This window comes from Paroedura picta, chromosome 1 (genome assembly GCF_049243985.1).
Source record: "Paroedura picta isolate Pp20150507F chromosome 1, Ppicta_v3.0, whole genome shotgun sequence".
Lineage (NCBI taxonomy): Eukaryota > Metazoa > Chordata > Lepidosauria > Squamata > Gekkonidae > Paroedura > Paroedura picta.
In genome coordinates this window covers 163,385,183-163,673,540 of record NC_135369.1, presented here as the reverse complement: position 1 = coordinate 163,673,540, position 288,358 = coordinate 163,385,183, and the positions used below count along the sequence as shown (strand labels likewise).

The 288,358-nt window shown below is 44.8% G+C and overlaps 3 protein-coding genes across 15 annotated transcripts; 1 reads left to right on the top strand and 2 right to left on the bottom strand.

Moving 5' to 3' along the window:
- Positions 1-13,324: 13,324 nt before the first annotated feature.
- Positions 13,325-73,017, bottom strand: LPIN1 (lipin 1). 2 transcript variants are annotated; one of them, XM_077310924.1, is made up of 21 exons: positions 72,827-73,017; positions 56,151-56,351; positions 54,313-54,408; positions 53,345-53,673; positions 52,658-52,765; positions 50,374-50,481; positions 45,560-45,689; positions 44,142-44,457; positions 40,638-40,731; positions 37,409-37,599; positions 35,222-35,315; positions 34,012-34,081; positions 32,238-32,330; positions 30,639-30,694; positions 27,206-27,350; positions 25,673-25,821; positions 24,254-24,340; positions 23,721-23,873; positions 21,274-21,388; positions 19,588-19,691; positions 13,325-17,981 (listed from the first exon to the last, which is right to left on the bottom strand). In XM_077310924.1, exons 2-21 carry the CDS (start codon positions 56,340-56,342, stop codon positions 17,822-17,824), a joined length of 2,790 nt encoding a protein of 929 aa, XP_077167039.1. In that variant the 5' UTR covers positions 56,343-56,351; positions 72,827-73,017; the 3' UTR covers positions 13,325-17,821. The 2 variants fall into 2 exon arrangements, with proteins under 2 accessions (XP_077167039.1, XP_077167047.1); XM_077310932.1 differs by lacking the exon at positions 50,374-50,481 and having other exon boundaries at positions 72,827-73,016.
- A 70,522-nt stretch (positions 73,018-143,539) lies between these two features.
- On the bottom strand, positions 143,540-266,113 carry GREB1 (growth regulating estrogen receptor binding 1). 10 transcript variants are annotated; one of them, XM_077310879.1, is made up of 33 exons: positions 265,958-266,113; positions 236,498-236,658; positions 226,815-226,940; positions 220,747-220,923; positions 205,315-205,497; positions 198,350-198,496; positions 196,080-196,193; positions 190,067-190,189; positions 189,103-189,249; positions 188,531-188,716; positions 185,878-186,228; positions 183,146-183,274; positions 181,723-181,848; positions 179,434-179,631; positions 179,168-179,348; positions 177,618-177,813; positions 176,736-176,872; positions 174,623-174,962; positions 173,046-173,161; positions 171,816-172,015; positions 170,382-170,471; positions 167,380-167,963; positions 164,726-164,828; positions 163,414-163,569; positions 161,428-161,570; positions 160,401-160,562; positions 157,823-158,027; positions 156,437-156,611; positions 156,134-156,352; positions 152,457-152,592; positions 149,290-149,490; positions 148,045-148,183; positions 143,540-146,040 (listed from the first exon to the last, which is right to left on the bottom strand). In XM_077310879.1, the coding sequence occupies exons 2-33, from the start codon at positions 236,652-236,654 to the stop codon at positions 145,877-145,879; spliced, it is 5,811 nt and encodes a 1,936-aa protein (XP_077166994.1). In that variant the 5' UTR covers positions 236,655-236,658; positions 265,958-266,113; the 3' UTR covers positions 143,540-145,876. The 10 variants fall into 10 exon arrangements, with proteins under 10 accessions (XP_077166994.1, XP_077167002.1, XP_077166985.1 ...); XM_077310887.1 differs by having other exon boundaries at positions 236,498-236,654; positions 265,958-266,064; XM_077310870.1 differs by lacking the exon at positions 265,958-266,113 and adding an exon at positions 265,752-265,915 and having other exon boundaries at positions 143,540-146,013.
- A 7,105-nt stretch (positions 266,114-273,218) lies between these two features.
- On the top strand, positions 273,219-287,866 carry E2F6 (E2F transcription factor 6). Of its 3 annotated transcripts, none has more exons than XM_077310813.1 (7): positions 273,219-273,396; positions 280,266-280,359; positions 281,065-281,275; positions 282,684-282,842; positions 282,981-283,095; positions 284,065-284,212; positions 287,302-287,866. In XM_077310813.1, the coding sequence occupies exons 1-6, from the start codon at positions 273,298-273,300 to the stop codon at positions 284,191-284,193; spliced, it is 807 nt and encodes a 268-aa protein (XP_077166928.1). In that variant the 5' UTR covers positions 273,219-273,297; the 3' UTR covers positions 284,194-284,212; positions 287,302-287,866. The 3 variants fall into 3 exon arrangements, with proteins under 3 accessions (XP_077166928.1, XP_077166938.1, XP_077166917.1); XM_077310823.1 differs by having other exon boundaries at positions 281,065-281,281; positions 284,065-284,124; XM_077310802.1 differs by having other exon boundaries at positions 281,065-281,281.
- Positions 287,867-288,358: the final 492 nt, after the last annotated feature.

The window sequence follows — 288,358 nt, the reverse complement described above, 5'->3', positions numbered from 1 at the left end:
ATCACCGGGGACCAGTCAATGCTTGACGATTTTACTGAGGCCCGAGGGGGGGAGTAGTCATTTGCCTGACGTCCTGCCGCCCGCTGGGGAGTGCTGCCAGCAGCAGCCGCACAGTGCCAAAACGAGGGGGAGCCCAGCCATGGCGGCCGCTGGAGAGCACCAAAGGTGAGCTGGCGGCAGAGTGGCAGGGCAGCCCCCGAGGCAGCAGCCGGGGAAGAGGACGAGGAGGAGCCGTGGCCCGGTACCGACTGATCCACGTACTGATCCCAGTCTCCAGACCAGGGTTTGGGGACCGCTGGTATAAGCTCAGAGGGGAGAATGTTAGGTTCAAGTACCCATGCTGCCCAAAGGCTTACTGGGTGGCCTGGCTCAATGATTCTCCCTCAGGCTACCCTATTTCACAAGGCTGTTGTGAGGATATAGTACAGAGAGAAAGAATGATGCACGTCACCCAGAGCTCCTTGGAGGAAAGACGGGATAAGAAAAAAGTAACAGGTATTAATGTAACAGAAGCAACTCCTTTGTGATAATAACTCCTTCATAACAAACTCTACTTGCCAAAATTCCCTCTCTGGGACACCTCTTATAATACTTTGTCCTCCACCATATTCAGTCACCCTCCACCACGTACCAGGAGAAAACGTATATACAAGGTACGAAGAAACCAAAAGCGGCTTATCGGTTGGGTTTAAGGCCCTGACGAGGTTGACGTTGCCTGCCAAGTGGCCCAAGGCCCAACCGGCGGGGCAGGGTTACAGATCTAATAGCCAACTGCAGAAATAAAACCCAAGTCAAAGACCGGGGCAACTCCCTGAATGCTGAAGCTTTCTCTCCATTTAAATATTTTTGCAAACATACGCAAAGCCCGGCAGCAATCCATGCAGCGGTGGCTGCCAGAGGAAGCGTTCTCTTTCCATTTTGGAATCAGACACAGTCCAACGAACTCCACAACAAGTCACGGAACTTGTCTCCATCTAAATAAAGCCCTCGTCATAATTAGCCCTGCTGAAAGAGCCCTGGGTATCATATGGTGATGCATATGCCTTTTGGTGGGGACGTATCCGGAGGGAAGAAGAGCACCAGCCAGAACCACAGGATATTTCAGTCCTTCGGGGGAAGGGGGGAGGGAGGGAGGGAGGGGGAAAGGGGGAAATGAGCAACAACACGGTGGAAAGGAGCTGGACCCTCTCCAGATTCCCGAGGCCACTCAGTCATGAATATCCTGCCTTGGCCGCAGAAGGCCTGTGGAGGAAGCAGCCGAATAACAATTGGGAAAGGTTTATAACCGCAGGAATGGAGTGGACGAAGCCAAGGAGCCGCCGAGTGATGCAACTCACAGGGAAAAAAAAATAATCTCCCGCTCCTACACAGGAGCATTCATCATTTGCTGTGACCTTCGAGGAATGTGCTGACAGACACAAAGTGTTCTGCATGACATTCTGCCAGTGAACTGGAATGACTGCTGTTTTCGGGACTGTTTCCTAGCAGCAGGGCACCATCTTCTGGAAGCCACCAAAGAAAGAAAGAAAGAAAGAAAGAAAGAAAGAAAGAAAGAAAGAAAGAAAGAAAGAAAGAAAGAAAGAAAGAAAGAAAGAAAGGAAGAAAGGAAGGAAGAAAGGAAGGAAGGAAGGAAGAAAGGAAGGAAGGAAGAAAGGAAGGAAGAAAGAATGCAGAACCTCCTCTCCTCTCCAACACGGACACACATTCTGCACTGGAAGATAAAATGATAGTCGAGGGGAGGGGAGTCCCATTGGCCGTAAACATAAGCTGGCAATAAAACCAATGAGATTTGTCAGGTTGGATGCCAAACAGTATGGGGACCTGATTCTCATAGTAAAAACCACACTGGGAGCGGACAGAGTACTGGCCCCATTCTGCACTTGTTGGATAATGCGCTTTCAATGCACTTTAGAAACAGATTTTCCTGTTCCGCATATGATAATCCAGCTGCCAAAGCACAGTGAAAGTCTGCACAGTCTAACGTGTGCAGAATGGGCCCTGGACTGGGATCTCAGAGAACCAGGGCCCATTCCACACACAGTGATTGTCGCACTTTCAATGCACTTTAACAGTAGATTGTCCTGTTCTGCACAGGAAAATCCAGCTGCAAAAGCATATTGAAAGTGCAGTATCCTATGTGTGCGGAATGAGCCTCAATTTTGAATCTCCACTCTGCTCTGGAAACTTCTCCCTGACACTAGACCCATCACACACTCTTAGCCTAAACTAACTTGAAAGGGTTGTTGTGGGAATAAAATGGAGCAGGGGAGAATGAGATTGTAAAAAACCCACTTCCAATTCACTTTCAAGGCACTTTGCAACTGGATGCAAAATCCACTGGCAAACAGCTGCTGAAGTGGGCTCAAACGGCATTACTTAGCATGTGTGGAAGTGCCATGAGTTACAGCAGCAGAAGCAATATCAAATTTGTGACCAAGCCTGCCTCTAGGAGACCAGCCTTGGAAACCCCATTCTTTCTTTTGCTTCTGCTCTTGCTGGCAGGTGCGTTGAGTCCCATTGGAGGGGAAAGTGGGGTAAAAAAAGGGAAATAAAAATTGTAATTATGGCAAAATAGTCCCAATTTTCACCACTTATGGTATACACAGTCTGATCCCGGGTTTCACAACAAGACAAATGTGAGGTGTGACAACAACCATTGTGTCCTGCAGAATTCGCTGAAGGAGATTTTCTCGAAATTACTTTATACCGGACATGGTAAATTGAAGAGAAGCCCAGAAGTTTACTACCCATTAATTTGTCAGTTCTTGGAAAGAAGTACAATGGCTTTAAAGACAGGTTAGAATAGCACAGATGTATTTCTGCTTAAAATTCCCTCCTTCGTTCCTGTGGGAAAACGCAGGCCGTCCTCCTGTTTAGTCACAGATTTACGGCTGATAATAATATTTAGCATTCGCCAGCATTATTTACTGCCCTCCTCTTGCAGACTGGAGACAGCAGTGGCTCAGGCGAGACTCTCAAAGCAGGAATTTCCAAGTCACCGTATTGACTACCACTGTACACTGACCCTGATGATAATAAAGAAAAGGTTAGCACTAATGGTATATGAAAACAGTCTGGATAAATTAACTCTAATGGCATTATTTAGAATAAAGGTTGCTGTTACACATGGCTGGTATAAACAGAAATAAATCACAGTTAAGAGAATTGAGGAAGTCTTGGGAAGCATTACTCTTCATACAAAGGGGGTTTTTTTCCGGAGAAAGTTGCATGCATTCGCTGGCTATTGTGGTTTGCTCTGGACAATTTTGCTGTAGCCGTTTTGTCCTACTGCAAGGGGAACGTGATATCTTTAATTTTATGTTTCTATTTAGCACACTTTTACTCCAGTCTTTCTCCAAAGAACTCAGGGTGCTCATACATCTCTCTGCCTCCATTTTGCGAAGGTAGGTTATGTTGAGAGAGAGAGAGTAACTGGTCCAATGACACCTTGTTGTTTTCCGCACAAGGATGGGCTATTGTGCATTTCCTGTCCCCCAGTTCTCTACAGAGGCCAGTCTTCCCCCTGTCCAGTTGGGAATTCTGAAAACCTGATAGACCCTGTCATCTTTAAACCGCTCCTGCGGAGCGGATTAAATAATCGGTTAAGGGCACCTAAGGAGGGCCCTGTCCGTGATGAGGAAGGGTGCCAATAGGCCCCTTCCTCATGACTGACAATCAGAGGGCTCAATCGGCAGGCGCTTTGCGCCTGCCGATTGGCCCCTCCAAGTGTCAGTCTAGCGGCCAGGGACCAATTGGGAGCCGCGCACAGCGCGGCTCCCGATTGGTCCCTGGCCGCTGGACTGACCACTAGGGAGGCGCGAGTGCCGCCCCCCCACTCGCCTGCATCCGCTCGCCCGACGCCATTGTCTTGCTGCTTGCCCGCCCGCACACGTCCCTTGCTGCCTCGCCGTTCGCAGACGAAGAGCTGCCGCCGCCCTCACACGCGGCCAGCCTGCCTCGCACGCCCCATGCGCCTCCCTACTGCAGCCGCGCCTCCGCCTCCGGCCACAGCCGCAACAGCGCCCGACCCAGCGCCGCCTTCCCCCGCGGCACTTGCCCTGCCGACAGCCACGCCAGCGCCGCGCCCGCCTTCGCCCACACACAGCATCTCCACGGCGCCCCACAAAGCCTCCAGTTGCTGCCGCCCAGCCCCGCACCTCCAACGCTGGCCCCACAACCAATGACGCCCGCCGCGACGGCACGCCCTCCGCCTCTGCTGCCAGCGGCTGCCCCTGCCACAGGCCGCTGCCGCAACGCCGGAGCCGCCGCCGCAACGACATCCACCCCTTCGACTCTCTGCAGCTGATGGCTGCGCTCCACGACCACGGACACATCAGGTAGCTCCTGCCCCGCAAAACATCCCAAGAAGCCGCCAGACAGTGCGGGACGGCCTCGCCCCGGCCCATCCAAAACCTACCGCCCACGCCCGCCGCACCCCAGCCCGCACAGCCACCCCCCACCCCCATTGCTGCCCTAGCGCCCGCTGTATCTAAACTGCAGCGGGCTTAATTACTAGTAGCACTATAAGTCAATAACAAGGGGGTTTTGTTTTTAAGCCCTCCGGTGGCAGGGGAAAATGGCCACTGCAAGGTTCTTTAAGGTAGCGATCCCCAACCTGTGGGCCACGGACCACATGTGGTCCTTCAACTAATTGGAGGTGGGCCCCGAAGGACGCCTTCTCCCCCCCCCCCGGCCCTTTACTTCATCCCCCCCCCCAGCCCTTTACAACACACTTCATTGTTGTGGCGTGTCTGTATCTTATTTTGAAGGGATGTTTAAACATTACCATAGCGATCAGAGAGCGTTAGGGCAGTGGTTGAGAGTAGAGGAGTAAACTACCCCCCCCCCACTGGGCCTCAGTAAAAGGCAGTGAGTGGTCCTCGGCGTTGAGTGGTCCCCGGTGATAAAAAGGTTGGGGACCACTGCTTTAAGGCATGAAAATGGCTCCAATATGGGTGAAGTTGAGGAAATCCAGACTTTTGCATTCACGTGCATGCCACCCTGGTTTTGCTGCAGCCTTCTCCAAAGCACGACAACAAAGCAGGTTTGGAAAGATTGCAAGAAAGACAGGGAACACTCTTCCTCTCCCCAAAACTGATACCTTGTAGGTAGGTGGGGCTGAGAGAGTTCTGAGCAGGTTTCACGTGGAGGAGAAGTGGGGAATCAAACTCAGCTCTCCGTATTGGAGATCGACGCTTTTAACCACGACATCAATCTGGCTCTTACTAGGCTTGCCCACCTCCAGGTGCTGGCTGGAGATCGCCTGCTGTTACAGCTGATCCCCAGGTGAAAGAGATCAGATCCCCCGTCAAAAAGGACCACTTTGGAAGGTGAACCCAATGACACTGAAACCTACTGAAGGCCCTCCCCACACCCTGCCCTCCTGAAACATCTCCAGGTGTTTCCCAGACTGGAGCCAGCCACCCTATCTAATACTGACCACAAATTTGCCTCAGTCCCCTGCCTGCTCACAGTTCTCCTTTCCATAAATGGATCCAGCCAGTGGTACTGTAAAACTGCAATTCCAGCAGTCCCCAGCAATTCAGGTGGGACCACAAGACCATCTTTCCCTGCCTTTGTTGAAGGCGAGGATGGAACAGAGACAGGCGTCTGCTTTCAGCACGAGTTACACACTGCCACCCAGTGGCGAAATGTAAAAACTGCAGGTGGCAAATAAAAAAACATTAGGAGCAAAATACACAGAGCTGCCTTATCGTGAGGCAGCCAAGGGGTCAACCTGAGAGCACCCTCCCAGTTTTTAAGGTCAGGGTCTTTCCTTGTTTTTTTTTAAAAGGATGCCAGAGATTTATCCTGGTTCTTCTTGCGTGTAAAGCACATGGTCTATTACTGAGTAGCCCCACCCCTAATATAGGGAAATAAATTCCTCCTATATGGAAAACAAAAATGAAAGACGGAAGGATGAGTATTCATTTTGAATGTTCCCTATTTGACACCGACGCCCCTGGAGCATTCCTTGGGCTAAACACAGGCCATATTGCAGCATGAGGACTGCTTGACTGATAGCATCCACCAAGAGGAACCACGCGGTATGAGAAAATATCATTTCCTTCCACGTTGGCCTGACTCATGTGTTTCTCGTCTGTTTATCCGCCCCTCCAGTCATTGCCCACAATAATTGACAACATAATTCTCCCCTCCTGTCCTCACAACAATCCCCCATGAGGTAGTTTGGCCTGAGAGAGCATGAGAGGCCCAACCCGTTTTCTGTTCTTCCAATCCCGGCAGGAGATCCCAGGATTCTTCCTTCAGGCCACTCAGAGAATTATCTAATTTTCTTCGTTCCCCATTCCTTCTTGGCACCTTTGAACCTCACAGCCCTTCATCACACTCCAGATTTTTTAGTTTCTGCCCCATCTGATTCCATGCCAGTCTTATCCCAATTGTCTCTGCTGCTTATTTGTTCCTTATTAGTTCCTCTTAGCCTTCCCTGACCTCCTGTTCTCAGGGGCTCCATTTTCCCACCCAAACTTCCACCCCTATCTCCTCTCTGAATCTTTGGATCCCTCAGAAAATAATGGGTTTAAACTACAAGTACAACGATATAGGTTAGATATCAGGGGAAAAATTTCACAGTCAGAGTAGTTCAGCAGTGGAATAGGCTGCCTAAGGAGGTGGTGAGCTCCCCCGCACTGGCAGTCTTCAAGCAAAGGTTGGATACACACTTTTCTTGGATGCTTTAGGATGCTTAGGGCTGATCCTGCGTTGAGCAGGGGGTTGGACTAGATGGCCTGTATGGCCCCTTCCAACTCTATGATTCTATGATTCTAATCCTGCACCTTGCTGTGCTCCCAGGTGATTTTTCCTGGGTCCGGCCATCTTGGAGGAACATATTATTTCAGTCTATGAATCATATAATTGGACACTAATAGGGATGCCAGTCCCCAGGTGGGACCTGGGGACCCCCCAGTTTTACAGCTCCAGACTGAAAGAGACCAGTTCCCCTGGAGAAAATGGCTGCTTTGGAGGGTGAAATCCATAACATTGTCCTCCCCTAAGGTCCCTGCTTGTCACAAATCCTGTCCATTCCTGGATCTACTCCCCAAATCTCCGGTTATTTCCCAACTCAGAGCTGGCAACCCTCCACTAGGATCATGCATAATCAAGTGTTTTTATTGAGTTGTCGCAAGTAAAGGCCTACTGCCTGTATTTATTTCATTAATCTCGTTAGGGTGCCATAAAAGAAGACTGAAATTTCATTGGGAAACCTTTCCTATCCACCCAATAGCCCTGATCTTGCCCCTTCAGACTTCTTTTCCCCCCAAAAAACTCAAAGAACATTTAGAAGGAACACAATTTGAGCGATGGAAACATCCCCTTCAGAAGCATATGGACCCAGATGGAGGTTATGTCGAGAAACAACAGTTTTACATTTTAATATTTTTGTTTAAGACAGGTTTCTGAGATTATTGTAGCAATACCTTTTGACTTACCCTCGTATTTGCTGCATAGGATTGATTGATGTAAAAGCTACTGCTTTATTTTTCATTTACTGCTTTATATCTTGGTTAGGACAATAAAGCTACGTTATGTTCAAGACCCCTTTCCTCTCTCAGTTCTTCTCTGAAGGCATACTGAGCCTCGGCCTAGGTGTGCATACAAAGACTTAAAAATCCTTCTAGAACCAGAGTTTGGACTAAAAAGATGCCAGGAGATTTCCACATGCACACCATGGCATAGCTATCCCTTCAAGTAGCAGTCTGCAACCTTATTTCCCTACAGGCCAACTTTGCCTTCTGTTAGCTATTGCTCTTCATGGGAAACCCAATGGCTGTGAGATAGAATAAATAGCCTACTTCTCCCTATAGTAAGAGGCACAGAATGGACCCCTGAGTATGGCTCCTCACCTTTTAATTTTCAAAAAAACCCTCCAGGTATGTGCAGCTCACTGCATAGCTGTAGTGTGAACAGGAAAGCTGAATGCTGCATGCTCATCTTTCACAGGCAATGTGGTAGCTCAGGGAAGCTGCTACTCACACCTGGTGTTGCTGCTGACAACCAGATGGCTTTGACTCCAGGCTCCTGTGATTGATGGGTCCTCTTTTTCTCCAGCATCCCATCTCTCATTTTGGATGCAGATGTTGGATTGGGACAAACACCCTTCTCTTACCTCGTTGTTTGACCTTGGGAGCTGATAAACGAGTCCATAAATATCAAGAAACCTAAAGGCATGGACTCCAACCTGAGCATGAATGCGCAGAGTAAGAACAGCTCTAAATGATGTGGCTCTGTACTCTTTTCATTCCTGGGGCCAGGCCACAGCTCCATGTTATTGAGATTTGATTCCTTGTAAATGTATGATTTAGCAAATATCATGGTAAATATCTGATTTGGCAGTTATCTAATTCCTGGCCCACGCAAAACAAAGCAAGTAAACTTATTGTGATGTTCAAGGGAGAATCCAGTTTTATTCCTGAGGAAAACCACGCATCAACCATCAGAAGAGATCAGAGCCCTGCTGGAGCTAGCACAGTTCTGCAGGGCCTGAAAAATGGAGCTCTTCCGCCAGGCATTTGGTTGAGGTTGACTGAGCCAACACGGTCTTGCTGGGCCCCGAGAACCCCTCCTCTCAGACAGACATGCCCATAAAGCACATCATAGGGCAATCCTGAACTGACCAACCTATGGGATCATAGTTAACATGTTGGGGCTTTCCGCACCGGGATCCTTGTAGCAAATTGTTTGCTGAACGAAAAATCGCCATTTAAAATAGTGGAATTCGTCATTATGCATACCTGCCTTTGTAGTGGAATCCAGTTGCGTTTTGTATCGTTTCCCACAGGCTTCCGGTCTCGGCAAAAATCGCTAGAAAGGAAACGCTATTGCCAAGCTCGTCCCGCCTCTGGCTGTCAAGCAGCCAATGGGCGGCCATTAGCATGCTCCCAAACAGCCCCTTTCCCTTTAAGAAAGTTTAAAAAAAAAACACACACACCCGTTGCAACGAATCTGTGTTGATTCGTTGCAACGGAGAGACCCATCCAGCTTGCAGATGTGTTTGAGCTGCCGTTTCATCGTTGCCACGCTCCCTCCGAGTGAAAAAAGAAATCCCCCCCCCCTCACGGGCGCGATTTTCGGCCGAAAACAGTGTGAAAAATAAAGGGAAAATACATCAGCAAATGGACTTCTCTGTTTTTTGTGCTTAGTGACTAAACAGCTCTGGGGAGGGACTGAAGCCGGGGAAGCCTCTAAACGGAGGCTCGCCGGTGCGTTGATCCCCGCTCGCTCGAAGAAAAAAAAATGGCGATCGCTTCGCCGGAAGATCAGAGGAGAGAGCCAGGGGGAGGGACTTTGTAGAAACCACAACTATGGTAACGCACAGAACTTTCCCGCTAGTGTTGCAGATTGGTTGCAGGAGTGTAGCGCTTTTCGGAGGGTGAATCCACTTTGGGGGATTTCCCTGAAAGCGCTACAACGAAGCGCTTTTTGCGGATCGGTTTCAGGTGTGTGGCAGATTGTCAACGACGTTGTGCATAATGGCAAATCAGTAGCGTTTTCAATTGGCAACCATTGTGCGATTTTGAAGGAGTGCGGAAAGCCCCGTTAATGTTACCTTTAGTTACTGCTTTAACTACTGCTGTTGCTATTGAGGTTATTATTGAACGATATTGTACTTATTCTTATGTTCTTTCATGTTCTTTCATGTTCCTGAGTCACAAGGAGAGGGCAGAAGACAGACAGACAGACAGACAGACAGACAGACAGACAGACAGACAGACAGACAGACAGACAGACAGACAGACAGACAGACAGACAGACAGAAAGAAAGAAAGAAAGAAAGAAAGAAAGAAAGAAAGAAAGAAAGAAAGAAAGAAAGAAAGAAAGAAAGAAAGAAAGAAAGAAAGAAAGAAAGAAAGAAAGAAGAGTCTTGGTTCAGGGGATTGGACTAGATGACTCTGGAGGTCCCTTCCAACTCTCTGATTCTATGAGTCTATGATCTGGTTTTTCTTAGAAGAGTTGGTTCTTATATGCCACTTTTCTCTACCTGAAGGAGTCTCAAGAGTGGTTTACATTCACCTTCCCTTCCTCTCCACACAATAGACACCCTGTGAGGGAGGTGAGGCTGAGAGAGCCCTGATATTATTGCTCGGTCAAAATAGCCTTATCAGTGCTGTGGCAAGCCCAAGGTCACCCAGCATGTGGGGCTGCATGTGGAGGAGCGTGGATTCAAACCCGGCTCACCAGATTAGAAATCCGCACTCCTAACCACAACACCAAGCTGGACACTTGCATTTCAAATAACGGCTGGGGTAGTTCAAAGCCCAGCCAAGTGCAGAATTGCCACGATTTTGCTCTGACAAGCAAGCCTACAGGTAAAAACAACCCAGTTGTTAGACCAGAACTCGATATATCCCCAAATAAATCTACATATCCCAGTAATGCTTAGCATTTAGAAAAAATATTTATTAAGCTATAACTCAAGATCTTTTTTTTAAAAAACCCTGATGACAGGCTTCATAAAAAATGGCTTGTTATTTTAAATACCTGAAACTTGATTACGGAACCGACACGTTTAGGAACTTGACCTCCTTGCTGCTTACACCATTCCTTCTGAGCAGTCTTGGAAAACGGATGTTTATACAATTTGCAAATGAAACTTGGACAAAAGTCCCTGCCTGTTTCCATTCCGGCCTGCCAAAGACAACAGTCTCCTTCCCTTGCGAAGGCTCGGGCAGGGCCAGCCTCAGCCAAGCCGCGGGGCTCTTTTGGACTGCAGAACGGAACGACGCAGCAGGCCCCTGCTCAGAGAACAGATGAATGAGTAACCGGAAGGGGCCCCTCTGCCTTGCAGACCTCCTTACCAGCAAGACAAGACGGATCTCCCGAATCCATACATGGACCTTGGTCAGCACCTGACTTTGTAAGACCTCTTAGAGCAGGGAGAGAGCGCCATGGGAGAGTCAGAAGACCCCTGGACCGGACACCGGAGAGAGCTCCCCTAAGAAGTGCCCATGGGGGTTTTGTTGTTGTATGCTAGCAATGCTCATTCGACTAATCCTTCATGCCGAAAGCCACATCGGTCTCTGTGCAGATGGTGCTCAGTAGAAGCGTCTCGTTCGTTTCTGGAGTCCTCTGCTGAATGGGAAAGCTGACCTGGATAAAAATAGCAGCCTCATTTTATGGAACTTTATTGTCGGGTGCCCTTCAGAAGCCATCGGGGAGATCCTCACGATAACGTTATTTTATGTAGGTTTGGGGACCGGGGGCGGGGGGCGGGGAGACCAGCGGGCCCATGAAATGTGGAGCGAAATGCCAGTGCAGGAAGTTGCGGTCTGGTTAGGAAAAACAGAGGCCTAATCAGAAAAAAATTGCAGGGACGTTGTACAGCTGCCAGTTCCAGCACAGGAAATTATGATGTCATGCCATAGAATCCATCCTCTGGAGTGGGCATTTCTTTCAAAGGAACTAATCTCTGTTTTCCGTAGATCAGCTGGATTTCCATCCACACCACAAGGCTATCAACTCTAACAGAAAGAGTTACTCAACAGTTAGCACTTGAAAGGGGTGTAAGGGGGGGCCTTCCTGTGCCCCAGCAGAGCTCTGTGCTCTGCAAATGTAAACAGGTTGGTGGTTTCCAGTGCACAAAAAATACACCTGGCCACGACCAGGTAGAATGAGCTCCTGGGAGAGCTAAGGGCCCCGGCGAAGCTCCCGCAGTTCTACAAGGTCTGTAAAATGGAGCTCTTCCACCAGGCATTCAGTTGAGGCCGGGTGGTGGAACATCAACTGGGTCTCTCCTGCAAACACCCCACCCTAAGGTATGAAGTGGCATGGATAGTCCACTGTGCTACAGGAGAGGGGAGGGGAGGATGGAGGTGGGTGGGTTTGTTTTTTGCTTATTTTAAATATGTATTTTTATACTAAGTCACCTCGAGCCAGCTGGCCAGGAATGGCAGTAAAGAAGTACAAGAGAGAGTGAGTGGGTGAAAATAAACTCAAATTTTGCTAAGATGGTGGCAGTTGCAGTGAGATAAAAATCCTACATCCCAGTTTAACCCAGGGGTGGAAGGAAATGTGAACAAGATAGTCTTTGAAGCACCACATGACTCTTAGACTAATACAGTGACTTCTCTGGAACTACTGATATAAACAGCTTTTCTGGAAAGAACATGTCAGCCTGGTCACTGCTACACAGACTCATTCAGGGACACAACAGGAAGCCAGCTAGACACAGAAAAATAGGACGTGAGTTTCAAATTCTGTGCTCCAGAAGAGGGAGCACAATTGGTTTTGTGTGCATGTATGACAGTGGGTCATACATGAACACATATCACACAACATATCTTTTAAGTACATTAAATCACTGGCTACCAATTGAACAGCGGATTAGGTTTAAAGTGCTGGTGCTCACCCTTAAGGTCGGGTTCCTGCATATCTCAAGGACCATCTGCATGTCTATAGTCCTTGAACAGCAAATCACTGTATCCATTCTAACAACATGGTCCCAAAGAAATCTGCCTGGCCTCAACCAGAGCCAGGGCTTTCACAGGGCAGCCTCAACCTGGTGGAATGTGGCCCCCCAATGAGTCCAAGGACCAATCAGAACTCAAGTAGTTCTGTAAGCCTGCAAAAGAGAGCTCTTCTGCCAGGCTTTTGGATAAGACCAGCGACGAGGACCCCAAGATCGACCAAGTCGCCAGAAAACTGCAACACCGACACCCAAAATGTCTGTCATAAGAGTATTCCTGAATGCAACGGGATTGGCCCCCTAGTATATTAGTTATATTTCCTTGTTTTTAAATGGTTGTAAATGTTTAATGTATTTTCCTGTTTCCCCATTCTATCTACACTGCCCTGAGACGTCAAGTGAGAGGTTGTATCTTAGACAAATGAATAAATAAATAAATAATGCTTAGAAATGTGAACCTAACTTGAAGAAGAAGAAGAAGAAGAGTTGGTTCTTATATGCCGCTTTTCCCTACCCGAAGGAGGCTCAAAGCGGCTTACAGTCGCCTTCCCTTTCCTCTCCCCACAACAGACACCCTGTGGGGTGGGTGAGGCTGAGAGAGCCCTGATATCACTGCCCGGTCAGAACAGTTTTATCAGTGCCGTGACGAGCCCAAGGTCGCCCAGCTGGATGCATGTGGGGGAGTGCAGAATCGAACCCAGCATGCCAGATTAGAAGTCTGCACTCCTAACCACTACACCAAACTGGCTCTCAGTTCAGACCCAGGTAAGCAGTTGTATACCATCCATTTGATGGCTTTGGGATAAACCCTTTTCACTGGATTCATTTAGATTCTAGGGTCATTTTGCCTTGATTTTTGCTTGCATACGCGTCTTTTTGAAGTCACAACCCACCGGGAGGTTTCTCAGAACATATTTTTTTTAATTCCATTGCATTTATTACAATATATATTCTTTGCATCATCAACATGAGATGTTATCCTTTCCCACTCACCCCCGACAATTCATTGCACTAGTGCATATATATTATATATACAGAAGAAACAGGGTCCAGGAACAAATTGATCAACAGTCCTAAAACAATAAAGAGGAATTCTCCCAAATCCTCAGATTTCACCAGCACTCTTTGATTTTCAACATGTATCCTTCACAGAGCGCTTGTGGAGCTTAAACGGCCCTCCGATGTATGAAAATAAACAAGGACCCACATCCTGCATATCTGTTTAAAAGGGTGGGAGAATGTATAAACAAAGCATATATTGGTTGTGTCTGCATACATATAGAAAAAGTAATTTTTCTGTAACAGAAAACCACCAATACATTGAAGGCAAAGTCATTTGTTTAGGGTGCGTTTTGTTTTCTTTCATAGAAAGAATAAGAATTTATTTCACCGTTTCATTGTTGTTTAGTTCTTTGGGAAGTCAGCAGTGCAGTTTAAAATGTGTGCAATAAAAGCTGCCAAAGCAAAGTAAAACAGGGGACCTGCAGCTACATTTCTTGAGAAACAGAACTTCAACATTCCTGAACAATCCTTCCCAGTGAACATCACAGTAGTTGACTGAAATCTCTCTGCAAGCAGTCTGTTCAAAGACCAATATGGTAGCATGTTTCACACAGGATATGTGTGAAAGACAGACTCTCTAGGTCTTCAGAGCTGCTTCAATTAGCCAGACGTAATTACTATAGCTACACTTAACTATATTCTATGAGGTACTGCAAGGGATTTCATATGGTCCTGCAGAAATGCACAGATTTATCAGGGAACACCTTGAACTCCTACGTCAGGCTTTCTTAACCAGGATTTTGTGAAACCAGGGTTTCTTAACCAGGGTTTCTTAATCACGGTTTCTTGACAACCCTGGGTTTACAGGATGGGTGGGAGTTGATTAATTCTTTATATCTTTTAAAAATTGCTAAATGTTTATCGGCTGGTCAAATATAGCCATGTTGTCCCAATCCCCTCGCTCCCAGAATGGCCAGTACTGTACCTGGAGGGGGTGGGAAGGCCCCTGGGTGGGCGTGTCCACAGCCATGCTTCCCAACCATATTCTGCATGTTCATGCCACTTCTGGGGTTTTTTGAAGCCTGAAGAATGTCCCAGGGGTTTCTCAGTGGTAAATGAGATGACAAAGGCTGCCCTAAATGCTTGTAGAGATATTTCTGCATTACTCCCGAAATGCTTAATTCTTCCACCCTTCAAATTTGATAAACCAGAGGGGGTTTCAGTGTAGTTCAAAGGCAATGCAAGAGTCAAATCTCTTGCAAATATTTATGGGTATACACACAACACGACATACAAATAAGAGCAAGAGCTAAGAGCCTCTAAAATTCAGAATGTCCTTCTGAAACAGCTAGGAATTTTTAGGCAGCATTTTCTGCAGTTCAACAAGTTGTCAATGGGGCAACAACAACATCAAAGGGTATGTGAATAAGTTGTGACTGACTGCAGTACCAGAAAGTATCTTTCTACAACATATTGCACTTTTGATACTGCCTGTAACCCGCCAGGAGCCAGCCTTGGCCGGGAACAGCGGGAAATAAGTCCAAACCTAATAAATGAATTACAATTGGCATCTATTATTCGTGAGTTTGGCTTTTCCACGCTAAGGCTTCTTGTCAAGCCGAGAGCCGTGACTTAAGATCTGAACATGTCTCCCCCCAATTCTTTCTCTCTCTCTCTCTCTTTTTGATAACCAATGTAAAAATATTAACACCACATACATTGCAATCCCAAGCAGAATTCACCTTTGTAAACCCACCCTTTCACAGTCGGAGTCAACTGGCTGTTGGGCGTATTCTGGGCTGTGAGGCCGTGGCCTGCTAGTTTTAGTCCCTGACCGTCAGTAAATGTGACTGACATCTTGGGAGGTACAATCATCTTACCCCTGAAGATGTCAGCCACAATTACGGGTGAAACGTCCAGGACTAAAACTACCACACCATGGCCTCACAGACAAGAATACACCCAACCATCAGTTGACTTCACCCTATTTAGAAAGGTGTAACTTTGTACAGCTTACATGGTTACAGCAGCGACGTCTGTTCTTCAGGCAGGAAAGGCTTGATTTATCCTTCTGTACCCAACAGTTCTCAAAAAAACACTTGCGTAAGCATCAAGGTGTTTTCCAAGACAAATGAAAAAATAAATGACACCCACTCCTAAAATGATGTTGGTGCCTCGGTAACGAATGCATGTTGAGTACAGTTTGTCTTTCACTGTCCCCCAGACAATGCCTAGACACAAAATCTAAGAAGGCTGCAGATTGCACTAGTAGACAGATGAAAAAGAGGATTTCCAGTATTGCTCACTAAAACATTCAGTTGCATCTTGAAGCAGCCAAATATGAGAGGCAAACAAAACCATAATAATACAAACCTAAAAAAAACGACAGCACAAGAAATCCGAACCTCATCCAAAACCAGCAGAAGAATTATTATAGCTACAGAGAGTGAAAAGAAAAGTTCGCCAACAAAATCAAGGCTTCCTCTTGAAGAGTTGGGGACTTTGTGGTGCTGCTGCTGCTGCTGCTGCTGTTTCTTGCCCTTAGACACGGATCAGCACGCTTGTCAGATGAGTGTAGCGCTCTGAACCACAAGGCCACCGTTCTTTGCAAAAACACGGAAGCAGCATCCAGGAAAAGCCCTTGCCTTGTATATTTGACATAACCTAGATTTAAGAGCATCTGTGCCATTCTCAGCTGACTCAAAGCATGTGCTTAAATCAAGTATATTTTTTAAAATATCATGACATGGGTTTAAAAGGACTGCGACACAAAAACGCCAGCGGGCCCAATGATGGCAGTGCAGCATCGTTCACTGAGTGAGGTACAACTGAATCGGAAATAAAAGTAGCAGACTTACAGGGCGATCTGGAGCAGAGATACATCCACTTTAAACCCACCGACGTCAATGGGCTGAGAACAGGGAAACGTCTGCATAGCACTGCCCTGTCAGACGCGATCCTTCCAAATTATGGCCATGATTCAGGTGAGCATATGGCACACATGTAACAAATGCACAAATACATTCATCGTTATTGTATTCAGGAATAACACCAATGGGGTTTTTTGTTTTAATATCCCTGGTTCAGGTGGGGGCGCCATATTGGTCTGAAGCAGCAGAGCAAAGCTGGAGTCCAGTAGCACCTTTAGGGCCACCGAAGTTTTATTCAAGGCATGAACTTCCATGTGCAAGCACACTATATCTGAAGGAGTCTGACTCAGAAAACCTTTAGCGGCATACACAATCACAACCCAAGGAAACAAAATGGTTAGATTAGGCTACATTCCCAAGGGCATCGAGTAGCCCGGCAAGTTTAATGGGATCCTTTTCTGAAAGCATCAATTGGATGATGAGGGATTCAGAATTGGCTTCGGAATTTAAATCCATCAAATAGGACTTACTGCCCCGACATGACACTTGGCATGAAAAACTGAAGACCGGAAGGGATTTACTCTTGAGAAGCCCTTGAATAAAACCTTGTTGGTCTTAAAGAAGAAGAAGAGTTGGTTCTTATATGCCGCTTTTCCCTACCCGAAGGAAGCTCAAAGCGGCTTACAGTCGACTTCCCTTTCCTCTCCCCACAACAGACACCCCGTGGGGTGGGTGAGGCTGAGAGAGTCCTGATATCACTGCTTGGTCAGAACAGTTTTATCAGTGCCGTGGCGAGCCCAAGGTCACCCCAGCTGGTTGCATGTGGGGGAGCGCAGAATCGAACCCGGCATGCCAGATTAGAAGTCCGCACTCCTAACCACTACACCAAACTGGCTCTCTCTGGACTCAGACTTTGTTCTTGAAAATGTCCCGGGAGTCTAAAAAGCAGTTTGGCAATTGGAGGGATGCTAATTAATGTTTCTCAAGACCTCTCCGATACAAACTAGTGCAGAGTTACTGCCATACCATGTGAAAGTCAGGCATTTGAAGACTGCTTTTCAAGAGATTCGATCGCTTGGGTTGATCAAGTATTTATGTCGGGATTGGGGGCAGCACAGGGGTTGTCTTATAAAAATGCCATTTGCCTCAGCACCTAATGCGATTGTGCCTTTCTCCACCCTGGATAACAAGAGCATAAGGCCCCGACATGACACTTGGCGTGAAAAACTGAAGACCGCAAGGGGTTTACTTTTGAGAAGCCCAATATCGTGGCCCTCAGAGATGTCCTTCCACGATAAGACTGTTTGGTGTGTCTTCAGCATGAGGCTGGAGCAGAGCTGGGAGGGCAACTTTCAGAAATGTTACTTCCAAGGACAAAAATAGATTTCTGAACTGACATTTAAAAAAATGTTCACTACATCCCAAACTCCAGGTGAACTGTTAAGTGGCCAAAAATCCAGCAGTATCATTTTTACGCCTAAAACAGCTGATCTTTTAAACCGCTGATAGGAAAAGCCAGAAGTGATTATGGGACATCAGAATGAGCATCCTGATTCTCAAAAGGTGGCAACGGTTCCCTCCAGTAGGTGAACTGGCTGTAGGTATCTGAACATGGGAAGTCCGAAGAATGGCTTCTTTTCAGCAAAGGAAAGACGTGATCGACCACTTCACAGAGCCTCACATATCTGGGGGAGGAAAGGACAGGCTTATCAATTGGTGCACTGAATACACGGATAATAAAAATGGCATTAAAATTCTCACTTTGCCCAAATTGAACAACATCATTGCCGGGACATACAACAAAGACCAAAGAGGCAACAATCCTGTTTCTAAATCTGATAGGTGTAAATGTTATGTTAAGGCATTGTTGACAATTAAATCCTAAACAATGTCTTAATCCACTGAAATCAATTGGATTAAAAGAGTGGAACTCTGCTTATGGTCTCACAGTTAGCAGGGTAGAATAGGATGAGTTCAGATCTTAAAGGCAAGTTTCAAAAAAATACCCTCAACAGGCTTTGTAGATGTGAAGGGAAATGTGTAGGTGTAGCTCCCAGAAAACATGGGGGCCCTGTTGGAGCTCACTGTGACATGGCTGAGAAGGCCGTGCCCCTGCATTGTCACCCATCTAATCTCAGAAGGTGGGAGCATCTGAAGCAGGACCTTGGAACACGACCTTCACAGTTGAATAGGTTCATAAGGGAGTGCACCGTTCTTCAGATACGCTGGTCCCAGGCCATATGAGGGCTCTAAAGGCAACCACCAGCACCCTGAATTGGCTCCAGAAACAAATGGGCATCCAGTGTAGATTTGACAAGGCTGGTCCCTACAACCACACCTTGGTGTCTAAACTTTTACAGTCCTAGCTCCAGTTTACGGAAATAAACGTGTATCTATTCTTAGAAGGTCCACTTGAAACGCAACTGAATGTGAAGACATACATTGCTGAGGGTTTACTTTCACTTATACGAGGAAGATCTTAGCTAGCTGGCCCCCAGAGATTATCCAGAGGTTTTTTAAAAGATACACGGTGAGAGGAAAATTGTCGAAACAACTGCCAAGTAGGTGGGCCCCTGGATTAATCTGGCATAAAGCAAAATTCTAATTTTTAACGGTAGGATGAACAGTTAAGGAAAGTCTAGGGAAATATGTAAAAGAAGAAAAGTTGGTTCTTATATGCCACTTTTCTCTAACCGAAGAAGGCTCAAAGCAGCTTATGTTCACCTCTCCCCACAACAGACACCCTGTGAGGTGGGTGAGGCTGAGAGAGCCCTGATATTCCTGCTCGGTCAGAACAGCTTTATCAGTGCAGAGGTGAGCCCAAGGTCACCCAGCTGGCTGCATGTGGGGGAGTGCAGAATTGAACCTGGCGTGCCAGATTAGAAGTCCACACTCCTAACCACTACACCAAGCTGGGTCTGTGTTGGGGAGGCTGAGAGGGTACCAAGAACAGAGTTATACATTTGGAGGAATTAGCTGTTTCTTTCTCAGAAGTTTTAAACTCTATGGTTTTGCCATATACATAAGTGGAACAAAATCACATGTTAACTGTATCTTCCTATATGTCTGCAAAAGATGGTAAAAAAAAAGAAAAATTGGGAATGAGGTATTTTAATCAGCTAATAAAAATCAAAGACTGAATCAAAGTAAATCTCGGTGAGATATCGGCAACACGGATCACAATATCACAATCAGATAGTGATGTTGTCTAGCTAATCCATGTTGCAAACAAGGGTTTACAAAGGGTGAAATACATGGCCTGTGATATATTAGGAAGAAGTGGATACTCACGACGAAATATTAGTCTTGGCATGCTCTTGAATTAGCTCTCCTTTAGGATTCACAGTGAATATTCTGTTGAGCGAGACCCCCACTTGCTTGTAGGAGTAAACGTCCTAAATACACATCAAGATAAAGCAATATTGATTTAATTTCCTAAGCCATTTACTATAACCCATGTGTTATAGACTATTTGCACTGGAACGGCTTCATAAATTTTCAGGCATCCAATGGGGAATAAACGCTACCATATTGAAGAGGGACTCATCTTTAATGAGTACGTTAATGAAAAGATTCATTCCATGCAACCCTGTCTTGCGCTAAGGGTCATCTTATTAACACAGATTCCTGTGGAATAGATAAGTTATTTAAACTTGGGCAGTCTGATCCTTCAAATGATTTCCCTGAAAAGAGCCTATTATTGTTTCTTTAAAACAGGGGCTCCCAGCGTGGTGCCCAGGGGTGCATGGTGCTGGCTAACTTCTCTTCTGGCATCCACCAAGTGTTTTTAAAAAGTGAATGAAGCTAGGTAGGCCTTTTGCCCAGCAAGGCTTCTGATTGGCTGTGCAGATTTTTAAAAAACAGTGCTTCAGCAGCAGTTGCCACCACAAGGATCCACACGATGTTACTAAAGTTCAGCGGTGGCAATTGCTTTGTGACTGGCTCCTCCTCTTGTGGCAGCCATTTTGTCACTGTGTCTACCATGCTGTGTCAGAATTCCAAATGTGCCTGCAGGCTCAACAAAGCTGGGGATCCTTGCTTTAAAATAACCTACCTTCTGTGTGGTACAAGCTGATAGGAACACCTTAGAGCACGGGTGGCCAAACTCTGGTTCTCCAGATCTGCATGGACTATAATTCCCAAGCTTCATGGGAATTATAGTCTGTGGAAAGCTGGTGAGACACAGTTTGGCCACCCCTGCTTTAGAGAAATGAGCTTGCACAAATAACTGAGGCATCCTATATGAAGTATAAGCTCTTTAATACATGTTTCTTATCTCATTCCATGAGCTTTTCATCTTTTCATTTCTCTCACAAGGTGAATCTACACTTGATGGCAGATGCCAGCCTGTGTAAGCCTGTGAGGTGGGTGAGGCTGAGAGAGCCCTGACATCACTGCTCGGTCAGAACAGCTTTATCAGTGCTGTGGGGAGCCCAAGGTCACCCAGCTGCCTGCATGTGGGGGAGTGGGGAATCAAACCCAGCTCACCAGATTAGAAGTCTGTGCTACACCAAACTGGCTCCTTTATAGATGAAAATCCTCTGGAGTGGGCACATTTTGCTGAGTTTTGTCTGTCAGCTTGTAAAATTGCCAGATGCTGGTGGTTTAAGTTTTTATACATACACACCTCAGAATTTTAATAATTTTATCTATCCTTTCAATTAACACGTGCTTCTCTTTGAATTTATGTGTGGGAGCTAATTATATTTTTTTTCTCTTACTGTGGTGGTTGGGAATTTTGCTAAGATTTTTGCTTGTCTGTGACCGTATTAATAAAGACTTATATCCACTTAATTTGATCTTTTGGGAAATGCACAGAAAAGAATCCACATTGGCTACCCTTCAATTCCCCTCAAGGGCATGTTCACACAGAGGTGGCTTTTGTTGCTGGAGAAGACTTTTGGGTTGGCAACCAAGGCCCACGAAACCAGAAAGACATTTGCACCTTTATTAAGTAATCCCACAAGTGGTACTTACGGCTGGCCTGTTGCCAAAAGCAGCATAAAAAGGTTCTGAGTTGGGATGGAACAAGTTTTTGATGTCCGTTAGACACTGAACTTTAAACTTCTCCGGCTTCTTCTCAATCACCTCTCTGTAATAAACCAGTTCATAAAAGAGGCAATGTTTTAGAGCTGAATTTTCCTGGGTTCCTGGGTTCAATGAACAAGTACAGTTCCCTGCCTCCCCCAAATGCCAAGAACTTCATTTAAAAGGAATGGCTCTCCTAGGACGTTTCCTTCATAGGCAAGATGCTGAATTTCAGCCAAAATGTTAAAATATACGACACTTGTCATATTTTCTATGGCTTTGCTCAGACCTGACCCAGATATATTTCGGGTACTGGAGGTAGGAAGTCTAAATGGCCACATCCCCCTGTTTTCCATTGTAAAACTACAGCAGCAATTGAAATAATGGACCACTGAATGCTCTTTAGAGATGCCCCCAAGCTGCTGCCCATGGTCATCCTGTCTTTCTGTAGGGCAGTAATAAGCAAGGGTCTGAACCACATGGAGTAGCTGATTGCTTTGTCTGGAAAAGGGAAGGAGTTAACAGGGAATGCCTGCTCATAAGCACCACCAGTCTGCTAAGTAGAACTTGAGGCAAATGATCTCAAGCAGATCTCAGTGAGCTGGAAGGAATGGGGTATGAGAATGCGTCCCCTCTAGTACCTCATGCTGTACCAATGCTGTACCAATAGTACCAATGCTGTAAAGCAGAGGTAGTCAACCTGTGGTCCTGCAGATGTTCATGGACTACAAGAATTGTAGTCCATGAACATCTGCAGGACCACAGGTTGACTACCCCTGCTGTAAAGGACTTCAGAGGGAACCCACCCCACCCCACCTCACCCGCAAGGGCAGCCCCATGTATAGCTCATTTAGGAATGCACACAAGAGTTTGCTAAGGCATTCCCAGGTTGGAGGGGGATATGCCCTATTTTACTAGGGTATCCCAGTAGGGTCACTACAAAGTGTTAGCGAGAATTCTCCCTTGGCAACCTGAGAAGGGAAGAGGATTCCAGGGTTCATCCTGGCCATTGTCTTCCTTCCTGTTCTTCCAAACCAGCATCAGTAGTGCTGGCTTGGAAGCCATCCCCATCTGTAAGCTAAGAGGGTCAAGTTTTTATTTACAGCCATTCAGTCCAACATTCAAATGTACATTTAAAATATCAGATAAGTACAGCAAAAAAAAATTATATACAAGGAATGTTTAAATTCACAGATATAAACCAGTCATGATTAAAAGTCATAGTTTAAAAACTAAAATATCGAGTCATTGTAGTGTTCAAATAAGTTGGGGGGAATACTTTCTGTTATATATATGTCATATATCTGTCATACACTACACAGTTTTACTAGCAGCAGCCTAAAATTGAGCAGTGCTGAGGGTTAATGGTCTGTTTTCATCATTCAGAAGTTTCTTAACCTTTTCCTTTGATGGAAGTCTTGGGCGTCCACCTAGAATTGGCTGAATTAAATTCCCTCAGATCACATTATAAATAGAACAGCATAATAGAACGTGTTTGCTTGTTTGAACCTGGCTGCTGGCATGGGGACAGAGTCTCTGTGAAAGAGGGACTATGAGTGTCTACATACCCCTGTGCAGACGTCCAATCCTCTACCCCCCATTATGAGAAAGTCTTTGAGGATTTCTAGCCTACCTCTGCCTATGTTGCCATGACAACCAACACTGTCTGCTGGATAGCCGCAATGTCTTCCCTCTGGGTTAAGGACGTCCCCTCAGGTGTTGGTGCCTCGGCCAACCATCCATTTGGTACCAGAGTCCTTCTGCATGGCTGCCCATCTGACGAAACTCAGCTCACATGGCCTTCCCACTGTGCCAACTGGGCTGAGACCCCAAACTCCAGTGAACGATGGGCCCCTCCCCACATGGAGAAGACCAGAGCAGCCTCCCAGTCTACGGGGGAACCAGTAGCCTGGGATACTAGCCGATTCCAGACAAAGTGTTGAATGTCTTCAGCAAGATAAGAGATTTATCCTGTAGTAACAGTATATAAGCGCTATAATGGAAAATCTGAAAACGTTTTGAACTAGTCATCAAAGAGAGAGGGGGAGAGAAGAAGAAGAACAAGAAGAAGAAGAAGAAGAAGAGTTGGTTCCTATATGCCACTTTTCCCTACTCGAAGGAGGCTCAAAGTGGCTTACAGTCGCCTTCCCTTTCCTCTCCCCACAACAGACACCCTGTGGGGTGGGTGAGGCTGAGAGAGCCCTGATATCACTGCCTGGTCAGAACAGCTTTATCAATGTCGTGGCAAGCCCAAGGTCACCCAGCTGGCTGCATGTGGGGGAGTGCAGAATTGAACCCCACATGCCAGATTAGAAGTCCGCACTCCTAACCACTACACCAAACCATCCCCTTTGGTTTACTATTGCCTTTCTGAGACTATTTTGCATTGGACCTACCTGTGAAAAGCGGAGAACAAGCTGCTGGGGCTGAGTAATACGGGGCCTTGAGGTAGCACCGTCCCCCGCTCGTTGACCCAGTGCAAATACCCTCGGGTCATATCGGCCATCCCTATAGCACGGGCTGAGCAGTACAGGAACTTGTACCCATTTCTGTTTTGGACAGAGAACAGAAGAATTTGTCATCCTCATCACCAAGGCGCCGAAAACTTTTTCATAAGAAAACCTAAGATTTAGCTTATTTATTTATAATTGAATTTTCAGGCCGCTCCTCCCCCAAAAGGCACAGGGCGGGATACAACCAGTAAAAAACATGCAATTAAAAATAAATATAAAACATCTTTAAATTACATCAAAATCTAAAAATAGATACAAGATTGCAACAATACAAACATGCAGTATTGTTTGCCCTGCATAGCAGACTGCCTCACAAAGAGGGGGCAGTGCAGGAAAATGCCAACGTATTAAATTAAAGTGGGCCGGAGCAAGCAGAGTGGTTTCAACGTCCACAACAAACTGGCGAATGTACTCACTGGCTGACTTTATGGTACAGTTTGGCAATGCCTTGATGCGTCCAGTCTTTGCCAAGTGTGGGCAGAATGTGGCCTAAAGTATCTGACCTGAAAAAGAGAGCCAGGCCAAAAACAAACGGGATTGTAAGAACTAAACCAGCAATTCAAAATACATCAAATAACAATTCATGAGCTTTTCCTCTAACGTCAAAGTCCCACTCACTGTCTTCTGTTCTCTTTCTAAAAGTTATCTTTACTTTACATAGAGATCCTATGGGGATTCTACAGGAAAGCTGTACTCAATGTGACACGTAGCTATACAAGAACATATTAACGCAATTAAAAAGCATAACGCTTTAAGATGAACTAGCATATTAAACAATAAAACCACACCAACCGAATCAGAGGATACCGAAGAGAACAAAAAGGACTTTCTGTGCTATGGAGTTCCAGGGAACAGGGGTCTGCACAAGAGTGTGCAACCTGTATTATGATCCCCATCCATGACTTCTGCAATTCAAGATATACAAGAACGGATGGAGGGACTTAGTGCTATCCATTCCTGAGACAGAAGCCTTTGTATGGCTCAACTATAAACTGATGAGAGCAGGTGCTTCCCCATAATCGGCCCCCCTCCTTTTTGTAATCTGTACCCCCCTAGGCCAACATCGCCTGGGATCACCTATTGCGACTTAATGACTACAGGTAGATGAGTCAAGGCTCCACTGGGGAGATTAGAGGATTGATTGTTGCTACCATCAACTGTATTGATTGTGCTGTTTTTTGACGTTTTAATATAGTTTTATGTAAACCACCATGAGCCAGCTGGGTCAAGAGTGGTGGTACAGACAAGAAAGGAAGGAAGGAAGGAAGGAAGGAAGGAAGGAAGGAAGGAAGGAAGGAAGGAAGGAAGAAAGAAAGAAAGAAAGAAAGAAAGAAAGAAAGAAAGAAAGAAAGAAAGAAAGAAAGAAAGAAAGAAAGAAAGAAAGAAAGAAAGAAAGGAAGAAGGAAGGAAGGAAGGAAGGAAGGAAGGAAGGAAGGAAGGAAGGAAGGAAGGAAGGAAGGAAGGAAGGAAGGAAGGAAGGAAGAAGAAAGAAAGAAAGAAAGAAAGAAAGAAAGAAAGAAAGCCACTAAGTGAAAAATGATCTGGACTAGGAGGGCTGTTTGTCTGATACAGCAGGATCTTCTGTATCTATAGGAAATCTACACTCAAGGAAACATATATGAAGCACTTTGGCAAGCCACCAGCACTATGCCAGCTTTAGCAGAAGAGTCGATAAACTTCACTGTGCACTGTGTAAGCTGAGACTGCATTACCAATATCTGCAAGATGCAATAAGTCCTGACCTGCAGAAAGTGTCTCCCTTTTGACATTTTTCACACCTCACCTCTGTTGGCTTCCTCAGCAAACAGGGCTCCCCGAAGACACCTGTGTCTTACCTAGTGATTGTGCCGTCAATGTCAGAAATAATGACCTTGTCGTCCCAGTTCCATAAGTAGATGGTGCCTTCACAGCGACATGTTCCCTGGTATTGCGTCGTGACGCTAAAAATCACATCATTGGGACCATTCTTAAGGTTGAGACTTTTCTGTCAAACACAGAACAAAGCCAGAATTCAAAGCGATGAGTCGGGCCAACCAGACCGCTCAGAATAATGTTGAGGCTGAATCCTTAAAGGGCACACGGTCAATTGCTTCACTCACACATGTTTCATGCTCTCTCTGACCTCTGAACAAAGAAAGCAGAGTTTGACCTGAAGGTCACCTTACTGCCCTTCTTAGTTGATATATAACCCAATGAAAGTATGAAGGAACTCTGTAATCGATGGTCTGGAATGTACAGGTCAGCAGAAAAAATAAAGCAACCCACCTCAACAACAACAGAAATGTATTATTGGCTTGAACCCTTGACAATGTATTGACAGACTCCTTAAAATGAATACACTTCCCTGCATTTCTTTAACCTTTGTTCTCCAATCTCACACAATTGCTTCTCAGCACAAAGCGACCGCCACGAGGACTCCTTGCCCAAGGAACGGCTACACTCCCTGAGTGACTTCGCATCAATAAATAAATACCACATTTATCGATTTATTGCTTTAAAAACAGCCTATTTCTTTTAAAAATAGACAATTGATCTTTTCAGCCATAAATGCCACCCACATTTTAAAATTTCCACTGACGATCGCCATCATGCTAACCCCCTTTCCCCTGAACAAAGACGTAATTATATTAGAAACTACCAGCTTAAGGAAGTGACATTAAAGAACCGGATTTCTACAAGCAAGAAAGTCTAGCTGATGCATGAATAAGACAGCTCTAAATATCTAAGAGCAGGTGCGTTGTAGTAGTTACAGTTTTGGACTCAGATATGGGCAGTCCAGTTTCAAATCCCCATGTGGGCCTATCCCAGGAATACTTTCTTAGGTGACTTCACCGGGTTGTTGTTGTGAATATAAAACATAGAGTCCCCATTGGAGTGAAAAGTGGGGGAAAGCTATCCAAACAAATAAACTAGTTCATTGGAAAATGAGATTGTGTAGTTCTTAGTGTAAAAGTGGAGAAAGTAGATTCTGGCATAAGAAGAAGGGTTGAGTTTTATATGCCACTTTTCTTTATCAGGAATCTCAAAGTGGCTTCCAATCACCTTCCCTTTCCTCTCCCCACAACAGACACCCTGTGGGGTAGAGAGCCCTGATATTACTGCTCAGTCAGGACAGCTCTATCAGTGCTATGACAGCCCAAGGTAACCCAGCTGGCTGCATGTGGGGGATCAAACCCAGCTCGTCAGATTAGCAGCTGCCACTCTTAACCACTACACCAAGCCGGCTTTGACCTGTGACCCTGTAAGGCTACTTGCTGTTAAGGCAAAAAATTCCAGGCTACCTGTACAATGTGTGGCTCCTTATAAACATGACAGTGTCAATCTGTAATTTGGTTCAGGCCTAGGGTGAAATTGTGAAAATAACTCACCAGCTGTTCTGAAGTGAGCCGGAGGGTCTTTTTGTAACCTACTGCAGGCAACAGTGAGAGGTGACCGGAGCTTGAGGATAAAGATCCAATGGCTTGTTTTGCAGCCCTGGGTTCTTCATCGCTTGAGGATGACTCGTCCTTGATTCTGAAATGGCACAGGCACCCCCATACAGAAAGACATTAACATTAGGAAATGCAGTCACCTCTGGAAATCCATTAGGCCAGAAAAATAGGTAAAGGTAAAGGTATCCCCTGTGCAAGCACCGAGTCATGTCTGACCCTTGGGGTGACGCCCTCTAGCGTTTTCATGGCAAACTCAATACGGGGTGGTTTGCCAGTGCCTCCCCCAATCATTACTGTTTACCCCCCAGCAAGCTGGGTACTCATTTTACCGACCTTGGAAGGATGGAAGGCTGAGTCAACCTTGAGCCGGCTGCTGGGATCGAACTCCCAGCCTCATGGGCAGAGCTTTCAGGCGGCTGCCTTACCACTCTGCGCCACAAGAGGCTCTTCCTCGGCCAGAAAAATAGAACACACCAATTCCATAAGGAAATCCCGCTTTGTTCTTATTGTTTGAAATGTGCCTCTCGATTATTCATGAGCTCATTTTTATAGATCTTTGGCTTCAGAGTCCCCTCCTTACAATCTTAGTGTACACACAGACCCAGTGCTCTACTGTAACACAACAACGCTTGTGAGTATGCTGAAGTAACTATGGGTGATCTTCAATCTTGGATGAATTACGTTTTTTCAAAAATATGTCGAACATGATAAGGTTTTAATTAGGAACTACTAATAGGGTACATCTCTCTAAGGCATCAGGGATTTCACCTGGACCTGTTCTTAAACTAGCACAATCCTAAACAGAATTACAGCGTTCTCTTAAGTCTATTTCAATGGTTCTCAACCTGGGGGTCAGGACCCCTTTGGGGGTCGAATGACTGTTTCACAGGGGTTGCAGCAGGGCAAGCAGCTTGGCCGGGGTAGGGCGCCATCCACACAACAGCCTTGCGGGGTAGATCAATATAGAGCATTCGTCTGCCTGGAGTAGTGGAAAAGAGCGAGATTGGCATGGTGGGACAAGAGGCAGAGCTGAACTGACAAACCCCCGAAAAAAATAATTTATCTACGATCCTGAACAATGGATCTTCATGCCATTGGTCAGTTTTGGTTTAATTTCTGAGAAAGAACACTTGCATAATTTTATGGTTGGGGATCACCGCAACATGTGGAACTGTATTAACTGCATTAGGAAGGTTGAGAACCGCTGCTCTAAGGCAGGGGTCATCAAACCCCCGGGCCATGGCCTGGTATGGCACCGAGCCGCCGCCGGCCGCACCACCCTCTCCTACCCCCTGCAGCGAGAATCTCACCAGGCATTGAACGAATCGGCCGCCAAAATGGCCGATTCGCTCGCGGCCCAGCAAGCTTTTCGCTGCGGGGAGGGAGAAAGAGGGCCAGGGGCCTAGGTTTTTGTGGCCCGGGGGTAGACAACCCCCACCTTAGAGCAGTGGCGGCCATCTCCCCCCCCACCCCCGCAGGCAGTCCCCAGCCTTACAAAGGTTGGGGGCCGCTGCTCTAAGGCATCGGGTATTTCACCTGGACCGGTTCTTAAACTAACACAATCCTAAACAGAATTACAGCATTCTCTAAAGTCTACTTGGTTAATTGACCAGTCCAGTTACAATGCTGCTAACTCAGCTGCTGTACACAATACTCCTTTAAATCTGAATTTGACAAAGGTTTGAATCCGGTCAAAGGAGAAGCTTGTCTTTTGACACAAACATTTGTTAGTGCCAAAGAGAGCTCTTAACAGCTCAGTGTTATGACCTGATGACTTGACAAAATAGTTTTGCAAATGCAACATTTCAGCACCAGTATAGTTGCTGGGGTCATGCTGTCAGCATAATTTCTGGGGGCGTGGATATACAACACACCAGCTAACCTAGAGAATTCCCCATAACTTTATTTTAAACTATGGTTTTCAGGGGGGTTGTTGTTTTTAATCCTTCCTAAATGTGGTCCGTGATAGCGTGAATAAAACCTTCTACCCTAGAAGAGAAGCTGTTTTTTTTATACCCCGCTTTTCACTACATCTTTCCCTTCTTCTCCCCACAACAGGGTAGGTGGGACTGAGAGAGCCCTAAGAGAACTGCTATGCAAGAGCAGCTCTAAGAGAGCTGTGACTAGCAAAAGGTCATACAACTGGCTGCATGTGAAGGACTGGGGAATCAAGCCCTATTTTCCAGATTAGTCCTCTGCTTTTTAACCACCACACCACATTGGCCTAGACTTTGGAGCCACTGCATTATACATGCCCTCCAGACATCTTTCTACAATGCAAATAGTTATATTGCTGGTTTCCACTGTCTGTCATGCTTATCCCCCGTCAACATTAGAGAGCTTGGTTATTTACCCACGTAGCAACACTACAGCAACAAATGCTGGCAGGGGGCTCCTGGGAATTGTAGTCCATGGACATCTGGAAGGCCGCAGTTTGACTACCCCTGACATAGAGCATACAGGTTATATTGATCTCCTTGATTGCTACACAGCCCACATCCATTACCACAAGAAGGATGTCAATAACCTCCACCACTGCAATTTCAGAGCCCCTCCCCCCAAAAAAAACCCAGCCATGTCATGGACTGAGATTCTAGCTCAGCCCTGCCTCTGATGTTTCCTATTCAGATACGTAACCATCCAGCAACTGAAAAGATGCAGTCAAAACAGGTCCAAAACCATGTGATTATTCTGAAAGTGTAGACCAGCTATACTGTTCCTTTGACCATCGCTCACTTGTCTGCACTCTCTCAGACACTCAGGCACACAGAACTGCAGCCTTAGTTTTTCTTTCATCTTCATCATATTTTCCTTCTTTTATTGCGTGCTGTTCTCAGAGGCCTGTCGACAGGCAAAAGGGCACACCGGTTTCTCGTGGATCGATAAATAGCTATGAAAATAAGGAGACATTCTTCTCTTTGCAGGATTTCTTTGGAAATTTTTTAACAGAGGCTGGGTAGCCATCTGACAGAGAGGCTGATTCTGTGAAGGCTCAAGGGGGTGGCAGGTCACAGTGGATGAGCGATAGGGATGTGAGGATCCTGCATAGTGCAGGGGGTTGGACTAGATGACCCATGAGGTCCCTTCCAACTCTATGATTCTATGATTCCAAAGAGGACAGGACAAAATCTGAGTCCAATGGCATCTTTGAGACCAACAAAGTTTTATTCAAGGTGTAAGTTTTCATTGTCCTCAGAAATGGGAATCACCAGAGCACAGATATAATATAAGGAGAGAGTAAATTAGCTGTAAATTAGTAAAAATGACCATGAAGATATCTAACAAATATGCCGCATGATGAAGATGCTTAGCACAATCAAATCTTGTGTATCTTGGTTAAGGATCCCCGATGCCCTGGGCAAATAAATACCTGTCCACAATGTCCACAGCTTCTTTCCCACTCAGACCGGCAACTGGCTTTGTTTCCTAGTGATGAAGAAATGGAACAGACTTTGATAATGGCTACGACGGAATTCTCCTGGTACAAGGATCAAAGGAGAAACTACCCCTATTTCCTTGCAAGCAAAATGAATGCAGATGAGTAGAACACTGGCATGAGCCAGTGGCAAAGATCAGTCTCCTTGTTGAGCAACTGGTACAGTCTACTGTCCAGCTGACATTGCAACACGCGCTAGAACTGAGCAAAGTTTCCCATGGCACCTTTAAGGCCAACAGTGTTTTTCAAGATACGGAGCTGTTACGGTTAACAACCACAGAAACAACTGCCTTTTCCGTCCTGGCCCCGACCTGGTGGAATGAGCTCCCGGAGGAGCTGCGGGAGCTCTCAGCGTTCTGCAGGGCCTGCAAAACGGAGCTCTTCTACCAGGTCGTGGGGTGAGGCCAGGCCGCAGGGAAGATCTGGCTTCCCTTACGGCGGCAGTAACATACTCCATCTGCACTCTCTATCCTCCCTTCCCCTTGAGTGGGTTACCAAGGGGTAGAGCAGATATGAACATCTTGTTTGATTGTCTGGGGATTTATGCATGATATGTTTTATATGTTTTATTGTATGTTTTTATTGGGGGGTTTTATGTCTGTAACTTGCCTCGGGCCTCTGGGGAGAGGTGAGGAATAAATCTAAATAATAATAATAATAATAATAATAATAATAATAATAATAATAATAATAATAATAATAATAATAAATGGTGACTGTTCCACAAAATTTGAGTCCAATGGCACCTTTAAGAGCACCAACTATTTTACTTTCTCTTTATTTCTGGACTCCCATGCTCCCTGTTCCACTGTATGAATAAGTGTGCCTGCACATGAAAGCTCATGCCTTGAACAAATCTTTGTTGCTCTTAAAGGTGCCATTGGACTCAAACGTTGTTGTGCTGCTTCAGACCAACATGGCTATCCACTTGAATCTACATTCAGTTCAGCAGCAGTATGTCTTGGGATCCTAACAAGGAGATGTCCAGATCCAGGAGCCATCACTTGTTACCTTTCCAGAGTGCTAGAATGGCCACGGTTGGAAGTCACAGAATGTTAGGCTAGGTGGACCTTGTGCTCAGATGTTGGCCATCAAACCATCTGGACAAAACCTAGGTGGGGCTATGTGCCTGTCTCAATTTGGCAAGACTGCAGAGTAAATTCAGAAATGTGGCATTGGATGCAGAATTCCGTATTTGGGCATTCTCAGCTTTCATTTTACGATAAAACAATTTTTCTGGCCACCAAGGACATGCCCAAAACAAAACAAAGGTTTCTTGAATTTGTGGGCAGGATTATAAAAGCTTGCATCGCTCCTTGACCCTCCCAGGATGAGCAAAAGCAGCAAATTTGTGCATTAGTGAGCTAATTATGCAAAAGAGGCAGATCTGCATAATTCATACAGGCAGCAGAATTCAACTTTTATTTCCGTCTAATCTGGACTGTCTCATGACAAGGATTAATTTGTTTTTAAATTAGGGATGGTTGCTGAGTTTGGAAGAAAAACACAGAGCGTCTAGCTTTCCAAACTTACCTCTTTGATAGAGCTATTCCTCCCTCTCCATGAAAACCACCAGCGTCCACCTTTTTTGGGCATCTTATCCCTCATTATAGAATCCACAGTGGCCTGTGATAAATGGATGGTAACATAAATAATGGGACTGAACCAAAAAGCACTCCCACACGTGCAAATGGAGCAAAACAAAAGGGGAGGAGAAAAACACACAGAAACAATTGAAAGGCCGGCAAAGAGAGTCAAAGGAAACGTACTGTCTGCTGACCGCATATCTTATCAAAGCAAAACCTAATGGTATCCAGAACTGCACTGAAGAAACTCAAGCAAGAATACTTAGAGGATAGGAAAAGAAAAAGAAAAGAAAAAATGGGAACAAACCAAAAGGGAAAAAAAGGGGAGGGAAGAAAGCATAACAAGGCGTTAGTATAATGTTTAGGAAAGATGGGGAGGCAAGTTGCTACTCCACAGCTACTTAGTAAAAAATCATAAGTGGTTTGTCAGTAGGGTCTGACAGTGGGCGTGGCGGCAGGCTCTCCTTGCTAAGTAACAATGACATTTTTTTCCAGGATGGTTTAGTGTCTCTTGGGCCAGTGGTCCCCAACCTTTTTCCGGCTGGGGACCGGCGGGGTAACTGCCCCGCCCGCGCAGCGCACATGCGCATGCGCGGAAGTGCCACTCATGTGCTATTTCGGCCGCGCATCGCGCATGTGCGGCCCTGATTCCCTCTCCCCCCCCCCTCCCGCAGTAAGAAGCTTCCCGGGCCGCAAGCTTGCGTCCCGGGGAAGTTTTTTACTGCTGGGGGGCAGGGAGAGGGAACTGCGGCCCGGCATCCTGGCCTTCGTGGCCCAGCACCGGGCCGCGGACCGCAGGTCTGTCTTGGGCCACTCAGCCAAGGAAGGAGGTTGAACCAAAAGCTAGTAGGACAGCCAAATGCTCATCAAACATTCTTGAGTACGGAGTGGATGTATTCCTACAACAAATCTGACAGTGAATACGCCTAAGCATAGATGACCCAATCCAAACACACACAGTTCATAGCGGTAATGAACACCCTGGATACACATTCATCAGGGCTGCTGGCCATCTAGGTGATTTATTGATTTATCAGATTTGCATCCCACTCCATCTCCCCTGAATGGGAATCGGAGTAGCTGACGGCATATAAAATACACGCAATAAAAAACAATACAGATTCAATCAATAATGTTTAAGTCATAAAACAATTCAAAATCTATCCCCATTAAAATCTATCCACTATCAAGCTGGGTGGGATGTGTGCATGGAGAAGACATGGCTGAGGTATACCAGCCGCCTGGTGGATAACCATCAAGGCCACCTGACAAAGAGCAGCCTTGTATTTTTTAATGGGACACAGCTTGGGACAGAATATACAAGCTCCTGCATCAATATACCAGCTAGATTTGGCCTCCTCCCGTGTGCTCAGTGGATCCCCCAAACCTAATAGTCATTTTCAAGTGATTGGGCCACGGAAACATTACGTGAGGAAAAAGCTGATTCAAAGTTCACTTCCCGGAAAAGATCAGGGTAAAAGATGCTCTCAAACAAACCAATCAAGAACCAGGGAGAAACAAGAACAACAACAAAAGATGTAAAAAATAAAGGCCCAAAAACGTGTGGAAATCAGGAAATAAACCAAAGTATTATGAGTCCAGGCTGATGGGGGAAACCCACTCACAATATACCACAACTTATCATGCACGCAGCAGCTTCCTTTGACAAGATTTTTTTTTAAAAGACAAGGTTCTAAAAGGGCTTCCGTGGTCAATCTCACCTTCGGCAAAGGCTTCTGGAACGCCTGCAGTGCCAACAGTAGGGGAGCCGCCGTCGTCCAGTTGTAATATCTAGGATGTCAGAATAGAGCACGAGCCATTATTAAAATCCACAAAACCCACCTCATGTCTGATGACATAGCTTTAGATGTCAATCTAACCACCACCAGGTTTCGTTCAAAGGCATTTAGTCCGGCCAGGTGGCTAAAAGCAATGGCGTTTGGTCAAAACTGAAGGCTGGGTCTTAGCGGGAATGCCAAGATCAAGCCAGGCAGACGGGGGATTTATTGTTTATTTAGATGTATATACCGCTGCTCTCAGCAAGCTGGCTTGTGGCGGTTCAAAATATAAAGCATCATATAAAGCATCAATTTAAAAACATCCCAATACAATTAATACTCTAAAATATACAATTAAGATAGTGATAATACAATATAAAATTCTTCCCCCAATGACCCATAGCCATGGTGTCCAGCATGGTTGCAAACATAATGCTCTTGACAGAAAACCAGGGATAGATTGCCATCCTACGGGCCCAGTCTAATACCAGGCCCAGAAACCAGGGGTAGGGGGGACCTGATCTAATATCTTGGGGCTTCAGCCTGGCCTCAACCAAATGCCTGGTGAAAGAGCTCCATTTTGCAGGCCCTGTGGAACCCTGAAAACTCTTCAGAGAGCTCATTACACCAGGTAGGGGCCAGGAATGAAAAAGCCCTGGCCCTGGTCGAGGCCAGGCGTGCCTCCTGGGGCACCGGGACCATCAGTAGAGTCATACCCTCAAAGGGCCCAAGCCACGTATAGCTTTAAAAGTAAAAAACAAACAAAACAACAAAACAAACAAAAACAAACAAAACAAAAACAGTCAAAAACAATATCTTGAACTTGATCCGAAAGCAAACTGGCAACTAATGCAGCTACCTCAGAACAGGCTGGACATGAGCCCTCCAAGGTGACTTAGTGAGGACTCGTGCAGCTGCATTCTGTACCAGTTGGATGTTCCAGGTCAAAAACAAAGGTAGGCCCATGTAGAGCGAGTTGCAGAAGTCTAACCTGGAAATGACCGTTGCATGGATCACAGTAGCCAGGTGTTCCGAGGACAGGGAGGGCCCTAGTAGCTACAGCTGCAATAATCCCTGAGACAGCATCCCTGAGGCCACCCAGTGGCCGTTTTCAGATAACAACCTACATGTTTTTCTATGGAGAAGCACTTACTTGGTTCCGATCTTCACCACAAGGTTGGGGTCATCAATGATAGCTGGATTGTCCACAAACTGCTGATAGGACACTTCCTGGGCTAAAAACATTTCTGTTTGGAGGACACACAAAATGAAGACAACTGTGAACTTACTGAGTGGCCAAGGGAACGCTGAGGCAGATGGCAGAGACACAACCCTTCCTTCACTTCAGGAACAGCATGTGATGGAGAACTAGAACCCATGCAAAAGTCATGCATACTTTATGGCAGGCTAACATAGCTCATAGGAACCATCATATCCCATCACACTCCTATTCAAGCAAAATGACTCTATGAAGACAAGCTCTGCAGCTCTTTAGTTTTCTGCCTGCCTTGTTTGGAAAGTTCCAGACAGCAAAAATGAGGGGCTGAGGGCGCCCGCAGAGAGCTATCGCAGGGAAGCTATATGCATTTGGGAGCAGGGACCACCAAGTTGTAACCGTTTGCCTTGAGGATTCTGTCCAGAGAGGATATGGAAATTTCCGACATACTATCTCTAGAAACTGATTCTTTAGCTCAAGCCTTTAATTCTGGAGTTTCACCACTTAGGTGAGCCTAATCACCAGTTTCAAATTTCGGGCAATTGGAGAACATTCTTATTTTCTCAAGGTGGAGATGATTATTGCATTAAGACAGGGGTAGTCAAACTGTGGCCCTCCAGATGTCCGTGGACTACAATTCCCATGAGCCCCTGCCAGCATTTGCTGGCAGGGGCTCATGGGAATTGTAGTCCACAGACATCTGGAAGGCCGCCGTTTGACTACCCTTGCATTAAGACATCAGGAGACCTTGTAGCTTCTAATTCCCTCTAGTGTTGCTAACGTAAATTTGGAAAATTCCTGGAGATTTGGGGGTCAGTCTGTGGAGGGCATGGTTTGGGAAGGGACCTTAACAAGATATGATACCATAGAAATCAGCTGTAATCCCACCTGGGGACTGGCAGCCCTCCCTCCCTCAGTTAACTGAGTAAGTGCGGACAGACTGAACACAGAGATTTCCACAATCATGTATTTCAACAAAACACAGTCTAGCAGGAGTTGCTCAAAATTGAATACTCTCAGAAAGAAATGAACATGGTGTTAGTTTAAAATATGGGGAACCATGTTTACTCCATAGAATACAAAGGTGCAACTTCCTGTCCCGGACTGGGTTCAGAGGAAACTAGTTACGTGTGTTTTGCACGAAAGTCAGATGCGCATAGCACTGACTGGTGGTTGCTCGTAACATCACAAACCCACTGACTGCAACCCAGCCACTAATTTTGCAATTTGGTGATTCTTTCTAAAGGCATGCCTCCTCTACTTGCTTTCTGCAGGCACAGAAAACATGCACTTTATGAAGCAATCTACCGACTGCCTCTTGTCTAAAAAGCAAAAAGTTATTCTTAAGGGCAGTACAAATTTTAAATGGAAGCAACATACAAATCTTCCGATTCTGATACAGAGTTTTAAATTCATCGTTTACTCCAAGGGTGGACAACCTATGGCTACAGAGCCAAAGATGGTTCTTTTAAATCTAGGAATTGACATTGAGAAAGTAAGATAGATCAGAGGAGCAGACAGAATGCTGGGAGGTGAAGGTGGCACTGTATAACCCAATCTTGCTAGATTGTGAACGCCCCTTGCTGGGGTCACCATAAACTGGCTGCAGCCTGAAGGCTCTTTACGCACAGACAGATAGAATGTTAGAATGGCAGGAAAAGATTTTTATGGGATTAAAGGGCTTTTTAGAGATTTGTTACAGAAAGGGAGATAAAAGAGATGAACAGCTGCTAGTAATGCCATTGCAAAACATGCCCAGAGTTTTGCCAATGCACTCAAAGGACTGTGCCAGGTCCTCCTGCGTATATTTATTACTTCCTGTCCGGCTGGCAACTGTGCTGCTCCCTGATAAAGGCCTCGCAACGAACTGGTCACTCATCAATAACGTTCAGGTATCTATTATCAGTTTTACAGATGAGCTTTCTTGGACCGGCTCCTTGTTTATTTCTGAAATACAATGCCATTAAGCTTTTAAATTATCAAAAAGTTGCTGACTCCGGACGGAACCTTAATTGGTGAAGACACATTGCAAGAAGCTTCCTTTCACGCCTTACCCCAAAACAACCACAAGAGGTCAGTATGAAGTCTTCTCCACGAGGACGCTAGCCAACGTCACCGGCCTACCTTTCGAAATTTCTTTGTTGTCGCTAAGACCCCCGCAGAGAGAGATGGCGATGGACGGCAAGTCTCTGATCCCGTCGGAGGTGCTCTCCACTCCGCTATCCACCCCTGAGCTTCCGACGGATTGAGGGGACTGGCTTGCCGAGCGAGGTCCAATTTCACTCGTGTTCTTGGAGTGGGCGATGTTATCCCCGCTGAGGAGAAGACAATTCTGAGATGCTTCCACTACTTCCCCTGATTCACACCACTCACAGCTTTCGTCAGTTTACAAACTTCAATTACCAGGGCACTCCCTGTCCCTTGCAATTAACAAGCTGATCCCTGCTAATTCTCCTAGACCAGGGGTAGTCAAACTGCGGCCCTCCAGATGTCCATGGACTACAATTACCAGGAGCCCCCTGCCAGCGAATGCTGGCAGGGGGCTCCTGGGAATTGTAGTCCATGGACATCTGGAGGGCCGCAGTTTGACTACCCCTGTCCTAGACCTCACAGCAGCTTTCGATGCCGCAGGAGTCATAATAGCAATAAGCTCATTCTTATAACCCACTCTTCTCATCAGACTCCAGGCAGGTAACATTAGATAAAATAACAATATGGTACTATATTTATATAACTTAAAATTAAATGAATGTTTTAAATCATTGTTAAAACTGTCCACCTTGTAGTTTTAGACAACTGAGGGTTAGTTGAGTTTTAATTGGTGGAGGTTAGATGGGTTCTCAAGAAGTGAGGGCAGCATCTTCATGTTTTCTCCAGGCCTCAACCATCTGTCTTACAGGCCCTCAGGAACTGTTTAAAGTCCCAGAGGGCCCTGATCTAACTAGGAGGGCACTGCTCTTCCACGAAACAATTCCAGAAAACGATGCTGGTGAATGTTGCTCAGTCCCATGGCATTTATAGCGATCCATATTTCCCTCCCCTGTGTTCATTTAACATCTATTTGAAACCACTGGATGAGGTCAGTTGAGGATTGGGAATGAGGTGCCACCAAGATGAAGATGATGCCCAGTTCCATAACAGCTAAGCCAATTGGGTCTGTGGAAGTCCTGAATACACACCTGGAGAAAGGAATGGGATGGATGAGGGCCAGTAAACTGGAAGTCACTCCAAACAAGTCTGGGGTGTTCTTAGTCAGCGGAAGAGCCCTTTGGTGAATCAGAGTCAGCCTGTCTTGGAGGGCGCTATACTCCCCTTGAAGGAGGAAGTTCATAGAGTGACATATGGCGTGGCATACCTTTTATCAGCGCCAGCTGATCTGCCCACTGTGGCCGTTCCTCAAAACTGTGATCTACCCACAGTGATCAATTCTCTGATTGCATACAAGTTAGATTAAATTTCTAGATTCACCTTGAGGTCTTCAGCATTCCCTTTTATGAGAACTTGGCCACAAAGAGCCTCTGAACTTATCTTTGTGGTTGGTCTTTCTGGCTCATCAAGTCTGATTAGAATCCTAATAGGGACATCCTATGCAGACTTAACACCCTTCTAAGCCAAATGACTTCAACTGAACTGATTTCAGAACAGGGTAACTCTGCTTAGGATTTCCCTCCAAGAATCCCGGGTTGGATTCAATGGGTATACAAGTGAAAGTAGTTTGCATGGGTGACTCTGCCTCTTCTAAGGGTTGGGAGGGGGGATCCTTATGAACAAATGCCATGCAGCACAAGGAGGGGGCAAAGGTGAGGAGGGCCAACCAAGCAACACTGTTTCCTGCCTTTGCTCTTGATTGAGCATGCCAAGCTCAGCTCCAGGAAGTCAGAGGACCCTCCAGGTCGCCATGGGGTGGCTGTACATGGCAGGAATGGGGACCATCTACTTTGAAGAGGTACCTTGGCATCCTATTCTACATTATGGTTGGGAAAAGCTACTGTCTGGAAAGCTGAGCTTGAGCTTCGCTGCTACTCAATGAGACTAGAAAATCACGAATCAGATCCTGTGTAAGGAGGATTCCTTACATGCTAAGCTCAGAACAATTATAGGTATTAAATGCAACAGAAAGTACCGTTTAGAGCAGGGGTAGTCAAACTGTGGCCCTCCAGATGTCCATGGACTACAATTCCCATGAGCCCCTGCCAGCGTTTGCCAGGGAATTGTAGCCCATGGACATCTGGAGGGCCGCAGTTTGACTACCCCTGTTTTAGAGTGTTTAAAACACCCTTTAACAAGGCTACATTTTAACATTTCTCCCAGGAGACATAATCTTCTTTAAATTTGCACAGTAGAAACAAAGGAAGAATAGGATGCTGGGTTAACAGATAATTAAGTAGCCACATATGAAAGAAGAAGATGAGTTGGTTCTTACATGCCGCTTTTCTCTGCCAGATGTCTCAAAGTAGCTTACTTTCGCCTTCCCACAACAGACACCCTGTGAGGTGGGTGAGGCTGAGAGAGCCCTGATATCACTGCTCGGTCGGAACAGCTTTATCAGTGCTGTGGGGAGCCCAAGGTCACCCAGTTGGCTGCATGTGGGGGAGCGCGGAATCGAACCCGGCTTGCCAGATTAGAAGTCCACACTCCTAATTGCTATGCCAACCTGTCTCAAAGGGTCTGCAGCTCTATAGGAGAACATCTGCTTTGTAAACAGAAGGGCCCAGATTCAAACCGTGGTTTCCACCATTAAGTAGATGAAATGAAGCTCTGGAGAGCAGCTAACCAATCAGAGTAGACAAAACTGATAATGACAGACAAATGGTCTGACTCAGAAGAAGGCAGCATCATGCATTCGTAAGGTGTACTTCTACAGGTCTACTTCTAAAGGTGCACTTCTACTCACGAAAGAGATATTTCCATAAAGGAATGGATATCTTTGGTTGCAACCCTATGGTTTACTGCAACCTGTGACCTCTTCTGCAAACAATCATTGAATGGGTCATTACTATTAGTGATCCAGCAAGTGCCAACCCAGGGGGCAAACAAGGGTAGCACTGCCTGCAACTCCACAGAGCTACTATCATAGCCTTTGCACCTTCCCATTTTACTCTAGGGGAGTAAAGGAGCAACTCTGTTAAACCGGGTGGAGTCACATCCACAACCTTCCACTCCATCCCACCCAAAAAACCAAAAGCATTCAGTGCTGGCAGGTCCCCTGTTTTCAAGGGGAAACAGCATAATAAAAAACAACCTTCAAAATAAAATGGTTCACCTTTAGGAAGCTGCCATCTGACATACATGTTTATTGACGTCTGTAGGACCAAGAACACAAATTATAACAGCTAATTTATACGATGCGTACTTTTTAGGAAAATACAGTGCAGCAACCTCTGGATCCATGCCTGTGAGGTCATCTAAATATACTCCGTCCGCCCCGAGATGTCGACTCCGCTTATCTGTGAAACACAGAACGAGTATTAATAGAAAATGCCTTATCCACACACAGTCATTCCTTTCACAGGAAGCCAGTACTTCCCTGCTTGCTTGCCTCTAGTTTTGCTGAAGAGCACACAGTCAGGCCGGTAGCAAGGGCCTCCTTCTCAGTATCACCCACCAACCCAGACCTCCAGCAAGGATCAGCACGCTGGAGTAATGTGGTGGCTACAGCATGCCACAACATGCTAAAGCACGAGGGCAACACTGGAAGGGAAGCTAGGCCAGGAAAGCATAAATCGTTTGGTTTTTTTAAAAATGTAAGGAAATAGAAGTGAACCCATGGTATAATGGTTAAGAGCGGCAGCTTCTAATCTGGTGAGCCGGGTTTGATTCCCTGCTCTCCCACATGCAGCCAGCTTGGTGACCTTGGGCTCACCATAGCCCTGATAGGGCTGTTCTGACCGAGCAGTAATATCAGGGTTCTCTCAGCCTCACCCACCTCACAGGGTGTCTGTTGTGCGGAGAGGAAAAGGAAGGCGATTGGAAACCGCTTTGAGACTCCTTCAAGCAGTGAAAAATGGGGTATAAAAAACAGCTCCTCCTCCTCCTCAGCAACTATGAATGGTGGTGGTGGGGGGTTAGTAGTGGTGTTTAAAAGGGCCAACAAGTCACAGCTCACCCTTCCAAGGCAAGGGACATTCAGAGGCAGCTGGCCATTGCCTGGTATTCCTTGAAAGTCTCTCATCCAAATACTAAACAGGGCCATCCCTGCTTAACTCCAAGATCTGAGGAGATCTGGCTATGAATCGTACCGTTATATTTCTTGAGGCTGGGGTCTTACAGGGAATGGTTCTCAACACTGAGGTCTAGGGCCAATGCCCAGTAGGAGGTTCCTGAGCATCTCCAGGTAAAAAAAAATAAAACAGGGAGTAGGAAGCTGTGAAAGACTTGTACTCTGGAGAGATAATACTGACTTTGATATTATAATTCTGTATCAGGCAGCCTAGCCTGTATCAGGCAGCTCAGGAAAAAAATGTGGAGACTGAGGGTGGAGCCTACAGTGGGTGGGATTTGGGGAGGGGAGGGACTTCAATCAGGTACAATACCTTATGGATTCACTTTCTAAGCAGCTGTTTTCTCCAGAGGAACTGATCTCTGTTGTGTGGAAATGAGCTGTAATTCCAGGGGCATCCCTAGGCTTGGCTTGTAAGCTTTTCTAAGGAACTAAGCCTTTGGCCTTTAAAAACAGAAGGCTGATCTAGGCGAGTTCTTGTTGATATGGAACACATCTTCTAGCACACCTCCTCAAACGGATATGAATACGGATGTGACGTCTGTAGTGCCGCCCACAGAGCGCGCCAGAAGATGTAGAGGCCACAGTAGCTAAGAAGGCCAAGGTAGCGCCACGCCACCAATGCCAGGAGCCCAACAACAGCAGAGGCCGCAACAACAGCAGAGGCCTTGGCAAAAGCTGCCCAGCCCCCAAGGCCTTGGCAGCGGTCGCACCAACCCCGGGGGCCTAGCCAGCCCCTATGTGACCAGCAGGATCCGAGGCAGCAGCGGAGACCCAAGGAGAAGGTCAGCAGGAAGAGTAAAGGAGAAGAGGGGAAGGGAGTGTATGTGTGTGTTTGCTTGGGAGGGAGGTTGGGAAACCAACAGGTAAGGGCCGAAACAGGAGGGGAGGAAGGGAAGGGAGTCCCTGTGTGTCTTTGGGAGTGAGGGAGGGGGTAGGAACCAAGGAGAAGGTTGGGAAACCAACTGGTAAGGGGAGAAACAGGGGGGAAGGGAGTGAGTGAGTGAGTGAGTGAGGAACCAAGGAGGATGTTGGGAAACCATCAGGTAAGGGGGGAGGGGGGAAGGGAGTCTCTCTCTTTCTCTGCGCATGTGTGTTTGTAAGGGAGAGAGAGGGCCCTGACCAAGTAGCCCCAGAGCAGGTATGTATTCCACATACCCTCTGAGAGTAAGATTGTCAGTAGAATTTTTTCTTATCCAGTGACACATGCTTCACTTAAAAGTGTGAAATATGCCCCTAAAAGGAAATCCAAAAGAGTAACGTGTGAACTTCATGCCAACAGCCCACCTGCGGAGCCGGAGATTGTGTGTGTGGCTCAATTGGGTCCCACCCATTTGTCCCCTACTGAAGAGCCTTTTTGCTTAAAACATGCTGATTAGTTTTTTATTCATTAGAGACATCGCTAAAGGTGTGTTGCCTTCTGTATCAGAGGGCCACATAATCATCATAATGTTTCTGTTTGGGGGAAAAAGGAACTAAAAACTAATAAACTCCCATCAATTTCACAAGAGTTACAATTTTTTCACCCATTTTGCATACAGCAGAGAAGAATATAAAAGAGAAAACTGTTATATTCACATTTTAGAAGTTTTATGGTCTAAGCTGTTCCATATAATTTTATATTATGAGCAAATGTTTATGTTTTTAACTGTATTATGTTTTGTAACTGACTGAATGATTGCTAATTCTGACGTTGCTGGTCTATGACTGTAATAAAGATCTGTCTTTGAAGTGTGTGAACTTTCATTTTTCAACATTAGTTATTCTATAAATGGTGGCATCATATGACCACATAAACCAAAGCAAAAGGACTGGTTCCCATGATGTGAAAATCGGCAAGTTCCTGGAATGGGTCTGCAGACATGATTCTGTGAAGTATCTTCACTTCCCTTTTGAGATTCAAATGGCCTTTTTACTTCAGAACTTTCCCACAGCTACTGGGAGGGGCAGTGTATGTGTGTGTGATTGTGTGCACAGTACACAAATCTATTAGCATAACTTTCAACTTAAGCTGCTGGGTCATACGATTCTATCACAGGGTAATTTCTGTATTCCTGATTAATTTTACCTCACAATAAATTAGAAGCCAATTGAGACACAACAACTAAAGGGTTTTGAAGGTAGTGAAGAGTTTTTGATAAGAGAAATTTCTCACAGGGAAATGTGTGTTGCCTATTTTGAAGGCCATCAAAGATCATCTGGCACACAGTCTGAGGACACTGTGGCGAGTCCTCATGGACAAAACATTCAGAAAAATGTCAAGGGGAACTACAAATATTTTGCTTTTGAAATTTCTGAGGTCGTCCCGTATTTCCCTTAGTCACAACTATCTAGTTTGCCACTTTGGTAACATTGGCCAAAGATCAGGCTGTGCAGTTTACCCCTAGCAACTGCTTTCACTTAGATTGCCTCCCTTAATTCTGCAATCTTGGATTGGGCCTCAAGGAAAAGCCTCTCAAAAACAAGACCCCAGGCCCACAATTGTTTACACAGGAGAAAAAACTGATTTCATCAGGATCTCTGGACACGCTCCAATTAGTTAATCTTCGTTACATCAAGCTTCATAGTGCCAGGGTGCCAAAAGACAAAAAGCCAACTTGCAAGAGCTGCAGAGAACAAACAAAACAACCTCTGTACCTTTTTTCCTGGAGGGAGAATCCGTTTTGCTCAATGGCTGGGAGGAGCAAGTTGCAGCCTGCTTTGTTTCCTCATTGACAGGGAGTGGAGGTGCAGCTGCCCCTAAAGCATCTATATCTGGCTCATTTATCTCAGCTACTGTCCTCCGCAACTCCGTCTCTTCCAGAGCCACAGCAGAGGGCTCCCCAAGGACCGGCAAGGGAGGCAAGCTACTAAAGTCCTCCGAAATGTTGCTCTGAATCACTCGAAAGTGAGTGCTTTCAGAAAGATTCATATTCATGGGGCAGGGTTCTTTTGGTCTGAGCAGAACAGTAGACTACAGAAGAAAAAAGAAAAGATGCCAGTTTTAAAAAAAAAGATTCCCTGAAGGAAAAGAAAAAAGAAACAATGAATCGCGAGAAGCGTTTTTGCTGTCTCCACACTGCACTGCACTGTCTTCATGATATGCTACTCAAGTCCATTAGGACTATCCCACTGAGACCCTGCCAAGCTCCATGGCCAGACCACTTGGAATAGTTATTTTTGCCTCAGTACAGCAGGCTCCATTTTGAACTGCGAATGTGCAAAGTGTTAGGCCTTCTCCCATACTACTGACCTGATCTGAAACTTCTTGGGGAGACTTATTTACTTCAGTGAGGACATATACAGGACTTAAAATCATTAAGGATCGAACTAGGAACTCTACAACTCTCTGTCACCTAGCCACCCTTACAACTGGGTCTAAAAATTAAACGTATTTTATCCTAATCCTGCCTTTCTCCCCCCAGCAACATTTTTACCATTGAAAACCCCCTTCTTCAGGCTTCGAAAAACCCCAGAAGTGGTGTGATTGTGCAGAATATGGTTGGGAAGTCTAGCTGTGTCCATGCCCACCTGGGGGCCCCTCCCCTTCCCATCATTGGCCATTTGAGGAGGGGTGGGTCAACATGACTATATATGATCATAAAAAGGTAAAGGAAAAAGGTATCCCTGTGCAAGCACCGAGTCATGTCTGACCCTTGGGGTGACGCCCTCCAGCGTTTTCTTGGCAGACTCAATACGGGGTGGTTTGCCATTCCCTTCCCTTCCCCAGTCATTACCGTTTTACCCCCCAGCAAGCTAGGTACTCATTTTACTGACCTTGGAAGGATGGAAGGCTGAGTCACAACCTTGAGCCGGCTGCTGGGATTGAACTCCCAGCCTCACGGGCAGAGCTTTCAGACTGCATGTCTGCTGCCTTACCACTCTGCACCACAAGAAGCTCATATCACCTGGTAAATGTTTAACTAATTTTAAAAATATTTTAAAAATTAACTGACTCCCACCCATTTGGGAAACCCTTCCAGGAGTGTCAAGAAATTACATGGTTTCACAAAACCCTGGTTGAGAAAGCCTGTCTTAATCAGTTGGAGACAGTGGGACATCTTCTTTTCCTCTACCTTTGTGGCTTGAGGTAGTTCTCCCCAGTCCCAGTGCATCTGAGGGTTATTCTTCTGAATACCTCTTTCCAACGGTTTACTGACTAATTCAGAATCGCTTTTAGGAGTAGGAGGCCGTGAACCTTGCCGGCTGAAAAAGCAGAAGGAATACAGGAGAGAGAGTGAAAAAAGCATATATTTAAATAGAAATAACGTATAATTTCATTCTGATTTATTATCTGTCAAGTGTATCATTCAAAATAATGTGCACTGAATGGACCAAGTACCCTTTGCAACTCTGGAGTTTATCTTATTATGGTATTTATAGTCCAGCCTGTCTTCAGGAACTCAAATGCTTCAGCAGATGTCAAGTAACATGGGTCTCCACTGCCCACATCCTGATAATCCCACTCATACATACGCAACTCCCAAATTTGTGTATTTTTTCTTAATATCCTTTCTTGTGTAAGGTCCACATTATACTCATAGATATGCATGCTGGATTTTCATTAGAAACAAGAGGAGCAAAATAAGCTAGAAAAACATGGGACAGTATACATCAGCAAATTATCTGTTCCACATAATATATTTCTGGTAAGGGCTTGGAGGAGGAGCGTATCTCGTATCTTAAGTGCCACTCAGCGCTTAACACCCACTCAGGGCAGCTGTTCTGCCCTGAGTGCCTCCTCCTCCAACCAGCTTGCCTGTCTGTTAGTGGCCAGCCAATCACCTTCCATCCTCCACCCCCTCCTCCTTCCACTTCCCTCTGAGGCTTGGAGGCTGCATTTCCCTGTTGCATGAGAGCTGTCCCTGCGGTGAGTTCTGTAACAGCTGCCTGCAGCCTTTCCAGGTCCTGGGGGGAGTGGGAGGACAACCACAGAATTCTTCCAGTCCACCCCCCTAATCTAGCGCCCCTTGTATTCCTGAATGCAACAGGCTTGGCACTCTAGTCAAAATATAATGTACATGTTTGTACAAACATCAGAACATGCCGCCACTCCTAACCTTTTTAGCTAAGTCAAGTCAACAAGGGCATGTTGGCGTTATCTTTTTGAAGACACCTGTGTGAACTAGTAACACCTGGTGCATGAATGAACAGATATGCAAACTTCTGATCTTTAGAAGGGAAACTATGACCATGAAGATGGACACAAAACTGCTCAGACCCATGTAGTTGAATTCATACAATGCGAATCTGCCTCATCAAAAGATCTGAGCAGTTCTGTGTCTACTGTCCCCCCTTTCATGCAGAAAACAGGAATGACTGAAAAAAACGCAGTGCCGGGATGACCCCTAAGCAAAAAGGATGCGTAAATCACTAATATAATCAGCATTATGGACAAAGTAGATTGTCTTTAAAAAAGAATGAGATAAATAATTCACTTTAAGCAACTAAGCATTAAATAACAATATTGATCAGGCGCTGGGTGGAAGCAGGTGAGGCACCTGGGCTCTATTCCTTCATGAACACAAAAAAGAGGCACCAGCACTGACACATCCAACAACATCATTAATTGTTTGGCTGTGTACAAATGCACTGCAGGTCACCACACAGGGAACTCTACACATCCCACCTCCAGTCCCGACATAAATAGATCCAGATACAGAAAAGCAAGCTGTGATCATTTTTCTACAGATGGATTGTTAATTCTCGTGTTGAGTTAAATATTTTGAGATGAATTCATGGTCATCCTCTCTCAAATTACTTAAGGCAATAAAAAGAACACTGCAACTACTAAAGAAAACAAAGCAACAGCTGTCCAACAAAGCATTTAAAAATTATCACCAGGGTTGGAGAAAAAGTCTCAGGTGCTGTTTACCCCAGTTTTTGAAAGTGCCTCACTGTTGTCTAGGAATCTGCACAATCCAAATAATACTGAATAAACTAAATGAGTTCATTCTAATGCACTCAGCATAAGAGAACATGAAGTACCCACATCTGTTCCCAAGAACCTAAACAATTTCTCTTTCTCCATACACAAGGTTTCCATAGGTTACAATAGAGAACCAATCAATGGTATCTGGAGGTATGGGGGGGGGTGCTGGTTTTTAAGTAAGAGGCACCAATTTGCTGCATAGCTGCTAGTGTCTGTCCTTCTCCCAAAACAAAACAAAAACCCACCAAGTTTGAAAAAGATTGGAACTGGGGTCCAGTTCTATGGGCCCCCAAAGAAAGTCCACCCATCCTCTTATTGTTTTCAATCAAGGGGAAAAAAAGAATTTAAAGAGAATGTGGTCTCTTTACAATTTAAATACTTTTGGCGAGCCACAATGGCACGGTGAACTCTGAAGGTATTTAAAGGGCTTGCAGTCCCTTTAAATACCTTCTCCAAGCTGAGAGTTCACTCTGAAGGCTTTTTAAAGGGATGCACTTCAGCTGTGGCTCTCTGGTGCTCTCAAAAACCCCCAAATATTTTTCAGATTTTTCAGGCTTGGCTGTGTTGGATAGCGAAAAACGTTGCAAAAAAAGAAAAAGAAAAAAAACCCAGCTGAATTAATATCCCAAAATCACCAATGAGCTTTCCTGGAGAGGACTTACATTCCAGTTTTCCCCAATATCTTCAGGTTTTCCTACAGAGTTTCAGTCAATTCCTAGAGAAGTGTTATGTCACTTGCAATTAATTCCTGGAAGTGGTGTCATTGGCTGACAGTCATTTTTTTATTTTATTTTTCTCCTGCTCCAGCTCTAAGTAATGGTAGATAATGTATGCTGAGAGGAACAGATTCCCAGAAAATATCTACTAACCTGACCTGGGGAACCTGAACTGGATAATTATCATTTTACCCTTTCCACTATCCTCCCTTCCTTCCCCTTGGGGTCTCCCTTATCACCTGCTTGGCTACTAGAACCATACAGCAGCTACCTTTCCACTTAGCCAGTGGTTCTCAACCTCGGGGCTGAGGTCAAACGACCCTTTCACAGGGGTCGCGGCAGGGCAAGCAGCTTGGGGGGGGGGCACTGCCACTGTTGCCGCTCTGCCTGAAGGCGTCCGCCCATTTATATACAATTTATATACAATCATGAACAATGATCTTCATGCCTTTGGTCAGTTTCGGTTTAATTTCTGTGAAAGAACACTTGCATAATTTTATGGATGGGGGGTCACCACAACATGAGGAACTGTATTAAAGGGTTACAGCATTAGCAAGGTTGGGAACCACTGCCTTAGCCCGTTATGCATATGTTGGATAATGCACTTTCAATGCACTTTAGAAGTACATTATTCTGTTCAACATAGGAAAAATCCAGCTGCAAAAGCACACAGAAAGTGCATTATCCACCGTGTATGGAAGGAGCCCTTGTCTTTGCCTCCTGTCAGCCATTCCCCATACAAGGCTCTTGCGACAGGGCTCTAGCAGAAAGGAAAGGCCCCAAATTGAACTCCCTTATACATGATCTCAAAGAGAAATCTCAAAGAGATTTCCCTCATTACAAAAGTGCATTAGGAATTCGTTTTATAGAACTGCCACCACACAGAAGCCGTCTCTTTGGTGACTCTTCCAGTGGCATCTGGTTGGCCACAACAGGAAAAATGACTCCGGACTAGATGGACCAGAAATCTGATACAGTGGGGCACTTCCTATCTGAGGAGCAATCGGCCTTAAACGGACTGCCTGTTGCTATAGCAAGCACCTACTTGAGCTGAGCTGAAAAATGACTGCAAAGCTGGTGATGGATATTCAGGGGAAATGGATTTGGCCTGAAGCTTTCAAGCGGAGCTAACTAGCATAAGTGGTATCTCCTCCCCACCACCAACCTGGCTGGGACATACTTCTGGCTCATCTAGAAAGTGCCAAAGGAGATTTTTCATTTGTATTATGAAGCAGGATAAATGACATAGCTTCCTCCAACAGCCAGGCAACAATGGGAGTTCCATCAAGATCTCTCTCTCTCTCTCTCTCTCTCTCTGTGTATGTGAAAAAGTTGTGGCTACATTGTGTACTGCAGAGAAGCTTTGGGGACTTTGCCTTCCTCCCACCTCCTGTGCAACTGACTTCAGCCATGAACTATTGCTAAACCAACTTTCCCCGAAAAGCCCGGTTAAGTGATTTGTGCGTCATAACAGATGCATTTAGACTCAAAGGATTTCCCTCAAAGTTTGTGGAAAGAAATATATTTCTGCACGCTATCTTTTTTGAAAATGAGCCTGGAACCATATCCCTAGACTATTAAAAAATATTGAGCATAATGATGTTATAGGAGTCTTAAAATCCTAGCTAGGATTCTGGTGCCTGCACAGAGTCAGAGCCCCAAAGTATAGGCAACTCAACATGAACATCATTTTAGTCAACGCAGGCCAAGTGAGTGCTATGTACAAGATCCTTGCTAACATATTTTCCTGCTATTGGCTGAGCTACTCTGTTGTCATGATCTGGTAGATGGAGACCTAATCCTGGAGAAGATGGAATGTAACAAGTCAGCAGATTGTATGTAAGGAGGGGGGGAGTTGATACTCAAGTGGGAGATGGGAAAGGTGTGGAAATGGAAATCTCTCAGCAAAGCATCAGAAGGAGGGGAGGGGGAGAGGAAGACAAGGTAGCAAGACATTAAAGACATCCGTGGCCACATATTGCTAAAAAGGCCCAAATTGCACACAGTAACCAAAATCAGGCAGCCAAACCATTTCCTATGTGAACAGTTTCGATAAAATTTAAATTGCTACCGCCTATCCCCTTAACCCCCCCCCCCCAACCTAAGTGATATCCCACAGTTTCCTGTTTAGTGATCAGGTTAGTACTAAGTGCTAGTCTGGTAAGTTTCATAAAGTTTGCATGCTGTTAAAAGGGTTAATCTCCACTTTTTAAAAAAATTGGGAAGAGAGTGGCTGTTCTACCTGTCTGGAGCAGGATACTGAGAAGATGGCGGAGGACAAGAACTAGACAAGCCTCCCTCTGCCGGAACAGTAAGATGAGAGGACTTCCCTGAGCAAGCTATAGGATTACTGGACAAGGCCATGTACAGTAAAAGAGAGAAAAATGAGGCATCATTATTCATTATATGCTCCAGTTGACGGCTGCTTGTTGGAGTGCTCAGATGCTTTTGGAGAAGAGGGAATACCTTTTTCACAACAGAGCTGAGTTTCCGGATGACAAAAGCCTCAAGCTGTTAAAGGCAGACAGGCAGAAAAGTTCAAAAAGCCACCAAACCACCACACAGAAAAATATACCTAACAAGGCTGTGCAGATTTGAGAGATGTTGTTCTAATGTGTGGGAAATGGTAACCGGCACCAGGAAGCACATGGGTGCAACAATTCAGGATGATGATGAAGGGGGGGGGGGAAATTACAAAGCGAGCAGGCAGCTAAACAGATGTTATCTGAAGCAGATGTGCATGTATGTATACTCCAGTACCTTTTAAGCAATGCTTTAACAATGAAAGTGTGACGACGCAAACATGACATTCATGAGGACTATGCACTTAGTTAAAATTGCATAGTTTTCATGGAAGAGTTTTCATTTCCTTGGTTCATGAAACATCCTGCTTTTCTACAAAGTAGCCTTCCGCTCAGATCTTTCTGCCAGAATTACAACGACAATAAGCAAGGAAAATTATTCTAAATAAAGAGCTTCCCTGGACTGACATCAGCACACATGGGATAATGCACTTTCAATGTGCTTTGGCAGCTGGATTTGCCTGTGCAGAACAGGAAAATCTACTTCTAAAGTGCATTGAAAGTGCATTATCGATTGTGTGCAGAATAGGCCCAGAATAGGTCACAGCTATGACCTCCACGTGTGAAGTGGGCGTCATTTGGGACCATGGCGAGGTTCCACAATCGAGAAAGCTTATCTTCCTTTCCATCACTCATAAACGTTCCAGACGCATTTATACGGCCTCCTCCGCTGCAGCTGGTCCACACAGGTGAAACTGGTCTGTACTCATTGGCGGCACAACACAGAATTGATACAGCCAATTTATAGGAGTGACTTTTCATCCAGAAGCAGCTGTAACCATGGACCAGTGGATGTAGCTAAAACGCAGGTTCATTCCAAGATTCAGCCTAACACAGATGCCTTGCCTGATCATTTCAAAGAAACTGATTTGAGAAAAATCCTTCGGTTTCCTCAACTTCCAAGCATTCTTGAGAAAGGGAGGTTCTGGTGGGTACCTGGCTCTTCCCCCCGCCGCCCACAAAAGTGCTGCTGAAGCCTCCCAAGGGCTCAGTTTGCATTTTTCAGGGCGGAGGGGGGGGGGGAATGCCAGCAGGGACCCAGCTCCTCCCGACACTGCCTGCAAAGGGCATGCTGGTGCTTCCAGATGGTTGGGAGGGTGTTTTGCGGAGCGGAGGGGGGGCGGAGCACTGGTGGAGACCCGGCTCCTCCTGCCTCGCACACAAAAGGCATGCCGGAGCCTCCAGAGGGCTCAGTTGGTGTTTTGCAGACACCGACAGGGACTGTCTGTTGCTCACTCACCGCCGGACAGGCGCCTGAGTGGCCAGGGACTTTGCCGAAGTGGCAGAACCATGAAAAGATGGTTAGGTGTGGGAACTGTAATTAGATTGGACAGCCACTGGACGGCCGACCAATCAGGGGCATACAGGCTTCTACGGGCAACCTGATTGGCCAGTAAACAGTCACGCCAAACTCCTTCCACGACCCCTTAACGTTTGTATTTATCTACTCATGTTTACAGATATGCTTCCACTGTGTACAGCACGCATTATCTCTTTGCTGTATGTATTTGCCTGTTCCCACCATGTTTAGAGTTATGTCATAACATTTTTTGCATCATTTACCATATCATCTCTAATATTTCTGCCCTAGTTCAGACTATTTACTTATTTATTGGATGGATGAATGATTCGCCACATTCAGAAACGGCCTCGCAGAGAGTTACAAAAGTCCTAGTGTTATAATGTTGCTTACTAGATGTCTCATCCTATTGACGGCATTGATTTATACTGTGTTAGCCACCTTAAGACTCAGTGCAAAAGGCAAGCTATAAATAAAGTAATAATAATGTCAAACGGTTAGACTCCACCACCTTAGCTCTTGAGTATAAGCCCTGAAACACACTCTGCTACAAGTATGGCAGTATTACCCACACTTCAACTGCTGCTTGAACCTGTCAGCACAAGACATTTGGCCCTAAGACATTCCGGTAAGATATTCTATACCTCTGGGTGGGAGACCATTCTCCATCTGAATGGTGGTGAGGAAGTACACTGATCGAAGAAGAATTTATATCAGGCAATTCGTCTCTGTTCAGGTCAGGGATGGATGTTCTGTGCACAAAACAAACCAAGAAAAATTAAAATCATTCTTTTAGACAGCCACCAGTCCCTGTCTCAATTTATAGCTATGTTAGAAAAACAACCCCCAGCTGACTGCTCTCCTCAGGCAGTTACATGAAGTGTTAAACAGAATGTCAGATCAGCGTCCAGTTTTAAATGCTTCAGTTGGAAATTAGACTTTCTCTTTTAAAAATGGACTCCACAGTCCAGAGGCTTCCTAAGGTCTTCCAGATCCTAGCCCAACATTTTAAATCACTCTACCAGGGGTGGCCAAACTGTGGCTCTCCAGATGTCCATGGGCTATAATTCCCACTGGCAGGGGCTCATGGGGATTGTAGTCTATGGTCATCTGGAGAGCTATACTATAGTATCTATCTCATACATTTTTATCCTGTCTTTTTTCTACATGGTTCTCTATCCCCCTTTCTTACCTCTACAACAACCCTATAAGGTAGATTAGTCTAAAAGAGTGACTGCCTAAAGTGACCCAGAAAGTGATGGCAGAATGGGGATGTAAGCCCAGATATCCTAGTAACACTCCAACCACATTATAGAGTATAGTCACAATACCTTGCATTATCTAGTAGCTCATTTTCTTCATCTGAACTCAGTTCTATAGGAAACATGTTTTCTTCTTCTGTAGTATCTGCATTGTTATCTCTTTTGGCAATGTCTATTCTATGGGTGGATTTCCTCCTCCTCTTCCTTCTTTTCTTCACAGAGCTGCTCGCAGACGTGCCTTCCAGCGTGGATGGAGAAGCAGTGATTGATACTTGGGAGGGATTGGACAGATCTACGTTTCGTATTCGGTCGATGGAATTCCTCTTCAGTTGCGATTCCATGAGAGTTGCTCCATCAGAGAGAATAGGAGACGTAGCCAGATGGTACGGAATTGCATCCTAGATAAAGAAAAAGGTGACCCAGAGCCTTACTTTTGGGTCAACTGAAATTTGACAATGGTGCAGAACCATTCTGTTCATCAACCCACAAAAACCTAGCCTATTCACCTGAAAGGAACACTAGGTTTTTCTCCACACGCACTGTTAAAAGAAATAGAGGAGGAGTTCTTAAATGATGGTTATGTACAAGTCCTTAAAAGCCTGTGATGTATTATCCTTCTTTAGCAAGATTGTCTTACATTCAGCGTTGTCTTCCTTTCAGGTAAATACAGTAACAAGAGCTCAAGCCCACATGCCCAACTAAGGATTTTAAACAAGAAATTCTGTTGCAAAACTATGCATTTCCGGATTTGTAGGACTTCAGACTGCATGATCAAAGTTCTGTTTATGTGGAAGCTACGTCTCACCAATGACAGGGGATTCATTTCCAAGTCTGTGAGCAAAGTGAAATCCTATATAGACGCAATCCAGTTGTAAGCCCATTGGGGTAACTTTCCATATGACTGCACTGCCAGTCATCCACATGTGCAAGACGAAGGCTCTCTCTCTGTCTCTGAGACACACCAATCCTCCTCACACGGCACAATTATTATCACGGTTCAGAGAACAAAAATGTCTCATAAATATTAATGCCCTTACCTGGTCACTAGATGTTTCCTCAACAAAAAAGGCTTCTCCATTGTCCCCTAATTTCATGTGCAAATCTACACATTCTCCATTAATTTCTATGTCAACCTGGAGGAGCAAAAGACGTTTTAGGAAATATATTCATAAATTCATTTAACTGCATAATACTGGGAGGTACATTCATCTGCTGTAGCCATTAGACATCCCTGCCCACTAAAATGTAGCTAAAGATTTTAATAAGCAAGAACATTAACACTGAACGTCCTTTCATACATGTGCAAATTCACGTGACAACAGTAATAGGTAGCATATATTAAAAAAAAAACATTTTGAGCAGTCTTAGCCCTTTGCATATATTTCCTTAGTCCACATACCAGACTCATAAGTCAGGTCCATATTATCATTCCCTACCACCAGCATCCTGCAGACAGCGGGCGAGAGAATGGAGGTTTGCCCAAGGTCGTTCAGTAGATGGGAGCACGAGACATGATTTGATTTCTCGGCTCCTCATTGCATGGCGGGAGGATACAGCCGCAGTTATAGAATCACAGAATCATAGAGTTGGAAGGGGCCATTCAGGCCATCTAGTCCAACCCCCTGCTCAATGCAGGATCAGCCCTAAGTATCCTAAAGCATCCAAGAAAAGCGTGTATCCAACCTTTGCTTGAAGACTGCCAGTGAGGGGGAGCTCACCACCTCCTTAGGCAGCCTATTCCACTGCTGAACTACTCTGACTGTGAAATTTTTCCCCCTGATATCTAACCTATATCGTTGTACTTTGTAGTATAAACCCTTTACTGCACGTCCTCTCCTCTGCAGCCAACGGAAACAGCATCCTGCCCTCCTCTAAGTGACAAAGCTGGTAGCATATAATTAACAAACAGCTCATGGAGGCCAGACAGTCAAAGGGAAGCACTTTAAATCCCATTAGAATCAATAGGAGATTAAAAATATGTTTAATCCTGTTATGTTCGCATTGAATCTAAGACTTTGGAAGTGCTTGAAATGGCCGTTAAGAAGTGATAAACTCCCTCCCCCCCAAACAACAACAACTAAACGTTATTTTCTTCATAGCTGCATGCTAGGTCCATTTTTAAAAGATGGATAACTGTCATACAACCAAGCAGCCAAATAATGACTTGAATCCCCTGAGAGATGCTCACCAATAGAAGGATTTTTGCCCAGGAAGAGTAATTTTCTCCCACTACAGTCTAAAAAGATTGCGTTGGGATTTTATACCCCAATTTCACTTCCCAAAGGAGTCTCAAAGCAGCTTACAATCACCTTCCCTTCCTCTCCCCACGACAGACACCCTGCAAGGGAGGTGAGGCTGAGAGAACTCTGACAGGACTGCTCTGTGAGACTATCAGGACTATGACTAGTCCAATATCAACCAGCTGGTGGCATATGAAAGAGCGGGGAATCAAACCCTGGATTAGAAGCCACCAGTCTTAACCACCAAGCTGGCTCCACTATATGCAGTTCTTGGGGCTCCTTTATCCCTCCAAGAGCAGCACGGGGTGACGGTGGGGAACTGAGGGTTATAGCAAAAAGCAGGGGGGAGGTAAGAAAGGTAAAAATCCTTCTTGTCCCTGGCCCAAACTGGTTTCACTGTTTGGTGAAAGTTCTCAGAACATTTTGTCAAAGGTGCATAACATTTTTTTTCACAGCACTACAATTCCCAATGATCTCTGTTTGGGATCCATGACACTTAAATAGGTTTATATACATGCTCAGCAAGTGTATACAATGGAAATGTCCCTGCTTCCCTTCAATACCTTGAACATACAGGCAAAGAGCACAATAACTCTGATCAGCTACAAAACACATCAGGAGACTTTGTTCCTTACCACTTTTTCCTTTGAACGCAAAACTCCCATCTTCCCAAAGCGCACGTGAAATGGGGAACAGTGAAGATTTCCATCCGGCTGGCGGACCACAATGATGTCAATGCATCCAGACAAGGTGGCAGGATTTAACCCTTTATAAAGTTCTTTCACAGTCACAAAGACTTGGCCCGCTAGCTGCCCGACGTAATTCATGGTTTGTGCCTGCAGAGCAAGGGGGAAAGACAGAGGGGAGAAAACTTCAGAAGCCAAAAGAAGCTTCCCTGCCTTACTCACAGACATCGAGGCTCCCTTCAGAACCAACAGCAGTCTCTCAACAGTCTCAGGAGCTCTGTTTGCTCATGCAAGAATTCTACAATCTAGGAGAGGGGTCAGTGACTGCAGGTACTTGGGTCTCATCCAGCCTTTTGAGGGCTACTGCCTGGTTTCCCTCTGCAGAGGGTGAAAGTAGAGGGTGAAAGTAAGGGCATCTGTAGAAACATCCCTTGTTCTTCAACTAGGCAACTCTGTGGAGAAGAAAGAACTCCTAGATGTAGTCTGTATGGAGCTTTTTACCCACTCCCAATTTGAATAAATCCTTCCCATGTACACTGAATTCAATTTCCATTTTGATATTGGGCACTTTAAATTTTCCCTCTGCAAGAAGCATGATTGATCTGGAGTGACCCTACCTTTCCCCCGTGATATCCAGAAGTGGATATAACCCTCAATATTTAAAAAATTGCCATCAGTAAGTGTGCAGATTTCTGCTTTTTGCAAATTAACTTCCTTCTCCACGCCTCTAGCAAAGCAGTCTTCCCTGATTGGCCACGGCGTGAGTTCAAGGACTTTCTGGATCCTGGTTGCAAGGCTTGTCTTAAAGTGACTGCGCTCCAGAAGCCCTAACTTCTTTCAGCAGAGAGTTGCCTCTTGCATTTATTCCCCCCTCCTCTGCTGTCTCCAATTATCCCTCCCTCCTGTTCAAGAAAAGAAAGAGACTTCTGCTGCGCTTGGCTCCCCTCCCAGCTCTGACCTTCCCCAATCAAGTGCAGAACACTTTCTGTTTCAATTGGGAAGAGGGATAAAGGAAGACCCGAGTTCAAATCTATCTGAATTCAGCAGGATCCACAACGGAAAAAAAAAAAAAAAAAGATGCAGGTTGGGAAACTGCTGGAGATTGGGGGATAGAATCTGGGGAGGACAAGGACCTCAGTAGGATACAATGCCCTAGAGTCTGCTCTCCAAGGCATCTGTTTTATCCAGGGGATCTGAATTATACAGTGTAGAAATGAGCTGTAATTCTGGGGGATCACCAGATCCCACCTAGAGGACAGTACTAATAGAGGAAATAGGAGCACAAACACCAGGAAATTCAAAAGTAACATTAGGATAGGTCAGAGCTGTACAAGATCACTTCTGTCCATTTTTGACTTTTCACTTTCATTTCTTTGGGGCTAGCACTGGGAAACGGGACTGCAAAAAACAAGGCCACAGTGTAAAAGTATAATGTTGCAAGCATTTTAAAGGTCCTGACTTATGTAACCAGATGCTGGACAGGAAGACAGGCTCCCTAATGAGTGTGCTGCACTCATGAAATGGGGAGGGGGACAGGCAAGTTAAATCAGCACAGCATTATACCACAATTTTCACTATTCAAAAGAGTCTCAAAATGGATTCCAGTTGCCTTCCTTTCCTCTCCCCACAACTGACACCCTGTGAGGTAGGTAAGGCTGAGAGAGCTCTGAGAGAAATGTGATTGGCAGGGAAGGGAACCCAGCTGGTTGCATGTTCAGGAGCGGGGAATCAAACTCAGTTCTCCAGATTAGAGGCCACCACTCTTAACCACTATCCCCCCACTGGAACAATGCCATGACAGACAGTCCATTTCTGCAGTTAGTAAAAACTTTGTTGCAGCACTCATAAAGCACCAGGGAATTTCATTACTTTCACAGTAAAATGTTGCAATTCATGTGCTCCCCTGTTTGGCACACATTTTGTGAATCCCCAGAGCACACCATTTCCCCCCTCCCCTGGGAGGGAATTCATAGTAACCTAAAGTGGAAGCTCAAAAATCATACTGGCTTCCTTCACTGTTTCCCACCTCAAAATGATGACGTTTGAGATCCAACCAATGCTGTATCTTTGCTCACCCCTCTCCCTTCCCTGCTGTTTTGTAACAAATTTTGAACATGACTGCATTACAACACAGTTCCAAAGTAGCACAGGCACAACACACACACCACCTCCCCATCTCTCCCTCCAGCAAAATTGCACATTCAACAGAACATTTTTTGTCAATTTCATGCAGGAAAAGACCGGTGGTCAATTTCATTCAAGGAGAATAGGAATGTTGTTCATTTCCTAACATAATAACTGAAGTTTTTTTTTAATGCACTATATTGAGGGGGAAGAGGGGAGGCAATTGACAACACAGAATGCTTGTGTGCTGCCCTGCTGGGCTGCACCTACTCCGCTGGGTCGATGTGCTATGGTGGAGTCCAGTCCAAGAGGTTGAGAGCCAAGAGGAACAGAGTTCACAGCAAGCAGGAATAAGAAGCAAAATCAAGATGAGCCGGGGTCGAAGAGCCACTGCATGGTCAGAAGCCAAGTCAAAGGTTGAAGAACCAAAACATGGTCAGAAGACAAACCAAGGGTCTGGAACTGGGAGTCTCAGGAACAGAGCTTCAACATAGCGAGCTGGAACAGGAGTTGTCCAGCAAGACAGGGAGGGTAATACATGCATTGTCCCCAGAAAGAACCGTGTTTCTCAAGGTCCTTCTGAAATAGCCAGACCCAGGTAGAGCAGCCCTCGGCCAAAGGGTCTGCACCTGGAGATAATCCTCATCAGATGAATGAGCTGCAGCTGGGCCCCATCTACCTTGACAGTGAGCTACCAATCTTGCTGATCTTCTGACAGCTGTCAAGGTAGATTGCCTCTTCCTATACTGCCAATTGGGGCTTGCTGGGGCATCTGGTGCTGCTCCTTCAGTGAGTCTTCTGGGCTGGTCGCTGCTCATCTTCTGGTGACTCAAGCTCCTTCTGGTCTGTGGTAGTTGGGCCTCCTGGTGCCTCCAGGAGATCTGCTGCCTCTGGAACACCCCCTAGTGCCAAATCTGAGGGGGTGGCCATGACAGCTTGACTAAAGTGGCACACTTCTACAAGTGGAGAAGCAGGCACCATTTTCCTCAAGCTGTCTTTGAATTTGCATTGCTCCTGAGAAGGGGGGGGAGAGATGAGGCACACAGCATATGGAAAAGGGGAGCACTTGGACACTTTTCCCATGGGAGGAGGGAGAGGGGAAGGGGGAGAGAGGATGGTATTATTGTGAATGCTCTCTACGTTTTTTTTTTGGGGGGGGGGTGGAAGCGAGGCAGGAGCCAGAAACACTGACTCTCCCGACAGAAGTGCAAAATTCAAGCCGTGAACAGACTCCAGGGTGTAAACTGTACTGAGCTTTTATTCTACTCCCAGGTTGATTCAGTCCCTGCCGTCTACACAGAATGCGATTTCCATTTTGATTTGGGGCAATTTAAATTTTCTTTCTGCAACAAGCAGGATTAGTCCAGAGTGACCCTACCTTGATTGTGCGATAGTGTGCTTTTAACCCTCAATATTTTAAGATTCGGATTGAGAAAGCAGGCTGTTTTCAATCTGGATTCTCCTCCATGGTAGAGAGCCCCTTATTGTCCAAAGCTGCTCATGTGACAAGCTTGCCTTAAAGGAGAAGCCCCTAATTTCTCTCAACCTCTGTCGGTCTTGGATTTTTTTTCTCCCTCCTCTGCCTTCTTCGATCCTCCCCCCCCCTTCAAGAAAAGAAAGAAAGAGGCTGTGCTTGGCTCCCCCCCCCTTCTGAACTACCCTACCCATGTGTAGAACACTTTTCTGTTTCAATGGGGGGAGAGGAAGACCCGAGTTCAAATCAATCTGAATTCAACAGGATTGACAATGGAATAAACAAAGTAAGTGCAGACTCTACCCTAGACAGCGCTGTGGAAAACCAAAAATCAGCCACAAAATCAGGGTTGGCATCTAGAAGTCAATAACATGACAGCAAATAACAAATGCAGAAACGATCTCAGCTGCCATCATGAACCAGGGAGGTCTTTTTCATTTTAATATGCACCTATACGTTGCTCTTTTTAAATGTCTTTAATGCCAATTGTCCTTAAGCCTCCTCCTGTGCTTCTGCTGAATACAGACAGAAACTGCTTATTTTATGTTAGTATTTTTAAATGTCTTTGTTTGGTTTCGGTTGTCTTTCAGCTTCCTCCTGTGCTTTTGCTGAACCCAGAGATAGGTAGGAATCACATTAGAAGGCTGCCAGACCATAAACCCCCAAACAAATCTGCCCACATGTTGTGAACAAAAACTCTGTAAATGTAAAAATGGTTCCCAACCACCATCTTCTTTAACAAATAAACAAAGCCGGCCTCATCTTTCCTTGAGCTTACAACAAAAATATATCCGTGTTTCAAAAGTTAAGCAGGCAGACGAAGTTCTCAACCGAAGTTTGGGAGCAGATCTTGCAGACTGATGTTTCTTACATGCAGTAGTCAAGAAAATATTGTGCTTTATCTGTGTGTAAAATGAGATCAGAAGATAACCCAGCGGATAGTCAAAACCTTGGCAGATTTCATTCTTTGGAAGGCCTGTGCTGGGATTCCAACTTAACTTGACTTCCAATGCAGCCCTTTCTAGGTCTTCAACAATTTTTCACTCTCGAAGATAAAAAATGCAAATTAACTCCACTGTAATCTATCTTGATTCATTTCTAGATAGAAAACTAGCAAGTTGTTTCCCGGCAGGACAGTAACTGTTGGAGAATGCCACAGTATACGTACAGTGCAATCCTAAACAGAGTTACACCCATTAAGTCGAGTTGGATTGCACAGCTAGCTGTATAAATGTCATGCACAAAATTGCTTAAACAGCATGTGTGGCTTGGGGAGGAACGTCCATTTTTATATTAGAACACGGTCATTTAAGTGAAGTATTAACATTCCCAGGAACATTCCTCAATTCCCAAGGAGACTGTGGGAGGCAAGACTCATTTTGTTCTGGCAGCTCCGAAAAAGCTTCCTGGTTATCTAGAAAGCAGAACAGCCATTCCCAGCCAGAGTTGCATGCAACCCCAGGGTTACTACAGAGCCCCAGAGGGGTTACTCCGGCTGGGAGAGATTTAACTATTTTAAAATATATTTTTCAATTTTAAAAAGTTACTGGGTTGGTTTTCCCCTTATTTGGACAGGGTGACTTGCCATCTCCCCAAGTGGTCAATGATAGGTGGTGGCCTTGTTGAATTTACATACAGTGGGAAAGCAGTGGGAGGGAAGAGTTGAATCTGCTGCACTCCCACCCACCTCGATTGACTCCTCCCATTTCTCCCTCTCAGAATTTCTGCCAGCAGAAAATGGTTGGAGGAAGCCTGGGGCAAGCAAAGGGATTCAGATTTTTAAGCAGAAGACTGTTTTCATTCACAGAGTCTACCCTACAAAGCAGCCACTTGCTCCAGTGAAAAGGATCTCTGTAATGAGCTGTAATTCCAAGGGGGTCTCCCGGTCCCACCTGGAGCCTGACATTCATAGATGAGAGCTACTAAACCTGGATCCAATGCAAGGACTGTGCACAGCCTGCACAAAGGTTCCTTTATGCCCAAGTTTCCCCTTGCCCTAGGAAAATGTATTCTCAGGTCTTTCAGGGGTTACTCCCTGATCAAAAGGTTGAAAAAGGCTACACCAGAAAAGATTATTTTGGGCTGCTTCTATTCTGATCATCCACCACAGAGTCACTGTATGACATTTACTATTTGGCACAAGATTGTATACAGAAACTCTCTTTTTTTATTCATCTAATACACGTTTCTGATCTTACTCTAGATATCAGTCATCCCCAGATGAACATGGGGTAATGGTAGCTGTCCATGCAAACTGCTATTAAAGTTACACCCTTCTAAACTCATGGATTTTAATGGACTTAGGGCCACATTAGATGATACATGTGGCATAAGTCATGTTGGGGTTTTCCCCAGTCAAACCTGTAGTCATGTATGTCATTACAAAAGTAATGTTCCTAAGCGTGCCAGGACCCGATTTGGCTCAGGAACACAATGCAGGGGGAGGAGGGGTTTCAGCCTTCCCTCTTGTGCTATTTCCCCAAGTGGAAACGGCCATGGTAAGAACTATTTATCCTGCAGCATGTGGAGCCCTAAAGAGGGGGGCAAACAGCCCCTACCACGGCCCTGTCAATCATATAGTCTAGTTTGGCTCTTAGAAAGTTTTAACGCCACTAAGAAAGACGCTGTACTGCTCCTCCACAGCTATTAGTGCTCGCCTCTCCCCGTCCACAGAGCACTTGATGTCTACTTGTTGTCATGTGCTGTGAGGTACACAAAGAAACCTGGCTTCATTAGCAGGCAAGAGGGGCGGGATAACAGGAAGAGGCAGAAGAGTGTCCAGATCACGGGAGGTGATGGTCCCGCTTTACTCTGCTCCGGTTTGGCCTCACTTGGAGTACTGTGTTCAGTTTTGGGCACCCCAGTTGAAGAGGGATGTTGACAAATTGGAGCGTGTCCAGGGGAGGGCAACAAAGTTGGTGAGGGATTTAGAGACCAAGATGTATGAGGAAAGGTTGGGGGAGCTTGGTCTGTTTAGCCTGGAGAGGAGACAACTGAGAGGGGATCTGATAACGTATTTAAAAGGGTTCCATGTAGAGGATGGAGCAGAGTTGTTCTCTCTTGCCCCAGAGGGACGGACCAGAACCAATGGGATGAAACTAATTCAAAAGAAATTCCATCTAAACATCCGGAAGAAGTTCCTGACAGAGCAGTTTCTTGGTGGAACAGGCTTCCTTGGGAGGTGGTGGGTTCTCCATCTTTGGAAAATTTTAAACAGAGGCTGGATAGCCATCTGACAGAGAGGCTGATTTTGTGAAGGTTCAATGGGGTGGCAGGTTAGAGTGGATGAGCGATAGGGTTGTGAGTGTCCTGCATTGTGCAGGGGGGTGGGGTGGACTGGATGACCCAGGAGGCCAACTCTGTGCTTCTATGATTCTATGTCTACTTTTTTCTCTACTTGAACCGAAAGCATAAATTAAAAACTGTGTTGTAGGGTAATGACCAGAAAGCACAGGAAGACTAGACAAAGCTTCCAACGATCCAAGACAGAAAAAGAGATGCTGAAAACGCCTGAAGTAGTTTTCAGGAGTTTCTCAACAGTAAAAAAGTTGAGAAAGGCTAAGTACACCCATCCACGACACTGAGAGTTCACTGGCGTCACCAAATATCACGCTGTCCCCGGTATTCTCTGTGCTTTGTGGGTATGTGAGCTGCAGCCCCACTGACTACGACAACCAATAATTAGTTTCAGATACAGCAAACTATGAACAATGGAAATGAAACATACTAATACTTAACTCCCTTAAAGTGCCACTTGTTTATTATTCTTTCTTCTCACAAAACCAACTGGAACAGGAAGCCAAGTACAACACACAAGGCAGAAGTTGTCCCATTTCTGACCCTCCACAGAAGAGGTGAGACAACAACTGCTTGAAGCAGCTGACCTCCGTCTCTTCTCATCTGACCACCGTGACCAAGAAAGGCAAAAACCTAGAAGCGGGACTCTGAGCATGCAACAGCCTCAACTGTAAGATCTTTCCACACCTTTCCATGGTCGAAGCTGGCTCTGCCAGTGGAAATATAAACCCTTTTCGATTGTTATGGCCATGTCCACTGGAAGCCCACCAACTGTGTATACAGGCGCAATGATCCTACCCATGATATGCAATCACCATTTTGTCTAAAAGCAACACTTGTTCAGCCTCAGCATACGTTAGACAGCTATAATGTAAAGGGGCTGAACTTAACAGAAACACACAGTCAATCATGATTCCGTAAACTTCACAACTCAACTGCGTCCTCATTTCTTGTTCGTACTTCTGAAAACACTGCTGTAGATTCAGGAGTGTCCTGTGTTGCTGTGAGCAAAGTCTGAGTTCAGCGGCACCGTTAAGGCCAACAAAGTTTAATTCAATAAATAGATAAATATAATGTGTTGGCCTTAACAGTGCCACTGGACTCAAACAACTGCGAGAATCAGATTGTCATTTAAGATGTATCTGAAAGCATCAAACATTAAAACAATTTTTTTTAATTAAAATTTCAAATTTTTAATGTCAAACTATTTTATGTCAGATTTAACATCTCGATGAGATGATACTGCTGGTTTTTAAAGTTTTGAAGTGGTCTAAAAAATAATGGAGCTATTGCAACACAATGCAATGCTGGAGCATTGCCGTATCATATGTGGCGCGCAAGAAGAGAGCACCCTCATGCCTAACCTCATGGATTTTCACAGCTCCTGTCTCTGTGTCCTTTCAATTTTGCCGGTCGACGATTACTTCCGTAAAGGGATTTCCGTTGCATATCTTAAAGGTTTTCCCTATAAATGCTGCATAAGATGTTTTCATATCAAAATGTAGAATCTGTAACTTAGCTCTTAAAGCTAACATCTAAGTTCTTTCTAAAACAGGTTGGCCAAAATTTTATTATACTATCCAGAATTGGCCAAGCGGTGGCTCTCCAGATGTCCACAGACCACAATTACCATGAGCCCCTGCCTGGGTGCTGGTAGGGGCTCATGGTAATTGTAGTCTGTGGACATCTGAAGCGCCACTGTTTGGCCAACCTTTTATACTATACCATAAAAGGTAAAGGTAAAGGTATCCCCTGTGCAAGCACCGAGTCATGTCTGACCCTTGGGGTGACGCCCTCTAGCGTTTTCTTGGCAGACTCAATACGGGGTGGTTTGCCAGTGCCTTCCCCAGTCATTACCGTTTACCCCCCAGCAAGCTGGGTACTCATTTTACCGGCCTCGGAAGGATGGAAGGCTGAGTCAACCTTGAGCCGGCTGCTGGGATCGAACTCCCAGCCTCATGGGCAAAGCTTTCAGATGGCTGCCTTACCACTCTGCGCCACAAGAGGCTCTTATACTATACCATAAATAACGTAAATACATATTCTGGCTTGTCAGTCCCAGTTGCTGTGTGATAAGACACATGCTGCATGCAGGAAGTCTAAAGTTCAGTCCCCAGGTTCTATCATTAAAGTCATCTAAGGCAGAAGAGCTGGGAAACAGCCTTGGGATGCTGCAGCCAGCCGAAGCAGACTGTAGCCAGCTTGACAGATCAATGGTCTGACTCAGCATAAGGCAGCTTCGTCTGTTTACATGAAAAATGGGAAATTTCCACCAAGTACAGAGGGCCGGCAAAAAGTCTTTGAAAACAGATCCTTGAACCCACTGGGCTTCTGTCCCCCACCTTCATAAGATCTGGAACAGGCAAATACCGATATGAGGAACAGATATTAATATGGTTGTGATGTAGCCAGAAACAAATTCAAGCTGAGACCTGGTTTTGTGTGTCAAGCACATGAGTCACACTCATGTGCCTCTAAAATCGGGTTGCGCGGCTTGCGCATCATGAGCCATTTATTGTGGCCCCAGGCAGACAGCAAAACAGCGAATCATATCTATTTAGATCCTGTTTTTCTCCCCAAAGGGGACCCAAGGTGGATTGCAACGTCATTCTCCTTCTCCTCCACTGTATCCTCCTAACAACAATCCTGTGAGGGAGGTTAGACTGAAGAGAGTGAGTGGGCCAAGGTGACAAAGGTGCTTCCATGGCAGGATGGGGATTCAAATGTGCATTGCTCAGATCCCGGACCCAAGCTGTAGCCATGCTATCGCTCTCAAGGCCCTGGTGGACCACCAAACATGACGGGCAGGTTGACTTCCACTGGGTAGCTCACAGATTAGCTCTGATTGGCAAACCTGGCTATTTCACCGCTGCTCTGGCATCAAGGCTAGAAAAGCCACAATAGACTGATGTATGCCACCTGGCAGCACAGAGCACAGACCTCCACTGCGGTAGAGTGGTTAGAGCAGGGGCCCCGCCACCCTTTCACTCTGCCTTCCGAGTCTTTTTAGAAAGGGAGTGGGCCCAGCAGGGCTTCTGACGGGCGGTGCAGAGCCAGCTTGGTGCAGTGGTTAAGAGCAGTGGCCTCTAATCTGAAGAACCCGGTTTGATTCCCCACTCCGCCTCCATACGCAGGCAGAGCTCTCTCAGCCTCACCTACTTCACCGGGTTGCTGTTGAGGGGAGAGGAAAGGTAGTCGGTTGTAAGCCACTTTGAAACTCCTTCAAGTGGCAAAAAGCAGGGTACAAAATATCAGCTCTTCTTCTTCAGATAGAAATAACTCTGGGTTTGATGGCATCTGCCAGTACAGTGTTGGTTTTATTCTTTCTTCTTTGACTGCTCTTTCCCTGTTGTTGTTGTGGTTTTTAATGATCGCTTTCGTCTCTTCCACTTGGGCTTCTGTTGTGGCCACCACTCCGTGTCAGGATTCCAAAGTGCCCACATGCTCAAAAAAGTGGGGACCCCTAAGTTTCAGTGTCAGAGTAGGATCTGAGGGATCCAGATCCCTGGTCTGCCATGTAGCTCAGTGGGTAGCTTTGGGTTAGTCATGGCTTCTTCGCCTAACCTACTTCATAGGGTGGTTGTTGTTGGCAGAGTTTAAATCTGTAAAGAAGCAGAGGATCAGGCTGCTCAAAAGAGTAAAATAATTTTATTGTGAAGAGAAACAACTTTGTGTAGAAAGAGAAAGACCTAACTAACTGTTCTAACTGTTGTCTATGGTCTGTCTTCCGTTGAACTGCTGTTCTGGAGGCAAGCAGAGAGGAAGTGTGCTCAAATGAGCAGGAAGTCGTCCATCCCCTTCCCCCCTCCCCCGCCGCCAGACAATCAGGACATTGCAGGAGATAATCTGAAAAACATCAGGCAGTTCTTGATTTATGCTAAATGTGCCTCCTCCAATGCTCCCAGTAGGACATTATTTTTATTCTGGCTCAATCGTGCATGCCGCAGAGCTTGTATATTCCAACAGTTGTTGCAAAGATTAAAAAAGGAGGAGTGTGGAGAACAAGGGAAACCACTCTGAGCTCCTTGGAGTAAACGCAGTAAACGAATAAGTGAACACAGTCCAACCCTAAGGGCCAAAAAAGAGGTTGTGGTCAAGGCCCCCTCTCTGCTCGCTGTGCCTTCTTCCCATAGAATCAATTTTACTTGCATTATTAAACAGAATCTCTTCTCCGTCTGCCCGCACCTCCATCGCCAAAAGAAACCTTTAGCTGATTCAGCATTCTTGATAGATTTATGTGTCAGTGTGGTGCTAACGGGAAGGAAATGCTTTATTTGAAAGTTCCCTGGATGGATATTTTCAAAACGATGATTAAATACTGTACGTCAGGACAGAATCTGCCATCACAGCGGGATCATTCAACTTCCAAGCCAGTGGATCAGGGTGTTTATTTGTGGAGGGGTTGTATTAGTATTATTTATTTATTTATCATATGGCAAGGAAATCCTAGGGCTGTCCGGCATCCAGGCAAGGGACATTTGGAGGTCGTTAGCCATTGTCTGTCTCTGCATCATGACCCCTAGTCTTCCTTGGAGGTCTCCCATCCAACTACTATTCAGGACCGACCCTGCTTAGCTTCCTAGAGCTGACAAGTTTGGCCTTGCCTGGGCTAGCCAGGGCCCATTCTGCACACAAAGGATAATGCACCTTCAATGTGCTTTGGCAGCTGGATTTTTCTGTTTTCACCACCAGGGGGCGCTAACGCACATGCGCGGTGCCCGGGCCACCAGCTCTTCCCCACCCCCGGAGGCGGTCCCCGACCATCAAAAGGTTGGGGACCACTGCTTTAAACTACAAATTCACCCCCTGGCATAAAGTTCCCCATCTCAGCACTTCCCGTTTTGTGGCTTGAAAGAGTGTGAGAAGGGGCCATCGGGCTCAGCAGAGGACACACAGTGAACACCTAGGCAGGTATCCTGACAACTCAATTCTCTCCTCCACTTCTTTTAAAGACACACGTTGAAGTCGAGCACACAATTGACATAAGCAGAGCAATTCAGTTACGCAGCTCAAATGCCGGGAAAGCTTCCGGATGACTTCTGCATCGCCCCATCTCTAAAGCCAACGCATTTCTCAACCAAGAATGTCCTTCTTCAAATACTTACATCTGTTTACTGAATATGATAGCACAAATGCAAAAACAAAACAAAACATTAATGGACATACTTCGCGTTGCTATCATGTCCAAAACTCTGCTAACACTCTAAAAGAGGGCCGGTGGGTCACGGGATCATAAGCAGCTGCCATCGCTGAAATACTGGAGAGCTTTAAAAACCACAAATAATTGTAGAATGAGAGGCATGAGCAGCACAAATCACGAAATACAGTTTCCATTTCAAACCTGTGCTTTCCACTAAATCTTGGGAATCAGCAGCATCCGGCAAATTCCATCCCGGTGGTCCTCTAATGTGACACAAAGTGTGCAGCAAAAATTCACACCCAACGATTTGGAAACAGTCTGGTAAAATTGCAAAAAGCACAACCGCCAGTTCTGTGGCCTGGCCTGACCTGACAAATACTGGTGTCAACATTGTCAATCATTGCAGAATCGTGTCCAGTGACAGAAGGGCAAAATCATCCTCACCTCTCACCTGGAAATTGTTATTTTTAGACTAGAGTCCATTTCCAGCGGTGACACAGTTCTGTCTCTATGACATTTAAGACTGACAGACTAGGGGTGGGGAAACCCAGGTTCAGATTCCCCCTCTGCCATGAAACATGCTGGGTGAGCTTGGTCTACCCTATCTCACAAGGTTGTTGTACGGATAAAATGAAGAACTTTATAAGCCACTTTAGATCTCCATTTGGGAGAACAGGTGAGTTTTGTACGTCACTTTTTACCACCCAAAGGAGTCTCAAAGCCTACCTTTCCGTTCCTCACAACAGACTCCCTGTGAGGTAGATGAGGTTGAGAGAGCTCTGAGAGAAATGGCCCAAGATCACCCAGCCGGCTGCATGTGGAGGAGTGGGGAATCAAACCCAGTTCTCCAGATTACAGGCCACTGCTTGTCATGACGACGTGAAGCTGGCTCTCAAACCGGCAGAATAGTATTTGTCAGGTTAGGCCACAGAACAAGATTTTCAGGGTATAAGCTCTCGAAAGTTCAAGCTTCCTTAAGCCATTCCTGCTCATCTCTGACAAAGGGAACCTGGACTCTCAAAAGCTTATACCCTGAACATTTTGTTCATCTCTAAGGCATTACTGGGCTCGATTCTGTGAAGTTTATAGTATCTGAAATACAGGCCTTTTAGCTGAACAAAAGACTGCAATCCCATGCGCCGATATTTGAGAGGAAGCACCACTGAACATATTAGGACATTTCCCAATAAATATCTCGAGGATCACGTTAAGCAACAGAGACCCCGTACTGCAAATAAAGTTAGTTGCCCTTCTTAGCTGCCACAACCTTGTCCCATAGATTTGAATGGAGTTAAATTTGAGTCTTCTGCTATGACAACAACAACAAAATGATGGACACATTATCACAGCAAAAGCTTTTAAGGGCTCTGACTCACAAAGGCTCCATTATTATTTTATTATTATTATTATATTTATTTAGATTTTTATACTGCCCTTCCATACGGCTCTTGGCAGTTTACATCTCAGAATAAATGTATCAGTCTTTCAGTGCCACAAGCTTAAGAGTTTAGATGGCTGATGAGCCATTATTTCAATGTGCAGACTGCAAATTCGTTATAAAAGAGAATCCACAAATAAAATCTCCTTCATTTTATCTACCTATTAAAATTATTGCAAACTTAAATGGACTCCGGGGAGTGGTAGAGGACAGGAAGGCCTGGAGGATCATTGTCCATGGGGTTGCGATGGGTCGGACACGACTTCGCACATAACAACAACAACATTAAAATTATATAGAAAGATATATAATTGCAATTGAATTATCTCAGGACAAATTTAATCAAATTGTCCTAATGAGGCAATTAATGTGATTTTCTAAAATTTATTTGTATATTTTATTTTATATTCCGCCCTCCCCTGCGGATCAGGGTAGTTTACGTTGCAATTTGTGGTGCGGTACAAGGAACATCAAGAGCCGCTTGTGGTGCAGGGTTGTAAGGCAGCCGACATGCTGTCTGAAGCTCTGACCATAAGGCTGGGAGTTTGATCCCAGCAGCCGGCTCAAGGTTGACTCAGCCTTCCATCTTTCCGAGGTCGGTAAAATGAGTACCCAGCTTGCTGGGGGGTAAAACGGTAATGACTAGGGAAGGGAATGGGAAAACCACCCTGTATTGAGTCTGCCATGAAAAAGCTAGACGGCATCACCCCAAAAGTCAAACATGACTCGGTGCTTGCACAGGGGATACCTTTACCTTTTTACAAGGAACATCATCATTTTGAACATATAACTGAGAACACATAGTACCTCTGAACATACAATAACTGAGAAGACATAATACCTTTGAGAGTATTCATAACACTAAAACATTCACCCTTCAACATCAACATTGAACTGTAACATTCTGACTTCACTGTTCACTATCTGATGTTATTTCAGTGCTGTGGCTTGACACACCTGTCCATGAGATGTAGTTGGTGGTGGGAGGAGTCTCTGGGCTCTAACTGGTGGGATTGCTTCATTGGCCTCGACCAAAAGCTTGATGGAAGAACTCCGTTTCGCAGGTCCTGCGGAACTGTTTTAGTTCTGGCAGGGCCCTGATTTCCTCTGGGAGCTCATTCCACCAGGTGGGGACCAGCATCAAGTAGGCTCTGGCCCTGGTTGAGGCCAGACGAGGCTCCCTGAGGCCAGGGATCACCACTTGTTGGTACCTCTAGAGCAGGGGTAGTCAAACTGCGGCCCTCCAGATGTCCATGGACTACAATTCCCAGGAGCCCCTGCCAGCATTCGCTGGCAGGGGGCTCCTGGGAATTGTAGTCCATGGACATCTGGAGGGCCGCAGTTTGACTACCTCTGCTCTAGAGCGTAGTGCTCTTTGGGGAGCATAGATGAAGAGGCGGCTCCTCTAGTACTCAGGGCCCAGATTGCATATGGCCTTGAAGGTGATTACCAGAACCTTAAGCCTGACCTGACATTCGACTGGTAACCACTGCAGCTGTCGGGAGTGCGGGCCAGATGTGGGTGTTGCCCTCCAAGGTATTTCCTGGCTGCCACATTCTGGACCAGTTGTAGTTTCTGGGTCAGGGATAAGAAACCATAGGTAGAATGGGAAATATGTTGTTGTTGTTGTTTAATTCTCCTCTCCCTGAGAAAGCACCAGCTTCTTAGCAAGGCAGTCCATTTCTTAGATTCAATTCTCTTCAGGTTCAAGGTCCATCTTCCCAAAAGAGGTCAAAGCTAAGCACTTTTAAGGTCTGCTGGTTCCAGTGGTACAATTAGACACATGCTCAACTCTCCAACTGAACTCCTTGGCACAATATTTGCTCAATCATGCCCCCAGATCCAAGTTAACATGATGCTAAAATGCTGACCCTATACAGAATTGCTTAAAATTGCTCTTCTGTGGCACTGGAGATGTTTTTAAGTGAGCCATACTGAAAAACCCAACAAAGCTAAACAATGTCAAAAGCTTTAAAAGATCTGAAAACGTTGCTATGGATTCTGAACACACAAAGGATCGCTGACCAAATCTCAAAGGGTCTCTGTGGCCCATGTATTTTTTAAATACCTATTATATTATACCCACAATCAAACATAAGCCGTGAGCCCAGATTCTTCAGAGGACATTCAGAGAAACCGGCAACCGGCAGCAGCATTAACAATTCCAGCCCAGCCTGACAGATCAAAACAACAACTGCTGTAACATTTCAAACTCCAAAATGGTCATGTCATTTTCTACTAGCCGGGCCAAAAGAGTGGTTCCGATCCTCTTCTCCCCGCACCAAAACCAGCACACTAAATGCAGGAAAACAAGGGACAGGGTCTGGATTTACAAGTAACCATTTTCTGCTCACAACTGAAGCTCCACTCAGGCCTCAAATCCATGCCAGGCCCTGTGCCTTTCATTATCCCCAAAATATTTAAATGGATGTCTGGGGGAAGGCAAGAGTAGGGCATTCCCTATTATCAGTCTCTTCCCTAGCCCTACACTTTGTATTATACCGGTCAAAGAACAGGTAGGATCGTGCTATTCAAACACCATGCTGTCGTAGCATCCCAGCTGCTCTTGGCATTTTGTTTATTTGCATTATGCAAATGAATCCCCAGTCCTGAGTGATGGATGGGGAAGGAAACCCAAGGAGTTCTTGGCTAGCGAAGATATCCTTTTCCAGATTAAGGATGCCAACCTTCAAGGAGGTCCTGGGGATCTCCCGGAATTGCAGCTCATCTCCAGAATACAGAGAAAATGGATGCTTGGGAGGGTGGACCCTGGAGCGTTGTACCCGACTGAGGTTCTGGTCCTTCCCAGGGCGCATCCCAAAATCTTTAGGAGGTTCCCACCCTGGATCTAGCAACCCTACTCCTCCACCCACCCACCCCCGCTGGTGGCCAAGAGGAACCTAGCAAGCGTATCCTTACAATATAAGGTGAGGAGTCTGTCCTGATGTATGTGTGTGTGGGGGGGGGGGGGGATAAGCCAAATGCAAAAACCTTACACCTTGACCCCAGCTTAAATTTTTAAAAATCTTAAGAAAAGATCTCGCGGTTAGAATGCCAATATGAAGACCTTCTCGCCTCCCCCAATTCCACCTGCTCACAGACACACACACGCACACAACTCCCCGCCAACACAGCCTCCATCTAGGGGGTACCTCTCGCGGCTCCTCCTGTCAACCGCCAGAAACATCGGCAAGTTTCTTGGGAAGGAGACCCTCAGCGGCAGCTGTCTCTCTCCCTGCACGGCCGTCCTCCAGCGCGCACAGGACGATGAGCAGGAGAGCCGCTGGCCGGGCCGAGCGCCGCTTCGGTTTGCAAAACAGGCTGCTGCACCAAGGATGTCAATGCATCCCGCACCGCAGCCCGGGCCCCGCCCCGGAGGAGGGACCCAAGGCAGGCAGGAGAGCGGGCGGGCGGGAGGGGGCATTGCGGGGAATCACGACAGGGGCGATCATTCGCCCCAGCCACAGACACCGGTGCTGTCTGGAAGCCCCCGCCTTTCCACGTCCCCCAGTCCATACACGAGCGGGTCGGTTGGCTCTTCAGGAAACGGAGTCATACCAAGCCTTGAAGTTTGCCCCTAAAGATGGACGGTGGTTAACAAAGGAATGGCTAGAGAAATTATTTTGGGAACCGATGCCGACGCCCCGGATTGCATTTATTTACATCGCCACGACGCAAGTGACACTGTTTGTTCATTTGTTCTACGCTTTCTTCCTTTGAGGCCTTACAAATGGCTAATGGTTGGTTCTTTCTTTAAAAAGTAAAAGGCAATATTTAGAATATAAATATAATGTCCACAATCACCACCTGAAGCTGCCTTTCGACTTCCCCACTGTCACCCTATCAGGGTGGGTGAACTGTTCTTGGGAACAACCCCAGGGGATATCCAGCATCATGACTGGGTTGCCAACCTCCAGCTGGTGGCTGGAGATCTCGAAGTACAACAGGTCTCCAGGTGATCGCCTGGAGAAAATGGTCACTTTGGAAGGCTGACTCCATGGCGTACTCAGCTCTTTCCCCTCAACCTTCCAAATTTCCAGGTATTTCCCGACCCAGAGCTGGCCACCCTACATGATGGAAGCTTCCCAGACCAGACCGCCCTGTGCCAAATCAACTGAAACGGTCACATCAGCCTCAATAGATTTAAAAAGTTAGCCCTGTAGAACTTAATAGACATGTTGTTGTTGTTCTCAGCCTCAATAGTTTTAAAAAGTTAGCCCTGTAGATCTTCAAAGACATGTTGTTGTTTTTGTTGTTGTTGTTATATTTGTTACCCACCACTCCAGAGCAGGCTCGTGGCGGGTTACAGGTGTCCAATTAGAACTCCCATTAAAAACCCCATTAAAATGGAAAAAAATACCGATACAATAAACCGATAAACCGACAGCATGCGGAGAAACCCCCCTATCCCCAACCCCTACCCCACCTCTGGAGGGAGGAGGCAGGAGACACAAGATGCAGCTTGACACCAAGGGGGGCCCATCGATCTTCCCCCACTGCCCCAGCCTCAACCATAGACCTGGCGGAAGAGCTCCGTTTTGCAGGCCCGGCAGGATGCTGGAAGGTTACATTTGGGATCCGCTGTGCAATGCAAAAACTGGGACAGGTTCCGGTGCCGTGACACGTTGCATGAGCATCATGTCAAGCAGCATGGAGCCTATCATTACTGCTTGGATGTCAGAAAGAGAGAGGCGTACACCTGACACTGAGCGATATGTACTAGTCAGAGTGTTGGACTAGGATCTGAGAGACCCAGGTTCAAATCTTCACTCTGCCATGGAAGTTTTCTGGGTAATGTTGGGCCAGTCACTCTCTCTAAGCCTAACCTACCTGACAGGATTGTTGTGAGGATGTAATGGACGTGAACAGAACAGTGCAAGCCGATCTGGTTCCCCATCGGAGAGGAAGGCAGAGCATAAATGAAGTAAGCATATAAGTAAAATATCAATGGTTTAGGTAGAAAAGCATTTCTAAATAGCAAAATGTGAATTAGGAGTTGTCTGTACTACATATGAATGCATCCACAGGTACGCAGCGCATCCCAACAAGACTTACAGGCAACTCACAGACTCTTTGCCTCGTTTCCTTGATCCGAAAAAGGGGAATAATGTCACCATGTTGGAAACTGATCTGTCATGATCAGAAATAAAGTGCTTTGGAGGGACATGAATGAGCATATGAAAGGTGCTTGAACTGACTGACATTCCTAGCCAACGTGATCACTATAATCACACTGGAACCCACTTAAGTATCTAGGTCTGATAGCATATAGTTATATTGATTGAGAAAGCTTTTCCAGCATTGCCAGCTGTTCTTTCTAGCACTCTAGTCTCCAGATCCTCCAGAAACTATTTAAATGAAGCACTCCGTCTCTCCGAAGTGAGCAGTGTTTAATCCCAATTTCACTATTTGAATTGTAGTATGCAGTGTTCACCTTTTTAGAGGACATGTTCTCTGTGTGTGACTCTCTTTGTACCCATCTTTTGGACTCTTTATAAAGTCCTGATCAAAATGTCTTCTTTGTGGGTTGGAAGGTTAGAAATATTCTAATTTTGTAGCAATTATCACTACTTAAATAGTAGGGGTATGTAAAATGAGACTTGTTATAGTGAGATCACTTGTTCAAAGCAGTCAATTGAGAAACGTGTCCTCTTTTTTGCTTTTCAAAATACAAATGCCACAATATACCAATATCGAATTCTCAACTGGTGCCAAGAACTTGTCTGTCTGGAAGGCCAGGCTAACACATTTTGTTATTGCAGCTTCAGGTGTGGGAAGTTTGAATCCAATGTGGTTGTTGTCACAGCTAACTTACGGGTTTTCAAGGTGAGAGACTTTCACATATGACCTTGGTATTCCTTAATGGTCTCCTATTCAAACACTTGGCCAGCTCATGGCCACCTCATGAGAAGGAAGGACTCCCTGGAGAAGAGCCTAATGCTGGGAGCGATTGAGGGCAAAAGAAGAAGGGGACGACAGAGAATGACAACAACAAATTCAAACACTAGCTATCCTGTTGAGGACAAATCAAATGCAATTAATGTAACTTCATTTGATCACTAGGCAAAAGCATACACAGCATTAAAATTAAGTGTCCTTTCTGATCACCACTTGCAAATCAAATGGCTCACACTAACAACCTTCATAAAGTTTAAAAGGTATCCCTTGCACATGCTTTGGATCTTTATGGAACCAAGTTACATGGATAGTCCTTGGCATTATTTTGTTTTCTATATCAAAACAAAGAAAATATTTCTTATTGGAGAATTTAGCCATATAAAACATAATAACCAATTATTCTCCCTGCCTGGAGAGAGCAAGCTGATTTTTCCCCAATAAGTCTCTTTTTCACATTATTTTAATTTCCATCCAAGGGACCTCCTGGGACCAAATCTGCCTGCAGTCTGCACCCTGATACATTCGCAGCCAGGTTTCGGTAGGCATCACTGTTAGACCCTTATAGCTACCAGATTCCCTCTTGCCTTGAAAAGCCAACAGGATTGCCGTGAGTCAACTGTGACTTGAAGCCATTTTTCCTCACCTCCAATGGCTTGGTCCTCCACCTCCTTTGACAACAGGCCCTCCAGCCCTTCACCTAGATTACTGGGATTTCCACAAGGTTCCACAGTGGGGAACACATCTGTCCATTAAGCTTTAATCTTGACATTTTTATTTCCTTTACTATGTTTTCCTCCCAGTGTGGAGCCCAAAGGATGCTGTGATAAACTTAGCTTGTTCTTTCCTTAAGACCCTTGTTACTTGGCAGGCATCTTCAGCATGCTATGGCTAGAAGAAGAAGAAGAAGAAGAGTTGGTTCTTATATGCCGCTTTTCCCTACCCGAAGGAGGCTCAGAGCGGCTTACAGTCGCCTTCCCATTCCTCTCCCCACAACAGACACCCTGTGAGGTGAGTGAGGCTGAGAGAGCGCTGATATCACTGCCCGGTCAGGACAGTTTTATCAGTGCCGTGGCGAGCCCAAGGTCACCCAGCTGGTTGCATGTGGGAGAGTGCAGAATCGAACCTGGCATGACAGATTAGAAGTCCACACTCCTAACCACTACACCAAACTGGCTCTCCATGACCCACTCTCCACTGATATGTGTGGTCTTGGAGCTCCCCTTATATCAGGGATAGTCAAACTGCGGCCCTCCAGATGTCCATGGACTACAATTCCCAGGATTCGCTGGCAGGGGGCTCCTGGGAATTGTAGTTCATGGACATCTGGAGGGCCGCAGTTTGACTACCCCTGCCTTATATTATCTGGCCAATGAAAGTTTACACTTGAATAAAACTTTGTTGGCCCTTAAAGGTGCCACTGGACTCCAAATTTGTAGAGGGCTTTGTGTCAGGGCTGCTCAGCCTTGAAGCAAAACCACTCCACGCGTGCTCAAATCCACGGTGCGCGGGATTCCTCCACAGAACTCCAGCGCCGACACCAAACGTTCGGGCGAAGCCTTTCATTCACTGTCCTACATTCAGGCTGCGAGGCTTTAAAAGCGCCTGGCACTGAGGGAGAAGCGGGGAGAACCGCCCGCTTGAGCCCGTCGGAATCCCCCCTCGGCAGGGCCCTTCCATTGAAAGCGCGGCCGTCCTTTGCGCGGCTCTCGCATTGTGACTCAGCGCGAGGAGGAGGAGACCTGAGGTGATCCCGAGGGCCAATCAGGGCGCCGCTCGACCTCAGCCGAACACAGCAGGCAAGAAAAAGGCGGGCCCGGGAAGCCGCCGCGAGCGCCGAGGGAGGCGCTGGAATGTTGTTTGTGTGCGTGTCTTTCGGGCACGTGGCGCGTCAACCCCATTGTCCCTCCGGCGGGCGTTAAGATGCGGTGCGGGCGCTGGAAGGGAGCCCGGAGGGTCAGCGGAGAGCGACGAGTCTGCGTCGCAGTGGAGAAAAGGAGCGAAAACTCCGCACAGTCTCAGACGCCATCCAAGGGGAGTTCGGTGCTTTGTGCCCTGGGATGCAATTGGGAGAGAGTCCCGTGCCTGGCCTACCTCGCAGGGTCGTTGTGTGTGTGTGTGTGTGTTTTTAAAGGAGAGGGAGAATCACCTTCGCCGTCCCGAAAGGATAAAAGTGGCAAACTAAAACTGTTTTAGGGAAGTGGAGCTTTGACAATCGCGGCCAACCGTCAACCCGGGACGGGTTGTGTCCCAAAAGGGGAACTGTGGCCAAAACTTGAACCGGATCAGGGATTCTTGCGGCACCCCGGCGCTGTTTGTTGCTTCATTCTGCCTTGCGTCTCGTTTGAGCAATCCTTACCCTTGTGTGCTGTGAAAGGAAGCAAACAGCCTGATGCAGGAATACAGGCTGCTCGGGTGTGTGTGTGTGTGTGTGACAGGTTTTGCTGCCAAGATCAAAGAGGAATGGGGGGAGGGTGAGGAGTGAGAAGCGGAACCAAACAGGTAGCTTCAAGTGGGTAGCTATGTTGGTTGGAAGCTTGAGTCCAACTTGAAGACTGGCACCGTTTTATTCAGGTTATAAGCCGCTGTGTAAAGACACGTTTCTTCAGATAAAGTGAAACATGCAGTGTCCACATGCATTTCATAAGAAGTAATTGCCTTAATCCAATCTCAGCTATAATGACACAGTTACTTGTGCGTCTTAACTCTCAATGGTCCCTCTATAGCTCTAAAGGGCTACGTTGGTTCAACATCCAAGTGGCACCATTTAGGAAGTTAAAAAAAACACAAGATTGCATGGAGGGAAAGTGGGAAAAGTGGCACTGTTTGAAAGTACTACAGCACTTTTGAGACGGCTCATCAAATAAAAGAAATTCACTGTATGAAACTTCGTCCCTGTATTGCTTTACTCAAACTGGACCAGCAACTAATAACATTCTCCCTTTCACAGTAAGCAGCCAGACTCAACAAATGCATCCTTCAAAATCCAATCTCAGCAAAAGACATAATTAACATCTGAGCAAAGAAGGGGAAAATAATTATGTGACTTTTTCATGAAATACAATGATCAATTGTGCTGTGGCCCTTTTGGAAACCTGCTGGATAAAAATGTTTGCTTGATTCGGACCCGGCTTCTAACTTCCAGACGAGTATAGCATAAGGATACATCCAAAAGACTAATTGGAGGACAGCAGGATCTTGTCTATTATCCTTTTCGTAGATTGGGTAGATAATATTTTGTTTTCAGTTAGCAGGAATGATATATGAGCTATCAATTTCAGAGGAGAGGTTTGTTAATATTGGACATTAAATTTATATATGTCAAGGGACACCAAATCTTCCCTGAGGGCTTTACCTAAAGACAGGGAACCAATCAATTGCTGCTACAAATTACAGGAAAATAGCACTGTCACTGGTCTGCTCAAATATGAGCTTTGGCAATATAATTATATCCCTGGGTAGCTGAAGCTGCCAGTTTCTAGAGCCACCTGTGAATTGATTTTTGCATTATGCAAATACCTGGCTCTTTATATTGCTTATTACAGTAGGAGAGGGTTTTTTCTTCTAAAATTGTAAATAAAACAAGCAACAATTGAATTGTGGTACCGGACCTTGCTGCATGTAATAACCAACTCTATTCCTGCCCTAAATTTATTTTTAAAATTGGGCGAACCTTGTTACAGAAATGTGCTTGCTGAATATGCTTCCCAGAGGAGGGGTAGTCAACCTGTGGTCCTCCAGATGTCCGTGGACTACAATTCCCATGAGCCCCTGCCAGCAAATGCTGGCAGGGACTCATGGGAATTGTAGTCCACGGACATCTGAAGGACCACAGGTTGACTACCCCTGCCCCAGAGAACACTGCAATCTAGTAAAAAGGTAAAAGCAAAGGTATCCCCTGTGCAAGCACCGAGTCATGTCTGACCCTTGGGGTGACGCCCTCTAGCGTTTTCATGGCAGACTCAATACAGGGTGGTTTGCCAGTGCCTTCCCCAGTCATTACCGTTTACCCCCCAGCAAGCTGGGTGCTCATTTTACCGACCTCGGAAGGATGGAAGGCTGAGTCAACCTTGAGCTGGCAAATGTTATGCTGGAGATTATTAGGAAGGGAATTGAAAATAAATCAGCCACTATCATAATGCCCCGGTTTTAATCTATGGTGCAGCCATAGTGGTGCAGCTATGGTGCAGCTATGTTGCAGCCAATATTTGGAATATTGTGTCGTTCTGCTCCTGGCACTTCAAAAAGATTATCGCCTTGGAAAATGTGCAAGAAAAAAAAAGGTCAGCTCAAATGACTAAGGGGGTGGAACACTCTCCCTAGGATGACGGGTTAAAGAGGTTAGGCTCTTTAGCTTGGAGAAATTATGACCGAGAGGGTGACTTGATAGAAATATACAAAATTATGAATAAGATAAAGAATGTATAGAAGGGAGCACTTTGCTCCCTTTCTCACAATTCAAGAAATGAGGGGTATCAATGACATTCATGAGAAGTACGTTTAAAAAGTAGGTAGTGACAGATTTTATTTTCCTGGGCTCCAAGATCACTGCAGATGGGAACTGCAGCAAAGAAATTAAAAGACGCTTGCTCCTGGAGAGGAAAGCTATGGCAAATCTAGACAGCATCCTAAAAAACAGAGACATCACCCTGCCAACAAAAGTGTGTTTAGTCAAGGCTATAGTATTCCCAGTTGCAATGTATGGCTGTGAAAGTTGGACCATAAGGAAGGCCGAGCGTCAAAGAATTGAGGCTTTTGAACTCTGGTGCTGGAGAAGACTCTTGCGAGTCCCTTGGACTGCAAGGCGAACAAACCGGTCAGTCCTAGAGGAGATCAACCCTGACTGCTCTTTAGAAGGCCAGATCCTGAAGATGAAACTCAAATACTTTGGCCACCTCATGAGAAGGAAGGACTCCCTGGAGAAGAGCCTAATGCTGGGAGCGATCGAGGGCAAAAGAAGAAGGGGACGACAGAGAATGAGGTGGCTGGATGGAGTCACTGAAGCAGTAGGTGCAAACTTAAATGGACTCCAGGGAATGGTAGAGGACAGGAAGGCCTAGAGGATCATTGTCCGTGGGGTCGCAATGGGTCGGACAAGACTTTGTAACTAACAACAAGGTTTAAAACAGAAGAATGGAATTACTCCTTCAACCGAAGAGTAATTAACACGTGGAATACAGTTTTGCAGGAAGTGATGCCAACTTCAAGAGAGGACTGGATAAACCTATGGAGCAGAGGTTCGTCGGGGGCTATTAGCCATAAGGTTTTGACTGTGGGGGAGCCCAGAAACAATTTTCAGGACCCCCAGAAGTGAAGTCAGCAGGCCACGCCCCCAGAAGAGACATGTCAGCACAATTGGCATCTAAAAGGTGGAGCAGCAGCAGAATATGTACTAAATATTAAAATGCAAATATTTCAATACATGTGCACATAAAACTTTAAAACATCAATATATCTCACGCACTGTTGCACATGGATAAATGACAAAAAAACAGATAACCAAACTCACTTCAACCCCCCTTGAAACTCGTTTCAACCCCCCCCCCCCCCCGATAGAATCATAGAATAATAGAGTGGGAAGGGACCTCATGGGTCATCTAGTCCAACCCCCTCCACTATGCACTCATGTGAATATAATAATGGGGACCACAAGGTGGTAAACAATATGGAGAGGCTCCCACACTAATGAAAAGCATCCAAATATATCACTTGGAGCCCCCCAATTAGAATATTTATCCTTCAAAGTGCCACCCTTATTGAAGCCCTCTCTCAGCCTGAGTGTATCCTCATGGGTCCCATGGAATGTAGTAAAAAAGTGACTTAAGTTTTATATGTGCACTTGTTAAGATGCAAATATCTATTTCAATACATTGAATAATATTGTGCAGCTGCTTGACCTTTTAGGTTCCTAGCTTGTGTACACAGGTTGGGTTCACTGGGTTCCCTGTTTTGTTGTTTCATCCCAGGTGACATCACCACCTGCACGCACTGCCTTCCTTTGCTTTCCTCTCCCTGCCTTTACCTATTGCAATGGTGGCTCCGCTTCCTGGAGGTCAGAAACAAGGGCAGGAGCTGAGAAGACAGCCCAGATCCCTGTACCATGACACAACTCACTTCCCTTGTTAGATTTTTGCATCCACAGCCTACCCGCTGATTAAGATTGTCCTCTTGTGCGTGCTTAGTCGAGGCGCATTATTAGATATTACGCCAAGAGATAAACAAATGGGCCAGACAAATGACATCCATGTATCCTTTCAGTCATACTTCCTGCCTTCTGCTATTGCTGCTATGTCCGGCGGAGAGATTACAAGAAGGTTTCTAGAAATTATTTGTCCAGTTGTTCAAGAACAGCCGTACAGGAAACTGGTGGGAAGCACAGACAGCTAACATTAGCACATAGCTTGAGAAGCAGTCGGTACTGGTGTGCCTTCATGGAGGAGAAGGTGAACTTCTCTAGAAACAAATATTAGTGCTACAGGCATAGTCAATTCTTAACATGGTCACCACTCCAAGAATCTCGTTTTCCCTTCACATGACATCTTAGAACTTTCTGTTTTTAAATTGTGCTAACATTCTTCCAGCCTGCAACACTGTGGGAGATAGCAAATTGTATCTTTCTGGTATTTTCCATCCATAAGGACAGATTAAAGCGAAAGTGACTTTGGTGTGGCATACACAACTGACCTTGTGTATAGTGCGTTCTTTTGCCCCTTTGCAATGGATCCATTCATGTTTCTCAGTTTCACCCCCGCATCCAACGACTAAGTCCCAAACACCATTTTAAAAGCAAAGAAAGAAATTGACCAGTTGGCCTCTTTGAAAAACAAAAAAGCAGGATACACAAAGCATTCTCACCTGATTCCTTAGGTATTCCATGCTGTTCCTGAGTCACCAAATCTGTCAGGGGCTGAATGGCTGGTTGAACTCACCACTTCTTAAGCCCTGCTTAGGTGTCTGACTCCATGAAGTCAAAGTTCATAGGGCCTCTCCATTTCAATTCCTCTACCGTATCATTCCTCATTGATGGTGGCCAATCATTTCTTTCCCAGTCTCTCCCTTCCTTTAATTCCTCATTTTCTCCATGAACTCTGTAAACCTGGCCTCTCCTCTCTCATGCCTGCCCATGTCTTATGAAAACTCTATTGTCGAAAGGTGCCATTGTGGCATCATCCTTCAGAAGACTATGACATTTTCAGAATGACTTGAAATCAGAGTTGAGAGGGGAGAGGTAATTTCCAGCAGAGGAAGAGATGAAATGAGGGGGAAACAAGAAGACAGGGCCCCACTTTTCATTCATTCGTTCTCATGTTAGGGATTGCAAGTCCCCATGAAGAGAATGGTGAAAGAAAGAATTGGCCATAAGGAAAGAATGATTGTGCTTTTAGGTGCTAATGTGGGGGGACAAGCAGTCATGCTTCCAGGCATGGACCCTTTGGAGGAGGGATCAATTAAGTCTCGTGGGGACCTCAGGAGCAAACTGGAAGGCCAAAATGGTCCTGGGAAAATGTCAATTGGTACTTACCACGAAGGGTACTTCTCCCTAGGACTCCACCCCTGATGGGTGGTTCTTGCTGCTGTTGCTAGGGAGGCAGGACTAAAACCACTTCCTCTTCCTGTCTCCTTGTCGTAACCACCCACCAATGGCCCCATCACCCCTGCACATCAGTTGGAGGCCCAAAGAGCTGAGGTTGCAGACAAGGCAGTAGCCCACCAGTTTTTCCCCAGTAAAGGAAATGGTCAATCCAACCTTGGGTGTCTTTTCTCTGAGGAGCTCAAGGACATTTTCCACACCAGGAGTTTGCCCCCAACACATCACTAATCTGGTGGCGGGGCAAATTCCCGGTTCTGCACCATGTTGGCATCGTCCCAGGGCTGTTCCAGGCCTGGCCCAACACAGGCCCTCATTTGCCCTGCAGCGAGGGAACGCGGATAAAACCACACTCCCTTTTTGCCTGGGATGCCGATGGGGCTCGTGTCAGGCCAGGGCCATCTGTAAGGGAAGACTCAGGCCATCCTGGCCCAGCTCCTCCCACCCTCACTCAAGTACAGCATCCTAGAAGGGAAGAAAATGCCCCAGGCAGCTCCGCCGCGCTGTGGCATAGCCACCTGGGGCATTTGTTTGCTTGTTTGTTTGTTTGTTTAAGGACATGGTATTACCTTTGTACACAATACCATGTTCTTAAAATAAAATAAAAAAGGCCCCCACAGCATAACGGAACCTTGCTGCTCCGGCTGCTGTGCGGGAGCACAAATCTGTGGTGGATGAGGTGCAACGGGCAAAATGCTCCCCTGTGCAGGAGCTCAAACACCAGGAGGCATCCCAGCATGGAGCCCTCCTTGCAATAAAGGTCCATGTTTTACATATGCTCACAATTACCCTGAGAGGTAGGTTTGGCTAACATTTACTCAAGTGAGCTTCGTGACAGGATGATTGGGACCCATGAGCCTCTGCCAGCACATGCTGGCAGGGGATCATAGTAACTGTAGTCCACAAGCATCTGGAGAGCCAAAGTTTGGCCACCCCTGCTATAGCGTCTAGCGTTCAAAGTGGCCCTTTTCTCCAGGGGAACCGATCTTTGCCACTCGGAGAACAGATGTAGACCCAAGAGATTTCCAGCCACAGGGTAAAAAGGAAATAAGCAATGCCCATAACGTTTCTGAAACGCTATCAAATGTTTCTGATGCTTGCATAACATAAAAACCAGGCCTGCCTTTAACAAGGCTGGGAGCTTCTTTTCTGCACTCAGAGCATTCGCCAGGTATGTAGAAAAACGTGACTTCTTATATTGACCAGAAGAAAACTCGGGAAAGAAGCCCAATGAAGACTAAGCAAACTCTACCAGGTCCAGAATGATGCAGAGAAACGTTATGAGTGAAATGGCAGGGGGGAACGACCAGCTCGGGGAAGGGGGGAGGGTGTTGGTTGGACATCTCCCGATAATTTATCCCCCTCCAGCAGCAGACAAGATTGAAGTTTCTGCCCTCTCAGAAGTCTCCTGAGGTATGCAGGAAACTAACTTTTTAAAAGCATGGGAAAACCCTTCTCCTGCTGCACATTTGCCGGAAGAGGACTGAGCATAGTGCTCAGAATACTGAGAGCAGCTGCAAATCAGTTAAGGAGAACAGAAGAAAGGGGCTTGGTGGGGACGTGAGCCTGCCAGCCTCTCAAAACACAGCACAACAGAGGGAGGGGGGCGTGAAACATGCGGTTTGATCCTACGCCTGGTTACCAAGAAATTGTCCTGCTGTGTTCCCACTGAGACACCCACAAACACACACACACATACACAAAAGAGCATAAGATTGCTGCCCAAATCTTGTTTTGCCATCCCACAAGCAAAGCGTACCATGGACCTCACGGATCTGGCCAGAGAGCAGCTGTAGGCAGAGTATATCTCTTTGATCGCTCCCATCGTTCTGCCATGCTAGCAGGCGACTTAGCCGAATCCAGGACTTGAATGTGCACATTTCTCTGGGGCTCTCTCTGTGCAAAGCAGATGTGACACTAACTGATCCAAACCAGAGGGTTCTCATATTTTGTCGCTCTCGTGAACTGCCATTGTGTCATCGTGAACTGCCCCTTTCTGGCACTTGCATGTGATGTTTGTTACCCAGCTTGTTAAATCCTTGTTATGCAAAACAAAGCCTTTTCAAAACACTCTGCAGTAGATCGTTTGTTTAAGTTAGCATCAAATGTTATCCAAGTAGAAAAGGAGTGACATGGGCATCTTCTCCCCCCCCCTAATGTTATATCATAGAATAGGCTCCATATTTCTAAGTTCTGTATTTCTTCGTGCTTCCGTAATAAATATCAGTTTTTGTAAATATGGGAAGATTGAATGCGTTCTCACTTTTTCACTTAGGTTAAGTCATGGGAATTTTGAGGGTCCCACAAACGTGAAAGGGTTCCTTAAAAACACTCCCATTTCCTATATTACAGAGGAATAGAAGAGTCCACTGTGGTTAAATATGTGTGTTTCAAAACTGCTAAGCTCAATAAGAAAACCACAGATGAACCAAATAAATCTAATTTCTTGTTCCATACTAAGGGATGGTGAAGTGGCTTAAAACAATTTTTTTTTAAAGTGATAAACTCCTCATGGGGTGGAGTATGGACGACAGGAACTATAAACACCAATTTTAATCTCTTGAAAATATACAAAACAAAACCTGAAGTTTTCTCACAACTCAAATCCCTTCAGTAATGGAATCTGTTTCTTCCCTGCTTTTTTCCAGTGTGTCCTCTAAGACGGTGGTCCCCAAACACCGGGCTTCGGCCTGGTGCCAGGCTGCAAAGGCTCCAGCACCAGGCCGCAGCTCCCTCTCCCCGCCCCCCCCCCCCGCAGTAAGAAACTTCCCAGGCCGCAAGCAAATCGGCCGCAAAAGTGGCTGATTAGCTTGCGGCCCGGTAAGCTTCTTTTTGTGGGAGGGCGGGAGAGGGAAGCAGGGCCGCGCATGCGCGTTTGCGCCATGCGTGGCCGCAAACGTGCATGCCCGGCAGTTTTACACATGCGCGGAAGTGCCGCGCATGTGCGGTCGCCCGGTCGCCCTCCCCACTGCCGCCGGTCAGCAGCCTTGAAAAGGTTGTGGATCACTGCTCTAAGATATATTTGATCAAACACAAAACAATGACAGCTGTGTACAACCTGATATACATGGTCACTGTGTTGCCTGAAAAGAGGCCAAATGCATATTTTCCAGGCACATCCAACTCTGGTATGCACAAAAGGGACAGCAGATTTTATTTCTAGGGATGTATAGCACATACCAAAGCTATATACACCGGGAATATAATGCATTGCCTCCTTATCTTATTCTGCATACTGGTAGGAATACAGGGAGCACTTGCTCTTGTTATGGTTAAGTGGAATGCCAAAATCAAGCCTGAACAGAACTATTGTACTTTGGGGTATGGGTATGTACCTGAAAAGGATCATACAGCCTGTTAACTTACCTGACAGTGTGGAATTACTCCCAATATACATACAAAGAATAGCTGACTTTGTTTTTGTCCTGATCACAAATTAATGTTAGTTGGTGACAACATCCTTTTCCTATCAGTCAGGCTCATGTGCTACAGGCATATCCATAAGTGCTACAAAACCCTCACACTAGTTATTTTCCTTGCATGCAGTGATAACCCTTTTGAGAAGATCTCCACAACCAAGATGACTAGAAAGTCAATATAATTGTCTGTACTTCCTGGGACACCCCTGATTTATCGTTGTGTCCATGGTAAATTACCATGCCTGTTTTGTTTTTGGGAGAAAGTTTGGAGATGCCTTTGTAAAGTATTGTCTGTACATCTGTTGGACTCAACACTCCTGGAGTTTCATGCTCACCAGATCTCTCTATACATTAAACCTTGGGGAATTATCTTGACTGCCTCTTAAATTATTCATTTTAAGGGTTCTTTTAAAGAGACAAACCCCTTCCTTACCCTGATTGAGTGCACTGCCCCCACCAGGCCACATTCATCAACATGGGCACAACACCTGTGAACACATTAATTCTAAAGGCACAGCAAACGAAGACCACAAATTACGGTAAGGCAGCAGAAATGTTGTCTGAAAATTCTGCCCATAAGGCTGGGAGTTCGATCCCAGCAGCTGGCTCAAGGTCGACTCAGCCATCCATCCTTTCGAGGTCGGTAAAATGAGTACCCAGCTTGCTGGGGGGTAAACGGTAATGACTGGGAAGGCACTGGCAAACCACCCCGTATTGAGTCTGCCATGAAAACGCTAGAGGGTGTCACCCCAAGGGTCAGACGACCTGGTGCTTGCACAGGGGATACCTTTACCTTTACCTTTAACACTGTAAGTCATCCTTTCTCAACCCAGAAACCCCTGAAACCCCTTCAGGCTTCAAGAAACCCCCAGAAATGGTGAGGTCATGCAGAAGATGGTTGGGAAGCATAGCTGTGTACATGCCCAAACTGGGATCCCTACCCTTCCTACCGCCTCCAGGTCCATAATTGGCCATTGGACGGCGGTCAACATAATCATATTTGGTCATACCACCCAATAAATTTGTAACAAATTAAATATATAGATACTAAGAATTAATTAACTCCCACCTATCTTGGAAACCCTTCAATCGCTATCCAGAAACCCCAGGGTTTCACGAGACTCTGGTTGAGAACGCCTGCTGTAAGTGGAAGTGGAATATTGCTTAAATATTGTTTTACATTTTGCAGCCCCTCAAAGTCACTACACAAAACTTTAACAAAATGGGCTCATGAGCCAGTGCAGTGTAGTAGTTAGAATACCAGAGCAGGATCCAGGAGACCCAGGTTCAGATGCCTACTCGGCGATGGAATCTTGCCAGGTGCCCTTGACCCAGTCACTTTCAGTCTAAATTACCTCACAGGATAGTTGTGAGGTCAAGATGGAGAGGAGAAATATAAGCCACTTTGTATCCCCATCGGGGAGAAAAGTGAGGTATAAATATCTCAATAAATGAATAATAAAGCATACAAAATAATGATAATAAAAAATGCAACCAACAAGCATTGGTTTGGGCTACCTGTAGTATCAAAAAATACACCACCATTCCCCTTTCTGCCGGAGTTCCTAAGTTACAATTACATAACTAAGTATCTGCAATTTTTGAATTTTACTAGAACCAGCTCAAAATCAAAGAATGGGAAGCAATGAATTTAGACCAGAAGGAAAGGAAAAGGAGACAAATTTAATGACAAGCTAAACCTTGCAAGTTCAAGTGATTTGACTACGTATTGCCTGGTCGTGACTTCTTCAGGTAGGAATTATTATTACTTTCAAATAAAAATGATCATCAAATCTGTAAAACTAGCATTAAAATAAAGATGGAGAATCAAAACAAATGATATTGTTATGTAGCTTTTTTCATTTTTAAAAATTGCAAATGAACAGTGGCAATTCTAAATAAATAGAAATTCAAGTATATCCCCCACAACTTAGGGGTTTTATTTGTGTTGAAACAACTGCAAAATAAAATCTTTTTAAAACCTCACACGTTTAAAAAAAAAAAAGACATGTGAAAGGGTTCATTCTAGAGTGTCCTCTAACAGGCTGCATTTTTAAAGATTTTTAAGTTTTAAATTCTGTTATTATTATTATTATTATTATTATTATTATTATTATTATTATTATTATTATTATTATTATTATTAGATTTATAGCCCGCCACTCCCTTGCGGCTCGTGGTGGGTAACAATATCGCAATTCCCCATTAAAGGTAAAGGTAAAGGTATCCCCTGTGCAAGCACCGAGTCATGTCTGACCCTTGGGGTGACGCCCTCCAGCGTTTTCATGGCAGACTCAATACGGGGTGGTTTGCCAGTGCCTTCCCCAGTCATTACCGTTTACCCCCCAGCAAGCTGGGTACTCATTTTACCGACCTCGGAAGGATGGAAGGCTGAGTCAACCTTGAGCCGGCTGCTGAATTCCCCATTAAAACCCCATAAAACAATAATAACATTGCCAATATGTTGTTCCGTAATCACAGCAAAATTTGTGGCACCTATCAGTTATACATCCAGATGGTTCCAGAATTAGCTACAGATTCTCTCTGTGAATATCTAGAAATTTCATGCCCTCCAAAGAATCCTGGGAATTGTAATTTGATAAGACCTCTCTGTCAACAATCTTCAACAGTCCTCCCACACAGAATTATAAATCCCATGGTTCAGGTGATTATTCCTGAAATAAGGTATGTCAACTTCCAGGTAGGGCCTGGAGTTCTTCCACAATTACAACTGATATCCAGACTACAGAGAAAACGGCTGCTTGGGAGGGTGGACGCTGCATATGTTTAAATTTTAAATGGAGAAAAAGTCCATCTTTAGCTACAATGGCTGAAGGAACCTCGCAATGCTAGTTACTAGAGACAGCTGGAAGGAAGAAAACTGGCCTCAGTTTCCCTGTTGTGGATCTTCAGGGGGAAAAATGACTACAGTGGAAAGCAGGATAGTGGATTAGACAGACCACTGGCCTGATTCAGCACAATCCTTCTCAGATTCTTATGGACAGATCTTCAACGGATGTAATTAAACAAGATTCTGTTGACGCTGATAGACAACCATTGGTTTGAGCAACTGTCATTTTCAATTTAAAGGGGGGAATCTCAATTTAACACAAACAAGAACAAAAGAGTGAAAAAAGACATACAAAGTCAAAAATACAAACCCCATCTTCTGCATCAGTTGCAGATTTGCAGCGCCCTCTTTCGTTTCAGTTACATCCTTCTACGCCAGTTGACTAAAGGGTATTTAGAAGGGTGTTAACTCTGCTTGAGATATTACAATAACAGAAGCATCACAATTGAAAGCCGTCTGGATCAGGACACTGAAGAGGCAGCACAGAAATATCCCAAAATGAATAAACAAACTTACCCCACTCCAACACTCACAAAGAAAAAGCCATACAGAAGAATAAATCCTAGCCATACCCATAAGTATCCAAGAATCAAAGCCATATGAGTATGCCAGGCCAATGCTTCATCGTATGTCCAGATCTCTCCCGTCACCTCCACACTCTGCAGTCTACACACAGCCACACAAGCATTCCAAGTCATCATTGTGGTGATGTCAGAGGCCTCAGGCCTTGCCCTACTAGGGGAAGCTTCAGTGCTTTGTCTCCAGATTGTCCCATGCAAAGACAAGAAGCTTCATGAGATAGCACATGGGTCACCAGCCATGTAGATTTTCACTGGTCTGACTTGTTTTGTCAGGTCATTGGTGCTCTGACAGTACAACCTTTCTTCACTGTTCAGTCATTCCTTCGGCAGGTTTAGCAACAGGCAGAATTACTACGGAGATTCTACATATCAGTAGAAATGGCACCAATGACATCATTCCTCTCCCTGATCAGCCAATCTACACAGAGAACAGTTCGCTCTGACCATAATCCACCTCTCCCCAATATTCACTAACGGGAATACAGCTTTAAAAAAATGTTAATGGATTTGCACTATCACCTCATTATAGCATAACATTGCTCCCCTAGGATTACCAATGATTGGCAACCAGTGGAAGTTGGAGAGGAAAAACCACAGAGTTTCAATTATTCCTAGAGTGGCGTGACGTAACTTCCAGATTTTGCCCAGAAGTGACATCACACTCGTAGCAGCAGAAGGAAGAAATGGTTGCCAACAGAAGGTCTCCACCATAGCAGGAAACAGAGCAACTGTACTGCTCTTCGACACTACTTTTAAGCATGGAATACACAGACTCCTCATCTAGCGCCCAGAGAACAATTGGGGGGGGGGACCCTGTCTCCATAAAATGAAACCCTCATTTCAGCTGTGGCCCCTGTTCAGTTATTATAATTCTGGCAATCCAGTTCCATGGTAAGGGGACTTGCCAGAATGCACAATCGTTTTGATAAATGTGCTGTTTTGTGTGAATAGGGCAGGGCACACATTTCCCAAGTGTAATCCACGTGATTGTAAACTCAGATTACAATCTGAGTATCACAGCAGGAAAACATGTTTGTTGTTCCATTCATGTTAAATGGCGACTGCACATATCAGGACATTTGCAGGTAGTCTGTTCTCTCATTACACAAGGGCAATACCTAAAACGGATGACTAAATCTTGCGTCCAAATTTGGCCCTGGCTCTGTCTATATACCCTCAAGGCCTCTAGCTTCTGTTACAGTGCTCTCAGGGATCACGTTGGCTTAATGCGTAACACTTCGGTCTTTGAATCATCGCTTCAAGGGCAGGCGATGGACCAGTCACTTCCTCCTGACGCTGCTTCAAATGTTTTCTGTACCTCTTACGTGGTGAAAAAGCAGTAGCCCCCCTTCCCCATGTAAATGACAGAACCTGCAGTAAAACCGTCTTTTCATCCGCTTTCCTCTCTAGGAACACCAGAAGTTTGATTGTGATTTTGTGATTTCTCTCCCTCGGGTAGGTTACCTTGAGGACACGGGGAAATGAAAAAAACAAGACCTTTGCGCAACCTGTACTTGGGTGGAGATCCCAGCTCATAATCATGTTATGTTGGAGGGAGGAGGTAACATACAACACAACTCCTGTCAATTATTAATTTCTGAGCCACACTCAGTTTCGTAACAGGATTCATAAGGTGAATATCACTTTAGCTTGAATGTGTTGCTTTTGTGCCTTTTTACAGCCTAATGACAGTGCTCCTCTATCATCCCCTGGGTCTCCTCCAAGCCATGTCCAGAAGACATTCTCAGGGAGTTCCCAGTTGAGAGTTATTTTTTCAGGCATGGGGAGTCAGGTCTTTATTATTCTGGTACTAGACCAGTAGTCAAATTACAAAATACATAAAAACATCTGGCATTAACAAGGTACATAAAAGAATCATTGATAACTAAAATAGTATAAAATTAAAAGCCTCTTGTGGCGCAGAGTGGTAAGGCAGCCGTCTGAAAGCTTTGCCCATGAGGCTGGGAGTTCAATCCCAGCAGCCGGCTCAAGGTTGACTCAGCCTTCCATCCTTCCAAGGTCGGTAAAATGAGTACCCAGCTTGCTGGGGGGTAAACGGTAATGACTGGGGAAGGCACTGGCAAACCACCCCGTATTGAGTCTGCCATGAAAACGCTGGAGGGCGTCACCCCAAGGGTCAGACATGACTCGGTGCTTGCACAGGGGATACCTTTTACCTTATACAATTTAAAAAAACATTCCAGCTCTAAGAAGCATTCTAATTTTAAAACTCACAAGGATTATCTCAAGCAACTGAGACTATCTCTACCTGAGTGGCTCCGAATCCACCCGGCTCTTCTTTGTTTTGATAGCTCTCCAAGCAGATCTGGCCACAACAGAAGTTATTGCTGTGCTTTTGTCTGACAACATGTATTTGATTGCCTCTGAGTTGGGCTTATTGTGTAGGGAAGGTATAAGATCTCCCCTGAATTGATCATATAGCCTACATTGGAGTAATACATGTTCAGATGTCTCAATGCTCCCATCCTGGCAGATGCATAAACGATCACAGATGGGTATTTTTTTTGAATAAGCCAAGAGCCTCTTGTGGCGCAGAGTGGCAAGGCAGCAGACATGCAGTCTGAAAGCTCTGCCCATGAGGCTGGGAGTTCAATCCCAGCAGCCGACTCAAGGTTGACTCAGCCTTCCATCCTTCCAAGGTCGGTAAAGTGAGTACCCAGCTTGCTGAGGGGTAAAGGGTAATGATTGGGGAAGGCACTGGCAAACCACCCCGTATTGAGTCTGCCATGAAAACGCTGGAGGGCGTCACCCCAAGGGTCAGACATGACCCAGTGCTTGCACAGGGGATACCTTTACCTTTAAAAGTGGATGGGAGCATGTTATATCATAAGAGAGCAAATGATCTCCTATGTTCTGGAAAAACAAGATTAGATAAATAAGGTAATGGCCTCAAATTATTAAGTGGAGGCATTGGAAAAAGTGGATTTTTTACTTGTTTGAAATCCTGTTGGCGATGGATATCTAGGATTCTTTGTTTTATCGTTTCCTTTGCTTGGTTGAAACCCAGAGACAGTATTATCTGTTTGGATAGACCATATGAGCAAAGTTTTTTCTCAAGAGTGGATATCCATGGCACAACCAATGATTCAGACATCATTAGGTAAAGCAAACCCTTTGCAGAAGAAAGCAACTTTAACCAGTACATGGACGTACATATCCATATTCTGGTCTGGACAGAATACATTCCCGTTTCCACCCGGATTGTAGCATTGGAAATGATGGTTGGTACTTGGAGCAGGGATCTTAAAAATTTAGCCTGGGTCTTTTCTAGGCAGGAAATATTGATATTTATACACAATGGGGCCCCATACATCATCTGTTCTAGAGGTTTTGCCTTGAACAGCTTAAGGGCTGCAGGAACATTACGCCCACCTTTGTGCCAGAAGAATTTCTGAGTGACACCTGAGCTCCTCTGGGCATTTGAGGAAATATATGATATACTAGCTTCAAAGCCCATTTATAAAAATGGGGTTTGAAAGGGGAGAAGGGGGAAGAGTAAGGGACACGCTGCCACCCGCCCACCCCGTGTCCCAGAGGCTCCTTTGAAACGCGGCCCCGCGCTCCTCCCCCTGAAGCTGAGATAGAACTGCAGGCTCACTCACCGGATTCGCGCTGGTTCTGTCTGTGAAGGGGCCGGGCGTGGGCAAGGAGGGCGGGCAGCACGGAGGAGAGGCGGCACCGGAGAGCCGGCTGCTGGGCAGGCCCCTCCCTGAGGCTTTTTTCCGTTTGCTGGCTGGCTCAGGGAACGGCGCAGCTGCTGCTCGTGGGGCTCGGGCGTCCGGCTGCAGGAAGGCAGCTCGGACTCCGGCTGTCCCGCAGCTGCTGGCTGGCTTCGCGGACGGCGCTGGTAGAAGGCAGCTCGGCCTCCGGCTGTCCCGCAGCTGCTGGCTGGCTTCGCGGACACGGCTTCTTGAAGGCAGCTTGGACTCCGGCTGTCCCGCAGCTGCTGGCCGGCTTCGCGGACGCCGGTTCTTGAAGACAGGTCGGGGCCCGGCTGTCCCGCGGCTGCTGGCTGGCTTGGGGGACGTGGCTGCTGCCGGCCAGCACGGAGGAAAGACGGCCTCGTAGAGGCGGCTGCTGGCCAGGCCCTCGCCCAAGGCTTTGGCGCTGTGTTTCGTGGTACGTTGGCCGCCTTGGGGCACGTGTTCGCCGGTGCTGCTGGGGCTTGAGGGTCCGGGTGCAGGAAGGCAGGGCGGACTCCGTTGGCGGCGGCTTGACGCGGAGACTTTCCTGCTGGTTTTCTGCCGGCGTTGGCTGGCTTGGGGGCCGCCGTCGGCGCTGCCGCTGGGGCTCGGGGGCGCGGCTGCGGAAAGGCAGCTCGGACTCCATTGGCGATGGCCTGAGCCCGTGTTAGGCCACCGGCAACGGAGCACCCGCCAGCCGCGCGTAGCTTCGCGCGACTGCCGGGGGCTCCCTGGGTCGGCGGCCTGACGCGGCGAGAGGCGCTTCGCGCCTCTTGCCGCATCAAGCCAGGAGGAACTGGGAATCGGAGGGACCAATCGGCAGGTGCTTCGCACCTGCCGATTGGTCCCTCTGATTGTCTGTCGTGAGGAAGGGTCCAATCCGGACCCTTCCTCATCACGGACTAATCCCACCTAATCCCACCTTTACACCCCTTAGCGAATTATTTAGTTTTAAAGATGGGAGTTTCTACGGCCATTTGATTGGAATAGTACTCCCAGATATTTCTAAAATCTGACCTGTTCTATGGGTGATGAATTGAGACACCATGTATATGTTTTAGGCTTGTTACCAAAAACCATAATCTTTGTTTTTGAATGATTGACCTCTAGCTGGTTCAATTGGCAATAAGTAACCAGTAGAACCAAGGCCCTTCTCATTCCATTTGGTGTTCTTGATAACAGGACAGCGTCATCTGCATACAGCAGTAGTGAGATATGTTTGTTAGCTAATCTGGGGGGATGTAATTCACTATTCCAAAAATGTACAACCATATCATTTATAAAGATGTTAAACAGTAGGGGTGATAAAACACAACCCTGCTTAACTCCCTTAAGTGCTTTAATAGAATTAGTCAGATGATCATGGGCATTACACTTAATTCTGATGGTAGTATTTTCATACATAGTATGTATCAAAAATAGAAGACGCCCATAACATTCCAGTGAAAGTCCTTGGCTGCAGATATTTGTCAATTTTTGAGTTCCCTTTGAGAGTCAATCTGATGTTATCTGGTTCAACCATTGCTCAGTGTCATGGTAGATACATCCGTTAGTGCTTACATGCTCCCTCATAGAAGGTTGTGGTTCTCCTGTTATTGTCTGCTGTTCACTTGCCATTTTCTCCATTGTATTATTCGGTTTAACTTCTCCTCCTTTATGGTTACTATTTCCATCTGTAAGAGGGGTTATATCCTTTGGTACACTGGGTATTATGGAGGCAACTGTAGTAACAAATGCTTGGGCAGGCTCCATTGGCTCTGAAAAGTCCATCAGGTTGTAAGTCTCCTTTGTACTTAGTACCTTATTCCTAAGGGTTTCCAGTCTGTCTATGTTGGCCATTTGTTCCTCCATAGGTTATAGGGCAAAGGACTGGATCAGGTCTTCCTCAACTGAGTTATCCAGATTGTTGACTTTCAATGTAGATGCAGGCTTTCCAGTCCATTTTAGTAAATCATCATTGTCCTTAATAGTCATTTCCTTTTTATCCAATCATTCCCTATTTTCCACCGCCAAGTTCTTTGTGGGCAAATATACACACAGAGGCTGTATCAAAGTGTTATAAAAAACCCTTTTGGGCTAGATTTTGCTTTTGATTTGCAAGCAGGGAAGGAATCCTGTTGGTCTTGAAGGTAAGCATCCTTCTTTGTATCTGGTTGGGAGTGTTAAGTTGTTCTATATCTGCAAGGTCAATGTAAGAAACACTTTTCCCGAGTAGGTTCCTGAGATGTTTTATAGCTTCCTGCTTATTGTTCCAAAGGGGTGTCTGATCTCTAAATAGGCAGATAGTCAGACTGACCTTATTCCTCTGAAGAATTGAATTTTGTTTGGGAAGGTTCTTATCAGCTTCTATGGGTGTTTCGGGAGACATGCTTAGTCACTGAAGTGGCTGTGTGGGAGTTGTGATTGGCAGTTCCCAGCTGTTTCCCATCTCCCAAATGCAGCAGCATTTGAGTTAACCGTTCTAGCAGTCGATTCTGCATATTCTCCTACAATGTCTGTAGTGCTATTAGCCTCACCCCTTCTGTGTTCAGTCTCTCCAGGGTCTCTTCACAACCATCCTCCTTTTCAACCACTTTTTCCACTATGTGATTTTCAGACAAGGAGGCCAGCGCAGTGTATCGGTTGGAGGTCGGAACAACATACTGTCCTTGGCAGAGTCTGCACTTACTTTGTTTATTCCATTGTCAATCCTGTTGAATTCAGATTGTTTTGAACTCGGATCTTCCTCTTCCCCTCCCTCCCCATTGAAAGAGGAAAGTCTTCTGCATGTGGTTAGGGTAGCCCAGAAAGGGGGGGGGGGAAGCCAAGCCTCTTTCTTTCTTTTCTTTAAGGGGGGGAGAGGAGCCAGGCAGGGAGCCTCTTTCTTTTCTTGGAGAGGGGGTGGGGAGAGGATCAAAAAAGGCAGAGGAGGGAGGAAAAATCCAGGACCGACAGAAGTTGAGAGAAATTAGGGGCTTCTCCTTCAAGGCAAGCATGTCACATGACCAGGTATAGCCTATCAGAGGTTCTCTACCACGGAGCTTTCTTTCCCAATCAGGATATTGAGGATTAAAAGCACTCTAAGATATCGCACAATAAAGGTAGGGTCACTCCGGATCAATCCTTCTTCCTGCAGAAGGAAAATTTAAATCGCCCAAAATCCAAACGGAAATTGCATTCTGTGTAGAGGGCAGGGACTGAATCGATCTGGGGTTGGAATAAAAACTCCGTGCAGTTTACACCCTTGACTATATAAGTCAAAATAATCAACAATTCTCAATTGCTTACTAGCTGGCAAAGATACTGTATCTCCCTTAACCTCCCTCTGTTGTTTTTTCTGGCCCATTTAGCTATCAAACCGCTGCCAGTCCAAGCCGTTCAGCCCCCTCAGGCTCATGTATCGTTAACTAGAAGCCGACAGCAGCTTGATAAGCTTAGAAGGAGCTTAAAAAGCGGTTAAAAGAAATAAAAAGAAATAAACTTGCGGAGCGTTGCCATTTTGCTTCCTCCCTCCTTGCGCAGCCGCAGTCCAATCTCCCGGCATGGGAGTCTGATTCAGATCGAGATCACAGCACATTGGCGGCGGGGGGGGGATAATCTTTCCTGACACCATTTTCTTGACCTGAAATGGCGACAGGAGGCCACTTTTTGTTCTGTTGGAGAAACTTGTGTGAAGTCCAGAGTAGTGGTCCCCAACTTTTTCCGGCTGGGGACTGGCGTCAGAATGGAGGGCGATTGCCCAGCTGCACATGGCGCGCATGCGCGGCTGCACACACGCATTGCACATGCACAGTCGAAAACGTGAATGCGCAAATGCGCCACACATGTGCATTTTTGGCCACGCATGCGCAATGCACGTGCGCGGCCCTGCTTCCCTCTCCCCCCCTCCCACAGTAAGAAGCTTGCTGGGCCGCAAGCTTGTGGCCTGGTAAGTTTCTTACTGCAGGGTGGGGCGGGGAGAGGGAGACGCGGCCTGGCACCAGGCCGCAGCCTGGTGGTTGGGGACCACCGCTGTAGAGGATGGTTACCTTGTTGGATCTTTGATTTTAGTAGACCCAAGATCTATGTCTTAAAATATAAGGCATGTTGAGGACTTTGTTAGTATCCTTGTAAAAACCAGTTTAAAGAAATGTTACTCTATACTGATAAGTTCACTGATGAAGTAAAAACGAAAACGACGCTGTTGTACCCCGGAACTCGTTCTGCTTATAACAGTTTCTATTGTTTGAATAAAGTTTTTGCCATCGCCAGCTTGAAAACTACCTTTCCTTGTCTACTCATCTTCGGCTGACTATTCGTCTCTGCTTTTACAGGAATCAAAAGCAGACCTCAAAACAGGGTATCGTGAGAACTGATCTGGGACTCAGCACAGATCTGGGACTTCCTGTTTAGACAGCAACACTTATCTTAATATAAGGATATTTGTATTGATTACCTGATATTCTTATACTGATCTATATTTTTATATTAAAGCAGTCCATTTAGAGCTATCAGGATGACCCAGTCCTCTACTATGTCTTTTTTTTATTTCTCTGTCCCAAATAAGCATACAGTGACATGCAGTACTGATCAACCGCATGGAAGGATAGGTAGTTCATACGGAAGTCATTTTAAGCTTTATCATATGAGTCATTGTCTGCTGATTACAAGGAACAACAGCCCATAACCACCTGACTAAGGCCATGTTTAGTCGTCCCTTTGGATCAGCGGGCAGATAAAGGCTTCATAACACCTTGTCATGACCTTCCTGTAGGACCACATCACGCGAGCGCCAAAGCATTTAAAAAGAATGGCTGAGCTATGAACAGACTTTGTCGGCATAAATACGTTGATCCCACATAGACCGGAGTCACATGACTAGACAAAGATGAATCACTTAGGAAGTCATCCAAAAGTGTGTGTATGATAGGGGGGCATGCAATTACCCCTTTCACATTACTGTTCTAAGCTGGACGTTACCTGTTGTTGGCCCAGTTCTTAGTATAGCGATACAGCGATGGGGGCTTCATGCGGTGAATTTAATTCCGTGAATGAGCCATATCCAAAGTGGGCTGGACGTTTCAAACAGCACCACTCCCCCTTTCCTACCCCTTTTCGCCACACGTTCTTTCTTGCTCATTTGCATGTTGCATTCTCCCTAATTTATGACCAATATTTGACATTGAAAGCCAGGTGCTATCAAGTTTTATGGGGGGTCTCTAGTCTTGACATCCTCTGTCCTCAACACAGTTCATCAAGTTACCACCCAAAGATAACCCACGGGTGTTTTCACACCACACACTCACATTCAGGTTACGGGTCCAGACATTTCGGATCCAGCCAGGATCCTTCATCAATGGAATCTAAAAGCAAAACAGAAAGAACAGCTAACAATTACAACCCATTTGTCATTCCAATGCGTTATCACACCACTCTGTCAATACCTTCTTGAGCCTCCATGTTTGGCTACACTTGGGCCTCCTCTCTAGCATTGCTGGAAGTACACATTTGCTGTAAATCTTTGCCACTGTGGAGAATATGTTTCACTATAGCTGTTGAGCCCCAAATACCCATAAAGAATTACGCTTTTAAAAAATGTTCAGCAAATGTCAACTTTATATATTACAGATTACAGGAGATACTCTGATGCCATCCGATGTTTGTCTACTCAAAATCCTACTCAAGTGTATTCAACGAGCTTATTCCCAGGAAAGTAATTTTAGGACCGCACTGCGGGTTAATTGACTTCTCTTTTTATTGGATCTTGTTTTATACTGGCCTCTCTTTGGAGTCTATTATGACTGGTATATACGTGGCCAGATAAGATAATGAATTTAATTTGCATTTTGTGGTGAATATACTGCAACCTGGATGGCTCACGTTAGCCTGGTCTTGTCCGATCTCAGAAGCTAAGCAGGGTCAGCCTTGGTTAGTACTTGGAAGAAATTCCAAGATCTTTACCCAGAGGCAATGGCCAGTCGCCTATGAAGTCTCTTGCCCTGAAAACCTCATGTGGGGGGCACCATAAGTCAGCTGTGATGACAGCGCTTTACACATGCGCATATGTGCAGGTGCCCACACACACAGTAGTTTGGATTTGGCCTGGACTTTCCGCAGGCACGAGAAAAGAGGCAATTTTGCCACTTCTCCTAACTTGATGAAGACTTCTGATTGATTGATTTAACTTATCCTCAGCTGCCTTTTCTCACAGAGGCTCAAAAAGGATTACAGATCACAGAAACAACCCCCCCCCCGGCCCTCCCCCCAAAATAATACAGTATAGGACACTAAATGATGCAATAAGATTAGGAGCACGAAGCTGAATGATAGTGAGACCGATGATGTGAATATTTCGTCTTTATTTATTTTATTACATTTCTATACCACCCTCCCTTGAAGCTCAGGGTGGTTTAAAATGGGAATCCACAGTACAGTACACAGAATGCATTCCAATTATGAACCCGTAACATTACTAACATTACATAGACATTGCTAACATACTCATATGCAGCATAAAGTATACAGTGAACAATGCAATAGAATCAGGATGATAATGTGAACAGCAAACCGTCCCGGCAACCACAGTGTGCAGAATGTAGCATTACAAATCAAAATACAAATCGCAGGCCTGATTTTTTTTTAGGACCAAATAAAATGACGTGAAACAGTGTAAGCTTTTTGAGTGCTTCAAATCTCTTCCTCGGGCTGGATGTTACAATATTTGCCATCCTTGTACCAGTATTACCTATCTTGGCTAGGTCATTCATGTGTTTGGTTAGTTTATCCAGAAGAAAAAAGGAAATCACGAGGCACATAGTAGTCATAAAGAGTCAACCAAAACGGGATCCTAGGTTAAGTGACCCGCTTTCTTTGCACTTTATGAAATCCCCAGACGATTATGAGCATTTTGCCAATGTGATACTACGACTACTACTGTGACAGTATATTGAAAGAGCAACCACTGATGAAGATAAAACAGAAAGCGGGTCACTTAACCTAGGATCCATTTTTGGTTGATTCTTTATGTTTGACCATTTAGACCAGCGGTCCGCAACCTTTTGGCTGCCGCGGACTGCTGCTCCGGAGTGGGGGGAGAGGGCGGCCCGGGGGCCCGCGCACGCGCCGCGGCCCCAGCGCAAACGCACGTGCGCGGACTGCCGCAAACGCGCGTTTGCACCCGGTAGTGGCGCAAACGCGCATGCGCGGCACTCTGCGCATGCGCAGCAGTCCGCACATGCGCAGCAGTCCGTGCATGCGCGTTTGTGCCGCCGCCATGCCGGCGGCCGCGGCTCCCCCTCCCGGCCCCTCCGGGCCGCCAGCAAATCGGCCACCAAAGTGGCTGATTAGCTTGCGGCTCGGCAAGCTTCTCTTCCCCCTCCCTCCCGAAACAAGAAGCTTGCCGGGCCGCAAGCTAATCGGCCACTTTGGCGGCCGATTTGCTCATGGCCTGGCGAGCTTCTAGCTTTGGGGGGGGGAGGAAGAAGGAGCCGCGGCCCGGCACCAAGGCTTTCGCGGCCTGGCACCGGGCCGGGGGCCGCTGGTTAGGGACCACTGATTTAGACTTTATGTTATAACCTTTTCATCTATAAACATAGAGAAGACTACTATGTGCCTCGTGATTTCCTTTTTTCTTCTGAGTTCACATTGAGGAATCCACGGTTCTATCTTTGATTGGTTAGTTTATCCAGCTCTAAAGCCCCCACAAAAGAATTTATCATGATTATTTTGGCACTACACATGCACAGGAAGAATCACCATATTTGCACACCGACGTTTCATTGAGAGCCCACAACCCAAACACTGGATTCTTTATTCCTTGACCTAACCAAAAAGGGAAAAAAAGGAAAAGGAGTTGGAAACAACCCAAATTTCCAAAGAGTACTTCATTTTTAAAAAATGAACAGGAACTAATAGCAACATTTTTACATTGGGAAGAAGTTATCATGGGATGCTTGAGTATTAAAATGCAAGAAAGAAATTATAACATAATCAAGGTACATGACTGGAAAATGTTCAGTGGTCAAGATTTCGCCTTCTCAAATCATTCCTGGAGTCCCCTATCCTCCAGGAGCACCATATGGATGGGGGGGGGGAGTGAATCAGCAAAAATCACCCCCTCTTGTACCCTTGGAAACTCTAAGAAATTCTAGCAATGTAAATTTATTGTTGCTCTTTACATTTTTTGATGAGATTTTAATTAAAAAGTAAAATCACTTATGTGAGGAGAGGGGTGTCGCTTGCAAGGGCTTTCATTGTGAAGAAGAAGGAGGAGGAGGAGAAGGAAGAGAAAGAGGAGGAAGAGGATTTTATGCCCCGTTTTTCACTGCCTGAAGGAGTCTTAAAGAGGCTTACTATCACCTTCCCTTCCTCTCTCCACAAGAGACACCCCTGTGGTACATGAGGCTGAGAAAGCTCTGACAGGACTGCACAGTGAGAACAGCACTAACAGTCCTGTGACTAGCCCAGGGCCCCCCAGCATGTGGAAGAGCAGGGAATCAAACCCAGCTCTCCATATTAGAAGCCACCACTCTTAACCACTATGCCAAGCTGGCTTCCAAAATTAAATATATGAACTTGTACCATCTCGAGACTGTGCCACTCTGCTCTGCTGCACCATCGACCTGGCCCTTTTTCAGATCTGATAAGTAAAGGACCTGCACAAATCAGCAGTTCTCAGACTGGTCTGGAGATCCTAGTTCCTTCATAAAGGCAGAGGGCAACCTTTTTTATTTCTACACGAAAACAGAACTCTCTCTGTATTTACGGAATGCGGCATTAGTGGACGGGATTCACTTTCCCCATGCTTTGAAGGGTGAGAACTCATAGCACTCCCATTTCTCACCATTTCTTCATTTCACCTCCAGATCACCAGCCAGAACTCATGCTGATTGTTCCCTGAGAACCAATAGCTCAGCCTAAGGAATTCTAGATGGCTGAGTGGCTTTGGAAGGATCAATACTAATGCAGTCATTATAGTTACTGGCGTGAAATTGGACTGGTGTTTACTCTATTTTCCGGCGCAAATGATTTTAGTATAGATGGAGAAATGCCACTTTGCATTCATTGCCAATGGTAATCAACCATGATTTCCTACTGAATACTGGCTGTTCAGGATATGTGTAGTGATATTCATGTTGTTGTTGTTCCTGTAGAAGGTGTAAAACCTTTCCAAGCCCTGTCCCACACAAATGGCCTCTCTGTTTAGAAGTTATTAAAAATTCCTTGTTTCTGGTGCAAAGTCATGCCTAAACTCAGGCTTTAACTGATTAGAACAGGCTTTCTCAGTCAGGATTTCATGAAACCCTGGGGTTTCTTGACAGCCATGGAAGAGTTTCTTGAATGGGTGGGAGTTAATTCATTTTTTTATTTATTAATTGTGTGAAACATTTATTGGGTGATAGGACCAAATATGATCATGTCAACCAACCCCTCCCCCTCAGTGGCCAATGATGGGCCTGGAAGGGCAAAAAGGGGAGGTTCCCTAGGTGGGCCTGTATACAACTATGCTTCTCAAAGTTATTCTGCATGATCACACCACTTCTGGGGGTTCATGAAGCCCGAATAATGTTTCAGAGGTTTCTCAGTGGTACTATTCTTTTTGAGCTGGTCTTGTAGGCCATATACAAACAATGAAAAAGAAGAAGAGTTGGTTCTTATATGCCGCTTTTCTCTACCAGAAGGAGTCTCAAAGCGGCTTACAGTCGCCTTCCCTTTCCTCTCCCCACAACAGACACCCTGTGGGGTGGGTGAGGCTGAGAGAGCCCCGATATCACTGCTCAGTCAGAACAGCTTTATCAGCGCCGTGGCAAGCCCAAAGTCACCCAGCTGGCTGCATAGGAGGGAGCGGGGAATCAAACCTGGCTCGCCAGATTACAAATCCGCACTCCCAATCGCTACACCAAGCTGGCTCTTAAATTTTACTCAAATTTGTTTTTAAAGCATCATTTTCAATGTATCCCACATACCTTCTTTGGCAAGATATGGGTCTCTCTGTGTTATTTTGAGGATACAACAGGACAGAAGCCCCTGGGGCTTGGCAAGGGTTGTCCCACACACTTTGACAAGGGCCTGTTCAGCATGAGACACGTGTCCACAACGGAAGAAGGTGGGGCTTGGAGAGCGGCCAATAATTGGGTAAATCACTTCCACTGAGCTGTGCAATGTCCTTCTGAGGGAATTGCTAATTCAAAAGAAGAAGACTGTGGTATCATGACTTGCTTAAGCTTGTACAGGAAGTAATTTGGGTCTGAGCATCTTCCAATGAGCTGCTCTGAGCCTTCATCATAAGATGGTAAAGATAATTAATACAAAAAGGCTGCAACTGAGCTACTGTGTAAGGCTGCTAATTAGATTCTGTAAGGTAGTCATTAGGACCAGTTTCCCACATTGGCCTTCTTGAAGAAGAAGAGTTGGGGCTTATACCTCTCTTTTCTCTACCCGAAGGAGTCTCAAAGCAGCTTACAATCACCTTGCCTTCCTCTCCCCATAACAGACACCCTATGAAGTAGGTGAGACTGAGAAAGCCCTGCTCTGTGAGAAAAGCTCTAACCAGACTTGAAGTTTCCAACTGAGGAATTCCAGACTGACATTTTGTGCCAATTTGGTGTCATAATATACCTGTGCAAACCTCACCTACAGCCCTTCCACCCCCACCAAAGTTGTGCCCAAACTATCTGATTTTTATATACATACTAGAGGCAAAGGCCGGGGCACCCAGCAATTCACTGGGTGCTAGGATGCATGCCTGGATTGTGGCCTTTGTGGGTGGTGGACACATGACAAAAGCATAAATGATGGTTTTGACATCCTCCTCTCCCTGCTTCCCACTCAGACTTAAGATCCAGTGTGGTGTGGTGGTTAAAGAGTGGCAGACTCTAATCTCATGAGCTGGATCTGATGCCTCCTCCATATACAGCCAGCTGGGTTGCCAACCTCCAGGGGAGCCAAGAAAAAGAATCAATAATTGTCTTTGCAATGAAGTCTACTCTGAATAAATAAATTTGTTTTTCAGCATATATATCAAATCTACAGGTTTTAGTTTTTGAACCTCATGGGGAGGCCTGGAGATCTTCAGACTTCGAGAAACCCTGGAAGTGGGATTTCCAGGTCCCAGCGGGAGGCTAGCAAGCCTGCCATTGTTCAGAGATGCCAGCCTCCAGGTGAGACCTGGAGAACCCACAGAATGAAAGCTCCTCTCTGGGCTGCAGAGAAAGAGCTGCTAGGGACAAGAGCTTTGTAGCACTCCCCTCTATGCACACACAAAGAGAAAGAGAGAACGCAGAAGACAAAACCATTCCTCCAACTGCAAACCTTATGAAGCACACCTGTCCATGTAGGAAATACCTGAGTGTCTCTCTCTCTTTTGATCGCTTGGAGAAACCATTGCCCAGAAGGTCCGTATTTAAAGGGAAACAATGAGCAATTTAAAAAAGATTTACAGCATCCTCCTGTAACGGCTTCTTCTGCCTGTGCTCTAGCTACATCTCCTCAAGTCAATGGCAATTTGCACAGATGGATGTAGTGGTTAAGAACAGCTGCTTCTAATTGGCAAGCTGGATTTGATTCCCTGATCCTCCACCTGCCAGGTGACCTTGGGCTAGTCAGAGTTCTGTTAGAAACTTTTCACAGAGCTCTCTCAGCCTCACCTACCTCACAAGGTGTGGGGAGAGGAAGGGAAGGCTAAGATAATCCACTCTGAGACTCCTTTGGGCAATGAAAAGCAGGGCATAAAAACCAACTCTTCTTGTACTGGGAAGGTGCTACTGGGAAACAGTTTTCCCCCCCTCACAACATGTCCTCATGGCGCATCTGTGCCCCATGTACAGTTTCCCCTTCTTCCATGCCATTGGTCTCAAATTTGCATGTTGTGACGGTCATGGAAAGATTGTAACAAGACTGAGGTGGTATCCATGCGGAAAGGAAAAGTCTACAACGTCCCAGTCCCACTCACAGAATTATTGTACCTGCTGCAATTGCCTGTGATGGTTACCCCAAAACCTTCTCAGATTGCAAATTGCTAACCTCACATAAATTACTCATGAGTAAACATTCCCAGGGTAGAGGCTTTTCCTGGCTGCCCTGGGCCCCAGAGGGCTGGCAGGGGACCATATCTGGGCCTCCCACAGCCGGCCTCCCACAGCCCCCCCCCCCCTCCAGAAGGTACAAAGCAGCTATGTCAAGAGGCCATGTCCTCAGAGGTAAATGAGGCCAGGAGGCCAAGTCAACTTACTGGCAGCAGAGCATGCTCTGAGGCTGGTTCCTTTTCCACCCAGAAAACTACTGAAACTGGCAGAAAGTTGGAGATGAAGAGCTGACTGCTTATTAGCCATTCCTGGCTGAAGGCTGTCTCTTGACTGGGGCTAAACTACTAGGGTGGGCATTCCTGGCTGAAGGCCATCTCCTATTTCCAGGGGAGGGCAATCAGGAAGAGAGTGAGTCATCTGTATGCAATTTGAGCTGTTTGGCCTTCACTAGCAGAGTGCAATTTGAGTTAATTGGCCCTCATTGACAGAGTGCAATTTGAGCTGATTGGCCCTCGTTGGCAGACTGCATTTCAAATTGATTGGTCCTCGTTTGCAGAGCGCTTTGTTTCTATTGGTAGCACACCCCCAGGGAGGGCGAATCAGGTAGCGAGTGAGTTGTCAGTTTGGATTTTATAAGGTTTACTGACCGATAATGATGATAATAAGGATGGGAGTATTGAAATGTCATAACATGTTTTACTTGAATGTCAACTGTATGATCAAATCGCTTCATCTTTCTCACAAATTTGGATTAATTCTGAGATGTTTAAAATAATGCTGTCAGATATAAATATTGAACTAACCTTTGCCTTAGTTAAATTTGCATGGAGGGCAACTAAAATAAGGAAGACCTGGGTGATATCGGAATGAAGATAGTGTTACTAACTGCATTGTATTTTAATTTGAAATTTTATTAACTTCCACGGTTTTGAATCTTTTCCTGTTTTCCTGTTTGTATATCTAATGTTTTTAAATTGTAACTAGGGGCAAAGCCCATTGTATCCAGGAATAAAACGGGCGCTAGAGCTTGGCGGTGGGAAGAGGAAGGGGAGGAGTTATTCAGTCTGTAAGGGCATGGGGTTGAATGTGTGTGTTGTGTGGGAGGTTGTGGTGGCATGGTGACAAATGAGGCCATGGGTGTGGAGAGATGGGTGTCAAGAACCTGTGGTTTGGAGTGTTCATTGAGTGTGGGAAATGTGGCATAGTGGTTATAGATGAGCTTTCCAAAGCCATGTCTTCAGATATGTGAAGGGAAAATCAGACTGGACACTGAAGAGAACAACAGTCACGCAGTGATTTTATCACTAGGCTTATGAGTACTACTCTGGCATTCAATCACTTTTCAGAGAGGGGGTGCAGTGTTGGAAGGAAGCATTATGGTAATTCAGGTTTGCCTCAGCAGTGTTTGTTTGTTTACTGAATTTGTATACCACCAGCTCCTATACCAGCCGGCTTGTGGCGGTTCACAAGATAAAAACATAAGACGACAATATGCTCTCTCGCCCATAAAACTCAATCCAGTTATCCCAATTTAAATAACAAGATGGCAGGCATAACAATTCCTAGCTAGACCCGTATTCCTCAACTTCTTCTTTCCTGGCAGTGTCAGTCTGTTATAGAGGTGGCCGATGGTAGCCCCAGGGGATCCAGATTTCAGTGTAGGAGTAGCCAGTTGGAAAGTAGGTCTGCCTAATAGTGTGTCACGGTGATTTAACTACCCTTGGGAACAGCCAGAATACCCAGTTGTTTGGTTTCTCTCTGATGAGGAGCAGATCTTGTACTATTTAGTATATGACTCTTGTGAAAGAGCAGGCTGGTGTATGTGGAATCTCCTCTGTAAGAGGATCCAACCTAGTGGCTAGTCGATGAACAGCTGTTTGTACCTGCAAGCATTAAAGAGAATTCTGACCACACTGGCTTAAATTTATGTACCTCCGCGGTCTTCTCCTTTGAGTGTTTGGAGGCCTGTGCTGCTGAACTGTTCTTTAAAGCCAATCCAAAAATAAATCAATCTTTGTTATTTCAATACAACTCCTGCCTCCGTAATCTCCATGTTTCATTTATTCACCACTAAACTTACCTCATGGCAACAACCTCAAAGCCCTTATGCGTGCTCCCTTAAGAACATCTGGTAATTGAGGAGAAATTCAAAACAAACCTGCTTCCCCAAAATCATAAGAGGCTGTCTGGGTCCCCTCAGTTAGTAGAAAGGACCTGTCACACACCCCGTATTCTATTCATGGGGATCCATTATCCCCTAGATAGGGAATTTGGGTATGAGCAGGAGGGGAGGGGAAGAAGACACAATCCACTGATAGAAATTCTTCTGGTCAGTGGAGATTTTCAGTGGGATCCACACCACACTGAAAAAACATATATAGGCTGAAGCACCTGTGGGGCACAAACACTTTTTGGTCAAGATCAATGCACATCAGGTATTTTGAAATCCTATTTTCTGAACTAGCAAAAGGGAAGTTTATACTTTAATCTATTCAGTCACAACCAGTGCTTAACTTGGGGTACATTAGTCCAAGCACCTGCACGTGTTTGAAGAATGCTTCCCTCTTGACTGGAAAAATCATCATAGCTGGTTTAGATAGGGCTAGATAGATATTTATTCAAAATATTTCTGTAACTCATCTGTGTATTAACAGCCCTGTTGGCTAAATTTGCGGGTGTTTAAACCTAGGAGCTGGAGCTGTGAATGAGCATGGCAGATAATTCTACAAACCTGAAAAAAGACCCAGGTTTCCATAACAATGTGAAATCCCCCTCCCAAAAAACAATTCAGCCTGGGGAGGGGGGAGGATGTGTTACGAAACCCCAAATGATAAAAGCTTTAAGCAATGGGTTCCCTTAGTGGCTGTTGCTAGGCAACGGCAGTATTCCAAGCTGGTTTCTGTCAGTAAAAGGCAAGGAGTGGGCCCAGCCCTTTCCAGTCCTATTTTGGCCTTTGAGCAAGAAGTCATTGGGCCCAGGCCTGGCTACGGTTACCAGATTGGAAAATTTCAAGAAATGTTGTGATGAGTCTGAGGAGGGAAGGGCCCAGGGAGGGCAGAGGCCTCAGCTGGGTATTATACCCTCCAAAACAGCCCGTTTCTCCAGGGAATCAGAGACACATCAGCTGAAGACGTGTAGACAGAAGAACGTCGTTTTCAAGCGGGCGATGGCAAAAACTATATTCAAACAATATAAGCAAATATAAGCAGGATGAGTTCCTAGGTACAACAGCCTCGTTTTCATTTTAACAATCTGTGAACTGTAACAAAGTAAGAATATATCATGTCCTTTTTTGTTAGTATCCTTGTAGAAATTAACTTTAAAGAAATACTGCATGTGTGTATATTATATTATATTATATTATATTATATTATATTATATTATATTAGTATCAAAGCCCATTTAAAAATGGGCTTTAAAAGGGGCAGCAGGCAGGAGGGCGTGAGAGGGTTGCCGTGGCTCCCTTTGGCCCGCAAAGCGGTCTAAACGGAGTGGGAAGCCCCCCCTGCTGGTGGTGACAAGGCTTTGCCACTGGCATGGAGGCTGCAAACTCCCCCCCCCCCAGCTCCCTCCCAGCAGGAGTGTACCTGCAGGCCGCAAAGCCCTGTCGCTGCCTCTCGCCTTGTGGGTGACAACGGAGGCCGCAGCCACATGGCTTCTAGCAGGCAAGGAGGGAAGGTGGGAGCTGGAGGGGGAGGGCCAATAAGCATGGACCTGGACAGACAGGGCCCTGGACAGTCTCCTCCCAGTTTCCCAAATATATCAGGGAGCGAAATAGTGTTAAGGATTCTAGCAGCTGCAGGAATCTTTATGGTCTTTACATATGTGCAATTGAAACATTGTATGAAAGCAAATCACATGTTTCCCAGTTCCACAGGCTTTGAAGAGCTCAAGCCATTTTTTGTAATTCAAAAAGGCATAAGGAGAAACACAGCCTAGATCGGAATGGCAACAGCAGTAAATGTGCTGCAATACATTAGGCAATTCCTCCAGCGTTTCAGGTAATGTGATGTCAAATCTTTGGGAATAAAAACAACATTGTATATGCAGTCTTGAAAACAACTTTCTTCATGTAATGATATAACTAGCTCGTGACTATCTGGGAAGCTTGCCAAGAGTTTGAGCACACAGTAGAATGCAAGTTGACACTACTTTACAATGCAGAGTTATAAATAACATTCAAATGCTACAACGCTCAGAGATGGAAAAGCCACATAAGCCACAAGTGAACTTTGAATATTATAGGGCATAGCATTTAATGCTATGACCAAGCCCTGATTCATATTTGCAAAGTAAATCATCCAATGCAAAAATGAAGGATGTATGTTCAGTGCTGAATGTATCAGGATGGTGTGGACATAAACCGGGTCTCCCATCTTCTTTCATAGAACAAATCCAGAAAATGACATGTATGTATGAGTCCACATTCAACAGGCTGACATAATTAATTATATAATGAAGTTTTTAAAAATGTATTTAAAAGGGATAAAGAAGTTTCCAGCTTTGGGCAATGTAAACAAATACAGAATCTGCTGCCTTATAAGACTACTTTCCCCCCCTGAAAAACATGCCTCCAAGTGGGGGGAGGGTCGTCCTATACGCCGGGTGCACTTCAGTTGGGATAGACATAGCTGCCTATAGTGGTGTAATGTAATGTAACAAACTCTATATTTTGAGTGGAAATGTTGGGGGGTCGTCTTTTACGCCCAGTCGTCTTATATGCCGGCAAATACGATATATTTTAATTTCCCATTTCTTCAGAGGAGCTCAGGGTGTTCATACTGCCCTTTCACCTCCATTTTATAATCACAACCATCCTATGAGGGGGATAAGGCAGAGAGACAGACATCCTGGTCCAAAGTCAGCCCGTTTCCATGGCCTGAAACCCAGACCTCTCCAATCTTATCCCCACATTCTAACCACTACACTATACTACCTCTCAAACAAAACTCGATCACATTCAAAGGAGAAATGTGAAACTAGACAGAGAACTGGGTGCAGCCAGAGCTTTGTTTTCTGTTTTTAGACAAATACCAGTGCTCAGAAGATAACCTAGTTTTTCAATGCGAGCAGAATCTTGTCTTTTTGGCAGTCTGCCAGCCGAAAAGTAAAACAGAAGACTTACTCTGATGTTTAAGGCAGGGACTTGGGTGCGTCAAGCCGAGAACACAGGAAGATTCCTGGCTTCGAATTTCCTATGCAATTGGGAAGCGATACCACAACCTCAAATCCAGAACCCAACTCTTAGGGATGCCTCAAACGGCCCAGTGACCAGGTTCCTCAGGCCAACATTTGAGAGCTGCAATTGCTCACGAGCTGCACTGAACATCCTCACCTCCAGACAGCTCAAACAACATCCCGACTGCTTTGTGGAGATGCCATGGTTGTAGTTAGGGTTACAAATCTCCAGGCAGGGCGTAACAATTCCAGCTGTTACAGAGACTGGTTCCGCTGTAGGTTTTGTTGCTGGTTCCAGGCAAAAATGCACATGTGTGAAATAGCACTGACACTAACACAGACAGTGGGGGGGGGGGACAGTAGTTGAATACTTATTTTAAGTGATTGGCTGGCAAGTGGCTAGAACAGGTGTGGGCACATGGGAAGAAAATGGGACTACCATTAGACTGTGTCATTACATGCACATGTGTGAATGGCCACCCTAGAACAAATGCAGAATTAAACTTTGGTGGTCAAAGGTATTGCTGGACTCAAACTTTATTCTGTGGCTTCAGAACAACACTGCTATCTACCTGAATCAATCATGATGGTAGCACTGTGCTGTAGGAATGTGTGAAAAGTAAGCATATTGCTTTATAAGTTATCATTCTCCAGCAAAAGGGATACTCTAGTGCAGGGGTAGTCAACCTGTGGTCCTCCAGATGTTCAAACGCTGGTAGAGGCTCATGGGAATTGTAGTCCATGGACATCTGGAGGACCACAGGTTGACTACCTCTGCTCTAGTGTATTCTCTGGTGTATTTCTCTCAGGTAGATATAGCAATGTACCGATGGGGGACAGATTATGCAAATGTTGTCAACTAGAGCCTGACTCAGTGTCACACATTCTACTTTATTGTCCATCACATTTTATGCTCAGACATCGATTTATTGCTCCTATCACTGCAAATGTTTCTGGTTTGCAGTGGACAGATTCATTCAATAGTTACTAGCTGATAAATCCCCAGAAATAACAGAACCAGTGGCTAAATACTTGGCCTTGGTAGTACAATAGGACAATCGGCTAAGCAAGAAAGAACTTTAGTCCATGGGCATCTAGAGCTGATATAAATTATTGTTTACTGAGTTCTCTTGAGGAGTGTATTATTGTATTGCCTATTAATTATTTACTTCATTTGTTTGTTTTATCTTTGATTATGTAATTACTATTAACTATTAATTAATTCCTAATTATTTTTATTTAGACGCTGTTTTTACATGCCATTAAAGATTTTTGAATTTGAATTTGATTTGAAATTTCTGAGGACTTAACAAGGACTTGGGTTTTCCCAGTCAATACAGGTGCTAACTAGTTGAGCAAAATGTGGGGTTTGTCAGCCATTACAGTTAGCTGATAAAAAATCTGAGATACTTCACACATAGCAAGTATTAACTTAGCAATGATGTTATCACCAATTGCTTTTATTGTGAATAGTTACTGTACTCTCTTCATTACATTTGAACGTTACCTAATTACATCTCACAGTACATCCTACAGTTAATGGGTCCTTTGACCGTGCTGTTCACAATTTGCTTTTTTTCCCCTTTCAAAACCTGTCTCTACTTAGTGAGGATCAACTACAGCTATTTACTTCTCTGGAAGCAATATAATGGCTCTTAAAACTTCATTTGGCATACCCTTGGTAGCATCTACCATGGAACCCCTTACATAAGACTGCTGTAATACTCAAGCTGCAGTGTCAGCTCAGCTGAGCCCCCTGGAATGTCCACATGTCAAATGAGATGTACATTTGAGTAGGTTCTAAAAATGTTCTTTGGGCAACAGTCCTGTGCTTGACAGTGGGAGGTACTTGATGGCATAACACTCCTGGAATCATTGATTCTGAGCATGATGTTGGGGCTGAATGATGTCAAGCAATCCTTGGGCAATCCATTTCTTTGGTCAGAACCAATTCGGGGCTCAAACATTGCCCCAAGAGGTCATGAGATACCTGCCCCCATTTCTGTGTGTTGAGACTCTAGGCCGGGCTTTCTCAGCCAGGGTTTTGTGAAACCCAGAGGTTTCTTGACAGCCCTGTAAGGGTTTCCCAAAAGGGTGGGAGTTAATTAATTTTTTATATATTTTTACAATTTAAAATTTGTTAAACATTTATCGGGTGATATCACCATATATGGACATGTCAATCTGCTCCACTCATTCCAAAATGGCCAATGATGGGCCTGGAGGGGGTGGGAAAGGGAGGGACTCCAGGTGGGCATGTACACAGCTATGCTTCCCAACTATATTCTGCACAATTGCACCACTTCTGGGGTTTCTCAAAACCTGAAGAATGTTTCAGGGGTTTCTGAATGGTAAAAAAGTTTGAAGTACAAACTGTTTTTTTTTCTTACAATTCACTGCAATTTGTTTCTATGGAGCAATGTTAGAGTCCAACCTATTTTTGCATACAATACCACGCTAACAAAAAATATGCACCATCTAGTTTAGACACATATATCCTTGTCAGGCTTGACATGTGAGGTCAGTTAGCATGTTTACAAGTTTCAGAGTATGGATATGAGATGCAAAGTACACAACGAATCTCCAGGCACCAAATAAGAATCGGAAACAAAAGGCATCCATCATAGCAATATCCTTACTTAACTTGTCCTGTTCTCGAAACACAGTGAGATATTTGTTTCTGCCCACATATCTCTGTGGCAAACTTGAGTGTAAACAGCTATGTAGTATATGTGTAAACAGCCATAAATGTCCTCAGGGCTTTGGAATACTAACAGTGCTATCCTAAACAGAGTTACACAACATTTCAAGACCGGGCTTCAAAGGTTTATGTAACTCTGCTTAGGATGCCATCATAAGTCTTGGTGAAATCTAAACATTACTTTGTAGGTTGTGCCATGAAGGGAATAAGGAAGAAAGGAAGAGGAGGAGGAGGAGGAGGAGGAAGAAGAAAAGAATTAGTCTTTATATCCCACTTTTCACTGCCTGAAGGAGTCTCAAAGCGGCTTACAATCCCCTTCCCTTTCTTCTCCCCACAACAGACACCTTGTGAGGTGGGTGAGGCTAAGAGAGCCCTGATATTACTGCTCGGTTAGAACAGCTTCATCAGGGCTGTGGTGAGCACAAGGTCACCCAGCTGGTTGCATGAGGAGGAGCAGGGAATCAAACCCAGCTTGCCAGATTAGAAGTCTGCACTCCTAACCACTACACCACACTGGGAAGGAACACAAAGATGATGATATATAAGGGCAATTCTGCATATTTAAAAAAATAGTGTTATGCCGGTGCAATGGCATAACGCTAAAAAATAACACACCTCCGGCCATTCCTCATCTTCTAGCTCTCTCGCTTTTCTCTGCCACCTGCTTGAAATGGTGGAATACAATAAATACAATAAATAAATAAATAATAAAATAAATAAATGCCAAGTGATTTTCATTGTCACAGACAGTGAAAACTCTAGTTTTAGGTATCATCAAAAGATGGCTTCTGTGTCAGAACCACAGTACTGCCAATGTAAAAACAATCCCAGTTTGAAGAATTCCGCTGCCCAATGACATTAATTGCTAGCCCTTTCTTTTTGATCCAGCCATTTCTTGGAGATTTCATATTGATCTCATTCATCCTTAATGTACGGCATAGTGAATACAATGAAACATAAAAGACGGCTGCAGGCCTTGTTGCCTAAAGACAACTATCCATCTCTTTTAATGAATTTGGTTGCTAATAGTTGTCTTGGTGAATTTTCTTGACCTCTTCGAAACCATTACTTCTTCATATTATTCAACGGATTGCCAGATACTTCTTTACTTTTTTAAAAAATGGAAGAACAGCCTGAGTTTATAATAATGGGGCCAGCATGATGCAGTGGATAAATTGCTGGCCTTAGACTACAGAGATCTGGGTTCTAATCGCTATCCAGGTATGAAGTTTGCAGAATCAGTAAGATCCAGTCTAACCTACCTCACAACATAATATTTATTTATTTGGTCACCTTATATCGTGCTGCCCAGGGCAAGCCGTCTCGTGGTGGGTTACGTAATAAGCCCACATAAAATGCAATTAAAACCCCATTAAACCCCCTTTAAATCCATCTATACATAGTTTACATCCATGGTGGTAACTGACACCCTCTCTCCCAATCGGTGTGGCGGCTACTCAGGGTGCCAGGTAGTAAAACAGTAAAATAGATGAGTAACATTATAAACTATTCAGGGAAGGGACCTATCTTTTCTGTTTGCGCAGCGCCATGAATGCCAGGTGTTCAAGAAGAATCATCATCATCATTGGCATTGCCTATAATTATTCCCTTTCTGTTACTCATCCTTTATCTCCCCACCTCTCGCATCCCAGAAATTTCCGCAGTAGCTTCAACAAGATGAACTTCACTGATAAAACATGTTTGTTTGTTTTTTTAAAAAAAAACCTTACAGCTGACGGATTTTCCATGGGTGTGTGACATTGTTCTTGCTAAAAACTGTAGCAAATCTCACAGTTATTTGTATGGAGACACACCGAAGGAAAAGGGATATAGTTACTCAGAATAACTGAGAAATCGAGGTCACTATCATGGCTTTCAAAGATAGGTAAATTGAATATATGGATTTGCAATTTACCTATCTTTGAAAGCCATGATAGTGACCTCAATCTCTCAGTTATTTTTCCCCTCTAGCACACAAATAGCACGTGTAACTTTAACATTGCACCACATTTTAAGATGGGACTATGGTCCTATCTACTGCGTCTTGTGATCACTTAGCAAAAAGTATTCCAAGTGTACAGTGGAGCTTCTTAAACAGACGCTGCATTTTTTTATGGGCAGACTGTTCAGGACAGATTCTGAGAAGTGGGTGGTGGGCTGTGTGAACCAATCAAAGCACGCCTCGGCTTTGCTTGCCGTTTGAGACAAAATAACACAGCAGGGCGGCCTCTGTCCTCAATGACGTGCCTTCCTCACGCCACGCTCGGGTACACACACAGAGACGTTGATTTATCTTGTTGTGAATATGTTGTTTTCAACATCGTTTTGAAGAACGTTAGTATGAAATGATCCAAGCGTGCAGACAAAGGCATGAAAGCAAGCTAGCATCGCAAGACCAGATAAGGGCTCTCATGTGTTCAATTAATGATTTCCCATTTCTTATCTGGATCCTAATGGTGCAGTGCTTCAGCATGTTTCTCCAGGAGTGATGTATTCCTATCAGCTCCGTCATAACAGGGAGGCTGCATAATCAGTTGGGTCTTTTTTTAAATATGCATTTCATTTGGAAGGAAAGGAAAAGTTGAAAACCGTCTGTTTTAGTGAGTCTGCTTTTTGGGTGTTTATTGCCCAGCACACCCTGCTGGCAAAAAGGGCAAACAGTAACAAGTGATGAGAGAATATGGAATATACAGAAATCAGTGTTTCCTTAATGAGGAAAAATTCAACCAGTATTATTACCACCTAGTAAGGGAAGACGGCATTACCTAAATTGAGGCCAAGGCTAACACTTCTTGATATGTGGATGCCCTTCCCACCACCACCACCCCTGTCGCCCCCTCTCTTTTTCCATCTAGGCCTGAGTGAAATTCTGATCCTTCTGTCCCCAGATCTTAGAAACAGAGCGTGTTATTGTTTCTTTCATTTCATCTTTGCTTTAATGGACTGTTTTAAATATATATGATTTTATCTTATGTGAGCTGCCCTGAGACTCTTGCTAGAAAGGGACGGCCTAGAAATAAATATATAATAGTAATCATCATCATCTTAAATTGATATTTAAAATTATGGATAATAATTTAATCAGGTTTATTCTTGTGCAGAAAGCAATTGGTTTATATAGGGCCTAGTCTGCACACATAGAATAATGCACTTTCAATGTGCTTTGGCAGCTGGATTTTCTTGTGCAGAACAGGAAAAAGCGCATTGAAAGTGCATTATCTATTGTGTGCAGACTAGGCCTAGCTGAACGTACTCATAAGGGGAAAAGAAGCTTGTACTCAGTGACTGGACCAGTAAATCAGGAAGACACTTGACTAGCCCAGCCCCCAATCTCCCCCTCCCCCTCAAAGTTACTGTTTCCTACATTATGAAATGCTGTTAATATAATCCTTAAGGTGCAAAGGGGTATCCTTAAAAGAGAGAAACACAGAGGTCAAGTTGCTCTTGTTTCCTTTTGGAAACAAAACAAAACCAACCAGGATGGAAATAAATTGTAGGAGTCTCTTTTGTTTCTTTTCAATTTTGCATTCTCATGTGGAGAGTTTTTGTTCTTGGGGTAAAAGAGTTCCGTATCTGACAGCTGGGGAGAAACTGTTGGGGCCTTTTCGCACGGGGATCTTTGTTGCAAATTGTTTGCGGAATGAAAAATCGCCATTTAAAATAGTGGAATTCGTCGTTATGCATACCTGCCTTTGTAGTGGAATCAGTTGCGTTTTTTAGCGTTTCCCACAGGCTTCTGGTCTCGGCAGAAATCGCTAGAAAGGAAGCGCTATTGCCAAGCTCGTCCCGCCCCTGGCCGTCAAGCAGCCAATGGGCAGCCATTAGCATGCTCCCAAACAGCCCCTTTCCCTTTAAGAAAGGTTTAAAAAAAAAAAAACCGACCCACCTACGGAGAGACCCATCCAGCTGCCTAATGTGAGCTGTCGTTTGATTGTATGATCGTTGGCACGCTGCCTCGAGTGATAAAAAAAAAATCCCCCCCCCCTCTCACGGGCCCGATTTTCGGCTGAATTTATGTGTAAAAAATAAAGGGACTTTATTTCAGCAAACGGGCTTTTATGTGGTTTGTGCTTAGTGACTAAAGGTGAAGGACTGAAGCCAGGGAAGCCTCTAAACAGAAAGAGGCTCGCTGGTGCGTTTATCCCCGCTCGCTCGGAGAAAAAAAAATGGCGATCGCTTCGCCGGAAGTTTGGAGGAGAGAGCCAGGTGGAGGGACTTTGAAGAACCAGCAACAATGGTAATGCACAGGTCTTTAGCCCTACTGTTGCAGATCGGTTGCAGGAGTGTATCGCTATCCGGAGGGTGAATCCACTTTTCTGGATTCCCCTGAAAGCGCTACAACGAAGCGCTTTTGCGGGTCGGTTTCAGGATTGTTGCAGATTATCTACGACGTCGTGGGTTATGGCAAATTAGTAGCGTTTCCAATTAGCAACCATTGTGCTATTTTGAAGCCGTGCGAAATGGCCCTTGGTCTTAAAGGTGCCCCTGGACTCTGATTTTGTTTTGTTGTGCTGCTTCCGACCAACATGGCTACCTACTTGAATCACTTGATAAATGTTCAACAAATTTTAAAAATGTATAAAAAATGAATTCAGTATATACCTTCATTCTGGAATGCATTGATAGACAGGGCTGCTTAAATGAGCATAATTCACCAGAACCGTTTCAGTTATCAGCCATGCCTCTTTTAAAATACAGAAAATTGTTCCAAATAAAACATATTTGCAAAACATGGAACTCTAATTTTGAAGTCCAAATGTGCATGTTTCAGAGTTATTGCTAGTCTGTTGCTTTTTAGGGGTTGCGGATAGCTCTTGACTAAAATATATTGTCAGAGTGCTGGAACCTGTCAAATGCCACCCAGATACTAAATCCTGACAATTGCCATTCGGTGTCAAATATCCCATGCTGAAATCAAATAGCTTCAGATCTCTAATTCTGAGGATTTTTGGAAGCAAATCGGTTTGGGTTTTATATAGTTCTCAAGTTTTAATGGGGCTGTAAAAACAGCTCTATGAACACCCACCCTGTTGTTCCGCCAGCAACCGATGCTGCCACAGAGATTTGCCCATCAAAAAAGCATCTCCCATCATGCTTTGTTTCAGTAGAGCAGAAGGCCTACCATCTGAGGCAGGGGTAGTCAAACTGCGGCCCTCCAGATGTCCATGGACTACAATTCCCAGGAGCCCCCTGCTGGCAGGGGGCTCCTGGGAATTGTAGTCCATGGACATCTGGAGGGCCGCAGTTTGACTACCCCTGATCTGAGGAGAGGCCTGGCTTTCCCAGTGGTACCAAGTGCTGAGAGTGTGCAGCCATGGTACCTTGAAGCCCCTTCCACACACACTTCCCCTCTGATTTGTTGAACAAGCACACTTCTAGGTTTGGCCCTAAGCAGATGGGAGAGTTTTAGGGTTGCCATCTCCACGTCGGGAAAATCCTGGAGACTTGGGGAGGGTGAGGTTTGGGGGGCAGAAGGACCACAGCGAGGAATAATGCCATCGAGTCCGTCCTGCAATGCAGCCATTTTTCTCCAGCGGAACGGTTATCTGTAGTCTGGAGACCAATTGTCATTCTGGGAGGTCTCCAGACCACACCTGGGGGCTCCAAAAACAATAATGGAAATGGGAACATCCAGAAAGAAAGGAACCTGTGTAATAGTGGCTCTAAAAATAAAATATAATTAAGCAAATATAAGCCACTGACATATAAATTTATAGAGTTGCATACAAAAATTCAACAGGTGTAGTACAAAAAAATAGTCCAAACAGAAGTCCAACAGATGTAGTACAAACTGTAAGTTCAAACATGAAATGGAGTAGTACCAGATCCTGGTATGGACTGCAGTTTGAATGTATTGTTTGAATTACACCTGTTGGATTTTTGTTTGGACTCCTTTTGTACTATACCTGTTGAATTTTTGTATACAAATCCACAAATTTAAATGTTAATTACTTCTGCATGCTTAATTATTCTTTATAATTTGTTTGTACTTTTGGAAGCATTATTATTTGATTTTTAGAGCCGCTAGTACCCTGGTATCTTTCCCGCCTGGAGGCTGGCAACCTCACAGAAGAATTTGGGACCCAGTTTAGCCTTCCTTGTGCTTGAGCCAGGTTGGCATAGCGCTTAGACTGCTAGACTAGAATCTGAAAGATCAGAGTTCCAAAAAATCCCCTCAGCTATGAAATTCAATGGCTGACATGTGTTACTCGTGCCCACCCTACCTCATAAAGTTATTTTGTGAGGATAAAATGAGGCAGGCAGAACTATACATGGCAGATTTGGCTCTATTGGAAAACAGTTGAGTAAGTATAGACAACTAGAGTGCTAAACTCTCCTTTTATATAGACTCTTAATATATAAACAGCTAGAGTGCTAAATGCTTCTGACAGAGCTGTCAAAGTTCCGCAGGGCCTGTAAACAACTGGCCAGTGGTCCCCCTTGTTTCCCAACGGGGGTAGGGGGGTTGGTTTGCTGCTGTATTTTTGTAGATTTTGCTATGAATTGTTGCATTTTAGCGGGGGGTTTTAGGGGATTATTTTATTTTTATCTTGTAACCTGCCATGAGCCGGCTTTGCCGAGAGTGGCAGGTAATAAATCCAAATACTAATGATGACAGACAGACAGACAGACAGACAGACAGACAGACAGACAGACAGACAGACAGACAGACAGATAGATAGATAGATAGATAGATGAGAGAGAGAGAGAGAGAGAGAGAGAATGGAGCTATTCTGCCAGGTCTTTGGTTGAGGTTGGGTCTGTTAAGATCAATGGGCCCCTTCAGGCTACAGCTACACTGTTCCATCTGATGAACCCCTTCATGGACAGCTTCTTTCTATCATCTTGTGATTGCGATTTTTATAGTCTCAGGGTTTTATGGGGCGCTATTATGTGATCTGCCTTGAGTCCAAAGAGGAAGGTGGACTATAAACCAAATAAATAAATAAATAAATAAATAAATAAATAAATAAATAAATAAATAAATAAATAAATAAATAAATAAATAAATAAATAATTTTGCTTGCGGATGTAAATGAGAATGCAAATAAAAATCTGAATTGAAAATATTTGCTCTGTCCTACTGATGTACCTCTGTGGCCTGCTTACAGATGAAGAAAAAAGTGTTGCAGTTATTTCTTCTTTCAAGGAACGGTCCCTTGTTTATTTCAGAAATAATGGGGGATGCACCATGATTGCACTAATATAAGGATTATTATAATATATTTATTAGAATATATATATATTCTAATATAAACAAGACAGTTATCTTGCAAAGTGTCCCTTAGTCCTTCATGAGACAGCCAGATAATCTAGTCCAGTCCAGTTGGCAGTAAAAACAGCTGATTAGGTTGTCAAAATGTAAGTGTTCTGAGTTTCTCAGGGAAGCACTTATCTTGCAATACCCCTCTTACCCAGAACTTTGGATAACTGAGGCTATGACAAGAGCATACAAATTAGGAGAAATTCATAGAATGTCACCAGGAAGTGACATCACATTCTGCCTAAACTTTACCCTCCCTAGATAGAGCCCCCCAAACCTTCCGGTTCCTCCCCCCCTACGCATTGTCCGGAACCCTGCCTACAGCTAGCCATACACCCTGAGTCAGCTCTGACCAGAAATCTTGAATTAGGCTTCCGTAATCACAACTTCTGCCCCCCAAACTGGATGCATGTGTAGTGGCATGTCTAGTGGTTGAGAATGCCTTTGCTGTTCAGTGAGCATGGTGTAGTGGTTAGGAGGGATGGACTCTAATCTGGAGAACTGGGTTTGATTCCCCACTCTTCCACATGCAACCAGCTGGGGGACCTTGGACTAGTCACAGTTCTCTTAGGGTTGTTATCAAAGAGCAGTCCTGTCAGAACTCTCAAACCCACCTACCTCACAAGGTATCTGTTGTGGAGAGAGGAAGGGAAAGATGTTTGTACGCCACTTTGGGGACTCCTTTGGGTAGTGAAAAAGCAGGATCAAAAAGAAGATCTTCTCAGTCCCCCACTGACAAAAAATATAGCAAATTTTTCAAATTCCTGGTGGACTGCCAATGTCATATGTGGCCAGCTCACTGCATTTGTATGCTAGCTTCTTCAGAGTTGCTATTCTCCAAAAAAGGTAAAGGTAAAGGTATGCCCTGTGCAAGCACCGAGTCATGTCTGACCCCTGGGGTGACGCCCTCTAGCGTTTTCATGGCAGACTCAATACGGGGTGGTTTGCCAGTGCCTTCCCCAGTCATTACCGTTTACCCCCCAGCAAGCTGGGTACTCATTTTACCGACCTCGGAAGGATGGAAGGCTGAGTCAACCTTGAGCCGGCTGCTGGGATCGAACTCCCAGCCTCATGGGCAAAGCTGTCAGACGGCTGCCTTACCACTCTGCACCACAGGAGGCTCTATATTCTATATTCTCCAATAGTAACTTATTATTTGAACTCAGAGGATAAAAGTTTTTCTAGAAGTAAACACTTGGTGCCACAGTGACCACTTATACACTGGAGGTTTCATGCCGGGCTGCAGGGTGAAGTTTTACTCATGGCAGGTTGCCCCTCCTCTTCCTGTATCCACACGGGGGAGCATTTGGTCCGGTGCACCTCATCCGTCCCCAATTTGTGCACCTGCATGGGAGCTGGGGCAGTGAAGTTCCCAGTGCATAAATGGTCAGTGAGCTACAAGCATGGGTGGGGAGAGGGTGAATGCTGCAGATGTGCTCTCCATCCCAGATGCATCAGGGGGCAAGATATCCCAATGTGGAAAGAAAAATAAGGTGTGAAGCACTTGACAGCTCTCTGCCCCTCAGTCCTTTCAGGAACAGTACCAAAAACAAATGCCCAGCATATTAGATATATGAAACATATTCCGTTGGAGGGAGGGGACTACAGAGAGCTCCTGTCCGCCTTTGCGTTACCACAGATGCCATGAGACACACCAGCTATCTTTCCCAAGAACGTGCAGTGAATGTGCATGTGGGGAACATTTTTTGGAAGGCACCTATGCGGTTCAACTTCTAACCCATGATAACTATGATTTTGGTTCAGATGGGACCAATACACTTCAAGCACTACGAGCACAAACCTATGGATGCATACTTGAGAGCAAAACAAGCAGCTAAAACCAGTCAATGCAAATCAAACTCTTTATGTATGCAAATAAGCTCTTTAAGTGTGTTGACATTTTAATTTTCCTCAGACTTCATCGTGCACCTATTTATTTTTGTTTCAGTCACCACATTTTCTTAGTATGTGTGTGTGTGGGGGGGGGGGGGTTCATCCAGCTAAACATGCACAGCTCTGGGCTGTAAGACTATGATCTTACTGAGCATGTAGGACATATAGTTCTTGCCCCTTACTTTTCTGACCTATTGAGCATGCGTCACCGGACTCGAACTAGAAACCTGATCTGATGTGGCTCCTGCAGCCTCATTAAATATTGGTACGCCGTGCCTGCCAAACATCTATTAATAAACTACTTTTCCGCCTCTTCTGTGGAGCAGTGTCATGATCCTTACAATTCCCCTCTAAGTCTTCCTCACAGTTCTCTTTGAAACATCACAGAGTTTCATGGAGGAACACTGGGAGACACCTTGGTGTTGTGGTTAAGAGCGGTGGCCTCTAATCCGGAGAACCAGGTGTGATTCCCTACTCCTTTTCCACATGCAACCAGCTGGGGGACCTTGTGCCAGGCACAGTTCTCTCAAGGCGCTTTCAGTCTCACCTACCTGACAGAGTGCCTGTTTTGGGGAGAGGAAGGGTAGGTGATTATAAGCAGCTCTGAGACTCTTTCAGGTAGTAAAAAGTGAGGTGCAAAATACAGCTCTTCTTCTATATTAACTCAGCTTATTAAAGGTATGGCAGATGCTTAAACACTCAGAGAGATCAGGGCCTTCGCCTTCCCTTCCTTCCAAAATCTGGAGGCAAGAAGCAGCTTTGGCTACACCTTTTCTCATGCCCAGAGTCTGCAGCTCTCTAAGCCACACACACACAAAAAGGTCATGGCTTTTCGGTGGCATGATATTTCATACATCTTTGCAGATTAAACTTCTCTGGTTTACAACTCCCATACTTGGGGGTTAAGTTTACAATCCAAGCTTCTTTAACTACCAGTTAAATGTGTTTAGTATTGACACACAACCCAGCTTAGCAGCACTGTTATCAATGGGAAGTTTTTATTTAAAATAATATTATGAGACTGGACATTTTGTAACTTAAGTTTAGGGAGGGGAATTGGCAGGTGTGTTAAAAAAAGTTTGTGTCCAGGAACAGAACAAAATCTATTCAGTATTTATAATATAAACACACTATGAATTGAAAACTTGATAGTCAAAGAATAAACCAAAGAATTATTTAAATTGTTTTATGCTAAAATTGGCCTCCAGCTCCCTGCCAATGTTCCCACCAAAGGTATATCTGAATGTATTGAGCCATTTTACTAAAAATTATTTCTGTTTTCTCCTCATGACAGTAGATACTGTGAAGTAACCTGAACATTCCTGAGGGGAAAGGAGATGAATAAGAAAATGCAGAACCCTTTATAGTCTTTACCAAGAGTAGAAAATTGTTATATTGATAGGCCGCTACTAAGAGCGACTGCTTGACAACATCACAGGAACTTAACCAACAGATTTCAGGGTAACACAAAGGCTCTGGGTATTCCTATATCCACACTTCTGTGACATCATAGCAGTTCGTTTAATGACAGTGGCTGATTCAGAATGACATTTTGATATTCCTGTTTTTTTCATATTATTGTAAACTAGTAATATAGCCCGCTGTATGAGGAATACAGTGGGTGCTAGGAACTAACCTTTGTGTCCCCCGGCGGCGGTCCTCTGGGTGGGCTCTCAGCGGTGGTGGCCGTTTAAGGGGGCGGCCTGACGAGGCGAGAGGCGCGAAGCACCTCTCACCGTGTCAGGCCGCCGAGCAGGGAGCCCCCGGCAGCCACGCTTCATGCGATTGCCGGGGGCTCCCTGGGGCGGCGGCCTGATGCGGCGAGAGCGTCAGGCCGGGAGCAACTTCACGCCTGCTGATTGGTCCCTCCGATTGTCCGTCCAGAGGAAGGGTCCAATCCAGACCCTTCCTCATCACGGACAGATCCCACCCCAGAAGCCCTTAGCGAATTATTTAGTCCGCGGCGTCGCGGGCGGTGTTTAGATAGTTTCCACTAGCTGACTTAAATTTACAACACATTTGCGTACTACAAACCCTAAAATGGTGCTGGTATGTGTATTTGTGTTGGGGGTGGGAAAGGTAAAACCCAGACAACTTAAAACACATGAAAATGACAAGAAGTGCTGAGAGAGGGAAAAGGAAGTGGTGTCAGGGGACAGGAGCCTGCGTGGTAAGGTTGCCTGTTCCCCAGTGGGGAAAACAAAAACTTCAACTAGTTGGGTATCCTAATTTCTCTTTTATTTCGATAAATGTGAATGTGTTATTCAATTCTAGTTAAATAAAATACTAATTGTATTTTAATAGATATTAGCAACATGCCTATATGTTGAAAATAACCATGAAAATTACCAAAACAGGCTCCGCATATGTGCAATATTTCAATTTCTCGTTTTCAATTCTTTCTTCATCAGTGGAATAATTTTTAAACAAAGCTCATTTCCATTTTCTTTAGTTATTTCATATACAATGTCCCAAAGGCTCACAGTTTCAAGGAGTAATGAGGATTTTCTTGCTAAAGAGCAGTAAAAAAGCCTTCCATCCACCATTCATCCCCTTAACACACCTAGTAGCTAGAACAGTAACAAATTGTGCATGCCAATAAAAGGTAAAGGTATCCCCTGTGCAAGCACCGAGTCATGTCTGACCCTTGGGGTGACGCCCTCCAGCGTTTTCATGGCAGACTCAATACGGGGTGGTTTGCCAGTGCCTTTCCCAGTCATTACCGTTTACCCCCCAGCAGCAAGCTGGGTACTCATTTTACCGACCTTGGAAGGATGGAAGGCTGAGTCAACCTTGAGCCGGCTGCTGGGATTGAACTCCCAGCCTCATGGGCAGACAGCTTCAGACAGCATTTCTTCTGCCTTACCACCCTGCGCCACAAGAGGCTCTTGCATGCCCAATACAGCTTCCTAAATTCTCACATGACTAGAGAGTTTAAGGCCAATTATGCATGTGTGCCACGCTATGTCTGGGAAATGAGTCTGTTTTTTCTGGCTGCTGAGTAGGGGCAGGAAAAGGCAGGAAGAGTCACTGTGATAGCTGGGGAGCAGACGGCTAAGATGACATCCTCTCTTGAGCCGCCATCATTGATAGCAAGGGGCTTTTGCAAGGCTTCTGTGTTCACCAAAACTTTAAAGTTTAGGCTACAGGCAACCTGATGTGGATGGTCCACGCTTGCTGTATGATGCTTGGGACTAATTGCACCTCCTCTTTTAAGATGGTGAGACCTAGAATGCCCTTTTATTTCATGCCTTTATGCTTCTCACCTGAATCCTGACTGCCATTGGACACTGCCACCATCATGTTTTCCAGGTGAGCTTATCAGGTTGCCAGCTCTGGGTTGGAAAATACCTGGAGACTTTGCAAGTAGAATAGGGAGTAGGCAGGATTTGGGACGGGTAGGGAATATTAATAGTGGAGTATAATACTATGGAGCCCAGACTCCAAAGCAGCCATTTTTTCCTGGGGAAGTGTAATTCCAGGGGATCCCCAGGACCCACCTCAGGTGGACCGGCTTCACAATAAATAGCTTATGATTTTCCGAAACATCACATTCTGTTTTAAAACAATATGTTTTACAGAGTGTTCTTCCTCCTGAGCCTTTAAGACTCCTTTTAAACATCTCCAAAGGTTATGTTCATACTTCTATTACAATGGCGTCCGAGATTATGACTGAAACTTTCCATTAGATTGGATTCAACAATTGATATAAGCCTCCCATTTCCTTGGATGTTTCAGTGGGTTGTGTTTTATTATTCCAAAGGACTTCCAGTCTTGACATTTAGGGCCTACCTACATATTATGTTTTCCCAGGCATTCTGCTTGAGGGAAAAGTTCTGGTTGAGGGAAAGGTTCTGCACTTCCCAGGAACGTGCAGGCCTGACTCATTCAGTAATGTGTTTAAACTGTAAGTAGAAGGGTACCAGCTAGATAGGAAGAATTTTTTTCACAGTCAGAGTAGTTCAGCAGTGGAATAGGCTGCCTAAGGAGGTGGTGAGCTCCCCCTCACTGGTAGTTTTTAAGCAGCAGATGGACAGGGATGATTTAGGATGATCCTGCACTGAGCAGGGGGTTGGACTAGATGGCCTCCATAGCCCCTTCTGACTCTATGATTCCACTGTTCTTCTGCGATGTGGAGAGAGAAACTTAGACCTCAACATACATACCTAGGGTTGCCAACTCCAGGTTGGGGGAAACCTGGAGAACTTGGGGGTGGAGCTTATAGAGGGTGGGGTGTGGGGAGAGGGGGAACTCAGTGGGGTATAATGCCATACATGCCACCTTCCAAGCTGCCATTTTTTCCAGGGGAACTGATCTCTTGCCTTGGAATGAGCTCTAATTCCAGGAGATCCCCAGGTCCCACCTTGAGGCTGGCATCCCAGCCCCATGCCATTTTCCTGACCTGAAACAGCTGGGGGATGCACACATTTGTCCCACTGGGGGATGCACACATACCGATGGACTATGCATGGTGTTTCTGTTGTTGTTAGGTGCGAAGCCGTGTCCGACCCATTGCGACCCCATGGACAATGATCCTCCAGGCATGGTATTTCTACAACAGGGCAAATAGCATCCTTTGGGGCTATTTTCCCATTCAGGAAATTGGTCACCTTTCTCTTTGATGGCAGGTTTTTGCATCAAATTCCCCGAAGTGCAGAAGGGGGGGGGGACCCATGAATATAATGGGATGGTAGGACTCTCCTTATCCCCAGTCTTCTGCAAGCAGTTTCTCAACAGTGCAGTTCATACCTGCTGATTTCAACAAACCTCAACTAGAGCTGTGCTGATGATTTGCCCCTAAGGACATCTGTACATTTGTGAAGGCAACATCGAGACACCCTCTATTTTAACGCATCTCTACAAGAGTACCGTATATGCTTTTGTTTAAGCCTTGAACCTCGTCTCTACAACCCAACAGAATTCACAGGGTTTTTTTTTAGGGGCCAGTATGAAATGCCTGTAAGACCAAATAATACATCCCATCTTCTTTCAGCCCATGAAGAGAGTCAATGCCAGTAAGTAATTTAACATTTCCCCTTTATAGACACGATTAGTCCACCACTGTGCATCTTAATGAAATCAACTGGAAGCCAGCTTACCAGCATCTTTTATGAAAGGGAGATCACTTTTGAGATATCCTTCAGGTTTCTTTGCCAGGACTGAAAAGATCCCCAGAGATCTCTTTTAAATCTTGTAGATGCCTTCTTGGCAGAAAGATCCAACCACGGCTTCTATTTTACAGCATCCAAGAGATCCCTCTTTGTCTGAAGCTTCCGATCGCCGCTTCAGATCCACAGTGAACTCCAGAGCAATTGCACACACGCAAACAAACGGTGTGCTCGTGTGGCCCAGATAAAACATTGGAGTGCTGCAGACATGACATAGAAGCAGGCTTTGCATATCTGCAGGCTTTGCAGCACCAAACTGGAATATTGCCACATAGCAAGTCAAACATCTGAGGCAGCTTCATGAGGAAAAGAGCCAGCTCTTTTAACAACAGCTAGCTCCGTCTCAGTTCTTCTCCTTTCCCTCCTTGCCAGGGTCGTCTCATTTTGATGCGTGCACTGAGGTTAGTATCTGCAGTGACTTATTTATGTGGGTTAAGGATCTTGAACGCCAAAACACAAATGCAAAAAGGAAAGAAACAGAAAGAAAAGAAAAAAGACCCAGATTCAAAATTTCCAATGCCAGCCTCTCGTCCCTCAAATCCCTCTCCATATAACTAGGGATGCCAGTCCCCAAAAAAGAACTGGGGGTCTCCTGGTTTCACAGTTCATCTCCAGGCCACATAATTCAGTTTCCCAGGAGTAGATGACTGCTTTGGAGGGTGGACTCCGTAGCATTATACTCTATTTGCCCCAAATCCGACCCACTTCTGGATCCCTCCCCCCCAAGTCTCCAGTTATTTTGCAGCCCAAATCTGGCAACCCTACATATAACTATGGCTAACTTTCTAGTGTTCACGATCTTTTTAAAAAAATTATTTTGCACTTTTGTGGTTATATATATATATTTGTTTAGACATTTTTAATCTGCATTTCTCTGCTCAGTGTGGACTCAAAGCAGTTCATCATATCAAAAACAACTACAACTCAACAAATACCACAAATATTCTAACCCAGGTTCCTTGTCAACAATTCTATCTACTATCAAGAGACTAATCCTTAGTATTCTATGTAGGTTAGTGAGTGGGGGGGAAATGTAATGGCCTTCAGGGCTGATGCTATAATTTCACTTCAGGGGAAAATATGGAAGTGATGTCATGTCTCTCTGGGAATCACCAGAAAATCTGGGGTTTTACTATAGAGTTCCTGCCAATTCCTATATGGGTGTGGCCATGTTTATGAGTTCTTCCCAGAAGTGATGTCATGCTGTTGCCAATAGCCACTTCCTAGAGTTGCCAGATACAACCTCCGCAGTTCCCCTCAACTTTCACCCAAACCAGAACACCACAAATTAATGTGACATGCTAACATCATCCAGCTGTTGAGGTCACAGGAGGGTGGCATTCTGCTTTTTGTCATAAATCTATGGTTAGAAGCCAATTCTACCATAGAGTTTTGTCCAAAAGCTAGAGTGTACCCCCCGCCCAGAATCCCCAGTGTACTGATGTCACTTCCGGGTGATGTCAACATCTTGTGTTATTTCTCCTCGCTTCTGAAAAGTGCCTCCCCATCCCCCGCTAACAGCGCTAACAGACCTGGGTGTAAACTGCACGGAGCTTTTATTCCAACCCCAGATCGATTCAGTCCCTGCCCTCTACACAGAATGCAATTTCTGTTTGGATTTGGGGCAATTAAAAATTTCCTTCTGCAGCAAGAAGGATTGATCCGGAGTGACCTTACCTTTATTGTGCGATATCTTAGAGTGCTTTTAAGCCTCAATATTTAAAGGCTGTTTTGAATCTGGGCTCTCCTCCATGGTAGAGGACCTGTGATTGGTCACAGGTGGTTACGTGACAAACTTGCCTTAAAGGAGAAGCCCCTAATTTCTCTCAACTTCTGTCGGTCCGGGATTTTTTCTCCCTTCTCTGCCTTTTTCAATCATCTCCCCCCCACCCCCTCTAAGAAAAGAAAGAGGCTCCCTGCTTGGCTCCTCTCCCCACCCCCTTCAAGAAAAGAAAGAAAGAGGCTTGGCTCCCCCCCCCCCTTCTGAACTACCCTAACCACGTGCAGAAGACTTTCCTGTTTCAATGGGGGGGGGGGGGGGAGAAGAAGACCCGAGTTCAAAGCGATCTGAATTCAACAGGATTGACAATGGAATAAACAAAGTAAGTGCAGACTCTGCCCTGGTAGCCCCACCACTGCCTCAGTCCAGGCCTGGTAACCCCAGTGATGAGGGAGGGCAAAGACAGTCTGGACAGTTTTACTCTTGATTGAAAGATGCCCTCCCTACTTCCTCTCTCCCCAGCTATCTGCTTGAGGCAGTTCGCATGAAACAAGAAATAAAGCAATAAACGAAACAAAGTTGGAACAATGAGTCCATAAAGCAGCAAAGAGTTATACAGTAAAATTTAATTTCCTCATAGTAAAACGTCTCTGTGTTCAAACCAGCAGTCAATAAAAAAACAGTACTATGAAAATCTTGAGCATGAAAGAAGGCCATAAACTGGGCCAGTGATAGTGATTCAGGGGTCCTGGGCAAAAGACAAGACTGGCATCTTCCTTACCGCCCTTTATCCCCACCCAGCTACTCCATTTGGGTGCCCTCATGAGTCTAGGCGTTGTTTTGGAGTTGGATTTGCGGTTTGTTTTACAATGTGCTTGTGCAAATTTCATGGGAAGCTGAGGTCACACAGACTTGAGGAGGATGTTACAGAGAAGGGGGACTGCAGGAGATCTCCGAGGCTGAGCAGCAGGTTTCCCTTGGGGTTGTCAGGTCCAACTGGGGAAATCCCTAGAGATTTGAAAAGGGGCCTTAGCAAGGGATAATACCAGAGTCAGGAACAGATTCATTGCCATGGGAGAGAGAGGAGGGGTTCCACCTTCCCAGGCCCCTGGCCTTGGCTGCGACCTTTCTCCCCCCCCTGCACAGGACCTGCTGCAGCTGGCTCTAGTTGACCGGTAGCTAAGATCACCAGTGGCAATCAACAAACAGGCAAGAGAGGCCATGATCAATCTGATGAGAAAATGCAGAATAATAACTAGTTAAGAGCCTGGGTGAGTAGAAATGCTTTTGCTTGATTCCTAAATGCTAATTAATATTTAGACTTCCACAGGTGGGTGTGGTGTTGCTATGTTAATATCGTACACATAGTGGTTAAATGCCCATTTAGACCCTGAACGTATATATTGTCACATGGGCATGTCATCTGTGTCCACTCATGTCACATGGAAATTGGATCTTGGACAGCAATAAAATATAAGCCTTGCATGAGTCAATAAATGCACTGCTGTTAACAAGATGATAGGAAAAGAGATGAGTCACTTGTCCTTCTGTTTCATCTCCTTTCAGCTTTGACTTCCTCAAGATCAACCCTTTGCTCACGTAGACAGATCAGAAAGTTCAACAAGTTCAGGACTTCCTCTACCTGAGCACGTGACAATGTAAACAGGTTCTTAACCAGGAAAAAATAATACAAGACAACATGACACCTTGACATCTCCCGAATATGACCTCTAAAAATGTCAGAATGTTGACTCACCTAGTGTCAGCCTCTAAAAATACCAACACTCTGTAGGTAGGTACATCTTGATGGGGAACATAACTTGGGAAGGACAGATGGATGACTTTCCACTAGGGGTGTGTACACAGCTAAATGTAAGCCACAAAAAAAAGTCTGAAATAATACCTTATTGGCATTTTTCAGTTATTTTTCTAGATGGATATGGATTGAGGCTGAATTTTGGCTATCTGAAAGGGAAGCCTGAAAAATCCTGAAAATATAATAGTCAAAGTTAGAAGATGTTTAAAAATTGCAGTCTCTAAATGCCTTCCTGGTGAACTTGCTGCTTGGTGAAGGTGTTTAAAGAGACTAGAAGCCCTTTAAACACCTCCAGAGTTTATTTGTGGCTTGGAGAAGGCATTTCAAGGCACTGCAAAAACCTCTTGTTTTTCTCCACTGAAAACAATGGAGAATGAGGGGCACCATGATAGGATGAACCAGGATCACATCGATACTGCCAAATACAGCTGTGTTCGTTAATGGTTATTGACTGTTAATTGATGCATTCATTCATCACTTTAGTTTTTTATAGTAATTCTATTATTGTCCATTCCTGGTAATAATAGCATGAAAGCCACTTATCAAAGTATGATAAATTTGAGTGTGCTACCAAATATTATAAAAAGAAGAGATATGCCTAAAAACGTTGCCAAGACAACAGCCCAAAATGAATGTGACTTAATGTGACTTAATGTGAAACTGACTTAATGTGAATCAAAACCATCCCACTTTCCTTTTGCTTCTGCTTCCAATCCGGGATTTGTTGACCTGACATAAAGCTTGTATTCATTGTCCTTGAAGTCAAAGGAATTCAGAAATTCCACCTGCAGTTTAGGGGTCCTGTGCCAGACTCCTAAGCAACTGCTTCCATCTACATCCACATCCTTTGTATCTGGATGAGCAAGCCCAATTTTCAAAGTCCGTACATGAGAGATCAATCTCCTCCAGTGGGCAGAACGTGAGCTTCTAGGTGGGTGCGTTTCCTGACATCTGTCCTCTCCAATGTCCGGGCCTCAAAGCAAAATGTGACGTCACTTTTTACAACATGGCTTGAAGTTCACCGTAAGCCTTAGGATAAAAGAGGCAAGGGTGGTGTCGAAAATATTCTAGGTTTTCACATCAGGTGAAAAAAGAACCTATGGGGAAATGTGCAAAACCAGACTTATTGTGCATGTAAAGCATATCATTCATGCAAAAAGTCTGGCTCTCTCATAGGTTTTTGTCAACAGGTGTTTCTAGGAGTGATGGTGCCAAGTTTTTTTTGTTGGGGGGGGGGGGGAGAAGCCCAAGTTTCCAACTGTGTAGGCTGGATCGGCACAACTGCTCCTTTATAAATAACCTTCTGCCCTTTCGTGGTTCTTATCTGCTCCCAACGAGCAGGAAAACTGTTTGGCGTCACTGCTGCTAAAGAGGTGCCATGTGGAAAAGCCAACGAGGGCTGGTTTTTGCTGGTGTGTTGGTGGGACTGCCTCTCTTTCGGTTTTGCTTCTTGCCTGACTGAAGGCTCCATGGTGGCTGACAAAATCTTTTAAAACAAGCAAAAATAACCAGCAACCCCCCCTCCCCCCAACAATTGGGGAAGGGAATCAAAGAACAGCAGATGATCTTCAAAAGGCCGCAATTATTAAAAATAATAATGCAGTAACAGCAAAAAGCAGAACACACAATAAAATCAAGAAGACAGAGAGAGATATTTTTCTGTGCTCTGCTTTATTCTACCCGAAGATGTCTCATACTGGCTTACAATCGCCTTCCCTTCCTCTCCCCAAAACAGTCACCCCATGAGGTAGGTGGGGCTGAGAGAGCTCTGAGAGAACTGTGCATGGCCCAAGGTCACACAGCTGGCAGCACGTGTAGGAAGAGTCGGGAATCAAATATGGTTCTCCAGATTTGAGGTCTCTGCTCTTAATCACTATATCAAACTCTAACAGAAAGGACCAGCTAAACAAGGAGTTCTTCTAAAAAGCAGTCCTTGTACCTGATGATGGAAGCACAAGGTGTTTGCACGTTCAGGGTCAAACCAGACTTTATCCTGCAATGCAATTCTGACATCCTCTCTCTTTAACTACCAGCAGGTACCTGGAGAGATTTGCAGGGGATAAATGGCAGGAGGGAGAAGGGCTCAACACTCATTGCAAAATCCATCTTTCTCAACAAGGCTGGGCAGCAAAGAACCTGTTGTATTTATGACTGCGGTGCCATATGCAGTCTAGATCAGGGCAGTCAGTATTCAAATGTAGAGTTATTAAATGATAAGAAATCTATAGTGCAATCCTCAGCAGGGTTTGTTGTAAATAATCAGATGTCATTAAGCAAATTCTAAATTCAATAAAATTAATGGCTTGGTTTAGGCCTGGCTCATGGGAACTGTAGTCCATCGACTCCGGAGTGCCAGTCTAGCCACCCCTAATTTATGGTGCTATAACTTGGTTTAGCATTGCATTGCTAGTGATGCACATATGTATGTGAACTAGGGTTGCCAGCTCTGGGTTGGGAAATACCTGGAGACTTTGGGGGTGGAGAAGAAGAAGAAGAGTTGGTTCTTATATGCCACTTTTCTCTACCCGAAGGAGGCTCAAAGCAGCTTACAGTCGCCTTCCCTTTCCTCTCCCCACAACAGATACCCTGTGAGGTGGGTGAGGCTGAGAGAGCCCTGATATTCCTGCTCGGTCAGAACAGCTTTATCAGTGCCATGGTGAGCCCAAGGTCACCCAGCTGGCTGCATGTGGGGGAGTGCAGAATCAAACCTGGCTCTCCAGATTACAAGTCCGCACTCCTAACCACTACACCAAACTGGCTCTCAAACCCACTCAAGCCAGGAGTGGGTGGGGTTTGGGGTGGGGAGGGGCCCCAGTATTGTACAATGCTATGGAGTCCACCCCCCTACATAGCCATTTTCTCCAAAAGAACTGATCTCTTTAGTCCCAGTGTTCCATCTGGAGATTGGCATCCAAGTCTTAATTATAATTAATGAAAGCGTTTGAGCAAGATCTTAGCAGACATGTAGGGCCTGAGTAGAATTCCACGGGGCTTGGGTGTGTCTTAAAAAAAGACATTGCAGGCAAGCCCCAGTTACAAGCTGTATATCTGCATTGATCAAGTATAATCAAGGCTATATAGTTCCACATTTAAGTTTGGCAAAGTTTGATGGAAGAGGAAAAAAACATGCAAGCAGTGGTAGCCCATAAATAATGCTTTACGGCAATTTGTACCAAAATCAGTTGTTTAAAGAAGGGTGCTTTAATTACTGGAGGACCTCTGGTAGAGTATCTGCTTGGCATGCAGTTTGGTCACCCCCATCTCAGGTTAAAATGATCAGTTAGGTGGTTTGAAAAATCTCTCTAAAGTTTGAGTAGACAGTATTGGCCTCCTTAAAAACTACTGAGGCCTCAAAATGTCACAACTGCTCCTTTTTCACATGCTAAGCAAGTACCGACTTATTAGAAGAAACTGAGCATGGCTTGCACAAGATATAGTTGTTTATACAAAGCAGATATCAAGGTCAAGGGAACACTTAGTTGACAGTATGAAAACCAGAAACAAGCCTACTGTGAGGCAAGGCAAAGTGGCCAATTATGAGATTCCAGTGAATGCACCATTGGGTTAATTATTTTATTTATTATTATATATGTTTACTACTACGGGACGACGCTGGGATTTTCACTTTTCTTCTTTCCACCCAAAAATATCCTGGGCCACTGCTAACAGAAACTGAGATAGATTCAAGTGGATAGCCATGTTGGTCTGAAGCAGAACAAAATTTGAGTCCAATGGCATCTTTAAGACCAAAAGATTTCTTCAGGATGTGAGCTTTCATGTGCAGGCATACTTCCTCAGACAATGGCCAATGCACATGAAAGCTCATGGCTTGAATAAATCTGCATTGGTGTTAAAGGTGCCATTGGGCTCAAATTTATTTGAGAAACTGAGATAATGTGTGCATTTGTTGGATATCCTGTAGGAGGACAGTTTCTGTGTAAGTAAGAATTCTGTTCCATGAGATGGGGTGTGATTTAGAGCAGTGGTTCTCAACCTGGAAGTCGGGACCCCTTTGGGGTTGAACGACCCTTTCACAGGGGTCGTGGCAGGGGGAGCAGCTTGGACTGGGGGGGGGCACCACAATTGTTGCCACTTCTCATGAAGGGGCCCACCAATTTATATACATTTTATAACCAATCTATATACAATCATGAACCATGGATCTTCATGCCATTGGCCAGTTTTGGTTTAATTTCTGTGAAAGAACGCTTACATAATTTTATGGTTGGGGGTCACCACAACAGGAGGAAGTGTATTAAAGGGTCGTGGCATTAGGAAGGTTGAGAACCACTTATTTGGGGGCTAAAAGATATGCAAAACCCAGAACATGATTCAGCTCTGTGTCCTTTAGTAATTGAACCCTGATATTTCGTTCAACCCCAAAGAACTTTGCCTTTCTCCTGGGCAAGAATACCAATTCAGAGGCCAAGTAAGAGGCACTGGCATTGAACCTGAGCGATGTTATTGTGTTTCAGTCATTCTGTGATATGAATAAAGTGTGCTGTAAACCTCTGGCTCCAGTCTGAATTTCAGCCTGAAACATCTGCAAGCTTGGTTATCATCTGGCCTCTTTAAAATCCTGAACGTTTTTTGGCACGGAAGAAATCTGGCTCAGGTTGTTCTTTGCAGTTGTGTCTTGCTTGGTATTATAGAACAGTCAAAGAGAGGACTTGTGCAGGACCCGTTCTTCAAGTTTACAATCTTAAACAAGTTTGTGTGAGTCTTTTGTTGACAGGAATGTCTTCTGCTCACTCTCCCTTGCTTTGCTAACTGCTAATTCTTATTTCTATACCCACAGGTAGAATTCTGCATCCCACTGATAAATTAGTTATTGTTTCTCTTAGAAGTTTCTGGAGAAAATTTTTTGTAAATGAGTCAAGTAGTGACCAAATAATTTAGAGGTGTAGTTGGTTTGAAAGTTGGTACTCTGGGGGCCATTTCGCACGGCTTCAAAGTAGCAGAATGGTTGCTATTTGGAAACGCTACTAATTTGCCATAACCCACGACGTCGTAGACAATCTGCAACAATCCTGAAACCAATCAGCAAAAAGCGCTTCGTTGTGGCGCTTTCAGGGGAATCCAGAAAAGTGGATTCACCCTCCGGATAGCGATACACTCCTGCAACCAATCTGCAACAGTAGCGCTAAAGACCTGTGCGTTACCATTGTTGCTGGTTCTTCAAAGTCCCTCCCCCTGGCTCTCTCCTCCAAACTTCCGGCGAAGCGATCGCCATTTTTTTTTCTCAGAGCGAGCGGGGATAAATGCACCGGCGAGCCTCTTTCTGTTTAGAGGCTTCCCTGGCTTCAGTCCTTCACCTTTAGTCACTAAGCACAAACCACTGAAAAGCCCGTTTGCTGAAATAAAGTCCCTTTATTTTTTACAAATAAATCCAGCCGAAAATCGGGCCCGTGAGAGGGGGGGGGGATTTTTTTTTTATCACTCGAGGCAGCATGCAAACGATCATACAATCAAACGACAGCTCACATTAGGCAGCTGGATGGGTCTCTCCGTAGCAACGAATCTACCTAGATTCGTTGCTATGGGTCGTTTTTTTTTTTTTTTAAACCTTTCTTAAAGGGAAAGGGGCTGTTTGGGAGCATGCTAACGGCTGCCCATTGGCTGCTTGACGGCCAGGGGCGGGACGAGCTTGGCAATAGCGCTTCCTTTCTAGCGATTTCTGCCGAGACCGGAAGCCTGTGGGAAACGCTAAAAAACGCAACTGATTCCACTACAAAGGCAGGTATGCATAACGACGAATTCCACTATTTTAAATGGCGATTTTTCATTCCGCAAACAATTTGCAACAAAGATCCCTGTGCGAAAAGGCCCTGGATATTGTTATCTCTATAGGTATAAGTCACTGCTTTACTATTTAGTAATTATGCCAATAAAGGTATTCTGATCTGACTTACAAATTCCACTGTGTCACCTTCATATCATCCCCAAGGCTTTTTATAACCAAGATTGTTCTCAAAAGAAAACTTAAAAAAAAAACCCTCTATCAAAACCCTATTCAAATAGGACCGATGTTTGTATGAATTTGAGGAAAGGTCTCCTCACAAAAGAATCCTTTGCTCTGAATTTTAAAATCTCTCAAACATATAAGCTTCCTCATGTAAACTGATATCCTTAATTTTCATGCATTTCATTATCTCTTGCCATAGTCTGTGGAAATCTTTCAACCTGAGGGCCATATATTGATTTCCCTCCTTCTTTTGAAGCTGAACACCAGTTCTTCCTGTTTCCAGGTCCAGCACCCTCACCCCATGTTGCCTTAGGGATGCCATGCCCTCCAGGACACAGGTGGGAAGTGGGGGGATGGGGAACTCCTAAAGGGAAACTCTTCAGGAGGGAAACTCCTGAGGATCTGGGGGTGGAGCTTGGTGAGGTCAGAGACCAAGGTGGGATACAGGGCCACAGAGTCCACCCTTCCAAGCACCCTCTACAGAAATTGATTTCTGTATTCTGGAGATGATCTGTAATCCTGAGAGATTCCCAGGCCCCACCTGGAGGCTGGCATCCCTATTTTGCTTCCAGCACTCTCCATGATTTATATGGTGAGCTACCAGTGCTAGAGATCCCCAAAATGGCTGGCAAGAACTAATAAGGTCTGGAATGGTCTAAGAGAAGTAAATTGAAGCAGCCTTCCTAAACACCCAAATATGCCTAAAGATACAGATCTGACATGTTCCATTATGTTTAAAATATACCGACATTTATCGAGTGACATAGAAACTGTTTTCTGGTCATCAGTATAATCAGTAAACCTTATAAAACCCAAACTAACTGTTTACCCACTACCTGATTGGCCCTCTTCCAGGAATGGCATGGCATGCCCATGTAGTTTAGGCCCACTCAGGAGGTAGCCCTCAGCCAGGAAGGGCTTAATAAGGAATCAGCTCTCTTCTGCCATTTTCAGAAGTTTGCTGGGTGGAAGAGGAGCCAGCTTCTGAACATGCCCTGCTGCCAGTAAGCTGCCTTGGCCTCCTGACCTCTTTCAACTTAGAGGACATGGGGGGGGGGAGCTGGGGCAGCCTCTGCAATCCTTCTGGAGGTGGGAGGCTACAGAAGACCCAGAAACAGCCCCCTGCCAGCCCTCTGTGATCCAGGGTGATGAGGAAATGCTTCTGCCCTGGGAATGTATACTCATGAGTAAGTGATGGTCCTTATCCAGGAATGGCCCGCTTTGGTAGTTCAGCCCCAATCAGGAGGCAGCCCTCAGCCAGGAAGTGCCCTCCACCTCCACAACAGACACCCTGTGAGGTAGGTGAGGCTGAAAGAGCTCCAAGATAAACTGACCCATCAAGCCCTTGACTGAGAGAATAGATCATTTTATTTTTTAAAAATTGTGTTTCCATGTATATTCCATTCTATGAACAAGAATGAGGCTTATTTCTCCCTCTTCCATTTATCCGCTCTGTAATCCTTCCTTAAACTAGTAACCATTTCCTGATCTTGTTTCCTTTTGCTGGCACTAACATGCTTATTTTTCCCCACTTTCTGTTTCAATTGGGGGGGAGGGGGGGAATAGAGGAAGACCTGAGTTCAAATCTATCTGAATTTAGCAAGATCTACAACGGAAAAAACAAAGTAAGTGCAGAACCAGCCCAGCTTCTGGCATCCTAGAACTACCTATCATATCCCGAAATTTATAATATTTTAACATTTATTTCTGTATCGCTCTTTTCTCTTAGGAGGAAGAGCCTTAAAGTGCCACCTTAAACAAAGTTACATGCTTTTAAATCCACTGGCTTCTGTTGAAGGATGTAATGCTAGGGTGTAACTCTGCTTAAAGCGGCGTTGTTAAGCTCTAATCCCACCCCACCCCCTTGCTCCAGTGACCCTTTGTGCTCACACACGCACACAGTAATTGTCATCAAGATGCAAACACGGGACTCCAAAATATTCCGTATCAACCCTCCCTTCATCAATGCCCATGACATGGGCTCTCATGCATACCTATCTATGCTGCCCCATCAGATCTGCATACTCATACTGAGCTGTACTACATCAGCCAGTGTCTCTTATGCACATTACCAATCAGAAATGCAGAGAACTTTACTCTCTTCACATACCAATAGGAGCCAGCAGTCCCAAGGAATAACAGCAATTTCGGTAGGCATGCACGTATCCATTTTAGATCCATTTCGGCAACACTCCTTCCCGAAAAAGGTTTATAAGAGATGAATTTGAGTTAAGTTGGATGATGGGATCCAAATTATATTCTTACAGCTCTTTTTAAAAAAGGTACACACAGAATTGCAGTTCTCAGAGGCATAGCACATCAAGTGTATGCACCTCTGTGTTTACAACTGCAGAGTTCATCCCTTAATATCTCCCTGAGCTTTCAGGCAAGTGAAATCCAGCATGATTTCAGTCCAGATATGACCAGAAGGTCTCTCTTCTTCAGCCACGTTCTGTTCCGGGACATCCCAATTTCCGGGACATATCCTCGGACGTAAGCCTCTCCCTGAAGAACAGCATCAAAGACACAAGAGAAAACACACACAACTTTCCTCCCACAGCTGCATCCAACAGGTAGTTCATGATGTTAAAATAAGATTAATGCTTCCCTCATGCTTAAAACTATTTTATCAAAAAAACGACAACAATGGGTAGCCAAGTAAACAAACGGAGGCAGAAAACCAAGCTTGGCCCAGAGGAACTGCTTTTGTAAACCTCTCCTACTTAATCATTTTTTGTCATTCAGGAGGCCTTACCCAGGACCAAGGTGACTCAGTGTCTTCTGAGGGCATCTTGAGATGGGCCCTTTCCTCCATAGCCCGAGAACTGTGCTGCCAGGGGTGTTGTTAACACAACCCTAAGCTTCCGTCAGGAACAAAAATGCTGCCTTAAAGTAATAAGTTGTTGACAACAAAGATCGAGAGAAAATAATTTCTCAGCGATCATGTTGGCTTGCTAATTTAGCCTGCTCAGGTTCTCGGAATCTCGGCCAGGACGAGAAACATGAGCTCAATAGGCCAGTGTACACTCTTGCTTTGCAACTGACTCCTCAAGTATCCCGGTTAAGTCATAAGCTTTCCTGACAGCAGAGGCATTTCCACGCAGGGAAAACAGATACCCACAAGAGGTGTTTCGATTAGACAATCCAAATAGTTATGCTTAAGGAGGACAAGATCGTTTTCTGCTTTTCTTTAGACAAAATGAATAGCTTGTTTCACAATGAGCTTTTTCACACACACATTACATAGCAACAACACCGGATTTGCTGCCAGGTGTATGCTGACAGGACTGTCATCCAATCCCAGTTTTCTGATCATTTTTCAATTTCAATTTTATTTGATATTTCCGTTTCTATACCACCACTCCCAAGTGGTTGTGGAGGTTTAAAAGAATCTTCCCACCATAAAAGCCCATAAAGCAGTGATTAAAACTCCAGTTTTAATCAAACCGAGAGCCAGTTTGGTGTGGTGGTTAGGAGTGCAGAATTCTAATCTAGCATGCCGGGTTCGATTCTTCACTCCCCCACATGCAGCCAGCTGGGTGACCTAGGGCTCGCCACAGCACTGATAAAGTTGTTCTGACCGAGCAGTGATATCAGGGCTCTCTCAGCCTCACCCACCTCACAGGGTGTCTGTTGTGGGGAGAGGAAAGGGAAGGCGACTGTAAGCCACTTTGAGCCTCCTTCAGGTAGGGAAAAGCGGCATATAAGAACCAACTCTTCTTCTTCTCTTCTTCTTATAGTAACTAACACCCCAGTTAAACCACCCCATGATGGCGACAACTCTCCCGCCTCCCCTCTCTCACTCCCCCCTTTCAACAGACTTCTAATACCAATACCAATGCCTCAGGAAAACCATCTCAGGAGGAGCCTGATATTCCATGCCCTGGCCTCAACCAAAAACCTGGCAGAACTCCCTTTTGCAGGCCCTGTGGAACCGAGAACGTTCCAACAGGGTTTGTGGCTCTCCCAGGGGGCTCGTTCCACCAGGTGGACGTCAGGACCGAAAAGGCTCTGGCCCTGGTCGAGGCCACGTGAACCTGCCTTGGGCTGGAAACCTCCAGCAGATTCGTACACGCAGAGCACAAAGCATAAGAAGATTAGAAAATGGTGCACCTGACAGCTTTGAATATTTAGGAGGTGAAGGCCCAGTGGATGTGCTCTACATATGCCAGCTCTGAAATCAATTCCCTTTTCCTTTTTAGGTCTCACATGGAAAAGGAAGCAGGCAAACGACTCACACCCCGACAGTCTACTCCCAACCACAGCTGGCTGCGAGATCTCAACTGTGTAGCCATGTATTCAAGCACACACTTCCGGCAGTGCAGACAAGGGTCAGCCAAACAGGATGGCTACGAGGGTTCCAGTTCATACATGCACAGGTTTATTCCAAACAAAACCTTTATTCCAAACAAAATGTGATGGACACAGGGTGATATAGGGGCTTATTATGAAGGAGTTTGAAGAGAACTGAAAACTGCATTGGTGAGAAAAAGGCCAGGAAAGTTGCACCCTAATTCTTCGAGGGTAGCAAGGGCTGTGCTATGAGAATTTCATTGAGACACTTTGCCCCATCCACCATACAGTCCTGATTTTGCCCCTTCAGACTTCTTTATGCTCCCACAACTCAAAGAACACTGAAAAGGAAAACGATTTGAGTTCTTCAAGGATGCCCTCACTACTGTTTTGGTTAAGAGACAAGAGAAGGAACACAGGGCTGAAGAGTAAAAACACTGCCACTTGGACATGGTGTAAACTGAAGAGTGCGGAATTCTTTGGAGAAGGATTTGAGAGATGGAAAGACCCCATGGACCTAGATGGAGGATATATTGGCGAAATAATAGCTTCACATTTTGATATTTTTGTTGAATAATTTCTATGATTTTGTAGCTTTTTTACTTACCCTCATATGCAGGGGGAGGAGTTGGTTTTTATACTCCACTTTTCACTACCCAGAGGAGTCTCAAAGCAGCTAACAATTGCCTTCCCTTTCCTCTCCCCCACAACAGACACCCTGTGAGGTGGGTGGGGCTGAGAGAGCCGTGAGATTACTGAAGAAGAAGAGTTGGTTCTTATATGCCGCTTTTCTCTCAGAGCGGCTTACAGTCGGCTTCCCTTTCCTCTCCCTACAACAGACACCCTTGTGAGGGGGGGTGGGGCTGAGAGAGCCTTGGTATTACTACTCTGATAGAAGAGCTGTAACGAGGCCAAGGTCACCCAGCTGGCTGTATGTTTAAGAGCAGGGAATCAACCCCAGCTCCCCAGAAGCCACCACTCTTAACCAGGACAGTAAGCTGGATCTCTTGCATGAACTAATTAAGCTTCAGTTTAGGGCATAATCTTATGTTTAGGACGTGAGAAAGAAGTGAACAAAATTGTTGTTTTGCCATTTGCTATGGGGCCTCAAAAGCCTGGCAAAGTTCAGTTCTACAAATTTAGGGAAGTACAATTATTTAAGCGCCAAATGTTTTTCTTCATGGACAGGCACAGAAACCCATTCTAGAAACTGGGGGGCAAAAACAGGGGAGGGAGGAGCTTGTGGAGGGGAAGGAGTTTAGCAGGCATGGGGGAGTCTCCCCTCTGCGGGGGGCATTTTCTTCATGGGAACTCATCTCTGTGGTCTGGGGATCGCTTGCAAGCCCAAGAAAACTTCAGGCCCCACCTGAAGGTTGACGACTCTACTTTCATCTCAGCTTTGTCTCCTACTGCAGCCACCTGTAACATATTTCAGTTCCCTCACAGAGAGAGCAATATTGCCACTAACTTGAATAAGGATATCATTTCCTGTGTTGCTTTCAAGTATGCTTCACCGTAGGAGGCAGCAGGGTTATTAAGTGCAGAACTCCAGATGCTGAAATGCCCTTCCTGTGATTCTCAGGGTAATTTTTCAGCTCTGTTTTACAAATTGTAAAATTAATGCTCCTAATCTGAATCTCTTCTGATTTGTATGGTACTCAGCGCCAGAATAACTCAATGAAATGAAATGCAGATCGCTGCACTAACCCTCACTGGTACATCTGCTGTTCCCTGCGTAAGGACACCGTCTTTCTATCAAGTTATATAATGGCACTTGCTATTTATAGCCAGCTGTTACAACCTGATTCCCAGGGTCTGTTTAAAGAAATCTTGATGAACCAGTCAGTGTTCAGTCAGAACGAGGCAGAGTTCAGTGTTTATTTACCGGTGGCTGTACATCGAAGAACCAGTATTAGAATATATTTAGAGTTTACAGAGAAGGGAACTTTAAATAAAGCAGGACATTATGAGGTACAAGAATTCGGCTGCATTTTTCCAAGCTTTGAAACATGGGGTGAAGTCTTTCCAGCCCATTTTACCAGTTTGAATCAGGGTTTCAAAAGGAATATTTTTTTATAATTTAACAATTATCCAATTACAGAGGTAATTATCCGGTTGCAAATTTCATGACTGTGGGGAATGGAAGAGGGCCAACCCATTCTTAATGTGGCCAAATCTGTGGGCACTTAAAAGTGACTGAAGTCATCAACACACAAGATATATCATTTTTCAGTCCCAGGTTTGCAGAAAAATCTGAAGAAAAATAAAATGATGCATTTAACCCCCTTGCCCCAAAAAATAATAAAAGGAGACTGCAATTTTAAGAAATGGATGCCTTCAGTGGCCATTGCTAGGCAACTGCAACAGTATTCCCAGTGTTTAAGCCTTTGGTTCTGTCAGTAAAAGCCTAGGGGAAAGGTTAGGGCCCTTTCCAGGTTGTTTGGGCCTTTGAGGGAGAACTCATCAGGGCCAGGCCTCACAGCAACCACCAGGCAACTTGATCCCACATGACATGCATGACTCACACAAGCTCAGCAGCCACCCCACAAAAGCCAGGTGGCATAGTGGTTAGAGCAGTCTTTCTCAACTGTTTTACCATTGAGAAACCCCTTAAACATTCTTCAGGCTTCGAGAAACCCCAGAAATGGTGCAATCACGCAGAATATGGTTGGGAAGCATACCTGTGTACATGTCCACCCAGGGCCCTTCCCTTCCAGGGCCATCATAGACCATTTTGGAAAGGAGTGGGTCGGTTGACATGACCATATCTGGTCATCTAACCTGATAAATGTTTAACAAATTTTTAAAATTAAGAAATTAATTATCTCCCTCCCATTTGGGAAACCCTTCAAGGGCCATCAAGAAGCCCCAGGGTTTCATGAAACCTGAGTTGAGAAAGCCTGGGTTAGAACTTTGAACTAGGAGGCCCATGGAAGCTTACTAGGTGTTTCTGGGGCAATCACATACTCTCAGCCTAACTTATCTCACAGGGTGGTCATAAGGATGAAATGGAAAACACTGCTGGAACCTGCTTTGGATCCCCCTTGTTGAGAAAGGTGGAGTATAAACAAAGTAATGAAAAGATATAGCTGAAGATGAGGGCAGCCATTTTCTCCAAGGGGAACTGATCTCTCTATTCTAGAGATGAGCTATAATTCTAGGGATCCGCAAGTCCCACCTTAAGGCTGGCATCCCTAGCACAGTTCTCTTAGAGTCCTTTCAGCCCCACCTACTTCACAGAGTGTCTGCTGTGGAAAGGGTTGCCAGCTCTAGGTTGGAGAATACCTGGAGACTTTGGGGGTGGAGCTGGGATTGGGCAGGATTTGGGGTGTAGAGGGACCTCAGTGGAGTATAATGCTATAGAGTCCACCCTCCAAAGCAGCCATTTTATCCAGGGGAACTGATCTCTGTCACCTGGAGATGAGCTATAATTACAGGGGATCCCCAGATACCCCCTGGGGATTGGAATCCCTATTCTAATTACATTTCAACATTAAAAAAAACCTGCATCTTTATGAAGGGCAGCCACTGAGTTTAGGGTGGGAAAGTAGTTTAGATTGCAACAGCAATATAGGGCAGAACACACAGGAAGCTCCTCCTGGGCATGCCATGTTGAAAGGAACGTATGTTACCATGACCTTGCATATCTCTCATTCATGGGCTACTTGTGCAGGAGAACATTTCCATAAATGTTGCCTTTAGTTCTTAGCCCAAAGTTCAAAATAGCTATATTAATTAATCAGAGATAATATACTAAAAATATATAACATTGAGATGCTGGCTCTAGATAAACCAAAAATAGCTGTAGGAAATCTACTTCTAAATTCTCTATTTCGGAACTATACCACAGTTTTGAAACAATTTGTGTAATATATACAACAAAAACAACAGTTCAATCCTACTGAAGCGGTAACCCAGTATTTCTGCCAATATACAAGAGTTACTTTCCCAAATCCATTAAATTACAAAAGCTACTAACACTGTATGCAATTATAAACATAAAATTGGTCAAATAAAATATAATATTAATACAGATATCTCAAAATGACCTAAGTCGGGGGTTTTTTTTTGTCTACATGACAGCCCTTCTTGCAACTTGGTGTGCACAGTTCAGTTCTTTTTTTTTGACCAAGAGTTTTGTATGTGCCGCAGAGACACCTCTGATCGCGTCATCTGATCCCTTGATCAAATATGTCGTCCAGTCAGAAAAAAGAGGGGCTTGTCTTCTTTGGCGTTGGCTGTTTGGAACTCATCTCTCAGTCGAAACTGCCACTCGTCTTCCAGTTCCAGTCGGACGACGGTTTGCCGTAGGGAATTCCTGTCTTGGCAAATTACACATAAGGTAGCACCTGTGGAAGTTGTTGTTCTTGTTATTATCATTTTTATTGGCAACTTTCATATATTTGCTTCTGGATTATTGATGTGGAACATCTACTGGCGTGGTCCCTATAATGGAAATGATAACGGACATGATATCTGTTGTCCCGCCTTAAGGAGTGTGGCGGCAGCAGTACCAGAGCAGGGAGGCCCAGCACAGAGGCCTGCTTGTTGTTCTGGTGTCACCACCGCTGCAGTCTTCCGAGGCTGCTTCCGCCCTCTGAGGAGCAGGAGTGGCCTCGGGAGACTCTCGCCAATGGCTGCAACAAGCGAGCCTCAGTGCTGGGCCACCAGTCTTCAAGGCCACTCCCACCCTCCGGAGAGCAGGAGCAGCCCCAGAAAACTGGCACCCAGGAGCCACAAAGGTAAGGAGGGGAAAGGACTGGGGAGTGGGGGGAGGGACAGAGTCTGGGTCTCTGAGAGGGCGAGTGGGCAGGGGACAAGGATTCTCACCTCTTATGTAGATGTTCCACATAAGGGGCGAGAATCCTTGACGGTAGATTTCTTTTGTTTGTTGTATGGTGGAGCCAAGAAATCTGAGGATTGCTTGGCAGCCAGGCAAGGGATATTTGGAGGTGGTCTGCCATTCCTGCCTCCACACTATGACCCCCTAGTGTTTCTTGGAGGAACTCCATCCCAATCCTTGGAAGTCTCCCATCCGGATACTAGACAGGGTTGGCCCTGCTTAGCTTTTGAGATCTAACGTACCAGGCTAGCCTGGGCTATTTACGCCAGGTATTTCTGGATGTTGGTATACAAAATGCTTTATAATAGCAAAAGCTACAGAGGTGAAAAAATCAGTCAGTGGGGTTCCACCTGTTACCCCCCTTTGACAGGAATGGAAGACTTCATGGCACAACCAGCTTCTGCTGATTCTTGCTGCATCCCAGACTCTATGCCACATCCCAAATGTTGCTAGGGGTTCTCTGACCTTTGGCCATGGTCTTTTCAGATGTTTAGGGAGGCTGCAGCAGAAAGGGCCAACAATCCCTTGTATGACCATCACTCTCAATCCCTTGTATGACCATCATCATTCATTATAATATAATCAAGTGATATAGCCAGCAAGACAGAATCAGGGCCCTGAGGGAGCTAAAACAGTTCTGCAGGGCCTACAAAAGGGATCTCTTCCACCAGGCATTTGGTTGAGACCAGATGACCAGCAACTTCTACAGGGCCCCTGCTTCCTTCCTCCCAGAAAATCCACCCATGCGTTCTGCTCTGGACCTCTTTGCATTGTTATACTCTGTTACCTCTGTTATAGTTTAATGTTAATGTTATTGTTATTGTGAAAAGCTGAGTTCCAGGCATTGTTTTCTGTAAACTGCCCTGAGCCTCAGGGGAGGGCAGTGTATGAATGAATGAATGAATGAATGAATGAATGAATGAATGAATGAATGAATGAATGAATGAATGAATGAATGAATGAATGAATGAATGAATGAAAAAACTCCCACCACTGGTCCATTAAATTAATCATTTAAATTGACAAATATCCTGCCAGGAGAAAATGCTATGATAAGCAGAAATGTTCAGCTACTGCAGCACTTCTTGCGAGAATCCCAGAAATCACAGCATGCTACACAGTCCACCAGAAATTAGCCCATGATCTACCTTCTGCCCAAATGTGCCAAAAGTTTCCTATCACTCTTCTTTTCTAGACAGCAAAATAATTATGTTTATTAAATGTACTCCCTTTGTAGTATAAAACATTATGAATTATCTTTGGGACTCTGCCAAGTTCTTGTTGACATTTTGACTAGGGAATCTCCCACTGCAGAGCCAACAATTGGGTAAATACGTCACTCCATCCTACTGCCCTTCTGAGCAGACCTTTTTCCTCTACACTAAACCCACTCTGCTCTCATGACTCCCTTTTCTCACAAGGTCTAGGACCATTCTTAAACTACCTCTGTAATGAGACTGCCATATGTATATTTTATGATTTGAGAACTGAGCTGCTTTGGCCACCTTACCTTTCAGAAAATGAAACTTCTTCAAGAAGCTGGCGACCACAAAGGAATCACAGAGGTATAGCAAGAGTCCACTGAACACCATCTCGGAGCAGCTGACATTCAGAGAATGAGGTCGGGAGCTGACATAGCAAATAGCAATCTGATCGCGGGAGGGGGGGGGAGGGAGAAATCAATTTAGGGGTTGTTTTCCTCAGTTCAAAGCACAATATAGTTTAGCATAAAATCCTGCCACGTTGGATCACCTCCTGCTGTTTCACATTTTGCTAGATGTGGGATATGTTTATAAGGAAGGCAAACCACTGGAAGGTTTGTCACGGCGAAAAACAAATGTCCTTCTGCCAATGCAACGAATGGCTCTTTCCCATGCGCCATGAAATTAATGCTGTGGTTCAGAGCATCAAGGTTCATTTCAGCAACACAACGGGAATTCGTTCCCCTGCAATTAGCTCCCTGTCTCTGCGGAGGCACAACAACTGCCTTCCGTTCTTCTGGCACTTTCTCACTTTCAAACATGCGCTTTGCCAATTAAAATTCTGTGTTGGTGGAGGGAGTCGTCCACAGAGGAATAAAACAACCTATTTTTACAGTGGCTGCAAAGATCAAGGGTAGAGTTGAGAGTGTTGGTCTGGGGACACCCACTCCGCACACATAGGACAATGCACTTTCAATGTGCTTTGGCAGCTGGATTTTCCTGTGAGGAACAGGAAAATCTACTGCTAAAGTGCATTGAAAGTGCTTTATGCAGAATAGGCCCTGGGCCTATTCTGCACACAATAGATAATGCACTTTCAATTCACTTTAGAAGTAGATTTTCCTGTTCTGCACTGGAAAATCCAGCTGCCAAAGCACACTGAAAGTGCATTATCCTTTGTGTGCAGGCTAGGCCCTGGTTTCAAATCCACATTATCAACACTATCCTAGGTGCAAACTGCACAGAGCTTTTATTCCAATCCCAGGTCGATTCAATCCCTGCCGTCTACACAGAATGCGATTTCCATTTTGATTTGGGGCGAGGGATTGATCCGGAGGGATTGATCCGGAGTGACCCTACCTTTATTGTGTGATATCTTAGAGTGCTTTTAAACCTCAATATTTTAAGATTCGGATTGAGAAAGCAGGCTGTTTTGAACCTCCGTGGTACAGACACCCTGATTGGCCAAAGGTGACCATGTGACAAGCTTGCCTTAAAGGAGAAGCCCCTAAGCTAAGGACAGAGGCCATTTTTAAGTTCCTGAGGCTGATTACCTGTGGTCCTAAATTAAGGTAGCAGTCTACAGACAGCACTGGATGGCAGTAATTCTTCAGCGAGAGAGGGAAGAAGCGATGGCTGTGATACTGGAGGTATTTTTCAAGTAGTAACTGAGCTGGGGCAGCCAAGAAGGTGTGTTTGCTGTCAGGAGCACAGATGTACTGAGCTGGGGCGATAGAAACTGGATTATCCGACACCTGAAAAGAAAGCATTGCTGCATGATAGAGATTAATGTTCATGATCCAACCCTCACATATCTACAATACAAATGGAATTCAAAATAACTTCAAAGGGCTTCAATAACATGATGCAGTACTGGCCTGGCTACAGTGGCTGGGGCCCCTTGGACCTGAGTTTCTTATATGAACACAGAGATGTTTCTGAAAATGACATAAAATGAAGAATCCTAAAGATCCGGTTTTACCAGCTGGTGAACCACAAAGACCGAGGATCAAATGAAAAGTTTCAGCATTCATGTGTCTGACCAGCAGATGACCTATAAAAAGGCTCCTGCAGAATAGGGGAGCCAGAAGACTTGTCCCCTCCCATGTCTCTTCACATGCTAAAATGGTCAGAGTGGGCTCTGTTTTGTTACTTGAAAAGACACATTGGGGGGGGGGGAGGACAAGGGCAACTAGTCCCACTGTCCTGTGGACCTCACAGCATCTTTACATTGTCCCAGTTAAGCTCCAAAATGATGGTGGAATCCACAGGTCAGACCCAGGGAAACAGTGATCACTGATAAGGGCTGCATGAGGATTACAGTTGTGGAGACGAACCAATGTTTGTAGCTTGTCCTGCTGAATAGACATAGTTTCCCAGCTGGAAGTGAAAGCATGGGATCTCAGATATGCTAGCACTGCTCTACTGGTTTGAGACAGACTGGTTAACGCCTTGCTACAAATGTGGGAGACCTGAAAAGGAGCTGTCCCTTCTGTGCAGGTATATGTGACCGCAGGGAAAGTGTGACCCTTGCAAAGAACAACATCCCCATACATTCACTGGATTCTCTCAATGGGAAGGAAAAATCAGACGCTCAGGATCTGTAAGCTCCAAGCAGGTCAGCAGTGCTCCACGTTTAATTTCTTTTCTTAATGCGTATCCTAGTCTTGTAATCTGTATTTACTCTACAGAGGTGTAGTCCTGCTAATAGAATAAAGCTGTATTACTTAAGAAAAAGCAATCGCCTTGATTCCTAACTAATGCATGTTGGTGTTGCTCACATTACTGAAACAGCCTTATCTGGATGCTTCTCTCCCCGCAAATTAGGGGCAAGTACAGGGATTAGGAAGTGGTGGCAGTCCACCTGAGGGAAAGGCCTCGCTTAAGACCCCACTTAAATGGGGGTTGGGGAGCAGGGAAGGACACTTGCTATGACAAGTGAATTCCTTTATCAACAAACTTCCCCTCTAGCATCTTAGCAGGACTACACCTCTCTCGTTTGCTTGAGGGCTGTTTGCCTGAGTGCGGAGTGAATGCAACCTGTCAGGCATTGGGGTAGAAGTATCACAGCCCTAACATCTAGTCTGGCCCTCATGGGAGAGGGGAAATCCTCCCACCCCGCACCAGCCCTCCTCCCCATGCTTTTCCCCCTTCTTCCAGCCTTTCTCCTGTTAACAAGCTCCCCATTTGCTTTAGCCTCTGTTCTTTCCCCACCTCCTGTTCATCCCCATCTCCTTCCCCTCACATTTCTCCCGCTTCCTTCTCGCCCAGCCCCTCTTGGCGTTCAAGGTTGCCTAGCAACCTCAAAATGGCTGCCAATCTCTTGTGAAACAACATCAACGACCTAATCTATTTAGCATTGTTAGATAAGCCCATATTATTGACAAAGCCACCCCTGACACAAATAGAGTGTGAATTCGCTGATGGGATCATGGCTGTTTTTCAGTACATCAGGGGAAATTATGTTTACCAAATGCCGAATGTACCTTTAGTACATTCACAGTACACTGTATCCAAGACTGGTGAGGGGAGGGCTCGGTGGGGTTGGATAGGGTTCACAAGATGCCATTCAGCATTTGGGTGGGTTACCCTTTTAGAGAGGTTTTTAGGCAATTCTGCTGGTTCCTGGAGGATCATTGTCCATGGGGTCACGATGAGTCGGACATGACTTCGCAACTAACAGCAACAAAGCTGGTTCCCTCAGAAACATTACACCTCTCATGGGTGGGCACGGTTTTGATCTGAATGGTGAGACCATCAAGGGAATCAGACACATGGTCCTGTGGTCCTGCAAACCTCCCTGCTTTCCTTGAGATTGTATCAATTCCGTTTGCCAGTCTTTGAATCTCACACTTTCCACAGAAGGGGTAGAGGCTTACTGGGAAATTTGCTTCAGCTGTTTAAAGCCTCTAGAAAGGCAACTGAAAAGGGGCGCTTCCATGATTTGAGCACAAATGTTAGCCTCAATGTGAATTCTGAAGGTAGAACTACGCCTTCTGCTTGCTATAGATCTACTGAAAATAGCAGCCCTGTGTTGAGTTCTCCACTTGTCCCTGTAGTGTTTTAAGCCAGACATTACACATATCCATATTGTTTTCCCACTATGGATCGCTGGGCTCTGCTAGTGGGGGCGGGGAAAACAACATACGCAAATATTATTGCCTGAAGAAAAAGAACTTGCCACGAGGCTGCTGTTTTTATTGGGAAACCCAGATTGGGATGACGCTGAACACAGCACTCTAATGTCTCTTAAATAATAGATTAGATCAGCCTTTCTCTACGTTTTTACCACTGAGAAAGCCCTGAAACATTCTTTGAGAAACCCCAGAAGTGGTGGGATCATGCAGAATATGGCTAGGAAGATAGTTGTGGACACGCCCACCCAGAGCCCCTCCCCTGCCCACCCCCTCCAGGTGCATCATTGGCCATTTTGGGAGGAGGAAGGTGGGTCGACATGACCATATATGGTCATCTCACCTGATATAACAAATTTTTAAAAAATATACTAAAATTAACGAATTCCCACCCATTCAGGAAACCCTTCCAGGGCCACCAAGAAACCCCAGGGTTTTATGAAACTCTGGTTGAGGAAGCCTGGATTAGATGGTCCAAATAGCCTGTCCCTAAATACAGGTCATGTCAGGTACCATCACTGCTCAACCTCAAGAAATGCACGCCGCTTTGTCAACAGTAGCAATCCAATACAGTCGCCAAGTCTTACCTTTGACTTAATATGGAAGGACCTTTGCCCACCTAGTGCAATTTGCTTCTTCATAACACTGAATCGATTGAACTGACAGATGAGTAGCCCCGCACTGTGGGCACGCAGGTTGAAGTCCACATCATCACACATAAATCTGTCGGAAGGTGCAAGGAAGGCAGATAACATATAAGACATAACCCACATCTGTTAGATGTAACTTCAGAGTAGATACTACAAGGATTGAGATATCAGAACAAAGTCTGAGTGTGCAGTGGAATCTTTAAGACCAACAAAGTTTTAATCAAAAGCTTTCATTTGCAGACACACTTCTTCAGATAAAAAATTATATAGAAACTACAGCAATGTCCCTGTGATTTGCAGTCGCATCAACTGGAAACTTGCCAGCTTCCATTAAACAATTTTGTTCAGGTATCAGATCTGTTCAAAAAAGAAGGCACTTCCAAACATCAAAAAAACGGCATGATGCCAGCATATCCCACCCTGGCCATTCTTCACCTTCTTGCCATCTCACTGTAGTCTACCGCCTTTTCACGCTTCTTACCCTCCACAAGCGCTGCTGGAAATGGCGGAAGAGAGCAATGCGGCTCATAAGCGACTCTCTTCCGCCTGTCAATCAAGCCAGGCAGCCAATGCCCTTTCTCCTTTTTTTAAAGATCCTGCAATGCTCAGCAATTTTATAAAATTAATAGTTCTCCGTTGAAACGCATATTTAATCATAGATACATAATGCTTTTTTCTAATGCCACCCCTTATGGAATCACGAGTCTTGAACTGTTTAAAAATTAATCTCGTTTCCTGATTCGGGGTGGGGGGGACTGTAGTAAGGCATGCTTTGTGTGACAACTTTGGGGGAAAAATCTTTTTGGCTTTGCCTGCATGCTTGTACGCCTACTCATGGCTCCACGCCGTTGGCTTAAAAAAAATTAAAAACCTGTTCCCAAGAGAAGAGAGAGGGAGGTGGGTACGAGGGCGGGACATGGGAGGCAGAGATAGCGCTTCTTTGCCTCCATACATTTCTTTAGCACGCAGTGTGCTGGTTGTCTGCTGGGGGAAAGCGCTTTTAGTTTGAGGAATCCACTTTATGCAATTCCCCAACTAGCGCTTTAAAATGGTGGATGTAGCAAGCAGTTTGCTGGCCACACGTGGGAGGTTGGCAAAGTCATGCAGAGAAGCCAGAATATAGCGTCTTCACAAGGTAATCATTTCACAATATTTATCATGTGCAGAAAAGCCCAGAGAATCGGTGTTCTGAAATTTCAGATATAAACCTTAAGGAGTTTACAGTGCTGGTCCAAATGGAAGGCATATGTAAGAAGAAAGATTATAGGGAGAAAAATGTATGAACCAGGAATCTCTCACCACTGCATGATTTGTGAACTCCTGAGCAAAATTACGTGGTGCCCAGGAAGAGTTTGATAAACCTGTTTTTGTTGCTGCCTGATAGAAAAACCGGGGTGATTGTCAGTCTCCCTGCACATTATTATCTGCTTCCAAATCAAGTTAAAGGTATTGTTTTTGACCTTTAAGACTATACATGGTCTGGTCCTACCTATCTGCGAGACTGCTTATCTCCTCATGCTCCCCGCAGGGCACTTTGCTTTTGTGGTTATGAATCTGATGAGGATCCCAGGCCCCCGGGAAGCACACCTGGCCTCAACCCGGGCCAGGGCCTTCTTGGTCCTGGCCCCTACCTGGTGGAATGAGCTCCTGGAAGACCTGAGGGCCCTGTCAGAACTCTCTGGGTTTTGCAGGGACTGCAAGTGGAGTTCTTCCGCCAAGCTTTTGGTTGAGGCTGGGCTGAATACCGGGTGATAAGAGCAGGTCCTCCCCTAGGGGGAGGGAGGGTCTATCATCGGCCCAGATTTACATCTGCTGCCATAGCCGGGAATGGACGAACCGAGGAATAATGGCTTAATGAGGGATTGCTACGACCACCATCTATGTTGTTTTATCTATGCTGTATTATCAGTTTATATTGTTTTTATTATGGGGGTTATATGTTTTATTATTATTATATTATTATATTATTATGTTTTATTCCGCCACGAGCCAGCTTGTCTGGGAGTGGCAAGATAAAAATCGAATGAATGAATGAATGAATGAATGAATGAATGCATGGCCCGTGGGCTGCATTTAAGGAGGACAGTCACAAGCCAGCCAGCCTGGAATACAGTATCTTAACCTGTGGCTTTCAGGAAAAGCAATTTTGTTGGCCAAACAATTTCTTCTTCCTAAATGAATTCAGGGGGAAGTGCTTTCATTTCAGAAAGCATCAAAAGAAGCAGAGGACCTAAGTACACATTAAATGGTCCTGGCTTCATGTCCAGGGTCACCTCAAGAACTTTCTATTAACTATGCACTAAGAACCCTCCACTAGGACCTCAGTTCCCTGGTGCACAAGGGGTCCGATTCAGACTAGAGCTGTCAAACATGGGGAGAGGGGGCTCTGTGTTGTTTTCCTGACCTAAATCCCCCCTAGCTATTTGACCCACTGGGGAAACCCTGTCCATACATGTGGCGCCCCCAGGACATCAAACAGTTTTCTCTTGGGCACTTCAGATTGGGGAGACAGCCTAAGAGACAGACTTATGTCCCCTTTTCCTTGTGACCCACAATCCTGATCCCAATTGGCCCCACGTGGAGACCTTGCAGTGCACATCTTACACAATGTTCTTGTGGCAGCCCTGGACAGAACATGAGAACTGCTGGCTGCATTGTGGAGGAGGAGTGGAGGAATCAAACTCCGTTTTCCAGATTATAGTCCTCTCGTCAATGTAGTGACACCATACTGACTCATCGCGTTGGGAGGCACATATCCCCCCGTTATTTCTTTAGTGTATTTTTAATTCCGTTCTTCACCCAGAGAATGTGAAGCAGCCTACATTTATTTAGTTTGGAGAGGTTTATGCTGCTTCTCCAGAGTCCTGCTACAGGGTTCTCCCTTCCGCCATTTTATTCTCACACCAACCTTGGGAGATAGATGAGGCAGCACTTACGGCTTTCCTCTTTGTGGACAGAAGATTTACAATGATTGAAGGGGAGGGGCTGGGACTCAGTGGAAGAGCCTTTGCTTTGCAAGCAGAAGGTCCTGGATTAATCTCTCACTCAATTCTGCAGGGCCTGCAAGATGGAGCTCTTCCACTAGGGGTTTGGTTGAGGCCAAGATAGGGTCATAAATGTCATTGGGCGACTCCTCCAAGCCAAAAGACTCCTTTTGCAACATGTAAATATGATAAGTTCTGTAGATCATACCATTAACGAGTTGTTTTAAATTTTTTGTTGTATGATTTTATGTTGTTTTTGTAAACTGTTGTGAGCCGCCAGGGGATGGGGATGGCAATGTTGAGAGTGGCAGGATAAAAATTGCATGAATGAATGAATGAATGAATGAATGAATGAATGAATGAATGAATGAATGAATGAATGAATGAAGCAAGCACCAGACAGTGGGTGATACGAAAGACTTCTGCCCAAGACCATGAAGAACTGCTGCCAGTCTGTAGCACTGACATAGGTTGGGGGTGCTTCACATACAACATGGCGGGCAAAACATTTTATGAAATACATCCTTCAAAACTAACATGCACAATCAGACTTTGTATACCACAAGAAATCTAGATAGAACCAAATTTACTGCCACCGCAGGACATGAGAAGCAGCCCTTGAGTGCTAACCTGTTCTGGTTGTATTGAACATTCTGTGTCAGGTCCACGTTCAGCATGACGAAGTCATGAATGTGGCAGCAGGAGAACGGCTCCTTGATCTCCCCACTCTTGGTTTTACTCGACCACTTCCTCATCCCGATCAAGGCATAGTGGGTGACGTTGGGAGTGGACTCGATGTGCTGGAGAATTTGCTTCAAGGAGACATTCCTTTCAGTCCAGGTGTATTCACTGGAAGGGATGGGGAAAAGATGCACAAATTGGATTGTTTGAAAGACTAATTGCTGCGCAGAGCCGAAATAAGTTAGCCTTTACCTTTTCCTTTCACCCGAGCAATCGATTTCTACAGCATTCCACATCACACAAGAGTCGTCTGAAATGACAATGAAAGGCCAAATATCTTGAGGCTTAATCCCTAGTTCTTCTTGCCGATTACGCTCAAGCTCCAGGTTATGGTAAGACAGCTCTTTGATCAAGAAATGAGCAGCACCTGTGATCAAAACCAAAGAAGTAAATGACATTCTGTAGTGGGGTAAATTAAAGTCTGATTTTATTTAGAAATCCTTTTTCTATACAATTCTAGGGCTGCCAACTTATTAAACAGTTCTGATTGACTAACCACCTACTTGGAACTGATTAATCAATAACTAATTAGTCAACCCATTAAACTGAAATCAAGTGTAATGACCCAATTAAGTTGAAATACATTTGGATATGAAAAAAACTCAACATCTTGCTACGATAATACGTATGAGATACATTATGGTTTAATAAGAGAAGTTGAATTCACTGCTTAAAAAAATCCCAACCAATTTAATATTTTCTTTTTCATTCCCTTCGGAAGAACATTTCGAAGTAGAAAAATTCTCAAAGTGCAAACAATTTCTTATAATAGATTAAAATCATCTAATGGGAGTGGCAAAGCACATATTTTGTGCAAAGAAGGTCCTAGTTTTAGTCTCTGGTATCTCCAGTTAAAGGGAAAGACCCTTTTCTCCTGGATACTTAGAAAGCCACTGCTGGCCAGAACCATGATTTCAAACCTGTGGACTTACTTAATATGACCAACACAATCGAGAAAAACTGGGTCTAGAACAGGACAATTTTAGATGCAATAAACCAATTTGCTTGTTGTCTTTTTCTTAATTTTATTTTGCTTGTAAAGGTATCCCCTGTGCAAGCACTGGGTCATGTCTGACCCTTGGGGTGACGCCCTCCAGCGTTTTCATGGCAGACTCAATACAGGGTGGTTTGCCAGTACCTTCCCCAGTCATTACCGTTTACTCCCCAGCAAGCTGGGTACTCATTTTACTGACCTCGGAAGGATGGAAGGCTGAGTCAACCTTGAGCCAGCTACTGGGATCGAACTCCCAACCTCATGGGCAGACAGCTTCAGACAGCATTTCTGCTGCTTACCACTCTGCGGCACAAGAGGCTCTTGTAGTGACACACAAAATGATCATTTCTGTCAGTGTGTCACTATATTTTCTTACTTAACATGACACAGCTTTATAATTAGATTTCGAGTTAGTTAATGGATCTCTTAAACTGGTTAACAGTGCAGTCCTAAGCAGAGTTCTCCCCTTCTAAGTTCACTGAATCAGTGGAAGTCCGGGGGTATAACCATGCTCAGGGCCGCACTGTAATGTGTGCGTTCCTTCTTTATTCCCCCCAGTGACTCGTTCAGTACATAGTACCTACCCACTCCGGCACTGTTGAAAATACTTGGCAGGACAAGCATGATGTGGTTGGGCCAGTATTTCTTATATATTGCCATTTCGTATTCTTTGACCACTAAGACATGTAAGTGGCTGGCCCCGTCCATGGCGTGATAGAGGTTAAAAAGCCCGTGCTCGTGACGTCCAGTGGTGGGAGTAAACGTGGGACTCTTGATGTAATCCTGGCTCTATAAAAGCGGGAATCTCCGTGTTATTGTCTTGATTTAACATTAACCAAGGGAAGAGTGTGGTGGGAAATCAACAACTGAACATATAAAGATTGCAAGTCTTGGCACCCAGATCAATTGGGAAAGCAATGGTCTTGTCATATTCTGCATTTGGACCAAACAAAATAAAATGCAAACTTTAGAGCTCAGGCTGAAACAAAAGGACACAAAAGGAAGGAGGGGTGAAGAAAAAAGGTAGGCTGCTGATGTTGGAATATGCAAGATCTACTGTGCATAAATGCACAGTCTGAAAAATCCTGCAGGGGCAGTAAGGGGGACAGCTAGTGAGCTTAGCAAGGTTTGGGACCTCCCACTGTTTCAGATTGTTCCCTTCTTGTTTCTGATTGGCTTACTGAGGTTTTCCTGGTTCTTCTGAGAAGAACAGTTTGGCTCTTCCCCTTTCCCAGCTAGTATAGACAGACAGGCTTCTATCTCTTCTCTTCTCTATAAAGTATGTTAAAGGTAAAGGTAAAGGTATCCCTTCCATCCCGGAAGGATGGAAGGCTGAGTCAACCTTGAGCCAGCTGCTGGGATCGAACTCCCAGCCTCATGGGCAGAGCTTCAGACAGCATGTCTGCTGCCTTACCACTCTGCGCCACAAGAGGCTCATATAAAGTGTTATTTTCTCCAATAAATCTATCAGCTTTTCTGCATGTTTAGACTCTGCTCACAGTTTTGAGGCATGGGGTCTGTTATGTCTGAGGGCATTTGGCCACTGATGCAAATGAGGGCTTCTGCAAGCCAAGGCTCTAACCAGTCAAAGGGATCTGTTAAGGTCCAACCAGATCATTATGCTTAGAGCCAATCGGATTGCTCTGCTTAGGGCCAATCGGATGGCTCCGTTAGGACCAATCAGATTACTCTTGCTTAGAGCCAATCAGAGGCAGCAGCTGGCTGCCTGAAAGGTGTAAAAGTGCACAAGTTTGCCTGTTTTTCTCTGTTCAGTATTTGGAGTTTGTTGCTGGAGTCGCTAAATAAAAAGAGCTGTTCTGAAGAATTGGAGTCTGTGTTCACTGAACCCGCAGACTTAATAGGGTCTAAGCCCAAAGTCTGCAGCTTTAAACTTAAAGTGCCCTTGCACTTATTTATATCCCACTCTTCTCTCCAGTGGGAACTCTAATCAGCTTCAAAGACATTATTCTCCTTTCTTCCACTTCCTCACTGCATCCACCTGTGAGGTAAGCCAAGCTAAGAGTTTGTGATTGATCCAAGGTTGCTCAATCGCCTCCCTCTCCCCACAGCAGACATCTTGTGAGTAGGTGAGGCTGAGAGAGCTCTGACAGGACTGCTCGGTCGGAACAGAACAGCACTATCAGGGACGTAACGAGCCCAAGGTCACCCAGCTGTTGGAAGGGACTTCCAAGGTCATCTAGTTCAACCCTCTTCAGAATGCAGGAAATTCACATCCACAGTGACCCACATTTCATGCCTAGATGATGCTCCCCCCACAAAAAAAAATCCAGAATCCCAGGCTAGTCTGGCCTGGATGAAATTTGTTTCCCAATCCCAAAGTGGCAATTGGCATTTCCCTGGACACATGAGAAAGGGTATATATTGCAGACTGAACTGGATTAGTTAAGAATCTAATTCAAAACAGGTTTGTAAGGTGCCCCAAGTCACTGTAGCAGTAAAGTAAAATAAAGTAGTAAAAATCCCCATGTTTTTCCTTAGTGAAGACTGTCCCCACAACTTGGAACTCCACTTTCGGTCCTGACTGTGGAGAAAATATCTCTGTGGAGTATAAATATCTGATCTAAATCTAAAATACATATATAAATTGGGGCAAAACACAGCCAGTGGGCCAGGAAATCAAGCTTTTAAAAATAAGCAAGTTATTTGACTATAAAAGTGTCAGCAACTAGAAATGCCAGGGCCAAGTCCAGTCTGATGCCTAGTCCCTATTAACTCCCTTGGTCCCATTCTAGACGCAAATGTATGAAAGCAAGTGCTGGATTGATCCACTACAACCAACCCTTTCCCAGAAAAGAAAGGACGAATCAAGGAACAGGAACAGTGGTGCCCATTCAAGATGGGTAAACACAGCAACAAACAAAAGATCCCCTTCTAAGGAGAATGGCAGGCAGGTCTCCTAGCAGAGTAATTTGCATTTTCACATGAGGGAGGGGGATGTTTACATGGATAATTTGTCAAGATGAACTCCCGTTTTCCAGCCAACCCCTTGGCATGTCGTTTCGCTATCAGCAGAGAGATGCTGCGGGAGGCCATCGGTCTTCTTCACAATCCGGCAGCAGAACCAAAGCAGTGGAGGCAACACCTTGTCCAGACCCTATAAAACGAATGCATCAACTGGATACGTGCATCGTGTTCGTTTACCTTGTCTGTGACCAGTGGCAGTCTCATGCTTTCTAGCTGTCTTCCAGGATGGCTGAAGACAAAATGGTGCTCCTTGGACTTAGGAATGATGAAGTGAAGCTGGATCTCCTCTCCAAGCATGGAATAGGAAAAAGCAAAGGCATGCAAGGTTGATTCATAAAGCTGCAGAGGAAAAGGGATAAAAGGGTCAACTCATCTTGCACTACAGCCTGGCTCTTAAAAACAACAAGTTAACGTTACATATTCTGGTTTCTCTTTAGATAAAAATATATTGTATATTTTACAAGAAGAAGAGTTGGTTCTTATATGCCGCTTTTCTCTACCCGAAGGAGGCTCAAAGCGGCTTACAGTCGTCTTCCCTTTCCTCTCCCCACAAAAGACACCCTGTGGGGTGGGTGAGGCTGAGAGAGCCCTGATATCACTGCTCAATCAGAACAGTTTTATCAGTGCCGTGATGAGCCCAAGGTCACCTTGCTGGTTGCATGTGGGGGGTGCAGAATCGAACCCGGCATGCCAGATTATAAGTCTACATTCCTAACCACTACACCAAACTGGCTTTACCACCCATGACTGATACATCCTATGTAGCAATTTAAACAGCAATATCAATTTATTATTATTTACTTATACCACACTTTTCGGACTTCATCAAGGCCATCACGGCACTGGATCACAATCATACATAATAAAACCAGATCTTTAAAAACCATTCAAACACACATTATTTAAACAATTAAAACCAAAGCTAAAATACACGTCCATACCATACAAAGCTAAAATATGCATGCAATGCAGAGTTTTGGCTGTAAACTGCTTTGAGTTCTGGGGATGGTAGGGCAAGCATATTTAAAAGAGGCAAGCCAAGAATTAAATAGCTCAGCAGTCTTCCTATAAAGCCCTCTGTGGTGTGTTGTATCAAGTCCTTTTGCCTCTGCCCTCTCACCTCATGTCTTGTGCCACTAGTTCAGCTTGCCAAGAGCTACCTGTTTTCTCTTGCACTTGGAACATTTGGTTTTATCCACCTTACCTGGTACCTGGGATTGAAGCCCATGTACTGGTGGCATTGTTCACAGTGGTGGTAAGTGTTGTATGCTGCATATTTGGATAGCCTCATCCGAGTTGTCTGACGGCGCATATACAAGTCCTCTTGTTTTCTGTTTGCTGACCTGTCTGTACAGAAGGATTTGGACTGTTCAGTGTGTGCAAATCAGGCAAATGATGGGTTAACGTTTGAGTCTGTTGATTCTGTGAAAATCACAGGCTTTTGTGTCAGCAAGCCTACAAGTGGCTACAAATTTTCAATTCCAATCAGCCCCGGATAATTTTCCATAAGAAGCGTGGTCAAAAATACTGTTGTCTTTAATGAAAGAAATATCTGACACTGTTTTCCAATTTGGGCTACATAGCCCATGCAAAAAGATGAGGATTGTTGTTTTTTTGTATAATGAGCATGCATTTTTCTTTTTGTATGCTCTAAAGCAGCAGTCCCCAACCTTTTTATCACTGGGGACCAGTCAACGCTTGACAATTTTACTGAGGCCTGGGGGGGGTAGTCTTTTGCCGAGGGACGTCGCTGCCGCCACCTGAACCCCTGCTCCATTTGCTTTCCCGCCGGTGCCCCTGAATTCCCACCACCCACTGGGGGGCGCTGCCAGCAGCAGCTGCGCAGTGCCACGCCGAGGGGGAGCCCCAGCCATGGCGGCCACTGGAGAGCACCAAAGGTGAGCTGGCGGCAGACTGGCAGGGCAGCCCCTGAGGCAGGAGCCAGGGAGGAGGACGAGAAGAAGCAGCGGCCCGGTCCCGACTGACCCATGGACCGGGACCAGTCTCTGGACCAGAGACTGGTCCAGAGACTGGTCCCGGGTTGGGGACAGCTGCTCTAAAACACATTAATGCTGCTGATTATCGTTGTGAAGACATATCACCCCCCTCCCGAGAGAACATATGTTTACTTGCTCCATCTAGTGGTATCCCACAAAACAGGAGCTCACTTCCACAAGGATTTACAAATCATTTTCACCAAGGGATGCCAGCTCTGGTTTGGGAAATACCTGGAGACTTTGGGGGTGGAGCCAGGAGTTGGCAGGATCTGGGGCGGGGAAGGACCTCAGTGGTGTACAATGCTATGGAAACACCATCCAAAGCACCCATCTTCCCCAGAAGAACTTTGTTGCCTGGAGAAGAGCTATAATTCCAGGGGCTCCCCAGATAACACCTAGGTTCTGGCATCCCTATTTTCACCCAGTGGCTAGACTGTAATTCAGCAGACATATGCTGTTTACTCTTGGCTGAAAGACAGTTTTGGCTAGTTCAGTTCTGCTTTGTTAGTCTCAGACACATGCTGGGAACACCGGAGAGAAGGAAGCTGGGGAGGAGGCAGTCGTGGATGGATGGACGATGTGAACCCCCCTCCCCCAAGTGTGTGACCCCACAGGATAAAGGCAGGAATGTGAGGCAGGCTCAGGAGAGACAGGCAGAATGGAGAGATTTGGGGAGAGCTGATAGATAGCAATGAGGGATATATTGCTTGGGAAGAACAGAAAAGCAGCTGCCATGTTCCCACTGGGAACATGGCAGCCTCTGGATTAATCTAGCTGTAGTAACTGTTTATCCCAGATACTAGTAAATCATTGACTTGGATCCAGCAGAGCATTTTCATGAGTGGAAATATTTCTACCCACAGAGTGGAATTTTCTTAGTTCCACCCCCCACCCCCACCCCCACCCCCACACACAGTTCAGCTGCTGATCTTGGTGGCCCCTTGAGGAATAATTTCAGAGAGCATTTTGTGCTGCAGCACACGGAGGGGAAGTGGCAAAGTCTTCCATCCTTGGAAACATGCCACTGGATCCAAGCCATTATGCAGACTCAATTGCATTTCGGTTGCTGAGCTATCAAAGTTATTGCTATTATGCCACTGAACGCTCCAGCTGTGCTGCTGTACTGCAACCCAGCGAGCACATCCCTCTGTTTTGTTTCAAAACCAAACAAGGAATCAAACAAGAATCCTGACCTTCGTTCTTAATTAGAACTCTTGAACAAATGAGACTTGCGTCTTCGTATTTTGGATCGTGGATCGTATAGTCAAAGGGCATCTTTTTCATTGTTTCAAAATCAGGCCATGCGTCCCCTGGCTGGTGGTAATATTGACCTGACTCTTCTTTGAGACCTGCCACATCGGGAACAAAAAGGACGTTTAGGAAATATGCAATGATTAAGTCGAACATTTCACCCACCTGGCTGGAACCCTGGGCAGGGAACAGGAAAACAACCTCTTCCTATGCAGATTATCACATTGTCTTCCACTTGAATGAATGGATAATTCATTATTTAATGAGGGTGGAAGGAAGCCCTAGTAAGACTGCCTGAGGGCAGTAACAAGCCAGTTGTCGCTTGAAAACACAGACAAGATGGAGTTGCTTGGGCTATACAAGGTGTATAGAAGAAGAAAAAGAAGAGTTGGTGCTTATATGCTGCTTTTCTCTCCCCGAAGGACGCTCAGAGCAGCTTACAGTCGCCTTCCCTTTCTTCTCCCCACCACAGACACCCTGTGGGGTGGGTGAGGCTGAGAGAGCCCTGATATCACTGCTCGGTCAGAACAACTTTATCAGTGCTGTGGCGAGCCCAAGGTCACCCAGCTGGCTGCATGTGGGGGAGCGCAGAATCGAACCCGGCATGCCAGATTAGAAGTCTGCACTCCTAACCACTACACCAAACTGGATGTGCAGAAATGGCCAGGGTATCCACTCTCTCCCTAAAGCAGTGGTTCTCAACCTGGGGTCAGGACCCCTTTAAGGTCGAACGACACTTTCACAGGGGCTGTGGCAGGGCAAGCAGCTTGGCTGGGGGGGTGGGGCACTGCCACTGTTGCCTCTTCTCCTGCAGGCACCCACGCCTAGCCGCCAGCCGCTCCAGCAGTGCCCCCAGTGCAGTGCAGTCTCTGGCCAGGTACTCCAGGTGGCGGCACAGCTTGGCAAGAGGCAGAACTGAACTGAGAAACCCTGGAAAAAAAGCAATTTATATACAATCATAAACAATGGATCTTCATGCCATTGGTCAGTTTCAGTTTAATTTCTGTGAAAGAACACTTGCATAATTTTATGGTTGGGGGTCACCACGACATGAGGAACGGTTTTAAAGGGTCGCGGCAGTAGGAAGGTTGAGAACCACTGCCCTAAAGTCCCCTTGGCTTATGAAAGAACTTCAGGAGTGGCACAGTTAAGCACTTTGTGTGGCTGCTGTCCACTTTACAACTGCACTGAGCATGTTGTCTAGCAAATCTAAGTATTCTGAGTTTTAAAGCTCTTTCTACATGGAAAACTTACCAGTATTGATCTCCTCCTCATCATAAACATCCACTTCAGTCAGTCGAATAAGCATTCTTGACAAGATACTGAGGAACTGCAGATAGGCTCCTGTTTTTCCTATCTGTAAATAGACACATCAGAAACTGTGCAGCTATTTGCCTTCAGCATCATTTTTTTGGGGGGGATACCCGAAATCCGAATGACCAACACAGTCTAATTCAAAGCCCACTTATTACATTCTCCCTGCAGGTCTCTCCTGTTATTCCCTCTTCAGTTGTTAATTCAGGAATTACTCTCTATGTATACAGGAGGAGGAGGAGAAGAGTTGGGTTTTATACCCCGTTTTTCATTACCTGGAGTCTCAAGGCGGCTTACAAGTATCTTTCCCTCCCCTCCCCACAACAGACACCCTGTGAGGTAGATGAGGCTGAGAGAGCTCTGAAACTGCTCTGTGAGAACAGTTCTAACAGGACAGTGACTGTCCAAGGTCACCCAGCTGGCTGCATGTGGGGGAGTGGGGAATCAAACATGGCTCTCCGGACAAGGAGCCATTGCTCTTAACCTCTACACCATGCTGGAGTGCAACCCTATCTGCCAAACCTCCCTCCCCTCCTGGATGCCTGCATGCACACAAGAACATCTCAAGAGTCTACACCAGGGGTAGTCAAACTGCGGCCCTCCAGATGTCCATGGACTACAATTCCCAGGAGCCCCTGCCAGCATTCGCTGGCAGGGGCTCGTGGGAATTGTAGTCCATGGACATCTGGAGGGCCGCAGTTTGACTACCCCTGGTCTACACCCTGGATCAAGAATGCTGCCCAAAGTGGGATTCATGTCACACACATAAAGCTAATGCATGATTTGTCTTGTTGATTGTATAGTTATAGCCTGTGCATTCTCAGTCGAGACTCTTTAAGCACCTGACAGCCTAAATTCTTATAAAATTTTAAAAACAACGAAACGGGAAAATACTGAAGATTAGGGGGAAATTAACACAGTAGAGAAAAACAACAATATGTCTTAAGACATTTAAAATGACCCATTAAAGCAATGAGAGCAGATAGAATTTTAAAAGTAGAAGAAGAAGAAGAAGAAGAAGAAGAAGAAGAAGAAGAAGAGTTGGTTCTTATATGCCGCTTTTCCCTACCCGAAGGAGGCTCAGAGTGGCTTACAGTCGCCTTCCCTTTCCTCTCCCCACAACAGACACCCTGTGAGGTGGGTGAGGCTGAGAGAGCTCTGATATCACTGCTCGGTCAGAACAGCTTTATCAGTGCCGTGACGAGCCCAAGGTCACCCAGCTGGCTGCATGTGCGCAGAATCGAACCCGGCATGCCAGATTAGAAGTCTGCACTCCTAACCACTACACCAAACGGCTGTAGATGGAAACCAGCTCCCTAAGAAAAAAGCAGAACAAGTAGCACTTGCGAACCTTGAAATAATAAAAGAGCAATATTTTAAAACAATAGAGCATGTGTGCCCAAAAAAGTCCGATGCCTTAGGGAAAAAGAGAACCACACACATAGGCAGAACACTAACATTATCATTTCCTCTTACTGGAACAGTGACACCGTTAAGACCAACAAAGTTTTATTCAAGGTAGACGCTTTCATGTGCAGTGAACACTTCTTCAAATTCAACGACACAACATTTCCTCAGCTATTACATGTACATGAAAGCTTATCTGGTCCACTGTATATTTCTGGTAAGGGCTTGGAGGAGGAGCTGGTCTCATGGCTTAAGTGCCACTCAGCGCTTAACACCCACTCAGGGTGGCTGTCCCGCCCCTGAGTGCCTCTTTCTCCAACTGGCTTGCCTATCTGTTCATCAGCCAGCCAGTCACCTTCCGTCCCCCACCCCTGGCCACCCCCTCCTCCTTCCACTTCCCACTGAGGCTCGGAGGCTGCAGATCCCTTCCGTGTGAGAGCTGCTCCTGCCGGTGAGTTCCCTAACAGCTTCCTGCAGCCTTTGCAGTTCTGGGGGGGGGAGGGGGAGGCCATCTGCAGAGTTCTTCGACTCCACCCCCCTAATCTAGCACCCGCTGTATTCCTGAATGCAACGGGCTTGGCCCCTAGTCTTGAATAAAACTTGGTTGGTCTTACAGGGGCCACTGGACTCAAACTTTGTTCTGCTGCTTCAAACCAACATGGGCAACCCACCTGAATCTCTCTTTACTCTTACCACAACACATGTACTTGGTATGTACTTCCAGAGGGATGGACCCACTAATCTGCACTTACAAGGTTTGTGGATCTTACATCCTGTCCCTTCCCTCAAGAGTCTCTTTTGACTCTTGGAAAGCTGGGCCATGCAGGTTGGGGAGGCTTCTTAGAGGAGAGAGAAAGTGATGAAATCACCCTTCCTCTTCATCCTTCTGAAAGCTCTAGCCTGTAGGGGATTGTTCCCTCCTTCGAGAAGCACTCTGACCTGCATGGGTATCAGTCCACATGGGTCCCACAGTCCCAAGAATCAATTTTCCTGGGGGAATCACCTTTTCTGCAGCTGTTGAGAAAAATATCAGCCCTTTTCACTGGTGGATTAATCGATCCAACCCAGAATTCAGATCCTATCTGTTGAAAACAGAATGCTGTTATAGACCGGAGCTATGGTCCAATACGACGAGGCAGTCCTTATGCAATAGTGAGACTCGATTAAAATAAAATAAGAATAATTACCCTGTTTCTATTACACACCTGTGGTGGCCCACTCAGCAACAGCCTCCTTGGATGGAAGGTGTCCATCCTGCCTTCGTTCCGGTTGTTGTAGTCCATGTGGATTGGCTTGGGGACAGTCCACTGGCGGTAATACAGAGACTGCTCTGTGCAGGTCATCATTTTGCTCATGAGTGGGCGAAACGAGCTTGCCCACATCACAGAATGGTAAGGCAGGAGGGACGATGACTTAGGCAGTCCTGTGCTGTCAGCAGAGGTCACAATGTCATACACCAGCTTAGGCAGGTAAACAATAGGAGGCTGTTGGGACACTTTGGTCATGGAGCACTGAGGGGCCTGCAGGACAAAGGAGCTGTGCGTAGGTGCCGAGGAGGCAGAAGACGACGAGAATGGAGAGGCCGATGAGGAAGTGATGGACGTCTGAGTGGTTTTAGCGTTTGACTTCGAATCTTTGTCCGTTTTTGGTCTTTGCTTTTCAGAGTTATTCACACTCTCTTCTGTACTGCTGCTTAGCATCTGATGGGTTGACTTTCCTGTGTCACCTGCAGTTACTGATGGAGGCGATGTTTCACTGCAGAATGCTGTGCCTACCAATAAAATAAAGGTTTTAACAAAATGTTAAACCTTTGTTGACCAGTGCAATTACTCCCCACCCCCCACCCCCATCACCTGGGTTCAGTAGTCATCATCTGCAATAAAATAGAAACGTGGGCCCATTTTTGATACTGGCATTGTTATTTCTACTTTATTTATTAGAGAGCGCTACTGAATCCAGATTACATTTTGAGTGTTGTTGAAGCGCTCTATTGAGACCTGGGTGTAGTCTGCATAGGGCTTTTTACCCAGTCCCAGTTTGAATGAATCCCTCCTGCCTACACTGAATTCGATTTGCATTTGATTTTGGGCACTTTAAATTTTCCCTCTGCAACATGCGTGATTGATTTGTGGTGATTCTACCTTTCCCCCGCGATATCCTGGAGTGGATATAAGCCTCGATATTTCAAATACCACCATGAGTAAATGTGCAGCTCTCTGCTCTTTGCGAATTAACTTGCTACCTCATGCCTCCAACACTGTAACAAAAAGTCTTCCCTGATTGACCAGGGCTTTAGTTTAAAGTCTTCCTGGTTCCTGGTTGCAAGGCTTGTCTTAAAGTGACTGCGCTCCAGAAGCCCTAACTTCTCTCAGCAGAGATTTGCCTCTTGTTTTTCCCCCCTCCTCTTCCGTCTCCAATCCTCCCCCCACCCTCGTTCAAGAAAAGAAAGATCCTCCTGCTGCACATGGCTCCCCCCCTTCTGAGCATCCCCAATTGAGTGCAGAACACTTTCTGTTTCAATTGGGGGGGGGGAATAGAGGAAGACCCAAGTTCAGATCGATCTGAATTCAGCAGGATCCATAACAGAATAAACAAAGTAAGTGCAGAATCAGCCTTGGTTTCAAGCAAAAAGTAAGGGACAATTCACACAGTGACTTCAAATACAGCAAAATGCTAGCAGGTGAAACATAAATGCCAAATCTGGATAACTGGGATTCCAAATCGCCACGTGATCACACACATTCTAAAACTGGATTGAGAGGAGCTTGAGGAATGATAATCTAGGTGCATTTTGGAAGAATAATCAAGAAACTGATTCAGCATAGATTCATAGTATATCACTAATTCCCTAACTGATATATTATCACACTGAAATGGTGGCTTGAATCACATTTGAAGCAAACCAAACCAAAGCATTCTCTACACCTTCCCCAGCCCATGAGCAAGCAGTTCACAGAGGAAGAAATAAGTATCCCATCAGGACGCTCTGGAAAGGACAAGTACAAACACCCCTTATCATAGGATGTTTCTCTTGTAAGACAATCATCTCCATGTAGAGTGAAAACCTCTGAGTTGGGGCGGGGGGACTGGATGGTACCAGTTATGAAATATGACCTGTTTTGCCGTGAGCACATGGGTAAGCGTGTTTACAGTAGCTTCCTGAATGTGTACACTGTCATGCCCATAAGGCCTTGTGAACTGCATTATGTTTATCTTGCTATAAGCACTCACCCTGCAGTTTGCAGAGCTTTATGCAAATGACAGTGTATACCTTTTCCCAAATGATGATAACTCCTGCTACAATAGTTTTATATGTGAAGCATCATGACTCACTCATTTGGTTCACTCAAGGTAATTCTTGAAACGAAACGTGTAAACAGATCCAAAGTACTGTCTCAACATTATATTGCTATTTCTCACCATGGCCAGACTTGGAGCTCAATGCAACTAAGTGTGTACGACATACAACATTTTGGAAGTGTTCTGTTTTCTACTGTGACCAGTGCTGCTTGGAAGGATGTTATTCCGGTAGGGAGGTGCGGGGTTCCTCAGTCAATGCTCAGGAGACATCAGTCAATGGGCAGGAGTGTGAATGGAGGGTAGTTATTATTAGGGTTTTTATGATGGTTTTATGAGCCTCCCTGTATTGAGTCTGCCATGAAAACGCTGGAGGGCGTCACTCCAAGGGTCAGACATGACTCGGTGCTTGCACAGGGGATACCTTTACCTTTATGATGGTTTTACTGATGTTGATGATTACGATGTTTTATTGTTGGTGGTTTTATGTTGTGAACTGCCTCGAGCCCATCCATGGGGACAGGGAAGATACAAACTTAATAACAAATAAAAATAAAGGGCAGAGATTGGGTAGTAGTGGCCATCGAAGTACGGCAAGTGAGAAGGGATGGCTGGGAGGAAGATGAAGCCCACTCATGGGCACAGATTCTCTGCTGCCTCTCAGGCAAAGACAGGGAGAAGGAGGGGAGAATCCATGTTACAGAGTTCTTATAAGTAATACTGGAAAAAATGTATGTAATCCCTTAAACTTTGTCTTGGCAAAATTTTTATTTCTTAGTCTCCTTTCAGATGAGTTGTGAGGTAAATCCCAATTCACAACAACATGGGCTAAACTGTGATAATCCCCCACCACCTAAATAAATACCGTAAATTGTTCATGCCAAAGTCTTACTTGATGTTTTAGAAGAAAGAGATGAAGCTGCAGAATCATGTGAGCCAGATCGTTCTCTTTGGACAGGGCTTCTTTTTTCTGAAGTGGAGCCTGGTTCAGGATTTAAAGGGAAAGAATTTGCATTACATTTTCTGAAAGTGGCTTTGTTCGATCTTGGTGTAGTGGTTAAATACAGCAGCCTCTAACTGGGCTTGATTCCCCATGCCTCATCCACATGTGACCTGGTGCTAGTCACAGTTCTCTTAGGGCTGTTATTGCAGAGCCAATCTGTTAAAGCTCTCTCAGCCCCAACTTCCTCTGTCTGTTGTAGGTAGAGGAAGGGAAGGCGACTGTATGCCACTTTGAAACTCCTTTGGGTCGTAAAAAGCAGAGTACAAAAACCCAGCTCTTCTCTACTTTTAAAGACTTTAAAGTAATGAAGTAGATGCCATATTATTTACTGGCTGGAACTGAATTGTCCATCTCTTTAACAACCCACTCTGAAGTTTCAAGGCTTCCACATACACAATGAAATGGTTGGTATTAAGCATTTATAGCTTCATTATGAAACCTTCATAGGCGTGTTTATCAGCTCCAGAACAAATCTGGTTGGGATTCCCATGTTCCTTAAGGCCCAGCATTGGGAAACAGTGTCACTAACCTTTTCCCATTATTAGCCACAATTCCTCATTTCTCCTAGCTCCCCAAAAGGATTCTAACATCAACCTTTCTCTCCTCCTCCAGAATACAGCAAAAAAATGATAGAATGGGATCACCTGAACTGGAAAAACCTGACCTGGTGGGTGCAATTGGGAACTAAGAAGTAAAGGGGATTTCGTTTCTTCCCGCACATGTTGTATTCCAAACCTTCAGTGGCGGTCTCATTCAAATGAATTTAAAATGCATGGAAGTGTGCATGTCTTGTGGGGGACAGAGTTAGACTTTTAAAAAAATCCTCTCTTTCCTGCCCTCGGGGTGGCTCATGAAGCTGCACCCCCCATTTCATCCTTAAAGCAACTGAGTGCACTAGGTTAAGCTAAGAAAGAGCGACTGGCCCAAGATTGCCCCAGAGCTTCATGGAGGAGCAGGGATTAGAATTCAAGTTTCTGTAGTTCTAGCTGTCTATTCTATTCCATTCACCATGCAGGGTCTCAGTCTGGAACAGGAAATCCTGGAGTTAGCAGCTATTGCAGATCAAAACGACTTGCCGTGTTGCAGTTATTCATAATATTTGTGTCTTAACATGCTATCTGGGCCTAATGGGGTACAGAAGAGGATGGGCATTTCAAAGCAGTGCCAAGTCAGCGAAGAGAGATTAACCATCACTCGACATAATTACTGGATCGTCAAGTGCCCAAGAGTTTCCTCTACGTCAGGATCCCCTAACCTGATTTTCTCAACCAGACCTTCTAGTTGACATCTTGTAGTGCAATGAGCCTGTGAATGTCCGTTTACCTTCCGTTACTGTTTCTTCGTCTTCATTATCAGTGCTGCTTAGCTTCTCTGGGTCACTTTCCAGAACGTCATTTGAGACCACTTTCTCCGGGGAGGTTTCAGAACTTACAAAGTAGGCTGCCAAGCCAAGTTCTTGCTCCAAGGCTGTTCTCACCAAGCAAGAGGAATTTATCAAACGCAAATCGCAGTATCTTAAGGACCTTGGACAGAGAAATAATAATTAATGAAAGAACTGTAGGAGTCTTTGAGATCATTTCTTATCTATTGTGATTTTCGTAAAGCAAAACTGGCCAAAACCAGTTTATTTCCAAATTAACATCACTGCAAGGGAACCACAGTGGTCGCTAAGTAGTTATTTTTATTGATGAATACTAGATGTGTAGCAGTTTGATTGATGCGTGCTAATGTTGCCAAAAACCTGGCATTTGGCATTTAGTGTGCATCCTGTCTACACATGTACTGTAAATAAGACAACACCCTTTCACCTAGACTATGTTCTCTAAAGCTAGTAAATGTGATATATTTCCTATCTTAGTCTGTGTCAGCACTTACTTAATAAAAAAGATATGGGGAATGGCGATACATTGGTGTGCCTTGTCAGACATCCACAGTATGAGAAAAACTGACTATATAAGGTTTTACTGGGCCAAGTGCATTCAATGAACTCCAAACGTTTGCATCCTACTATCTGGAAATTAGTCCATCAAAGAAAAGGCAACATCTGATCTGCTCTGTGGTTCTTGCTTAAAAACGATTATTTAAAAGGGTTCCATGTAGAGGATGGAGCAGAGTTGTTCTCTTTTGCCCTGGAGGGATGGACCAGAACCAGTGGGATGAAATTAATGCAAAAGAAATTCCGTCTGAACATCCGGAAGAAGTTCCTGATAGTTAGAGCGGTTTCTCAGTGGAACAGGCTTCCTCAGGAGGTGGTGAGTTCTCTATCTTTGGAGATTTTAAACAGAGGCTGGATAGCCATCTGATGGAGAGGCTGATTCTGTGAAGGTTCAAGGGGGTGGAAGGTTACAGTGGATGAGCGATAGGGTTGTGAGCGTCCTGCATAGTGCAGGGGGTTGGACTAGATGACCCAGGAGATCCCTTCCATCTCTATGATACTATGATTGTAATATGCTGTAGGTTTCATGCTACTGGAGACCAGCTTGTGCGTACCGATCAGCACAAGAAGGACTAGGCTGGATTTCATGGAACTGTTCACCAGTGCTGAGTTATTACCTTGGCAGAGACTCTCCTTGAGGGTCCATTCCACTGAAGATCAAGATGCAAGGCAGACCTTCCAGTTCCAAATAGGTCTGTGGACTCCATTCAGCATCTTCAATTTTTTGCCAGATCTATCATGACATCAGAAACAAACAAGTCAGCATATATCTGATGCACTGCAGAAGACAGAAACGGTGGCTGGAGTCCAAAACTGGGGTCAAAGGTGGGAGAGAGCATTGCACCACAAAGTTCCTGGTTCAGTCCTCAGCTCAGCTACAAACTTCCAGAAGAGATTTAGGCAGGCTGCTGTCTCTCACCCTCAGATGTAATGCAGGGAAAAAGAGTAAGAATAATTCTGGCTGAGTTTAAGTACTGCAGTCAGGATTACAGAAAACATGCATGTGATGGTTTAGGACAACCAGGTTTTCATGAAACCCTGCAGTTTCTTGAAAGCCCTGGAAGGGTTTCCTGAATGGGTGTGAGTTAATTAATTTTTAATACTTTTTAATTGTATTAAACATTTATCAAATAATATGACCATATGTGGTCATGTCGACCCACCCCTTCCAAAATGGCCAATGATGCCCCTCGAGGGGATGGAAAGGGGAGGGGCCCCAGATGGGTATCTACACAGCTATGTTCTTCAATGATATTCTGCACGATCACACCACTTCTGGGGTTACTTGAAGCCTGAAGAATGTTTCAGAGGTTTCTCAATGGTAAAAAAGTTGACAAAGGCTGATTTAGGAACAGTGTTTCATGAAAGCTAAGCATTTTAATATCAAGAGCCCCAAAAAGTTACAGCAATACAAACATGCAGTTTAATTCTAGGTGTAGATAGTTTTAAACTGTTCCAAAATATGAAAATACATGTATTGATTAAAATGCAAGTTAAAAACGCTTTAAGGCCTCTATAATATCCTCATCACATACATAAAATATCAAACCAGGGCCTACAGCTATAGATTAAGAGGTATCTGCAATTTCAACCTAGCCCTGAATTACAATTTATGAGATTAGTAAATTTTTAAAACAAATTTAAAACAAACTTAAACACAATTTCTCTTTTATGCCACATATATTGTTGTTGTTAGATGCAAAGTCGTGTCCGACCCATCGCGACCCCATGGACAATGATCCTCCAGGCCTTCCTGTCCTCTACCATTCCCCAGAGCCCATTTAAGTTTGCACCTACTGCTTCAGTGACTCCATCCAGCCACCTCATTCTCTGTCGTCCCCTTCTTCTTTTGCCCTCAACCACTCCCAGCATTAAATACTGACAATTCTATCCTCTCCTTTGTTCCCCCTTCCTCCTTAGCAACCTATACTGGGTCTGTTCTATTTCGGAAATACTTATCGGAACCAGCTGGCAGGCAGGCCTGGGGCAGGTGAAAAAATGCTGACTGCATTGCCATGGATACTTGGCAGTCCAGATACTGCTTATCCAGCAGGAGGAAAGGCTAAAGATCTGTGTAGAATGGGCTGGTCCACCACTGGAATTCAGCCATCGTGCCAACAGGCATTTCTGGTCAGCAGCCACATTAGCTGTAGAGCTCAGGTCCTCTCTGGAGTTGACCGGCTGTACACGTTACCTTGAGCTGTTCCACAAAGTGTTTCCCTATGGTGATTCCAGAGTTGGGATTGCCCAAGATGATTTCAAAGTGGTCCTCAAGGGCAAGTTTTTCCCGCACGTGGTTGAGGCGTTCGTAAGCCACCGCCGCCAGTGGGATGCATGGGATCCTTAAAACCACCATAAGCCCATGGCCGCTGCGGCACTGTCTTGATGAGTTGATGAGATTCTGAGTAATTTCTAGGGTTTCAACCGTGGTGTAGTTCTTCATCTGGGACAAGCCACACACAGCCATCATGGCTGCGGAATAGTGCTGCACAAGGACAAACGTCCTTATCACTGCGCTATGCAGTCTGGGAAACCTGGAAGAAAACGGGAAAAAGACTTAAGAGGATGCGCTGTCTGTAGGTTGTGTGGTTCCCATGAAATGTCTCCTCAGTACTGACCCATGTTTCCTGTTAAATTATCTAAGGCTGAACTGTCATGGTATCCCTTTGCAGCACTCAAAAATTCATCCTTCCATAAATAAATAAAGATTCTACCTAGTTTTCAGCAGAAACTAGTATTCCCCCAGCAGGACAATGCAAACCACCACCAGTGTTATCTGCATATCCATCCCTAGCAACTGAGTCTAGTTTCCCACCAGCATAATGACCTCAGAGCGTCTCAGGCTGCAGATCCCTCTCTGCCAAAATCATGTGGATGTATTTACTCATTTATTATCTTACTGACTCCCTTTTTAATCCTGCCTTTTTTCCAAGTGACTCAGGGTGGGACACATCGTTCCCAGTTTGGTGTAGTGGTTAGGAGTGCAGACTTCTAATCTGGCGAGCTGGGTTCAGTTCTGCCCTCCCCCACATACAGCCAGCTGGGTGACCTTGGGCTCGACACGACACTGATCAAGCTGTTCTGACCGAGCATGGATATCAGGGCTCTCTCAGCCTCACCCACCTCACAGGGTGTCTGTTGTGGGGAGAGGAAAGGGAAGGCGACTGTAAGCCGCTTTGAGACTCCTTTGGGTAGAGAAAAGCGGCATATAAGAACCAACTCTTCTTCCTCTTCTCCCTTTTATTCTCCCAGCGACCTAGCAAGGCAGTTAGGCTGAGAATTCATGAGTGGCCCAAGCTTGATGATTAGGGGGTAGGGATCTGAACCGGATTGCCTCAAGTCCTAATGCAAACTCATTGAGAAGGACCTGCCCTCTGCCCCCATTCCTTGCCCAAGATAACTCTGGATCTGTCTGAAGGAACACTGGCTATCAGAAAGGGGTTGATGGAAGAGCAGCATGTATTTCTTAGGTTGGGTCTTCTGGTATTTAGTGGCGAGTGCTGGCCAACCAGACCAGCTAAACTGGAGACAAATGTATGTGTGACTCTATGTGTGTGTGTGTGTGTGAGGGGGGGAGAGGGAGGGAGAGAGGTAGGAAAATCCAGAAGGCCTAAGTTAAGAAGAGCAACAAAATGTGTGCTTGGGGGGAAATAATTGGGGTATGTGGGACTGGTGGAAAGCGCCTCCACAAATCAAATCCTCAGGATGATAAACTTTTGCTGGTATTTTTGGCTAGTGGAGGAAAGAATTATCATAATTAACCAATAATGCCTCTGAGCCAACCTTGACTTTTATCCAGGCTATATCAAACATCACCGCTTGGAGCCAAAGTTCTCTCTCCTCTTGTGATCTCACTTCCAAAAGATGGAGAGGGCAAATTTCCCATGATCCTACCCTCACACGGTAGGTGCCTACTTTGACCCACATGATGTTCCTGAGGGTCCACTGGGAGCCCAATCTGGGAGGCGGTAAATGAGGAGGGAGAAGGCAGAAAAGTCATCATTTATATAGTGCAGTTCCACTCACAGTAAATAGATGAGGTGGAAGGAGATAAGAGATTGTGCTAGAAGGGCTCATGTTTCAAGTCTGCCTATACGTTTGGTCATCGATAGCCCAGTAAGAAGAGAACAGGAAGGCCTACTGTTGTTAAATATTCATACTTTTTTTAAAAAAAGAATATATTTGAACAAAGGCAAAGATTAAATTTAGTAACAAGGCCCAAGTGTTCTATTTCATGGAACACCATCCTTTCTGCAGAGCTGGACCGTCTCTGGAATGTCAATCAACTCATGTGCCCCACAGGGTACCTTTTCCCCAAAGCCATGACCATGGCTTCAAAAGAGCTGTCGTAGCGAAGCAACGGGAGGCTGTGTCCAGAAAGAGTGGATTCAACAAACTCAGACAGTCCGTAGTACTTCTTGTTTTCATGGTACAAGTCAGCCCCCTAGAATAAACGAGACTGTGTCAATTGAAAAGGATGCTTCATGATAATCATTCAGCCGCTCACCAGTTTCAACAAATACACATGCAGGAGCGTGAACACTACTTTAGCCTGGCTTCACAGCTCTCCTTTTAAACGCTCGCCCCAGCTTTGCAGGCAAAGCTGCCTGTGAAGCTGGGGGAAACATTTAAAGGGAGTGGTCAGCGCGTCGAACAGCTAATAATGACAGGCACCCTAAGAGTATACCTCAGCATCATCTTTGGAATTGTAGTACTAAGGTTCTTGGCTCAAGCAAAGCTGCTGGTTTCAATAAATATTACATTGTGCTTGTCAGCAGATGGATGCCTCACTCAGAAACTTTAAGCTACATCCTCAAAGGATTCTCTGTCAGTCGGAAGAAAAGGGATGTCAAAGACCGTTTATGCATTGGGAACTTCACTGCCCCAGCTCCTGTGCAGGAGCACAAATCAGGAGGGGATGAGGTGCACCAAGCCAAATGCTCCCCCATGTGGGTGCAGGAAGAAGTGGGGCAACCCGCCACGATTAAAAATCCAGCCTACAGCCCGTCATGAAACATCCAGTGCATAAACGGTCAAAGGGAGGCATTAAGCAGTCCATGAATTGGAGATCAAGTCTTCTTATTCTGCTCTAGTTCTGTCATACCACATAACATCTTACCTATGGCCAAACTCAATAAAAGAAAAGCTCACGTGGAGCCTGAAAACTGAGCCTCAAATGTTTCTCTTACATTGTTGTATAATGATGGCCAGTGGATCTCATTGTAAGGGCTGATGCGAGTGTGTTGTGTCTGCAGAGCATAGGGGAAGGACGTCACATGAAGCGTCACAATATTCGGGGCCTCTTTCACCTCTCTGCAGTTAAGCAGCCTGTCTACGAGGCCTGCGGCTGGATCAGACTGAGGATAAAGGCTGTGAACTGCGCTGCTTAAAAAAAGAGAGAGAGACAATGAGAATGAGAGGCTAACCCAGGTTCCAAGGGTTAGCCTCATAAAGATACACATAAAACAGAAAGACATGGATCCATTTTTTCCCCAACCTTCCTGAACTCAGAAAAAGCACATCAGTTATCAGTAATCTTCTAAAAGTAACTAGTTCAGTCATAATTTTACTTTTTTAAAATGAGATATGTTTCCCAACGGCTCTAATTTAAAACTAAAATATTAAGATGTGTTTTATAGTAAGGTAAAGGTAAAGGTATCCCCTGTGCAAGCACCGGGTCATGTCTGACCCTTGGGGTGACGCCCTCCAGCGTTTTCATGGCAGACTCAATACGGGGTGGTTTGCCAGTGCCTTCCCCAGTCATGACCGTTTACCCCCCAGCATGCTGGGTACTCATTTTACCGACCTCGGGAGGATGGAAGGCTGAGTCAACCTTGAGCCAGCTGCTGGGATTGAACTCCCAGCCTCATGGGCAGAGCTTTCAGACTGCAAGTCTGCTGCCTTACCACTCTGTGCCACAAGAGGCTCATTGTGTTTTATAGTGCAGAGATGCAAATCAACAACAATCTCAGTTTCCACTGTATTCAGAGTCACCAAGCACCTTAGCTGGAGCAGTGCTTCATTCCCGCCATTCACTTCCCTTGAAGTGCAATCTCAAACTTCAACATTCACTTCAACAGAAGGGTCTAACTCTGCTTAAGCGGCTCTGGTTATTTTTAAGGAAGCCGCTCAAACTGACATTAACACTGTTTCCTCTCAGATCGTTATGAGTTTGGGGTGGGGAGGAGCGGGAAGGGAGCTCTCCTGTCTTTTGGTTATATCAAACTTTTCCAACCTTTTGACTATGGAGGAACACCTCAATTTTTTTTTTCAGGCTTTGGGAAACCCCGGAAGTGGTGATAGTCCCCTTCAGAGAAGTGAGCATGGAAGTAAGACACGGGAGCCGGCCAATTAATCAATTGATCACTTACCATTTCCATTGTGGAGAAAGAGACTCGGCCTGTAGAGCAATAGGGGAAATGGGCTACAGTGAGGTGTAGTGTCAGTGGCCATCCAAACTTCTGGGAAAGGCCACCTAACCCCTGGGGCAGTCTCACATAATTGCAGGATTCCCCGGAACCCTGACTGGGAACCCCTGAGTTATAAGATCACATATAGGACGCTTAAGCACACGGACTTGCTTCGGGTGTGATGCTGAAGATGTCAGAAAGGAATCAAGCTTATCTCGTAATATATGCTCAGAATAGCTGCAAAACCACCATCCTACGCAATGCAACAAAGCTGTATTGCACCACAACCGAGATTAACACCGTACACCGAAAAGTTAAACCGTTCTCACCTGACAAGGTCCCAGTGAGCATGATCATGGATCAGGACAAAGAGCGTGTGTGGATTCTGCATCGAATTCTGCAAAAAGGTTTTAAATTTAGTCTGGGCTTCGGTGTCAAGTTTGACGACATATTGCTCCACTCGCTGCTTTGTTAGATGCTCCTTCTCCAAGCCAAGCTCTAATAGGACACCTAAAGGGTGAATACAACTCACGTCAGCCCATCCAAACCTAGCAGAGGCCGATGTAAATTTGTACACGTTTGTGGCAATAAGCACCTGAATGCCAGAGGTGGAACAACGTTTGCTGATAGGTCACTTCCGAAGGAGGGACACATATCAGAAAATCAACTTTCTCAAAGGAACCCAAGTCAAGGTTTTGAGTGCTCGAATCTGCAATGGAACAAACATGAGACAGCAGTTTCTGAGCTACTGCGAGCTGGAAGGGACGAATCCGATGCCGCTCAAAGTTATAACCTAGAAGGAAAGGAAAAATAGGGTATAAGGGCTGAACAGTGATTATTTAGATATTTACAAGTTTTGCTTCTCCATTATTTATAGAACAAATCACGGGAAAAGTTGCATCAGCAGTTTTGAAGCACCATGTGGTGTGGTGCACCTCCGGCTGCTTCAGTCCTTTTGATGTAACATTATGGAAGTGGTTCTCAACCTTCCTAATGCCACAACCCTTTAATACAGTTCCTCATATTGTGGTGACCCCCAACCATAGGATTAGGCAAGTGTTCTTTCACAGAAATTAAACGGAAACTGACCAATGGCGTGAAGATCCATTGTTCATGATCTGTAAACCGCCCATGGCGCCATGGGCGCCACGGACTAAATAAAACAGTAAGGGGTTCTGGGGCAGGATGTGTCTGGGATGAGGAAGGGTCCAGATTGGACCCTTCCTCATGACAGACAATCGGAGGGACCAATGGGCAGGCGCGCCTGCCCATTGGTCCCTCTGATTCCCAGCCCCAGGAATTGCTCCCGGCCTGACGCCTGAGGGAGCCCCTGGCAGTCGTGCGGAACCGCGGCTGCCCGGGGCTCACAGCCCGGCGGCCTGACACGGCGAGAGGCGCGAAGCGCCTCTCGCCGCGTCAGGCCGCCGCCTGAGGGAACCCCCGGCCGCCGCCACAACCCCAGGACTCCTGCAAGACAGGTAGCCGCTCGCCAGCCGCTCGCCAGCCACTCCGCGTCAGGCCACCGCCGCCAAAACCCCAGGACACCTGCAACACATGCAGCCGCTCGCCAGCCGCTCGCCGCCGCCGAAAGACCCACCGAAAGACTGCAGGTAGTCCCCCCCCCCATACCCACTCTCACTGCTAGCGCCCATTGCATTTCAAACTGCAATGGGCTATATTTCTAGTTATATATAAATTGTTTTTTTCCCCACTGGGGTTTCTCAGTTCAGCTCTGCCTCTTGTCCCACCATGCCGATCTCGCTCTTTTCGCTCGCTCGTCAGACAGACGAACGCTCTATCTCGATCTACCCTGCAAGGCTGTTGTGTGGATAGCGCCCCCCCCCGGCCAAGCTGCTTGCCTTGCTGCGACCCCTGTGAAAGGGTCGTTCGACCCCCAAAGGGGTCCTGACCCCCAGGTTGAGAACCACTGCATTCTGGCTTGTAGGGTAACCTGCTGGGGAACCAGGCATCAAGCATTTTCTTTTTGGAGATAAGAGCTGAACTCAATGAAGGCAGCAAGAGGCAAAAACACAAAACCCAGCTGTAAGGAGTGTATGTGGGAAAACCAGTAGAAGGGGGAAAGACTCAACACTTCATTTCTGATACATTCTGAGATCTATTCGATCGAAGGATGCTGACTTCACCATTTATAGCAGATCTGCTCACCTTATTTTTGACTATTTAGAAAACCTCTTCTATGAAGTGTGTTTCTTAAGTCTGAACACTGAAATATGCCCCAAACTAATTCAATATGGTTGTTTCAGGTTCAGCTGCCTTAGGTTAAGCATGAAGGCAGCTCAACTTGGAAAACAGTGCATTTCAAACACTCCAGGAATAAGTAAAAGTTTTGCCCTACACAGTGGAAAGTGCCGTCAAGTCACAGCTGACTCACGGCAACTAGGGTAGGCAATTCGGATAACCCTAAAAGTACCCAAATCCATGCTGATTCGGGTACTTTGTTGCCATATCCAAACTGAATTACTAATCCCTGCACTTTAAACAATTTGTATCGGCCGTATCCGAATTGCAATTCGGTGATTCAGATACAATTCAGTTGCAGCCATTAAAGTCAATGGGAAATTTTGCCTTTGCAAACGCCAAATTTGCAGCATAGCCATGGGAATCTCTCCTTAAAAGAAACCCCAGTTTTTAAAAAAAAATGGACCAGGAGGTCAGATGGGGACACCCTGTTTGGGTGCCTGTAGAATTGGACCCCCTAGTCATCTTCAGTCTGGGCTGCAGAATTGGCTGTAGGCATGGTAACATATGCCAAGTAACAATAGAAGGGCAAGGAACCATCTTACAAGGCCCTTAAACTCTGCAGAGGGAAGCAAGGCTACAACTGTGAACAGGTTAACATTGGCTACTCATACACAAAGCTTACTTGCACATCCAGCTGTTCCAGTTACATCCAGCGTTGATGGTTTATTGACTGAAGCAGGGAGCGATGATGAAATGCGTCCTCGGTTTTCTTGACAAAATTTGTCCAGCAAAACATCAACATCCCCATCTGGTCGGCCAAAAGAAAAATAGCTGTCATTTCAAATTCATAAAATCAGATTCTTTATACCTCCCCATTATGATCATTATAATTAAACCATAAAACTTTGGATACTTCCATCAGCCATAATTAAAAAAAAGTTTTTAATAACCCTTCCTTACAAGGGATGCAAAATCATTAAAGACAGTGGACATGAAGTCCTGTAAACGTCTTGTGAAACCACTGGAACTGTTTGGAACAGACAACGCAGGGTGAGGGATTTGTCCTGACTCCTGTCTGGGGACGCACTTGTTTTTGCACCTTTCTGGAAACCTTGTTGGTCCACAGGTGCCGTGGAGATTTCTTACTACACAATGATTTGTGGGATGGTCTGTCAGAGATTGCTGCCTCAGGAATAAGGGTGACCAACAGCAGTAGTTGTCAAGCTGCTATTTGCATTGTTGCAAAATAAAGCAACAGAATAGTCTAGAACAATGATCCCATGGTGCCTGCTGACGTATTTCTTGGTGCCCACTTTCTTCTTCCCTGAAATAAAGAGCCATTCATGGCCTTTCACAATACAATGGATCAGGGGGTGTTTCAGAAGTCCCCCATAGGCATCACCTTTGAATCTGCAAAAAGGATCCATTCAGAAATAGTAGCCCCTATCATAGGATACTGCTTAGCTTAGAACCCCTCAATATTTTATGACTGCTCCCGCAGTAGTCATTTTGTGAATGACCCTGCCTCCTATAGCTGCCATTTTGCGATGGGACCCATACATTTTCTCTAAATATCAAAGTGTCTGCTAGTGTCCCCTACAGCAGTGGTCCCCAACCTTTTTATCACCAGGGAATGGTCAAAGCTTGACAATTTCACTGAGGCCCGGGGGGGGGGGTGTCTTTTGCCGAGGGACATCGCCACCGCCCCTGCTCCACTTGCTTTCCCACTGGTGCCCCTGACTTCCCACCACCCGCTGGGGGGCCCTGCCAGCAGCAGCTGCGCAGTGCCACAATGAGGAGGAGCCCCAGCCATGGTGGCCACTGGAGAACACCAAAGGTGAGCCAGCGGCAGAGTGGCAGGGCAGCCCCCAAGGCAGCAGCCGGGGAGGAGGATGAGAAGGAGCCGTGGCCCAGTACCGACTGATCCACGGATCAGTACTGGTCCCCGGCCCGGGGGTTGGGGACCACTGCCCTAGAAGCCTAGACCAGAACTGCAGAATTTCTGTCTCAGCACACTAAATCTCATCAAACAGCTAGCTTAGAAATAATCAGAATCTCTGTATTTTTAGAAAGTCTTTAAAACAGCAGTCTCCGTGTAGATTTACCTGGGCAGAGAGTACTGAAGAAGGCTCCCAGAGCATCTACTTTCCCGGTCACTAGTTCATAACTAACTTCCTTCTGGTATTCTGTTGGAGTGAGCATGCTCTCAGATAGGATTCTTGCTTGATATTTCCCTAAGAGACATAGCAAGGAGGCAAAGGAGCCATTATTGATATAAATGCTTGATGTGCAATTAAAATGGAAGCCATTGATTAGTCCATTTCTCACTATCACTTGGATCAAATGCCATAAATTGTACACATCCTCACCAGGTACCCAATTCAAAACAAACTAGGAAAAAGAAAGAAACATCTTGGGAGCTGCAGTCTAATTTTGCTACATGACTAGTTTGCAGGATGGCTCCATTCTCCGCTTTTCTCCTGCGACATTATGTCAGGCATTTAATTCCCTCCTGAAAATCGACTCAGAAAATCAGTTCTCTGTTGACACCAAGTGAATTGTGTCATATGATTGTATTCACATAGCAACAGCTGTTAAACTATATTTGCTACCAGATTTTGCAATGTGGATGACTTCTATTGCAGAAGGACAGAGCAATATCCAATGATGTGTGAATTCAGTACTTCTCAAGAAGCAACTGTTAAATTCAATTAAATCCATGAGGCGGTGCAGAACAGTTGCTGAGAAAAAACAAAATCACAAACGGAGATATTCCTGGGTCAAACTTCTATCACAAATTCACTAAATAGTACTAATCTGACGAGCCGAGTTTGATTCCCCACTTCTCCTCATGCAGCCAGCTAGGTTACCCTGGACTCCTCACAACCCTGATAGTGTTGTTCTGACTGAGCAGTAATATCTGGGCTCTCTCAGACTCACTTGCCTTACAGCGTGTCTGTTGTGGGGAGAGGAAAGGGAAGGCGATTGTAAGCCACTTTGAGACTCCTTTGGGTAGTGAAAAGTTGGGTATAAAAACCAACTTTCCTTCTTCTACTACTGTACTCAGCAGAATTACACGCTTCTAAATCCACGGACGTAAAATAGAAGAACTGGTTTTCTGTACCTGGCTTTTTACTACCCAAAGGAGTCTCAATGTGCCTTACAATCACCAGCCCTTCTTCTCCCCACAACAGATACCCTGTGAGGTAGGTGAGACTGAGAGAAGTTTTGGGAGAACTGTGACTGACCCAAGGTCACCCGGCTGGCTGCTTGTGGAGGAGTGGGCAATCAAACCCAGTTCTCCAGCTTAGAGGCCACCACTTTAACCACTATACCATACTGGCTCTCGTGTGTGTAGCTCTGCTCAGAAAAAGCACTGTTGTAAGTGGGCCCAATCACATCATTCTTCATTTCCGCACACCCTCTGCAATATGGAAATAACAAACCTAACCTACCTCACAGGACTGAGGTGTATGTTTAGATTATAGTAAGATACTTTTTTTGAACAATGTTCACATTAAAAGCAATGCTGAGTATTAAACTTTAGAAGTATCTTTAGCTGTTGGCTTTGATGGACTGCCTTGCCTCTTCTGCTCCATAGTTTACCTTAGCCAAACTCTACTGTCCAAGTAATGTGGCTGTATTGTGATATCCCTGACAGTATGGACTTTAGACCAAAGTTCTGTTATAAACTTCATAGGCAGATTTATCATGCAGTCAAGCACATTATACCATTGTGTGGGGTAAACAGTGGAAATCAAGATTAACACTTTCTCCATACAGATCCTTGTCTCTTGCTCTGTGCCATTTCCCATGGAGGTAAGAAGGGTGGCAACTGGGGACAGGGCTTTCTCAGTGGTGGCACCATTTTTTTGGAATATCCAATCCCTAGAGGCTCTCCTGACACACGACCTGTTGACATGCAGGGACCAGGTCTAGCGTACCTGGAGTTTTAGCTATTTTAAGGTTATTTTAAATTTCTTTTGTGATTGAATGCCATTGTCCATCATGTTTTATGTAGGATTTGGCCTACATTCATATGTTGCTTCTGTCCCTGGGTACTTTGGGTTTATTGAATGCTGGATTTCTTTTCGTTTCATTTTGATTTGGTTGTTCAAAACTGAATTTAAATTTTTATTTTATATTAAGCTGTTAGCCACCTCAAGTAATTCATTGGAGATGCAGCTTTTTCATTAAAATAATCAATAGTAATATTATAATAAAATCAGAGTCCAGTAGCACCTTTAAGACCAACAAAGATTTATTCAAAGTGTGAGCTTTCAAGTGCAAGCACTCTTCCTCAGACTAAGAACTCCCTACATGGCTCACGCCTTGAATAAATCTTTGTTGGTCTTAAAGGTGCTACTGGACTCTGATTTTATTGTGCTACTTCAGATCAACACGGCTACCCATTTGAATCAATAATAATATTGTTAGCATACATCTTTACAGGTTTTGTAACCTTTAGAATCCCGTGAAGAAAATCCAGCATATTCATTACCATCATTCTTGATAAACAAAGGGAGTAATATTGATATTTTTATTTCCTTTACTATGTTTCCCCCCCAGAGTTGAACCCAAACAAATGATAACCTTATACATGTAGATGGTTAATCCTGTAAGGCCTTTGTAGCTATTAAACATCTTCATTATGCTGTGCTCTAATTCATGGCTAAATATCTGGACTTGTAATTCTCGTTTCATTGTGTCTGAAGAAATGTGCTGTGCACACAATGATGCAAATCTGCATTAGCTAACACTTAAACCTACATGGGGCTGACAGCCACAAACCTCTAATATTGTTGAATGCTCCATCGCTTGTCCCTCAGCTGCTCACCTGTGACTGCAATGCAAGAATCGATGGCTCTGTTTCGACAAGCGCATATGATCACGACGTAATTGGTCTTCACCAAGTTTCCCTCAATGAGCATCTTGAACATTTCCGAGAGCCCCTCAGCTAAAGAGTAGCTGCACTCGATGATGTGGACGCTGTCATTACAGGAGCTGGCTGCCAGCCCGGCTAGCCAGGGGAGCTGAGCGGTTGTCACTGGCGCTATCGGGCCGGGAACCTGAGGAAAAGCCTGCGGGATGGCTTGTTGATACTGACGGATTTCGGACAGATGCGACTCTCTCCACGAACGCATGAAGATCTGTTCCAGGTCCTCAATCAAAGGAACCTGGTCTGAAGCTACAGAAAGATAGCATCGAAAACAAAAAATGGCATCAAAAACTAAAAACGGCATCAAAAACTAAGAATGGCACCAAAAGCAATTATACCTACTATTAATATTGCAGACACGATTATCAGCTTTTTGATACTGGATAGGTTCCCAGAAATTACTAAGCAGGTTGCTGAGTTCTTTGTCATTTCATAAACTGTCATGTCTCGTAGATCTAAGTTATTGAAGGCCTGGCATCGCTGCTTTGTCTGAGTTATTCTTATCATTGTTTTTAGTTCATTGATATGTTTTATTGTATATTTTAGCCTGTAGAGAAAGGTCTCTACAAAGATTTATTCAAGACGTGAGCAAGCACTCGAAAGCTCACACCCTGAATAAATCTTTGTTGGTCTTAAACTGAAGTGCTACTTCAGACCAACACAGCTACCCATTTGAATGAAAGGTCTCTCTTGCTCTTAATTAATCGTATAGTGATAGCAGCCTATTTTGTGCTGTCAGAAGCATGACAACAAATATTAGGAGAAATTCAGGAAAGTAGCTGTGTTGGTCTCAAGGAACTGAACAAAGTTTGAGCCCAGGGGCACCCTTAAGACCAACCATGTTTTATTCATGGTATAAGCTTTCATCCACATGCACACATCTTTAGATACAGATATAGAAGCAGAAGAAGAGTTGGTTCTTATATGCCACTTTTCTCTACCAGAAGAAGTCTCAAAGCGGCTTACAGTCACCTTCCCTTTCCTCTCCCCACAACAGACACCCTGTGAGGGAGGTGAGGCTGAGAGAGCTGCTGCTGCTGAGTTAGAACAGCTTTATCAGTGCTGTGGCGAGCTCAAGGTCACCCAGCTGGCTGCATGTGGGGGAGGAGCAGGGAATCAAACCCAGCTCGCCAGGTCAGAAGTCCGCACTCCTAACCACTACACCAAGCTGGCTCTAACTGCTTTAATACAAACATAGTTATGTTTATTGCCCAGTTATTTATGCACCTTGACTCTATTAGCCCTTCCTGGCAACTAGCCAATATGCAGTGGTTGCAGAAGTCCATTTGACTATAGCTGATCAAATGCACACAAAATACCGCAAATAAAACTATGTTGGTCTTAAAGGTGTACCTAGACTCAAGCTTTATTCTCAACCAATATTCTGGTCACTTCTAGCACAGTATGACTGGATTGGTTTTACACATTGCATCACAAAAAGTTCACGCCCTCTGGAGCTAAATGGGGGTCAATTTCCACCAGACAGAGTTCACACAATTTTAAATGCTGGGGATTCTGAAACCAGTCTGTGAACTTGGTCACAGTCATGAATTATTTAATTGTTCTCTTCTGCACCTTTACGACACTGATTCTGCTCTGGCCACAAGTGTGACGAATGAGCTTCCGGATTTGTTCCTCACATCGTTCCCCAAGACAGACACATTCCAGGAGGAGAGTTGTTTGCCCCTTACTTACAATGTGACTACCTACCTATTCACAATTGCTAGAAAGCGAACATGGCACATCCTCACATGAACTCGTATGCATGTAATCCCCATTGCATGATCAGATGTTCAGAACCGAGACTACTTATGTCCAAGACTGAACCTACATAGGCACTGTGACCACATTCTGGCAAGCACCAATAGGTGTGGTGGGGAAGAAATCAGCACAAAAATTAAAACTGAAAGCCCGCTCCAAGCAAGTTCTGTACAAACGTATATGCCCCCCTCTCAGTTCTGCAACCATCTAACTCCAATAAAGAGGAGGGGGCCTGAAGAATAGACAGGTTTGATTTTAAATTTAATTTTGAATGTTAGCGTTTTAATGCCTGTTTGTTAATGTTGCATACTTTATACTCTGTAAGCCACCCTGGACCTCTAGTGAAGAATGGAGTACAAAGGTAAAAATAAATAAATTAATTAATAATATTGTCAGGGAAGTGGAGGGGAAAGGAAGACACAGCAAAAATTGACAGAGAAGGGGAGGGGGAAGAGAGGGGAATATTGCCAGAGGATAGCAGGAGAAAGAGGGGGTAGAAGATTGTTAGAGAAGGGGGGAGGCGGAAGAAGGCAAAAGTGGGTCTGGGATGCACCCTCCATGCAAGTTTCTTCCAACTTCCCATTTGTCTTAGATATTTAAATACATTGCAACTATTTCTTCCACGTTTTTTGAGATAATGGCTTATTTTGTGCTTCATTTACGCTAACAATGTCAAAGAAAAGCTTCTACAGCACCCACTGTGGCTTAAAGTTTCTTTTTTTCCATTGGTCATTTGCAATTTAAATAGATTTCTCTTTAATGCAATGGGAGTCAAAGTTGAACAACTCACCCAACTGAACAAGGTAATAGACCGTTAGCAAGAGCTGCATTTCATCTGAAATCGGCTGGATGGTTGAGGCTCCGTATTGCTCATAAGCCCGAGAGAGAGACTGTGAATTCTTGTAACACGTGTACAAAAGGGGGCTCACTATGACATCATTGAGGTTACCGCAAAGGTAAGGGAAGTTTCCATGCCCTGTGAAACAAAGCACAAATGTATTGGATTACACGTGTTCAACAGGAGTAAACAGAATATAATGAGTTCCTCAAGGCTTGCAAAAAGGAGCTCTTCTGCCATGCATTTGGTTGAGGCCAGGCTATAAAGAACACCTAGGACCCCCCTCCCCACCCCCAGTACACCCCAGAGAGATCGGACTTGGGAATGGAAGGATGCCAACTGCTGTTCTGTGATAGTTTTAAGTAATTTAATGTTATTGTTGATTGTATCACTGGTTTTATACTGTTGCACACCACCCCGAGACAGCTCTGCTGAGAGGGGCGGTTCTACAAATATAATCTATCAATCAATTAGTCAAAAAATAATACTACTTCAAAGTGCCTGTTTGAATCATTATGCATTACCTTTAAATAGGACTGGCTTTGCTTTATATATTTTCAGTAGGTTATCAGGAACGGAAACTGGTTCTCCAGAGGTCACCACAGAAGATGACACAGGTCCTACCATGGTGCCATGAGGTAAGCAGGAAAGTCCTCCTCCTCCTCCTCCCTCTAGGAATCAATGCAGATTATTTAGCTGGAACTAAATTACAACAAAGAAGTTAAGAAAAAAAAAACTATGAACTTTAAAACATGTTGGCTCTGGGAAGGATAGAGGGAGATCACATCAATTTGTTTCTGCTTTCAAACTTCACATGACCAGAAAGGCCAAAGTCTTTAGCGTAGGCATCATCAGGACTTGTTTATTAATTTGTAATCTCTTCCAACTGTCTTTCTACCCAAAGGTCCTCAAAGTGCTTCACAAGTAAACGCAAATGTAAAACAACGATCGTATAAAATTAATATAAAGGTTAAAAGAACAGGGGAATTAAAACAACATGCAGCTTAAAGGCCTGCTAGAAATGGGGGAAAGCAATTAATTTGGTCCTGAAATGACCATGGCAGGAGTGACCAAAAAAGTCCTCCTATGGGCCCCACCCAACTCAATTTCATCTAAGGCTAATTCCCACAGGAAAACACAACACCATGTACCATTCTGTAGAAACCGGGCAGGCTGGCAGGAGGAGAGGTGATCCTTTAGATATTCCAGCCCTGAGCCAGATAAGACCCTGCAACCTGAACTTGAGGCTGAAAACAAGTTGGGGGCTAATGGAGCTTGAAGTAGCAGTGGCTTGAAATTATTATTCCAGCACGGCAGAGTAGTCCTTTGCAGTCCCATTGCAAACCAATGGACATTTCTGAACCCCCATCTTGAGCATATTTCAGTGGTCTAATGCAGATACTACCTTGGCATCAGGACTATGGTTCTGTTGGCTGTTTTCCCTAACACCAGCAGCTCAGTACCTACTCAAAAATAATCCTCACTTACCATTTTTGTTTCTGTTGGTGATCTGTGGATTGGGTTGCAAATGCCAGGCCTCATTAGATGATGGAGACTCTGGTGACCATCCTTTGTGGCGTTTTTTAGGAGGCCCTGAATTTGTTAAAGTTCCTAGGTAACATTGATTAAAAGAAATAATTATTGGCACAAACACCTTCTCGGCCTAAATGACAGGCTTATTCCAAGAGTAAAAGAAATAAGAGATAGAGAAAAAGAAGAATGATAATACGAATATAAATAATACATATATAAATAATCAATAAATATAACAAGTAATGTAGATAACAAAATATATTGCCATTGAAGGGGAGTTTGTAGGAGGTGGCTGAGGGATTTAAAAAGATTTCTGAGGGAAAGTGGAGATTTCGAAAAGAAAAAGAGATGAAACCCATCTGAGGAGAAGGAGGCATCCACAGCAGCACCTTAGAGAGCCAGACAAACTGAGAGAAAACGGAGTGTGAGAGACTTGAGAATTCGAGAGGGGCGACTTTGACTTCTGTAGTTCCAACTTTAAATTGTGTGGAGTTTTTACCCAAATATGTGGTTCCAACACTGACTTCCTGTCCCTCTTTGTGGAATAAACTCTACTTGCATTTTTAGTTTTATTTGTGGACAAAAGGTGGTTAGGGGGTCTGTGGGTTTGTATTTAAACCATCTTCCATGGAAATAGATCAAGATCGATATCAGTGTTAGTCTGCAGCAAGAGTCCAGCATCACCTTAAAGACTAACAAAATTTGTTGCAGGGAAGGGACTTTCTGAAGAAGTGAGCTGGGACTCATGAAAGCTCATACCACACCACAAATTCTGTTAGTCTCTAGGGTGCTTGCTCTTTTCTACTATTCAAATTGCATTTCTTTTCTCTCTATTTTTGCTTATTGGTAATGTACCCCTTTGTTAGGAGCAGCACCCAGTGAATTTAAAGCACTGCTATTTTCTCCTTCCTTCTCCCAACTAACCGAGCTAGAGCCTGTAATTTCTTGTAATGAAATGATGTGGGGTGGGGGAGTAGAGAAACTGAGATTATGGAGTCGATTGAGTAGCCATGTCGGTCTCAAGCAGATATTACAGAGAACATTTAGTATATTTTTCAATTCTAACACAAGATGGCAGTATGCCCCCACTGCACATGGCCCATTCATTCATTCATTCTTCCTCCAGCAGGAATGGCTCTCAATTGATAAAAATTAATGTTGCTAACCACGCCGCCCCTTGGACATTTCCACTAATTCAGCGGCTTCTATGCAAGGGTGAGAAAACAGGTGTATCCATTGGCCAATGAGCAAGCATTTGGCTCTGTGCACACAGCAAAGTTTGCCCTTGGTTGAACAAACACTGAAACGAAAAGCTACTACCCCCAGCGGATGCCTGGGAAAGACGGCGAGGAGCTTCTTGTCCTGTACTTGTACTATGAGCAGGGAACTTTGATTCCTAGCGCTGTGTTCTCTGTACAAAGAACAAGTACAGCATGAGAAGAGTGGTTCTTCTCTGCAACATCCTCAGAATGCTAGATTCTGTTCTAGCAGGCCCAGGACATGAAATGTTCTTGTTATGCTCTTCAGATGTTACAGATTTACTGACGTCTGGCGAACTAGAAAATACAGCTGTTAAATAAATAGTCTGATCCAGAACCATTCCACTGGTCTTCAACGTTAACTTAGTAGCTTGTGTGAGTAGGTAGGATTGCCAGAGCCAGGTACAATGCCATAGAGTCTGCCCTCCACAGCATCTCTTTTCTCCTGGGAAACTGATCTCTGTAGTCTAGAGATGAGCCGTAATTCCAGGAGATCCCCAGGGCACACCTGGAGGCTGACATAGAATCATAGAATCATAGAGTTGGAAGGGGCCATACAGGCCATCTAGTCCAACCCCCTGCTCAATGCAGGATCAGCCCTAAGCATCCTAAAGCATCCAAGAAAAGTGTGTATCCAACCTTTGCTTGAAGACTGCCAGTGAGGGGGAGCTCACCACCTCCTTAGGCAGCCTATTCCACTGCTGAACTACTCTGATTGTGAAAAAAATTTTCCTGATATCTAGCCTATATCGTTGTACTTGAAGTTTAAACCCATTACTACGTGTCCTCTCCTCCACAGCCAACGGAAACAGCATCCTGCCCTCCTCCAAGTGACAACCTTTCAAATACTTAAAGAGGGCTATCATGTTCCCTCTCAACCTCCTTTTCTCCAGGCTGAACATTCCCAAGTCCCTCAACCTATCTTCATAGGGCTTGGTCCCTTGGCCCCAGATCATCTTCGTCGCTCTCCTCTGTACCCTTTCAATTTTATCCTTATGTGCGAGCTGGTATAGTACAGGGATTAGTGACCTGAAAGGAGGGCATTCAAATACCCACTCGGCCAGCTGGCTGGGTGACCTTAGGGCTGTCACCTTCCCTCAGAGGACTGATGTCAGAATACAATTAAGGGGCGAATTATGTATTATAACCAGATTGGTCTTTCACCTCCAGAGGAAGTTACCAGGGGGTTAACAGCAGTCAGAAGCCAGCCACTCTGGCGATATTGCTGGCATTACAGGGGCAGTTGGGTGTATTTTTCTCCTGGGCTGATTCTGTACTTACTTCGTTTATTCTGTTGTGGATCCTGCTGAATTCAGATTGATTTGAACTCAGGTCTTCCTCTATTCCCTGCCCCCCGCCCCAACTGAAACAGAAAAATGTTCTGCACATGATTAGGGAAGCTGGGGGGGGGTGTAAGCGCAGCAGGAACCTCTTTCTTTTCTTGAAGTGGGGGGAGAGGATTAGAGACAGCAGAGGAAGAGGAATTAATCCAAGAAGCAAATCTCTGCTGAGAGATATTAGGGCTTCCCCTTTAAAGGAAGCCTTGCAACCAAGGAACGAGGAGGCCTTTGAACTGGCCAATCACGGATTTTCTACAACATTGGAGGCTCAGCAGCAAGTTGTTTCAGGGAAAGCAGACCGCTGCATGCTTACTGATGGTGATTTTTCAAATATCGAGGGTTATAGCCACTCCAGGGTATCGCAGGAGAAAGGTAGGGTCACTCCGGATCAATCATGCTTGTTGCAGAGGGAAAATTTAAATCGCCCCAAATCAAAATGGAAATCGCATTCATTGTAGATGGCAGGGACTGAACCGACCTGGGATTGGAATAAAAGCTCCATGCAGATTCAGCCCTGGACTGTTTCAATATGATGGACAAATCTAAGCTACTTTCATTTAAACTGTCACACAAATAACTATGTTGGAGTCTTTGAATCTTTTAATAAAGTTTACTGTATCTCATAATAGGAAATAAAAGCCGACCAGTCATTAATTTGTTCAGGCCATGATTCTATGAACTGATTACTATTTTGGTCAAGTAGCTTCCTTCTCACTGGGATGGAGGCACCAGTCGCAAGAGCTGCTCGTCACAATTACGGAGCATGAGTAGACTAACCCCCAACAGAATGACAAACGTTTGGCTCTAAAGATCCCAAAGTGGGAAGGCATTTCGGCTTCTGCAGGGGGCTACAGCTGATTCCCTACCTTCATCTGCAACTTATATATATGCGAATCAACACACATGCAGCCAGGGTGGGGGGTAGAGGGTGAGGGGGTTAGGCCCAAGCCAGGTGAAGCCCCAGACATGAGTGAGGAAAAAACAAAAGGGAAAGAAATATCCAACCTGAAAACCAGGGACCCGAAGGTTAAGCAAGTGAAAAAAATAGAATAAAATTTACAACTATTTATTATAAAGTATGAATCGTTAGGATTAAAATTGACACACAAAGAAATCATTAAAAACTCGAATCCAAGTTTACAGCAACCAAGATGAAGTTGCACATCCAGATCCAAAGAATCACATTCATAGTTACACATGTTACATCAAAAGACCCAACCCATTTCGACCCTGAGGGTCTTCTTCAGTGGATGCAATTATATAAACACACACAAGAACTATCACTACTTTGACATAAAATATATTTTTAAGGCCAGGCTGGTTTCATGGGAATCACAAAACTGTCGCCCCACATAACAGATGTTAAATAATTATCATAAACCAAGGAGTCCCCATTCATCAACCATGGTAGCTAAGGAATGTAGAATCATAGAGTCATAGAGTTGGAAGGGACCTCATGGGTCATCTAGTCCAACCCCCTGCACTATGCAGGTCACTCCCAACAATACTATCACTCATCCATTGTAACCTGCCACCTCCTTGAACCTTCATAGAATCAGCCTCTCCATCAGATGGCTATCCAGCCTCTGTTTAAAAATCTCCAAATATGGAGAACCCACCATCTCCCGAGGAAGCTTGTTCCACTGATAAACCACTCTACCTGTCAGGAACTTCTTCTGAATGTTTCAATGGAATTTCTTTTGAATTAATTTCATCCCATTGGTTCTGGTCCGTCCCTCTGGGGCAAGACAGAAGGACTCTGCTCCCTCCTCTACATGGAACCCTTTTAAATACTTGAAGAACGTTATCAGATCCCCTCTCAGTTGTCTCCTCTCTAGGCTAAACAGACCAAGCTCCCCCAACCTTTCCTCATACATCTTGGTCTCCAAACCCCTCACCATCTTTGTTGCTCTCCTCTGGACACACTCAAGTTTGTCTACATTCCTCTTCAGCTGTGGTGCCCAAAACTGAACACAGTCCTCCAAGTGAGGCTGAATCAGAGCAGAGTAAAAACACCATTTTGTCCTAGGTCAGAGTTTAATTCCTAGTGTGTGTTCATGTGCAAGTCAAAGATCAAAAAGGAGAGTGCATTATGGATATAATCCTAATTATGCACTTGTTGTTGTTAGGTGCGAAGTCGTGTCCAACCGATCGCGACCCCATGGACAATGATCCTCCAGGCCTTCCTGTCCTCTACCATTCCCCAGAGTCCATTTAAGTTTGCACTACCTGCTTCAGTGACTCCATCCAGCCACCTCATTCTCTGTCATCCCCTTCTTATTTTGCCCTCAATAGCTCCCAGCATTAGGCTCTTCTCCAGGGAGTCCTTCCTCCTCATGAGGTGGCCAAAGTATTTGAGTTTCATCTTCAGGATCTGGCCTTCTAAGGAGCAGTCAGGGCTGATCTCCTCTAGGACTGACTGGTTTGTTCGCCTTGCAGTCCAATGGACTCGCAAGAGTCTTCTCCATCTCCAGAGTTCAAAAGCCTCAATTCTTTGACGCTCGGCCTTCCTTATGGTCTAATTTTCGCAGCCATACATTGCAACTGGGAATACCATAGCCTTGACTAAACACACTTTTGTTGGCAGGGTGATGTCTCTGCTTTTTAGGATGCTGTCTAGATTTGCCATAGCTTTCCTCCCCAGGAGCAAGCGTCTTTTAATTTCTTTGCTGCAGTCCCCATCTGCAGTGATCTTGGAGCCCAGGAAAATAAAATCTGTCACTGCCTACATTTCTTCCCCATCTATCTGCCAGGAATTGAGAGGGCCGGATGCCATGATCTTCGTTTTCTTAATGTTGAGTTTCAAGCCAACTTTTGCACTCTCCTCCTTCACCCGCATCAACAGGCTCTTTAGTTCCTCTTCACTTTCTGCCATTAGAGTGGTATCATCTGCATATCTGAGGTTGTTAATATTTCTCCCTGCAATCTTGATCCCAATTTGTTACTCCTCTAATCCCGCCTTTCTCATGATGTGCTCTGCATAGAAGTTAAATAGGCAAGGTGACAGTATACAGCCTTGCCGAACTCCTTTCTCAATTTTGAACCAATCAGTGATTCCATGTTCTCACTGTTCTCACTGTTGCTTCTTGACTTGCATATAAGTTTCTCAAGAGAGAAATAAGATGCTCTGGTATTCCCATCTCTTTAAGAACTTGCCACAATTTGTAGTGCTCCACACAATCAAAGGCTTTAGCATAGTCAATGAAACAGAAGTAGATGTTCTTCTGGAACTTCTGGAATTATGCACACTTTGTAATAAATAGTTGCATTTCATTCTTTTTCATTCCCTCCCCCTCCTTTTTTTTTTGCATATTTAGGTTCCCGCCCAGACATGTGTGTACATATTACTGTCAGTTCAGAAAAAGTTACCTAAGACTGATGGTCTTGTCACTGATGATATATTGTTCTTCACTGAATGCTGCTGGGGAGACTCTTTGCCATTGTAAACTGGGTAACATACTGTTGACGGGAGGTGGTCTGAGGCTGTGGGAATGAATAGGAAAGGAAGCCGGAAATATAAACGTTGAACACTCACAATACAGAACATGCTGCGAGAAGAAAGTGAACGATCCCAAAAACACAACAAGAGGGGAAAAAAGAATCTGTCCAACGGCTTAATCAAATAATATTCAAATTATAACAGGGCACATATATTAATGGAACAAGAACAAGAAGCAACACTCATTGCTTTTTTGTTCCCAGCTGGAAATCTTCGGTTTGTTGAAAGAACAAGCTGGCTTTTGTTGAGAGGCTTATACTTCTAAGTACACATTTACAGTGATACGTCCTTCAGCCCAGCATGTATATATGGATGGTACTATGAGCACCAATGCATTGTGCAGCAGCTTTTTAATTGACTCAGCTACAGTGCAATGATGCCTGGAATTATGTTGCATCTTTTGGAAGACTAATCATGTTACAATCCCATCCTAAGAGGTTACATGCTTGGACTACATGGCCCTAGAAGGGTCTAACTTCTAGGATGGCCCTGTTAACAGCATGCATGTATCTCCAAAAGGGAGCTTGCATTGCGACATATTTATAAACCTTTTATAAATAAATCATTTATAAATAAATAAACCTTTTAAGATGACTCAGGGTCCATGGTGTTCTAGTTTCAGAATTCACTGGCACCCATGCTGTATTGTAATATTTAACAGTACAATGTCGGTGAATTCTGGAAGAATTTATATATTAATCTAGGCCAGGCTTTCTCAACCATGGTTTTGTAAAAATCTGGGGTTTCTTGATGGTCCTGGAAGCATTTCCTGAATGGGCGGGAGTTAATTTTTGTTTTAAGTTTGTAAAACATTTATTGGATGATATGACCATATATGGTCATGTTGATGGTCCTGGAAGCAAGGGGCTGGGGAGGGGCCGCAGGTGGGCATGTCCACAGCTCTGCTTCCCAACCATATTCAGCACGATTGCTCCTCTTCTAGGGTTTCTCAAAGCCTGAAGAATATTTCAGGGATTTCTTAATGGCAAAAAAAGTTGAGAAAAGCTGTTCTAGGCAATAGCATTGCACCAGTTTTTATATCCTGTAAACTGTAGCATGTATGTATCTTCTTTTCCATAATAATGACTCTATATCTTAGTCTGCTACTTTAGTGACTGCATTTATTTTTTAAAAATACACTCTAATAATCAATATGTTATTTGTATTGTTCTAGGCCAAGGATTCCCAACCAGGGCCAGATTCCGGCCAGGTTCCAGGGTTCCCTGGAGACTGAAAAATATTTCAGGGGCTCCTCCATGGTCAAAACATTTTAAAAAGCTGTTCCAGGCACACATACTTGGGAGCAAGTCCCACTGAACCTAGTGGGATTTACTTACAAGTATTCATATGTAGGTTTGGATACAGTGATCTGGCAGCAGAAGCAGCTGACGGTTGTGGATCTTTCCCCACCGCCCAACAGCTCTTTCTAACTCCAGAAAAATTCATTCCCAAGTCACAAGACCTGCCTGGACATGGGTCAGGGAGCTGCCAGGAGAACTGGGAAGGGGGTGCTCCCTTCCCACCTGTCTCTGCAGAACTCACCAGCTGATTACTCCACACTGGAGTTGAAAATGGAGCTGGAAAGAGCTGCAGACAGACAGGCAGGCAGGCGAAGAAGTCAGAAAGCCCTACAGTCCTTGTGCTGTATCCAGTCCACAGTTTTCAATAATCCAGCACAGCAAATTCTATTTAGCTTGCTGAGCTCTGTGCTAAAGAATAGTACTAATATCGCCACTGAAAGCAAACCATTTCACACTTTACATATTCAAAATTGCAGCCACTGCCCAAATAACTGGCTAATTCTGTGCCATCATGAGCTATGTCTGGGATGCCCAAACTGGAGCTCTCCAGATGTCACGGAGCTGGAAGAGGCTCAAGGTAATTGTAGTTCGTGGACATCTGGAAAGCCACAGTCTGTCTGGTCCCATTGCCATTGTCCCACATTACTTTCCTGGCCCTATTTTTCATGTTTCTGAGTCTAATAGAGAAAACTGAAGCAGGAACCCTGTGCATCCTTGACATCCTGGTAGATTCTGGCCTTCCAACATCATTGAGCTTTGCCTATAATCTGCCCAGCCTCGTGATAGTTCCCTAAGCAGGAAGAAGATAGGCACAGAATGTCACAGTGAGACTTACTTACCCATCTGGTGCGTCCCTGCTTGCACACCTGGATGTGCTGCTGCTAGAACTGGTTCACTGGTGACAGCTACTGCAGAACCAGTATTCTCTGGAGGCTGGAACAAGGTATTGGAACGAGCGCTGGATGAGGACTGACGGCTTCTGAACTCTTAAAAACAAACAAACAATCAAATGGCATGCTCTGACCGGTGGGAACTGTTTGATTCACCTGATGCCTTTACATTTTTGCACAATGTGCTTTCACCCCATTCGCTTCTCAGCTTTACACTATTGCTACAGAGGCAGTAGTTTGGAGACCAAGATGTATGAAGAAAGGTTGGGGGACCTTGGTCTGTTTAGCTTGGAGAGGAGACGACTCAGAGGGGATCTGATAACCACCTTCAAGTATTTAAAAGACTGCCATGTAGAGGAGGGAGCAGAGTCCTTCTCTCTTGCCCTGGAGGGATGGACCAGAACCAATGGGATGAAATTAATGCAAAAGAAATTCCATCTAAACATCTGGAAGAAGTTCTCAGAGGAACAGGCTTCCTTGGGAGGTGGTGGGTTCTCCATCTTTGGAAATTTTTAAACAGAGGCTGGATAGCCATTTGACGGAGAGGCTGATTCTGTGATGGTTCAAGGGGGTGGCAGGTTACAGCGGATGAGTTGGGAGTGTCCTGCATAGTGCAGGGGGTTGGACTAGATGACCCAGGAGGTCCCTTCCAACTCTATGATTCTATGATTCTAGGCATTCACACTGGCCCCCTGTGAACTTTGAGCACACTTTCCTCCATTCGCTGTCACTTTTCTTCCTTTGTAGCACTGGCTGGCTTGGGAGGGGAGTGTTTTTCTTAAATCAGCAGATGCTAGACCACCACAATGCAGTAATGCTACATTGATCTGTTGCCATGCTCTACTATAGGACCCTCCAAAGTTGTGCCCCTAAGCACCATGGCACCTGCTGACACTGCTTCTGGTGCCCAGGAGTTTTTAGAAAGTGGATGGGGCTGTGCGCATTTATTTAAAACAGTTTCAGGGACAGCACCACGTAAGTTTTATCCTCTCTCCTACTCCTCTTTCCTACTGTATTTTAAAAACTTGACCCCCCTTCTCCTTAGCACGCAGGCTTCCTATGTGTGTTCAATTGTACATGTGAAGCTCCACTTCCTGCAGCAGCTATTTTATGGTTGCTTTCCATTCTGCACCCAATATCCTGTGTCAGAATTCCAAGGTCTCCCATGCACTCAAAAGGTTTTGGGATTCTGGAAATACAAGGTTTTTTTCGTGTAGTGGGTAGGAGTGCAGACTTCTGGGTTTGATTCCTTGCTCCTCCTCCACATGCAGCCACCTGGGTGACCTTGGGCTCACTGATAAAACTGTTCTGACCAAGCAGTAATATCAGGGCTCCCTCAGCCTCACCCACCTCACAGTGTGTCTCTTGTGGGGACAGGAAAGGGAAGGCGACTGTAAGCCACTCTGAGACTCCTTCAGGTAACGAAAAGCGGCATATAAGAAACAACTCTACTGCATCTTCTTCTCTTCTATTCATTAAATTTGCAGATAACACCAATTTTGGAGGAGTAGCCAACATTCCCATAGATAGAGAAATAATTCAATGCTATGTGGAAAAGCGGGCAAATGAGAACAAGATATAGTTCAACAAGGAGAAGTGCAGAGTTCTACATCTAGGTAACAAAAATGAGAAGTGCAGGCATACTGGATGGGAAATGAACAAGCTCTTGGAGTGCAGTGGGCTGTAATCCAAACATGAGCAGTTAGTGTGATGCACAAGCAAAAATACTACCGTGGGGTACATCAACAGAGATATAACATCCAAATCCCAAGAAGACATAGTCCCACTGTACACTGCATTGATCAGGCCACGCATAGATACTGCGTGCAGTTATGGAGGCCTCACTTTGAAAAGGATCTAGACAGAATGGAGAGAGTGCAGAAGACAGTGACGATGACCAAGCCTTATGAGGAAAGGCTGAGAGACCCGGGAATGAGAAGAGTAGGCTATCTATCTATCTATCCATCTATCCATCTATCCATCTATCCATCTATCCATCCACCCACCCACCCACCCACCCACCCATCGACCCACCCACCCATCCATCCATCCACCCACCTACCCATCCATCCACCCATCCATCCAGCCAGCCATCCATTACATGGTGCCTGTAGTGTAGCCAGGAGACCTGAGGATTGTCTGGCAGCGAGACAAGGGATGTTCGGAAGTGGTTTTGCCAATTCATGTCTCAGTCTCATGACCTCTAGTGTAATTTGGAGGAACTGGCCCCCAAATCCTTGGAGATCTCAAGCTAGCTAGCACTGAAGGGAGGAAAATGATCCCTCTCTTTAAGTCAGAGGAGGGCAGGGAGCTGTTCCTGTTGACAGCAGAGGGCAGGAATTGCAATAATGGGTTTGAATTACAGGCAGAAAGATACCAACTGGATATTTGGGGGGGGGGGGGTTATAGTAAGAGTAGTTCAGCACTGAAACTGGTTGACTAGGGAGGTGGTGAGCTCCCGCTCACTGGCAGTCTCCAAACAACATCTCAATAAAAGGACACCGCTAGCATGGTGTAGTGGTTAAAAAGCCGTGGACTCTAATCTGGAGAACCGGGTTTTACTTCCTCCCTTCCTCCACACGCAGCTCTAGGCTAGTCACAGTTCTGCTAGAGCTGTTCTTGCCGAGTAGTTGTGTTAGAACTTCCTCAGCCTCACCTACCTCACAGGGAAAGTTATTTGTAAGCCACTATGGGGCTCTCTTGGGGAGTGAAAAGTGGGGTATAAAAAACAGCTCTTCTCCTCTGCATTGAGCAGGAGATCAGACTAGTTGAACGGGATGGCTCCTTCCAATTCTATGATTCCATCATGGCAACAGATGACATTGTTCTGTTGCATAACAGCAATTACCAATTCTGACAAAAACCATCCGAGAGTAATGGTGGCACGGCAGGGCAAGTGACAGCTGCAAGAGGTTGTCAAAGGGGAAAACGGCACAGACGGGGCCACTACCTTTGCAAATGTGCACTTCCCCATCGAGGCGGCTTGTTAATGCAGTCGGACTGCATTCTTTCTGGGAAGACAGTCGTAAACCAGGCTTGAAAAAGAATGTATTGGCAACAGGGGGAAACCAGGAAATTGCACAATTAGAGGTTGTTTGATGGAAGCTCCAAATGAAAAACCCACTTTGGTTTGGAAGTCAAGGAAGTGAGAAACCTCCATGTAGATACTGCTAACATTGCACCGACGGCTGTAAGCACTAGCGTGTGTATGGCCCATTTGCTCACTATATAAACTGTACATTTGACCCTCAGCTTCATAGCTGATAAGACACTCCTTCCCACAACAAAATCTATCATGCTGGCCAACTAGGTTGACCGCTCTGGGGTGGAAGATGCCTGGAGGGTGGGTTCTGGAGAGACCCACCTTTGGGGGTGGGTTCTGGAGAGAGCAGGATTTGGGGAGGGGAGGGACCTCAGTTTGATATGATGCCACAGAATCCACCCTTCGAAGCAGCTACTTTCTCCAGGCAAGCTGATCTGTCAGCTGGAGATCTGATGTAAAAGCCAGAGATCTCCAGGCCCCACCTGAAGGCCAATACACCAAAAAGTCAGATTCATAATCCTGAATGCTCTCTTGTCTTCTTCAAGAGATGTGAATGCATTGCTTCCAGATGAGGCCGGCCCGCAGCCTTCAAATGCAGACAATAGACTGAGCCCTGTAAAACTAAGGGCAATTCCGCACATCTGCCAATGTTGCTGGATGTCTGTGGCAGCTCAAACCGCTACAATATGTAATGGAATTTTGACATTTCCCACAGTGCAGTTTGTATTGCAATATTCATGCACCCGTAGCGCTTTTTTTGGTAACACACGTTTCCGGTCTTCCAGGACTTGCAAACAAGACACTCTAAATTTGTGGTGCTTCTGTCTGCCTCTGCCCGTCAATCAAACTGAAGAGCCAATGAAACGGCCCTTTCATGGCTCTAAAATGCCTCTTTCCATTTACATTTTATTTTTTTAAAATCAAAACCACACATGACAATGAATATGTGTCAATTCATTTCTTCTTTGCTTTACACAGAACTGTATTTCATGGTAATTCCCCCCCCCCAAAAAAATGGCTTTTTACACAAGGCTAAATCAGGGGGGAGGTATTTAAATTTTGAAAGTTTAAAGTTTAAAGTTAAATACCTTCGGCCAAACGAAAAACATGCTCATTTGTTCGTTGCTTTATATGTTTTTTTTTTTGGAGGGAAGGCATTCCCATTTCCCCGAAGCTTGTTGGTAGGAGCGGAGGTGAGACCTTCTTTCTAACACTATTTTGAGAACGCACATATCTTTTGCTGATGTGTTGCAGGTTGTTCTCAGAAGTCAAGTGCTTTTTAAAGGGGGAAATCCACTTTTTACGATTCCCCCCCCCCGAAGTGCTATAAAAAAGCGAATGTTGTTGGAGAGTTGCTGGAGTGTTGCGGTTTCTGTATAACAACGTCAAAAATGTAGCGTTTACAACATGTTACAATTCAGCTACATTTAAGTTGGAATGGACCCAAGTATCCATCCAAACAATCTAGCCTTACAGCGTTAATAACAAAGTTATTTATGACACACTGAGGAAGACCATCCCATGAGTGGGGCTACTACAGAAAAGCCCTGGAATGGGTGGTGGCTGCCCTGATCAGCCTGAAGGAAGGAATGGCACACACAATTTCATTCAGAAGACTGGTAAAAATACGGCAGGTTCAGTGGGCAAGATGGCTAGCTCTTGGAAGGCAGAAATCCACTTCATTCCACTGGAAACTGGTATGTTAAGGGCTGAGACCAGAATCTGCATGCATGCATTCATTCATTCTTGTATTTATAGATCACCACTCTCGGCCTGGCCGGCTTATGGCAGTTTACATAAAAACATAAAAGCAGTTAAAAACCCCAGTACAATCAAAATTGGCGGCAGCAATTAACAATCTACATTCCCCATACCATCCCTCAACTCTTCAAACAGCCATTGCCATTGCCCCGGTAGATGTCCACAGGCCGTGTTTGGACTAGGGGGGCTACAGAGGCTATGGGCTGCAGGGGGAGGAACCCGATCTTACTACCCCAGCCTCAACCAAACGCCTGCCGGAAGAGCTCCATCTTGCAGGCCCTGTGGAACCCAGAGAGTTCCATCAGGGCCCTCAGCTCTTCTAGGAGTTCATTCCACCAGGTCGAGGCCAGGACCGAAAAGGCCTGGGACCCGGGACAAACAGGCCCCGGGACCCGGGACAAACAGATTCATACCTGCAGAGTGAAGGGCCCTGAGGGGGGCATAAGGAGATAAGCGTTCCCTCAAATAGGTAGGACCCAGGCCACTTATAGCCTTGAAGGTTAAAACCAAAACCTCGAACCTGATCCGGAAACCAACCGGCAACCAATGCAGCTGTCTCAGTATAAGCTGGATGTGAGCCCTCCAAGATGACCTCATGGGTACCCTCGCAGCCACATTTTGTACCAACTGCAATTTCCAGGTCAGAGACAAGGGAAGACCTATGTAAAGTGACTCGAGTCTGGAAGTGACCATTGCATGATCACTGTGGCCAAGTGTTTATCAATTTTTACGTGGCTGATAGGTAGTATAAACCCTCAAGATTTATCTCCAAGATCGATTTCAACCCTGCTGGCAAAAGGCTGTTTTAAATGCTCTTTCTCCCCCTTTTAGATCTCAGGACAGAATGGGTTAAATCACTTGTCAAGCAGAGAGTAATAGATATTGAAAGGCAATTATACATTCTAGGATCACGTTTTGTTTCTTCTGACAATACCTGGTACATTGCTGGTACATTACAGCCTATCTGTATTCCCTTGAATCCAGTAGCTCTAAAAGGGGGATTTGCGCTAGTCAGAAGTTTGACATTGCCCTCTGCAGTTTTGGAAGGGAGATATAAGAACATTCCCTATGTGCAGAGGCTCTATTCTTGCACACAGCGTGAAATTAAATCAACTGAATGCATTTTTCAACTGTCCCTTTTACTGCAAGATTCATCCAGAAATGATTAGCTCATTGTTAGGAAGATTTCTTGGTCAATCAATTTAAATTAAGCTTGAATATCTTTTGTCAGGCAAAACCCACCAAATGACACATCTAGCAGCCAGATTTTTGCCCAGGCCTGCAATCTTAGAAAATTTGTACATGGTAACTGAGCTTGAGATGGGATGGGATTTTAAATTTTAAAACTCAAGCCTCAGTTTTCTTTCTTTTAAATTGTATTGTAAAGACAAACTTGATGAAGCAAATTTATCATATATTTTTAAGTTATAGATTGTTATGATCATATTATGAAACTAGCATGAATGAGGCTCATAACCTCAGTAGCGCAATAGTGCAATTGGCCTAGCCAGCATGCTGTAGCGGCTAAGAGTGGTGGCCTCTAATCTGGATAACTGGTTTTGATTCCCCACCGCTCCATGGGCAGCCAGCTGGGTGACCTTGGGTCAGTCACAGTTCTCTTAGAGCTTTTATTAGAGCAGTTCTGTTAGAGCTCTCTCAGCCCCACCTACCTCACAGGGTGCCTGTTGCGGAGAGAGGAAGGGATTCCTTCAGGTAGTGAAAAGCAGAGTGCAAAAACCAGCTCTTCTTCTTTCCCTTCCATAACTATCTAGGGCAGGGGTAGTCAACCTGTGGTCCTCCAGATGTCCATGGACTCCAATTCCCATGAGCTCCTGCCAGCATTTGCTGGCAGGGGCTCATGGGAATTGGAGTCCATGGACATCTGGAAGACCACAGGTTGACTACCCCTGATCTAGGGGATGCTTTTGAAGTCAGCCTGTTACTTCTTTAGTAGCAGATGCCTATATTCATGAACCCTTTTATTGGGGTTTAAAGAGTTTTCATTCATCCCTTCCACCTTAGACTGATTTCTAAGGAGCCATAAATCTGCAATAACCTAAATCCTCCCAAAGAAACCCAGTGCTTTAATGAGCCGGCTTTGTTATCTCACCTGCCCCCTTCCAGCAGATTGCAGATCCTTTGGTCAGAGTTCCTTGGGCATTCCTGACCAGATAATACTTTAAGTGTTTCTGTTTCTTGGGCTGAGTGGTCAGCTTAAGATTGATGTGGTTGGAGAACTCGGTGAAATAGCAGAAGCCTTTCTTGCTGCAGCCGACACAATTACCAGAGAAACCTGATGCAATAAACAATACAGAGATGGGGGGGAGAGATAAGTAAAAACAGCACTGTTAATGCACTTCAGGTTGTTTGAGCTGGGTGTAAAGAATGCAGTCGATCTAAACTTTCCCCCCCTTCTCCTGCAGGAAAAAAAGAGATAAAAATGTTGTTAAGGTGTCAGCTTCCTCTCAATAAATGTCTATTTCTAATAACGGCTCAGTCTCCTTAACTGGTGATTTTAGTGACATACTGGGGGGGGGGGGGGGTTTGGAAATCCCATTTCTTTGCTTAGTTAAGACCGCCAGACAGACAGATCAATAGAGGGGCAGGGATCGAAAGGAATGATAAATTGATGTCACAGAGGCCACCCGATTTCCAAAAGCTTAGTTACGCATTTCAGATTTGACCTGTGGGGACCAAAATAATTCAAGGCTTATGCACAAGATGAAGAAAAAGCCCCGTCCTTGTGAGAGTTTTCATGATACAGCTTCCACAAGAATGGACAGGTGCAGCCTTCTGTCACACTAGGAAATGTTGCATTTCCAATATTTAACCTAGTGTGCCAAAAACTGGATTCTTCACCGGATGGCAAACCAACAGCCCCCAACTTACTAAAGCCTTGTGAAAGCCAATTTCTTGTGTATGGGAACAGGTTCCTGAAATAACTACACAAGGAAGCCCTTTTCAATCATTATGATTTTGGCAGTCCTACCTCCCAAACACCACATTCTTTACTAATTATACACAGCTTTGGAAAAGGCTGGGCTGGCGTTTGCATGGAGCAAAGCTAATCCCCGCTTACGCATGACGTCAGTGCTAGCCCGGCCCATTCTTGGCCCTGGCCTGCTTTAGGACCTCTGATGCCCTGCAGCTTTCTTTCCTGCTGTGGGCGCCATTGGTGCCCATGCTGGGCCAGACCCATGCACACAGAGAAGAGCTGGGCCTTCCAGTTCTGGCTCCTCCCCTGCCTACGGCGTCCCTCTAGGGCAGGGGTAGTCAAACTGCAGCCCTCCAGATGTCTGTGGACTACAATTCCTAGGAGCCCCTGCCAGCGAATCCTGGCAGGGGCTCCTGGGAATTGTAGTCCACGGACATCTGGAGGGCCGCAGTTTGACTACCCCTGCTCTAGGGACCAAAAATGCCCCATTCAGCTGTAAGGCTTTTTTTTTCTTTGCAGGAAGGTGGTATTGCATTGGCATGCAATCCCACTTTCGTGCAAAGAAACTCCCTCTGCCACCCACCCATGTGGCGGAACCTTTCCACCCTGGCTGCGTCCATGGGGATGCAGTAATCCTGGGTGGGCAGGATCCGCCATAGTAAAAGGTCCCGTGTGAGAACACGGGAAGTGATAAAGCAGTAAGAACCTGGTGGTGGCCTTGCACGTCTGCAACTATGCATAACTGGTCCTTGTCATCCTTTAGACATGCACATTCACCATGTTGTATTTTCATGCTTTGATATATATGATTTTATATAAATATAAATATAAATATAAATATAAATATAAATATAAATATAAATATAAATATAAATATAAATATAAATATAAATATAAATATAAATATAAATATAAATATAAATATAAATATAAATATATAATCCTGAGTCCTTTTTTTTTTATAAGTAATTATTTCATTGTCTATACATCGTCTATACACGTATACCATACTTAGTGTAGCCTAATATTATCTCAAGAAATATATAGTCAGTTCCCATTGCATATTGCATATTGTTAGTAACCTAACAGTTACTGCTGTCTTTCTTAAGAAAGTCCAGATAATCACTCCACTGTTCATCATATTCTTCTGGTGGTTTCTTCTTAACCATGTTAGTGAGTCTTATAATCCCGAGTCCTGATGGTATGTACTAAAGCCAGAAAAAGCATACACCACTCCACAAAAATAATGGGTAAACTCACCTATCCAGAGGATTGTGTACAGAATGTTCTCCCAGTGCACAAAGTAGGAATACCAAGACTGAAATGAATGAGAGGGGCTTCTATTGGCTGCTGCATGAAATATGTTTATAGCCAGGCTGTTGTTCAGCCAATAGAAATATTTTACACATTGAGGTCTTTGTATTTGACACTAATAGAAGAGCAGAAAACGCTAGAATGATGTTTAACTTGTTTAAAGTTTACACTTCTATCGCTGCCTCCATGTTTCATAATATCTTATCTCACTGGGTAAAAATGTATCCCATAAGGTTCAAATACTCCAACTATACTGCTACCCAGATTACCATGCCTGGAACACTTGGAGTTGTTATACAGTCATCCCTAACTGGCAATGTGAAATGATGCTACCATATTGCCCCCATAGCCTCTGATTGGCTGGTATAACTTCAGGGAAATGTCTCCATTAATATAACATGGGACCTGTATACTGAGGGAATAACCAAAAAACCAACAAAGGTGAAAAATACATATATGAAGACATGGAACTGAGTCTATACTTACACATTGGCCTATCAAGGTTACGACTGTGTACTTGAAGAAGAAGAAGAAGAAGAAGAAGAAGAAGAAGAAGAAGAAGAAGAAGAAGAAGAAGAAGAAGAAGAAGAAGAAGAAGAAGAAGAAGAAGAAGAAGAAGAAGAAGAAGAAGAGTTGGTTCTTATATGCTGCTTTTCTCTACCCAAAGGAGTCTCAAAGGGGCTTACAGTCGCCTTCCCTTTCCTCTCCCCACAACAGACACCCTGTGAGGTGGGTGAGGCTGAGAGAGCCCTGATATTACTGCTTGGTCAGGACAGTTTTATCAGTGCCGTGGCGAGCCCAAGGTCACCCAGCTGGCTGCATGTGGGGGAGTGCAGAATCGAACCTGGCTCGCCAGATTATAAATCCGCACTCCTAACCACTACACCAAACTGACTCTCACTGAGACTGCCAGTGGCTTTTCAGGGTCTCAGGCTGAGGTCTTTCAAATCAGCTCCAACCAAATCCTTTTAACTGGAGATGCTGGGGTTGAACCGGGGACCTTTTGCGTTAAAGTCAGATGCCTAACCATTGAGCAGTAGCCCCTGCATGAACAGTGCATGAAAGGGATGGAATGCAAAATATCTCTGCCCTACCCCCCGTTCCTCTCCCTCTCAAAATCTGGATAGGTGGGAATTCAGTGTAGTTTTAGCATACGAAAGCTAAACGGCTCCCTGTGTTCCATGTCTCTGCTACATACAAACACCTGGACTTAAAACACGATAAAAGAGGGGCTGCTCATTTTGTGAGCAAACTAAATAAAACAGGTTTTCCATACACATCATAGATAAAGCAAAGGTCAGGGCAGCCAAGCTAACCAGAAGGTGTCCCAATTTATCTCTGTCATAAGGTTGAGTCCATGAGATGGCCAGAGATCAATATTTGTAGTCTGAGGGATAAAAGCCTTTCACCTTTAGGTCAACCATTCAAAACCAGCCCACATCAATCGTGACCGAAGGTTGTTACAAACTGATGAGGATTCAGTAGTCTATGTTAATTACATTTGGTTGATTCTGCTGGACCACATCTGACATTTGGAGGACAGAGGCCAAGGACAGAAAAGAGGGCGTGAAAAAATGTTTGACAGTCTGCTATTATTTTAAACTGTGGGCCCCCAAAATCAGAGATGCTCCTGATGTTACATGTCTCCATTCAAGTTTTGCAAACGTGATGTATTATCGGAATTGCCTTATACTTCAGAAATTCATGAACGAACTTGTCTTTAGATGTTATTACAAAGGGGCGCGTTTGTTTAGTTATTTTCTGGATCCTCAAGCTTATGCGTACTTTTAGTAACCGAATATAGAAAGATCATGCCTATAGGCGGCTAGTTCTCATAATGGTTCTTGATCACGGACCTTTAAATAAGGATTGGTCAGTCTATGTAATTTCCTCTATTCACCGTATGCAGATGAGGCACTGGATTCTCATTAAAAATGCCTCAATCCAGTGATGGGTTGGATGAGGGGAAATAATGACATACAAGGGAGATATTGGCAGAAGGGGACTCAAAGGGCCAGGAAGTAGATGCTTTGCTGGATTTGGAGAAGAATTTTAGGGGCAATCTGTGATTCAGCATTGCTTTTGCCTAGTGAATATCCTTTGGAGTGAATTTTCTGTAGCTTATCGCCTGGAAAAGAAGCACCCTGTTATTCTCATTCAGGCACTGCTTAGACCATCGTACATTGTTTTTCACAGCTTGGCCTTCGAAGACAACTTGGAATTTTCTATCTGCCCAAACTAGCAGGGCAAGAAAAGAATAGATTGGATGGCTTTCTAGATGCCCTGAATTATTTTGTATTATCGTGGAAACTTCTGCTATACAGGCAGCAGCCTCACTGGTCTTTGCTCTCTGCCACCTGTGATACGGATTGGAAGGAGTAAGTACAACAAAATTTGAGCCCAATGGCAACTTTAAGACCAACAAAGATTTATTCGAGTGAGTGAGTGAGTGAGTGAGTGAGTGAGTGAGGCCTCCATAGGATGAATATTCAGTCTCAGGATACAGTACTTCTTCCCCTAAAAAACCACCCTGCCATTTTGCCCACAAGGAAAAGGATTCTTCGTGCCAGTTAATGGGTGGCATGTTCCATGAAAAGTGGAACTTGGATGCTAGGAACAGACCAGCGTTCGTATGAGAAACGCCGATATCATTTTGCTCCAGACCTGCATGTTCTCTCCCTCCTCTCTTTCTCCCTGCCCTCACATGGAACACTGAGGCTGAAGATGGAAGCTCTTATTAATTCATTGACAGATTGACTCAGGTGCTGCATTTGCATGCTAAGATTGCTCCAGGCAGCCCAGAAATAAAATGTAAGGATAAACAGGTCAATACCATTTCAATAATTTAACGGAGTTTAAAAGCAGAACAAGTATTCAATTTTAAAAGACCTTCCAGATTAAAAAAGGCATTGAGCTGACACTGGAAAGGCCTGTGGAGGGGCGAAGATTATGGGCATCTGCCAACAAGACATACCTCTGCTATGGCAGGTTCCCAAAACAGAGCCTCCTTGTACAATCTGGCAGTAGGAGCAGGTACTTTTCAGGTGGAGGTTAGTTTTCAGTTTTCAGTTATTTGTAACATATATATGGGGGTCCATTACTAAAATTATTTTCATTACTTTAACAGTAACTGGGATCGACTCATGGTTCAGAATTCCAGTAAGCCAGCATGGTGCAGTGGTTTAAACAGCAGTGGACCGTCATCTGGAGAACCTGGTTTGATTCCCCACTCCTCTTCCACATGCAGCCAGCTGGGTGACCTTAGGCCAGTCACAGTTTTCTCAGAGCTCTTTCGGCCCCACCTACCTTACAGAGTGTCTGTTTGGGGAGAGGAAAGAAAAGGATTTCATAAGCTGATCTGGGACTCCTTCAGATTGTGAAAACTGGAGTACAAAAACCAGCTCTTATTATTATTGGGGAAGTCCCTGACCTCATTCTGGTACCCCACGCTATCTGGATAGCTAACTGGCTCAGGTTTCCTCTTCAATCTTAGCATATGGCGGGAGGAGACTAGCATCTGACTGGGTTTATGCCCACCACAAACAACCTTTGGTGATTTGATGATACCTGAAGGGACACCCATATGGGAACAGGAAAGTGCCAAAAGCAGCCGCAAAAAGCAGAAGAGAAATGGGCTGGGATGTGTCCACACACGCCCATCTCCTCTGTTTCCCCCCACACACCCACACACCCACATCTTTTCCCTCCTATTGTGTTTGTGCAAAAGCACTGGAGCCAGGGACCCTGCAGCCCCCCTTTTTTCCCCTCCACGCTAACACTACAGCTAGGCTCAGCATGGAAAGGGGAGAAAGCCCCTGAAAAGGCTAAAGAGGGTGGTGCAAATACTCAAGCCACCCCCCCCCTGTGAAAGCAGAGTTCAGCTGTGTGGGCCACAGACTCGGCTCTGCGGCCACTCTGTAATCAGGTTTATAGGAGATCCCAGGAAAGTGCTCTGAATGAACACAATGTCCTGTGGATGTTTCCCTTTAATGAAAGGCTTCCAGACGTGGGGGATGGGATTCTGTCAGGAAACAGCCTGGAGGGAACATAGCTGAACGCTTCCATCTCCTCACCCTCTCTAAATCTTGCTCTGAGAAATCAGCCAAGTCTACCTACCATGTAGGGTTGCCAGCTCTTGGTTGGGAAATAGATGGAGATTTTGGGGGTGGAGCTGGGAGTGGGCGGGATGGGGTGTGGGGAAGGACCTCAGGGGAGTATAATGCTATGGACCCCCTTCTCCCCCTGCAAAGCAACCAATTTCTACAGGGGAATTGGTCTCTTTCAGTCTGGAGATGAGCTGTAATTCCGGGGGATCCGCAGGTCCCACCTGGGGTCTGGCATCTTTGCTACCAACTCACGTAGGAGATTTCCCTGTGCAAAAGGGAAGATGAGAAGAGCGGCACTGTTTACTCCCACAGGACTGTCCCAAAGGGTCAACGATTGAAAGAAAATATAAGCTTCTCAGAGGAGGAGGGTAGCATTCACTGTTGCAAAGAAACAGTGATGGGAGTCCTGATGCTTCGCCCAGCATACCACAACAGTGCCAATGGATAGAACAAAATAGTGAGAGTTTTCTTTAAAACTCCCACCAGAAGTTACAGAGGCACAGAAGCATTTCTCAAGCAAAAATCAATAAACTGTAGGCCCAGTTTATGGCCTACAGACATACAACCGGCTTGCTGCGAATGTGAGGCAGAAACCAAAGGGGCTGCTCCAGAAACTGCTAAATGGCTTCTTGAGCACACTTCCTTCTGAGCCTATATATGGGCCCCACAGGCACGTCCACTGTTGGTGGAATTGGATCAGAAAAGCTCAGGAAACGATTTGAGACACTTTCAGACAGGTATGTTTTCCTTCTATGAACTCATTCTTTCATGGGTATCAGCAAAAGCAAATATGCCACATAATCCCCTTCAGGGAAAGCGTGTAGGCAAAGGTAGAAGAAAAGAGCCATGCCAGAGTAGAGGAATAAACCGTAAACACATTGAGTGACGAATGCCAATGAGAAGAGCAGACAACGTACTTGAAGGCAGGACTGGATCGAAGCCCAAACTCATCAGCACAACTATGCATATATGAAAAAGAAGAAGAGTTGGCTTTTGGATGATGCTTTTTACTGCCTGGAGGAGTCTCAAAGCGGCTTACAGTCACCTGCCCTTTCCTCTCCCCACAACAGACAGCCTGTGAGGTAGGTGGGGCTGAGAGAGCCCTGAGATTACTGCTCGGTCATAATGAGCCCAAGGTGGAGAAACAGGTCCCTTCCAACCCTGATTCTATGTAACACCAGGGAGCTATTGTTTCTGAGGATTTCAGCAGCTACTGATTTTTACTCATTGTGAAGAACTACTGCAAGATGAACCAGTTCCCCTGATGAGGCCTGTTGATGGAACATGTGGAGAATTTTTGGAAACTTAACCGAATAATAAAAGGCGTTTATATCTGCTTTTGCACTATCGGCCTTGGCCCTATTTCTTTTTTTTTCCCAATCTCCTGCGACTGGTGCAGCTCTTTATTTTCTCTTTATCCCAAGTCACACAACAGGGGGAACACACAGCTGTTTTGGCTCTAAAAAGAAGTGTGTGAAGGAAGGCTGAAGCTGATCCTCCCCACAAGCCCCATTCATGAGCCAAAGATGGTTCCACAGTGTTAAGGAATATTCATTCTTTGATGTTATGTGTGACACAAATCTTGGGGGCCAACTCAGGCCACAGATATCTGAGCTTCCATGACAGTCTGGGGATTTGAACCTGGGTCTCCCAGAGAGTCGTCTAGCCACTACTCCATGCTGCGGGGTTCGATTCCCCGCTCCCCCATATGTAGCCAGCTGGGTGACTTTGGGCTCATCACAACCCTGACAGCGCTGTTCAGACCAAGCAGTCCTAGCAGAGCTCTTTCAGCCTCACCTCCCTCACAGGAGCCGTTTCCGCACTGGAAACTTTGCTGCCCCGGTTCCCATGCGGGAGCACAAATCTGGGGTGGATGAAGTGCACTGGGCCAAATGCTTCCCTGTGTGGGAACAGGAAGAAACAGGGCAACCTGTCCTGACTCAAACTCTAGCCTGCAGCCCGGTGTGAAGCCTCCAGTGTGTAAACGGTCAGGGTGTATGTTGTGAAGGGAGGAAGGGGAAGGAGATTTGATACTCCCTAGTGTAGTATATAAACCAGCTCTTTTTCTCTTCTTTTCGCTTACCACCATTGGCCATGGCCATTCCATAAGTGGATGGTTGCAGCCACATGTAAAGACAGATTCCTGTCTGTCTCTTTCCCCCTCGATACACATGGGTGTACACAGTGACACCAAACCAATTTACTACAGCAGTGGTCCCCAACCTTTTTATCGCCGGGGACCACTCACCGGGGACCATTCAACGCCTTTTACTGAGGCCCGGTGGGGGGGGGGTAGTTTACTCCTCTACTCTCAACCACTGCCCTAACGCTCTCTGATCGCTATGGTAATGTTTAAACATCCCTTCAAAATAGGATACAGACACACCACAACAATGAAGTGTGTTGTAAAGGGCTGGGGGGGGGATGAATTAAAGGGCCAGGGGGGGGAGAAGGCATCCTTCGGGGCCCACCTCCAATTACTCGAAGGACCACATGTGGTCCGCAGCCCACAGGTTGAGGATCACTACACTACAGGAACCAGAGGTCGGTGTTTGTCTCCTGCTTGCCTCCCAGTCTGCCTCCCTCCTCTTTAGTCATGCAGAGCTCCTTCCTTGGCTGAACAGAGGGGATAAGGGCAATGTGCATTCTGTGTTATTATGACATGTTATTATGACAATGACATTCACCCTAATAACACAGCATATTGGTTGTCTGTATGCATTTGCCAAGAAGTAGGAAGGAGAGCAAGGCTTTTGGGTGCTGATGAAAAGGCACTGAACCAATGTGAGAAAGGAGCATGGCCAAAATTTCTTTTGAAAATGTCTTACAAGAGAACCGCAAGTTTTACTCAAATAAAAATAGCATTAATGACGATGATGCACAAGACAAATTCACAGTGGAATGTCGCAGGTTCAGGAGACAGAAAAAATACATGCAGTAATATAATATATACACTCTGAACAAGACTCAGAACACTGTGAACTGAGCAATTTTAAGCTATAATGGTGTAAGTAGCAGGTCCAAGAAGCAGGTGATCATAAACAAACCAGGTGGTCACTTGAACATTGAAATATTCTAGCCATCAAGGCTGTACATAAAAATGCTAGCCTCCAGGTGGGGCCTGGGGATCCTCCATCCTCAAACCTCCAGGAGTTTCCTAACCTGGATCTCGCAGCCTGAACTGTACATGGCCTTGATGAAAGGTTACACATCATACAGTTACTGAGGGAACTTAGAGGAAACTTGTAAAGGTACAATTAATAACCCTGAAGTGGCCTGCAGAGGAGCTCATGGCAAATCACAGTAATAAATGCTAGTTGATTGAATTGCATGGGAAACATTTGGCGCACAACAAATATATGTACGTTAAGAGAATAATGGGAAAATGGATAACCAATTGCTGGCAGCAGTTAGCTGAGATCTTGTCCTTCTGCAAGGTCATACCTTGAATAAAATTGTGCTTGTCTTAAAGTTGCCAGTGGCAACTGGACTCTAAGTTTGTTCTGCTGCTTCAGTCCAACACGGCCACCCACTTGAACCTGTCTTCATAATAATAAATATGCAATTATGAAGAAGATGAATTCCAGAGGTATTGGTCTATCGTTTATTAATCTTTTAATTTGATTGTAGACCACCCCTTTCTAATCCTAGTTTCTCAGGGCGGTTTCCAACATATAAAACCAAAAGTGCATGGCTAAAACAAACAATGTAAAGTTCCATTTTAGATATCAAATAGGATTTAAAATATCTGATATAATCTTCAATAAAGGGTTGAATATCTTCCATATTCATTTCCCAGTTCCAATGTCTGACTGCAGGGAGGTAGGGCAGTGAGGGGAAGCCAGCTCAGACGTTACTACATGCAAGTATTGGCCTCAGCTGTATGCCTGGTGTTTTGCAGACCCTTTGTAAACTTTGATAGCTCCAATAGTGTCTGGGTCTCCACTGGTAGTTTGTTCCAGCAGACTGGAGCAAGGGCTGAAAAAGTGGAGGCCAAACCCACCTCTTTAAGCAGAAGTCTAGTGGCACTGTAAAATCTAATGAAGCCTATTCCAGTATAAGTTCTCATAAGCCAGACTTCCATCGGATGAACGAACTGTATATCCATAAGAATTATAGATATATACTCGAACAGAGGCTTTCTCAACCAGGATTTTCTACAGCACTGGGATTTACTGATGGCCATGGAAGGGATTCCTGAATAGGTGGGAGGGGAGGGGCCCTAGGTGGGTGTGTACACAATTATGCTTCCCAACCATATTATGCATATCTCCAGGAATTTCTGAACCTGGAGCTGGACACCATAAGCACCAATGAGGATCTTTGTTTCAATTAGTACTGTTCCAATGGGATCAAAACATTTAGAAAGAAGTATCAAAAAGACTTGAAATAAATTAATCAAGAGTCTTAACTGTGAACACGGGATGATCTAAAGGGGGGGGGGGAAACCAGCAGGGTCCTACTTCCTGTTTACTGTCCCTTGGCAGGAAGTTTACTGTTACTTGCTTATTTTTAATTGCTTACTGTTATCTACCTGACAGGAAGTGCCGCAGGGTTGAATGGGGATTACTCCCAGGAAAGCTGACTTGCTCCAAGGAAAGTATGCACCAGGCAGCCTGTGTTGTTATTACCAAATGTTCCCACTACCCTTTTCTCTTCTGGTTTAGCATGTAATTAACACATATACTACTTCCTCTGTGCTTAACAACCTAAGGAATCTTGAGCTGTTAACAATGCTAGCGGTGAATAGGCCGACTGGTACAACATTACTGCCTGTATCTTTAAAATGACAGCAGACCGCTGATTTACAGCCCCTTTAATTCCTTTACAATTGCGGGCCAATTGTATTGTGACCCATCAAAGTCAGCAAGGCCCATTGGCAAAACACGTTATTGTTAGATGAAGTTATATACTCTGTGACTTCACACAGAGCTGGCTGTAAAATTCCCTACGACAAAGCTTCGCAATGTATTTGGGGGGCTTTCAGGGCCTAACTTCTGAGGTGCCTTGTTGTCTAATAATATTGATAACAAAAAGCCAAGCCACATGTACATTTCCTCCCTTAATAAAAAGAATTCAACATGGTGTAGAATTCCACGTCTGAAGCTTCTGAGGGAAAGGTAGATGGAGAACCCTCTTAAGTGCATGAAACAATTTAAATTTTCTTCTAAGACCAAAAAAAAAAAAATCAATTCAGCTTAGCAACTTTGAAAGAAGTGTCCACCCTAGGCGGAGATCCTGTCACACTTGCAAAGCTTAATTTTAACACAGAGGCCAAATCCACTACTCCATCCTAGTTCTGTCCCAATCTTCCTCTAAGAACACAGGGTGATACTAAATTTGTCCCCCTTCATCCTGATGATGATGCTAAGCGGTAGGTTAGGCTGAGAAACTAGGCTGAGAGAGAGAAAAAACTGGCTAAACATTGCCCTTCAAAACCTGGATCTGAGTTCAAATCCAACATCAGATCCATGACGTGACACTGGCTCTGAGCAACTTGGCTTACTCCCAACTTAGACAGCCAAGAATCAATGTCTTCTGGGAGCTTGGGGGAAGGGGGGATGGTCAAGAAACTATTATTTATTCATCTAAAACATCAGCTCTGTCATGGAAAAATACTGGAATCCTGTACATATTAACCAGAAAGTAAAGCCATAGGGAATTAAACCGCCCTTACTTCCCATCTGTTTCCTTTACCTGGCATTACCATTGTTTGTTCTCGGGAACTTCAGCATGTAGTCAATACAGTTGCTAAACAACCTGAAAGAATGTCTTACTTCTTTAACAGAGGAGTGATATGTACAAATGGCCAAGAGAGGGTTTTCATGCCATGAAGGTAAATTACCATCACTTGGTAAAAACCATCTCAGTAAGTTTCTATAGCCCTAGCTTGGTTATATCAGTCTAGCCTGATCTCATCAGATCTTGGAAGGTAAGCAAGGTTAACCTTGGTCTGTACTGGATGGGAGACCAGCAAGGAATAACAGGGTCCTGATGCAGGGCAGGCCATGGCAAATCCTCTCTGAACAACCCCAAGAAGTCTCCGTAAGTCAGCTGTGACTTAATGACCAAAAAACAATAAGCTTCTATGAAATGGCCAGGACATTTTTTCCACCTGGCAGGTGACAGGTCTAGTAGCCCTTCTTTCTATTCTGTGACAATATTACTTTTTAATGAATTAAGATTGGTATGAGGGGGAAGGACTGATTCATCAGCCAAAATAGGTTTGGTGGGTTGCAAAGAGCCTTTTTAAAGATAAGAGACTTGATGGCTGATGGCTGATTGATTGGATATCTATATCATTGTTAAAGATAACAATGTAAAAACAATGTAAAAATCAATTTAACCTCAATTCAAATGGTTAAAACAAGTTAAAACGCCTCTTAAATTCCGTTACTGCTTTGGCATCTGAAGCAATTGCCTGTGTGAATATCTCATTATCCCAGTGGAACTCATATAAGGAGGGGGCCAGCTCTGGTGATGTGACTAGTTATTGGCCCCAACCAAAGGCCAGGTGGAAGAGCTCCACCTTGCAGGCCCTCCGGAACTGAGCCAGCTCTTGAAAGACCTGCTGTTCCTCCTGGAGCTCATTCCACCAGGTAGGGGCCAGGATCAAAAAGAAATGACACATGCTTTTAATGTGGCTTCTTTTTTCCACTCTCAGATCTTTGAGGGGCAGGGAGGATGGGAAGCATAGCTGCCCGAAGGGACAAGTTTGCATTCATTTTTGTCCCTTTCACGGCCTCCCCGGAATCATTGCCTGTTGGAGCTACTGGTGAGGTGTCGTGTGGTTAGAGTGACAGACTAGAAGCTGGAAGATCGTGGTTCAGACCCCCACTCACATATGAAGTTTGCTAGGTGACCTTGGGCCAGTCACTTTCTCTCAACCTGACCCAGTTCACGGATTGTTTTCAGGATTGGTAGGACAAAATGTACTAAATAAATAAATGTGCTTGGGGAAATTTGCATGGCTAAAACCCTAAGCTGCTTCTTGGAAAGTAATTAATGATCTTGCAGACAGCTGGGTGACCTTGGGCTAGTCACAATTCTCACAGAGCAGTTTTCTTAGAACTCTCTCATCCTCACCTTTCTCACAGGATGTCTGTTGTGGGGAAAGGAAAAGTGTTTGTAAGCTGCTTTAAGCCTCCTTCAGGTAGTGAAAAGTGGGGTATTAAATCCCAGCTCATTTTGCTGTATGACAAAGAGTAGAGTGCTAGTTTCCTTGTCAAACTTGAGATGTAAGGTTGCAATGTAATTCATAGACCAAAAGGGCTCATCTGTTTTCTCTACAACTAGCTTTACCGATAACTTGCAAGCACAGACCGTATCTTTGGAGATGCAAGGAACTTTTAAAAAATACAACACAAGAGGACAGGCAGTTAGCAAAAAAACGGTTAGAAACAGCTCAGTAAATTCAAGATAGCAGTGTTGGTCTGAAGACTAAACAAAGTTTGAGTCCAGATGCACCTTTAAGATCAACAAAGTTTTATTCAAGTATAAGCTTTTGCGTCCACATGAAAGTTTGTATCCCATATTTTGGGGGGTCTTAAAGGTCTCACTGACCTCAAACTTTGTTCAGTAAATTCAAGGTATAGTTCAGACCGCTGTAAAGTACCGTATATACTCGCATATAAGTAGACCGGATATAAGCCGAGACACCTAATTTTATCACAAAATCTGGGCAAACTTATTGACTCGCATATAAGCCGAGGGTGGGAAATGCAGCAGTTACTGGTAAATTTACATTAATTGAGGCACCAGTAGATTAAATGTTTTTGAGTATTTATTCCAAAGAAAAACAGTAAACTAGCTCTGTCAGTGCAAAGAGGGCCAGCAAACCAGAGCAGAACAACAGTACCCGAAGTTGGCAACCTCCTACAACAAGTACAACAGCTACCAAAGTGGGAGAATGGACTACTCTAACTACAGTTACAGTGCCCCCCCAGAACAAAACACTGAAATAAAGAACTGTAAAACTCAACACTGAAAGAAAAAACTAAAAAAAAAACTGTAAAAATCAACTTGTAAAAGAAACACAGCCCCAAGAAGAAAAGGCAAACAATGCTGCCCCTCAGAAAAAAAGAAGAAATAAACATTAGGAGAAACAGTAAATCCCAAAGCACCCCCAAAACCCACCTCACCCCACCCCACCCAAGGAAATCAAAAGAATAGTTTGGAAGAAGTAAAGGCAAAAGAAAAAGATCAGAGTCCCTCACTCAAACCATTGCTGTCGTACAAGCAACCCGAGCAAGCAAGCTTCAGCTTGCAGGTGGTTTGCAGAAGCAATGTAACGATTGGCTGACTACCATATATTTTATTTATTATATTTATATACCGCCCTCCCCGGGGGCTCAGGGCGGTTTACATAATAACATAAGAACAATATATGGAACAGTCTTATAAAACCTTTGAGTAACTGTGCAATAATAACTGATAATTGTAAACATATAACATTATAATTGTATAACCAATAAACAATACAACGTTGCAACATACAAACAGGTCCAGAGTGTATAGGTGGTGTTCTGAGGGGGGCGGGGAGCAGGGGCCCTTTGGTCACTGCTGGTTATATATATCTGGTCTCAACCGAATGCCTGGCGGAACAGCTCCTCCTTGCAGGCCCTGCGGAACTGTTTAAGCTCAGTCAGGGCCCTGATCTCCTCCGGGAGCTCGTTCCACCAGGTGGGGGCTAGAACAGAGAATGCTCTGGCCCTGGTCGAGACCAGACGGACTTCTTTAGGGCCAGGAATCCTTAGCTGGTTGGTGGCGGTGGAGCGCAGAGTTCTTTTGGGGAATATAGGCGGGGAGGCAGTCCCTCAGGATGTTGAATAGGATACCTGCATATAAGCCGAGGACTTTTTCCATGTGAATTCTGTGCTGAAAAACCCGGCTTATACACGAGTATATACGGTATACTGATCTACCAGAGACTTTACACTTGGGCTGGATTTAAGGTGTATTCTCACAGGCTAAGTGGTGCTGTGGTATTTGTAACATTATGTTTATATTTATATACTGCCACTCCCAGCGGTGCTGGCTCACATTAGCGTCTCAGTCTATACTTTGTCTATTGTAAGTACCACCAACTGCACGAGATTTGATGACTGAGAAAAAGCATGAGAACTTTCCCCTTACAGCAATACAAAGTTCCAAATAAAATCCTGTTGTTACCATAACCACCACTTACCTAAAAGGGCATTACGCCCCTGGTCATCGGGCAAGAATCTTTTGTCTACAGCACACACTAAAAGGTGATCGGGTAAGTTTGGTGATTTGACGCCCACAAGCAGAAATCCTGACGGCACTTCGAGTTGTTCATTGGAAATTGACACCAGCCTCAAGTCTTTACCAGCCTGACAGAAACCTGGAGAGAAAACACAACACTTTTAATCAGCTACCCAGGTTATTATATAGGTTAATTGGGGACAGAGGAGTGTATATAGAGGAAGAAGAGTTGGTTTTTAAACCCCACTTTTTTCTGCCCTAAGGCATCCAATCGCCTTCCCTACCCCTCCTCACAATAGGCACCTTATGAGGTAGGTGAGGCTGAGAGAGCTCTGAGAGAACTGTGACTGGTCCAAGGTCACCCAGTTGGCTACATGTGGAAGAGGAGTCGGGAATCAAATTTGGCTCCCCAGGTCAGAATCTATCATTCTTAATCCTTACACCACACTGTCAATATGATTTTTTTAAAGTAAATCTAAAGACGTGTTAAAATTAGTGATTTGGGGAGAGCTGTACCATAGGACTTTCTTGGCATCATTTGAACAATTTGTATGTATACCATTTGGTGACACCGACTGGTTCAAAATAGAGAAAGGAACATGCCAAGATTGTGGGTAGCCATGTCAGTCTGAAGCAGCAGAGCAAATCTGGAGTCCAGGGGCACCTTTCAGACCAACATCGTTTTATTCAAGGTATGAGCTTTGTGTGCACACACACTTCCTCAGATCCATGACGTTGCATCATATTCCCTCTGCCTCTTCTCTTTCCTGTTCTGTGAAGGACAATTCATGCAGTCTTCTTTATGCACAAGAATCAATTCAGTCTTCTTTGTGCACAAGAATCAATGCTGAGTGTTCTTTGCCCTTAATATTCATTTAATAAAATGAATACAATGAAAGTGCTAATACCACGGTAAAACTGAAAGCTACTGTATACTGAAAGAAGCTTGTTCCATAGTGTCATCATTTGTTTCCTAACTGGAGGCGTTTGAATAATAAATTCTACCCGGTGGCACCTTTAAGACCAACAGAGGGACCAAGCCCTCTGTTGTACTAGGGGCCAAGCCTGTTGCATTCAACGGGTGCTAGATTCGGGGGGTGGAAGAATTCTGTGGACGGCCTCCCCCTCCCCCCAGGACCTGGAAAGGCTGCAGGCAGCTGTTAGGGAACTCACCGGCAGGGGCAGCTCTCACCCAGCAGGGATCTGCAGCCTCCGAGCCTCAGAGGGAAATGGGAGGAGGAGGGGGTGGTTGGGGGTGGGGGATGGAAGGCCATTGGCTGACTGCTGGACAGACAGGCAAGCCAGTTGGAGGAGGAGGCACTCAGGGGGGGGGGACAGCTACCCAGAGAGTTAAGTGCTGAGTGGCATTGAAGCCATGAGACACACTCCTCCTCCATGGCTTCCCAGAAATATTAAGTGGAGCAGAAGATATGAGTTTTTGTGTGTACGCAAACGTCTTCAGATACAGCGTCATGGATCTGAGGAAGTATGCGTGCACACAAAAGCTCATACCTTGAAAGGTCTTAAAGGTACCATTGGACTCAAACTTTGCCCTGCCGCTTCAGACCAACATAGTTACCCACTTGAACACTACCCAAATACTGAATTCCTTTGGGGTGACCCTGGTGCTCTGATAAATGTGATGATGTTAGCCATTCAGTCATGGCAATCTTATGGCTCAGCTGTTACCACCTTTTTCAACCTTGCATCGCTTCTTTCAGTTGTATAATGCTCTAGCCAGTGTCCATTTTGATTTTATCCAACCACTGCATCCTTTGTCAGCCTGGTTTTCTTTTACCACTGACCAAACCTAGCATAATTACTCTCTCCATTGAGTTGGATCCATGATATGACCCAAGTAAGTGAGCCAGAGTTACATGATTTTGCCTTCCAGTGATAGATCAGGCTTTATGCGCTGTAGTATTTCCTTGTGTGTGCGACTTTTGCTGATAATTCTTTATAATATATCTGCATTCATCACTCACATTGTGTTTGTTTCCACTCATTTGCTCATGTCTCTCCTAATTTAACTAATACTGCTTTTTATATCATATGCACATGATAGGCTTTCTCACAGGATTGGGTAGCTTTGTATTGGAGTGCAGGGTTGGGGCAGGTACAAGGTCCCAGTTAAAAATGACCTCAAACTTCAAACTAGGAGATCCTTGATAAGTTGACTTCCTGGAGGTTTTGAAATAACAACTGTGGAGGTGTCTGACTAGGATTGAAAAGCTGACATACAGGGGATCGAACAGATTCCCATCTTCACATTATTTTCACAATTAATAGGCCCCTGGAAATGCTTATGAGGCCCCACACATGCCCATTTCAGATCAAATAAGGTAAAGGTATCCCCTGTGCAAGCACCGGGTCATGTCTGACCTTTGGGGTGATGCCCTCCAGCGTTTTCATGGCAGACTCAATACAGGGTAGTTTGCCAGTGCCTTCCCCAGTCATTACCATTTTACCTCCCAGCAGCAATCTGGGTACTCATTTTACCGACCTTGGAAGGATGGAAGGCTGAGTCAACCTTGAGCCAGCTGCTGGGATCAAACTCCCAGCCTCATGGACAGACAGCTTCAAACAGCATTTCTGCCGCTTACCACTCTGCGTCACAAGAGGCTCTCAGATCAAATAGCAACTCTCAAATAGAGCCAACCGATCTCAGGAAACTAGTCCAAATCAGAGGGCCATCACAGCTACCATATACTCTGGGAAAACCCTGCACATCTCTTTATGAATTTCCAGTGTCATGTCTCCTTCAACCAGCAGATCGGGAAAAGAACCTTCTCTGACTGAGGGCTGCTGCTAATTAAACTGATTTGCGTAACGCTAAGCAAGATGGACCAATGGTTGGACTTGGTATACAGTTGCTTCATATGCACCTGTCTACCTGCCTAGTTATGTTGAAGCAATGTTGAAAGGTAGGAAAGGGTGAGGGAGAATCATCACGTATCTGGAGAAGGGTGAAGTAGCCTAGGTCTTACAAAAACATAAACAAATCCTCCTTCTTTTCAGCAGAAGACATGAGTGAATGGTGTATGAAATGTATATAAAACGGTTTAAAATATGGATATTTTGCCCTGGGTCCATCTGATTGCTTGCTGAGTTGGCTCTTGTGACTTCATTGGTACACCGTTTGTAGCTTTTTTCGTTTTATATGGATGTTCTCCTGTTGCTTTCTTCTGCTTTAATTGCTTTGTTTGGGCTATTATTAGCCATATTATGGATTCATATATTAAAAACACACTATTTTTAAAGGAAAAGATCTTCAGTAATGAAATAGGAAGGGTGAAAAAGTGGACCTGACTAAAATTAGTTTAAAACAAATTTAAGAGGGTGGGGGGGGGAAGTTCTGGGCAGCGTGAACATGCAGACACAGGAGAAAAAGCATGTAACAATTGTGCAAAATTTCTGAACAAAACATATCTGCACCACTTTTCTTAGTGCAGTTCACAAAGCACTGGGGATGTGGTTAGTATACAGAAAAACTTAATGTCAGTGTTTGTGGGGGTTTTTTTAACCGCAGAGGGAGGCTTGGGGAATCCAGTAAAGAAAACCCATGAGGAAGAGAATGGCCAGCTTGAGGAGGAAACCTGAGAGACATTTGCTCAAACATAACCAAGGCACTTCACAGAGAAAGTTATTCTCCTGTTAATGAGGTCCTAAATTTCACACAGAGAAACCAGGAAATGAATCTAGGCTCAGAGACACTAAGTGGCAAGATATGGGACTAAGGGAGATTCTCAACCAGCTGCAGGAAGTTTCCCTTTTCAGTGACAGATTACACAAAAAACAAAGTCGTACAGACATGTCCTCAGGCACATTTCTGTAGTTTCTTTTATTACATATACAGTGCCAAACTCTTCTGAATATATTAGCTTCATGGCTTACAGAGAAATAACATTTTAACATAGCAAACAATCTAACCGGCCAATGGTTGATCCTATTGGTCACATGGATTTAAGCGAAGGAGGTTCAGGGGGCCAGCAGATGTAGTTTAGATTTGGTTGACCTCAACCAAATGCCTGATGGAGGTGCTCCCTTTTGCAGGTCCTGCAAAACTGTATTAGTTCTGTTAGGGTCCTGATCTCCACTGGGAGCTCATTCTACCAGGTGGGGGCCAGGACAGAGAAGTCTCTGGCCCTGGTTGAGGTCAGACAAACTTCCTTGGGGCAAGGGATCACTAGCCGGTTGGAGGCGGTGGAGTACAGAACTCTTTGAGGCGCGTAGGCAGAGAGGCAGTCCTCCAAGAACACTGTGCCCAGAGCGCGTATGGCCATGAAGGTAATTACCAAGACCTTAAGCCTGATCCAGCAGTTGCTGGAGGAAGGGACATGGAGGAAGTGGGACCTCCATGGTGTTGCTGTGAGGACCCTGACTGCCGCATTCTGGACTAGTTGCAGTTTCCGGATCAAAGTTAAGGGCAGGACTGCATACAGCGAATTGCTGAAGTCTAGCCTAGAGGTGACCGTATCATGGATCACTGTGGCCAGGTGCTCTGGGGCCAAGTAGGGTGCTATTAGTTTGGCTTGGTGGAGGTGGTAGAGGGCCAGCTGCGTTACTCTTGTGACCTGGGCCTCCATGGAAAGGGAAGCATCCAAAAGACAGGCCATTTCCACACAGGGGGATAAAATACGAGTGGCTTCCTGCTTACAAATGTGTGATGATAAATCTTGTGTTTGTAGCCCTTTCTCACGGGGAGACCCCTCTCATATTTTCCTTCTGTCCCGTCGTGGTTTTTTGCCTCCTGAGGAGGCTGCAAGAAAAAGCAACATGAACTTCTCCCTCCACTCCTTGGCATGTCAAAGATAGCAATCCACCAATCATAACACAGCAGTTCTCTCCTGGACTGAAAATTTCTCCCCCAGGCCCCAAATTAATAATAATAATAATAACAATAACAACAACAACAACAACAACAACGAGAACGAGAACGATAATGAAGAAGAAGAAGAAGAAGAAGAAGAAGAGTTGGTTCTTATATGCTGCTTTTCCCTACCCGAAGGAGGCTCAAAGCGGCTTACAGTCGCCTTCCCTTTCCTCTCCCCACAACAGACACCCTGTGAGGGAGGGGAGGTTGAGAGAGCCCTGATATCACTGCTCGGTCAGAACAGTTTTATCAGTGCTGTGGCGAGCCCAAGGTCACCCAGCTGGTTGCATGTGGGGGAGTGCAGAATCGAACCCGGCATGCCAGATTAGAAGTCCGCACTCCTACCCACTACACCGAACTGGCTCTCTAAAGCACTCCCGCATTGCTTTGCAGTAATGCCACAACACAGATGTATTTTTAATAGAAATCAACACTGTCTCATTGCTATGGAGAAACACCAGAATGATACAACATCTGCCCCCCCCTTCTTTCTCACTTTGGTCGGATTGGTTGATTGGATTGATTGACAGGCGGAAGCGAGTAGCGTATAAGGCGCATTGCTCTCTTCCGCCATTTCCAGCAGCAGATGTGGAGGGTGAGAAGTGCAAAAAGGCAGCAGACAAAAGCAAGACAGCAAAAAGGTGAGGAGAGGCTGGGAGACGCAATATGATTTAGCGTAACGCTATTTTTACTGATGTGTGGAAATTGCCCAAGTTTTCTTGATTCCTGAAATCGCCACTTAAAAATGGCCAAATTGTGACCCAGTTCCTGGACAGCCTCAGGATGTTGGCGAGATCATGTGGAAGGGGCTCTATATGCTGCCAACATGCAAAGGCCGTGCAGGAATATTTTCCTCATGCAGAAATGGCCACAGATTTTTTAAAGGATCCACAATCTCATTACTTTCTAAATTTGACCAAATCGATAAGTAAACAATAAATACTCTGAATACAATCCAACCAGAACCAGCTGTGTCTGTCGCAGTCAATTTAACAGAATAGGATTAAAGTCCCTTTGACTTAAAATGGAATCCAGTAATGCCTCACTTCTTCTGGGCCATGCTCCCTGGGATCCCTCTGAAGAAAGAACTAGCCATGCACATAAAGAAAGATTTGGGAGCTCCTCTATACACCCATGAAATTAGCTATAGTTCTTACCATCGGTGGTACAACACCCTTCAGGAGGTGGCTTCATCTGATAGGCAATAGGGGGGCTACTTGATTCTGAGCCTTCTTCTTCATCTTCTTCCTCCTCTTCTTCTTCATTATCCACTCTACTGCCTGCTGCAAGGTATCATTAACACAATCACTGGAGAGCTGATTATGGCATATTGAGATCAGAGGAAATATTTTGGCTTTTTCATTGGTAGAGGTTTCATACTTTTAGCTGGAAATTGCCTGTATCCGGTAGTAAACATGACCTTGAGGATTTATTCATTAATCCATTTAATTCATAATTCTTCCCAGTCAGGAACCCAAAGCAGTGTGCATTGTTCTCCTCGCTTTCATTTTATCCTCACAACAACCCTGTGAAGTAGGACATCCAATATGTGACTGGTCCAGGGACCCCAGAAAGCATCTGTGGCAGTGAGGGGATTTGGACTAAGGTCTACCCTGTGACATGAAAAGTAACTCAAAGTCAATCTTATGATAATAACTTTACATATTACAGGAAAGCAAGATCCAGAATGAGGGTGTTTGACAGTATCCTATGGAAAGAAATTTCTTAGTATTATACTTTGTTGATCTGTCCTCTGCCTGATACCAATATGCCACTGGACACCATAAATCAAGCCAGGACAGGCAGCAAACCCCAATAATTCAAGGCCACAATCATGTGCAGACTTACTTGGAAGGAATTACATCCACACAGTGAGAATTATTTCTAAACAGAAAGTGCAGAGAGTTGTAGAGAAAACAAAGTCCTTGGCCTTGAAGCAAATGCTATTGGTGGGTGAGCTGTACTTGGCAACACCAATGAAATCTTGATACTGGACAAGTTTGTCTCAGCACTGGCTATTTGCTCTGCATAAAACTACACCTGCACCAGAGGTATGCCCACACCAAGAGGAAGGGTGACCTTTTTTGCACTCTGCTTTTTTTTCAAGCTCCTTTTCTTCCAGCCTTTTTTATTCCTTCCATAGTTTAAAGCAACTTAAATTACACTGTGATACAATTATCTGGATTATCCCCCCCCAAAAAAAAATGTCTTCCCCATTTTTATGACCATTTGCCCCCATTCCTATTCCCCAATCTCATACAATCCATCCCTGCCTCCCAAAAACTCATTTTATAGCCTGTTACTTTACCATACCCTGCTGAAGTCCTTCCCCAAACTGCACCCTCCACACACTACCTCCAAATCTCTAGGAATTCCCCCAAATAGAGTCTGTGATCCTATAATATGAGAAGCTTGCAATGTATTCATAAGGCCAAATGGATAAATATGTTCTTGGAAGCCCACACAGCTTAGGCATAGCACAACAAAATTACAACCAAACTTGCATTACATCAAATTCTAGACTTTTGGGAGCAAGTGCTCTTCAGTGAAATTGGATTCTAAAAACTGGCCCAAAGCAGAAAACAAATAAAATGCCACCTGATTTGAAGTCATCACTGAATTAGAATTTTAACTAAATATGCGTCATACATCGAACATGAAAAAACATACATTCAGTACACAGTCAATAAAGCCAAATAATATTTAGTTAACTTGGTTCAAAAGTATACTCACAATAAATTATGATTATACCAAAGGGAACATGCCAATCTGTCAAAGAAACACAGCAACAAAGCGAGGTAGAAAGCAGAGGGAAAGTAAAAGTAAGAAAAGCCATGCAAAGTCAGCAATCTTTAATGTTTGAATGCTTTACTGAGGAGTATTGTGTTGTATTAGCAAGAGACATTCCGTGTCTGTGAGCTCCCGGCTGGGGCTGTCCTTTTGTCCCAAAGATACTGTCTAAAAAGTCTGATTGGATAAATACGATTTTCACGAGCCTTTCATGATGGCAAAGAACACAGCAACCATAAACATCTTCAGATGCTCACGTATCTCATATACTTCTGACCGACCATCCTATGAATAAAAAGGCCAGACAAGTAGAAGAAACAGCAGTGAGCATTAAAGAGCTGCAAGTCCATGCTGTTCCTTTGTTAATGCCCCCATTTTTAAGACCTTTCCTTTGAGGAAAAGTAAATGACCACAGCCCCAGGGAGCAAGAGTGGTTAAGAGGGGTTCTAAGATAGCCCCGGGGAAACAATTACAGCCGAAATCGGGTGGGGGCAGGGAAATGAGTGTGTCATTAATTGTACAGGCAGACATGTGGCTGTTTTCAAGGAACAAGAAGGTAGCCTTTCCCCGTCTGCCAGTGGAACAGGGTTTTCAGTCAACCAAGAAACAAATTATGGTGTGTTTCTTTTGCTCTCAATTGACAAAAAAAGAAAAACAGGAGGGTGGGGTTGTCCCTTAGCTTAGCATTTCCAAGCATTTTTAAGTAGATAAAGAGAGGCTCTACACTCAGTACCACCTAAGACCACACTCCATCCCCAGGCCCAAAAGGTGACGCCCCAAATTCTTGCTAATTTATTATATCACAGTTGGCAAGTTAGGCACGGAGCCGGCCCCCAGGCAAACCGCCACCTTTTATTGAGAAAGCCTTCCTTCAGACGGCTCTATTTCAGGAACGCAGTCTGGGCAGCTGTTTCACATACGACCTTCTAGAATAATCCAAATGATTACGAGGAAGAAAATCACAACTTTCTTTTTTGTTGTTGTTATTGCATCTTGAATATATTCAAGGTATATAGTTCAGGACTTATGAATACCATCTTCCACCAGCAAACTAAAAAGGTACAGAACAAATGTGTGCACATGGCCAGCCAGCAGTTATAAAAGTAATGTTATAAATTAAAACAGCAAGAATTATTAAAATAAAACGTTAGCTTGCCCATTGCTGATGTCTTTTGCAAGCTGTGCACAGAAACAGCACAGGATCTTGCAGTTAAAAGCATATGCTGAAGGAATTTGTTGGAGAGCAGCAGTCTGACATATTTCAAATCTGGATGTCCTCGGAAATTGTTAATAATAGACAAAATAGTCCCGGAAGAAGCCAAGAATAAACCTTTGACATTTGCGGTGAATATTGCCCTATCCTGCCAACATCTCCTCTTCTGATAGCTGAAATGGTTTCTCTGGGCCATCTGCCTATCAGCAAGTCAGGAATTTTAGGCTTGGAGCCAATGAAGAAAGGGGTCTGTAACTACAGAGTAGGACTTCTCTGCTTTTTCCTCCTACCATAGTCCCAAATACTTCCCAAGAACAGCTGTGTTGACAGTCTGAACTGCACTGTAAAGTCTTTATTATTACAGTACTAGACCAGTAGTCAAATTACAAGATACATTAAAACATCTGGCATTAACAGATCATTGTTATCACTGATAACTAAAATATTATAAAATATAAAAACATTCCAGCTATAAGAATCATTCTGGATTTAAAACTCACAAGCATTATCTCAAGCAATTGAGACTATCTCTACCTAAGTTGCTCCGAATCCACCCAGGTCTTCCTTGTTTTGATAGCTCTCCGTCAGAGATCAACTACAGGAGAGGATAATGTGGATGCATGATTATATTGAGTTGAATGAAAAAAATAATAATTTTGCCTTGAAACATAGAAGACTTCCACAGATTCCCTGATCTTCCACATTTCCTTGTTGGGGAAAATCGTGTTCAAACAAATTACAAAGATGATCTGACTCCAATGATGACAAGAGAAAGAAATTTTACTTACAAAAATGGAAGCATATCTTATATTATTGTTATTGCCAGAGCATCAGGCAACTCATTGGCCAGGACATTGGGCCACTCACAAACCCCCCTGAGGCACGGTGTGGGGTCCATCAGGCTGGATGGGTGAGTTGGGTTAGGGGATAAGTTATTCACCACATGGAGGGGGTTGGGATTAATTGGAGTTTTACAATTTTATGTGGGGCTTTTATCATGTACCTCACCACGAGACAGCTGGGCTGGGAGCAGCAGGTAAGAAATATAATAATAATAATAGCAACAACAACAACAATAATAATTTGTATACTGCCCTTCCATACATTAAACTTATTGTGAACAGATTAACTTCAAACAGGCTACAGTTCCAAGCCCCTGTGACAGAAAGAAGAAATGTCCTATGTATAAACAGAAAGCAACATCTAACCCAGCCTTTTTCAACTTGGTGTAGTGGTTAGGAGTGAGGACTTCTATTCTGGTGAGCTGGGTTTGATTCTGCACTCCCCCACATCACATTACTGTCTTCTATATATACTGTCTCCCGGGGTCTGGACTGGAACTAGGAAGTTCCTTAAAGGAACTTTTTAGTTCCAATTCACATACTCCACTTTGGCATGGAGAGATTCCCATCTTGCGGTATCCTACCTCTGAAGATGCCAGCCACAGTTACTGGTAAAATGTCAAGGGCTACAATTACTAGGTGATGGCCATACAGCCTGGAAAACCCACAACAGCCAGAATGCAAATAGGCTGGGACTGTAGGTCTGGAGCTTTGTTCCTGGGGGCAGAAGCTGCTATCCTACCCTCTTGCACATTCATTATGGTGCCTCCTCTTCCTTCTACCTGCCCATATAGTCTCTCTAGGGAAAGCTCTTCTGCCCACCCACCATGCTGGTGCTCTTGCTGTGGTGGCTGCTCCAACCACCCTCCTGACAGGTGCCTTTGTGGAGGTCGCTGCTGCTCAGCTTGGCCACAGGGCTGGCAGGTTTGCAAAGCCAGCAGTTGCTCCACCTCCAAAGCAAGCAAGTTCACAGTGGTAGTTCATGTCCAAAACATCCAGGGTGACTTATGTACTTCAGGCCTAAGGCCACCCCCTTGCTGCATCAATGGATGTCCCACAGCCCATGGTAGGTGCAGAGGCTGCTTCTTGCTTGTGGCCAGCCTGGCTACAGCAGAGGTCTGGATGAGTTGGGGATGGTAGCAGGAAGTGGCAGTGGTGCTGGGGTCCCATCCTGGAATTTTGGCCAGCCCCAGACTGCCCCTGCTGCACAGTGCACATGATTCAAGGGCATATGAGAAATATCCTATAAGGGGGCATTGGAGATGTATAGTTAGCATAGTTAGATTAGGAACTTCCTGATGTTTTTTCTAAAAGAATAAAAATTGGTTCTTATACCCCACTTTTCATGACCTGAAAGAGTCTCAAAGCAGCTTATAATCACCTTCCCTTCTTCCCCACAACAGACACCTAGTAAAGTAGGTGGAGCTGAGAGAGCTCTGACAGAACCACTCTAAGAACAGCTCTAACAGGACTGTGACAAACCCTAAAGTTTGTTTCTCCTCTTCATAAAACTATTTCATTCTTTTAAGTTGCTTGATGCTTTGCTCTCTTGTCTATTTAAACTCTGCCAGCACTCACTTCTTGGCTACCATCCCTGTGATCTCTTGCCTCAGTACAGGAAACACCAATGAAGTCAGAATCACGTGCCCTCCACTGGGCAGCCTCCTCTATCCCCTTAGACTAAAACCGAAGGGACCCTTAGGTAACATTTGTGCACAAAGAAAACCAATGTTAATGAATGAATTTTTCAAAGGAAACATATTTAAAGTTTTGAGAATTTGCTGAACATTTCTAGAGTAGTACTAACATGAAAAAGCCCATCTCATACAAACACACAATTCATTCACACGAGAGAATAAGAAACAATTATAAATTTATAAAATGGCAATATGCCTAATCATAATACTGAATGAAAACAATACCTGAAAAGATTATCAGGTTAATACCAAACTAGAAAAAAATACAAACAAGACACAGAAGTATTAAAATCATGCCACCAAATATTTTTCTTGTTTTCTCACATATATATTTTAAACATGGTTTGAGCTAAACATAAATGTTCACATATGCATAGAAGTATAATATGTGCAACCTTAGAAAATCCACTTATCCTCCAGACAGCTGATGGGTAGCTCTGCCAAGGGCTTATACAGACACTTTCCTTTTCAAATGAGAAAAAAAAGCTGATATACAGCTGATCCATTACATGTGGAATGAAGTTTGAGTCCAGAAGCATTGTTAAGACCAACAAAGTTTGATTCAAGGTGTGGTGGAATGAGTCCTGGGGGTGGATTTGAGTTGTGAAATGGCTGCCCTGGGCCCATATTTTAAAATGGCTACTAGGGGGGTGGAAAGGCTGTAATGGCCTACACTTCCCAGGAGACCCAGGGAAGGGAGAGGGTCACATGCCCCAATGAGGATGGAGGAGTCAGACTCCACCAGGGGGAGGAGCTTGTCAGTATTTAGGCTCCAGACTTCCTGGGTGGGGGGGGGGAGTTGCTACAGGCACTCCAAGGGAGTTCTGTCCAGAGAGAAGGCCCTGGTTGCTCTGGGCCAAGGGACAGGGACGACAGGGACAGGGCCGGGCTAGGTCAGGCTGGGCCAGGCCACAAAAGAGAATGTGGGAGGCCTGAGAAGCAGCCCCCAAGGAGGTGGATGGTGAGACTGGTGGGCAAGAGTCCCTCTTCAGCAGGGAGTGTAGGGAAAAAGGAGTGCATTTAGGCCTCCCTTTAAGTTCATGCCTGGGGTGTGCATAAGTGCTGTGGCTGATTTCATGTGGTGTGATGGAGGGAGTGTAAATCTACCAATCTAATTGTTAATAGATTAATAAACCTGAGTTTTGGACACCCAATCTCCCCCACTACTAGTGCATTGGGAGGGCCCAAGGGAGGAAAACCAGGCAAAACCAGATGGTTGCCAATTCTGAAGGTGGAACCCAAAGATTAATGGTTTTGACTATAAAGCACCAATAACCTAGCTGGGGGGGGGTCTTATAACCCCAGGAGGAGTTATTCCAGCCAGTGGGTAGTGGCAGTGACAGACTGGAAGAGATAGGCCCCACCCAGGGAAAGGGTTGAGCAGGGGTAGTCAAACTGCCGCCCTCCAGATGTCCATGGACAACAATTCCCTTGAGTCCCTGCCAGCTCATGGGAATTGTAGTCCATGGACATCTGGAGGTCCACAGTTTGACTACCCCTGGGAGGCCTGGAACAGGGCCCACAGGCTTGGCATCTGTCAAGCAGGTGGCCTGTTCCACCACACAAGGTATAAGGTTTTGAGTACAGGCACACTTCCTTAGATACCTTGAATAAAATTTTGTTGGCCTTAAAGGTGTCACTAGACTCAAATTTTGTTCTGCTCTTTCAGACCAGCATGGTGATCCACCTGAATCTACTATTATATGTGGACAGTTAACATAGTATACTGATAGCTATACTGTTATAAACTAAGTATAACAGTAGGATTTTTAAATTTAATTGGGGTATAAACATTTCTTGTGTACAGAAGTTTATACCGTGTTCCCACTAAGATCATGTGTCCTTATAGTTAGTTCTAGATCAAGACTTACAGAATGCAGCACAAAGTGGTTTGTCATGTAATTTTAAACAGTTACACACATTTAAGTCCATTGATTTCAGTGGGTTTAAAAGAGTATACCTTTGCTTAGTATTACACTGCTAGTTGCTTTAAACGAAGTTCATAAGTAGGGCTCAATAGGAAATTCCAAGGCAATGTATGCTTTGGAGTTTAACAAGGTCGGTAAAAGGAGTACCCAGCTTGCTTGCTGGGGGGTAAAACTGGGGGATAATGACTGGGGAAGGCACTGGCAAACCACCCCGTATTGAGTCTGCCATGAAAACGTTAGAGGGCGTCACCCCAAGGGTCAGACATGACTCGGTGCTTGCACAGGGGATACCTTTACCTTTTACCTTCCATAGCAGTGGTCCCCAACCTTTTTATCATCGGGGACTGGTCAACGCTTGGCAAATATACTGACGCGCAGGGAGGGGGGTAGTCTTTGGCCAAGGGAAGTTGCCACCTCCTGAGCCCCTGCTCCGCTTGCTTTCCTGCTGGTGCCCTGACTTCCCGCCACCCGCTGGGGGCGCTGCCAGCAGCAGCTGCGCAGTGCCATGCCGAGGGGGAGCCCCAGCCATGGCGGCCGCTGGAGAGCACCAAAGGGGAGCCGGCGGCAGAGTAGCAGGGCAGCTCCCGAGGCAGCAGCCAGGAAGGAGGATGAGGAGGAGCCGCAGCCCGGTACCGACTGATCCATGGACCGGGACCGGTCCCCAGACCAGGAGTTGGGGACCACTGCTCTATAGCATTCCGCACACAAACACATGACTCAGTTGTGCTGGATGGTTGACTATACCTAATAAATGTCTATTTCTACGCCTCTGACAAAATGAGCTTGGAGTGACAAGAGCACATGCTGAAATAAATGTTGTTAGCCTCTAGGGTTCTACTAGACTCCTGTTTAATTTTCATGTAAGCTTGTTTCCAGTCACTCTTCATTCTAGTAGGAGGCTCAGAAACATTACAATTCTCATTAAACTTAAAGGAAAGTAGAATGGGGGCCTAATGATGTGTTAAATCCTTTGAGAATTTAAAAAAACCCTCAAAACAAATCCTATATGCTAGTGTGAAAAACTACCCCTTGTGCAAGAACAACGGCTCCAGTTCCGAGGCATCTTTTCCCAGCTGATGCCATAATCCAGTTTGTGACATCAAACTATGTTACTGAGGAAAATCTCAGGCATTCCACTTGGAGAATAAACAGCAGGGGCAGATGGACACTTAAACAAAGGTTATGTTTTGTCATGCAAATGTTCTTGTTCAGCAAGAAAGAATGGAAAGAAAGGATTTAAAATGCATAACCACATTTTCTTTACATGGATGACAAATATCTGTATGACATAATTTGAAATAGTATCTGAATAATTTTGCGGGATGATTTATTAAAGACTCCCGTGCTCCATCAATAATTGTATTTCCTAGATTGACATTAGACAGCTTTGAAAGGACATGAACACATACAAAGGCAACACTAAGGAAGCACTTTCCAAGCCAATAAAGAGAAAGCAGAAATCAGCAGGAGGAAACATTTGCACCCAAAGGCTAATGATGCCTGCACATTGTCAGGTCTGCAAGCTCTTCTGAAGTTTAGCAATTAAAAAAAAACACAAGTCTGACTTGATTGTTTATGAAAATAACCTGGTGTGTTTGACTGGGGGAAATGAACCTTGTGCCTAAACATTTCTCATCCCGATGCAAGGGATAAAAGTAAAACAATAATCCTGATTGCCATGAAATCCCAAACTATGTCGAAACATTATAACCACAGCGCTTAGCACTTCAAAATGAATCCAACAAAACTCAAAATAAAGCATGCGGCTGGAGTTCTGTTTTCGCATTCATTCCCAAAAGCAGGCCTATCTGAAAACACAAAATAGTAATATTTTGCTTTATGAACAAATGCATCATATTCAAGCAAATTTTATTAATTTTGGCTGAAATGGTTAACATCATATGGATTAGAATCACAATATAATTTTATTAAGAGACTTTTATCTCATTCCAAAATAATAAGGATGCCAGCCTCCAGGTGGTACCAGGGATCCCCCCCCCCCACCCCGAATTACACCTCATCTCTAAACTACAGAGGTCAGTTCCCCTGGAGAAAATGGGTGCTTTGAAGGGTAGACTCTATGACAGTGTATACCACTAAAGCCCCTGTCCTCCCTACGCTCCATCCCCCCAAACTCAGTCTGGATCTGGCCACCTGACACAGCCATCTCTTGCTGGTAGCCAAGGGGGACCTGGCAGCCCTACAAGAGAGCAAGAAAAGCAATTAAAGACGCTGCAGTATGAGATTCCGTAACAAAAGAACCCAAGGGCACATCTACTTTAACAGTGAGTCCCACTGAAAAAAAGTGAGATTTATTTCTCAATAGAAAATGCACATTTGAATATAAGTTCCCAAATCAGTGCTGCTTACCTTCAAGAGAAGACAGCTGCTGCTCCGCTTCCAAATACAGCTGGGAGAAGACGGGCCTGGGAACGAGATTGTTTGACCGGAGAGACGCCTCGATGGAGTTATGCAGCACTTCTTCAAAGCGTGTTGTCTTGAGTTGCCCAGCGTAAGAATTTCCCATCTTCCTGAGAAATGAGGTTGAGGATTTTTTAAATGTATTTTATAATTCCAAACGGAGAGAGAGAGATAGAGAGGGAGAGATCATGTTTTGCTTTTTCACAAATTAGGGAAACACAAGAACACCCCCCCCCCCCCCGAAAAAAAGGCCATTTCTCACAACAGGAGCAATTTTTGACATTGTCCATGTTGAAGCAAAAATGAAGGAGAGTTGAAAACATGTTGAAACCTGAGGGAAACTGCCAGGAAGACAGGGTCACAGACTTCTGCATTTCACCACAAAGACAACAGGCTCTTCTGACAACATTTCTGAAGATGCTGGTTAAAACTAGAGTCTAGTTAAACCTCTCTGGTTTGACAAACTGACATAACTCAAAGGCCTGCTCCAAATTAAACAGAAGTCCAAGGGCACCTTAAACACTAACGACTTTTATTCCAGTTGGACAGCCACGGTGGTCTGGAGCAGGGGTAGTCAAACTGCGGCCCTCCACACGTCCATGGACGCTGGCAGGGGTTCATGGGAATTGTAGTCCATGGACATCTGGAGGGCTGCAGTTTGACTATCCCTGGATTAGAGTGTCAGCTCACAGCTGGGGAAACTCAGGTTCCAATCCCCCCTTGGGGGTCACAAAGTTCACTGGGTCATCTTGAGCTATTCCTTTCCCTTCTGTTGCCCTTATTTCTCAGTGTATGCCATGCTGAGCTCCTTGGATATAAATGTGAAGGAACATGAGGACGGAATACCACACCTTAAGCACAACACTTTTCAAGCCGGTTGGTTCATACGTTCATCAGCCTATTGACTAGCCTTAAGAAACTGAGTGCTGAGAAACGAAATAACAAACAGGAATGTTCACACCAGCTTGTAGTTGGATCTAATCCTCGCCATGTCACCAGCAGACTTAAAGTTCCTCATCAAAATTGAAAGAATGTCTAAATGCCCTGGAATACAGATACCGGATTGCCTGAGAGTGAAATAATTTTGAGAAGAAAGAAGCAAGAGGGGCTTGAACAGAGGCTATGTTCACTGGTACGGATGAAATCCCATTTATCTGTCCATTTGCATGGCATAGTCAAGGCCTCTTGTGCTGCAGGGTGGTAAGGCAGCTGACATGCTGTCTGAAGCTCTGCCCATGAGGCTGGGAGTTCGATCCCAGCAGCCGGCTCAAGGTTGACTCAGCCTTCCATCCTTCCGAGGTCGGTAAAATGAGTGCCCAGCTTGCTGGGGGGTAAACGGTCATGACTGGGGAAGGCACTGGCAAGGCTACCCTGCATTGAGTCTGCCAAGAAAACGCTAGAGGGCGTCACCCCAAGGGTCAGACATGACCCGGTGCTTGCACAGGGGATACCTTTACCTTTAGTCATGGCTAAGGTGTTGGATTTGCATCTGGGAGGCCCAGGTTCAATTCCCCACTTAGTTAAGAGGTCACTGGGTGACCTTGGGCCAGTCACACATTCTCTGCCAAGGAGTTATGAGGGTAAAATGAGGAAAGGAAGACCATGTAAAGCCTCCCTGAACTGAGATAGACAAGATAAAATGGTCTAAACAAATAAACAAACTTGCATGCATTTAAACCCGACCCCCAATAAAGCCAGACAAGCCTATAACATTTCTCTTTAGCCAGTCTGGGCGTGTGTGTTGGGGACCCAGAATGTGCTAAGTAATAAAATAAGCACCAGTAAATGTTACTTGCTAAACCCCATGTTTTTGTGCTATTGAACTCCCCGATCTGCTGCACAGATTTATGCCTTTCGGTCCCCCTCAAACGTAAGTGGGTGGTGCGGGAAGAGGTTTCAAATGCCTGTGAAATTCCAGACATGGATCAGAAGCCGACCAGCCCTGTTCTAAAGGCCCCACAACAAGAACTAGGTAGGGGAGGGCAGCCGAGTCTGACCGCTCCAGTCACGGATGGATCAAATCAACACGATCTCATTTCCGGAGATACTATTGAAAAATCATAGGAAGGTGAGGAATGGCTTGGAGAGCAGCTTAAGTCTGTATGACTGGCGAGGGGGAGAATGAAGGCCACACAAGAGTGGATCAGTAACTTAAACAAGACGCCTGTCCTGCTTTAAAAAACAAAAGAGAAGTTAATGTAAAAGGATCACACAACACTCCTAGAGTGAAAATAGCTGGTAAAGTATAAATGAAAGCTTCTTCCTTGCCTTTTCTATATTTATAAAAAATAAGAACTAGGTAACGAGGTTTCAAGCACTTCTCACTTCTTAGTAGGATCAAAGGGAAACAGCATTTCTGTGGTTTGCAAAGCCAAGGAAGAAGTCCTGAGGTCGATCATATGGGTGGCTCTTGACAGGCAGGGAAGCCAAATCCAAGTTCAGTCACTGCCAGGATTTGTCACACTTTCCTCCAGTTCCTCCCACATGAATGATATTCGGTGCTGCTTCCCCAGACTTGCAAAAGAAAAATCCCCACAATCATAACACGAGCTCTAGCAATTAAAAAAAAGCAAACCTGAAGTGACACAGAGAGTGGGACATTGAAGCAGCAGAACAAATTGGTATCTGAAACCTCCAGCTCAGGTGTGCAATCTATTTCCATTGGTAAAACATTTTGTGTCCACACTGTTCTAAAATTGTCATTCTTCATTTGATCCAGGTGCTATTTGAGGCAGTGTGTGTGTGTGTGCAGAAACAAGGTGAAGACTTAACTACATGATACATTTTCTCCAGTTAATTCTCCTGGTGGAGTTCACAGATGCATTCTGGGAGTTCTTGCCTTCACAGTGCAAATATATTTGTTTGTTTGTTTATCATTTTATTTGTTGACCACTACTCCTGGCCCAGCCAGTGCCCTGAAGGGTATTTACTGGCGATGTCCAGCCTAGGGGCCTAGAGAGGGAGGGACCCAATCTATCTAACCCGGCCTCAGCCAAACGCCTGGCAGAAGAGCTTCGTCTTACAGGCCCGGCAGAATGCCAATAGCTCTATCAGGGCCCTTAGCTCTTCTGGGAGGTCATTCCACCAGGTCGTGGCCAGGACCAAGGTCCGAAATCAATCAGATTTAATCTGCATAGCCAATGCCACCAAGTTTTCACTGTTTGTTGCCAAGCAACAAAGACTGAAATTGAGAGATGTCAAGCTTTCATACACATCAAGAGAGTGAGAGAGAGAAACTCAAGAGTGGGGAAAGCATCCTTTCCCTCTTCATTTTACATAGAAGAATCAAATTATTTTAAGGAGCTATAAAAGTTAAGGCCATCAATATCAAACTTCTAAATCTGTTGAAGTCAGTGGGTTCAGATGGCTGTTACTCGGTTTTACCATGGCACAGCAAAACATGAAAGCTGTCTTAACATCTGTACAAATTAGTATACAATAGAAAATTCCATATAATGAGGATAAAGTGTCACCTATAGGTCATGCTCACTGGCAGCGTTTATGTGAAAGAGTGCAATACCAAGCTACTCAAAAGAATACAATAGTTTTATTATGAAGAGAAATAACTTAATAGGAGAGGAGAGGAATCTTAACTGTCTAACTGTTGTCTTCATTTGGCAGCTGGCAGAAGGTTCATGAGCATCCCCAAGCTCTGAAAAAGCTAAGATTGCTCCATCTTGGAAAATTGGATTCAGTCCGTCTAGAATGTCAGCCTTCCCAAACAGCAGGACACCTCTCCTGTCTGGTTTCAACTTCACTTTGCTCAGTTTTTGCTACCTCATCACAGCCTTGAAGCACCAATTCAGAACAAAGTTGGATGCAAGACAAAGCCTTGGATCATGAACTGTAGAGCTGGCTGCCACCTGTATGTTGATGATACCTAGTTCTTAAGCTCCACACAAGGCCGTGCACAAGGGAAGGGTTGGGGGTCTAACCTCCCCCAAAAAGACTAAATGAAAGAAATAATGCATAAAGCTACTCATTGACCCAATGGTATGAGATAGAAAAACAGAAAAAGAGTTTTAAAATATAAGAAAAAGTGAGCAAGGACTAATTAAGAAATATCACAAAGGTTCTGGAATGTATTGTAAACCCACCCCCACCCCCCTTTTAAAAACCTGTGTGCAGAGCTGGCTCCTGGCAATGTATATAGTGTAGGGCAGAAGTGGCTTAACTGGCTCACCAGATGTCCATAGCAGGGGGCCATGGTAATTGTAGTCCATGGACATCTGGAGAGCCATAGTTTGCCCACCCCTGGTATGCAGCACTGGTGAGTAAACAGAACCTTGTGGCGCTCCACAAAAGAAATCCCATCCAGTTAATTCTATGTCTCTTGTGAAGACTCCTCATGTCCAGTCACGCAATAGAGTGAAACCACAGAAGCCGGCGGATAAGAATGGTGTGGTCAACTATGTCAAAGACCACTGAGAGCTCAAAAAGTATCCACAGGGAAGATGGCCCCCTGTCCAACTTAAAGCCTTCTTGGTATCCAACCCAGGCCTGAACCCAGCTTTGGGTCCATCAGTATGTTACAGTTAAGAATTTATGGTTCTCACTGTTTATTACTGTTCTATTGCTATTTATGGTTACCGACTTTCTCTGTATTGTTCCTGTTCCCCTATGTTTCACGTGAACCACCCTGAACCTCAGGGGAGGGCAGTATATAAATGTAATAAATGAATAATAAATAAATAACAGATGTGTCACCCAGGAAGCCCTGGAAGTGGTCTGACACTACATGCTCTATCAACTTTCCTAGAAAAGGTAACCTGGAGACTGGCCCGTATATTAGTCTGATGCACGCGAGGAAAGGAAGTATGAGGACAGTACAGAAGGAGATCATGATAAAAGCCCAACACACTTTTTGCAATGAAAACCAGTCTCCACGAAAGTACCCCGAGACAACTAGCTTGAGAGGGGAAGGATAGAAATAGTAATAAAGAATCCTGAAATGTTACAGGGCAGATATTACCTATGATGCCAGGGCAGTGCTGCCACATTAGACTCTCCAAGGAATAGTCAGGCTGAAGAAACCTTTTGGCCATGTACAAAATAAAGAACATTTCTTCATCTATTTACAATACAGAAAAAAAGAAAGCTATCTAATAACGACACTCCAAATAAAAACCAGCACATGAATCCATCTGGATTGTTTTTTGTCCCGAAATGAAGACTGCCGATTCCGAGACACCCAGTCACGGTGTTTGCTTTTTATTCCATCCTCTGAGAACATCTCCAAAATCAATTGGTTGTAAGTCTGGAGCTGCTAACACAGACGGAAGGGAAATATATGATATGGCTATAAATACATTCAGCAATTGAGTTGTATCCTGTAAATGTCCCGATGGGCCTCCCCTACAGGAAACACTGTATTCTAATGCAGATTTACTGGGTTTCCCTACAGCATCTCATAAATGCCACAGGTGCTCCATGAGGGGAAACATGACTTTTTAGTGTCCTTGGCTGGCTATTCTTCTGCCAATGTAGCCCAGACCCAGAAGCCCATCCATAGCAGAGCTTATTTCTGTCTCTTCTCTGCCCTCTGATCAGCTTGAAAAAGGCGCTATCACACATTTCTGGAAAAAAATAAGCTCAAAACAGATTGAGCTTGTCAAGCAGTAGGGCACAGTCTATTAGGGGCTGCAGCAGATAAAAGCAAAGAGGGCAGTCATTGGCTTGAATGAAATCTGCCTTTATATCCAGTTTGCTCTAGACCCCAGGATTGTGGCGCTCCATTTTGCACCAGTATCCAATTCAAGGGTTCTGAAGAGAAGATGTTTCCATAAGCAAAGGTGACCAGATTTTAACATTGATAAAGCGGGACACCATTGACCGGGGGGGGGGGGGGGGTTCTTGATTTAAAATTTGGTCTACATGGAGCAACAAAAAGTTTCATAGAACGCATAGAATGCAAAAATCGTATTGTAATATATATATTTTTAATTTCAACATAAGTATAATTTGCCAGGTACCTCTAGATGTCCCTCCAAAAGTGGGACAATCTGATCACCTTACCATATGCAGTGATGCTCAAACCAGGGGTATTATGTGTGTACATATTCCCTGAATATAAAATGCAAGTGTAAAACCAACATTCCGTTTAAAAATCAGCTCTTCTTTCCCACCTTATAGTGTTTCACCCCCATGCAAACCGATTGACACGGTGTGCTCTAGAACGCAAGGTATTTTTAGCATCATTTGTGAAAGGTCATGTGGTAAGCAAAGTTAAGCATTTGTATTTCTCATGGATTTTACTGGGTGGAAATGAAACACATTAAAGCTATGGTACTAAAAACGCTTTCCTGGGAATAAGTCCCATTGAATAAAATGGGGCTTACAATGTCACCTTTGTGCTAGTCACAGTTCTCTTAGAGCTGTTCTCAGAGCAGTTCACCTAGAGCTCTCTCAGCCCCACCTACTTCACAGTGTGTCCGTTGTGTGGAGAGGAAGGGAGACGTGTTTGTAAGTCGCTTTGGGAAGTGAAAAGTGGGGTGTCAAAAGCCAGCTTTTACCAGCATTCTACTATCCTGTGTGCTGAAAATCAAACTGCTCCTGCATAGGCTCCTAATATGAAAATATGCCCCCACATGCACACAATAGTTGTTAAGCGGTGTTTCAGCATACTTCCTCCCTTTCACCACCACTTTATCTCAGAAAATTATAATCCTGTGAGACAGTATTAAAAGTTATAAGCCCTGATCCCACTTGCAGAACTACAACTGGAAGGGAAAGAAAGTAAAATTAAGGACTAGTTAAACTAAGAGTTCTGTAACGTAGTCATATTCCAAGACTATCAAAGCATCAGTATCAAGGACTAGACTGTACAAAAGTTTCCTTTAAAAGGAAGCTTTAGAGGTGGGGGGAATATATGAAAATAACACACATAGAGAAAACTATAATTTCGTTCAAAGAGTCAAGTCCTGCAAGAAAACTACAGGAAAGGGAGGTTGGGGAGAGAGAGGGCTTTAAATTGCAAAAAAAGAACACATTAATTTCCAAGCATGTATTGTGAAATAGAAATCTCAAGCATTCTATCATTTCAAAACAGTTGTTTTCCTTTTATAATTACCTGAGGCAGAATGAGAGACTATAATTGCCACAAACAACAGCTAAAAGGATTTGGGTGGGGAGCTAATGCATCTTTAAAATGATTTTTCAGTACACCAACTCATACTTGTGGCATTATGATGAAGCACGGGTGTGGATTTATTAACTAGGAAACTGATATCAATTTAGCAGCAGTACCAGTCACCATCGTTTTTACAGCTACATCAAGATGGCCAGAAGACGCACTGCAGCCCACCCAGCAAACCATTCGTCAATATTCAATGAGCCACCTATTCTTTTCAGTGATTCTTGCAAGAAAAATGATGGAGTAGTTTAACCTGAGTGGGGTGATTCCGCTAAGCATGTCTTCCCAGGTAAGCGTACATATTTGACGCAGATTAGGTTTGCCATAACTCTCAACAAATTCCGAGCATGCTCTCTTGCTTTGTATATTCCAAGATGCATCAATGAACCACAGGAATTCAAGTTCATTTTTTTAAAAAAGGCCATGCAAGATCCAAGTCAGCCAGCCACTGGACCAGGCAATCAAGCCGTTTGCGAGATACTCTGAAAAACCTCTGGGAAAACAAGGGGCGTAAATAACATGGATATTTACGTACAGCAAAACACACCATAACTTACAGAGATGAGGCATACACAGGGTCTGAAAAATCACACCCCGCAACACAGTCCCGTGGCTTGAAAATAGGAACTGACTGAGCCCTGCGGAGCTTGGAAGTCTGGCCCGCCGGTTAACAGCTGCCAGCTCTGGCTTTGCTTGAGTTTACCTCCCTTTGATAGAGAGCCTGTCAGCCTGACTGAGTAACCCTCTGGAAACAAGCACAGTGTGCAACTGAACACTTGGTCAGGTCACGGTGACACGAACATTCCTCTGTGACAGCAGAACAGAGGAAAGATTCAAAGCTATCTCTCCTCTGCGGCCACGGCGGAAAGAAAATAAGGACTCCACCACAACCTAGCAAGCTGTTGTGTAATTTGTGTGCCCGATGGGCTAGATGATAAATAGCGTGTTCCCCCCCCTCCATGTCTTATTAACACTGAAGTGTTGTGCTAGGTCACGGTGCTCTCAGTCAAGCACTAACCAATCTGTCAGTCTAAGGCACTATGAACGTCAACAAACGCACCCCCCCTCCCTTTTTAAAGGAGCAAGGCTGAGTTTTGCACTACACAAACATCTTCACAGTCCAGTGGGCTGTGCGTTTTAAGGGTTCCTCACAGAAGAAAGGATTCACTAGACCAAGGTTAGAGATATAGCTATATCAAATGGGAGCCAAATTGTGTACAGCTCTGGTCACCGCACCTCAAAAAAAAAGATTGGAAAGGAGCAAAAAACAGCAATTAAAACGATTGAGGGGATGGAACACCATTCCTATGAAGAAAGGTTGAGGAGGTTGGAGCTCGTTAGCTTGGAGAAACAACTGAGGGTTGACATGATAGAGGTTTCCAAAATTTTGTATGGGGTAGAGAAGGTATAGAAGGAAATACTTTTTTCACAATACAGGAACTCATGGGCACCCAATAACATTAATGAGCGATAAGCTTAGAACAAATCAAAGCAAGTACAGAGAGGTTGTGTTCAGTTAAGGGAGGATGGAGATTTATGGGCTAAGGATGGGTTTTCGTTAGGAGGTCCTATTATTGCCCTGCATCAAGAATGGGGTTTGGTCTCGGGACTCTGAGAAAGCTCCACTATGGCCCATTATGCACGGCCACCGAAACGGCGATTTCGGGTCACATGGAAAACGCAGAGAGGGAAGACGCGACGCATACCGGTTATGTACGGGGCGGGGCGCGACGGCGGCAAAACCCAGAGTAACCGATTATGCACGCGGCAATCTGGGTGCCGCTTCTGGTTGCGCCCCGGTCACCCGGAAGCTGCGCTTTCTTCCGCGTTTCACTGACGCGGCTTTTTCGGCAGCATGCACCGAAGCTGCGGCCGGTTGCAGCCGGCTCCGTGCGTTATCAGTGATTTTAGTCGCCGCCATTCCACCCCGAATGTGCGCTAAAACCCCCGTGCATAATGGGTCTTAATGACACAAAAGTGGGAATGGTATGAGGGGTAGAAGAACTGGGCACTGAGAAGCCCAATAGACAAGCTGTGAAGAATGTGCCAAGACTGCAGTCCCACACAGCTCCCACTGCACTGCAAATGTGAGGAGGCAAGCAGGGAGGAAATGTGCTCAAAGCAGAAGAAAGTCTCCATAGAGCCACTTTTCCTCTGATTTCCTCTGATGCCCCCTGTATGAATTCTTCTTACACTGTTGATTCATGCACACTACAGATCTTGCATATGCCGACAGCCCTTCCCTTCCTACTATTTTGGTGAGCCTGGCGTGCTGTGCCCCTAGGCCTGGGATACACACATACACAATTTGAGTATCTTTCAACAGGCTATCACTGCATGTGTTCCTCAGCCGCTTTTGAAACTTGCCTCTGCACCACTGCAATTGACACATGTGCCTTTACATACTTATAGTTTCAGCCACTGGGGTAATAGGCTCCTCTGCAGGCACCAACTGGGTAAACACCGGCTAAGCAGCATTGCTATGCTAACCAAGCCAAGCTAACCAAGCCAAGGATATTAGCAGGTGAAGTAACCTGCTGGGCAACCAGGTAGAAAGTGTTATTTCCCAGCATGCATCATATTCCATGAAGGAACGTTGCCTTTGAAAGTGCCCCGGCTGGCTTCAGGTGTAGCAAATCCTCTCCCCCATTTTGCTGCTTCTCTTGCTTTGCCTCCAGCTTGTATGGAGACAGATGGGGCAAACAGCAAATGGTGGGGCGGGAGCCTTTCATCATTGACAAGTTTTATTTCTCCTATGTTTTTGTGAACTACAACTGAATTCCAGGGGATTGATTGGCTGTTTTGGCAAAGAATTATCATATGGCTGTATTTGGATGTGTGACACAGTTTACTAATGTAACAGAATTAATTTTTGCTATATATTCCCACGGTCATGTAGGGAGTTCTTCGTCTGAGGAAGAGTGCTTGCACGCAAAAGCTCACGCCTTGAATAAATCTTTGTTGGTCTTAAAGGTGCTACCGGACTCTAATTTTATTGTGCTACTTCAGACCAACACGGCTACCCATTTGAATCTTACCTCCAGCATGGCCCCTTATTTTTCTTTCCCACAATACCTATCATGTAGGGTCCCAGTCACTCCCTCAAAGGCTGTTCAGCAGTGGACTGGAGTGGGCTACCAATATCTGGTGGTTCAAGGATTCCTATTTTGAAAGGTAGCAAAATCAGTATACAAATACACCACCTTACCAAAGACAGAAGAATATTGGGAGGACCTCCAGCTTCTGGCATAGAAGGCCAATGGGCTGTGTGATTGGTCACAAATAAGAAGTCTGCCTTTGATTCTTTTTTCTCCTTATGCATCTGCAACATTCTTGAAAACTGTAATCTATCCATTTGTTGGACACAATTTAGTTCCTCGGTTATGTGGACTAATGATTGCCTTCATTGCCTATTTCATTTTATTAGAATTTTATTTTTATTAGTGACATATGAACAGAAAAGAGCCTCTTGTGGCGCAGAGTGGTAAGGCAGCTGCCTGAAAGCTTTGCTCATGAGGTTGGGAGTTCGATCCCAGCAGCCGGCTCAAGGTTGACTCAGCCTTCCATCCTTCCGAGGTCGGTAAAATGAGTACCCAGCTTGCTGCTGGGGGGTAAACGGGCATGACTGGGGAAGGCACTGGCAAACCACCCCATATTGAGTCTGCCATGAAAACGCTAGAGGGCGTCACCCCAAGGGTCAGACATGACTCGGTGCTTGCACAGGGGATACCTTTACCTTTAACTTTTATGAACAGATTGTCACATTAGTGTAAGTAAAACTGAATGCCACCACACAGAACCAAAGCTGTTACTCTAATACTGGATGTAGCTATAATGGTCTTCTGAGTAGCAAGACTTTATTATAGCCTGGCTCTATCTATGCTTGCTTGAAAGACCCTTCAATTGGTTCCTGCGGATTTCTTTTTCAGGAGGTATGCCGAGGTGAAATACTAAATATATTTGCATATTTGAAAACTGCCAGTGAATTGTTTTTATATGGCTTGTATAGGAAAGCAGTCTTCATTGTCACAAGTAAATATCTTTGTTTATGTCTTCCCAACAGAATTTGGGACAAAGAAGAGGAAGAATTGTTTTTTATGCCCTGCTTTAACTACCCAAAGGAGTCTTAACGCAGCTTATAATCACCTTCCCTTCCTTTCCCCGCAACAGACACCCTGTGAAGCAGGTGAGGCTGAGAAAATTCTAAAAACTGCAACTGGCCCAAAATCGCCCAACCAGCTGCATGTGGAAGAGAAGTGGGGAATCAAATCAGGTTCTCCAAATCAGAGGCTACTGATCTTAACCACTATCTCAACCTGGCATCTGAAATATCCCCTAAGATCATACTCTCTATGTTTACAGGCCGAGGACCAATCTGCAAGCGCCTTTCTCCTGTTCCAATACATATTGCCGTGCCACCTGTCATACTTTTTTGTTTCCTCTGCACTAGCCAGTACTAAAGCTGAACTAATTTCCCCCATTCTGTTGTGTTGATATCAAGTCTCCATTTTGGCATCTTTCTCTCACACACACATAACACACTCACCATCTTGAAGACATGTGATCGGCTTTTCCCTTTGAAATTGATGCAATCAATCCATTTTTCGATTGATTGAAATATATGGAGTTATAACGTTGTATATTCAGCAGCATCTTAGTATTAATTTGCATGTATTTACATATATATTTGATAGAAGTAAGATGCATTGATTCCCACACTTCTATACTCTTCTAAATCAGCCTGCTGCAACATCCAAACTGAGCAGATCTCTTGCCTACAAACCAGGAGTGAATGTAGGTTGGGAACTCGGACAGTAATCAAGCAAGCAAACGAACCATAATTTGTTACTTCGCACAATCTGCATGGCAAACGATGGTTATACCAAATCAGGTCTTCAGTTTTCCAATAGGATACTAAAGAAGAGGGAAGAGAAGAACATGAACCTCAGATAACTTCTAGGTCTTGCTAATCACAAACCCAGCAAAGTTTGCTTGGGTTGTCAGAAGGCAGCTGTCATGCAGAGGTTTCATCTAAGCATTTTCTGCTTTTGTTTCTACAGCAATTATCAGCTGATGAAAAGCCATAATAATTTCTTCCTAGAAGGAAATTAACTAATTTCAGAAGTAGACTGGAAGGAAAATCCATCCTTCTTGGGAGAGACAGGAATTCCCCCCTTTGCTACTCCCTCTATCAAAGCAGAGCCAGTTCATCTATCCATCTGCAATGAAAGCTCTAGCTGATTGATGCGCCAAAGCTGTTGAAGCTTAACCACACCAATGTTTATGCTGTGGCCACACTGTAAAACCAGAGAGGAAAAATATGTGGGAGAAAATACCACAGGCTGTTTACACACTTGCTGAAGATATACGAAGTAGGCTAGTTCCCGTTGCTAAACCCATTAAAAAAAAACACACAGTAGAGCTCACAAGTGTCGAAAAATTATTTTATAACCAAGGTCATTCTGACCCAGAAAAATATGAACTTATAATTGCTGTGACAGAGAATGATGAATCATGTCTAAACAGACCCTTTCATTCCCTTACAATACAGTGCATTGTTAAATAGACAGATTATTTGAGAAATTGTACAGTCTCTGCCAGAAATAGAATATTTGGTTCCATAGTAGAGCATGGGTGTCAGAAGACGCAAACTGTTAGTGGGTGCTAGAGTCATAGCATCAGCAAAATGCACAGCCTTCTTTCACATGAGCTAATATAAAAAGAATTTCAAATCATCATTATCACCATTACAGTATCATTTTGAAGCGATTTATCGGTGCTGTTCTGACAGGTTCCTCTCTACACCCTTTCTCACATTGAGGTAAATTTTCCCTCCAAAATGAAGCTCACGGTTCCATTCAGTCACTATTTTATCTCTTTGGCTTTATTCAGTCCTGGAGGCTTCTGGGAAGGTGTATAGCCATCTTTTCATTAAAAAACGCTTTGTCAGAATAATGCTGAGGCATTCTTTTTCAAAGATTTTATTTATGAAGAAGAAAGGGGTTGTTGGAATTGAGGAATCACTTTTCTTTTTACAGATCAGTTTTTAATTACAGGCTTATCTTTCAGATGTCAATGAATTCTTTTTAACTGAGAGGTTTTGTTATTGTGTCTGCCCCAAAACACCTTAGTTTTTTTCTTTTTGCTTAGTCTGTTGGAGTTCCCTTGAACTCCTCTGGTTCTTAGAAAGTGGATACTCTCAGCTCATGCCATAACTTTCTACCTTCCTGGATGAACCAGAAGTTCAATATTTCTAGGGTGACTAGAGCTCTACCTCTCAACAAACATATCTTAGGAAATACACCCCTGATTTCCTCTCCTACCAATTTGGCTTAATTTGGAAATAAACACCTGTTTACCCAAATTCTCTCTGCCAAATGGCTGCCCTAGTTGACCAGACAGTGTGGCTTAGCTGTAATCCATACTCCTAGCCACTCCAGCCCACTGAATCGGGGAGATCTTCAGTTGTACTGCCATCTTGTTTTATTGTATTTCATTATGTGTATTTTATTGGGTAAGATTTATTGTTGCAAGATTTCTATATTGTTTTATATACATGCTGTAAACCACTGCAAGCCAGTTCACTGGGAGCGGTGGTCTAGGAATCCAATTATAAATAAATGTAAATAAACTGAAAACTCTGTTCTCTTACTAGAGTTTCTCCTCAGAGGAGTTTATCAGCTAAGGATTTGTCGGACTTCGCTGTTTGACCAGTCTCAGACTAAATTAATTGAACAGCACTGAGAACCTCATTTAACGGATGCTGTCTATCACAGCCATCAACGACTGAATGTTTTACAAAGAAATTAAAAATGGCTTCGTAGTTAATTTGTGGGTGTTTGATGTGGCTATAGCAGGGGTAGTCAAACTGCAGCCCTCCAGATGTCCATGGACTACAATTCCCAGGAGCCCCTGCCAGCAAATGCTGGCAGGGGCTTGTGGGAATTGTAGTCCATGGACATCTGGAGGGCCGCAGTTTGACTACCCCTGGGCTATAGCTTTATTTTGTCTGAGAAAGATTCATCCCTTCCTCCCAGTGTCCAATTCTTTCTCTCAGGAACTAGGAATATGTTCCAGAGCACTACTTTTGACAGAGAGATTTTAAAAAATAACTAAATAGGAGGACAGAGGAAGATGCTATTACCAAAGGAGTCTGAAGAGAAGTGACTTTTATTTACTGTGAAGTACACAGTGCAACCAAGATCCAGTACAAATGGTAAAAGACAGGATGATGATGAATTCGTAAAGCAAGATGAAGAGGGGACAGAGAATTGCTTTCTGTAATGAGCTAGCTCGGACTCACCTTCCACATTACAGGTCCAACAAACTTACACAATACAAGTGTTCGTCATCTACAGCTCTCAGATGTCTTGAGGATTTCTTGCCTCTACGGGATGGCAACATTTCTTTCTCATAGTCTTGGTGGAATTCTTTTCCTTGCTTCAAACTCTCCCCCTCCCAGGAAAGGAACTACTCACCAGTAACAAAGAACAGCCAGAGAGCTCATGAGCTGTCTTCCAACAAACCCCTATGTCAACTCTGTCTCCATTGCAACTGAGGCTTACAAAGCAATTTATAGGACCCAACAATGCTGACTATACCACTGTGGACTCATTTGCCAGGATGTTTGCCAATATCATATATATTAATTATATTACATTATACACTGTGCTCTTCTGCCATTAACATTGACAAAACTAGACTGCGCCTATGGAGGAAAATAAGAGACACAAATCAGGCATTTTTTATTTAAAGGAAACATTTCAATAGCTGTGGATACTCAGTAAAAATAAAAAGCCTTGAAAGGTGTAATAGTTCAGCAAATAGTTTCAAAGGGAGACTCCAGCATAAAGCTGCTGAGATGAGATTTATCTGCAAATCTGAAGCATTCCACATGCTCAGGAGGCTATGGGAGGGGCTAAATTTACAGCTCAGAGTGGTTTGCTTGTTGTGTCCTGACATGAATGGCTGATGGCAATGCTGGTTGGATAAGAAAGTAAGGATTCAAACACTTTCCTGGGAATAAACCCCATTGAATAAAATATCATTTCCAAGCAAACCTGCTTGGGATTGCACCGTAAGACTTTCTTTCTCCTTCCACACTACGATGCATCCCAGAGCGATCCACTTAGCAACACATCCACCATGTAGTTGCCATGAAAGCAATCTCTCTCTTCTTTCCTGGTCTCTGTATTTCCAAAAGAAGATTCTACCTTTAGTTCTCTATTCCTGCCTCTGTGAAACCTGAGATCTTTTGCACAAGGCAACTAACTTAATTAGTCTACTAGCACTTCCTAGGTTACTATCTTGAAACTGAAACAAACTGAGAAGAGGCCATGATTCGACACCGTCTCACGGCATCTCACACTGCCCCCTGCTTTTTAACATTTTTGTCTTTCTCTATCCAGTTTAAAGAATTCTGTATAAATCAAAAGTTCAATTTTATCTACCTTAAAGGTAACGGTAAAGGTATCCCCTGTGCAAGCACCGAGTCATGTCTGACCCTTGGGGTGACGCCCTCTAGCGTTTTCATGGCAGACTCAATACGGGGTGGTTTGCCAGTGCCTTCCCCAGTCATTACCGTTTACCCCCCAGCAAGCTGGGTCCTCATTTTACCTACCTCGGAAGGATGGAAGGCTGAGTCAACCTTGAGCCGGCTGCTGGGATTGAACTCCCAACCTCATGGGCAAAGCTTTCAGGCGGCTGCCTTACCACTCTGCGCCACAAGAGGCTCTTTATCTACCTTAGTGGGTCCCAATAAAGGAACGATCTCCTTCAGATTTTCTTGAAGGCACCGAATACCTTGTTGTATTCAAGAGATTCACAGAATTTTAAAAATTGGAAAGTATTATTCTTATTTAATACCCCTTACAGATCAAAACATTTCTGCTGTGTAACTACAATGGCTCAGGAGGGCATTGTTATAACCAAAGCAGGGCTATGGTGTTATGTATGTGGATTTATAGAGACACTGAAAGAGACTTTGAGCTTGGACCTGAGGCTGAGATCTTGAGCCTTCACTTGGGATTCATCATTGGCCCTGGGCTCTTAGCCAATAATGAAAGAGACTTGTGGACCAATGACAAGCTAGACTTAAGGGCCAAGCAGGAACCTCTATGGGAGATGCCAGACTTTGAACGTGGGACCTTCTGGGTCCAAAGCAGATGCTCTACCGCTGAGCCACAGTCCCCTTATGCTCAGTGCCCATCTGCACTGAGCTGGCATTCATAAGTGCATTTGTTTGTACAACCAAACACAACGATGTTTTGCCTTGACCACAGGGATGAGTTCACTGTCTCCTACATCACCTGGCACCTTGAAAAGAGTTTTTCAGCCTTTTGATAAGGCTTGAGGGGTGGGGGGAGTTACTGAACGGTAGTTACTTCACCAGAGCGAAAATACAACTTACACCGAACCACTAATTTCCACTGTTCTGCCCGCCTCCTGCAGCTGCTCTGACTCCTAAATTAATCAGTGGGGAGATTTCTTTCTGTTCCTTGCCCTCTTTTTACTGAAGGTCCCCATTTTAAAGTTCCTCCCCACCCACCCTCATCAAGAAGAGCAGCTCAACTCAAAACAATACTTTCCAGGCATGCAATCAACTACATTTGCAATACTCACCCTAGACTTCACATCAGGGACCAGACTGACCTTTCATGAGTCCAAGGTAAGTTCTTTCCTTATAATTATGGGTCACTGAGGCTGTCCTTCTGTGTGCAGCTTTATTAATATTGCTTAGATAGTAAGCCATCAATGTGCGGGGTGCTTTACAGAACAGGTCCTCAACCAAAGGACTTGCTGTCTAAAAACTGGCATGGAGAATTATTTATTAATCACATGGCATGTGTGTGAGATATCCAGGAGATCCTAAGATTTTCTGGCAGCCAGGCAAGAGACATTCAGAGGGGTTTTGCAATTGCCTGCCTGCATATCATGGCCCGGGGTGTGTGGCAGGGAGGTGTGACCAGCTGACACTACTTCCAGGGCTCCTTGAAGCCTGAAAAAAATGTTCAAGGGCTCTTCCATGGTCAAAAGGTTGAAAAAAGGTGGCCTAAAGCAGTGGTCCCCAACCTTTTTATCACTGGAGACTGGTCAACGCTTGGCAATTTTACTGAGGCCCGGGGGGGGGGGGGTAGTCTTTTGCCGAGGAACGTCACTGCCACTGCCTGAGCCCCTGCTCCACTTGCTTTCCTGCCGGTGCTCCTGACTTCCCACTGCCCGCTGGGGGGTGCTGCCAGCAGCAGCTGCGCAGTGCCACACCGAGGGGGAGCCCCAGCCATGGCAACCATTCGAGAGCACCAAAAGTGAGCTGGCAGCAGAGTGGCAGGGCAGCCCCTGAGGCAGCAGCCGGGGAGGACGAGGAGGAGCTACAGCCTGATACCGACTGATCCATGGACTGGTACCGGTCTCCATACCGGGGGTTGGGGACCACTGGCCTAAAGCATCTGTCCAGAAGCTGCTTGGAGACTGCCATTGAGGGGGAGCTCACCACCTCCTTAAGCAGCTGAATCCATTGCTGAACTACTCTGTGAATTTTCTCCCCTCCTGATGTCTAGTACCATTCTACATGTAGCTTAAACCCATTACTGTGAGTCCTATCCTCTGCTACCAACAGGAACTGCTCCCTGCCTTCCTTCAAGAGACAACCTTTCAAATACTTAAAAGAGAGCAATCATGTCCCCTCTCTACCTCTTCTCTAGGCTGGACATTCCCAGGTCCCTCAGCCTTTCCTCATAGGGCTTGGCTCCCTGGCCCCGAATCATCCTCGTCACTCTCCTCTACATCCTCTCAATTTTGTCTGTGTCCTTTTTGAGGTGAGGCCTCCAGAACAGAGAGTCAGAGAGGAAGTAGCACAAAGTGCATTGGGATATCGAGGAGGAAGAAAGCAGAAGAGTAATTTCATGGAAAAGAGACTTTTTTGATGGCTGGATGGTAGAACTGGAGATGTGAGGGTCACACGCAATAGGCTAGCTCCAGCTCATGGTTTCTGCCCATGAATGTTTTCCCGGTTTTCCCCTTCCCATAGCAGTGTGAAATCCTGTCCCTATTGGACAGTGAAACTCCAGGAATGGGATTCCAGGGAGTACATTGGGATGTATCAGAAAGGAGAGGTCAAGAAACGTACAGTCCACAAACAGAAATTGTGTCTATGTAAACGCTGTACTAGATAATACCGATGTTTGAGGATATGTGATCAGGGTGATAAACAAGGCTGCGGCAGGCTTAAAAAATAGGGTATGGAAGCTGGAATGCTGAGAACTGACTTTGTTGTACAAAAATGGCAAAAGGGCAGCATTCTTGGTAATCCCTCAACAAGTCCCAGAAGATGAAGCACTCCTTTGGATAAGTTGGGTGCACGGACCTGGGAGATTTATAGGCCAAAACTAACACCCGAGCTCTACCCATAAAACCACAGGAAAGCAAACCGGGATATTGGACGACTGTTCCAATTATTTGTTTCCAATTCTGAGTCATTCCTCAAAACATGTGATAGAATTACAATTGGAATTTCAAACAAAAACCTAATCCATGTAAGTCAAATATGGTTTTGCAAAAACTGCAGAAGACGCTCTTGTTCCATGACATCTTCAGGAAAGCACTCGGTGACCTTTAAAAGTTTAGCAACCTAGCTGGGACTTTTGAAGTCACCTTGTTTATTTTTGGAAAGCTTTGCTCATCAGAAAGTCAAACATAGCAACCCATAAAAAGTTCTTGGCCCTAAAATAATACTTTATATATTTATACCAAGCTTTTTTGTAAACATTAAAATTAGTTCACATAGGTTACTCCAAGAACCAATATATTAGTCAAGTATTCCCTCCGCAGGTATGAATATTGCTTCCAAGGGCAACATGAAAATGTACCCCTGCCATGTCAGTAATAACAAGCAGTGCGTGAATGTGTGGGGAAAGTATCCATGCCCTGAATTCCTGCTCGAGCTGTTATGAGGAGGGGAACTTCTTTTTCCTACATTCATTTTTTAATATATGGCTATTAATTCCTCTTGTTCTCCTTTTACATTTTTAAAAACAATAATTTTTTCTTCATTTCCCTTGAAGAAAAATCAGTGCATCCTTTTGCAACTTTAGCTGACAGCTGTTTTAAGTTACACACCAGAGGGTGGTACTCTGGTTGGAAGGTACAAAGGCTTGGGAAGACACAGCCTGTCTCTGAGCATCTAGAGAGTGAAATTTTGCAGACCCTTCCTTTCTATAGGGCAGGGGAGGGATAGGATTTGGGGCTGGGAGGGACCTCAGTGGAATAGAATGCTATGGAAGCAGCTGTTTTCTCCAGGGAAATTGAGTTCTGTGACCTTGAGATGAGCTATAATTCCAGGGGATTCCCAGGTCCTGGAGGCTGGCATGCCTTGTCAAGGATCAGCTACATATAAAGCAAAATGAATATTAAAATGTTTTTTTTAATCCAATACGGCACACTTCCCATGTTTGTCTTTTATTATTTCAGAGCTTCAAGCCTCTCTCCAGGACAATCTCACTTTTGATATCAGAACATGAATGAGGATAAAAGACCAGGGAGGAAGGGAATAGACTTCTAGGGTGAAATCAGCACAGAAGGGCAGGTATTGCTTAGTCAAAAATTGTACTTTAAAACCCTAAAGGTAAAGGTATCCCCTGTGCAAGCACCGAGTCATGTCTGACCCTTGGGGTGACGCCCTCTAGCGTTTTCATGGCAGACTCAATACGGGGTGGTTTGCCAGTGCCTTCCCCAGTCATTACCGTTTTATCCCCCAGCAAGCTGGGTACTCATTTTACCGACCTCGGAAGGATGGGAGTCAACCTGGAGCCAGCTGCTGGGATTGAACTCCCAGCCTCATGGGCAAAGCTTTCAGACAGCTGCCTTACCACTCTGCGCCACAAGAGGCTCTTTTAAAACCCTAAAGCAAGAGTAATGGATTTTATATTCCATACAAACAATTTAGGAATAAGTCCTCAACTTTTGTAATGTACGTCAGCTGCAACTGTACAAAACTAGTAAGTATCAAAGTGGTATGGACCGACCAGAACATGCAACTAACTACCGCACAAATTATATAAGAGCCGTTTTTACAAAACATTATCCAGCCTGAACAAGTGTAAAGGGGTGAAGGAAGCTGAAATACAGCAGCCAGCTTTGCTCTAATCATGCAGTCTTTTTCCGCTTGTTTACCATTGAAAACCCCCTGAAATAGTGTTCAGGCTTCGAGAAACCCCAGAAGTGGTGCAATTGTGCAGAAAATGATTAGGAAGCATAGCTGTGTACATGCCCACCCAGGGCCCTCCCCTTCCCACCCCCTCCAGGCCCATCACTAGTTATTGGGTGGGGAGGCAGGCCAACATGACCATATATGGTCATATCATCCAATAAACAAACATTTAAAAACATATTCAAAATTAATTAACTCCCACCCATTCAGGAAGCCCTTCCAGGGCCATCAAGAAACCCCCGGGATTTCACAAAACCCTAGTTGAGAAAGTCTGCTCTAATGCAATCAGATTCCCTAGAAGGCATAAAAAAAGAGAAATTGGGTTTCCTGATTGCATGTAGAAATCCCTACATGAACATTCAAGTTCTTGTATAAAACTCACAGAGGCTGTAGCCCTCTGCAGACATTACAGTGCCATTCTGTTTATATATTCTGGGATGCCATCAGCAGCATGCTACAGAGCCTGGGTTCCTGTCATACACCCCATACATGCTATTCTATAAGGTGTGAATTCCACAATGAGTGCCAGCCATGCAAACGGAAACCCTGAATTCTCATTCACACAAATGGAAACCGCCCCCACATGAACCCTGCCCGAGCTGCTCAGTTCACCTATTGCAGGATTGTGCATATCATGGTCTTGAAACACCCAGGTGGCCAGAAACATGTGAATGGAACACCACCACAAGACTTGCAGAGGGCGTATGTGCATATCAAGAAGTTTGTCACCAAAATTCTACTTCCCCTCCAAGCATATTCACTCACCACAGAATATTCTTTGAACAGGCTTATTATGGTCTGACAAGGAACTGGCACAAACAACTCCAGGCCTGAGTTTCCTACCCCTTTGTTCCCTATATCAAAAGTGCCTATAGTCTTTGTTACTCTTGTGGCTCCTTGGAAGTAACCAAAGGCACCAGGGTCAGGACCTCTTCTAATTAATTAAGTAGTTCTGTTCAGTTACAATTAATTACTTACTGCCCACAGTATATTTCCGTCAAGTTCATTGTTGCTTCTTGTGGGAAGTTTGTAGTAAACCTAGAGATGGGTGTGGGGGTGTGTGTGTGGGGGGAATGCTCTCTGGGGAACAAAGAGGAGCAAAAACAACGTCATGGGAAAAAGAACAAAGCAACACTCTGAAGAAATGGCATGTACAGCACAGCATGTTGCTTCAAGATACTGCCGATCAGGATCGCATACAGCCCATAAGAAACAGTCCTGGTCAGAGAGTTCTAGCACTCAGCAGAGAAACAAAAAAACCCCCCATATTTTGAATAGAATCATTTCTGAGTTTGTGCTAAATGGAAATCATTCTGTAATCATACACATAGTCACTTGAACACTCCCAAAAGCATGACATGGACAAATAGAAGTGAAGGGTTCTTACAACAATTGTCTGGTCCTGGTCCCATTATCAGCCAGTTTGGGGGGGGGGCGTCTTTTGCAGAGACATGTTTCTATTATGTTCAGTGAAAATGAGAAGATAATAGTGGTCCAACGTCCTGACAGACAAAACCCTTTTAAGTACTGCTGATTGTCCGTCTGCAGTTCTACGCGTTCTTTTTTGAACTGAATTCCCATGGGACTTATTTTCAAGTATTGTGAATATGAATTAGATTGGACTGCTCAGATGCAATTCTGCACACATTTATCTGGAGTGCAGCAGGCCCATTACAAACCTCTAATAAGCAATTTACAAATGAATGTCTTCCACTTTGGGGAAGAATAAAATGTGATTCGTACAATTTTCTCATGTGCGACGAACACCGAGTCTCCTCAACTTGCATTTTCACAAACCAAGAGGTTTTTCTTTTTCGCTAAAGCTATCTGTCTGCTCTCCTATACAGCTAACTACACCCTAACTAACTTTCTCAGCTTTCCGCAGTGCTTTCTCCCCCCTCGAAAAGAGGCCAATTGCATGGCAGGGGGGCAAAGGATGAGGTTAGATAACACTGTGGAGCTGTCACTTTGATGTCCACAGACATCATCCTTCCGAGCTGACCAATGAAAACAAAAGAGCACTCTCTCAGGCCGCTGGAAATCCTATCCTTTCTTCTCATCCCCTTTTGATATCCCAAAGGGTTCTATACCCTGACCTCTGCACTGTGACACAAAGATCTCATTGGAAGGATTGCCAGCCTGGTTTTAAAAAAAAAATCTTTCCAAACTTAGCTACTTGGCAAAGGATTTCTTTCTTTCTTTGCTTTCCCCACTAAGCTATTGTCTTTGAATGCTCCAGCTGGACTCAAAATCCTTTTTTTTTTTTAAAAATATTTTTAATGACAGAGTAAATAAGAGAACTTGTTTACTAAGCATAACAAACCCCACTGGAGAAAGGCCTGCCTCAAGCTTGTGATTTCCTTCTTACTGACACATCCATTTACAGGGCCCCTGGATTAGAGTCCCCCCCCCCACACCCTTTACTTGAATGTAAGTGCATTCTATCTAATAGAAATTCTTTATGGTTCTCTTGATTATGTGCATTTTAATCACTGTTTTCCAGAGGTGGAAATGAAATCTGAGCCTCAGTAACCCTGTTGTGTAATTCTCGTGATGGAGAACTGCTTAAGGAAAAGTGTGAATCCAAAAAAGCAAACTGTAGGGAGCACAGGCTGTTTTGTCTTTTAATAACAACAAGGCTGTGCACATCCACAGCTGTGACAACTGTCTACTTGTAGCTGTAAATTAATAATAAAAACTTCAGCCAGGAAAGAGGACAGTCTTGGGAGGGGTTAGATTAGAATTCTGAGATGTGTTCTCTTAGGCCCTCCTGAAAAGCAGCCAAGGATGAGTTGGGGAGATGAAAGGGAAAGGTCAAGTTAATCTGACTCCAAGGTCTAGTGTGTTGCAGAGGATGTTATATTGGACTTGGGAGGGGTGGACTGGGATTCAAATGGATCTCACTCACTGAACCCAGACTAGGCACTAGTTGGAACAGCCTACCTCACAGGGCTGTTCTGAGTATAGAAAGAGGCATTCCACAGGGCTGCTAAGAAAGGGAGCGCTATAGGAACATAATTTTATCAGCTCTAGTCACCCAACCAGCTGGGTGACCTTGGGCTCGCCACAGCACTGATAAAGCTGTTCTGACCGAGCAGTAACGGTTCTTGTATGCCACTTTTCTCTACCCAAAGGAGTCTCAAAGCGTCTTACAATCCCCTTCCCTTTCCTCTCCCCACAACAGACACCCTGTGGGGTGGGTGAGGCTGAGAGAGCCCTGATATTCCTGCTCGGTCAGAACAGCTTTATCACTGCTGTAGCAAGCCCAAGGTCACCCAGCTGGCTGCATGTGGGGGAGCGCAGAATCAAACCCAGCTCGCCAGATTAGAAGTCCGCACTCCTACCCACTACACCAACCTAGAGGTCTGTGGTGTCTCTTGAAAGCCAGACAACCTCGCCCCCTCTGAGCTTCTTGCAGAAAGGAAAATGTATAAACAAACAGACTTCCACTTCCTTCCAAGGCCCCTTTGAACTACCAACCAGAGCTTTCTAGCCTAAAAGGGATCCCTTAACAGTCTCATAATGAAGGGGTACTAAAAGAGGTACAGTGATGCCCCGGTCCCATTAACTGCAGCAGAGTCCCTGGGAAAGTTTTCTGAGTCAGTAGCCTTGAAAACAAACTGGAGAAAAACCAGAGGCGCCAGAACTGCAGTCCTACGCACAGTGACTCAGCTCTAAACCCATTGATCTCAACAGGCTTAGACTGGACTCACTTCTTATAGGATGGCTCTGTCAATCACCTTTATCCGCTTGGCATGCAGAAGACCCAGGTTCAATCCCTGCCATCTCTAGTCCGCAATACTGACCTTGAGGGTCCAAGAGTCTGATTCAGTAAAAGGCAGCTGCATGGGTTCAGTTTCATGTATGGCCTGACCCTGTGCCTCTGGGTCTATGTCTCAGGCCCTGAGGCTTCAACTTTCTCTCGCAAGTGCCTGCTCCATTCCGGTTCCAGCAGTGTATAGTCTAGCTCTGTTATGTTCCCCACCCCACCCTACCCCTTCACCAGCCCTCTGCTGCACCTGCCTAACTTCAGGGAATATATTTTGCAAAACCATCTGCTACCCTATTAACCTTTATTTAAAGTATTTATATTCTGCCTATCCTGACGGAGAGGCTGATACTGTGAAGGCTCAAGGGGGTGGCAGGTGACAGTGGACGAGTGATTGGGATGTGAGTGTCCTGCATAGTGCAGGGGGTTGGACTAGATGACCCATGAGGTCCCTTCCAACTCTATGATTCTATGATTCCATCCTTATGGCTCAAGGCAGCTTACGAAATATATAGTACTTTATGTGATAGAGCAGGAATCGGAATAGCAAGCTGAAGGAACTTTTAGTTTGGCATTTCCTGGTTTTTCTGACAGTACACTTTCACTCTCCAACTCACAGATTTATCTTTGTCCAAAAAGACAGATCCTGGCAACACTTTACTGGTTCACATATTAATTCTTAACGCAGAAGTCACAGCAGTGTTTTATTTATCAGTTCTGCTTATAAAGTTAATATTTCAGCCCAATGTGCCCCCGTGTGGCAATGCTGGAGATTTACGGTACCCAGAGCTCTATCACAAATTAGGACCTGGCTATAAAAACTCATTTTCACATAGTTTATAGGGCTTATACTTTTAAGCTTTAACATTTTCTAACAGTTAACATAACGATAAACTAAAGAGAAGAAACTGAAAAATATAGTTAACTTATGAGAATGCTGAAAGATGCTTTAACAGTGTAAACAGGATAACCACAGTAAAGAACAAAATACCTTAGCTAGGTTGAATCTAGTTGGGTCTACACATGCCATTGCATAAGGCGATACAATCAAACCTGCAGTTTCAGACTGCAGGTAGCAGAGTGCTCTTTTGAAATTCTAGCCCATGTAAAAGTCTCTCTGTAAATAAATAAACTGGCCAAGATGATTTTATTTTTACCCCTTGCTGGGGTTTTCCTGTTTCCAAAATCCTAGACTTAAAAATATTATACACGGTCATTATGATCTGTGCTTTTCTTCCAGATCTTAGAGTCATGAAATTATGATTTTCCACAAACCAGTTTTAAAAACTGGCCTCTTGCCTTCCATCAGATTTTGCTCAGTAATTTAAAACTTCCTTACCAGTGTAATAAATGAATATAGGCAAAGACAATTGGTCAAGTTAATCTGACATATCATTGCTATTTGGATTTATGCTAGCACTAAGATCATACATTCTACTTTGCAGAGATCAGTTTGTGCTTTTATATGCCCTCCTTTATGTACTTCTCATATTTCCTAGAATGATGGCTTAAAGTGGCCATTGATATATTTGTAAGAAATACCAACCAGCCGTAACTTGCGATGGAATGATCAATCTTCCCAGCTCAAGAGGAAAAAGGGCATATTTTACAGCTTCCCTGGGTTTTCAGAACTAAAACGTTTAAAATCCCTGGCTTGAAAACAGGTTGTAGAGTTTTTTTTTAACCCAAAGACAATGGCTACTACAATCCATTGCACAATAATGCATATATAAACCATATAGAGGAAGGGCCTATAACTGCACACTGGATCGCAATCTATTTCCCTCCCTGGCTCTTTAACTCCCATTGGGTGCTGTGGTCACAATTCTGTTCAACTAGGCTTTCATTCAAAGGTAATTTATGCTTTGCTACTGAAGGGGTAAATTAGCCATGTTAGTCTGACGCAGCAATAAAACAGAAACTTGTGGCATTCTGAAAACTAGTGCATCAGACACAATAGACCATTGCCTACAAAAGCTCCTGCCTTGCTAAATGGGGTTGCCTTTCAAACACCACAAGGCACTTGGGCTGTTTTTCATCCTTGAAGGCAACCTGTTTGGTGGCTTTTTGTGCTACAAGCGATTAGGTGTTTTTATCTGAATTATTTTATATAACTGTAATTTTGACTATTGAAATGTTTTTTTATGTTCACTGCCTCGTGGACCCTGAGCATGTGAAAAGGCGGCACAAAGATGTTAAAAAAAAATAAAAATCATAATTTGCTAGGCACTAGTCGAGTGCAATCCTAAACAGAGTTACACCCTTCTTAGCCCAATGCCTTCAATAGATATAGGAGAATCCAAGTCTGGTTAGGACCACACTGTTGAAGAATACTCCTAGAAATGTTTTCTTGAAAGTAAGCCTATTTTGTTCAATAGAGATTACTCCTAGAAAAGGGTCCTTAAGACTGCAATCTCTCCATGCATTCCTGAACTGTTACACACTTCCAATTGACAGAAATCAATGGACTTAGGAAGTGTATAGCCTACACTGAATCTAAAGTTTCTTTATTTTGAGACTGTACTTTTATTCTCCTCTATGCAGCCAACTGGCCAACACTTTGCTTTGTGCAAGACTAACACTAAAATCCTTAAATTATTATGTTTCCTTTTATCATTTTAGGCTTCCTTTCTGTTCTAAATGTTATTTTTATGTATTTGGAACAATTCAATATTGTTTGACGTTTGCTTATCACTGGATAGTAGGAAATCTGTTAAGCTGATATTGTACATTCTAATGTCTACAAGGTTAAAATGGGAGCTGAGGGTCTTTTTAATACTCCAGAAGACTAGTACAGAGCTCATCCTCCTACAAAATAAGTCTTCTCAAGATGACTAACAGAGCGATCCCATGTAGTTACTCCAGTCTAAGACCATGGGTTTCCATAGGCTGATTTTGTGAACTTAGGCAGATTTTAAGTGGGTGGGCACAAGGGACTGTATCGGAGCTTGGCTCTTATGGCCCTTTCTTGCATGCCCAGGGAAACACCAATCGCCACTTGGGGGTAAGGAGGTGAATTTCCTCCAGGCCATACTGGCCAGGGATTCTGGTCGAGGGTAGGGGTGGGTAGGGGTGTGTGGAATCATCTGGGCATGGAATTGGGGTCACTGTGGGTGGGCAGGTAGTTGTGAGTTTCCTGCATTCTGCAGGGGGTTGGACTAGATGACCAGGAGGTTCCTTCCACCGCTAAGATTCTACAATTCAATGGGCTTAGACTGGAGTAACTTGGCATAGGGCTGCACTATAAATGCAGTGTATAGCAGAGAGAGCAGAAGAAAGCATCTTTAGCAAACTGGTCACATTAATGGAGCAAATCATGGGTATCTGTTCCCAAGTCACTAAACTCAGCCTTGATTCCTACCTGATCCACAAACCAGCTATGTTAGAGAACTATGAATTAACCGTAAATGGCATTAGCATCGCACATACTTCACATACACACCCATACAGAAGCTGTCGTGTTATACAAGAAAGAAACAAAAAGAACTCCAGATTTATCATTAGTCTTTAAGACTAATAAGGGGCAGCAATGTAAGGGCCTGGACCGAGGGGGCGGTGGGGGGGGGCTGTTTTCAAACCTCAGCTCAAAGGGCAACCTTGGGGCCTGTTCCGTTTCTTCGCCTAGATGTCCACACGGGACTATAGTGAGATTAAAATGACATCACACACATATAGGAAAGGCTGAGTATAAATAATTTGTTGCAAGCAAGCAGCATTCAGACCAGTAAGATTTACTTTCCAGAGATGATATCTAAGTCTTGGGTATCAACAGAGAATCCTTCAGAGCTGACTTAAGTCTAATGATAATAACACAGCAGAACAAGTTAACTGGCGAGGTTACTTATAAGGGGAAGGGGCAGTTAATAGATACCTTAAACTGACTACTGACATTCTGTCTGTGCTCACAAAAGATGCCAGGAAATGAGTGAATACGACAGAAGAAACAGAAAGCTGTTAAATATTAAAGGAAGTCCAACCGGAGAAAATCTTACCTTTTTTGACTATTTTATTGTATTCATATAGGATTCCAAGGAAAGTAAATACAAAAAAAGATTTTGGGAATGCCCTTGAATTTCTTGTAAAATGACTACAAAGCTAAAGCAAACACCAGAAAACTAAACCTCTCCGATAACACCCACTAAGGAACTGGCAAGAAAGTCTTCATGTGCTTTTAAGACACAGAGCAAAGCACAAACGTCAAAACTTTGACTATTTTTGACTAGTGAAATGAGAGGCTGAATTTGATAGAGTAACACCGTGACAATCAACGCGCTCAGGGAATATCGAGGTGGGGCTTGGTATTAATTGTGGCTCCTCTATTCTTCTAGGAATGTCCACAGAAGATTGGAAAGGACAAAGTGAAACAGACCCACATTCAGTGTGACAACTAATTAGAGACTTGCATTGCTCTGGGTTGCTTTCTCTTTTGTAGCAAAAATAAGAAGCATCCCTCTTTATTTATGAGGTCCACAAGACTGCACCATTCTGGCTCCTAAATCACAAGAGCCTTTACACCAGTTCATTGTACACAAATTGCTTTGGGTTACTACCATGGCTGCTTTGAAGCTGGGTATCGTTTTTCTGCCATTTCCCACCCACTTTTCCTTAAAGTTTTGTTGGAAGGGTAAAAGTGTAGCCTTAAAGCCATCCTTTGAAAAGACAAAAAAATCCCAGACACATCCCTTTGATATCCTAAGCAAAGCCCCTGAAGGCTTCTTGCTAATCCAGGTAAAACTCATCAGCCTCCCTTACACACACACACACACACACACACACACCCCTAGTTTTTTTTCAAGGTTGCAGAACATACACCCAGTCATTGCTTATTACTATTCCAGTCAAGCGATGCTCACAATACGATGGTCCCACAGCTGTCCAGAAACACCCCAATCTCTGCCCCAAAGAGTTAACATCTATGCATGGCAAAACAAAGACCTAATGTACAGGGGTTCTTTAAGCCACGATCTTTTCTTCCCCCTTTCTGGTTTAACATTGAATATTATTATTTGTGTTGCATTATGCCCTGTCAAATGTCTCAGCTGCCAACCCCACCACCACCACTATCACCACACACACACCCCCCATGCAGATTTCTGACCTGGACTCTTTCCTCTTTCTGTTGCTTCTGCTCATGTTTCTCCTCCTGTTCTGTTCAGGGAAGTGGAATTCAAGCTTCCCTCCTTTCTGCATGCGTGGAGTTGTTCCTTTCTCCCTTCCTTTGTGACTGTTGCTTTCCCTCTCCTGCCTTAGGCATTGCAAAGTGAAGCAGACATTTGAGAGTGGAAGGGGGGAAAGAAACCTTACCTCCGAGGCTCTCTTTGTTGCTCCGGAGCGGGCAGTGATGACAATTAGGCAACCATTCACCTCCTGTTACTGTGAGATGCGAGCAGCGTGCTCTAAAGAAAAGGATAGGGATGCTGCTTGCTTGCTCTCTCTCTCTCTTTCTCTCCTCCCTCCTCTCCCTGGCCCACCCTCCTCCTCCTCCTCCTCCTCCCCTCCCCTCCCATTCCTAGCCTGAAAGAGAGCTCTCATTGACCTCCAGTTTAAAGTCACTCCTCATCATTGACCCTCCTGCACAGAGTCTTTTTCTCCCCTGTTGAGGCTGCTGCAGCCCCCTGGCTTTTTTGGGCATCTGCAAGATCACTGGGACTTCAGCATTTCCCAAATTAGACTGGCAGAAGTTTCACACAACTACTATGTGCACAGTCACTTTTGGATTTTTTAAATGCAATGGTGTGTAGCCTGTCATAGGAATCATGGCTTCAAGCACAAACTGCCCAGTAAGGGCCTCCATAAAGTACACAATGAAATCCACATGGTTACTCAGTGGCCCACCAGCTATTTATGCTCAGAACTAGGAACAGTGTGCATTTTTCCAGTCCATTCAAGCAAAATCAGCATGTTTTGGAGGGGAAACCCCTAGCATACTTAGAGATCAGCTTTTTCCCCACTGTTTTCAAAACTGTCCATGTACAGACACGTGGGCTGAATTGAAAATCTCTTACTTCTAGTCACGATAGGCACGATGCGCCATTTTTAGAGAGAGGCTTAGGGCAGTCACATCACTAATCAAACCAAGCGATCAAAATGAATAAACATCGCAGCAAAATTGCATGCCATTTCCGCACACATTTGTGGCTAAACACTAGGCAGAAAACCGATAGCTTCAATGTATAAGGTCCAATGTCCTCTCTGTAAGAATGGCAGCAAATGAGGCTCATGGCAATCGTAAAGATAAAATGAGTTATTTAGGGCTTCAATTTTTGTGGCCTCTAGTCTTCTATGGGGGGGGGGGTGGCCCCTGTATGCATCCAATGGAGCAGTACATTTTGCATAACGGGCACGGAGGAAGAAACATGCCTGACCATTTTATTTAGTGATAAATTAGGGTGAAGTTTCTTTAACTATGGCTTGGCTTTTCTTTTTTAAGTACACAGTTCTCAGAAGAGTTTTATTACCTTCAAGAGAAATTGTAATCAAATTAAGTCATCAGGATCATGTCCAGCATTAGACAGAGACCTGTATTACCATCGCCATACCAGAGACGTCTGTCTCATGGCTCACTGCATTATCTTCACCAGAAGAAGAGTTGGTTGTTATATGTCGCTTTTCTCTACCCAAAGGAGTCTCAAAGCGGCTTACATTTGCTTTCCCTTTCCTCTCCTCACCACAGACACCCTGTGAGGTAGAAGAGTTGGTTCTTATATGCCGCTTTTCCCTACCCGGAGGAGTCTCAAAGCGGCTTACAGTCGCCTTCCCTTTCCTCTCCCCACAACAGACACCCTGTGAGGTGGGTGAGGCTGAGAGAGCCCTGATATCACTGCCCGGTCAGAACAGCCTTATCAGTGCTGTGGCGAGCCCAAGGTCACCCAGCTGGCTGCATGTGGAGGAGTGCGGAATCAAACCCGGCATGCCAGATTAGAAGTCAGCGCTCCTAACCATTACACCAAGCTGGCTCCCTCTACACCAAGGCAGGCTTTTCAAATTTTATTCACACATTAACAGTATGAACAGAAGCAAATGCCTTATAATGAGCTTTGAGGGCCCACCTGTTTATGCGAACTAGAAAGTCCTCTTCATAATTCCAGAGTGAGACAATGAAAATAAAGGAGTAATTCGATATATATATCTAATGATGTGCATATCTAAACATCCAATTTAATTTAAAGTTTGAGCTGTCTTTTATAGATCTATAACAGATTAAAAAGAATGAACATAGGTGTAATGGCCGTAGCTTTCTGACTTTAGGCAGCACATAGTCCATGTTTTCATCATCTCCCCACCCCCACCCCCATCCCTGACCCAACAATTATTAGGGTGTCTTCCCCATCACACCTATAATGTTGCTCAGCCAAATGCCACAAAACATCTATCTAGGAATGTTAACTTCCTTGAAAACACATGTTAACTATGAAATATGATATTTTTATTTATTTAATTTATACTGTGCTTTTCTCCAGTGGGGACCCACTGTTCTCATTTCATGTTTTATCTTCACATTAACCATAGAGGTAGGTTAAGCTGAGAGTATACAACTGGGCCAAGGTCACCCAGTAAGTTTCATGGCAAAGTGAAGTTTCAGACTTGAGTCTCTCCAATCCTAGTCCAATATTCTAGCCATATTCTAACCACACCACACCACCCTGCTCTTAGTGAGCTGTTTATTTCATGATCCTTAAACGCTAACTTTCTTCTACTCAGGGTGGCATAAACAGGATTCTCAAGGAGTCTCCCTTCCCAGGCCTCAGCCAGATGTGCTCAGGCTTCGAGAAACCGCAGAAATGGTGAAATCATGTAGAACAGGGGTAGTCAACCTGTGGTCCTCCAGATGTCCATGGACTACAATTCCTATGAGCCCCTGCCAGCGTTTGCTGGCAGGGGCTCATGGGAATTGTAGTCCATGGACATCTGGAGGGCCACAGGTTGACTACCCCTGATGTAGAATATGGGTGTGTGTGCGCACCTGGTGCCCCTCCCCTTCTCACCCCCTCTAAACCCATCATTTGCCTTGGGGGCAGGTCGACATGAACATATATGATCACAATGATGATGATGTTAGCTATTCAGTTGTGTCCGACTCTTGGTGATCCTATGGCTCCACATCTTCTGATCTTGCACAGCTTCTTTTAACTGTATAATACTCAAGCCAGTGTTCATTTTGACCGTATTGAACCATCACGGCCTGGTTTCCTTTTACCACTGATATCTTCCAATAACTTTTTAACAATTTTAAAAAACACGTTAAAAATTAATAAACTCCTACCGATTTGGGAAACCCTTCCAGTGCCATCAAGAAACCCCAAGGCTTCACAAAACCCTGGTTGAAAAAGCCTGGCTCAGGTGCATCAGCATTTCTACATCATGTGCCTTCAACTATACTCTATGGTCCTTAGACTATCTGAAGCTTCACATACAAAACCAGGAATCTTCACAACAACCCTACAAGGTAGGTCTGTATTCTCTCCTCCTCTTACAAACAAGGGTGTGAAACGGTAAATTGCTGAAGGCTACAATAAGTCTATGACAGGGGGATGATTTTAATTAGGGGCTTTCTGATTGACAGCTATCTTACAACTACTCTGCTGAGCCTAGTTTCAACCTGTTAGAAATCTGTTTCATGGATAGAGTGAATTTTTCTGTTTTATTTTGCACCTATACAGTAAAAAAATGAAATGCTGCCTTCATTGTCCAGTGGTGAATAATTTTTTCCCATTATTAATGGCAAGCAATCAGCCTTGTTGTGTTCTTTAAAATTCAAATACAGTAGCTGTGGATAGCTGATTATTTGCAGTAAATCAGAAGGCGAACTGTGTATCATTCCCATGACTACTGTTGGCAATCTTGGAAACTCTCACTCCAGAATGTACTGATCATTCTTCACATTTAGACTCCATTTTGCCATGAAATGTTGAATTCTCAAAGTAGATCTCAACGAGAATGAAATAATATAACAAAAAATGGTACTCAAATGCAATAAAAGGCTATAGACATCAAATGCTACATGTGGGGTTTTCTGCCTTTTTTGTGTGCTGTCGTTGGTTCTACCAGTTTATCCCAATTTCTGCACACATTTTTTACCTTTAATTTCAATCCCCAGCTCCTTTGTTCTTGTTTTTTGAGACCACTTTTACCCCAATCTTTTCCTGGAAGCCAGTTCTGAGTTGCCTCTTTTCTTGCATGTAATATTTCTGTTGGTTTTCCTTGTCCCATCCCCTCTGACACACTTCGAACCCAGTTTTCAATGACTGGACTGAAATAGTCAAACCATGCGACCCCCCCCCCAAGTGTATATCATTACCTTAATAGAAATGAAAGCTGGGAATACAGATAACCTGATTGAGCTAACCTACCTGACTGGGTTGTTGTGAGGGTAGAATGATGGATTCCAACTGAGGAGAAAGGCAGGGTTCATATTAAGTAAATATATACTGCGTGTATCCTAAATGCTATTCCCTGTAAGCACATTTTTTTTTTACATTGGTGGGACATCTAAATAAGGCTGAACACATTTTCTGGGTGCGAAACATCTGGGATGTTCTTAGAATAATATCATCATAGAATAATAAAGTTGGAAGGGACCTCCTGGGTCATCTAGTCCAACCCCACGCACTATCCAGGACACTCACAACCCTCTCGCTCATCCACTGTAACCTGCCACCCCTTTCCCTTCACAGAACCAGCCTCTCCGTCAGATGGCTCTCCAGCCTCTGTTTAAAAATGTCCAAAGATGGAGAACCTACCACCTCCCGAGGAAGCCTGTTCCACTGAGAAACCACTCTAACTGTCAGGAACTTCTTCCGGATGTTGAGACGGAATTTCTTTTGAATTAATTTAATCCCACTGGTTCTGGTCCGTCTCTCTCGGGCAAGAGAGAACAACTCTGCTCCTTCTGAGTAAATGTAGCTGCAATCAGAAGAAACCTATTTAATTTATTTAGGACTAGGGTAAAAGACAACGCCTTATGCCAGGGATTCCCAACCAGGGGTCCGTGGAGCCCTGGGGGTCCCCAGGAGTTCTGAAGTGGTGTGGTATTCAGGGGGGTCCAGGCTGTCTTCACAGCTCCTACTCTTCTTTCCAGCCTGCATGAGGCGGAGCCCCCATAGTAGTAGGAAAGGCAGGGGGGAGGGAGCAAAAGGAGGGCTAAAGGCATGGATAGCGATGTCACTTCTGGAGGCGTGGCAGGGGGCAACCAGCTGACATCACTTGTGGGGGTCTTCGAACTCTGGAAAAAGTTCCAGAATGATTCAGGGGCTCCTCCACAGTCAAAAGGTTGAAAAAGGCTGCCTTATGCTTTAGCAAATGAAACGAGTGCCCTCTGGTGGAAAATAAGGAAGCCTGGACTACAGTGACACTTCCTGTCCTTCTACACAGGATGACCTGCCTCTCATTCGAATACATTGCAGCACAGATTCATAAAGTGCCTAGAAGATATTAAGCAAAAAATAATTACAGTGGCTTGGATCCCATGGAGAGATTTCTGCGGATGTATTTTCACCTGTTGCCCTCTCCTGCCCCAGACCTCTGGCTCCCATGCTGCCGGGGGGGGGGGGGGGCTTCCCCTAAAACAGCCCTTGGGGGGCTGCAACAGGAAACAAGCAAAAAAACATCCTGCACCATGGGTATAAATCAGTTCTGGCGATAGCCAATCTAATATAAGTGAACCATAACTATAGCATCACCACCTTGAGTATTGAATGATAAGTCTACATTATCTTAAGCATGCGAGGTGGTCACATTCACAGTACCTCTCCCTCCTCCTCCTCCTCCTACCTCTCCCTCCTCCACAAAGAGGTCTATGCATCAGCAATCAGCAAAAGACACATCAAAATCACAAGATGTCATAGTCCCATTGTATATGGCACTGGTCAGACCACACCTGGAGTACTGTGTGCAGTTCTGGAGGCCTCACTTCAAGAAGGACGTAGATAAAATTGAAAGGGTACAGAGGAGAGCGACGAGGATGATCTGGGGCCAAGGGACCAAGCCCTATGAAGACAGGTTGAGGGACTTGGGAATGTTGGAGAAAAGGAGGTTGAGAGGGGACATGATAGCCCTCTTTAAGTATTTGAAAGGTTTTCACTTGGAGGAGGGCAGGATGCTGTTCCCATTGGCTGCAGAGGAGAGGACACGCAGTAATGGGTTAAAACTACAAGTACAACGATATAGGCTAGATATCAGGAAAAAAATGTTCACAGTCAGAATAGTTCAGCAGTGGAATAGGCTGCCTAAGGAGGTGGTGAGCTCCCCCTCACTGGCAGTCTTCAAGCAAAGGTTGGATACATACTTTTCTTGGATGCTTTAGGATGCTTAGGGCTGATCCTGCATTGAGCAGGGGGTTGGACTAGATGGTCTGTATGGCCCCTTCCAACTTTATGCTTCTATGATTCTACATATAACGACATCTGCCATAGACAGGGACACTTTCCTTATGATGTCTGCTACCTGCAGTTTCTTGTGCCTAGAAGACCCCCAAAGAACACCTACTACGCAACACAATTTCTATCTGCCTTCTAACATCTCTTCAACGCCCACCTTTATTGTAAATGCTTGGGACCCATTCTGATTGCCATAAGGATGTGCATTTTCATGGCATCATAATCATTCCTTATAACCTTGGGTTCTTCTTTTTGCTGCCTGCGACACCTGCTGCAGATTCTGGGTGTCTATCTAGGTCAGGGGTAGTCAAAGTGCAGCCCTCCAGATGTCCATGGACTACAATTCCCATGAGCCCCCTGCCAGCATTCGCTGGCAGGGGGCTCTTGGGAATTGTAGTCGATGGACATCTGGAGGGCCGCACTTTGATTACCCCTGATCTAGGTGATCATAATCAAAACCAGATGATCTGGACAAAATGTGACAACCGGCTGCAAATTAAAGAACAGATCCAAAAACACAAACTGTAATCCTTTGGAGAATTCAGTCTGCAGAAGGAACACCAGCAGACTGCCTCATAAACATCTCTGGCGAGAACGACCAACTGAATGGAAGATCCAACCACTGGCGCCAAAGAAAACCTGGCTCAAACTGATCAAGGAAGACCTTAGAAACCTGCGACTGACTATCCACAAGGCCAAAACGACTGCCAGCTATTGCCAAGAGTGGAAACGTATTATAAACAAGGCAAAAAAAATCCAGCGGTGGCGCGTTGGCGGAGAGGACAACCTGCTCCACCCACTGCCAGCTAAAGGATAAAAAGAAGAAGAAAAAGAAGATGGGACCTGGGGCTCCCTCAGAATTACAGCTCAGCTCCAGAGTAAAGGCTCCATTCCCCTGGAGAAAAGGGCCGCCTTGGAGGGTGGACTCCATGGCATTATTCTTCACTGCGAGAATAAGAGCATTATTCTCCCGCTCACGCCTGGATCCACCCCCAAAGCCTCCAGATATTCCCCAACCCAGAGCTGGCAACCCTAGTTGGTCGTCAGCGAAGGCGGGAGAGGCGCGACGAAGCTCCTTTCCGAGGAGGGCGCGGGCCGCGGAGGGCGGCCTGCCGTGTGACCCCACGGCGGCAAGGAAGCGGAGGAAAGGCGCTGCTTCGGGCGGCCTCGCGGCGGCGCTCGGTCGCCCTTCCGGCAAAGGCGTGCATTGCAAGGCCGGCCCTGCCTGAGTCTCCTCCTCCGCGAGGGGCGGCGATCGGCCGGGCTAACATGGCTGCTCCCGGCTTGGGGGAAAGTCCGGAGCAGCCGCCGCCGCCGCCGCCGCCGCCATCGCTTGTGCTTCCGCCGCTTCCCATGGATGTACTGCAAGTGAGTAAGCAGGCAGGCCAGCTTTGGGGACGCGGCCGGATCCCGCGGGACTTGCTTCCGAGTAGGCGACTTTGGGGCTTGCAAAGGACGGGCTTGCTCCGTTCCCGGGCGCTCCCTGGGCTTGGGCGCGCGCGGTGGGCACGGAGGGGCGAGGGGGGCGCGGGGCGGGGGCGACCGAGGGGGTCCTGCAGCGGGGAGCCCTGAGAGGAGCGCGGTGTCGCCGGGGCGGCCGGAGAGGCGCACGTCAATGGCACGGCCGTCAGAAATACTACGAAGGAGCTCGCGGCGAGAGCAGCCGCATCTTGGGCCGGATGAATGGGGAAGGGAGGGAGGGGGGCTCCATCCAGCCTTTCCCGCCTTTTTTTTTCAAGGGAAGCGTCTTGTCGTCACGTTGTTGCCAAGGGGTCGTGCTCATGTTGCGTTGCAGCCGAGTCAGTAGGGGTTTCTGCCCCTTACCCCGACCGTGGCCCTTGCTCTATTTCTGCCTTGCAACGACGCTGCAAGGGCCTGAAGGAAAGAGTGGCTGGACCAAAGTCACCGGGCGGCCTTCGTAGCTCATTGGGATTGGTCCCTGAAGCTGCAGACCCCAAATGCAGCCCTCCTTGACCACGGCTGTGGCTCTCTGTTGTTGAGCCATCTTTGCTGGATCGAAAGGACAGGCCTTTCCATGGTCAGAAGGAGGGTGTGTAACAATCTCCGGAACAGGGGCTATTGGACTGGACTCTTAATGGTTTTAACTATGGGTTTTATTGCAATTTTTGTCTTGTAAACCGCCGTGAGCCGAAGGGAATGGCGGTATAAAAGTTTAATAAATTAATTAATTAATTAATCTCCAAAACAATCTATTGAAAACTCTCGATGGTGTTCATTGACACATGTGAAACTCTGGATATAAGAAAACAAAATCAGTCCAGTGGCACCTTGAAGACCTACAAAGATTTACTTAAAGGTGCCACTGGACTCTGATTTTGTTTTGTTGTGCTGCTTTCGACCAACACGGCTACCCACTTGAATCTGGGTATAAGAGGAGCCCTGCTGGATCAGACCAGTGGTTCATCTAGTTGGTCGTCGGGTCTTACACAGTGGCCAGCCAGGTCCTCTGGGGCGCCAGCAGCAGGGCATAGAGGCTGAAACCTTCCCTTGTGTTTGATCCTGACCCTGGGATTCAGAGATTAACTGCCTCTGAACATGGGGGTTCCTTTTAGTCACCGTGGCAAGTCCTCACTGGTAGACATATCTTCCATGAGTCTATTTAATCCCCTTTAAAGCTGTCAGCTTCGTTTTGACGCCCTCGAGTTCTAGTATTTTGGAGAAAGTTAGAAACCCTTCTCTTTGTCAGCCCTCTCTAATCCCAAGGATAACTGTATGAATCTCTAAAATCAGAGTCCAGTAGCACCTTTAAGACCAACAAAGATTTATTCAAGGCGTGAGCTTTTGAGTGCAAGCATTCTTCCTCAGACTCTCTATCATGCCTTCCATTAAGCCTCTGTTTTCTAGAGAATCATAGAACAGAATCATAGAGTTGGAAGGGACCTCATGGGTCATCTGATCCAACCCCCCTACACTACGCAGGACAAATATTGTCATTATTTGTAGCCTAGCTTTCTCACTGAGACTTGTGGCAGATTCCAAAATAGGAAAAGCAATTCATTTAAACCGGTGGTCCCCAACCACTGGGCTGTAGCCCGGTGCCGGGCCGCGGCTCCCTGCCTCTGCAGGGCCGTACTGGGCCGCACATGCACGTTTGCGCCATGTGCGGTCACAAATGCGCATTCGCATGCATGGCCAGGCGATCGCCCTCCCCGCCGCTGGTCCGCAGCCTAGAAAAGGTTGCGGACCACTGATTTAAACAACCAATATCTCCAATAAGCAATGGCGTAGGATCAGGATTACAGAAATGAAAAACAATGTAAACAAAAATTGTAGAAAGTAGCAAAAACTGGTGGAGGCATGGCACACCATAATGAAGAAACTGAGTTACAAAGGTAGAGCACATTGTGGTAAAAAGGGGGGATGATACATACAATAAAAATAGCAACATACTAGAATACCATCCCTTATAGAAATGATTTCATGTGCTGTTCTATTATGCTGCTGTCCTAATCCCTTCATAGAAAGGCCTTCCCAAATGGCTTCTGTTCAGCACACTATGTGAAATGATAGAAGTGTGTGTTGTGTGTGTGGGGGGGTCTTCTTGACTACCTCAGGCAGGCCATTCCATAAGCTGAAAACCACCACAGGGAATGTGCATGAATGGCCAGTTGATAATTTTACTTATTTGTAGAATGGCATCTTTAGAAGGCTTTGCTCAGATGACTGAAGGTGTAACAGGAGAGGTGACCTTGTGGGTATGTGGGTTTAAGGCTAAGGGGACCAGATTTTAACATTGGTAAAGTGGGACACCATTGACTGGGGGGGGGAGTTCTTGTTTAAAAATTTGGCCTATATGGAGCAACAAAATTTTGCATAGAATGCATAGAACACAAAAATAGAATTGTAATATATATTTTTTTAATTTCAACATAAGTACAATTTGCCAGGTGCCCCCAGATGTCCCTCCAAAAGTGGGACAATCTGGTCACCTTAGTTTAAGGCCATGTATATAAACAAAGGCATTTTAGGGGATACTAACTTGTTTTTCCTTTCCCCATGGGACAGAGTGTGGGCCATGTCATTGCTGTATGTGAACACACCAATAGTCCTCTTGCAGTCGTAGTGATATGCTGTAAATCAGGAATGCTCCTCATTGTTGCTAGTCTTCTTACTGAGGTAGTCTCCATAGCTGTTTGTATTGCCCAAAACCATGTTTTTAAAAAGAAAATCTTGGCTTTAGGGGAGCAGCTCCTCCCTTGTCACTGCGGTAACAACTAGTATCGGTTTAGTCTTGGTAACTTGGTAAGTCGCTAACCGTAATAGAGGCAAGGAATAATCAAATGGTGGTGGTGGGGAGGGTTTCTTTGAAATAGCGAACATTAGGCCAATTCAAGTGGGTAGCCATGTTGGTCTGAAGCAGCACAACAAAACAAAATCAGAGTCCATGGCACCTTTAAGACCAACAAAGATTCATTCAAGGCGTGGGCTTTCGAGTACAGGCACTCTTCCTCAGACTTGAATAAATCTTTATTGGTCTTAAAGGTGCCACTGGACTCTTATTTTCTTTTGTTATGACTAGACCAAGACATCTTGCAGCTTCTTGTTTAGCCACCTACACTCCTAAGGGTAAATACAATATACTTGAAAGTATGTGTAGAAGCAGATGTTATTAAAAGGGATACATGAATGCTTTTGTAGATAAAATTCATTTACATCGGTCTTTCACTGAATAATTTTAAAAAATCCTCAAAACTTTTAAAGCTGGTTTTTAAAAAGTTAGTGGAAGTGTTTCTCATCACCTGCCATGTCCTTGCTTCTAGTTAATAGAACCTATGACAGAAATATAAGCAGATCTTGCCACAGTACTGGTAGCTTTCCACTGAGCCAGTTTCAGCTTTGGTGAGATCTGCTTGAAAGGTGCCCAACCAAATTGACTAGGAATGGCCAAACTGTGCCTCTCCAGATGTCCATAGACTACAATTCCCATGGGCCCTTGCCAACACATGCTAGCAGAAGACTCATGGGAATTGAAGTCCATAGACATCTGGTGGACCACAGATTGACTACCCCTGGTATAAACCGCTTGACAGTATATTTTTAAGGAAGTATTCCCAGTTTGCATGTTACTCAACTTATTTATTTATCTGTTATTAGGTAAAAAGTCTGCTACATGCTTCAGTGCAGCCGGCGCTAGTGGGTCATTGTTTGGGGAGGAGAGGCAGAGGGAGGCAGGGTTGGGAAGGCCGAAGTGGGCTCCTGCACCCTCCCTTACCTGTCCTCCAGAATGCGGCATGGGGAACAGGCGGCGGCCCCAAGGCGCGTGGTCCTCAGGTGGGCACTTCTAGGCTGGGCTGGCAGCAGCGGGACCTCAGCTTCTGGGTTAGGACTGGCCTCCATTCCCGCCTCCGGCCACTTCCTTTAATCAGCAGCTGAAGGTGGTTTGTTCTTGCGGCCTTGAAGTAGTCAGTACTTTGTAAAGAGTACTGAGTAATGGTCACTTCTGTTGATTCTCCCTTTGATGGTAATGAATTATGAGAATGCCCAAGGGTGTATTGCACAGAAAGATTAAAAATGGTACCAAAATGGTACTCCTTCAGTGGGGCTGAAGTCATCCAAAGTGGTTAGTGAGTTTATATTCACTATAAGAAGGAGAGGTCATTTGCACATTTTTGCAGCCTGCCTAACCGGGTAGGTAGGACAGTTAATATGCAAATTTTTGCAGCCTTCCTATCCAGTGACCAGAGTATGACCTTCCCATTGGGATTGCCCCATTGCTTGGGTTGATGATCGTGAACCCTGCTCTGGATCAGCTCCTAACAAAGGAGGAAAGTAATTCAGAAAATAAGGACTTAAGTTAGAACACCAGCAATTCTTACCATAGAAGAACCATGGACAAATGGGGTCACACAGAAGAAGAATCGCACAGGACCCCCATGAAGAAGGCAGGAGCATCAGCTGAGCTGCCTCTCACCAACAAGCAGCAGCTGGAGGGGGACGAGGCATTAGCCAGCAAAGAGAGTTTTGGGGAGTACTAAAAGCTGAAATTACTTTTGCCCACTTTCTTTCTGTTCAGTTTCTTCTGGTGTCGCCAAAAGCATTCTGTCAATAGTCAGTGATGACCTGATTTCAAGCTAAGTGACAAATGTGCTGGAACTTCAGGTGTGGTGGTGGTTTTGTGTTCAGTGATCCTGATGAATGGCCTGGGGACATCTGTGGTTCACAGTCACTTAATGCCTGGAAGAGCCTCATGAAGGCTTTTTTTGCATGGGGTGAGGTAACAAAAATTAGAGGCTGTTTCCATTATCTGTGATAGGTAAGTGGAACCTCCCTGTCGGAATGCAGTATGCCTGTGTGAACCAAATGCTAAAGGAAGTCAAGACAGAGGTTTATTTAATTTATTTATTTTAAACATTTATTAGATGCCTTTTGGAGATGAGGACAGTTTACAGCACAGCCAAAACACATAAAATGAAATATATTAAAAACATAAAAATACAAGATTAAAAGTCAGTATTCAGGAGGGCTAATGAACTTCACCAAATGCAGTCATAAATAAAATTGTATTTGACTGCCTCCAAAAGATGGAAAGGGAAGGGGCCAGGCACATCTCCTTCAGCAGGTTGTCTCATAATTGTCGGGCTGTCACTGAAAAGGCCTTCTTCCAGGTACCCACGAAACAAGCTTTTTTGATTGATGAGACAGTCAGGAGGGCCCCTCCCAGTTATCTTAGTTCCCAAGCAGGCACAAAAGGGGGAACAGGGTCCTTCAGATATCCTGGTCCCAAGCCATACAGCCTCCAAAGACTCTTCAAAGGTAGTCCCTTGTCAAGTACATTATAGTAGTCCAGTCTAGATGTAACTAAGGCGTGGATTGCTGTGGCTAGATCTGACTGATGGAGGAATGGATGCAGCTGAAGCTGGGTAAAAATGCACCGAACTCAAATGCACTGAAGCTACCTGGTTTTCTGAGGCAATGGCTGTGTCAGGTAGCACTTGCAAGCAGTAAACCTGGCTTTTCAATGGGAGTATAACCCCATCGCTGGCAGGAAAGTCCTAGATATGCCATTTTACTAACCCAGAAAATCTTGTTATGTGCAGATTAAGTCTCATCCTCCTCCAGCCTATTACTGACTCCAAACACCGGTTCAGAACATCAACAACATTCTTACAGCATCCTTGGAATTAGGTTAGAAAGAAAGGTAGATCTAGATATTATGCATGTATTGGATAATACCCAGGTCTCCTGAGGACCTCTCCTGGAGGCTTCATGTAGATATTGAAGAAGATTTGGTTCTTATATGCTGCTTTTCTCTACTCAAAGGTGTTTCAAAGCAGCTTACATTTGCCTTCCCTTTCCTCTCCCCACAACAAACACCCTGTGAGGTAGGTGAGGCTGAGAGAGCCCTGATATCTAGTTCTTGGTAGATATTACCAACCATAGTGATTAAAGCAGTCTCTGTTCCAAATCCCAGGCTGGAGTCAGATCAATCACTTTCAAGAGCCCCTCGTGCTGAGAAACAGCCATCCACTCAAGGACCTTGCCCAAGAATGAGATTGGAGACTGGCTGAAAATTCTCCAACACAGCAGGGCTTGGGAATGGTTTTTCTTCCAAACATGTCTAATCACTGACACCTTGAGCATAACTTGTAAAACCTGGGCGCTCAAGGAAGCATTTAGCACTCTTTTTATTCACTCAGTGAGTTCCCTGCCCCCAGGCAGCTTTTACCAGTCAGGAAGTACAAGGATCAAGGTCATATGTAGTAAGTCTTACTTCTCCAAAGACCTTGTTCTCATCCTTGGCCTCCAGATGCTGAAAGGTATCCATGTAAATTGAACAAGCAGTTGAATATGTATCTACACCCAGCATCTACAACAGAGTGGTTTGGGGTGATTGTCTTCCAGGTAAGGAGCACATTGGTCACAGCAGGCTGCTGTGTTGCCAGAATCAGATTCCCTGGGGCTATGATGAAAAATCAATTGTACGATTATGTGTATACACAATGATGATGTGTAGACAGCATTGTCTGCTGCTTTTAGCCCCCTTAGAATCATGTTACTAGTCACAATTGAGCCATAATGCTGGGCCAAGGGGACCACTGTCTGAGTTAACAAGGTAGTTCTTCAAAGATAATATTTTTTTTTACAGAAGAACAGTATTTTATGTCAATTCATCACACTACATTTATGATGAAATAAGTAGGTTGCTTGAAACAGCTGATCACTTTGCAGTGATTGCACAGTATTTCGGTTAACCCAGGTCTGTCTTCTCTTTATAGGCACACATTAAAATTGAAAATGAAGACGATGTTCAGTTTGTATCTGTGAGTCACAAAGAAGTACAGGAGGCTGTACCCATAGTGCCTGTTAAGAGTAAGTTTTTCTCTTCTAGTTTTTAATGTTTGGAGACTAACACACACCCTTACATGTTTCCCTGTTTTTTTTATTGGGGAGGTGCTCAATAGCTCTATCAAAATGGCACAGAATTAGTGAACATGGATTTTTTAATACAATATGTTCATGTGACAAGTAGCATCACCTCCTTTACCAAATAAAGCTCTGGAAGTGGAATCTGAGGTGTCCCTTGTACCTCACTGTGCGTTCCTAACTAGCTTACTACTTCTAATCCAAACAGGTTCATTTTTGAGTAACATCAGTTAAGGCTTAGCAATATAAGAAAATACACTGGTCAAAGGTGTTCATTTAATTTTGAGGAACACAAATAGTGGTTTGAGAATCTCAGTTGATTCAATATGATTGTGAGTAAGAGCTCTCCTAAATTATACAGTTTACATAGTACTGATTATATTGTTATAAATGGTCAGATTCACCCGTGCTGATAAATAAGCACATAATAAACATTACAAAGAAACATCATTATACACAGCATAACCAGATAAGATGATCTCCTGCTTCAAGAAGCTCGCAATTTAGAGGCAACAGAATATAAACAAATCTGTTGTTGAAGTCACTAATGGTAAAGAAAAGTGGCTTGTATCATCGTTGCAATATCACTTGATAAAGATTTTTCCTGATGTTGCTGTTGATGAACCTAAATGTCGTCCTAAATCCATACAGGGGTTACGAAAGGCAGAAAACCCCGTTATGATGGTTCTCTAGTTCAGTTGACCAGAAGGTTCATGGATCTTGTCAAAACTGCTCCAGAAGGTGTTCTTGATTTAAACGAGGTGTCACGGATGTTGGGAGTGCGAAAACGAAGAGTGTACGATATCACAAACGTGCTGGATGGAATACGTCTTATCCAGAAACGATCCAAGAACCATATCCAGTGGGTGTAAGTTGATTTTCACATCTAGTTTTCTAAATATCTGAAATTTAGTTTAAGTAAAGCATATCATGTCTTTAGGACAAGGGTGCATAGTTTCAAGAAGCTTGCTGTTAGAATAGGTACGAGTGGGAGATCCACAAAGGGCTCATGCAGAGAAATCTCATTTTTTCATTCCCTCTCTCCATCTTTCTTTTCCTCTTTGCTTCTCTCTGACAATGTCTGCAGCCTTTGACCTTTTCCTCTCTTCTGTCTTCCTACCTTGTTCTACTCTTGCCTCCACTTCCCCCCCCCCCCCCGGTAGCCTATGCTGGTCTCTCTTGGCCACAAACTGGTTAGATGTGAGCAGCCTTAGTCCACCATCTTTAACATAGATATGATCATTATAGCCTTTTTTACAAGGTTGTTGGAAGGATCCCTGTAACCGTGAAGAAATCTCTTCTTCCGGTCTCTGCTGGAAGAAGGGACAAGTTCTGTATAAGCTGCTATTTGCTGAGTTTTTTAGTTCCATCTCCTAAATATATGTCTTGTAGCCCGGTTCTGTAAGCTGTTACATAGAAAGAAGCTACACTATATTACATTATTCTTCAAATATGCATATGTAGGATTGCAGCTTTATTTGCACTGTCATTAGGCTGGAGCTTGTGCATGGACAAAAAGGAAAATATACTTAGCCCATTTCTATTTGTGGAAGCTGATGCAACACATACCCACCCCTTTAATTTTTTTCTAAAGTGAAATAACTACGTAATTTTTAATGAAGTGGTGTACATATGGAAAAGTGGAATGTTCTGTGGATGGGTTACTTAATTTTATTTAATTTGCTTTTGAAATGTACTGGAAAAGGTACTTTATGCTTTGACTTTTGCATATGGAAAAAGTTGCATATACAAACCTCTTCTGTGGAATCCAGCACAGTAACTGTTGTTATGCAGCTTGCACAGCTCAGTTCAAAGGTCAAAGTCATTTATTTGTGCTCATAGACCAGTAGTCATAGTGCAGATATATAATATATATAAAATATCAAATTTACAAATAAGAACCGTCTAATTGTGTCATCCTGAAATATAACATTAAGACAGCAGTAATAAGAATCAGTAACATCTTTAAGTCTTCCCTATCAAAAGTTGAAGACAATAAAATTGTAAAAGAATGCATTTTAAATTGTCATGGATATTTCTTATTTCAGTGCTTACGGATTAATAGCCCATTTCCTTCTGATTACAGGAGATAACCAGGCAAATATAGCAATATTTAGTGTAAGAGTTTTATTCGTGTCTGATAGAAAAAGTTGAAAGCGTTGTTTCCTTTTTGCTTTTACAAAAATTCTTTCCATGATCAGTATGTTCATGCAATGGATGTCTTTCCCCCTTTATATTGCAAGTCTAAAAATCTTTCTGTTCTGCCTTAGTGGATCAGATATCAGACAGATTACTAAAAGGACACCTGAGCATCAAAAGTTAAGAGATGAACTCTATGACTTAACTGCAATGGAGGAAGCACTAGATGAACTAATCAAGGACTGTGCTCATCAATTATTTGATTTAACAGATGACAAAGAAAATGCAAGATATCCTTTTTTGTTGTTGCCCATTGGTGATGAGCAACAGGGAGGTTTTATGATTTTTTGTGTTACATGCTATATTCCTTCGTGTTAAATTATGTCTCTACTAAAAGTGATTATTGGAATTCCTTTACTATTGTATACGCTAGCTTATATCACCTACCAAGATATCCGTAGTATTCAGACATTTCAAGAACAGATTGTTATTGCAATCAAGGCTCCAGAAGAAACGAAAATGGAGGTACCAGCTCCAAAAGAAGTAAGCGTGTTTATATGTTGAATTGGATGTATAGGTGCTGTTTAGGTAGATAAGCATAACATCTGTTTATAAAGATCAACCTCAGTGTTCTGTTCTCCAAAAACATCAAGAGAACAGTCTGGGGGGGGGAATCTATTGAGTATACCTTTCTGTTGAAACTAGAACAGATACAGAAAACAATACAGAATTTTTACTGTCATTTTCCTTCCATGAAAGGGCCTCTCACTTTCTGTGTGGTTAATATCCCAATTTTTAAATTGATTTTGTTGAACAATAATATCTCTTTAAAAAGGTAAAGGTATCCCTTGTGCAAGCACTGGGTCATGTCTGACCCTTGGGGTGATGCCCTCCAGCGTTTTCATGGCAGACTCAATACGGGGTGGTTTGCCAGTGCCTTCCCCAGTCATTACTGTTTACCCCCCAGCAAGCTGGGTACTTATTTTACCGACCTCAGAGTCAACCTTGAGCCGGCTGCTGGGATTGAACTCCCAACCTCATGGACAGAGCTTTCAGACTGCATGTCTGCTGCCTTACCACTCTGCACCACAAGAGGCTCTAATATCTCTTTAGCAGAGTGTAAATTATGAAAATCTGTTCAAGGAGGATTTTGAACGAAAAAAGGTCCCTGACACTGATTGCTTGCTTAAATTTCATTTTCTCTTCAGTCTGTTGGAGGGGTCAGCAACTGGTCGCTCTGGGACTACATTTGGCCCCTAGGTGACTGACACTCACTCACATCGAAGCAAATGAGTTATGTCTGTGTTTGAATGAGTCTGTATATGAATGAGTGATATCTGTGGCAGAAGACCATCTGGAGGAGGACACTGGGACTTGAATGAAATCCACCTCTCCCTTCTTAAAGTAACCTTTTGGGAAAAGCCGTTAGTGACCAGAAGCCAACTTTTAAAAACGTTTGTCAAAAGTTTGAATATTGGATTCTTATCGTAACAAAAGCTTTGTGTCTTGCAGGACTGTATAGAAGTACGTCTAAGAAGCACAAAAGGACCCATTGATGTCTATTTATGTGAGGTACCGCTAAGTAACCCAAATGGTGATGCTTTGAAAAACACAGGCAGCCTTTCTTTAGAGACTAAATAGGCAGCTGGTGTGGATAAAGGTAAATATTATAGTGGAGGGAAGGACACTGATATTCAGTGTTTAGATGTAACATTCTGGTTAAACGTGCATAAGCTTAACAAAAGGAGGCAGGAGTTGTGTGGTACCTTAACAATTAGCATTATATTCAGTCTGAGCTTTTGTGATCACAGAAACACTGAAGCTACCTTCTGCGGAGTCAGACCCTTGATTCACTGAGCTTAGGGTTGGGTGCTGGCTGGTTCAGGCGCAAACGGCCGCTTCGGTGGCCGAAGCGCCCAACCCTACTTAGTATGGTCTGCTCTGACTGGTGGCAGCTCTTTGGGTTCTTAGGGAGAGATCTTTCACATCACCTGATCCTGTTCACTGGAGATGCCAGGGGCTGAACCTGAGATCTTATGCAAAGCAGATGCTCTGCCATGACCTTTTCCCATTTGAAGAAGTAGGTTTTAGTCTGCAAAAGCTTATGCTGGAATACAATTGTGATATTTAACATGTCAGTTGACCTATTTGCTTTTGCTACCACAACTAAAATTGTTTTTGTTTGTCAATGCACAGCATATTTAATGTTCATTGGGCAGATATGAAATATAAAATCCTTGTATCAGCATCTTCTATGTGGCATGTTACATAGGAGCCAGTTTGGTGTAGTGGTTAGGAGTCCCAACTTCTAATCTGGCATGCCGGGTTCGATTCTGCGCTCCCCCACAATCAGCCAGCTGGGTGACCTTGGGCTCGCCACAACACTGATAAAACTGTTCTGACCGAGCAGTGATATCAGGGCTCTCTCAGCCTCACCCACCCCACAGGGTGTCTGTTGTGGGGAGAGGAAAGGGAAGGCGACTGTGAGCCGCTTTGAGCCTCCTTCGGGTAGGGAAAAGCGGCATATAAGAACCAACTCTTCTTCTTCTTGTACTACATAGAATCCTAGGGATGACGTATTCAAACAATAGTGGTATCCTACTGTATTCTGTAAGTCTGCCTCTATTGCAGGCTTTCTCAAGCAGGGTTTCATGGAACCCTGGGGTTTCTTGATGGTCCTGGAAGGGTTTCCTGAATGGGTGGCATATAATAATTATTTATATACTTTCAAAAATTGTTAAACAAGTATTTATTTATTTCATGATTTATATATCATCCCTCTCAGTTACCCATCTTGAGGCGGTTTACAAAATCTAGAAGTTCGATAAAACCATATATGGTCATATCAACCCCACCCATCCCCTCCCAAAACGGCCAATGATGGGCCTGGATGGGGGTAGGAAGGGGAGGGGCCCCAGGTGGGCATGTACACAGTTGTGCTTCCCAGCCATATTCTGCACAGTCATGTCACTTCTGAGGCTTCTCGAAGCCTGAAGAATATTTCAGGGAATTCCTAATGGTAAAAAAGCTGAGAAAGCCTGCTTTGCTGAAATAAAATGGAGTGTAGAAGAATTAGAATCAGAAAGCCTTCTTACAGTTTCAAAAATAATGAACTGGGAGGGGTGGGTCCCAGTGAAGAAACAAATATAGATGCACCGGGGAACCAATATGGCAATACTATATCCAAATTGGATTTATAGTCTTCTCTCTTCAGTAATTCTTTATTCTTGTAATTTCACACAAGTCCCGACGTGTTTCGCCTTACAGCTTTTTCAAGGGACCATTGTCTCTTACAGAGAGAAGACTCTCTAAGTCCAATTTGGATATTTTATTGCCATATTGGTTCCCCAGGGCATCTATACTTTTCTTACAGTTTCAGCAGCACTTAGTTTCCCAGTTAGCCACAGTCCATGTCATTTATGGGAAAGAAATCTAGTCCCTGTTGTATTACTTCAAGTTAAGATAGTGTTAAGTACACTTAATGAAGTGTAGAATGCAATGAAGAACACAAACTGCACAGACCGCTCCGTTTCATTAAGTCAAGCTTTCCTGTTCCCCCAAGCACAGGGGAAAGTATTCCAGGCCGTAGGACATTGTCTGGGACTACCTGTACATTTGGTCAGGGATGTTGCAAAGGAGCTGACCTTCTGTAGCGCTAAACTATAATTTGCTTCCAATTTGCTCTGCGTTAGAGGATGATCATAGTTCTCACTCCAGAGGCCAAATTTGGAGTAAGAACCTATGTGGCTCAGTTATTTCGGCAGTAGCTGCCTTAAAGAATTTGTCCCAGGAAAAGGTTATGTCGTTCCATGGGGAACATGGCCACACTGAAAACACTTTCCCTTGCATCCCCAAAGGCTTTGCTTCTTTGTAGAACGACAGTTCGTTCATTCATTCGTTCATTCATTAATTCATTCATTCACTTATTTCTGGTATTACATCCTGTCCCTATCAGTTGCATGTCTTGGGGCAGTTTACATAGTCTAAAAACCCGACGAAACAATAAATCACATGGATAAAACCAAATTGAGAACCATATAAAACCACAATTTATCACTGCTGTATCAGTCTTGATTACTGAGATCAAGATTATAGGAGGTAAGATGTCCAGCCATTTCTAAAGGGTTGCTGTGAGTCTTGCTGTGGCAGCCAGGCTGTCTTCAGCAGCCCAGGTGCAGCATGGTTTCTCTTAATGAAGACGAAGAGTTGGTTCTTATATGCCATTTTTCTCTACCCAAAGGAAGCTCAAAGCGGCTTACAGTCGCCTTCCCTTTCCTCTCCCCACAACAGACACCCTGTGGGGTGGGTGAGGCTGAGAGAGCCCTGATATCACTGCTCAGTCAGAACAGCTTTATCAGTGCTGTGGCGAGCCCAAAGTCACCCAGCTGGCTGCATGTGGGGGAGTGCAGAATCAAACTTGGCTCGCCAGGTTAGAAATCTGCACTCCTAACCACTACACCAAACTGGCTCTCTTTGATATTGATTGATATCAAAGTAAGTGCCTAACCTTTGTCATATGCATTTTCAACATGTAGCTTTAACTCACAGGGCAAAAAGCGGTAATGTAGGTAAGCCCTTTTTATGTTGCATGGGTACCAGACTTTTATCCTACATGCTTCAGTGTCACTTCAGAGCAGTAGTTGTTCTCTGGCTTGGTCCTGTTATCGAAATACCTTCAGCAAGTATGGCTTCCTTGACCAACGTATGCGTCACTCTAAAATGGCATGTCTTCTGCTTTTACTTCTACAGCAAACAGAATAAGAAGTCAAATGCTTGTAGAGACTTGAGTATCAGCTTCATGGACTTCTCAGGATTTACTTTGCTTCTGTGGGGCGATGCAGAGGCAATAAATCTTTTCTTAACTGTGGTCAGGAGACAAGGATTGCAGGGCTAATGCCATACCACAAAACTTTACAGAAGCACAAAGGCTGACCTAACTTGCATCCACCCCCCTCCACTGGTATCCTTGTCCCCTAATCTGCTGCTGGACAAAAATATTTTGGATGCTGCTGGGCAAGCCAGACTTCGAAAAGATCCCTAGAGTTCTTTCTGTACAGTTCTTTCATCAAAGTACGTGTGCGGGCACGCACACACGAACAAATCTCTAGCTTCTTGTGCAGCTCAATGAAGGGAAGCAGCAATTAACATGGACCTGTCAGTAGAAATACAGCTTTTTAGAAATGAATCCGTAACAAAAGGTGGACGATAAGGAACAGTTTTGGAAGAAATGCACTTTTTAATTCTGGAGCCAAATGGAATGATCAAGCTTGTACTGCAGCATCAAAGAACATGGCAGGGGAAGTATTTCATGCAGGAAGAACCGAATAAAGCATATAACTTTTATAAAAAACTATGCACTCTGATCTGTGGAATCTGTTCCTGTGATATGCGTTGAGCTTAGGATCGAACTATGGAGGTAAATCCTGAAGAAATACATATTGCTTGGCTGGTGTATATATGTGTATCATGTTTAAATAATTGCGAATGGGAATTTTAGCAAGGTGAGTGGCCCTTCTGCTTCTGTACAGAGAAATGAAAATAAACCTGTAAATATGAAAAAAATGCTGTCTGTGGTCTCTTAGTACAAAGCTCCGCTAACGTTTTGATAGTAATAAACCGGAGATACCCAACCAGGGCTTTGTAGACCTCTGGGGGTCCATGGGAGTTCTGAGGGGGGGTCCATGGAAGCTCTGAAGTGGCGTGGTATGGCGGGATGGTCTGGGCTGTCTTCTCAGCTTCTACTCTTCTTTCCAGCCTACATGAGGCAGAGCTGCCATAGCTGTAGTAAAGGCGGGGAGAGGAGGTC

Bases quoted from the DNA above. Each gene is read 5' to 3' on its own strand.
- GREB1 (XM_077310836.1), bottom strand. From the start codon at position 265,843: ATGCAGAAAGGAGGGAAGCTTGAATTCCACTTCCCTGAACAGAACAGG. The intron at 220,924-226,814 runs GTAAGAACTATA...TTTTCTCTCCAG, and splicing joins AGGGTGTTGTACCACCGATG to GTTTCTGTCAGGCTGGTAAA. The intron at 156,612-157,822 runs GTAGGTACTATG...TTTTGATCACAG, and splicing joins TTTCAACAGTGCCGGAGTGG to GTGCTGCTCATTTCTTGATC.
- LPIN1 (XM_077310924.1), bottom strand. From the start codon at position 56,342: ATGAATTACGTCGGGCAGCTAGCGGGCCAAGTCTTTGTGACTGTGAAA. The intron at 35,316-37,408 runs GTAGGCCGGTGA...TCCTCCAAACAG, and splicing joins CAACAAAGAAATTTCGAAAG to AAATGTTTTTAGCCCAGGAA. The intron at 24,341-25,672 runs GTAAGACACAGG...TCTCTTTTTCAG, and splicing joins ATTGACGGCACAATCACTAG to GTCAGATACTTTAGGCCACA.
- E2F6 (XM_077310802.1), top strand. From the start codon at position 273,298: ATGGCTGCTCCCGGCTTGGGGGAAAGTCCGGAGCAGCCGCCGCCGCCG. The intron at 281,282-282,683 runs GTAAGTTGATTT...GTTCTGCCTTAG, and splicing joins AAGAACCATATCCAGTGGGT to TGGATCAGATATCAGACAGA. The intron at 283,096-284,064 runs GTAAGCGTGTTT...TGTGTCTTGCAG, and splicing joins AGGTACCAGCTCCAAAAGAA to GACTGTATAGAAGTACGTCT.